This window comes from Podarcis pityusensis (assembly GCF_964106645.2).
Source record: "Podarcis pityusensis genome assembly, chromosome: 8".
NCBI lineage: Eukaryota > Metazoa > Chordata > Lepidosauria > Squamata > Lacertidae > Podarcis > Podarcis pityusensis.
In genome coordinates this window covers 25,484,987-25,749,374 of record NC_138033.1, presented here as the reverse complement: position 1 = coordinate 25,749,374, position 264,388 = coordinate 25,484,987, and the positions used below count along the sequence as shown (strand labels likewise).

Below are 264,388 nucleotides of genomic sequence, written 5' to 3'. Positions count from 1 at the left end.
TCTATAGTGGTATAATCTCAGAAGAGTTCTACCAGCCTTGTATTTAAGAACTAGCCCTGATACCCATAGGTGATAAGGAATTGCATGTGAGCAGACAGAGGATGGAAGCTCACAGCTGCTGTAAAAGAGGGTGTTTTGCCTCTTCTCCAAGCCCCCAGTAGGCTTAGTAAACATTTTTCAAGGCTAGTAACGTTTGTGGGCTTCTTTTGCAATACTGAGTTGTACTGTGTGCCTTTTATCTTAATGTTTAAGGCTCTAGACACGGGTGGGGAACCTTTTTCAACCCAATGGCCTAATTTCCTTGTGAACAAACTTCCAGGAACCATATGCCAGTGGTAGTTAGGCAAAAGAGGGATAAAACACTTTTGACTCTTTACCTTTAGACTAGGGTTGCCATATGTCCGGAATCTCCCAGACTTATCCGGAATACTGCAGTTGGCAGCAGTGTCCAGGCGGAAATCGACTGTGTCCTGGAAAATCCGGGCGTATGGCAGCCCATGATTTTCCAGTAAAGGAGCTCAGAAACGGCAAATTTCTGTGATTTTGCCAAGAAAGCTCAACAGCTTTTCTGTCCAGATTTTCACTGTTTGAAATATGGCAACCCTACCTTTAGGCAAGAGGCTACATTCCAGCCACACAAAAGTTGGAGGTTTCAGCATACATGCACAGCTCTCCATCCAAGTAAGTAAGAAGAATTATTACAGTTCAACAATACATTGCAGCCAGGCAAAACTACTCAACAACAGTTGGTGAAGGTTGTGCCTTAGAGCCCTCTCTTGGAGGGCCCTATGCAGCTCTGAACCTGAGGCTCCACTCATTCCATAGACCAAATCTGCTTAGGTAAATTACAGGATTTAGTCATCTTGACTTTATTGTTCAAAAATAATAATTAATTACATGTGACTCTTGGTGGCTACAGCAGTATGGAATGGAGTAGGAATTAATGGGAGAGGTATACGGTGGACAACTCCATTTGAATGCTTAACACAAGGTTGAATTGAAGGCCAAGAGTGGTATTACACAAGGAGTAAGCAGTGATTTGGTTTAGATCTGATCATGTTGTTAAATCTTAAAATAACAAAAAAGAAAGTAGCACCATAAAAATACAAAAGATTCAAAGGCTCTAGAATGCAGTGGGACTTTCTTTTTTGTAATATGGAATCAAGTTGAATCCAGCAGGTTGAGCAGAGTGCTGAGACTCGGGTTGGGTAAGACTAAACCTTCCAGTGCATCAGCTCTTTTACAGCACTTTCTATAAGTCCTCATACTGTTTTCAAAATTAGTAACTTAGCATGACCTTCCAAAAGCAGATAGGTGTTAATTTGCATAATTGGATTTTGTGACAGCAAACAATAAAATTGGAAAATTAAAGAGTTTTGCAGATGCTTGCTGCTCCTTTCATTAGATTGCTCTTTCCTCATAAGCACACCACTCCCATCTATTCTTTGCATACTATAATGCTGCTGCTGTGGGCCTCTTCTCAGATGCATAAGTTCAGCACACAAGGAAACAAAAACTTGCACATCACTGCTAGGGCGGTACTAAATTTCCTTCAGGAAATGATACAAATCTCCAGGTCTAATGTGGGTTATTTGAAACAACTATCATGTTGCCAATATCCCATTGTAGGGAAGGTGCTTGAGAGGGTGGTGCTGGCTAAGCTCTTATTTGTTCTTGTAGGAAATGTTTAGACCCTTTCCAGTCTAGATTCAGGCTTGGTTTGGCATCTGTACCAGCTTTGGTCATGCTGATGGATGGGGAAGGCAACCTTGTTAATTGTGGATCTCTGCAGCTTTTGATACCATCCACCAGGGTATCCTGAGCAGCTCTGAGATAGGTGTTGGAAGCACAGTGTTGCAACCATTATCGGCCCTTTGCGTTTTGAACTGTGGGAGTTTACAGGGTTCTGTCACCAGAGGTGTTGAAACATTTGGTGGTGTCATTGGGGGATTGGAGTGGCATCAGTATGCTCTCTATACAAGCCAGGTGAAGCTGTGCAGGTTCTGGACTCATGCCTGAATTTAGTGGTGTGCCAGTGAATCCCAAAAAGATTGAGGTCCTGTGAGTAGATAGTTTCCAGATCCAGAAATCAGGCAAATTGCTTGTTCTAGATGGGGTTGCACTCCCTCTGAAGGAATGTGGTCCTTTATTACCTTTGGCTGGTAGGTCAGTGTGACAACTGGAAGACTACCTTCACAGTTCGTACTCTGGAAAGGGAGTTTGCAAGCCTACATGTGTTAAAACAACTTTTGTTCTAAATTATGCAAACAATAATTTCTCTAGTACATAATACCCTTTCAAGGCTATGTCCTTGTACAATGATTCAGCACTGCAGTCGTTTTCCCCAGTTGATTCCTGTATGATACCATGGCGTTGCCTGGGTGTTTCTGTGGAGCGATGTTTTCATGAGTCCTTGGTGTAGACTTCTGGTTCCCCCTGCACCTCCCACACATTCCATCCCTGTTTTCTTCCATATCCACATGCAGCACCTGATTACAGTCTCCCTTAACCAGATGTACTCCAAATCGCACTTCCATCTCCCTCTGTTTCTCTCCCCGCCCTTCTTAACTGCTTCAACTTTCACTTTCCCAACATCCCAAATCCCTTAGTAACAGTTGCCAAGACTGCCCATAACACTCTCACACTTAACTATTTACATTTAACTTATTCCCTGTTTTCCCAGGTTAACTAACCTTAGCAAATATATTCAACCCAAAACAGAAATGGTAAACTTGTCAACACAAACATGCATGTATACATAAAAATACATCTGCCACACCTATGTTACAGCTTTCCTGAACAGCAAAATCCTAGCCTGATGGCCTATGGGCTGGTAACCTCTATAAAGTATTGGTGTAATGGGCTGGTTTTCAAACTGGTCTAGTAGCTATAGATACAAATTGCAAAAGTCTCTTGTTGAATATGACCATAAGCACATAACGCCTCTTCTGAAGTTAGTGCAGTGGCTGCCAATATACTACAAGGCTCACTTCTGGATATTTGTATTGAAAGCCCTATACAACTTGGACCCTGGAGACCTGAGAGGACAGCTGCTCCTATACAGACCTTTTCACTTATTAAGATTTACCAGGGAGGCCCTCTTAGCTGTAGCATCTCAAGCTGAAGCAAACTATGAAGTAAAAATGAGAGAGCTTTCTTGGTGATGACACCCCAGCTCTCAAGCTCCCCTGCGAAATTTTGGCCTCCAATTGAAGATCTGGCTTTTTTTCTGGGATATGCGCTAAAGTTTGGTGCCAGGGTGGATATACTGTTGCTAGTTGTAATTCATCTGCTTTTTATGTGAGTTCTGTTTTAACAATTTGTAAATTTTAGCATATATATTTTTTGTCAATGATGATGTAAACCATCTTGTGAAGGTAGATTCTCTGAAAGGTGGGATAAAAATCTATATTAATAAATAGATTTGCTGGCCACATTTGTAAAGTGTGCCCCTTTCTGTATCTGGCTGGTCAAGGTAATTAACATGAATATACAGTCCGAAGCATAGGCTTAATTTATGCACACACTCAATGCAGTAATCAAATGAAATATTTTTTTACTACATTGGGGGTTCTGGTAAAACATTTTCTACATTGTGGGCTTTGATGTTCCACTCATCAAGTTTGTCTGTCCCTGATGATTGATTTTTTTACGTGAATAATGTAAGGTAAATATGTAATTAATTGTAGTTTGGTATTTAATCATTCAGCTTTGGGGAATAAAATAAGTTGCTATGCCCAAATTATAAAATTAAATTTGAGTCAAATTATAAATGAGATTTCTTTTGATATTGAAAGGTGGGGACTTCTAAACCTCTCCCTTTGGGAAAAGGTTAATGTCCTCAAAATGAACGTTGTTCCAAAGCTTTTATACATTCTTAGAGGATTACCAATATATATTCCCAAATTATACTTCCAAAAAATAAATTAACTATTTAGATCTTGTCTGTGGGGTACAAAATCACCAAAAATATCACTCCATAAAATGCAACTTCCAACTAAGGAAGGTGGCTTTGGGCTCCCAAATCTGGAATCATATCACCAGGCTTACCTACTGAGTAAGACTAATTGGAGAGCTAGCAGGAATCCCAATTGGGCTACTCTCGTATATAGTTTCTTTGAACCTCTTGTAGGGTGGACTAAATTCGGCTCCAATTTTATGAAATATCCTATTATCCTGGAGTCTATTAAAGCACCTATAAAAATTTGGATGAATATAAATAAAAATAAGGACGACCCCTATCAGCATGAGAAATAAACAATATGGGCCAACCCAAAATTAAAAAGTGGAAATCAAGTAATAATTTGGCAAAATTCGATGAAAAAAGGTATTTTGACATTGAATCAATTAATTGATGAAAATTATAAATTTGTGGAATATAAGACTTTGCAAGTAAAGTATGGATTAACCAATGAAACACAATGGCAATGTGGCACGGTGTTTCCGTGCGCTGCTCTGGTTTGCCATCAGCGGCTTAGTCATGCTGGCCACATGACCCGGAAGCTGTACGCCAGCTCCCTTGGCCAGTAAAGCAACCCCAGAATCGTTCATGACTGGACTGTCAGGGGTCCTTTACCTTTTTTTATATATCATTTGATTCTAGTGGAACCTCTAAGTGGTTTACAAGAAATATTAAAATTATCTTTCTCCTTTCTTAGTTAATATTCAGCAGAACTCAAAGATTGTAAGAGTTTACTCAGTTGAAAAGGATTGTGGTAAGTTTTGCCTTTGGTGATTTGTATTTTTATTTTACTTATCCTTTTAAAGGGAAATTGGACATACTGCTCTCCACAAATGTGCCTGTAAAAACTATCGCTGAGAGTTTCTGATTTCTGCATAACAGTGTGCCTGGTTGCAAGTCTTCAGAACATCAGTCACTGTCTTCATACTATACAATCCCTTGCTTGCCCGTACCTCCCAGGTGTTTATGCCACCCTTTGGAGAGAGAAATGAATTTGTATCTACTAGAACTCAATTATGGAATTTAGAAAAAGAAGCAATCAGAATTGAGACAATACATTGGCACTTCAATGCATGTTTATTTGGAAGTAAGTTCCATTGAACTCACAGCTTTTGAGTAGACTTGTCTAGAATTTGTAGCCTAACACCACCATTGTGAGTGCATTGGTATTGTTGCCATTGAACACAATGAAATTCGCAAATATAGGATCTGACTGAAAGCAACTTTTGTACTTTGGATTCCCATAGATATGAATGTTCACACTGCAAAGAAGACTGTGTAGATTTCATTTTCAATAATGGTGCCGAAGTGTCTACTATAGACCTTGCATGTTCATGCAAACATGAGTTTTTCATGTTCAAGTAATGGATGATTTGTGCCTTCTCTTCAAATTGTAGCGCAGGAAATTGTGGTTTTCAGTCTCATGATATTTGTGCATGACTGCCAAAAAAAAGCTTGATTAATGAAACATATAGTAAATCTTTTAAAGTGGCTGTACATTGCATAACTTACCTTTACTATATTTTTAGTCCTTTTCTTCTAAGCATACTTTAGAATGTGTATTTGTACATTTGACTAATTTAGGCAGTTTTCCAAATTAAAACTATAATTGTGCATAGAGGCTGAGGAGAGAGGACTCCTGTTTTAATCCAAATATAAAAAGACTAATTGCAACGGTGTAGTGAAAGGGGCCATAGCTCAAGTACTATAGTGTCCGATTTGCATGCAAAAGTACTTAGGTTCAATCCCTGGTATCGGATTAAAAAACGAGCTGCTGACAGGTTATGGAAAAAATTCTGTCTAAGATCCTGGAAAGCTACTGTTGGATCATAGACAGTAGTGAGCTAGATAGACAACAAGAGCTAGAGAACCACAGATTAGCTAACCTGATACAAATTTTCTGATAACTTGTATTTCTTTCCAATCCTTTTCCTTAAAAGTCAAACTTGGCACACTTTTTATCACATTTGATTAAAATGCTTGTGGGCCCAGGCAGTTACTTTGGAGCCAAATAACCTCAGGCCTCCAGTTGTCCATTTCTGTTTCATGTACTGTCCTAATACACTCTGAGATGCCTTTTAGGGGAGAAAATGCTTTTGATTGCTCCCAAAAGAAGACGATTCTCAAAACCTGTTGGTATAAATGTTTTGAGGGGTGTTACAGTGGGTTTTATTCAGTGTTCAGCCATGCTCAGAGTGGGCCCAATGGAATTAATCAACACTGCTAACTTGGGTCTATTTAATTTCAATGGGTCTACTCTGATTAGAACTTCATTGGCTACAATCCAGTAGCTTTATCATGATAAAAATTGAATTATTCTTTGTAATGACAATAATTATTATTATTGGCAAAGTCTTGGTATGTTTGATGACCAAAAAGAAATCATATTTGTTTATGTATTTAAATAGTTCAGTTCAGAAATTCCAATATGAAGCTATATCGGCTTTCCTCACACAACAGGCATTTTTAAAAAGGTTCAAGCTTTGTTACAAACAAGATTAAATGGTAGATATGCATTGCAGTTGCCTATATATAAGCGATCCACTTCATGAAATGTGGAAGTGGGTTGCCCAATTTTTTTCTTCCTTGATGGCAAACCCCACAAAGACATTTGATATGCCTCAGAGTTTCCTAATCTCCAGTCTTGTGAGAAGGGAAATCCTTGATTCCTACAGTAGATGCAAAACATACAGAGTGATCCTTTTTCAGCTCAAGTGTTTGAGTCTGTCAATTTGTTTATCATTGCAGTGAGTAATTTCCCTTCACACATGCAATATTTGGTTATGTTCCAGAACTTTGCATTTTAAAAGCATCACAGAAAGCCCAGTTTCAGAGCTTTTGAAGATGTCAAGTAAATTGAACTTTCCCTTTGGAAATTCTCTCCTATGCTGGTCAGTTGCAGAATTGTGCACACTAGGAACAAAAGTGTTGTGTGGTTTTGTTTTTTTAAAGAGAAAACTTTAAATTTCCTGTATATTGACATAATCTTGCAAAACTATTTAATTGCCCAACAGGGAGGAAGTATTCCCCTTTTCTCTCTCTCTTAAAGTAGAGCAATTGAAGTTAGCGTAACCTGTCTATTAACTTGCCTATTAATAAAAGTGGGATGTTACATATGGAGGAATTTGGCAGTGGGTTATTGGAGCCTTCTCTCAAAATGAATTGGAACTGACACATTATATGCATTCTTGGTCCAGTGAAATGGGGCACAGTGTCTTTTATTCCTAAAACAACAACAACTCAAATGAAGTCCCAAGTGTTGAATTATTTCATCCTATCACAAACTAAGGGACTGTTTTTGAATTCGGTGAGTCTGGGCTCAAATTGCAGCTCTTAGGGGAATAATTGCTTTGTATGTTTCTATCTTAATTGCAATTACTTGCAATATGCTACCTCGAATAGCAGGAAGGTCCCTCAGGTAAACCCTTAAAAAGGCATGTAGGAAAAAAGAATGTCGAAAACATAAAAGCTCCATTAATGACAATTCCATAAACTAAAATAACTGATTATGATCTGTTGTGTCCATTTTATTCAGTTTTAAAATATGCTGCTCTTCAACCAGAGTTAGGCAAATCTGTACATTTTGGTTTCTCTCAGGCTGGGTTTACATTACTATCTTAAAGCAGAGCTAGGTTTCTTTCCCCCCCCCCCCCAATTTGAATCTAAGCTGGTTTAGTGGGGAATGCATCAAAATGCAGTCTTTTGCAATAAATGACAGGATAGATAAGGATTGTGGCTGTGTATACTGCTTCCCAAAGCAGCAGTGAGAGCTCACTAGATGCATAGTAAACAGGAGTGTGTACACAGCCTCAATTTCTCGTTTCCCAAATCTTAAGTTCAGTTCTCCACATTCCCATACCAGTTTGTGATTCAGAAAAATGTCCTCCTGAAAATTCATCAGCATTTTAGTGTGAACTTCTCATAGAATTTTTTGTATGCCATTATCTTAATATATACGGTACATTTTTGCAAAGCAGGGTTCCCTACTTTAAAGCATTTGTGTGTGTTGTTATCACACTTTTATGCACCCTGTATTTGCATTTTTATACTCATTGCTTCATTGGAGAACAACACTGTAAATTTTGAAGGCTGGCTGTGCTTTGATTTGCTGATGATCTTGGAAAGTGTGAATTAGGTAGATCCACCTTTAAATGCAAACTGAAATGATGTTCTCCCACAACCCTATTTTCAACCTTTACCTTATTAAGACCAGAATTCTGTGTGCTTACCTGGGAGTAAACCTTATTAAACTCGGTGGAACTTGCTTCTGAGTAGATAGCTATAAGATTGCCCTGTAAAATAACACTCTTTCCACAGTAACCGCACAAGATTTAGAAGAGCTGGTTTACACTTTATGCAACAAACATGTCTGGCATAGCTACAGCAGTGTTGTGCTAGTGTTGCACCAGTATTTCCTGCTGTGAGGACACATTGTGCAAGAAAGACACACATCTCCAAACACACAGTTGCTCCAGCTGCTGCGCTGGACAGGCCGCTGACAAAGAGAATATATTAAATGGCTTTTGCTTATCGAGAAAGCTCAACAATTAAACAAGTCATTGTTATTTTATTGCAGTGAAATCACACTGCAACTTTAAAAGGGATGGCTTCTTGTCATGTACCTAGTTTGAACGCCTGGAACTCTATTTTAATAGAAAACAGTTTGTTTCCACAATGAATTGATAGAGACTGCTTGAAATAGCCTAGGTTAAACATCTGCAGTGATGTAATGTATTCCACTGGAGTGGTGTCTTGACTCAAAGTTGAAGGCAAGATACAAACCATCAGAGAAATCTCCACATTTAATGTCTACTGTAAACACAGTACTGCCTGGCTTTGGTCCACAAGGTCATTTCACTAACACATTTAGATAAGAACCATTTTGTTCTGCAGTTCAGTGTCGGACAAAAAAATATGTTGTTCACCTCACTGTCCACTGTGGGGGAATTTTACATCATTAATTACCTTATTATCATGTTAGGACGGTAAATATCCTGCAGGTGGGGATTAGGCTTGTAGGTGATGTCTATTTTATTTTTTATTTTTGCAATTTATATTCCACCTTTCCTCTAAGAAGCTCAAAGTAGCGTACATAGTTCTTGGCTTCATGTTATCCTCACAGCATCCCTTAAAGGTAGGTTGAGTTGAGAGTGAGTGACGAGCCCAACATGTGTTATGAGTTTAAAAAGCAATTTCCCTCCTTGCAGATAACAGGGCTCTTTCAGACTGGAAAGAAAAAGTGATCCCTTATCTCTTTCCCACTTCCGGAAACTTCCTACGCATGTGGTATATGCTACAGCAATAAGCCTCTCAGTTTTGGAGTTGGCAACCAGTCCCCAAGCTGTAATTCTTGATAGCGCAACAGAGGAGGTTTCAGCCAGATGAGAAAGGAGGAAATGGTGTCCCTTTTCCATCTCCTGAATCCTGCCCTACTTTGAGCTCCAACAGAGTGCTCCAAGCTCCTCTTCCAAGTGGCCTGGAGTTCTGAACAAGAATACTGCTGTCCAGGGCTGGCGATTCTCACTGCAACATTTTATTGCAGCCCTCCCTTCTCATATCTAGCAGCTGTTTATTCCTCCAGGGTTTGTCAAATTCCTTTTGAAGTCACCTAAGCTGATGAGCTTATGGAATTCACTGCCAATAGCCAATTGTATTCTCTGTGCAGACGTACTTTCTGCCTACCCTAAATCTACTGCCAGTCAACTTCATAGGCTGGCCCCAGGTTCTAGGATTATGGGGGCACAATATGAAGTCCTTTCTATCCATTTTCTCCACACCATGCATAATTTTATCAGACTTGATCATGTCCCTGCCCCACCCCCTTTTCTAAACACCTGAGAGCCCAAAACTTTCAACGATTCCTATAAGCACAGTGTTCCAACCTTCATTTTGGTTGCTGCCCTTTTTCCAGCTCTTATATATGGTGGGATGACCAGAACTGTTCAATGTATTCCTAATGTTGTCACGTGGCAAATTTATTTGAGGGCATTACTACAATGCCAATCTTATTACCAGTCCCTTTCCTAATAGTGCCCAATAGGATGGCATTTGCCTTTTCACAGCTGCCACAAACTGAGTTGATGTTGTAACTGATCCATCCACCGTGACCCACAGATCTCTTTCCTGCTTAAAGCCAGTTTAGCCCCCATCTCTCTGGGTATATTTGCCCTGATTTACACATGAAACCTTACTTACCATTTTGTTCCCCATTCATCTAGTTTGAAAATATTATTTTGGAGTTCTTTACAGCCCACTTGGGTTACATGTCTGAATAATCCTTTTCACTCGCCGCCATACATCTTATCAGGAACTGCTTTTAAAACCTGTTTAGTTTTCAGCAACAGTTGTGATGCAATTGTGAAAGAGGTCAGGGAATTTTCACTGTAAGCTTTGATCGTGCCCTATTGTAGCCTATAGGGGGTGTTTCACACTTGAATTAAGTGGCTCTTATTTCAGTAGGGTTTGTAACTCGAATATAAAATCTTCATTCACCAGAATGCACACTTGTGTTGCAAATGCCACCTCTCCATTTTCACATAAATAATAGTTAGATAGTAACATATATGTCATTTGGTCGGCCACGGTGAGAAAAGGATGCTGAATTAGATGGGCAATTGCCTTGATCCAGCAGGCTCTTATAATCCTGCAAAAGGTCCTGCTGCAGAGAATTTACAGTCGCCTGAAATTTCTTCAACAGTGGAACTGAGGAATTGGGACTATCCTCTTTGATTGCGAGGAAATCTGTCAGGGAAGCTTTAGTTGAGATTTCTGTATTGCGGGGGATTGGACTAGATGACCCTTGGGTTCTCTTCCAACTCTACAATTCTATAGTGTGTGCCTGAAGGTTGTGTGAAAAGGCTCCTAGTCTAATCTTTTGCTAGCCTCCTTTTTCTCTGTGGTCATATGCCTATTCTACCACGTGGTGGCGCCAGCAAACTATTAAACCAGTGGCTGAAACAAATCTGGAAGGAATCTGTGGGCTCTAGCACTGGAATTAAAAGACGGAGGCTTAAAATGCAACAATATTCTATAGAATTGTCCATTCCTTTCCATTCCATACCCCAGACACTCAGTATTCTGTGCCCACTGAGCATGCTCAGTCCTCACTGAGCTGCTTTTGGTCTCCTGACCCCATCCCCAGCTTTGGTTCCACCACCCACCCAAAAATGTACTTAAACATCTACAAACCTTGGGGTTCCCCCAAGCCTGCTGCTGACGCCTTCCTCATGTGTGTGAATGGTACTGTTGTCCTTTGGGCGTGTGCATGTGAATGTAACATAGGTATGTTCAATTTTTTACTTACCTGGGGTGGGTGTGATGACTCTAGGGGCCATCAAGATGAATTCCTGCTCTTCAGATTTTACCACTACACCACTGGTTATCTGTCTCTGAATTCAGTGTTACCTAATCTCAATCTTCTATTTACTTCGCCCATTTGTCCAGATTTGCATACCACCTTTTATCATGACGTCACTGATCCCAAGGCACTTCTCAGCAACACATAAAGAAGGCGTAGAGAGGCCTGCCGCTTCTGAATGTGTTGCCCAAACTTAGAAAACCAGTTCTGCTTTCTGCCTGGAGGAAGGTGTTGCTGTTGCCTCACCCTAATTAAATTACTGCGGTAGTGGGACAATTCAAGTCAATGAAATGTTGTTAACTGAGCAAATGAGGCCTTAGTTCTATCTTTCCTGCTCAGAGCTGCCTAGATGGGCAGAAAGCATAGTTTTCTTAGAAATGATGATGAGGGGAGGAAGAGAAGGAAGAAGACATGGTTTATTTAGTTATGGTAGCTGAGGTTAGTGTGTAGAGGTAAGTAGAAGATCAGCTAATAGGGCTCTAGGCTTGTCAGCACTGGGAAAGCTGAACTGATCTAGTCCCACAGGACTTCCTTTTAAAATGTGTCCTACAAGGAGCTACTCTTTGATTTTAAGTTGTTTTGGGTTGCCATGGGCAAGATAAAGTGACGGGCAAATTTGATAATAAAGTAAGTAAAAAGAACATTCAGTTGGCGTTACTGTCGATGGACTGACTCTAGGCAGGCATTCCACAGCATTCCTTTATTTTTATTTTAAATATGCATTATATTGGTTTTCAACAGAAATACAACATAAAAATGAAAACAGCATATGGAATACATATTATTGGATTGTCGGTTACAAAAAGTAACAGTAAGGAACATACATAATTGGTTCAATGATTAATTAGCACTCTACATGCGTTATAGTGGGTTGCAATAGCTGTGACTACAGCATTCCTTTATAGTTAGTGACAAAGCTGGCTCTGATCTTCTTAAAAGGGGAAACAAAACTCAAGGGGCTTGCAAACATTCTAGAGGATTGGTCTCAAAATTTAAGGTGACATTAACAAATTGGAGCAGACACTAATATCAAGCATTGACAGTTAGAAAATATGCCTCTGTATAAGATGTGTTGGGCCTGGGGTGCCTACGTTTCCTTGCTTCATGTTTGTGATGGGCCACAAGTGCTCACTGGTTCATTGACCCCACCTGGCCCTTTAAGCAAGCCCCAATCCACACCACCACACTTCCAAGCATCAACCAGGCAATGGCTCCTGAGGAGTCCAGGGAAGAGGAAATAAATGTGAAGGGCTGAGTATGTCCACCCAGGTCCAACAGTTTCTGGATACTTAGCAGTTTTTTCTTTTTTCTTTTTTCATACAAGTGCTTCTCAGCAGCTGGGAGGACAAAGGCTGCAGTTATCTGCACAGTGTCATTAATTTACATGCCACTAGAAAAAAAAAGTTGCAGAGAGGTCTCCCTCAAAGAGGATGCAAACTGAACTTTGTATTTATTTATACATGCATGCATATAATTTATGTACTGCTCACCATTTTAAAAATCTCTTTGATTTGCAAGAAAGAATACAGTCATAGGATCCCAAGCTAAAATCTCCAGGATCCATAGTATCAAAATACAATAAATACTAAATTGCAGCACTTACCGGCACAGTTCCCAAGAAAGTTTCAGTACTTGTTTCAATAAATGATGACTGTGTGGGAGAGAAGGTCAAGGGAAGGGAAAGAGACATGGGGGAAGCAAGACTGACAACAGAGACAAGCAAGCAAATGGCTTTTGAATGTGCAGGGTGTAAGTTTCATGCGGGGATTTTTAACGGGGGGTTGAAGCAAGAGAGAAAAGTGGCTCCAAAAAGGATAAGTCTGTCAATTTCAGTTTCAATTTTTCCCATCTTAAATTCTCCAAATGTCCACATCAGTTTGCAGTTTTTAAAAAATAAGTCTTAATGAAAATCATCAGCTTTTCAGTGTGAATTCCTCCTAATATACACATTTTTGCAAAGCATTTCTCCTAATATAATGTATTTTTGTATGTTGTTTTTACTCATATATGCATTTTTATGCATGCACTATCCCAGTACATGCATTTTTGTACTCATCACTTGGCTGGAGAATTTCACTGCAAAGTTCGGAGAAGTGTGAATTTTGAAGGTTGGCTGCATTTCAGGGCTTGTCCACTGCTTGTCCTGTGCCTACAACGTGGCTTTCCACTTGACCCATGCTTTCTATGCATGGGTCCTAGCAGTTTTGCCTTTGCCCCGTTTTCCCCCTGGAAAGGCTGCTCTTTAGCATTAAATCAGAACAGACAGCAATCTGCAGAAAACCCAATTGCCATTTGTTCCAATTCTGTGCTAAAGATCATGTTTCCCCAAGGGAAAGCAGCTGGGAAAGCGGGGGTGTGGTTTAGCCCTCAGTTCATGCCTTGTATCAGAAAGTGCTAAGTAGGTAGAATTGCCTTTAAATGTGAACTGACTCTGATTTCTTCCCCCATCCCCAGCTCCACAGAGAGCTTCTAAGAAGCAGTGTCAGTCATAAGGGGCTAGTCAGAGACTTAAATGAAAGCATCAGGCTTTTAGATCAGCTGACTGTGGTCATGCACATGGATATAATGGGAAAGAAGGGCAGAAAGAAGGTAAAGAGCAATTTCATGCTGCATGCATGAGATCCAACACTCCTCCATCACCACCAGATATATTGCAGACAAATGGCACATTCCTTTTCCTGCCCCCATATAGGTGATATACTCATAGCCAGTCATAGCCTAATGTGGATTGTTGTTGTTAAACGTTTGGTGTTGGGACACCTTATGGGTGGAGTTGCATCTCCCCAGCCTATCCAAACCATCTCATGGAAGAATGCAGTCTAATCCTCTCTTACAGCGTTATTTAAACATCTCTTTCCACTGTACTGACCTAATTTCTGATGTCATTTTGCATCTGAACTGCCAAAAGTGGGGCTTTATTTATGTTTGCAGCTTTTCGAAATAGGTAGGAAGGAATGCACAGACACTTGGAGGTGTGATAAATGATCTGGAAGCTGTAGCTCTTTTTAAAGGAATTGCAGACGTCACGTTTTGAGCAGTTTATTTTATCCCCACCCCACCTGCAAATCTACATCCTTTACGCAATAGCAGCATTCATGTGGCTCCCCAATCAACTAAATGCAATGTGATTAAAAGTGTAGCCAAACAAACACTCACACAGGAAAGTCAATGTCGAGTTCAATGAATTGTGTGAAATGTGGTGTAGCAGTGTTAAGGGTGCTGAGAATTGTTAGGCAAACTCTATTCCCCTCATAGAGCTACATTTTCCAGAGTTCCTTGGGAAGAGGGATTGACTTTTAAACCACTCTAGATTGAAATGGTAGCTCTATGAGAGGAATATGTGGCTTTCTAACAACTCTCAGCACCCTTAACAAACTATAGCTTGCAGCTTTATTCTGGGGAAGCTATGACTACTTGCAGTGGTGTGATATTACTTTAAGTGTAGAGAGCAGGTGGGGTCTAGGACCTGGTGGCAGAGTCAGTATCAATCTGTAGTGTAGTGAAGAGGGAATGCAGTGGCGTGCACCCCTGGATTTTATTTTAATTATTTTTCTGGAGGAGGAACATCCAATAACGGAGGGACCCTACTTCTTTTGCCAAGCAAATGAGGTGTAGAGGAAGTCAGAGAACGAGGATAAGAAGCAGACACTGCATACTCAAACCTGATCTTTCATTCCTTTTCTTTGATGGGGTTCACACTTTAAGAATGAACATTTCTTTGCAAGATTGTTTGTATTTTAATTGAAAGTTAAGGGCTGCAGTTGAGCTAGTTGAACATACTTTGGGTAAAACTCACGATGTTTTACAAGTTGATCCTATGCAGTAAGAAGTAAGAAGTGGTGACTGGTGCCTATTGGGACTGGTGAGGCGGAAGACAGGATGTCCAGCAGTAGGTGGAGCCACAGCTAATGAGAGGCAAAGCCAATTAATTCTAGTTTTGTCACCATCATTCTCCCTGCTGAGTTCTACAAGGGCAACACTGAGCCTAAGCTGACAGACCTTGCACTCTGAACTGGCTGTAAGTAAGAAGGCCAGAAGGTGGGGCTAGCTGAGGTTGCTGGGCAGAGCCGGATTATGAAATAGGCAGAGTAGGCCCCATGACAATGGATCAAAATAATATTGATTTGATCGTGAAAGAAAATTGCAAGCAAGCTTTCTTAGTTCAATGTTATCCCATTTAGAGCACGTGCACAAGAAACCTCCTGATACAAAGATACAAAGTTTTCTGTGAGTTAGATTCTGGTAGAATATTTGTAAGTAGCCAAGTAGAAGCTTCGAGATAATTTGCAAGCCTCCCCCCCCCCCATTTTTTTTGACTGCCTGGGGCCTCCGCAGGGTTTAATCCGGCAATGTTGTTGGGGCAGTATCCTATTCAACCTAATAGGCCAGCCTCCCCATAAGTAAGCACACCTCAATGAGTTCAATGGAGCTTACTCACATGCAGTAAAAAAATGCATAGAATTGCAGTCATGCTGATCCTAATAAACTGGGTGTTATGCTATATACTGTGACTATATATATGCACACACATATATACCCCACACTCCACCACCACTATGCCTCTGGTGTCAATAATAGGTGGTTGGTCATGAGATCAGAGGCAGATATAGGGCAGGGCACACAGGGCACAGAGTTGAGGGGGCATCTTCCTGCCTCCTTCCCAAAGCATAGTATGCTCTTGCTTTGGGAAGGAGGCATGAGGGCTCTGGCAGGGTCCTAGAGCCAGTGGCTGACCTTGGTGTCTCAAATTTTAGTGGTTCCCTGTGTGATGCCAAAATCAGGCACCCCCTGCCTCTTGCCTTCCATTGGATGTCATTTTTTCAGTGCCTGCTGCAGCGCCCCATACATTCTGCGCCCAGTGCAACCGCCTTTGCTAGAGCTCGCCATAGCCCTTCCCAAAGCTGAGCAAGCAACTAGGCTTTGGGAAGAAGGCAGGAGGACTGTAAGTCCCTGCCAGAGCCTCACATCTCCTTCCCAAAGTCCGCTTAGGCTGGGAGCATCAAATTTTAGCCGCACAGATGGCACCATATTGCCAAAGTCCACTCCTGATGGGATGTGGTGTGCCTTCTCTTTGTGTAGCAGTTGATAGTGGAGACACCCATTTAACAGTTACGTAGAAGCCAGGGATTTTTAGCGCATTCATCTTTTCTCACCCTTGCACCTTGCAATGGCAAGCTGCGTCAGCTAAAGTTCCATCCTTCTTTGCCACTTTCAGCATCAGGACTGGTTCTCCCATGAGGCAGAGCGTGGTGACTGCTGCACACAGCAGTTGCTGGGTGTGGCTGTGGCAGTCCCCTGCCTTTTTCTACCATTCCCCCACAATCTCCCCACCACAGCCACCATTTTAGGATCGAGCTGTTGTGTGCTAAACAGTCTGTGCCACACATCCTAAACTTGAGCTGAAGTATGCTTTCCTGTTGCCAGGGTGGAAACCAGTTCAGTTGGCTTCTGAATGTGGATGGGGGGGGGGGGGCGGTGTTTAGCCATCTTGGCCTAAGGTGGCCAAAATGACTTGGCTGAGCCCTGATTAAAAGTGCAACAGCGCTATCCTCAGTGCCATTTTGTCACCATAGTAACAGAGGGTTGACCTAATTCATAAGAATGTGTGAAGCCACATTACACTGAAGCAGGTCATCATTTTATCAATGTACCTTCTTAGCTGGAGAAGCCAGGGGCTGGTACCTTCTGCTCTGCCTGCCAAGTATTGAGCTGTGTGTGGTTAGTCTCTCCAAATTCTCCACCATAACTGTGGGCTGAGAAATTAGGGGACGGGGATGATTTCACTGAATTTCTTCCAAGGAGGGGGGAATTCTCCAACAGCTTCTCAAGGGCAGGGCTCACCATTGGCAGTGGCACAGACCTTATTCCTTTAAGGCTGCAGGTGGCAGCAGCCACCGTGTTGGCATCCTGGACAACATTTTCCACTCTTCAGGTAATGCACCGTATCCAGGCTACATACACACCATACATTTCCCCAAGAATAATGGGAAGTGATTCTAGTTTACACCCTCAGCTATAATTCCCAGCACCCTTAACAAACTACAGTTCCCCAAATTATTGGGGGAGTGCTTTAAATGTAATGGGTGTGTGCAACCATAGTGTTGGTTCAGGACACTGTATGTTGGGGAATGGTGACTGCCACAAAAAATGGTGAAGAATATAGGGGGGTGGGATCTGCGAAGTGGCCTCCCCCCCCAAAAAAGAAATCTCAGAAATTTTGTCGGAAAAATGTCTTCTGAGAAATCTTGGCTCAATTGGTTCAGCATTAATTTATCCCTTTCCTGAAACTGCCTTCACTACATGAATTTTTAAGAGAGATGCCTGAAGGCACATTTTTATCCCATGAAAAATAAATTCCAGCCTAGATATTGCTTCCTGACTTGACCCCTGAGGTTAGAAAGAGCAGCATTTTATCAGCTTTGAACTTTCTCCTACTACTTCCACAACTACCTATTTGTAATGGGGAGGAAGAGAGAAGAAATGGAAGGCTTAATAAAAACAAAGAGAAATTAAAAATGAGGGTGTTTTTTTTAAGCAAGTAGCCAGTGTTCTCATTTTGCTTTATTGTGATGCATGAAAGACATATATGTTAAAAGTTTCACAAGAAAAATTTAGAAAGAAAGTGTTCTAAATATATCTCTATCATTTCTATATCTAATATATTGGTACCTTCCAACACTATGATTCTGATATCAATACAAATTTGCAAACCTATACAAATCCAAATAATAATGAATACAGTGCTACCTCGGTTTAAGAACAGCCCTGTTTACGAACTATTCGGTTTACAAACTCCGCAAAACAAGAAATAGTGTCCCAATTTGAGAACTTTACTTCGGTCTACGAACGGAATCCGAACGGTGGAAGGGCACCAGCAGCAGCAGGCCTCATTAGGAGAAGCGCACCTCGGTTTAAGAACGGTTTCGATTTAAGAACGGACTTTCAGAATGGATTAAGTTTGTAAACCGAGGTACCACTGTACAGTATTATAAAACCACAACAATCATGGAGTTTTTGGTAGCTTCAGATTTAACGATTCATGCTGGAATTTGACAAAGAACATTTCCCTTAAAAAATCAGAAGCTATCAATGACTTGGAAAAGGCTCATAGATGAAATGGACTTTTTACCAATGATCTAGCTAGCCCGCACCAGCTAGTTAGCATTAACTTCTCCTGGTGGTGAAATGCTGCATGTTTGAGCATCTGTTTATGTTTTGTGCTTTGTATGTCTGTGACCTCTGTTGATTTCTGAGGATGGCTGTCGTTCAAGGCCTTGTGCTGTTCCTATGTTGCAGGCCTGTTTAGAAGTAGCAGAAGCTGCATTATGCTGTATACCTTCAAAGCACATTGTTTCCCTCAAAAAAATTCTGGGCCCTGTAGTTTACCCCTCACAGAGTTACAATTCCCATAATCCCTTAACCAACTACAGTACCCAGAATTCCTTGAAGGACAGAATGTGCTTCCAATATGTTTTAAAGGTATAATTATCAGGGCTTTTTTCCAGCCGGAACTGGCCAGAACTCAGTTCTGGCACCTCTCAGGTGGGTGCCATGGTCATTAACAGAGTTAATGGTGAGTTCTGGCACCGCTTTTTCTGGAAAAGAAAAATAGCACTGGGTATATATAGTGTGTACACAAGAAGATAGAGAGGGAAGGAGAATGAGAATGGCTTTTTAATATTTAAAGAAGGGATCTGGGTCAGGTAAACTCATTTTGATTGATCAGGGGACTAATAAACTGATTGGTTGGAGGGTCCAGTCAGTGAAGAAAGGGCAGCTAACTGCCTGTTGAGAGAAATTATGGCAGCTGGAAATGTTGGCTGAAGATGGAAGTGTGAGGCAAAGGCCAGGAGAGGCTGAGGTGAGGGTGGGTAGCTGAGCCTTCAGAATTAAGCTCTTCTTCCTGGTGTGATAAGTGTACTTTGCTGGCAAATATAAGAGGAAGGGAGCCAGTGGCTGTGTTGTGGTATGAGGCTGTGTAAAGTTCTTACTGGAATAAGGTGACACAAGCGTTTTGGTTTTAAACAAAAATCAGCTGAAGCATTTGGAAATTCAACTGGAAGAGATTTGGGGTTAGAGGCAGATTATTCCCTGTAGCTGGATGGGGTTGTGAGTGAATTTGGCTGTGCTGGAAGTTTGCCCTGAAGTAAAAGCTACTCAGAGGCTAGCGTCAGGGTCAATGTCTCTGCCTTGGCATGGACCAACACTGGAGGGTATAATAATTCACTCTCAGGGAGTACCTTCACAAAAAAACCTACATTTTATTTTATTTATTAAATTTAAATCCTGTTCTTCAATAGAACATGCCCTAGGCAGCTTTATTGATTCTTTGCAGCCATAGGTTCTCACAGTGAATTACAGGGAAGTTTTATTTTGGCAAGGGTTCTGAGAATTCGCCATCAGATATTCCCCTCCTCCCTTAAAAAAAACAACCCCTCTTTTGTAGAAGTATAATTCTCACTGACTTCCCTGGGGAAACAAACATCTGCCACAGAGGCAGTGTGGTGCAGTGGTTAGACTGCCTATGACCGGAGACACCCAGATTCAAATCTCCTCAACCCATGCCACCAAACTCCCTCAGCAACCTTGGACCAGTCACATTCTCTCTCAGCCTAGCCAACATCACAGTGTTGTTGAGAGAATATTTGGGGTGGGGGGAGGTAGAATCATATCCGCTGCCTTGAAATCATTGGGAGAAAGGTTGAATATAAAAGTAATAAATAAATTGGCTTGAACTGTAAATATAATCTGATAACTACCGTAATTCATATACCATTGTTTTGTCCTGCTCCCCTCTTGTTTTTCTTTTCTGTGTTTTTGTATGCGGATGAGATGATGTATCACTTTGTCTGAGCTGTGCATACGTCTCCATTACTATTTTATTTTTCCTTTGCTGGGTGTGAATGTCACACTTTGAGAGAGAACAGAAGCTCCAGATGTAAGATATTTTGGCCAGTGCCCTTGAACATCACATTTAATAGATTTTTCCTTTTGTGATGGGTTTCTTTCCAACTTAAAAAAAAAAGCACTTTATTTGCTGCTACATGTGATCACAGCTGCCCAAAATGCCACAGCCTTCTGAGGCAAGTCTGGGCAGCAACACGAGTGTGGAAAATGCTTCACAGCAGCAGACAGCCTACAAAATTAATGCCTGGGGGATGGCAAGGCAGGGAGAATGTGGATCTCCACTTTCCCTGAAAGAGGTGGCCGCAAGCATCTGATGAGTCTTGCACTTCTCTTTAATGATCACGAGGCCATTCAGTTAAATGCAGTTACATAAGGGAAAATGTATTCAGTAATAGGTGGCCCTACCATGAGATGGAGTGAAGCGGCTGCCTCAGGCAACAGATTTGGGATGTCACAAAAAAGCAGCAAATGGTTCTTGGGTGATTTTCTGAATGAAATATGTAAAGAACTTGACTAGCTTTGGGTACTGTTCACCTTGACTAAAGGTCATTTGCTGCTCTGCCTTGGCCAGGAATCATTTGAAACAAACCTAGGAGGGGGGGAAGATAATTTCAGATTGGGGGAGGGTGAAGCATCTAAGTAAGGTTTAAAAGGCCTAGTTTTATTTATTTATAATCAAGGTTTAAGTCACAGGAAAAGCATAGCATTGTATTTTATAAGCTTCTGTTATGGTTACTATATACCTTGTTATCAAAAGTAAAACAATGTCATCCACACAAGTCAGCTTCTTCTATACAAAGACAATTGTGGCTTTGGCACAAAGAGTTAGCACACAGGTCTATTCATTTAAACACATATTATTTAGTGTGTAGAACAGCCTTCCCCCAAATTGGTACCCTTCAGATGTCTTGAATTACAACTCCCATCAGCCCCAATTAGAACATTGCAGTTGTGGAGACCCAGTCTGGATGGTGACCACATCACTGGAGGGTGTAATGTACCTTTTCCCAAACTGAAATCTCCCCTAAGGAGCTATTTGCAAAACATTACAAGGGTAAGTAGCAGCCTTGGAGGATGGAAAGTAATTTTAAAGAGGAAAACTGCGAAAGAAGGGATTTCATCCACACACATGCACCAATCCTGGTCTCACCCAATAGGCTTCACTTTGCTCTGTCAATAAAGGAGTAGAGATCAAATTCTGCGCTTGTGTCATACACCCATGATGATTGTATTTATAATTAGTTTATAGATATATTTCATATATCATCTAACAACATTATTCCTCCAGCCTCCAGCCCAATGTATCCCCAACCAACCAAACGTAATCCACCCCACTTGATAATTTAAACATTGTGTTACAAATGATTGACAGGGCTGAGCAGAATGTTGGACAGAGCTAGAGGAAGTGACTGGTAGAGATTGTCATTTAGGAAAATGGCAAACTGACAGCTGGAGACAGGCGGGGGGGAATGGGATTAGAGAGAGATGTCAGTAAATATGTAAACAGAGTAAGGATAGCAGCTAGGGATAGAGGTAGTCTTTTTAGGATAAAACATTTAAACTCTGGAAAGTGTTATATTAGCAAAATAGAATTTGACATGTAATGATCTGGGGGATTTCAAAAGCAGATATACCTCATCCCATGTATGAAGTGACTAGCCTCAGTGCCTATACTTGCCTTCCACTGCAAGAGGCAGTATGCTTCTGAGTAAGAGTTGCTGAGAATTGCAAGTGAAGAGAGGGCTATTTCAGTCATGTTCTGCTTGTGGGCTTCCTATAGGCATCTGGATGACCACTGTGAGAACAGGACACTAGACTAAATGTGTCATTGGTCTGATCCAGCAGGGCTCTTCTTTCGTTCTTAAGTGGGACTGGGCCCAAGTCAGATTTCCAAGGGAGATTCCTACTGCTCTCTCCAAATCAGTAGGTGGTGGAGGCTGGTATCCAAGGAATGTTTGGACTTAATTGGACTGATGGAAGAGACTAATCTTAGGGACAGAGCCTTTCAAAGGTTCCCAGGAATATCGCAATGATATATCATAATTCCTATCAAACATCAAATTAGGTGTTGTGCATTCCTAACTTGATTTATTTCTTGTGTCTGCTTGCACATTCTACTAGTGAAGGGAGTAGGAAAAAAATTGAAACAGATGTCCCTTGGAATGCCCACATGTTCAAAGCCCAATCAAGTGGTACAATCACGAAGCAGCTTTTAAAAGGGTTAACCAGGCTCAAGAAACAATGTTCCTTCCAGCCACATCCTGTCTGATCTTCCTACGTTGAGAATTCTCTACTTCAGCTCCATAAATCTCCTCGAAGGAGCTTTCACTTGTCATAGAAACTTGCAAAAATATGGCAACTGAGCCAGAGGTAATATATACCCACAAAGCAGAAAGAGACCCATCTCACTTGAGAGCTTGGCCAATCAAATGAGAGGAGCCCAGGCAGTAGAGGTCATCTCTGCTGGTTGCCATGGCTACAATCTCACCATCATCCTTCCCTCACCTCCCTATACCACAAATTTCCCGTTTCCTGGATGGAAAGAAATGAGCAATGAGGGTCTCGACTTATTTCCAAACATTGCGGAGTGCTTGACATTTCAGACAGGAAAAGAGGCTGCCTGTCTCTTTCTTGCACTAACTGAGCATGGTGGATGATGGCCAGCATATTTGAAATTCCAGCTGCATGGAACTCCAAACACTCTGGGTACCTCACCGTGGCCCCTTAGGACTGCAGGCTTGCCTGCCAAATGCATTGCTTGAGCAAGGCAGATCTGGTTTAAGGGTGATTTTTTTTCTCTTTTAATGCTCTTGGATCCAATCTATTCACTCATAACTTTGCTTTAAATATGTAGTCAGGTGCCACAGCCTGCCGTGGTGCTGGCCTTGATCTCAGAGCCAGTCACGTCTGGGGCTGCTAAACCACTGTCTGGGAACCAGGTTCCTGGTGCTAACTGATTCAAAGCCCACAGAGCCTGAAGCTGGTGGTCCTGAGCCCATAGAACCTAGGCTATGTTAGCAGAGTCACTTAAAACAATGCAAGTAGAATCCAGAGAGAAAAGAAAGTGATAATGTTTTACTGGGTAAACATAAGAAAACAGTACATGTTATGAGGAGAAATAGAGAGGTTTTGTCTTTCTTAATTCAGGCCTTGCTGGTAGTAGCATGATTTTCAGCTAAACATATAGAGGGGAAACTCCCAAAGAACTGCACAGCCAATTAGCACATTAGTTACCTCAGCAAGGATCATGCCATTCTGGCTGGTTGCTAAGCAACACCACCAACTTCTCTTGATTGGCAGCCAACATAATAAACCATTAGGTGAAGGGTTCCTACAGTTGTAATTCCAACGAGCTGGTGATCTAGCGCCCGATACAGGACACCCACAGACGTATCCCCTGGGCCTGACTCACCTGAGGAATTGAGTGCTTCCCACACTGCCACACCTGCAGGGCACCACAGCAAGTGCTCCAGATAGAAGGCCACATCAAAGCAAATAAGTACTCAGGCCAGGGGATTAGCCCTTTAAGATCCAGTTTTCAGGCCAGAGGGGTGGAGCTTGGGAAAGATGGAGTGGAGGAAAGGACTTAATAAGATTTACTTCAGCTCTAGCCTTTGTTGAAACAAGTTTACTGAAAGCTTTATGTAGTGTTGCAGCTGCCTTGGTTACCTGATAGGGATGGGTCAGAGCACAGCTTGGAGGGGTCCCTTACTACATGTTGTGGCTGCTAGGACCTCTCAAGCGAAGGAACTAGAGTCCTGGACATTTGCAAAATTGGGGTTTTGCTGGTGGGGTGGGGAGGCCAAGTCATTGAACTGGGCAGGGGAAGAGAAAAAAGTGGCTAGAGAAAGAGGATAGGTTCCAAAAGTTAGCCACAAAGAGAGCAGAAGGGCGAAGGAAGAAGGGAAACACTTGCAGGGCTAGGTGCATTAGATAAACTCCCCTCTTGCAGTTAGATAAACTCCCCTCTTGCAGTTTGAACAACCTGCCCTCGGGAGCCTCCACCAGCACCTTATAGGAGGGGGAGATACCCAAGCCTGAAGCTTAATGTGCCTTGTTACTAGTCACCCGGAAGGTGATTCTCCAAACTAGTCTAAAGTCTGCTAATGGAAGAACTTGATGTTAGGTTGTATGTATCATTAATGTCTCTGTAAACAGTTTAAAGAGTACATTAGTACCAGGCTAGCTCTTACTCAAGAGCAGAGGTGTCACAGAAAACTCTGACATCCAGGAGGTCATCATAACAGCCCCTTAACCAGCCCCCCAAGAATGGTCCAAAGTTGCAAGCAGCTGCACTGATCCATTATATGCACACATTAAACAGCAGAAGCAGCACATATCTGAATACCCAACTTTATTAAACAGCTGACAGTCACAGAATAGTAAACTGGTCTCGTCTTCTGATGGCCTCTTTTGTAACCCACTACAATGATTAAAACAGCAGCAGCAACCTGAAAGTCTCCTTGGTGCTCCAGCAGATGACGTCTTTGCTCCTGTTCTGAAAAAAGACCTGGAACTGCATTCTCCCTCTACTATACCACTGATCAGGAGCTGGGTCAGATAGGAGGGAGAGGCAAGAGAGCAAGAGTGGAGTCGTATTATTAATTTATTTAGGCTAAACATTTGCCCTTCATTCATATTCCTGGGTTGGTTTACAATATATATATCTATATCTCAAACAATCAGAACATGTATGTGCCCTTCAGTTGTGCAAAGGATTGGATGGGATCATCAGGAAGCTCCTGGAATGGTAAATAAAGTGAGGTTTTAATGCTCGCTCCTAGCCAACCTGAACTAAGGGATGAAGAGCTGATGTGCCTCTGACTCCTTCCTCTTGTGCGTCTTTCATGTGATCCTGCCCGAGTGGTGAGATGTATTATCTGCAGTAGAAAGTATCCAGGGCCAAACCTTAGCCCTGATACCTCTGTACTGCTCAAGGTAGTACAGGTCAACCTTTTCAAACCCAGGACCAGCTTTGGGATCCACTTTAAATTTTGTAACCACCCGTAGCCATCTTTTATGGAAGTTGTTTTATGCCAACATTCCAAAACCTGGTGCCCTCCAGATCTTTTGGATTACAACTCCCATTAACCTCAGCAAGTGTCACCAATGATCAGGAATGATGGGAGTTGCAGTCCAACAACATCTGGAGGTTGGGGGAGGCTGACTCATGTAAATGATTAGTCCCGGGTCGCCAATGTGGCAGTGCCCTCCAGCTGCTATTGGGAGTACAACTACCATAATCTCTGGACCTTGACAATGCTGGCTGGGAGTTGGAGTCCAACAACACTTGGAGTGCCATTGGTTTCCCGTCCCTCGCCTTCCACTTGCAAATTTGATGTCCAAGACAGGTGCTTTCTGGGTTACAAAAATGTTAGTGCTAATTGGCAGAAAAGAATAACTATTTACCGTACTTAGAAAATTCACATTTTCATTCTCATGATTCAGATAACCTTCTTGAGATGATAGCTGCTATAAGAGTTTTCTGAGCCATGTTTTAAGAATGAGTAAGATTCCCTCTTTGATAAATATTTAACATCTCAAAATGCTTTGGGAATCAAAACAATCCATGCAGTTGTTTGTTTGGCATTACATTTTGGGGTGATCCATGAGTGGTCCAGAGGGTGGTGGTATAAGAATAATAAAATAATAATAAATATTTATACCTCACCCATCTAGGCAGCTTACAATGCATATAAAAACATAGTAAAACATCAGACATTAAAAACTTTCTGTTACAGGGCTGCCTTCAGATGTCTTCTAAAAGTTGTGTAGTTCTTTATCTCCTTGACATCTGATGGGAGGGTGTTCCACAGGGAGGGTGCCACTGCTGAGAAGGCCTTCTGCCTCACTTCTCGCAGTGAGGTTACAGCTAGGAGACCCTCAAAGGAAGACCTCAGTGTTCGGGCTGAGCAATGGGGGTAGAGACGCTCCTTCAGGTCTGCTGTTTGGACAAGCTACCAATGATACACAATCATGGATCAAACACAGCTGAAAACATTTTCTAGCGCAGAAGAAACCACCACATACTTCAAGGATTCTGTCTCTGACTGATTTTAAGCAAGAGATTCAATAATGGATTAAAACTTATGAAACGGGAACAAACCTCTCTGAAATAACCATGTTGTAGATTCTGGTGTAATAATTTCTGCAAGAAGCTGCACCACAGAATCTATGACAGGTCAAGAAATAAATTGGTGCTGTTTAAATCTGCAGCCTCAGGCTGCTGAATAGATTGCCTTAAGCTGGAGACATCACTGGGGATGTCATACTGTACTTCCTTTCTTTTTAAAATCAGGTACAACATTTTCCCACAAGGGTTTTTGCAGCTGGCTTTGTACAATTTATTCTTTGCACAGGATTTGTACATCTAATGAATTATGTGATCCATGGCAATGTTTTTGGTACACATGTACAGCCGTGCCTGTGCCACAGAATTGGAAAATGAAAAAAAGAACCAGTTATTTGTTAGCAGGAGAGTATGTATATTAATAGTCTGAGAACTATTCACTCTGCATCTGGACAAATGAAGTTGTGGAAAGACAATAAGGAATGTGCCCCAAACCCGGAATAATTACGTACACAGATTTTTAATTTTTCTCATTAAGGAACTCTTGAGCTTTCCCACAATTCAGAATATTTGGGCAGAACCATATGCCAGTACATGAGTAGATGTTGGTGGAAAGTTCCTGGGAAGTAAAGCCTCAACTTATGAGAGACTCACTAAAGTCTTTTATAGAATTTCCTGGGAGCCCGTACTATTTGAAGCTACGACTGACTTTTGAGTAACCATGAATAGACTGTATGTGGAAGAACATGTAGTCTGCATAGAGAAAAACCCTGGTATGACTCAGGAAAAGGCACTTTTGTGTGTTCAATTTAGGTGTTTCTTTTCCCAGTTCTTGGACTGATCCCCCCCCCCCCCCAGGTTTTGGTCAGCAATCAGGAGGATTGCTGGATCTTCCCCTCCAAATGGAAATTCAAAGGATAAAATTTCTGTCCCCAGATGCTGCCCTTGATAGCTGAATTCTATTATTCTATTTATTGTTTTTCTTATTGTTTAGATATCACTTTTCTTCCATCGTGGAGACCAAGATGGCATTATGTAGTTTCTGGAAGTTCTCCCATCCAGACACTTACTGGGCCTAGATCTGCTTAGCTTCAGCCAGCTGATAATCCCACATACAGTGGTACCTCGGGTTAAGAACTTCATTCGTTCTGGAGGTCCATTCTTAACCTGAAACTGTTCTTAACCTGAGATACCACTTTAGCTAATGTGGCCTCCCGCTGCCATGCGATTTCTGTTCTCATTCTGAAGCAAAGTTCTTAACCCGAGGTACTATTTCTGGGTTAGTAGAGTCTGTAACCTGAAGCGTCTGTAACCTGAACCATCTGTAACCCGAGGTACCACTGTACCTTCAGACCATACCATGGGATCCAGGGGTTGCAACTCCTGCAATTTATACAGCATGAAGAACAACTGAATGTTTTTGGGGACTTCCGGGTCAGCACCATTGGTAAATGGCGGAGTTCCTCCGACTGGAGGAACGGGCTCCGTGAAAACTGGGTCTTCCCGCCGCGGTGAAGGTGAGGACCCGCTAGAAATCCCAGGCGGAGGAAGCCTGGGAACATGGGGTTCGGCAGGGCACCAGAAGCGCCCCCGTACTCGCGGGGAATCTCATCTAGGGGCTCCGGAGCGAAGTGGGGTGAGAAGCGCGGTGCTACGAACTGACTGCTACTTTCACGGAGTGAAGCCGCACAGCCATTGCCAGAGAGCGCTGACTTTTTCCTGTGGACAATTGGACTTAAAACAAGTACCCATGAGTAGAAACGGAAAATTGGATCAAGAAATTGTTTTAATTTGATATTGAAGCGGGAAGGTGCAAACAGGAAGTCCGCCTTCCGCTTTTTTGTATATAGACTAAAGCAAAAATTTTGCAAGCTAAAGCCGGGAAGCTGTCAAAAAAGGACTAAATTTCCTTCATTTAGAACCACTGAAACCCCCCTTGGAAGCAGGAGAAAAGGGGGGGGGACTCTGTTTAACCCTAGCAGGAGAGGGAGTGAAGAAGGATAAGTTTCCACCGTCTCTAACCTGGGAACGGGGTGTCAGAGACAGAAACAGTTGGAGAGGTTCATTGACTGTGAACGTAACACTTTGACAGATAGCCAATGAAGAGAAACAAGTTGATTCTAATGTTGCCTTTTGCATCCTAAAGAAACAAAATATCTGAAAAACGTCTGAAATATCTGAAAAATGAAAGTAACTTTCCTTTGTCTTTTTAAAAAAAAAATGGATACAAGTAGATTGTCTCCTCTAGAGGGAGCTTGCTAAATTGTTGTTGCAGCATATATGAGACCCAACATCTGTGAGATTAAGACCGTGGGAACAGTCTTTTCTGACCTTGAACAAAGATGAGATGGGAGAAAGACTGGCTGCTTGCTCTATGCAAGACAAATGCTTTGCTGGAACAGATGCATGAAAAGATGGACTTGATGAATGAGAAAATGGATTTGACTGTTGTGGTTAATAACATTGATACAGAAATCATCCAAGAACCAACCTATCAATCTGTACCGACTGGGCAAGTAGAGTTGACAATGGAGGAGGATGTGGCTGCACCTCAAATAGTACAAATGGAGAGACCCGAGGCCCTACAGGAGCATAAGCCGCTGCTATTGAAGATTGAAGTTGGAGTGGGCCAAGGGGAGTCTGCAGATGAGGAGGTTCCTAGCTTGGGAGAGATCTGGAAATTTGATTTTAAATTTATTTTGGATTATATCGAGGACTGTGGGGAGTGGGACTGTGGGGAATGGGTGAGCTGGATGAAGGGTGATGGAGACAATTTTGGGTTGGAATCCCCCAGAGACCTACTCCTCAATGAGAAAGGAAAGAAACTAAGACAGAGATCAACAAGAGACAAGGAAAAGGGCAAGCACAAACAAGATGAAGAAGAGTTGCAGAAGGGACATGGAAGAGATTTAAGGGCCTTGGACATAAGGCTTCCAGGTTGATGGACTAGACGGAATGGACAATAAGGACTGACATGACCCGAGACCAGGAAGAAGAGACGCTGGATGATGATTGGAAGAGAATTTATAATGGAAACTTTTTTATTTTAGAATCAGCTAATGAATATTAGGGAAAATGTGGGGATGAAACTATACGACTCTAGCAGAAATGATATCAGGAGCTATGTATATTTGAAATTTAAGATTTAAGTTTTAAGGCACTTAGGGGTAAGATAAGGTTAAATAAATTAAGGTAATCTGAATAATAGAATATGGGAAAAGATGGTAAGGATTTGTTGAGTTAATTATTAGGTTAAATTGTTAAGATAAATTTTATAACAAAAATTGAGAAAGATGGAAAGAATTTGCTGAAATAATTACTAAACTAGAACACAAAAACAGAGGTGTGAGGAGGTCAATGAAACAAGCAAATGGAAATTATGGATATGCAATTTGGGATTTGTGGGGGTTTTTTCTGTTTTTTTTCTTCTTTTTTCTTTTTTTTATTGCTGTATTGCCATATTGGTTTTCACGTTTTGTGCTTTTCTCTTTTTTTATTGTCTTCTTTTTCTTTTTTCCTTTTTTGTATTGTAGTGTTGTTTTTTGTTTTTTATTTTTCCTGTAATTTTGAAATTATCAATAAATATTATTTATAAAAAAACAACAACTGAATGTTTTTGATGGTTATTCAGATGGTACTGGAAATTCAAACAGTTGGGGCTTATAATTATCCCAACAAAACAGTTTTTGCAGACTGAGCAGATTCTACATCCTAAGCAATAGTAATTTTGTGTATTTGCTCCTTCCCTCAGAAGACCTACAGACCTGATCATTCAAATGTAAACGTGTGCTTTTCCTGGCATCTTTTGCTCTGGTTCTGCTGAGAAACTGATATTTTAAAGGTGATATATTACATGAAACACATTAAAGGAGCACTATTCCACTTGTGGAAGCACCTTATTTGCTCGTCAAAGTGGCGTACCTATTTTCAGTGGTGAAATGCCAAGGGCCTGTAAACAAGAACCCCACTGTTGGATAACCTCCGGCATTAAATATTGCTTGCTGATAGCATCAATCACGTGCAGTGGGAATGCATTTTTGAATGTTTCAGAGGATTTCAGTAATTATTATCCAGGCTGGAAAATGAGCTAGGAAACTGACTCTGCCCTCCCCAGGAAGAGAGGCCATTTCTTCAGCATTGCCACTTTAATTTCTTAGACTCTCTCCTTTGATACCGAGACTGTGAATGTGGCACTTCACTTGCTTTAGAAACTTGTGGTTTGGGAAGTATAACTTGGTCAGGTTTTGCCATTTCAAAGCCAGCCTCACCAACTCTGCCTCCCTTTTGTAAGAGCCAATCAATCTTCCCATTTCTTTAGGAATAAGAGTTGGGAATTCTTAGTGCACATCTGATCCACATATATAATGCTGCCCTCCCATCCTCTCTGTCAGGCCCTTCTCTCCAGGCTCTGCTCCACTCCTTTCTTGAATCCATTTCCCTGGCTGGAATGTGTCCTTGAACTCTGATAATACCTCTGGCTTGCCTGGATTGAGAGATGTTTGTAAATGGAATGTAGCCTGCTCCTGTGCCTGGAGACAATCAGTCAGATCGTGTGTCCACAGCAGTGACTAGGGGAGGAATGACTGCTGGGAGAAGCATAGAAAGAAGAATTGCCATGGTACACCTGCATCAGCACAACTGGATGCCTTCATTTGGCCCAGCTGCAACAAAACATGTCTCTCCCATATCAGTCTCTACAGCTACAGCAGGCAATGCAACTCCAATGGATTGACTTCACCTCCAAAGGCATACTCCTCCATTGTCTCCTGAGACAGATGGACGGCCAACAACAAAGCTTGCTGTACAAAGGTAATAGTCATATCTTTTGTTCTGCCCACTTTTGCTTTTGTTCCTACCTATTCTTGGCTTTGACTTCACCCACTACTGGCATGTGGTACCTGGAAAGTTGCTCATGAGGGAATGTGGCCCTTGGACTGAAAAGGGTTCTCTGCCTTTGCTTTAGAACAAACTTGGCCCTCCATGTTTTGAGACTACAATTCCCATCATCCCTGACTAGTCCTGCTAGCTAGGGATCATGGGAGTTGAAGGCCAAAAACATCTGGAGGGCTTAGTTTGAGGAAGCCTGCTTTAGAATGTGATGTATTGAGTACTAAAGGGGGAATCATGGGGGATATGTTAGGCATCTGTTTGGTCACTGGATGCTGGACTAGATGGGCTTTTAGCCTGATTCAGGAGTTGTTCTTATGTTCCTACGTCTTTTGATGGCTATTAGTCACCAGTTTTAGGCTCTCCAGGTGCAAAAGAAGACAGGGCTCCTGCACCTTTAATGATTACCGGTATGTAGAAGAGAGGAGAATGCAGGTGTTACTTGTCAGACAAACACCACCTATTGAAATTCCCTTTTCTACACTATAATTAAAGGTGCATGAGTCCTATCCTCTTTTGCACCAGGACATCACATTCACCATGGCTAAACAGAGAACCTCTGCACTGAATACCAGTTGCTGAGGCAGTCAACATTGGAGAGGACTTCTGCATTCCTGTCCAGGTGGTAGTATTCCTGGAAGCAATCTAGTTGGCCACTGCGAGTGGTATGATGTTGTACTTAAATGGACTTTTTGTATGATCCAGCAGGGCTCTTTGTACAGTGCTAACATGTCTCATTCAAGATTTTCTGAATGGTGAAATATGTACAAGTAGGTAGGTTGCTTCATCCTTCCTTTATAATCACACACATCATTGCTACATCATGCAAGAGAAATGTCTTAAAATAAAAAGAGGAGACTACATAAGAGGGTGATTTCTCATCCATCCTCAATGAGGCCTTACAGGGGTGATACACCACTGAAATCTACTCTTCTACACAGCTAATAAAGGTGCACAAACCCCTGTCCTCTTTTCAATCTGCTTTACAGTGGACCCTCTGGATACAAACTTAATTCATTCCAGGGGTCCATTTGCACCCCGAAAATTAGGTAAATAGAGGCACGCTTCTGCACATGGTGCAGTTGAGTGCTTCTGCGCATGCACATGCATTCTGTGGGCGTAACCCAAAGACTCCATATCCCGAGGGATATGTAAGTAGAGGTACGATTGTATATGCTAGAGGAGTGGGAAATTGGAAGAGAACTCAAAAGCAGGAGATGAAATGGTTGTTGTTAACTCTCCACCATGAGTTTATCAACTGTCATTTTCACATCAACAATTTACAAGGCATTGCCAAGCATACTGATTTACATGACCCTTCACACTTTGCATTTTTGTTTAAAGTCATACCATCCTGGAATTTCATTTACTTTGCTCCAGAGGCAGCAGCTGGTGTCACTTGTTATTTTCATTTTTTAAAAATTGCATTCATTGATGTCTCCAAGTGCCGTTCTTTCCTTTCTGTTCACATCAAAGGAGCAGACGTGCCTGTGAATGGCAGCAATGTTCCTGTTGTGTTCCCTCTTCCCTTTTTTTTTTTTTTGTTAGCTATTGCTGTAGCTGGTTCATTTTCGTCTCCATGAAAAGCAAACACAAGCTCTACAAGAGGTTCATTGCATATCATCATTTCATTACAGGGAAGGTACTACTGAAAAGGCACCCCCCCGGCAGCAATATTCCTCTTTTCTCTGCATGTCATGATGTAGCTATCCAAACTGGCATCGTTCTGCTCATATCAGTACTTTACACATTCAGAAGCAACAATGGAAACACAAGAAAAACATTTGTAACCTGCAAAGCTCACAGTAACAGGTTGCTTAGAGAGGGGATAGTCTGTTACAGCAAACACATCAAAGCATTTTGCGACACCTTAAAGACGAACAGAAGCTCTGGTGGACTAGCGCCAACTTTGCCAGGTGCATGAAGTGTTATCCTTAGTTAGCAGACAGATACACAGATACACATTGATATGAAGAAGAAAGTGGGGCCAAATGGCAATGAAATGAAACGCAGCACAATCTGTGACAACTCACTCTCTGAAGAGCTAATCTTATATAACCAGCACAACACCATCCATGCACAAGAGAGAGGGATTGGCAGGCTTAGGAGAACCTCAAGGTTTGCAGAAGTACAAAAACACTTGAGAAAAAGAAGCAGTGGGAGAGTTCCAGAGACAGCCTAAGGAGGCCTGAATGCTCAGTGGGCAGACAACAGCAAGCATCTGTTGAGGGGGAGAGATGGAAGTCCTTAGGGGAATGGCATGGAGTACTGTGGGAAAAGGCATGGCTAGCTGGAATCTTGAACAGGAACACTCCACAATGTTGCTTCTCTCCCCCCCTTCTTTTGTAGACCTCAACTCCTCTACGTAAACCTTGCATGTATGTAAGTGCAGTGGCTATTTGCTACTCACTGCTTGCAAGAGGAAAGGCACAAATTCTGTTCTGATCTGCCAAGGTTTCCTACCTGATTCCCTGGAACCGATCCTGAGTAGTCACCACAGGTAACTTGACAATTGGATTATTTCCATTTTTGTATAATACTATAGTGTAAATGCATTGCCCTTTTGCTTGGTCCTTCTGGCACTGTTCAGAAGTGATGCAGTTACATAATATTAGACTTACAGATTTAATACTATTATTGGTTGTGGTGGGGAGGCTTTTCAGAGGGTAATGTCTGTATTGCTTCAGAACTGTGATAAGCCAGCCCTGCAACATTTTTTTTTTGGGGGGGGCCTCCAGCTCATTCTGCTGAGTGGGGCCCTAGTCTTCTGCCCCTAAGTCTTGCTCTGGTGGCACCAATGCTCTTCTGATGTGCCAGAACAAGGGTGTCATACTTCACTTGCAATTTAAATTAAGATATTTAAAACTACTGATATTTTAATTTCCCATTACCGTTGTCAGGTATGCTGTCAATATGCCAATTTCCTTGGGATGAAATACTTGCGGCAAGTCTATTAATGAGGGGGCGAAGAAGGAACAGCAGAGATTTTCCTCCAGTTTTTAAATTGTATTGGGCATGCTTTGCCATGCTGCACACATGATCCCTGTAGATGTTGGCCATTAACCTCCCACTGTGACCTTGACATCGCAGTGGTGCAATTCCTTCTGGTTACTGTGCACCTACCTATCTGGTGACTTTTGAATAAATAAAAAGGAAGCTGTTTTATTTTTAACACATTTCCCACATTTACAGTGGGCAGTCCTGACCTCTGGGTCAGAGATTTCCTAGCAATTAAATAACCAAACCAAAGACATTTTGGCCACTTCTGTTGGCTAGAAATATTGATGAAGGTCCAGGCCTTGCAAAGCTTTGGCATGGCATGCCTCTTTAAAAATAAGTCAGCATTTCACATTCCAAGAATCTGAAGGGCCCTAACTTGTGGGAAATACTTTTCATATAAAGTCTGCTTGGTGCTCAAAGGCAGTGGTGGTCATTCAGTTTCATGATGACTTGGGAAAGCCAGCATGTGACTGCAATAATATGGCTAGATACAGGGTAACCCCATCCACAAGACCTATCATGCTTCTAGTCCTTAGTGCATGGGTGGCTAACTTCTGCCACCTCCCAAGCATATTCTTAATAGCCACCAAAGTTCCCACCAGGTTTGGTGGCGGCAGCAAAAAGAATACACAAATAAATTAGATGCTTTGATGGACAAAGAGGTTTAAGCACCACTGCCCAACCCAGCACCCTGATGGGAATGCAAATTTCATCTATGGTCATCAGACTGATAAAGTGATGAATGGGGGGGGGGGGGAACTGCCCTCTTGAACTGATCTTCATCTGCTACGGAGGGTGTATGTGTGTGAGAATGTGGGATGGTCTCATTTGCTACTGGTGTGCATGCTCCAGATAGTTGGCCAAGGGTGAGTGTGGCCCTCAAGTCAAAGAAGATTAACACCCCTCCCCCCCCCCCCCGGTGTTAGGATTTCAGAGGAAAACCAGGGGGGTACTTAGGGTTAGGGAACCTTTTTCAGCCTGAGACCCACATATCCTTGTATGACACCTTTCAAGATCCACATGCCAGTGGTGGTCAGAGCAAGGATGTGACTCCTACTTTTGTACTGTAGGCTACACTGCAGCCATGCAAAAGTTAATGATTTGTACATATGGAGAGAGAGAGAGAGGTAAGCAATGAAGCATCTGCACAATTCAAAAACACATTCAGCCAGACAAAACCACAAGGAGGGCATGGAGCAGGGCAAATATGGCATTCTGGGGACAGTCCTGAGGCTGGATAGCAAGCAATGAGGCATTATCAGGGTTCAAGAACATTCAGCCAGGGAAATGGCAGGATTCATGGCTGTTTTCCTTCTCATTTCATTTTTACAATAACCCTCTGAGGCAGGTTAATATGAGATACACTGATTGGCCCATGATCACTCAGTGAGCTTCATGACTGAGCAGGGATTCAGATCCTGTTTTACATGATCCTAGCCCAAGAATGGGGAACCTCAGGTCCCAGGACCCCAATGTGGTCTGCCAGGCCTCTTGGGACTCTTCACAGGCTGCGCCCTCTCTGAAGCCACACCCCTCACCAGCCCTGCTTTGCCATTCTCATTGAGTGTTTTCACCTGGCCAGAATGTCTCTTTGATTTCTGATAATGCCTATTTCTTGCCTGGATAGAGGAGAGAGAGGAGTATTTGTAGAAACTAACCTACTGCACAAAGGCAAAATTTGCATTCATTTTGTCCACTTTTGCCACTGGCCACACACACCCATTGTCATGTGGCCTTCAAGCTACAAGAAGTTCCTCCCCACCCCCCTGCTCTACATCAGCCTTCCCCAACCTGGTGCCCTCCGGGTGCTTTGGACTACAGCTCATAAACTCCAGCTGAAGTGTGCTAGAAAGGCTGCCCTACAGGAATAGTGCGATCCTATTCATGTCTATTTAAAAGTCCCATGTGAATGTGAATGACTTCCCAGGTAAATCTGTACAAGACTGCAGGCTAATGCATGTTAGTCATTAAAAAACGTGGTAGTTAACAGGGAATGAATGCTGGTAATTGGCTCTACGCGGTTATCAAACTTAAGATTCCTTACTTGAGAGTAACACCCAGTGTCTCCCCCACCCCCGAATTCAACAGGACTTGCTTTTCTGCAAACACGTTTTAGCTAGGATCGAGCTGCCACTAACAGCGCACTCCTTGGCCCTTTTACACGGAAGTAAGTCCCATGATATCTAATGTGGATGAGCGGGCAGGAGGCAGGCAACGGACTTTCTACCAAGCATGCTTAGGATCGCACGCAGCAGGATGAAGACGCCAGAGCGGCGGCCGCGATTGCGGATGGATGACTTAATCGGGAATTTACGACGGCGGGAGCATTTGGAGGAGGAACTGCGGGGAAGCGAGGTACTACTACCTGGAGCAGCTGCGAGGAGGTGGGCTTTCTTGCTCCTCTCCGCCCTTCCCCGGAGCGTGCGGGCCCCGGGCTGGGCCGGAGAATCAGCCGGAGTCGAGGAGGAGCCACCCTCTCCTTCCCCGCTAGGCCGAGCAGCCAATAAGGCGCCAGGGGCCGGCATCCAGCTCCTCCTTCCCGGGGAGAGCGGAGCCCGACGCTGAGTGTGCTGGTGGAGCGGGGGAAACAAGCGGCGGCGCAGAAAGTCTTCGGGCGCCCGAGTAGCCCGCAGCGCCGAGAGGCGAAGGGCGGCAGTGGTCGAGCGCAGCGCCTGACTGCCCGGCCGCCCTACTCGCAGCTCCGCCGCAGCGCGCGTAAAGAAGCCTGAAGCGCGGCTGGAGGCGGAGGAAGGAGAGATCGAGATCCCCTATTAGCCGGACTTGCAGCATTTCTCGGGGCTCCGAGGAAGCAGCCGCAATGCCGCTTGCCCAGCTGGGAGCGGAACCTTGGCCCGACATGGAGCTGGTGGACATGGAGCTGGACGCGGAGGTGAGAGGTGGTGGCGGTGGGGCTCCGGAGGAGGGAGGGAGAGGGGCGCTAGGTGAGTCGAAGGAGGCGGCGGTGGGGCATCGCCTGCCTGCCTTCCCTCGGAGGGCGAAGGTCTCCTGGTGACTTTTTTTCCAGGATTGCCTGCAAAGGAGCGGCGTCTGCGCCTGTCGCCTCGTTGCGCCTCCGCGCAAAGGACCGAGAGCGCGCGTGTTCCAGCTCTCTTATTTGCAGGCTGGGATTGGATCATGGGGCTGCTGTGAGTTGGGGAGCGGGTGGCAGTGTGTCGAGCGCCCCCCCCCCGCCCCTTTCATGCAAAAGTCACTACATAGGTTGACACACAATCTGTGAAGAAGCGGGTCGGATTCTCTTTGATTGTATGTATAAGTTTCGTTATCGTTGTCATTTGGCCCAATGAAAGCGGTTGCTTGCCTCTCCTGGAAACTATTGCAGAAAAAGCTCTTTCCTGCAATTAAAAAGTAACCCAACCCGCATCATTGGGCCGATCAATGTGTAGCTTTATATGTTACGTCGGAGACCTGCAGCTAATGGTTAGGTACTTCCTTCCTTCTTTCCTTCCCTGGTTGAAAAAGAGTTGAAGGAGGGCGGGGGGGGGGGCGGGAAGGAAGGGAGAGGATTGCTTTTCCCGATCCTCGGTTGAACATGCCCACAAGCAGACTTCCAGTTGTCGTGACACGATTGAGTTATTCTCTTTAAGCAGAGCAGGAAGAGTCTGAACATTAAGAATCCTGGAGGGGATTTTATTTATTCTGCCCTGAGGTTGAGGCATTAATGCACTGCATTGATCTTAGTTTGCCACACCAAGGTTGTTGTAACTTTGCTCCCTTGAGGAATAGCATCCTTGTGGATTTGCATCTGGGCCTTAGAAGGGTGTTTAAAAAGAAGAAATCTCAAAACTTCTGGCTCAAACTATTTTTAAGGACAACTTCCAGCTTTGCTCCAAAGGTATGAATAACTGAGGCTTCCAGGCCTGACTCGGATAGAGTTTATTTAATGCTTGCCTCAAACAGCTGTGTGGTAAGATCTGATGTAAATAGAAAGGCAGGTGGAAAATGGGGAGGGGGATTGGATTGCAGATCTCTGAAGTAGCAGGTTAGCAGTCTTAACACACTGGAGGGTTCCCCACCCACCCCAAAGTGGTAATGTTTTAACATCTAAGGCAAGGAACCCACATAACTCTCAATCCATATATTTAGAATTCATTTTCTATCATAAGAATGCAAATGCAAGCTTTTACAGCTTTGTGAGGAGGGTGAGCCAGGCTGAGTAGGGCTCAGTGATTCATCCAAAGTAATGAAATTGTGTCTTGAGTATTTATGTGCAACACTTTTATCCCGCTCTTCAACTAAAGGGATCAGGCTAGCCCATTTTAGCCTCACAACAACCATGTTAGGTGGGTTAATTTGTGAGATGGTGAGAATTGCCCAAGATTACCCAAGATCACCCAGTGAATTTCAAGGCTGAATGGGGATTTGTACCTCCATTTTGGACCTTAGTCAAACATTCTAAACTTAGTAACCCACATTTGCTCTTGAGACTGTGAACTTGTGTTCTTGTCTGTCATGGTGTGGCTTGGCTTGTCACCTAGGAATGGTCTGGGTGACAGTCCCGCAAACCAGGATTGGTAGGGTGCCAGCCCCTGCATTTTTTACAGAAAGGTGCTGTTCTGAAAGCCTGTGGAATGGTTCTAAATATGTCCTTGGTCAAATGATCAGGCATCTCCATCAGGCATCTGGTCTGCACATGCAAGTAGTTGTTGTTGGCATCTGTCTGTCTCTAGAAACAATGGAGTGCACTTCTGAGGGTGAAGTCAAACAGCTGCGTTAGCAGCACCCAAGTGACCTCCCTAGGGCGTATGCAGTGGTAGAGGCCTGAGGTGGAAATATGGGCTATGTTAGAGAGTGCCCAAGGGAAGTCTATCTCCTCCCCTACAAAACCATCTTGGGTGTTAAGATTGGCTTGCTCCACCTTGGTTGCTCCACTGCCTTCAGAAGTTTGGGGGTAGCAGTGACCCAGGATAGGGAATTATCTGTGGCAGCCTCTAAGTTGTGGAACTCCCTCAGCATAGTATCTTCAGTCTGGTATCTTCATTATACAGCTTTCAGCGAAGCATCTCTTTATGCTGCCTTTTGACACTTGAGTGGTATATTTTTTAGGACCCACCTTATTTCTGTGATTGTAAGTTGTTATAAACTGTTTTTGATATTGTGTTTTTGTTTTGCCCTGGAATTTTAGAGTGAAGGGTGACTAATAATAATTATTATAAGAATAATCATAGCCTGCTGCCTGCTGGTTCACTGGATGGCATTGTCAGTGTTGAAGAAAAATTCAACAGCAAATCTAGTTGGCTTCTTATGAAGAATGAGAGGGTGCTATCTTGCCCTTTACCTCAGGCAGGAAAATGTATTGGGCTGCTGGTCCTGGACTTACACCACTTTCAACTGCAGGCAGAATGCACTTCTGAATTCTCCCACCCTGCAATGTGGCAGGGGGAAACTTTTTGCAAGTAGAACATTATAAAACGGTAATGCTCTGCAGAGCCTTGCTCCCCCTTGACCTGCCGGGAGTTTTTGTGCTGTTCCTATATGAAGGTAGGTAGTGCTTTAAGTGGCACAGTCCCCTCTGCCAGTTCAGGATTCTCATTCTGCTGTACCTGCAGACCAGGGCCACATCTGTATATTATATTTCTCTTATACCACATTAACAGTCATGGCTTCCGACAAACATTCTAGGAGCTGTAGTTTGTTAAGGGTGTTGAGAGTTTTCCCAGAGTGGCCAGGCAGGGCATTGTAAGAATGGCAGCTCTGTGAGGGCACAACTCTCAGCACCCTTAACAAGCTACAATTTTCCAACATTATTGGTATAAGAGTGCTTTAAATGTATGGTGAAGATTGTGTCGTGGGTCTCTCAATCTTTTCCCCATGCTAGGATACCAAGGTGGCTCTGCAGTCCTTTTGTAATGCACAAGAATGAGCTAGTGCAGTATCATGGTCCAAAGGGGGAACATGAGCATATGAAGAATTCAGACTATCCATCCTTCAAGTTTAGCATTTTCCACACTGGCTACCAGTGGTTTTCCAGGGTCTCGGGCAGAGGGAGGCTTTCCTCATATCCTGCTCTCTGAATCTTTTAAATGAAGATGTCTAGGATTGAATTTGGGACCTTCTGCTTGCCCTAACTTCCTTCTGAATCAAATGTGCATAGGATTGGGCTGATTAATGGCTGGCTGACTGGCAAATGACATACTGGTGCTCTGGTTGCAAGGAACACTGACCGTTCTCCTTTAATGCTTTGCAGTAGTCTCAGTCTCATTTAGGACAGAGATAAGGCAAATCTTGATCAGCGCTTTATGTGGGTGGTGTGTTGGGTGTGTGTGTTGTTCTGTTAAGGTGAACCTTAGGGTGGGGCACTGAAAGGTAGTGTTATTTTGAAGAGGTTATATTTAAAACTCTAGCCTGAGGCAGCTGCCTTTCTCTGCCTAATGATAAAGCTGGCCTGCTAATAAAGTTTTTCACAGGTTAACAATTTCCAGAGGGTTAGCCCAAATAGGTGTGTTGTAGCAAGACTTTTGTTCTTTCCTGGTTAGTAAGGTTTGTGAGCTTATTTACAAGGCTGCTCTAACTTTTTCAGACCTGGACCCACCAGGCATTTGGGGATCCTTTTATTTTAACCACATATTTTTGGTTTGGTAGTACTGTTGCTACAGCCCACCTTAGATCAGGCTGTGACTCAATAGTGGGTCCTGACCCACCAGTTGCAGGCCAGTGCCCTAGGCTGTGTGTCCAGGAGTTCCTAGGCTGTTGGTTCAGGAGTGTTAAACACACTCGGGACTTTGAGACTATTGCCTGGAAAGTGGGAGTGTCTCCTTACTGTGCAGACTAGAAGAAGCTAGCAGGGCTGATTATGCAGCCCATACTGGCTACTGCCAGCCATCTCTGTTAGCAGGAACCTGACATAGCATGAGCATTCTGCCTCTTTTATAAATTTTAAGAATTTGAATGTTCAACAAAGAAGAATTAGAAGCCTACACTGAGAGTGGGGCAACCTTTTCAGCTCAGGTGCCACATTCCCATCTGGGAGATCTTGCTGAAGCCACATACCAATGGTGGGTGGGACAAGAGGAAAACATGGGTGAAGCAAGCAACAAATGACATTTCAGCCAAGCAATAACACGAGGTAGGAAGTATGGTTGGTGAGGGGTGTGGCTTAGGAGAAGGTGTGGCCTTGAGAAGGGCCAGATAGAGTAGTTTAAAGGGCTGCATTTGGCCCCCAGGCTTGGAGAGCCCCATCCCTGTCCTAAACAATGCTTCGATTTATGTTAATTAAGGCACCCAGGGTGCTTCTTGAATGAGAAAGAGGAAATGGCTCATGAGAGGTAAGGAAGGAAGGACATCTTACTAAGTTAAAGAACATTGGATTTTTTTCAGTTGCATGCAAAATGTACAAGGGTGTGTAATATCCATAATTATGTTGCACACCATTTCCCTATCCACCCAGCTTAGAAGCACTAATGTGGGGCGGCATTATTTGTAGATTTCAGTTTTGTCTGATTCCTTGTATTGTAAGGAAAGGATACAAAGGAGGGTGAATGTCACATTTTATCCCCTTTGTTGACTGCCTGGTTTACCCTATTGATTACCTGGTTTATGCTAATACATTTTTGGTTGTTTGAGATACAGCTAGTCTTATGAGAACTGCAGTTTTATTGTAAGACTTTTCTGCAAAATACACAGTTCATTTTCAGGCGGACTGGCTTGATGCACAGACAACTGGAACAGCCATTGATCTGTTCAAACCTGGCTTTGCCAACCTTTGCCCGCACATCCTTGTTTAAAGGCATCACTACTTTCTCTGTCTATTACTATTTATTCTTAACCAGTTGGCTCAATGCAGTAACCAAAGGAGTGGTTAAACTTTACATTAGGTAAAGGGAAAAGGAAGAAATGCACCCTGCTGTGTTTGTCTCAGACTGCCCTGTGGGGGTAGGTGGGTTTCCTCCAATTCTTTTCTTTGCTTCAAAAGAATAATGTTGCCTCATTAAATAAATAATTCAGTCCCTTCAAATACTGTGACATTTAAAGTAAAGGCTGACAGTCTTTTCTGTCACAAACAACAGTAGCCCTAAGGGCTGAGTTGACCCTTAGGTTAACTAAGCTTTTGGAGTAGGATCCTTTACACAATCCAAAGGGCACCGCTTCATACAGATTGGGACTTCACCACTTTGGACTTGGGGTCCTCTTTAATGTCCTTACTGCTGAAAGAGAGTGTTTGTTTGTTTACTCACCACATAACAGGGGAATGTTATCTATATTCTCAGTTTGGGAGAAGCTGGAAACTCTGGCTGCCTGCCTGGCGTGAGATGAGTATCAGGAGGGGAAATGATTGTGCTCTGTGTAAGTGTGGCAGATGACAGGTGTGGGGATTAGCATGACAGTTAAAGGGTGCCTGCCTGGGAGAGCCATTCAAGGGAAAGGTATGGGGGCATTCTGGACTGTGCTACTTTAGACTGCAGGTGAGGAGCTGCATGCAAAACCTTTTCTCTCTGATGTGCTAGTTTTCTGTACAGAGGGTTTTTTTTTAAAGTGCAAAGCATTTGTAAGCTTCCATCACTACCACCATAGCATCAAGTGGCACAGCCCCGAAACATTGTGAACACACCCTCCCACATCATTCTGCATATCTAGGGAACGCTTTATACAATCCACAGAATTCAGTGCTGATATTTTTCCTAGAGAGCGCTACTTTAAGCAGTAAGGACAGGGTTGCATGTTTAGGGAGGATCATAGGGAGTTGCCTTGTAGAGTCAGATTATTGGTCTACACTGACTGTCAGGGGCTGTCCAGGTTTTCAGGCAGGGGGCATTGCCAGCCCTATTCAGAGATACCAGGAATTGAACCCAAGGCCTCTGCATGAAAAGCAAATCCTCTACCACTGAGCTACAGCCATTCCTCTTAAATTCCAATGCATTAAAAAAACCCAAATCTTTCCTGCAAATAGGGTGGTAGCGTGATAGGCAAGTGAGTGAAGTCTACTTTTCACATAAACATCCAAAATGTGGTATTTTCCTATGTGAAAAGAGGAATCTGTTGTGTACACAACATTCAAACATGGAATCCCCACTACCTTCAGCTCCAGGTGGTATAAACTCACTTTGATTTTGCTGACCCTATAAACTGGCCATAGAACAGCTCTCACATTATCTGTTCCTCTTTGTGCAAGCATTGTTCAGAGTGTAGCTGAGAGCAGCAACTCCCATGATTGGGTTCCACCAAGAATTCTCCCAATTCCAGCTTCACGAATTACAGTTCAGTGTAACTCATGCTGTGAAGTGTTATGGGAAATGTTCTAGGACAGTCCATAATAGCAGTGAGCTCTTCCTTTTGACATGCGGGCATGGAGGCAGATTTACTAGCTTACAAAAAATTTAGACATCTCTGTGCAGCGGGGGGAGGACTACGTCTTGGTGGCACCTTGGCATGGGGAGCAGGAACATTATTAGATCATTTTTTTAAAAAAGGGCATGAACCCATAGGGGGGGAAATGCATAAAACATGCAAGTGCTAATTTATATGCATGGATGCAGGCTGAGCCTTTAAATGTCACAGAAAGCAAGCCAAGTAATTTCATGTCCAAATCATCCCAGGTATGCTTTTAATTTTTGCCCCACCTCGTATCAGTTTATCTTCGGTTCATTTTCTCCCAATTTCCCAGCAGATCCTGCTCCAAATCAGCTCAACCCTCCTTCAGTTACTCCTATTCATTTTCCTCCAATCTCTGGATAACATCCTAAATTGATTTATTTCCCCAAATTAATATCCAACCCATAATCAAGATTGACACTGGTTCAGTTTCCCCCTAAAATGTATTACCTGCTTGATAATGCTTGGAGTGCTCAGATAAAGATTCGGGGCACACATTTCCCAGGCCCACAGCTAACAACGCCCAAGGGGGAAACCACCTTTGCCACGCAAGGCTGGAAAATGTAGGTCTTTGCCTACCTAAACTCTTGGGAAGCTATTTGCTTTTCCAGCTTGGTGACCCTTTCAACTCTTCATTCTTGTCTCTGTTTCAGAACATCACTCCGCAGTTGTTTAATTGCCTCCCCTAGTGTTATGTCAGGCTTTGTGTTCAGCTTGTCTCTCATTCCCTGCCTGCTATCCATGCTATCTGGAAAAGGCCAGAGCATCAAGTAACAAGTTGTGGCAGGGGGACGGGGAGGGGGAACGGTCACAGAAAGAATCCTCTTATTGTTTCTGTCAAATCGGGCAGAGTGCTGTCAGGAAGTATGGAAACTGCTCTGGGCCTTCTGGATAGCGGATAGCTCAGTCGTCCCCGTCCCCCCCAGAGAGCTACAATTCCCAGAGTTCCCTGAGAAAGAGGGACTGACTGTTAGAGCACTCTGGGAATGGTAGCTCTGTGAAGGGAATAGGGGTTCCCTATCAACCCTCAGCATCCATAACAATCCAAGGATTCTTTGGGGGAAGCCATAACTGTTCAAAGTGGCAGGATAGTGGGTCTACTTAGGCCCCATCTGTGCTATATAATACCAACAGCCTGACCTGATACAGAGAGTAGCAATCTATGATGGCTATTGAGTTGGGTGGGGTGGTTGCTTTCTTCTTCCAGTGCAAAGGGCTTGTTTTAACTCTAGTTATCAGGAATCTCACTCCAGTAACCAGGAGAAAGGTTAGTGACAGCCTCTGTGACATGCAAGGCTTTTGTCATGCTTGGGATTTATTCATTAATCCTGCTGGACAGGCAGCCGTGCATTTTTTCCTGACTGAGGTCTCAGTTCTGCAAGCGCCGCAGCTTGGCTGCCTTCTGAGTGGGGCTGTTTAATGGGGCTTGAATTTAATGCAGAGTGATAGTTGGGGTATTTTTGTTCATTTGTTACAAACAACTTGGAATTTAAGTTGTTTGAATCCTCCTGCTTTTTAGTCATAGGGATCCAGAATTTCTATCAGTGCCAAAAGCAAGCAGGAGATAATAGGTTTTCTCTTTTCTCTTGATAAGTTGACACCAAACAAAAGTCGAGGAGCTTGGTAAAAAATGGAGGGGGGGGCGGGAATAATGATGGGAGTACTTCTCCCTGGCTCCATCTTTATTGCTACCTTCAAGAAAATATAATAAGTGAAATTTCTTCACAACTGCTGTGTAGCTGAATGCACATCCCTTTGCCCAACACTCAGTATTTCAAGAAAACAAAGCACTTTGGCTTTCATCATCCCTTGCCTTGTGTCACCGCCACTTCCATAGTGCCATTTTCACACACACTAAGAAGCATTGTTGATCTTGGTACATATGTATTTTACCTTCTCTGTCTTGTTTCATACTGTTTTAATAATCTTGGCTTCCCCCACTGCACCCCACCCTGAAGAATTCTGGGCATTGTTTGTGGATATTAAAAATCTTTCATCAGAGGTCCATAGTAGCTCCTACTTTTTTTTTTTTTAAGAATTACAATTCCGTGGGGAGACGGAATGAATTTCATTCCCCACCCACCCACTGTGCATTTCATGATTTGGAGTGACATTTCACAAATGGTTTTCGCTAGGTTTTTATTTATTTATTTTAAATTTTTTTATACAAGAAGCAACAATCAACACTCAACCATCCCCCACACCCACCTCCAGAAGCAATATTTAAATAATATTTAAATTTTAAATAACTATTAAATAATATTTATGAAAGATATTTGCATGTTGCCACATAACACAACAGTTTTGAGGCAGTATACAAGAAAGAAAGTTGTGGTGATGGTTCCCCCCACCAGCTCCAGATATACCGTACCTTCTTTCTGAACTCTCTTTAAAAAAAAATCCCCTGCAAACCATTTAAGGAAAAAAGGGATCATGCCCTGTGCGTGCCAGAAATACTGAGCCATATTGCCAAGTCACAGAGGGAATTTGAATATAAATTGTTCCCTCTGGCTCTCTGTATGCGGTATGTTGTGTGATCAGGATTACCGGAGTTAACTTGGTTTGTGTGGGCAGGGCTGATAGATGGATAATCTGCTTTAAGAGTGGGTGTTAGTGACCTTCTGATCCCTTACAGCCATAAAATCCTAGGATTGGCCCAGGCGGGGAGCTGTTCACTTGCCCTGGGTCTTGCAGTGATTTTTTCCTACAAACTCTTTGCGTTGATGCAAGAAGATATGTAGGAATTGGTCTAAACCTCCTCCCCCCCCGGGGGGGGGGCACAATCCATAATGTGAAACTGCCAAAAAGCAGAGCTTGGACAGGAATGCTATTTTTCAGCATAGGTAGTTGTATTCTAGCAAATAGTTGTGCATGAAGCAGCCATGCCTGTAAGGCCAGAAATGTTACTATTTATGATGTTAAGATACTTTTTGGGGGTTGGGGACCAGATTTCCCTAAATGTGTTATAACAATGAACAAATCAATGCCAGGAGTATTAAGGGAAGCTGGCAGGTGCTGAATCTAGCAGTGTCAAAAAGACAGGCCAAACCAGTTTTCTGTGCTCAGAAAGTGACCTGAAAGAAGATGGGCCATTAGCAAGAAACAAAGAGAGCAGAGTACTGGACCATTAAGAACAGTCTGGGGATGCAAATACTGCTGCCCAGCAGAGAGGTGGAGCCCTCCCCCCACCCCTTTGAGTAGCAGAGGCACAGGCCAATGGTAGCAGACAAAGGCCAGGTTAGGGTTTCAGCTGGGGGTGGGGGAGCTCCTTGGGGTCGTTTAGGGAGAAGGAGGGGTAGAACTCCATGTGATTTGGGGATGATAGGCTGGAACTAAGAAACCCAGAGGATGGTTTTTTGCTGTCCTTTGAATCCAATGCTGCCTTAAGCCCCTCATAGGATGTGAGTGCTTTGCAATACCTCCATCTAGGTGTAGGTTGTATATACAGTGGTACTTTGGCTTACAACCATAATCTGTTCCGGAGGTCCGTTTGTAAACCAAAACAGGTTGTAACCCAAGGCGCGCTTTCACCAATGGGGCCTCCACATTTTTTTTGTTCATAATAATAATAAAAAGGGTTGTAATCCCAAAAAAGGTTGCAAACCGGGACATGCACTTCCGGGTTTGACATGTTTGAAATCCAAAACGTATTCAAACCAAGGTACTTCTGTATGTGCAAATAAAAGCACATATCATACACTACAAGTCTCACTTGTGTTTCATTGTCCCCGAAGGGAACATGGATCCTGGTAAGTGCACCTGCAACCCCTGGGCTCTTGGACTGCTTGTGGAAATTGGGATGGCATGTAAGACTGGTGTTAGAAGTGGGATCTGTGTTTCCTGCAGGGGAAGCTGAGAACTAGGTGCGCCTGAGCCAAAATGGAGGGAGGAGTAGTGACACCCCTTGAGCAGCTGGGCCAAATCCAGCAGCAAATCGAGCAACAGATAAAGCAGTGGAACCAGTGGTTCAGTGAAATGAAACAACTTCAAGCAGAGTATGTGAGAAGTCTCTGTGGAGAGGAAAGTGTGACTCCCTGGGAGGCAGGAGCCCTGCTTGGTGAGATGCTACAAGGTGTCAGGAGTGACCCAGGAGCTCAGCTGCAAGGCACTCAAAAGGAAGGGGTAGCTAGAGAGATCCAGAGCATGGGTGGGCAGGGGAAGGGCTTAAACTGAGAAGAGATGCAGTCTGTAGCTGAAGGTGTGGGGGAAGGCATGTTGGCAGGAGACCAGAGGCTGCTGATTGATTTTTCTACCCCCTGGGTTGCCTGCTGTAAAAGAAGGTGCAAAAGGAGAAAGGCAGGCAGGCAATTTGAACTACTTCAAATTGATTTATCCCCCCCTGGGGTGCTTGTTGTGGAAAAAGGGGGTGCAAGAGGAACGGTGGCTGCAGAGATGCCAGAAAAAAGAGAGCAGATGGTTCCTGCTGAATTGGTGAACTTACCCAGTTTCTGAGGGTGATCAAATAGTGGACTGCTCTCGTGCATATGCCTTTCTCCACTGCAGATTTATTAAACTGGAAAGCCACCACCTCTGGAAGGTTGTCAAGAGAGGAATGTGGCCCTCGGGCTGAAAAACGTTTTCCCATAGCTGGGGCACAGGAAACTGCAGATCACTGCCTGACCCCAGAGTGACAGAGGATGCCCTTGCCATCCATCCCTAATTAATTAAACAAATCTTTGTTCCTGCACTTATAACTCTGCATGGCAGGGAGAAATCCAATGGGTACAGCATTCCTGATCCATGCTGGATAAGGCATTACCTGCTGAATTTCTGCTAAAAATGCTGCTGATAGAGGCAGGGGAGCTCTGCCACCCCACCAAAGGTAGCAACCCTGGACCAGAATGTCAGTTATGTAAATTGCTCTGGGATCCTTGCCATGAAGATCTTAACAAGGTTTTCTTAAACCTTTGGGTGTCAGTGAGTCACAAGGCAGGGGTGTTATCACAGTTGCACGGGGGGGGGGGGGAGAGAAGTGTTATACTGTATTTGCAATTCCCAGGCTATTCAAGTATTAATGATTCAGTTTTAGAGACTAGTTACGTGTTTGTGCATGTGTGTTGTGTCCATCTCAAGGGTTAGATCTCTTGATTCAACTTGCAGGGTGGGGCTGTTGGGAGTTGTAGTCCAAAGCATCTGGAGGGTGCCAGCTTAGTGAAGGTGGCTTTAGCATTTAGTAGCCTGACTACTGTGGTCCATATGTTAGGCACCTTGAGGCTGGATTACTGTAATGCTGCCCTTGGGGCTGGTTTGGAAGCTCCAGCTAGTAGAGAATGTGGTGGCCAGATTGCTAATGGGGGCATCTAGCTGGCTGCAGTGGCTGCCCATCTAACTATTGAGCCAGGTTCAAGGTTGTGCTGCACTATGTGATTCTTCTGGTCATCAGTTTTGGCCTGCTGTCCAGATGCTTAATATTTCAGACCATGCATAATCAATCTGTGGATTCATTACCCCAAGTTGTAGCAATGCTCATGAGTTTCATCTGAGTTTGGCACAAATGCAGTCAGTAAAGTACTGGATCAATGACACGGAACCTCAGGCCCAAGGGCCATATGTGGTCCTCCAGGACTATCTGTTCGGCCCCTGGAACTCTCCCCAGGCCACACCCCTCACTGACCTTGTTTCTTTTCCTCTTTGAGTGTTTTTGTCTGGATTGGATGTTGTCCTTGAACTCTGACAAAGCCTCTTGCTTGTCTGGGTGTAGGATGGAGGGAGCTGTGTATAAAAGCTAGCCTACTTTACAAAGGTAAAATTCATAGTTGTTGCTGCACCCTCCGTTACTTCGGCGTGTGGTCTCCTGAAAGTTGCCCAGAAGAGAATGTGGTCTTTGGGCTGTAAAATGTTCCCCACATATGGGCTGGAAGAATCTTCATCTTCTGACCTGACAAGGCAGCTCTTCCGTGTTTTGGGAGACATAAAAGAATTGTCTCCACTAGTGGAAGGGAGTTTTTCCCCTGGGGTTCTTCAAAGGACTGTGCTAGCACTAGTAAATTATGATTAATGCTACAAGTTGCACTGAAGTTTGGGTCTTGCTATTGGTGACAGCAGCAGTGGCAAACTGTAGTGTGGCAAGCCAGGTGAGCTTTGGTACAGCTGTGCTTTTCTAAGCCATTCAAAGGGGTGTACCTTTGCAGGGCTAATTTTCTGTAAGGAAACAGTACATAGTTGAGGGATTTATTGAACCTTATTTATTTCCTAGTGTCTCATTGTATGGTTAATTTGAATGCTTCAACCTTCCCAAGGCTCATGTGTTTTTGTGTGTTTTTTTAAACCTATTGATAACAATGACTGGGAAGCAATGGGGGGAAAAGGAATCAAATGAGTTTGTCCTCAAATCTGCTAAACAGCCTTCAAACCATGCTGACGCTTTATTATGCTAATGTAACAGCAGTGTAGCTGATGTAAAATTACACAACCAACCCCAGGTGATTTCAAGCTGGAATGAATTTGCTTTTCATGAAATACACAACCCTCACACTTGAAAAAATAAATAAAAATTAATTAAAACTTCTCAATTCTCCAATATTAAGTGGCTTATTTGGACACATTATTACTACAGAAAGTGGATTCCCTCATGCCCCCATAGGCAGTGTTGCATTTTGACCCACATTCAGGGGGTCTTAAGGCAAAGCTCTCTGTGTTAATTGGGAGCCTGTTTTCTCTCTCCCCCCCTTCCGAGAAACACATGTGGGTTTAAAACAGCAACAACCCACCCTGCTGCACACCTGTAAATAGGGCCCAGCCCCAAACATTTTGGCGCCCAAAGTGGGAAATCCAAATTCCCCACTTCTGCATGAACACGCTCTAATCAGCAGAGGACACAATCCACTGGAAGTTCTTATTTGTGTGCTTCATTTTAAATGAACAGAAAACGAGTTTTCTGGTAATTTTTAAAGACCAAACAGGTTTATTGCAGCATACCTCCACTGAGTAGTCACCTTTGCCTCTAGCATAGGAAGCCACCTTATACAGAGGCAGACCGTTGGACCACCTAGCTCAGTACAGTCTATATACTGTTAGCAGCTCTCCAGGATCTCGGGCCCAGGGACATTTCCAGCCCTATCTGGAGATGCCGAGGATCGAACCAGGGACCTTCTGCATGCCAGGCAGATGCTATACCACTGAGTTGCGGCCCTCTTTTAATAGCAGCTGGTGGAAAAGGAGAGATAATTTTGTGACTACAATAAATCTGCTATTTAAGGTATTGGGAGTAGGAACAGAAAGCAATGGGGTTGACAGAAATTTAGGGACGTGGGTGGTGCTGTGGTCTAAACCACTCAGCCTCTTGGGCTTGTTGATCAGAAGGTCGGCAGTTCAAATCTGCACAATGGGGTGAGCTCGCATTGCTCTGCCCCAACTTCTGCCAACCTAGCAGTTTGAAAGCACACTAGCGCAAATAGATAAATAGGTACCACTGTGGCGGGAATGTAAACAGTGTTTCCGTGTGCTCTGGTTTCCATCACAGTGTGCCGTTGCGCCAGAAGCGGTTTAGTCATGCTGGCCACATGACCCGGAAAACTGTCTGTGGACAAACGCCAGCTCCCTTGGTCTGAAAGCGAGATGAGCACCGCACTCCCTAGTTGCCTTTGACTAGACTTAACTGTCCAGGGGTCCTTTACCTTTACCTATTGATGCAATGCTTTTTGGACCCTGCTAGTCCTTCTTGAAGAAAAGGAATTAATTCTTCAGGGAACTTCTGAGAATCAAACATTAAGATTTGCTGCCTCTTTTCATTGGATGCGTCTACAGTACACCATTGATTTTTGTTCCTACTACCAATTCTGTTTTGGAGTTCCCATTTGTGTTGCATTTCTTCTTAGGTGTCACAAAATTTGTGTGTGTATATGTGCATGTTTGCTGTAACAGACTAACACACCTACCCCAGAAATTGAATGTTCAGGATCTCTTGTGCACAGTGAGGCTCACATAGAAAAGGCCAAAGACTTGGGCCACATGAACACCATATATATTTTAAAGCACATAGCTTCCCCCCCTAAAAATTCCTGGGAACTGTACTTTACCTCTCACAGAGGTACCATACGTATCTCAACACAAATTGCAGTTTCTGGGATTCTTTAGGGGAAGCCATGTGCTTTAAATCATGCTGTTGGTAGGGCCTTGTGCTCTGTCCTACAATGCACTATCCTTGATCATCATGCATTTAAAGCAGTTCCCGCCTGGCAGAATCCTGGGACCTGTAGTTTGTTAAGGGTGCTAGGCATTATAGCTTTGAGAGATACACTTCAGTTCCCAAGGTTCTTTGTTGGAGAAGAAAGTGTTTTAAATGTATAGTATGTACACAGCTTTAATGGGCCTAGTAAATTAGTTTTTGTTTTGTTGCTGAATTGGGTGGATGGGCTCTTTTCATCACTGGATGTGTTCAAGCATAGGCCAGTCAAGCCATCTGTTGGTGATGTTCTAGCTCTGGATTTATTCCATTGGGGCACAGGTTGGACTAGGTGACCTAAAAGGCCCCCCTCCAAGTCTGTGATTTAATCAACTTCTTGGAGGAAGTTGGGAGAAAGGTTTATTGCTTAGCCTCCTTCAGATCATCCTGTGGTTGGGGTCTCCTCTAGCTATCAGGCTCCCATTTCTCCCCTTTCCCAGTGGTCTGAGGCTTGACCAGTGCTCCATGGCTGATGGCACGGCTATTCTTAATGGCAGCAGCAGCAGCAGTCTGGTTTCATATTTCCTGTGTTGAATCCCTAGGGATCCCCTTTGCTTGGCTTTAGAACTTTCTTTGGCTTCCATGGTCCAGTTCAGCAGATTGCTTTCTGTCTGCATGGAGGATTATGCAGAATTAAAGAGCTTTAACCAGCAGTTGTCCCCAGATAAACATCATCTCCAAATTCAGCAGCCTCAGGTGGGAAGTTATGTAACCCACCTGGGCTTGGTTGGGTAACTGAGTTTGTTTTATTGGTGGGAGGGATACCTTTTTGGGGGGGGGCGACAGTTGGTAATCTCTGGTATGGTTTGTGGGGTGAATCTTTCTTGGCAAAACTGCTTTCTTACATTGCAGGTGAAATAAAGCGTAGTCACTGGTTAAGAGACTAAGCTGTAAAGCTGTAGACTTGGCAAGTCTGCAGTTTGAATCTCTCCTCCTATTGTGAGCTTGGGTCACACCCAAACCATACATTTGAATACATATCACTTTAACGAAGTTGGAGAATCCTAGAAATTGTAGTTTGTTAAGGGTGCTGGGAATCGTAGGTCTAGTGAGGTCAGCACCCTTAACACACCACAGCCCATGACTGTTAAAATGGTATAATAGTGCTCTAACTGTACGGTGTGAGCGTGGCCATTGTTACCAGTTCTGCTCCTGGATTGGATTGGGGGGGGGGTGCTTCTAGGGAGGACAAGACAGCCAGAGTCACCACTGAAAATCAGTGAGAATTCTTCTACGCAGCAAGAAGCAACATAGATAGAACTACCATATTTTTCCATGTATAAGGTGCCCCCATGTATAAGACGCCCCCTATTTGGGGGGTCTAAATTTAAAGAAAATGAGGGGAGATGGCCCAAAGTTGTTGAGCTTTTTTTAAGGGGGAATTGCATGCGTGCCATCACTCCAGCAGGGTCGTTGCTGGGGTTTGGCAAAGTGGGCAGCCACTCCCCCCCCCCGGCCACTGAGGGCAGGAAGCTCCCTAGAGTGTGGGCCGCTTCCCCTCCATGCCACTGCGGGAAACACTCCTTAGAGCGCACGCCTCCCACAGCGGCATGGCGGGGAGTTGCACGCCTGCCAACCATCTGGCTGGCAGGTGCAGCTGCCCCTCCATGCCACTATCCATGTATAGGACGACCCCAGTTTTTTTACATGATTTTTGAGTAAAAAAACCTTGTCTGATACACGGAAAAATACGGTATATATTTGAATTGTAACTTCAAGAATTTATACCCGACTTGCCTTTCCACTTCCAGATTTGGTTAAGGTGTTTGTTCATGTAAATTAGAAGTGCAGATGTATGTTTGGGATTTTTGGAGTAGAAAATGAAGGACTGTATAAGGGCTCCATTTGGTTATATTGTTGGCAATTCAGCTGATAAATATATTTGTTTCCTTAACGAGTTGCTGTTGGAATCAAGGCTTTATAAGTGTTGAAATAAAATGGGGTAAGAGCTTTGCAATGAGTCTCTGGTTAAAACCCAGGATGTGAGAAGCCACTGCCCATTTTGGCAGTATCAGTTCTCCTTGGTTGACTTTGTTCTTGCCTGGCGCCTGGGGAGGAAGTGTTGATAAAAGGGGCTTCCGGCAGCTGCCTTGGCTACCTATGGCACACCTACCCAGATTACTTTCTGCTGAGTCATCCTTAAGATGTTGAACTACGTTTAACTCTTTCTTCTCAGCACCAAGGAAAGGATTTGCTTAGTGCACTGAAAAGAGTATCATAACACACCCATGGGAGTGGGTGACGCTGTGGTCTAAACCACTTGGACTTGCTGATCAGAAGGTTGGCGGTTCGAATCCGCATGACAGGGTGAGCTCCTGTTGCTCTGTCCCAGCTTCTGCCAATCTAGCAGTTCAAAAGCATACCAGTGTGAGTAGAGAAATAGGTACCGCTGTGGCAGGAAGGTAAATGGTGTTTCCGTGCGCTCGTCATGGTGTTCCGCTGCGCCAGAAGTAGTTTAGTCATGCTGGGCACATGACCCGGAAGCTGTCTGTGGACAAATACTGGCTCCCTCAGCCTGAAAGCAAGATGAGTGCCGCACCCCATAGTCACTTTTGACTGGACTTAACCGTAACTTTACCTTTACCTTTCCATAACACATCACTGTTGTACAATATCACTTTGGGTTAAAACTTGTTCTTCACATTTGTGTATTTTGTTACATGGTCCTGGTCTCTTGGGAATAGCTGCATTGTTAAAAGTACCGCATGATACTCATTCCACATTTGTAAGAAATCAGTATTTTAGCGTGGCAGCACACACGCTTTGGAACTCCTTGCTATTGACATCAGGCAAGACACCTTCCCTGTACTCCTTTTGGTGCCTGCTGAAAACGTTTTTGTTTAGGCATGCCTATCCAGGCATGTAGAATGTCGGCATGTGTTTTAATCCAGTTTTTAGCTTATTGTCAAACCTAGTTATTTTTTGAATATTTTAAATAATTGTTTTTAACTATTCATTTACTTATAATGTAACTGCTTTACTCATTTTGTAAACTGCTTTGAAGAAAGATGCTAAGGCTTGTAGTAGGCTTGGAGCCTGTTAAGATCATCAAGCAGTGTTTAGATCATTGCTGTTTTTGTTCAGCAAGGGATGGTTGCTGCTGGACACGTTACTAATGGGAAGTTTGGCTTTTTTGCTTTGCAGAATGGACAAGCTGTTCCAGAAGGAAAAAAGGGAGCTCTGCCGAAGGTAAAACCACACACATGAATCTTTTTGTGCTTTTATTACACAATGCTGGTTTGGATGTTTCACTATGGCATTGCTTCCAGACTCTTCCTCTATGTGACTTTGGTGTCTGGTGTGTTTTTTTCCAGCACAACTGAGAGTGAAATTAGTGATAGATTAGTCTGTGGCTTTAATTAATCTACTGCTTCTCCCCCTGCCTCCCCAAAAGGTGTGTTGACAGAGATGGTATTTGCCTTTTCAAATCACAAATATTTTTTACTACCTGATTCACTCTTTCTTTTTTAAGCAACTAAGGATCTCCACCATTCCTACTGAATTGCCTTGCCTTTGTCAAGGAGAAGTTTTGAACTACATGTGTGTGACTTCACTCACGGAGGGTGTTGGGCTTGCTAAGATATGCAGCACTTGGAAAATGCACTCTGCCTGCAACGGAAGCACAACTTTGGGGAAAGGTTCAGGATTGGTTGCAGAAAGCTAGTAACAACTGCAGTCATGAGTGATGATGAGAAATCAGGAAAGATTTTTCAGTTTTGATGTGGGCGGCTGGTCAGGATTCACAGCAAGGTTCAAAAATCCACTCACAAATTTATTCAGTATTCAGGGGACTGTGTTGGGGGCGGGGGGAAGCAATCCTTCATTTATTTAACAAAATTTATATACCACTTGATAACAAAATCTTCAAGCTGTTTACAAGGGAGATTAAAATAATCAAAACCGTTAAAAGCAAATAACTAAAACATGTTTAAAAACAATTGGAATCAGCAGTAAATGAAAAAGAGATTAAAACACATAAACATCCCCGTATGTTACATATCAATAATAAACTCATTCTCTGAATACTAGTCCTTTATATTGGCTGCCACAGTTCTGATTCTCCTTCGGAAGCCAGTGGTTCTGTAGCTGCTTAGTGTCAGTTTTCTGTGTGTGTGCTTGATAGTCTGAATAAAATGAATGCAAACTCAGTTTGTTGTATCCTTGGCTTATTCGGCTTCCATGATTTAGATGTTCAGATTACTTGCAGCCTGGATAGCTCAGTTGGTTAGAGCATGATGCTGATAATGGCAAGGTTGCAAGTTTGATCCCTGTTTGGGACAGCTGCATATTTCTGCATTGCAGGGGTTTGGACTAGATGATCCTTCGGGCCCTTCCAATTCTATGATTTCTTGAATCAGAAGGGGGTTTCAGAAAGGGAGATGAGGCTGGAGGAAATGGTGGCTAGCATTTTGGATTTGCTGAGAATGTGGGTCCCGACACTGTCTGGGCGCATTAATAACAGTTGCCTGACTTCTGTGTACAAGTATTCCCCACCCCCACTCGTTTAAAATATTGTTTGGTTGACTAGGGATTGATTTTTTTCTTTAAGGGTAAGATTCCTATCTCTTTTGAGTCACTGAAACTCCGTTTTCTAACTTTATTCCTGAAATCGTAGATTAGTGGGCGTCACAAGATTCCGCCTGACTTGTACAAAGGGCACTTTGTCCTACAGCGCCAGCCTCAGAGAGGATTTGTATAGCATGGTAGCCAATGTGATACCCTCCAGAACGCCCAACAGCTCCAGCCAGCATGACCAATGATTAGAGATGGGGGAAGTTCCACTCCAACAACACTGAAGGTTGTAGGCTGGCCTCCCCCACTTGGAAAAGGTGCAAATTTACAAATTTCTCCATCACTCAACCTAGGTATCTTCAACCTTTTCAAACCCAGCACCCACTTTTAACCCAAACATGCATTTGGGGACCCATTTCTCAGTCTATTACTATATATTTGCATGGTGGTAATGCTCCGTTTGTGACCAACCTTGGATCAAGCCGCAACCTAGTAGTGGGTCCAGACTCAACAGCTGAAGACCAGTGACTGAACTGACCTCTTTTCCAAAGTTGTAAGTGACTTGAAAATAGAGGAAGCATAGGCAGCCCCTTTTGCTATATCTGAGAGAAGGGTCTTTTAATTTCTTTCCCCTAAGACTAAGACACAGGTGGTGTATCTTTTTTTGCCACTTGAGGCAAAATGGGAAGTGCAGCCTTTCTCTGCTACGATCAGCACTTCTGGTGAGACATGGCGCCAGCATTGGCACCAGTTTTGGGAGAGATCATGGTGATTTTCAGTGAGCTCTCGCAAGAAATCAGTGTAATCTTGCCTGAAACCAGAGCTGATGCCAGCACTGCTTCTCCACCAGCAGCAGAGGCAGTGCCGTAGGTGGGTTGCCTACAAGGGCACTGCCTACTTCAAAAATCTTTGAACTACACCTGAAAGTAATTCCCATAACAGCCTGGTGAAATGAATGTGAATTAAGTTCATTTTGGGATAGAAATTTGAACAAATTCTAGTTCAATCTCTTGCATGTGTTTGTTTTTTTGTTGTTTTTTTTCCTCTTTGGGTCTTTAACCTTAAAGGTCATTATTGTTGGGGAATGTAAATTAAACAATTCACATTCCACTGTGTTTGTGTTTTGACGTTTTCTTAATCTTCTGTATATTTTATCCTTTCAGCACAGCAGCTTGTAATGTTCTGAATGCTGAACATTATTATTTTTTTGCTGAGGTTCATTTGAATGAACTTGAATTGATCTGTGAACTGAACATGAACCCAAACTAGTTTGTTTTGTAAAGAGACGAATGGGAACCAGTTCCTTTTGGGACATGTCAAACTAAAACTAGTTCTTTTGAAAAATGAACTTTCAAAGTTCTGGTAGGGTGTTTGCCTGATTCCTGGCCTGAATTTAACTTTGTCTTTAAAATTCTGCACAAATGTCTCTATCTGGTTAGTAGTTTTTCCAGGCAGCATTCTTTAGCTTGGCACCCTTTCTTTCTTTTTTAGAAATAGGAGCTTCTGACTTCGATTTATTTTTTTCATAAAAAGCAAGGAAGATGGTGGACAATCCTCAAAACAGTCTTCATGCACCTCTTCCCTCTTAGCATTTTGGTGACGTTAACTGTGAAACTAGCTATAGACTGTTCTTTCTCTGAGCTTTTCTGAAGTTCTGTGTGTCCACAGTGTTTGGGCTTCAAGTCCTCTGTATGTTTCTGAACTTGCAGAGTTTTTTTAAAAAAAGTTGTAGTCTTTTAATCTCTGAGATAGCTGACTTGAACTTTAAAATTGAATATGTCTTCATCATATTTTGGAGACTTCGTAGTGGGGAAAACACTACCTAATAAAATTATTTTTTATTTAATTGAAACCCAAATAACACCCCCTTTCCTGCTAATTTTAACAAGGAGACCAATATACTGGCATGTTGTCTTCCTGCACAAGGTCCAATGAAATGAATTAGAACAAAGTCTTCCTGTAGCTCAAGCTCCAATTCACTTCATATGCTGCAAAACCTCTCATTTTGCATTGAGTTCAGTGGGTCAGATCTGTTTGCTTTCAAAGTTTGTTGCCCTTAATGGCCTCCAGGATCTACCACCAAAGGTAGCCATATTTCCCTGCCATGTTGCAAGACTGCCTCTAAAGATGCTTAGCTTACTGGTTTATTAATTTTATGATTTCCATTTAGAGACTATCTGAAGGCCTTGAAACAGTTTGCAATGTAAGTAGGAACGCTGCAAAGGAAGGTCTTGTAAGATGCTCACCCCATTTCTGAAGCATATATGAGCTCATTCTTCACACCCACTAGACCATCTAACATTCCTCCATCTCTCATCTGGGAGACGCCCAGTTTTATACCAGAGCAGGCTCTCAATCTGGAGAATGTAAAACTACTTCCATCCACTCACTCACTCACACAGTTGTAACCTCCAAGGTTCGACACAACCTTAACTCCTGATAAAAACCAGTCAGCCCTGGTAGCAGACACAAACATCAACATCGCACCTAAAGTGGCCCTGAAGGCATAGCAAAAGACCAGAAGCATACCTTTTGGGAATATTGAATAGTGATATTTCTAGAGAAAATACTAAATTCTTTCTGTATGCAACATCTGCAGTGAGAATCCTGGTGGCTAAGTACTGGAAGGGTAATCAAGTACCGACCAAAGAGGCATGGTTATGTAAATTATGTGAATATTTGGAAGTGGCCAAATTGATGGATGTAATAAGATTAAAGCCAATGAATACAGTCAAGAAGGAATGGAAGTGCTTGAATGATTATTTAGAAAGACAAGGTTATAATGTAAAAATTTGGCTGTGTCTAGAATGACCTTGTGAATGGAAAAGAGGAAACATATACCAGTGTGTATATATATATATATATATATATACACACACACACATATCTATATATTAAGATGAAAATAATACTGAAATACAGATAAAATATGAAATGTGAAAGGAAGTGTTGTGAGAGTGATGGAAGTCTATTACTATTATTATTTTGTAAAATAGTGTTTATTGTATTGAAATATTATACTTTATTCTTTTATTGTCTACTTTTCTTTGACTTTTCTTTCTTTTTTCTTTTTCTTTATATTATTCTTTATGTATGGCTTGTTATTGATGTATTTACTTTGCAATAAAAATTCTTTAATATTAAAAAAAAAGGTTGTTGTAGGGTCCAGGAACCATATTACAATGGTGGAACAAAGTTTTTGCATCCAGGAGGTCACGGGATCAATCCCCAACATCTCCCATTAAAAGTAGCATAACATGGGAAAGACCTTTGCTTTCAACCCTGGAGAGCTGCTGGCAGTCAGAGTACACACTACTGGGCCAGATGCTCTGACCTGGTACAACTGGCAGCTTCCAATGTTGGCTGGTCAGGTCAGGGAGGTCCCATTTTCATGCTAGACCTACCTTCCAGTGGGAAAGGGTGCCTGTCTCTCTTTAATTGCAGACATAGCATAAATTCTGGTGACAGAGGGCAAGAAGTTCCCAGCAATCCAATCACTTGCTGGTATCAGATGCTCTAATCTTAAAAAACCTTTTGTGTTTTTAAGCAGCTGAATTGGGCAGAAGGCTTTCCTTGAAAACAGCTGGCTAGATCTTGCCAGTGCAATGTTATCCATGATGCGGGGGAGCAGGATGGGTAGAGCTATAGGCTTGTAATCTAGCTAAATTGGTTTCCTAGCTAGTGCTTATGAACTGGCAAATCTGCTAGCTTGCCTGCATCCCATGACTCCTCTAGAGTCTGTGCAGTCGATTAGCAAAATATTAAGGGCTTGCTACTGAGACCTCTGTTGCTTTCTGTTGCTCCAGCTTTTCCTCTTTCCCTTTTTTGTTTTTTGAAAAAAGGTCTAGCCCACCTTATTCCTTAGGCTCAGGGTAAGTAACAAACTTCTTTAAAACACCAGCCTAAAGATCTGATTTCAGGCAAGCCTGTTCCCCAGTTTATGTTAAGTCTTGCATTGCTGCTTCAAACTGCCCTTGGGGAAACATTCCTAGAACAAAGGGAGTGCCAGGCTGCGTTTCATTGCCCCACAGAACTAAGAAAAAGTCAGTAGCACGCAGCCCTGTTGGGACTCCTTGTCCCAGGTTGAAGGGCCTCCATTTGCAGTTGCAATTGTTTCAGTCCCGTATGGATGAGGAAGCCACTGAGCACTGGTGCTTGAACAGTGCTGAAGTTCTTTGATAAGCGTTTTTAGCTCTCCACAGCTATTGTGATGTACTGCCTAGATTGCTAGACATCAGTGTGACCTAGATCAGGGATGGAAAATCTGTGTGCCCGCCTCAATATTGCTGGATCCCATCATCCCTGACCATTAGCAAGCCAAGGTGGGGTTGAGGGGTGTTGAAGTTAAGGAACAATTAGCAGGCCACACATTCCTCATTCCTGGCCTAGACAGCATGGTCCTGTCTGCAAGCCCCGACTAGCAAAGCAAGGGGATCTGGGCCACTCAACATCTTTCAGCCTAATCTACCTTGCAGGGTTGCTGTGAGTATAAAATAGGGGTGAGCCATATATGCTGTCCTGGGCTCCTTGAAGGAAGTGTAGGATAAAAACATATATGCAATACTGTGTTTTCAAATGCCCAGTCTTCAGGGAACCATTTCTTCATGGACTTGTCTGCTGAAGATCTTGCCATGGAACGCTTGCATCTTCCACAAGATTCTTGGGAGAGCACCCAGTCTACATATAAATAAAATGGTTGTTGTTAGGGTTCTGTGTGAGTGACTCCTAAAACAGGGGTTCTTGGCTTATCAGTGCAGTTTGAAAGTTTGCTGTCCTTCTTAGATAGGAAGCCACTTCCCCAAGGTAGAGGGCTTTCCAAGCTGTGCCATCTGAGCTTCTTGTTAACCAGAGGTACCAGGGATTGGACCTTGGCTCTTTCTGCATGTAGAACTCATGTCTTCCGACTGAGCTGTCCTCAGCCCCCAGGGTCACACAATCTACCCAACAGGCTAAATACGGCACACCCATGATAGCTACAGTACACACCCTTGGAAACATTGTGGTTGAGAAGGGCACATGGGTGATCCTTTTGGGTCACTGTCACCTACCTCCTTGCCATATTACAGGGTGAGTATGGCAGGAGGAAAATGAAACTGCAAAGAATGCAGATTTGCGCTCGCTCTCTCTCTCTCTCTCTCTCTCTCTCTCTCTGTGTGTGTGTGTGTGTGTGTGTTGCACAGCCACTGTTTCTTTATGTTGCTATGCTCTCAGACACATGCATCTGTTCCTCCCAGAACTCTTGACTGTCCCGTGCCAAGAATGGGCCCCAGCTAATGGCAAACTCTTTGGTGCCATTAAACAAATATATCAATCCTTCTCTCTCTCTCTCTCTCTCTCTCTCTCTCTCTCTCTCTCTCTCAGAGCCGTAGGCTTCAATTAATAATTGAATAAGGATCAGCTTTCAGAGCCCTGCATTCCTCATAACCAGCTAGCTTTTTCTGGCATTGTGGAAATAGCTTAGTTGCACAGCCAGGGGTGGGCTGGGGGATGGATGTCTTGAAAGCACTCCAAACGTCTTCTCTTGCTGTTTGTAACAATGCATTGAGCTGCCACAGGTTCTTGGTGTCCTGAAAATCCCATAACAGCCTCCTAAAAATTCAGGAGCAGTCTAGTGGTGTATTGCTTCAATTGATAATTTGTTGTCTAATGATCTTATGGAGAGAGAAGTTTTTATTTTATTTTTTTAAAAGTGGGTGATACAAGGAAGGAAGAAATATTTTCAGTTTACAAGCAAATGATGACCTTTTTGCAAAGAATGTCAGTCAATCTCCTTATTTATTTATCTACTCGATTTCTCAGATTTATATATCCTGTCTTTCCTCCAGGGACCTTAAAGCAGCATACATAGTCTCCCCCCACCTGCCTGTTGGCACCCTTAAAACAACCTTGTAAGGTAGGTGTGAGGCTGAGAGAATGATTGGTCCAAGGTTACCCAGTGAACTACATGGTTGGGTGTGCATTTGAATTTGGGCCTCCTGGGTCCTAGTTTGACACTATGAACCAGAGGTTCAAAGAGCACGGTGGGGCTGTTTGCAAAAGGGCTTTCAAACAGTCCCATGCTGGACTTTGTACAGTCTTGACAGCTGGGTCTTCAAAACGTAGCGTCATTCACCATCACCTATTTCCCTTGCACAGCTACAATTCCCATAATGGTGTAACAATCCTTCCTTCCAAGAAACTCGGAATTGTAGCTTTGTGTGGGGAATAGGGGTGTCCTAACAAGTCTCAATGCCCTTAAATAACAGTTTCAGAATACTTAGGGGGAAGCCATGGCTGCCTGAAGTGGTTTAATGCTGCTTTAAATGTATTGTGCAGATGTGGGCCTAGGTTGGACATGAAGCCCACAGGGTGGTGTTGGGCCAGTCACGATCTCACAGACTAACCTGCCTCGCAGGGCTGTTGTGAGGATAAAAGGTGGGACACCAACACTCTTTGCCAGTTGGTGCTTGTTAGAGGAAAGGTAGAACCTAACTGTAATAATGTCTCATACCATTGTCAATTCTTAATTGATTACGTATTTCATAAATTGTATTATGTATTATATACCAGAATAATTGGATTAATCAGAGGGGAAAGCCTCCTATTGGTGGATTAAAAGAGCACTTTAACCTCCAATTCCTGCTGCTGGATCAAAGGTCTATACCAAAAGAAAATAAAACCCCCACAACTACCTTGTAATTAGTTACTAATTAAGAATATGAGGTTAGTGAGTCTGTCCATATCTCCTATGGCAGAAATAAATGACTTGGGTTTCAGTCAGAGATGCATTTAAATTGTGGAGAATTTGCAATGTGCACATATAAATATTGCAGAGATTTCAGACTTCTTTATATGAAAAGATCAAGCTTAAGACAGGCAATAAGAAATCACGTTGGTTTGAGTTCTTGCAGTTAAGATCTCAGTGTTACAAGACAGCATTTTCAATACTATGGTCTAATTTGGATTTGAGAGAGGTTATGTGTGAAAACACTTTGGCCTCAACCCAGCAGAAATTGCTCCTGCTTTAAGCCCCAGTGAAATCAATAACCATTTTGCAGATGATGTGCAGCATGGAATGAATGCACACATGTTGAGAGGAGGGAGCAGGACTGCAGGCGTAGTCTCCACCTCCTACTTACACACATGGATTTATAAACGTGTACAGCTCAGGATTCCCGGTTGGGCAAAGAGAACCATAGGCATGTTCAGTTGTATGCAAACCTTCAAATGGACATGTGTAGGTCAGGGGTGCAACTTAGCATGGCAATTCTGCTTCTTTTGCCAGCCCCCAGCCCCACCCTGCACATCCACCCCCCCCCCCCGTTGCATATTGTCTGGCCTAACAGGACAAGCTGATAATCACAATTTCATGTGTGTCCTGTTGATTTTAATTCAACTTAAGTCTTGCTGTTTGGGGCACAAGGACCCTGATGCACAAGTTTTTTTGGGGTTTTTTACATTATTTTCAGAGTTGGAAGGTACCATGGAGGAGAGGGCTATTGCTAGCTGTTAAGTTGTGAAGCCATGGTTCCGATGCCGATGTGGAGGCGATGGATGGAACACAGTGCTCTAGCCAGAACGGTCAGCTCTGAATTGGTTCTGTTCAGTGATTTCGCTCGGTGTTTCGGCTCAGTGATTCAGCTCCGCTCAGAGGGTGGCTGCATCTGGCTGTGCTCTGTTGTCCATCAATCCCACCTTCGTTGCCAGTGTTAAGTTGCGGGTGAACATATCAGACAACACAGTGAGTCTTCAAACAGCTCTTGTTTATTCACAGGCCAGAACAGAACTGAACTGAAGGGTTCAGCCAGCCTGCTTATATAGAGCTCCACTAGAACGCAACAGTAACCATTTTCTGTAACTATCCAATCACTGAACGTCACTTTCAATCCCTTATTTGCATATGTGGACCTGAGTGAAAACTATCTACAGTATCCCCCTGCTGGCCCAGGGTGAGAACTTCAGTACATAATACTAGCCATTATGGCTTTGCTCCACTACTGCCTCCACAGTTGGAGGCAGTAATGCTTCTGAATACCAGTTATGGAAACTGCAGGAGGGGTGAGTGCTCATCCACCAGGTCCTGCTCATAGGCTTCCCACAGTCATCTGGTTGGCCACTGTGAGAACAGGATGCTGGACTAGATGGGCCATTGGCCTGATCCAGCGGGCTCTTCTTACATTCTTTGTAGTGGCTACTGCTTTGCAAGTAAGTCCTATAGCTCTGTCCTTCTATATACTCGTTTTAAATAAAAGCAACTAATACTGCAAAACCTGTTCTGGTTTTGGCTGATGGTGCATCTAATGAAGAACCTGTTCTCCCACAGTTTCTAACTCTGGGCTCTTTTTGGCTGTTGCTACTACATAAACTTTCCCTGAGCATAGTTGCTTTGGAGGCAAGCTGTTTCTCCTGCCTGAGGTTGGCTTGTTCCTTCCCAAATGTTTTTGACAGTTATTACATCATGCTTGTGTGTTAACCAAGGGATGAGATGTAATATATTGTTGCAGAATTATAGGGTAATATTAGAACATGCTGTTTCCTGTTGTGTTTTCTTGAGCCGTTTTAAGTTCAGCAACAGCCTCAAGCATGAGAGGGAAATGTACCCAGCCTTAATGATTTTTGTTTTCAGTAATCCTGTTTTTAGTTATAGAGTGACTGTTGTTTTAAAAGCTTTAGGAAGGTTAAGCATGCTTACACCTCGTAACCTTGAGTTCCACAGATGATATCTGTGCTATGTGAAAAATTATGGCCATGGCTTGGCATAGTTGGACACGCTTAAGCTTGCAAGCGTCGGTGAAGTCTAAAATATGATGAACGTAGCAGTGGATTGCGGCCCGCTTATTGTGTGTTGAACATAATGCAGGTTAGTATAAGAATTGGCTGCTTTTGGCGAACCCTCACTACCATCTTTCTGGCTCTATCCTCAGTGAGGAAGCATTCCTAGACATGTGTGCTAGGGAGTAAGCCCCACTGAACACCCTAAGACTTGCTTCCAAGTAGACATGTATAGGTTTGTGCTGTGATTATTATTTTTACAAGATAGATAACAATAAACTCTTAATTCTGTCTCCTGGGTTCAGTCACCAGTAGAAGGTGATAGTGATGATAGATTTTGACAGAAGCAAATGTGGTTGCTCTGAGAAGTCTTCTGTCTTCGAAAATCTGCCTTAGTTGGTGCTGTGTATACAGGGCGGTGGCTGAACAAAAATATCGACCTTTGCATCTGTTTGCTTTCTTGCACTGTGGTTGTTTTTTTTAAGTGCAGCTGCAGCATGGATTATGTGTTGAAGGTTCTTTACATCTGCAAGGAAGGATATTCTTGCTTGGAATGGTGTCCCCTTCCTTCTTGGAAAGGTGACTCCTTCCTTCACCGTTCAGTGTTGAGTGTCTCCTTTCCCCCTTGTGTTGTGCCTCTCTTCTAATCTCCCTCCCTTGCTGGGTTGTGGTGGGCAATGAAGCTTTCCTAGTTTGGCATTGTAGAGCTGAAATAACATTAGTGCTAGAAGTCAGGAAGACTCTCCTTTAGATTATTGCCCTAACCAAAACTCATTAGGTGGCTTTAGGCAAACTTGTGTGTCTTAACCTCAGTTCTCCTCCAGTCTCTGACATGGGAATAATACTGGCCTACCTTCCAAGATTGTTGTATGGATTACTGAAATGAAGTTGAATATTGAACTGGAAGCCTGGGACTCCTACACTTTGACCTATTTAAAACACCATCATATCACTTTAAACAGTCAAGGCTTCCCCCAAAGAATCCTGGGAATTGTAATTCTTTCAGAGGTGCTGAGGGAAGATCCCTATTGCCCTCACAGAGCTACAATTTCCAGAGTAGTTCAACAAACAATTCTTCTTCCCATGGAACTCTTGGAATTGTAGCTCTGTGCAAGGAATAGGATCTCCTAACAGCTCTCAGCACCCTTAACAAACTACAGGTCCCAGGACCTGGGTTCTTTGGGGAAGCCATGACAATTTTTTTAAGTGGTGTGATAATGCTTTAAATGTAGATTGTAGATAGGGCATGTGTGTGCTTTAAATTGAAGCATAACCAACCTGACATCATAAGTGCCTTCACTGTTACATTTCCTTACATGTGAAATTCATAAATGTGCTGGGAGCATAAAGTTTCTCTTTGATGTTGTGGTTTACATGTTTCATTTTATTGCATTACAAGTACACGCACTGCTATATGACAAAATGAGTTTAAAAAGCAAATGTGGATAAAAGACGACAGAACAAAAACAATTAGAGCCATAGCCCCAAAGAATAATAAGTGGTGATGTGGCAACCTGCATCAGAAAATTTTCAGTTTGCACGGGGAAATTTTCTGTCCTAGGGCATGATATCATTTTAGCATGTTTATTTTACTTGTATTTAGTAAATGAAGCTAAAACATTGACTTTGTTAAGCCTGCCTAATATTTGTTTGTAGTTGTCACTAATAGATTTATATAATGGCCATTTTTCCTTGGACAAACAAAGCACAGAATGGGATGTGGGTCTATTTTTTTTGGGGGGGGGGAATTATATCTGATGTCCCTGCTTATAAAGTTAGATTACAATAGAAATACTTTCAAAAGTGTGATGTATCTTTACAAAGGTAAAGGTAAAGGTACCCCTGCCCGTACGGGCCAGTCGTGTCCGACTCTAGGGTTGTGCGCCCATCTCACTTTCGAGGCCAGGGGCCAGCACTGTCCGGAGACACTTCCGGGTCACGTGGCCAGTGTGACGAAGCTGCTCTGGCGAGCCAGCACCAGCGCAGCACACGGAAACGCTGTTTACCTTCCTGCTAGCGGTACCTATTTATCTACTTGCACTTTGACGTGCTTTCGAACTGCTAGGTGGGCAGGAGCTGGGACCGAAAGACGGGAGCTCAGCCCGCTGCGGGGATTCGAACCGCCGACCATGTGATCGGCAAGCCCTAGGCACTGAGGTTTTACCCACAGCGCCACCCGCGTCCCTCTTTACAAAAGGGTCATTGAAATGGTGGTGGAGGATGAATCCCTGACACCCCTCTGTTTATGGAGAAGATGTAAGAGAACTACATTTCAAAGAAAGAAACAGATTTTAGGTGCATGAGTTAACTTTTCAGTGCTACAAACCAAATCATAGTCCCCGCCCCCTCAGTATCTAGCTGCCTCCATTCTAGCATCCGTCAATGTGCGTGTTTGGAGGGGAGGGGTGCAACATAGGATGTGGCCTGTCCTTGTGCAGAAGCTGCTGTTGGTCATGCATGGCTTTTCTCTCATGGTTAACACCAGCAAGGCCTCCCTATATGTCTGCCTCTGCACCTAAAGCTGTCTTAAGTTTCTGGATGTCTAAGGTTAAGCTGTAGGGTTATTTGGCACTGGAAAAGAAAATGTGCCAATGGTTGGGCCACTCTCCAAACCCATCCTGCTGCTCCCCTGCCAAATAGAAAAAACAGTGCCATCTTCATTTACCTTTTGCACCTGCCACATCTCTGCTGTTCTGGCGCTGTCCGTTTTCAATCTTGAGTATCAGTGAGATGAGCTTATGGGGCTTGGGGAGATACCATAGCTGAGAGAGAGAGAGAGAGAGAGAGAGAGAGAGAGAGAGAGAGAGAGCGCATACACCTGCATTATATGGACAAGGTCCCAGTTCAACCCCCAGCATCTCCAGTCTTTTATTTCTTTCTTCAAGGAGCAGAGAAAAACTTCCGCCTGAGATCCTCTGCCAGTCAGAGGAGACAAATAGTCTGCTCCGATGGAAGGCAACTTCCTAAGCTTTTAGCATCTAAATTGCATGATGACTGTGTTTGCCCCCTGGTCTCTAATTCTTAGACATGCTGCCGTCAGGTTTTCAAGCTTGTCTGTTCAGTGATGAGCACAATTAAAAAGTACTACCAGAAACCTTTTAGTGCATGGTTTCTCAATATGTGGTGGCCAGCCACTTTTGTTGCAGCCATCAAGGCACCAGATTTCTTTTATGGGCTGGAATATGACTCTGCTGTCACATTCCATATCTGCATACATGCACATGATTCCGTAATCCCGTCTGCGGCCACAGCTGCATACCAGTTTGAGGATACTTTCTGTAGCTCAGGTGTGGGTCGAAGGAAGGCTGAGAGGTGGCCCGGCATCTGCTGGCTTCAGGGCTCCTTGCAAAGAGTTCTGGACTAGCGCAAACTATGCTGGTCTAATCCAGCAAAGCACGACTTGCCCTTAAGCAAAGGGATAAAGGGTTTGGAGTTGTTGTTTTTCGTGTGCAGTTGGACACAAAAGAAGGAGTTGGGAAAAATTGTGTGCAGTTGGAAAGCTGATAATGTACAATTTGTAAAATGGGCATTATGTGTGGGGTATATTTCACGTGCTAGACATATATGCTTATGAAGCACTTAACATGTCAGGAATAGCATGTATGCAGATTATGTAAGGGTAGAATGCACTCAGTTAACTGTCCAAGCATATTAAAACATTTTCTTCTTTTTGGCCAGAATCTCTGCTTGCTGCACCTTTGGGCAGTTAATGCTTCATCACATCCTTGCATATATCCTTAAAGGAATCCTTTTCTGTGTGCCTGTTAGTTACTGGGTTATGGCAGATGCATCAATGAATTGCTGCTGTATAGTAGATATTGCAGAGGGTTCTGACCAGATGACCCTTGGGAGTTGCTTCCAACTCTATGATTCTGTGATAAGAACTACTGACTCCTGTGGAGAAATCACCACTGATGCAGGGTGTAAACAAGGAGCAAAGTATGCTTTGTGTTCATTCAGCTGTGCATCTGATGGGGAATCTTTGCAGTTGGAAATTCTGCTTTTAAAACCCTGCTTGGGATCACAGAGCACAAGACGACATATGGCTTTATTGCTAAGAGATCCTGCATATCTGTTTAAAAACACATCAGTGGACCACTGGGAATTCTAGTTTTAAAAAGAAAAGTGGCATCCATAAGCCTAAAGATAGCTTATCCCTCCTGTTGTCCTCCGCAAACAAAAACTCTTGGAGAACACTTTTTAGTGAAATATTTGTCCTTCCTGCTTCTTACTGTAGAGATAGAACCTTCTCTGTGGAAACCCCTCAGCTATGTAATTTCTTGCCCACAGAGGTGCATCTGGCACCTTCACTGTGTACTCTTTGTTGTACTATATTCTGAAAATGCGCCTTTTACCCTGACCTTTGAGATACATACAGTGGTACCTCAGGTTACATACGTTTCAGGTTACAGATGCTTCAGGTTACAGACTCTGCTAACCCAGAAATAGTACCTCAGGTTAAGAACTTTGCTTCAGGATGAGAACAGAAATCGTGCTCCGGCGGTGTGGCAGCAGTGGGAGGCCCCCATTAGCTAAAGCGGTACCTCAGGTTAAGAACAGTTTCAAGTTAAGAATGGACCTCCACAACAAATTAAGTTCTTAACCCGAGGTACCACTGTATTTTGGACCCACCCTGTTCTCTTAAGTGTAATTTGCTTTAATGATTTAATATTGTATTTTAAAATGCTTGTAGAAATCTACTAATTAATAATAATAGGTTTTTTCCAACTAAGTTCTACCCAGAGTAGACTGACTGAAATTAATTGATGTACACTAGTCACACCCATTCATTTCAGTGGGTTTAATCTGAATATAAGTAATGTTGAATACAACCTAGTAGTAGTAGCAGCAGCAACAACAACAACAACAACAACAACAACAACAACCTGACTTATGCAGGTGAATTACTCCAGGATTCAAGAGGGCTGCCCATCACTTAAATTGTTATATAGTCAGCGGGATATTCCTAATGGTATATTTCAGTTCCTTGGAAGAAAAAAAAAAGTCTCAGTCTTGCATTGTACATGCATTACAGGCCTCTATCTGAAATAGGATGCTGCTGTGTCTCTAGGTTGGGCTTGGAGAATACTTCTGGTCTTGGATGGAGAAACAGGCAGGGCTTTGTTTTCAAGCAGGTACTGTACCTTGGCTGTTTCAGTGACCTCACTGGGAAAGACCGCGGCAGCGGTACTCCTTTTTAGTTTTCCCTTGCAGCTTTTGTTTCATTGGGGTTGGCATACATAACTTTCCTCAGGCAGCAGTTTTGGGAGTTATCATTAGGGCTGCAAATTGTCAATTATTTAGCTTATTAAATGTTTTAACCACTTGGGCTTCCTCCCTCCGGCATCAAAACACCTTTGAAGATCTTTGAGTGCTTCTATTTGAGAGCTGCTATTTTCTAACATACAGTACACAATCTGCTAACTAGCAGAAAAAAGAAAAGAAAAGAAAAGGAAAGGAAAATCCAGGTGACATTGCTGTCTAGTTGTTGCATTCTGGTATTTCCTGTGTTTTGTCCTTCCATCTCTTAAGATTATTCTTAGTATATATTAATTGATTTATACCGCACCTTTTCCCCTGATAGGGTTCAAGACAACTTACAGATAAAACAAGAATGGCTAAATACATGGGTGGAAGGGCAATCATTAAAAAAAAACACCTGCTTTGTGGTATATTTAAGGGCAATTAATGCCAGCCTTTTGCACAACTGACTGGACTGGCAAAGCCTAATTCACTCCAGCATTTTCTGGTTGTTGTTGTTTTTTTAATGATATTTATTGAGAATTTTAAAATTACAAAGAAAAAAGAAGGAAAAAACAAGAGAAAAAGAAAAAGAAAGAAAAAGGTAGATAAAAATAACAATTAAACAATACAAATCAATAAAAGCCAAAGTCAAAAAGAAAAAACAAAACACACAATACATCAAAATCAAAGAGCAAAAATAAACAAAAAAATTAAGAACAAATCCAATATTCCCAAATCCTTAACTTTCATTAACTTATTTCATCGACCTCCTCACACCTCCCTTTTTTGTATTCTAGTTGTTAATTATCTCAGCAAATCCTTTCCATCTTTCACAATATTCTGTCATTTAATTACCTTAATCTATTTTAACCTTATCTTACCATAAAAAACCCTAAAACATAAAGCTTAAATCTTATTTATACCAAATTCTTTTAACCATAACATATTCTTACATAATTCTTACATAATTCTTTTTAACGTTTCTGCTAAAGCCAAATAATTTCATTCCAACATTTTTCTAATACTCATTAATTTTACGATACTTTTCCAAATAAATTTTTATAACTTTCTTCCAATCTTCATCCATCGTCTCTTCTTCCTGGTCTCGGGTTTTGTCAGTCCTTTCTATTCCATCCATCTAGTTAATCAACCTGGTGACCTTATATCCAAGGCTCTTAAGTCTTTTCCATGTCCCTTCCGCAGGTCGTCTTCATATTTATACCTGTACTTTACTTTGTCTTCTGCTGATCTTATTCTTAATTTCCTTCCTTTCACTCGGGGAGACTCCAACTTGGAACATGGAAAAGATTTAAGAGCCTCGGATATAAGGTCACCAGGTTGATGGACCAGATGGATGGAATAGAAAGGACTGACAATATCTTTGTCCCTTCTCGACAAGTCAGCCCCTTTTCCATAGTCAGCACTGAAATCCATGTGATATTTAGAGGCATGTTTCAAAGTCCCTCCAAAGTTAAGGGCCTCCACAACTCCGAACTCCCCCCGGCCCAAAGCCAGACTCGAAATGTCAAAACATCCCTGCATAGGGGGATCCATCCAGCCCCCCATCTCCAGGCCATACAGAACTCCATCTCTCCGAATCTGACTTTTTCCAGGTTCATTCGTCAAATCCAACAACTCATGTTCCTGCTGGGCCGCAGCTCTCTCCATAACTGTTACTTGAGATTCAGCAACAACCTCCTCCTTTATCTGATCTGTCAAAGCACATTCCTGGGTTAATTCCTGAGTGGGTTCTATATAGGTACCCACTGCCTGTCCAAAATTTCCAATCGCAACCGTCATCAAATTCATCTTCTCATGTAACTGTTCCAATAAAGCACTTGTCTTGCAAAAAGCAAGCACCAAAGCCTCCTCTTTGTTCAAGGTCGAAGTCTGGTCCCACGATCTTTAATCTCTACAGCTGCAAAGCTCCCCAGTTCTACTCTAATAACAGTTTCACAAGCTCCCTCTAGGGGAAACAATTTCTATTTGTATCCATCTTTCTTTCTTTTTTTAAAAGGCAGATCTAGCAACAAAGTTTTCCTTTTTCGGATATTTTGTTCCTTTTAAATGCGAAAGGGAACAATGGAATCAATATGCTTCTCTTCTTTTGACTATCTGTCAAAAACGTTTGTCCATGGTCAATGAACTTCCCCAAAACGTCTGTCCTGACACCCCGCTCCCAGGTTCAAGACGGTGGAAATTTACCTTTCTTTACTCTCTCTTCTGCAGGTTTAGACAGTCTAAAAAAGGTTCCCCCCTCTTCTCCTGCTTCCAAGGGGGGTTCAGTAATTTTAAATGATGAAAATTTAATCCTTTACAAGCGGCTTTCCAGACTCTAGCTTGCCGTGTCTTTGCTTCAATCTATTTACAAAAGCGGAAGGCGGACTTCCTGTTTAGACCTTCCCGCTTCGGTGCCAAATTAAGAAATTTCATTGTCCAATTTTCCGTTCTACTCACGGGCAGTTGTTTAAAATCCAATTGTCGACAGGAAAAAGTCAGCGCTCTCCAGCAACAGCAATGCGGCTTCACTCCGTGAAAAGAGCAGTCGATTCGAAGCACTGCGCCATTCACCCCACGTCGCTCCGGATCCCCGAAACCGGGTTTCCCCGCGAGTAGGGGAGGCGCAAAAGGTGCCAGCCGAATCCCACGTCCACAGGCTTCTCCCGCCTGTGGTTTTTAGTGGGTCTCCGCCTCGCCGCGGCGGTCCAGACCCTAATTCTCACGGAGTGGATTCCTCCCGATCAGAGGAAATCCGCCATTGCCAGAGGCGCTAACCCGGAAGTCACTCCAGCATTTTCTGGTTGCAGCACTGCTTTTTACCTGTCCAGAATTCATAGGACTTTTGTTAAAAGTTAAAAAGCAGAGGTAGAGAACATTTTGTCAGCCTGAGGGCTCCATTTCCTCATGGGAAAACCTTCTGGATGTCACATGCCTATGATAGGCAGACCAGATGCAGAACTGTGGGGAGCAATAGGTGTGTCTCCTACCATCGTAGAATCGGCTACACCCCAGCCATGCAAAAGTGAATTGTTTCTGGTCCTTCTCTCTTTCTCTTTCTCTTTCTCTTTTTCTCTTTCCCTTGCACATGGACATACACACTCCCTTTCCTCCAGCCAGGCAAACAAGAAGCATTATCACAGTTCAAGGGCACATTCCAGCCAAGCAAAAGCACTCAGGAGTGAACCAGTGAGGGGTGTTGCCTGGGGAGACTACCAAAGGCTGGACAGAGTGAGCTGGAGTCTGCATTTGGCCCCCAGTCCTGAGGTTGACCACAACTGCTTAAAGGAAGCGGGAGGTTCAGTTCAGCCCACTTCCATTTCCAGTCCATGAACAGAGTGTTTACCTGCATTGGTCTCTGGCACCTCTCCTATCATATGTTCTGCGGTATAGTCCCTTTTCCCCCACTGCTTCTCTTTTCAACAGCTACCTCTTACCTTTTGTCAACTTTTAATTCTTGCACTGAAGTGCAAGTGTGCAAAAAAGAAAAAAAAGGAAAAAAACAAGTAAATGTTCAAACTTTTGTTTGGGACGGATATTGTTGGAGCATTGATGGTACCACCCACTTTTCCCTCTGGTGTTGGGGTGGCCTCTGCAGGACTGTAATGGGCACTAATTCAAGCATATTGTGTAACCAAAATGAAAGACCATTTTTGGGGGGAGTGCAGTAGACCAGCGTGTTAACCGCTCCTAAAATCCACACTCTTTGCACGAAGCTGACTTAGTCAACCTATCTCTTTTGTGCTTCCTGTGAGTGTCAGATTACTCTTTTTCTCACTGCTGCTGCTGTCTCTGGCTTCTGTCCTTTCAACGTCAAGCATCCATGGCTGTTTAAACAGGGAATAATGGAGGACTGTTAGGACTTGCATTGGAAATAGTTGACCCTATTTCCCCTGCCCCCCCCCCCCCAACCTGCCTTTGTTCCACAGAGTTATCATGCCCCCTTGAGGCTTGTGCAGTTAGTACAACTTGCATGGAAAGCACATGGGGAATTTGTTTGTTGTTTGCTGGGATCCTAACCTACAGAGAAGCCATTGCTCACAACTGGGGAACTTGCGGCCCTTCAGATCTCATTTGGCTCCAGCTCCCATCAACCCCAGCTGGTATGGCCAGTCATTGGGCATGATGGGAGCTGTAGTCCAACAACAACTGGAGAACCAAAGGTCCCGTCCCCCGCCCTGATCTAAATGTAAACTCATGTTTCTAGGCATAGGAAAGCATCTGTCCTTGACAGTTTTTGAGCATTGCTTGGAAATATAGGAATCTGTCATATACCACTTCAGACCATTTGTCCATATTGTCTAGATTGATCGGCAGTGACTCCTCAGGGTCTCAGGCAAAGGGTATTTCCTAGAACCTGCTTACCTGATCTTTCTGTGTTGGGGATTGAACTTCAGGTTGGGGATATGAACAGCAGGTGTTTTGCCTCTGATATGTGGCCCCCATGATTCAGTAGGGCAGCCCCACGGGCAAGATGCTGCTGCTTTCTGTCAGCTCCTTGCAGGAGGTACCTGAGCACTGAGTTTGTAACTCTTAGGGCCCAAAAGTACCAGAGTCAGTCCCAGCAAATGGGAAGCGCAAATGCAAATTATGTGTCTCTTGTTGCAAGAGGCACAAGGAATTTTACAACTCAGAGAACTCATTCCGCATTAAACCACAAAGGACTTTGCTTAATCCTACCAGCAAGTACAGACACTGGCCTGAGCTGTACATGCAGGTAAATAAGGTGGGACTGAGGTGATAGAATGGGCTGCACCACTTCAGCTTGTAGCTTCTAAGGTGGGTTCCCGTGAATGCTCTTTCTTTAAAAACAAAACAAACAAACAAACAAAACTTTACTGAAAATAGAAAAGCAGCACAATAGGGAGGAAAAAGAGCTGGGATGAATTTCCACTTAAAGGGGAGCATGTGCAAATATGACCACCCCACTACAGTGTGAAGTGGTACAGTCTATTCTGCCACCTTATTCTGTTGCATATATAACGAAGCTGGCTGAGGTTTCTGACCTTTCTTCTTTTCTTTTCTTTTTTTGCACACCCTAGAAATACACCAGAGGTGTGGAATGTGAAGGAGTCTAGAATCTAAATGTTTAAAATGAAACAGAAGAGCAAGAGTGTGGTTGAGGCAGAGGGCATTCTTATTTCCTGCTGCAGTTATTTGCTAACCTGAAACTCAGTCTTGTGGCTTTACCATCCCTTAACTTACTGGATTAGTCTCCTGCGGGTGGGGGGGGGGAGGACTCACAAACCCCATTCCTATGCCATGCAGCAGAAAATTAAGCTTCGGGATTTGCTCACATGAGATGTAGTGATGGCCACCAGCTTGGTTGGCTTTAAACAGGGTTTAGATAATTTCATGAAAGGTAAGACTATCATGGTGACTAGTCATTATGACTATGTCCTACCTCCAGCGTCAGAGGCAGCCTACCTCTGAACAGAAATTGCTGGGGAGCACCAGCAGGAAGTGTGCTAATGTGCTTATGTCCTGCTTGCAGGTTTCTCATAGGACATGAGCACATTAGCTTGCAGGGAGACAAGCACTCGCTGGAGCCAGAGGCAATGACAGGCAGAGCCACCCGCGGATTGGTTGTAAGTAGGCGTGCAGTTGTGCAGTTGATAGAACAGTGCCCCGTTTGCCCTAATGGTCCAGTTTCTGCTTGTGTGTTACTATGGATCATGGAGGTTAACAGCCAAATTTAGGAGGAGGAAGGGACAAATTTAATGTGTCTTTTTAAAAATCCTGCCTTTGTCAGTTAACTTGGGGCTCACGGTGAAAGACCCAGTGCACTTCAATGGAACGTATCCCTGCTTTCCCTTAGCTCGGGCCGGCAACTTCCACCCCTAAATTGATTTTCTCATTTTTATGAGGCATCCACACACTGCCAAATTCCTCTTTAGCAACTGGCAGTGTCTATTTGCAGCCTCCTGGACTTCACACCTTCCGGAAGAGGGTTTCCTTCCTGTGACAACTTTATCTTCCTTGTAATGAGAGATTGAGACATAAATAACCACCTTTTGTTCATTTGTGAACCTGTGTTGTGTGGTTGTCTGTAGGACGGTTTTACTGTTGGGCAGAACAATTCAAACCCTCTCCACACCCACCCAACCTGTTCATGGCCAGAGTTTTGGCTTCATCCAAGGCAGAGATGGGGAAGCTGTGGCCCTCCAGACGTTGTTGGACTCCCAACCCATCAGCCCCATCCAGCTGCATCTAAAGAGACTCCACTCCTCATCCCTGCTGAAAGAGTTTGAGATTAAGAGATTGTCCTGCCCATTTTGTATCTCTTCTTGTCCAACCAGTGTCAGTGTCAGAAGAGGTGGGGAAGAGGTCTGGCCCGCAGACCTCTTTAATGAAACATGTCACCTGCCCCATACCTGATGTTCCCTGCAGTGAGCAGTTAAAGGAGCCCATGATGCTCTGACTGCTCATGGGCAAGCAGGGAGAGCACTGGGGGTTGTCTGAGCTGAAGAGGGGGAACTTTCCCGATCCCCAGTTGAGCTGCCCAAACAAGCTACCTTGTCCCAGCCCGCAAACGCCTGGGTGAAACTGCCTCAGCTCTCAAGGTGAGAGCTGGGGCAGTTTCACTCAGTGTCTCGCAGGCAGAGGCCAATGCATCTTGTTTTTTCAACATCGTGGTATATCACCAAACCGCAGTGTTTGGCTTGCGATACACCGCAATGTTGAAAAGCTGTTATCGCCCTTCCCTAATAGATGGTCCCTCCCACCTCTCAAAGTTGACCTGCCACAGTGGTGAAGAGAGAACGATGTCGCCCACCGGGCCAAAAAGCCACCCAGCTGCAATAATTTTCTACACATTTTCTTATTAATAAGCGATTTAGGTAAGTGATCATGGCAGGTGTTTAAATATTTACTTGTACATGCAATACAAAATAAATTAGGCGTAAGTAGGGTACTTCAATCTCTGGTTTCTTTTGTAGTTTAAAAAAAAAAAGAAAGAGAGAAAGAAAGAAAGAAATCTAGGTTGTACTAACACACACTTCTGCAAAAATAGAAATAAAAGGCTTTAAATGTGCAGAGGGTGTGAGAATCTGAGGCTAATTTTTAAATTCAAATTCTTCAACACAGCTTTCTAAGGCGTCTCCCAAACTTATTATCTATCCTGGCTTTTGCCACCACCCCAACTTCTCTGGGTTATTTCCTTGGGTGGTTTTTTTCTTCTTCTATTATTCTTTCAGGCCACTGATTTAGAAACTCTGTTCCGGGGAACCTTGAGATTTCTTGGTGCCTTATCAACTGTTTCCTCTTCAGTCAAAATGTTTAAATAACAGCGGGCAACATTCCCTGAAAGAGAACTTGTTTATCTCTGCTGATCTTCCTCTGCAGTGCTCTGATGCCAGAGACCTGTTTTGAGGGATGTGCTCAGTACGCTGAGCATGAGGGGCCAATGAAATTTTGGCCAAAAAACTGTTTTGCTCCAGTGTACTCCTCTGAGCCCTCTTCTGAGGAACCCCAGTGTGTTGCAATAACTGACAGTGTTCCCTGAAGGTTGAAAGTTTGAAAGCTACCGCTGTGAACTGTGCCAAGTGTGCTGGTTGCGCCTAAACACAGCTCTTATCATTTTCCAGAAGAAAATGGTGTCAGCACAAGTCTGTGCGTGCACCACTTGCTTATGTACACAGTAGAAGTGTATCAAAGCACGCAAGGGAGCCAGATGTGTGTGTCCGCTGCGTGTAAGCATTTTCTCACAAGTTCTTAAGTTCTCCTTCAATCTTTTATTGACCTTTCACAATACAGCAGTAATTCTGTCTCACTGAGCAGTTTCATATTGTCTGGAGACTTTCCTTGCCCACCCATCCCCTAAATATGAAATGATAATTGTCCAAATTGTTTACAAATGAGATGTCACATTTTTGCTCGCTCCCCACGTTTTAATGGCTATAACTTTGAATGCAGCTCTGGGTACAGCTTCATGCTATTCATTTTCCAGGGCTGTGAGCCATAAAAATGCCTGCGTAGGGAACAGTAGGGTGTGCCTGGAGTAACTGTGCATGTTTGGCTCTTGTGGCTTCCTTACATGTTCATGCATGCACACACATGTATATCTCTATACATCAGTGTTTGGCATAGCCACATATTGAGGCTGTAGTGGCCAACCTCTTCCCAGAACCTAGGAGGAAGTAGCCTCAGTGCACACATAAGAAGGTGGAAGTGCATCTCTGACTATCCACAGCAAGGCTCACATTCTCCATACTGGGAATGCCATATTTTGCCATCCATGTTACAAAACAGCAGTGGGGGGTGGGGCTCTGGCTCAAAGGCTGCCTGTGGCCCTTGGTCTAATTTTCATGTGGGTGGGAGGAGCCTGGGCCCCTGGGCAGAGCCATCTGTTTCTCCCCCAGCAGCCCACTGGACAGGATGCAAAAAAAGAAGGAGTTGTTGGAGAGTGAGTGAAGGGGGCAGGCAGAAGGTTCCTGGTTCAGTCCCTGGCATCTGTGGGTGGGGCTGCAAAGTCTTCCTTCTGAAATGCTTGATTGCTGCTGCCAGTTAGTGCAGACAGTACTGAGCTACATGGACCCAAAGGTCTGACCTTGTATGTCCTGTGCAGACATTTTGCGGGGAAGGACTGTAGCTCAATGACAAAACACATGTGTTGCGTGCTAAAGTTTTTAGGTACATGAAGTTATGGTCTGAGTCTGACATAAGGCAGCTTCATTTGTTTAAAACACCCTGGAGAATACAATATTGTATTCTAGCCTGAATACTGGTGCCAGGGGAATCTCCTTGGGGAGGGCATTCCATAACCAGGATCCTGTGGTGTCATTCTGTGATTTCTAGATGTCAAGGAAGCCCTAAGAGGCCTTGGCAAATGTGAGCATGTTGGTATGGAAGAAGGCACTCCAATTGGGTTAACACCACAATGAGACCAACATTTATTTGATTCTATTATTTGTGTATGTTATGATCTGCACACGTGCAGGCTTTTTATATATAGCCTTCAGAGTGAGGCCAGAAGCCCACTTCTAGTGCATAGTGCAAGAGACAGCTGCTGTTTTGGAGCAGCTTTTATCACACTGGCAGCTTCCTGTTTATGAAATTCTGATCCGTGCTCTGGTTGTAACCAATACTGATTTAGCCACCTTCTACAGGATGCATTTGATTTCTGTACAGGAGAATGGTTGGCTTGCCTCTCTCTCTCTTTTCTCTATCTGCAGATCCACAACTCTGCTGGGAGATCAGAACATCTCCCAATCAACTGTTGCTTGTGTGTGTTAATCTAGCAGCTGCTAAGGTAGCACAAGAGCTATTTCACACAACCTGCAAAGGTGTAGCGGGTGGGAGAGGAGAGTGAATTTGGACAGAGTTTGTAGCTTGCAGAGAAGCAGTCAGGCATCTGGTCTCTCTAGGGCTGAAGCCAAAATTCTTTTTCCATGCTGGTATTGTATTACTGCAGAGAGTTTATCAGTAAGCAGTAGCAAAGCAACTGCAGTCAAAGCACTCAAGTGGGATTTTCTGTTATACACTCGTATCAATTTCCATTCTTATACAACAATACTTTTCTTTTGGAAAAGAAAACATATAAATAAAATTTACATACAAAAAAGCACTCAAGTGAGAATCCAGAACACAAGAAAAAATGAAAAATTTCAAAGGATGGCTGTGTTTTGGTTTGCATATTGTTTTGACAAGTGCAAATTAGGTAAGTTTTACCATTTAAAGCAAACTGAAAAATTTGTACAGTGGTACCTCGGGTTACAGACGCTTCAGGTTACATACGCTTCAGATTACAGACTCCGCTAACCCAGAAATATTACCTCGAGTTAAGAACTTTCCTTCAGGATGAGAACAGAAATCGTGCTCCGGTGGCACAGCGGCAGCAAGAGGCCCCATTAGCTAAAGTGGTGCTTCAGGTTAAGAACAGTTTCACGTTAAGTATGGATCTCCAGAACGAATTAAGTACTTAACCCGAGGTACCACTGTATCTTCCATTCCTACTCCTGTGCAGGTCTGCCTAGATTTGTGAATTCAGCTCTATTGTAGCCACAGCAAAAATTAAAGTCGGGGTGACCTTTCTTCCCAATTTGTTAATCCACAACACTTTCCCTGCCTCTAGTTCCACCCATCATCCTTTCTGGCTCTGCCCAGCACCAGCACACTGCCCCTGCCCTCAACAGATTATAGTCCCTCCAAGTGTCCCAATTTTTCATGGACAGTCCCACTTTTACAGAAGCCGCCCTGATTTCTGATTTGATCCTGAAATGTCCCGCTTTTCCTTAGGATGTCTCTATTTTTATCAGAGAAATGTTGGAGGGTATGGAATTATCCAACCCCTGAGCCATCTGAAGGTAGCCCTGAATAGGGAAGTTCTCTTAATGTTTAATGTCCTGTTATGTTTATGTTTATGTGTGTGTATATATATATATATTCGGAAGCAGCCCAGAGTGGCTGGGGCAACCCAGTCAGATGGTTGGGGTATAAATAGTAACATTATTATTATGGAATAGGATGTTGGATGGTATGAGATTCCCCATTAGGGCAGGGATTTGCTGGGCTCCATGTCGCAGCCAGCATGGCCAGTGGTCAGGGATGTTTTAGCTAAGCAGCATCTGGAGGGCCACGGGTTCACTGCTTTCAAATTCAAGATGGGCATACGGCACTTGGAGCCCACCCTTCCTCCTAGAAGCTCAGTCAGGTAAGCATTTGTCCTGAGTGTAACCTTCACAACAAGCTTGTGAGGTAGCTTAGGCTGGAAGAAAGTGAGCAACCCGTGGTTGCGCCAAGGTGAGCATCACAGCTGAACGTGAGGTGGAGATTCCAAGGCCCTATCCACTACTGTACTATAGTGGTTTCAAAGTCCATACGTTGAAGGAATCCTCTTCACCTTGATGAACTTCTGTTCATGCTTATAAAGCGTTCTTGGACTTAGAGTGCATATTAAGTCCCATGTGGCCCCATACAGGCCTTTTCAAGGGATGCTAATAACTGCCTTGCACCAATCAGACTTACTTATTCATCTAGCCCACTATGGTTCAACCCTGACTGACAGTGGCTTTCAAAGTTCTCAGGCAAAGAAAAGCATTTCCCACCACCTGCTTACTGATCCTTCTAACAGAAGGTACTAGGTATTGAACCTGAGATCTTCACGCGAAGCAGATGCATGCATGAGATACCTTGCAATCACTATGGATGAACTCGGTGTTCTCTAGAATACACCCAGCGCTTCAATGCCTTTATATTGTGGAGGAAGTTCAGTCATGGTGGGTTTTTCGCAGAAGCGTATCTGCTGTTAACTTCTCGTTTAAGGAGCCCTTGCTAAGCTTTTGCAGAACAGAAGAGTTCCTTGGAACACATTTGAGATCCCCTGCATAGGTTGAAGTCCAGCTTCAGGGTGATTCTCCAGATGATGATCAAATCTTGACTTTCTCTAGAAAGTTCTCTGCACCCCTTGTTTGCTCCCATCTCTATATGTAGATGTAACCATCCCATCTCTATGTAAGGCAGGGATGGGGAACCTGTGACACTCCAGACATTGTTAAACTTTGACTCCCATCAGCTCCAGCCAGCCTGGGCGGTGGTCAGAGAAAGTAGGAATTGTTGTGCAGCAACAACCGCACCATGTTGGCTTCCTCTGTGTGAAGCATGTCATCTGTACCTGTCTCTGATCATAATGTTATTGCGAAGAAGGCTGCTTCAGAATGGCAGTAACTTTCTGCAAATGATACATTCATTCTTTCATACACACACCTTACAATTTGGTGGTCGATATAGGGGAACTGTGTGGGAGTCGTCGGCTCTCCACGTTTCCACATCAATTTGCGATTTTTAAAAAAAGTCCTCATGAAGATTCATCAGCAATTCAGTTCAAACATCTCTTAATGGATACATCTTTGTATGCAAGCTTGCCAAATATACACATTTTTTGCATTGCAATTTCCCCTTATATCGTGCATCCTTCTGTGCAATTCTCAATATATGAATTCTGTATGCACAATTTACCCTAGCATATGCATTTTTTGAATGCAGAGAAGTGTTACTTTTATAGGCCAATATTTTAAAGCTGTGTTTTGGTTCACATATATTGTTTGGAAATGTGCAAATTAGGTAGATTCGCATTTCTGCCTTTTCCCTATCTACGAAGCACATTAGGGATCACACCCGAGGTCATTCGCCCTTTCAGTACCTTTCTGATTCATCAGCTGGGCTGCATGCTAGAAGCACTCTGTGGTTTATCTGTGGGGAAATTACACAGTTTCCTCTAGTCGGAAAGTTCCAAAATATGCCCAGATGACATAGCGCTGCTGCCCAGAGCAACCCTGCTGGCGTCCATGCTCAGGAGAAGGTGGCTAGCAGGCGATGGGAAAACAACTTCCTAGAGCTACAGAGATGATGAGGCTTCTGTTCCACACCAGGGCAAGTGCTATGATCCCTTGTGGTTGTTTTGGCTGGGCTGGGCTGGGCTGTTTACAACACAGCTGGCCCCCTGCTGGTTTGTCTGCTTGGAGCAGGGGGCAGAAGGCCTGAGAGATTACCAGGGATGCGTGATGAGAACCGAGGGCCTGTGGGCAACTTTTAAGTGTAGATTGTTGCTAGATTGTTGTAGAATTTGTTGCTAAGTTTTGGAAAGTCCAGAATTTTAGGGAGGCCCTCTAAACTAAAGGGATGGGGGACGTTGCCTTATACCAGCTGACATTGTTTTGTCCATCTAGCTTACATGTTGTCTCCTCTTAGTGGCAGTGTGTGTCCAGGGTCTCTGGCAGGGAGATGTCTTCCACCTTTGCCTGCACTTCAGGCTATTGAAACAAATTCTTGCGTTTCCACTGGCCATCACTAAGTACTTTTTGCTGCTGCTGTTGTCTCAGCCACCGGAAGGGGTTTGGAATATTGTTGTTTTAGTTTTTTGTAATACTGAAGTTTCTTTATACTGGGTATTTTAATGGTTGCAAGCTGCTTTGAGTGGACAATTTTAATTTTAAAATGATGAGATATTTTTTGCAGCCAGGATTGAATGTGTCCCATCTGAATGCAGTGTTTGTGCTCTGCCACTCAGCCAGGTTTCTTCCATTTATTATTGTTATCAATGTTATTTTTTTAATTATTATTATTATTATTATTATTATTTTTTGTTGTTGTTGTCTGAAAAATATATTATGGAGACTGATTTCCATGATCAAAATTACACTTTCTCTTGTTGTAGAAAGTGGAAAGTATTTTTGAGTATATTTTTGGCTTTGATTGCTGGCACTTTGGTTAGAATGGAGGCACTGAGGAATACCTTTGTGTGAATGAATGAGAGAGAAGAAGCGGGCATTTATAGGCGTCAGGTGGTCTAGTAGCCAGACTCAAGGGTCAGCTGCCTGGGCTGCTTCTTGTGGTGGCACATTGACTTTTGGAAACTTCCCTTCCCATTTGCCTGGCACCAAATTTAATTTCTCCTCAACACTGAATAAAAGCATTTCGTTTTTGCTGGGGCTGTGGGCTTTTCATGGCTTTTAGATCAGTCTTGCTACCTGCCTTAAGTATCTGCTGCTGCTTTAATAGTGCTATCTTAAACATTGTTTTAATCTAATGAAATGTTCGTTAGTTGCCTTGATTGAGGACACTGTTCTGAATGGCAGAACAAAATCATCTTAAAAGGATTTTAAGTAGGCTGTGTTTGGCCTACTGGTAATTACACTGGGTGATATTGAGCTAAATCATACTCAAGAATAGATCTATTGAAATCAATAGGCTCTGGACCATTTATTCCAGTGGATCTACTCTGAGTTTGATTTAGTTGTATTTAACTCTAGGTTAGCCTTTCCCAACCTGGTGCTCTCCAAATATTGTCTAGTAGAAATTCCTCTCATGCCTGACCGTTAGCTGTGCTTGCTGGGGCTGATGGGATTTGTAGTCCTAAGCATCTAGAGAGCACAAGTTCGGGGGGTTATCTTCAAGGCAGCAATAGCTAGAGACCCCTTGGTGTATTTATCCATTTTTGGTTTATGGTTCCTGCACTATATTTATGTTTGTGTGTGTGTGCACTTCTTTTGCATATGCTGTAAAGGCTAAGATCCGAATTTGTTTAAAGCGTCTTTTTTTCTGAACAAACAAACAAGCTCACAAAACCCCAAAGTTTTGACTATTTGCACAGATTTAAAAGAAGAGTTAAAGGGTCAGGAGGTGGTAATGTGTTTCAGCTGACGGACGATTTGGCTTGGCACTTTAAAATGGCACCTGGCTTTGCCTGCTTAGAGCTGTCGTTCTGCAGGGTAAAGTGCCATGTATCAGGCGCCACCATGAAGATGGAGGGGATAAGTTAAGGGTGGGGAAAATTTTTGGCCTGGCAGACCAGATCTTTTACCTCCCCATCTCCACACCACAGATCAGCTATTGACACCAGGGGACTGCTAGGTAGGTGCCCCATGCACTTGTCACAGCCCAAGGGGGGAGGGGAAGGGTCTGCTGATTGGAGTAGACTAAACTGAGGCCAATTCCTGTTCCTTCCTGAAAGTGAATTGCACTAAAATGTAGGCGTTTAGTGGTGTGGATGCACAAAATACTGTACAAGCAACAATAATGTGTATCTTTCTTGATTTATGCAGGGTACACTTTTTTCTTTTAGAGGGGTCAATGGAAGGAGGAACATCAATCAGAAGCTGTCATTGTCGCCTGTAGCTCAGTACTGTCTGCACTGATTGGCAGCGACTATCCAGGGACTGACTTTTTTCCCCACACAAAGCTTGTGCTGCACCCACTGAACTGCATTTACCTCTGTCTGTCAATTTGGCTCCCGTTTCCGATAAGCCTAGCAAGTATTTCATAAATGAGTTGCCAGGGAATTTTGCCCATACTGTTCCTCCACCTTAAAAAAAAATAAACCCCAAACCTAAACCATCTAAAGAAGCTGTGAAGAAGCTAGTTCCTCTTTATCTTGGAATACAAATGAACATCCTGTTTCCAAAACCACCTGCAAGATACGGAAGCGGGTGAAATGGCAAGAAAAGAAGGGTGCTTCCCCCAACCGTATTATGCACACCCACCCACACCTTTTCTTATCTTAAAGGAAGGGGGATGTGCAGGATACATATCTCCTGAAAGCTGCTTGAGAGCAGGGCTTTGCCTACCAGAAGAAGCACAGCAAATCAGTTAACCAGCATTGCCCAACCTGGTGCCCTCCATATGCAACTCCCATCACCCCTAGCTAGAGTGGCCACACAAGCTGGGTCTTATGGGACTTATCATCCGAGGGGCACCTGGTTGCCAAAGACTGCAACAGACTGTTCCCTGGGTGTGTGAGGTTGTTGCTGGCTCCTTCTGCTTCAGCCTTGGTGCTTGTCAAAATATTTGCCTGTTGGTTGTATGGAGGGAGAATTCTGCCTGTGGGGAGGGGGAAGTTAGCAGGATTTGTAGTGCTGCACAGTTTGCATTATTTGGCGGACAAGGCATGTGTGGATTATCATTGGATCTAGCCTTGGTTGGTAGCATTCAGCAACTACTTGGCTAAGGCCCGTCTTTGGCCTTGTGGTTGTTGTTGTTTATCCCTTTTCCCCCCACTAGAATCCCTTTGGATTCAAACTATACCCAGGTTTTCCTAACAGAGGCAAAGCTTTAGATCAAGGGCTATTATGGTTACGACAGAGGAACTCGTTATTTGGGCTCGCTCATCACAACAACCCTGTGAAGAAGATAGCAAGTGGCTCCTGGTGCGATGACCAGAGAGCCTTCATGACTGAGTGGGAATTGGAACCTCCTCAGTCAGCGCCACATTATTATGCTAGAGCGCGGGGTGCGGGGAGCTGTTGTGCAATGAATTTTCAGCAAGGAACCCCCTTAAACCTGCAAGAGGCAGTTTGTGCACCTCACCACTGACACTCTTCTTGGATGGGCTCCACGCTGTGTGAGGATAGCAGCAGCAGCATCACTGGATTAGTGTTTGCCCTTTCTTCTTCAGATTTTAAATGGTCAGATACTTCCCGGTTACAAGTTTGCAGCTTCTCTTTTCGGCCTGGGCTCAGAGAAACCCACTTGTTCCGGAAATGGTTCCCTCTTCTTCCTCCCAGCTGTAGAGACTTTGCTGCAGATTGAGATAAGTGGAAGTAACAACAGCTTTTGCAAGGGACTCTTTACAGTTCACGTAGAGAGTCCTGCTTGCAGGAGGCTTGCGGTTTGAGCATTTATTTGGTTCATTTCCTCTGCTGTGTTTTTGTGTTTGTTTTTAAAGGGTGTTAAAGAGTTTATCCTCATCTCTGCACATTTAAAGCAGCTTGGGGGTGGGGTGGGGTCGTTACATCCAAACATTTTCAAGAGACATGCCCTTTAGATGTGTTCCTCTTTGCACTTAAGCAGTTGTGGAGGCAGAGCATCTAGGAGATGAAGTAATTTACAAAATAAAAATGAAATTGGTTGCACGTTCCCCCCCCCTTCCTCGCACAATGCAGGTGAAAGACAAGTGTCCTTTAAATGCCAACAGGCAGGGAGGCCTTTTACCTATATGCAACATTATAATAATTGCTCCACTCATCATCATTATTTTTTAAATTTGTTTATTATGCCATCAATGCACATGGTATTTTGGAGTTACACAGGGCCAGTCTGGTGGAGTGGTTGGGTTGAGACTAGGAAGGCGAGGAGTTCAAGTTCCTTTTCAGCCGTGAACCTTATTGACTGGCACTGGATCTGTTGCTGTCTGGGCTGGCCCTGCCATTTGTTAAAATGAGTCAGGAAGATGAAAGAGTCACATCCTTACTCCGTTGGCAGCAGGGCCCCGCCAACCTAAGTCTGCCCATGTCAGTCCTCACCTGCTTGCCTTCTTACATGCATCCAGTTTGGGGGGTGCTCAGCTTCCTCGTCCTTAGTCTCAGTGTTTCCCCTTGTAGAACTCAATACGTAGGGGCAAAACTAGAATGAATGAATGTAAGACAGAGTTGTTCTGCCTGGCCTTTGGCTTGGAATTCACTTGATCCCCTCTATCCTTTTTCCTTTCTCCTTTTGTGATGGAACTCCTGTTTGGGGACTTCCTTGGCTTTTTTTCTGGCCCACATAGGACCAGTCTGGATAGTTGGCCTTGGTGAAGATTTGACGTTTTCATCCCAAAAAAAGTTTTTGATTTGAGTTTCTACTGAAATGAGGCTGCATTTTAATGTTGTATTTTAATCTTGTTGTATTTAATGGTGTATTTTAATCTTGTTTTTAAGTTGTATTTTAATCAATTGGCTAAGCGGGTGTTAGCTGTCCTGAGCCGGGTCTTGGCTCGGGAGGGCAGGGTATAAATAAAATTTATTATTATTATTAATGAGGCTCGGCTTGTCATTGGTTCTGGCTCCTCCAGCTACTGTCGGGCTGGCTGCTTTCTGTCCCACCAGCCTTAAAGGTCAGGTTATTTGTTCTAAATCTTCCAACATTCAGCTTCATTGGATGCCCACGGGTCCTCATGTTGTTCTCCCTCCTTCATAACTTTTCAGTGTCAACTTTCTCTATGCCATGCATAATTTTATGAACTTTTATCAAATCACCTCTTTCTTGCCTTTTCTCTAAACCAAAAAGCTTACGGGATTGCACCCAGGACCTTCATCATGCAAAACAGGTGCTTTATTACAGAGCACATCAAGAGTGCTTACAATTAACTTCTGTTGTGGATGCATGCTGCAGGAATGAAAATGAGAAGTTTTGAGAGAGGATTCCTACTTGAGTTTCAGCCTGTGCTAGTACAAGATCTCAGGAGCAATCCCTAACTCTTACACACAGACAGTTGGACATAAAGACTAAGGAATCAGGACTTTCATGTGGTGGGCACCAACACTTTGGAATTCCCTTACCTTGAATATGAGGCAGGCACTATCTTTCTCTCATCTTTTCAGCATCTACTGAAGACCTTCCTCTTCCAACTAGCCTTTTATGTGAAGGTCATTATCCCAGTCTGAATTTGCATTGGAACTATTTTAACTGTTTTTTAAAAGTGAAATTGTGCTGAAATGTTGCTACTGTTTTTATACCTGGAATTGTTTTTGATTGTTTCATATATGAAACTGTTTTGGATTTGTTTTTACACTTGTTTCATGATTGTAGCTGGTTTACTTGGTTGATAATTTTTTCCAAAGGTTTTCTAAAGTTCAGTTAAAGACCTCTCAAAGAAAACAGAGAATGGATTAATGACCTTTTACTGTATTGTATTGATAGTTTGCTTTCTCATTTGGTGAACTGACAAGAAATTGTACGTTAGGAACAAAATTGGATGAGATTAGGACAATGGAACTTTTTGTAGAGTTAATCATGCCAGCTAACAGACGAATAATTTATTGTTAAATGAAGTTCAAATAATATTAGCTAAAGCACAAAACATTATGTAAAGAAACTTACATTGGTCACTATGGAATTACTCCATGACTTGTCTGCCACTATTCTGTAAAGAGTATATAAACCTGTTGGCCCAGTGGTACCTCGGGTTACAAATGCTTTAGGTTACAAATGCTTCAGGTTACAGACTCCGCTAACCTGGAAGAAGTACCTCAGGTTAAGAACTTTACCTCAGGATGAGAACAGAAATTGTGCAGCGGCGCAGCGGCAGCAGGAGGCCCCATTAGCTAAAGTGGTATCTCAGGTTAAGAACAGTTTCAGGTTAAGAATGGACCTCCGGAACGAATTAAGTTCTTAACCAGAGGTACCACTGTACCAAAAAGTATCCAAATTCTGCCATCGAACACAAATATGTATGTAAAACTTTTTTGTGGCATATTAGCATTGCTCACTGCCTGCTGCTTCTATGATTCAAACTGATTTTGTCACAAAGAAAGAAAGATTCACTTTCTTTCTTCCATTCTTTTTCTGCTGCTGCTGTTGCTACTACTACTATATCAATATGAACTGGGAATTTTACCAGGAAAAATTGAAACCTAAGGTTCAGTAGATAATTGTACTATGTGTTGATGAGCATGGAAGTCACAACCTTTTGTTTGTGCTATACTTTTGACACTTTAGAGGAACAGCGGCAATTTGGCTATGTCACAATTTGATATCCATGCTTCAGATGAACATATTTAGAAAGTGTTGCTGTTGTTTCAGGTTCCATAGACCTCCTGCTCAGACACTATTTTCTCATTTTGTTCTGCAGGCAAAACGGAACACCACTTGGATAGAGAGAGACAATGTGAACACAGCAGATAAGGTAAAAACTGCATGCTTGCGGAACACCTGTTTGGGAGAGATGTCTTAATTTGTGTTCTCACCTTACTTCACAAGCAGATACTGAGAGATTGGCTGATTATTTCTGTACAAGATTTGAGTTGAGTTAATGTAAGCTGTCTTTCCCATTCTTTCCTTTTGAGGTCATACTGTCTTTGTGCTTTTAACTCTGAATGAACCGAAGTTTGGAAGGGTGGAAATAGGTTATCTAAGCAGGGAAGATAGGATGGCATTGTTAGTCACATAACAACGAATTCACCAATATGATCCAATCCCCAAAATCAAACATGGCAGACTTTTCAGTCTCTTACAGACTGAAGGGCTACAGCTAACATCCAGACTGAAGGGTTACATCGAACATCAGCTTCCTGTTACGAACAATTCATATTTCCATTTTCATGAATGAAGCAGGTGGCAAAACCAGCAACTGGGGGCTGTTCTACAGTTCTGCATCTTGAAATTACAGTATTACAAATATGGTTTTAGCCCTCAAAATTTTTTGATGTGGAGCAAAACTGAGATTTTAGTGAACAATTTATTTATTTTGGGTTTTATTATTTGTACGATCACTTTCATGCACTTAGAAAAAAACAAAAGAGAGAAAGTGGATCTCTAAATTATATCCACTACAGTATTATGGGCTAATGACTTGATAAGGTGTGTATATGTAATATGTTACAGGTGCCACATAAAACTTGTTCCGCATTGTAAGAAATTGATATTTTAGTGTGGAGCACCCACGCTCTGGAATTTCCTGCCTGCTGACATCAGGCAGGTGCCTGCTAAAAATATTTTTCATTTAGGAAAGCCTATCCAGGCAAGTTGAATGTTGAGGTGTGTAAAAACTGGTTTTAGCTGATTGCTGATTTTGACTATTATTATATTGTTTTAAAAAGTTGTTTTTTTACTCTTTTTATTGACAATTTTCATTGTTTTACTCTTTTGTAAACTACCTTGAGTGTTTTTTAAAGAATCAAGTGGCATATAATTTTTGTGAAATGAAGAAATATGGATATACACACACATATATAGATACACATATACAGAGAATGAGAAAAACAACCTGACCTTTGCCTGCCTAGAATGTAGCCTACTGATAAAGGTCAGATTCCTGTCCATTGTCCCACCTACTTCTGCCTCTGGGCGCACCTGCCATCACCATGTGGCCCTCCAGAAGTCTGTTCATGAAAGAAATGTGGTCCTCATGCTGAAAAAAAGGCTTCCCACGCCCCCTGCTACAAGAATTAAGGGGAGAGGCTTCCATTTGAACAGGAAAAAGTGGAACTGGAACATGAAAGAAGCTCGAAGGTGTTTAAAGTGAACTAACCACAAGTGTTTTGGTTTGAGGGAGGGCCGGAAGTGCTGTTTTTAACCTGCTTTGCTTCTTAAGGCGGCCCTACCTCCCTGCTTCCGCTTGGCTTGGCTTTGGGTACATGTATCAGCGGCTGGTCCCCTGCGAGACCCAGAGTGCGCCCCAGCTGATGGTCTGCCTGCAGCCACCAGCCATGCTCCCTTAGGGGACCTTGGGGACCTTGCCATGAGAGATGTGCCGCTCTCGCCAGAGTGGGACAATGAGTGTGGCTAAGGAACCCAGGCTCCCTCGCATCCTTGCCTTCCTCACGCTATGGATCAACGGGAAGCGCCGCCCCGAGCCTTGCAGCCTCCCACTGCCTCCCGCAAGCAACCTCAGCAACCCGGTCAGTACTTTGGCTTGGCCTGGCGGACAGTCTGTTCTAGCTGTGCTTATTTGCTTTTGTAAGCCGTAGGAGTGCGGCAGCTTCATGGATGATGGTTTTTTCTTCTCCTTTGGGTGTACTCTCATCATCTGGCTGGTCCAAATGCCAGCTTGTTGGAAAAAAGCAGGTCTGGGTGTGGTTGATGCCAGGAGTGGGAACTGTACATATGAGTCCTGTGGAATAAAGGAGGGATGCAGGAAGCTGCCTTCTACTGAGTCAGACCACTGGTCCCTCTAGCTCAGTATTGTCCACACTGACTGGCAGTGACTCTACGGCATTTCAGACAGGGATCCCTCCCAACCTTATCCAGAGATGCCGTGGATCGAACCTGGGATTTTTCTCATTGCAAAGCAGATGCCATCTACCGCTACAAATGGAAATTTCGGTTCTCCATTTCGGTTCTCTCGGTTTCTTATTTTTTCCTGTCTTAAATTCAGCACTTTACATTTCTGCAGCAATTTGTTAGTTGCTATTGTTGTTTTTTTAAAAAAGTTTGTTCATCTTCTTTAAAGATTCATCGTCATGTCTGTGCAACTTTCTCCTAACAAACACATATTATATGAAGTTTTGACTAATGTACACATTTTTGCAAGCAATTTCCCCAGATATACAGCATTTGTTAAGACTTTGGTCGTTTGGAGAGCTGCACTGCAAAATTTGGAAAGATGTGGATTTCGAAGGATAGCTGCATTTCAGTTCTCATATTGTTTTGGAAAGTGCAGATTCAATAGATTCGCCTTTGAATACAAACTGAATCAAATATCTCCCCATCTACCCTGAGCTGCGCAAATATAAATAATGAACAAGCTGAGGTGGAGAGCTTGTGGCTCTCCTGATGTCCCTGGACTACAGTTCCCATCATCTGTGGCTATGCTGGCTGCGGCTGTGGGAGTCTATTCTGGGTAGGACTACACTGAATACCTTTACTTTTTTTATACTGTGTACCACCCACAATTTTTCCATTTTGTAAGAGAAACATAGCAAGCTGCTTAAAGTGACTCAGATCTATGTTCCATCTAGCTCAATATTGCCCACACTGACTGGCAGTGGCTTTTCAGGGTTTCAGGACAGGGGACATTCCCAGCTCTACCTGGAGTAGCCAGAGATTGAACCTAAGACCTTCTGTGTGCTCAAGCTTATGGCCCTTCCCCTTAAAATAAAGTTAAGATTCTAGTCCTCATACTTCTGCATAAAGAACTGCATTAAATAGAAACATAGCCCTCTACTGAGTTTGACCATTGATCCATCTAGCTCAGTATAGACTACACTGCCAGAATCTCCCCAGAGTTTCGGACGGGAGTGTTTCCCAGCTGTGCCTTGAGAAGCTGAGGATTTAACCTGGGGTCTTTTAAATGCAATGCATGTGCTCTACGACTGAGCCATGGGCCAAGCAAATCAGTTACCATGTCATGGTTACAGCCCTCTGTAAATGTGACTTCTGAGTTTGCTTGCTCAGTCTTCTTGTTTCTGATACAAAATCTGTCTCTGGTTCGATATTTCCATCTCAAGACGCTGCCAGTTTCAAGCATTGGCATTTCCTCAGTCTCCCCCTGAAGTGAAGAGGAAAGTTGAGGGGGGCGGGCAAGGCTGCCAAGAGGCAGGCAGACTCCTTGGTGTTTTTTTCTTCCCCAGAACTGCTCATGTAGCTAAGCAGATGGCTTTGGGGGTGGGGGTCTGCTTCCTCCATGTGCCAGCCACACTGACTCTGTTTTGCAACAAACAAGCGTGTTTGCTGTAGGGTGGTGGGTAATTCTGGTGGCGCAAACATTCGCACTCGTTGCCACCCGCCAAAAAGCGACGGGAGTAGATGGCAAAATGTACTGCAGTGCTTAATATCGTGGGAGGGGAAGCGGGGGGGTGGGGAGAGTGCATATGTTAATTGTGGGGAAACAGCAAATGTTTGCAAGCCACCAAGCTGCTGACTTGAAAGCTTTCCTGCAGACAAAAGCATGACACTGAGGCAAAAGCCAGAGTCTGGTAGCTTCTTTAGATCAGAGACAGGGGAACTTTGAGCCCCAGGGACCAAATATGGCCTTTCAAGCCTCTATCTGGGCCTCTGGTCTCTCCCCAGACCACAACCCCTACATAGCCATGCCCCTGACAGGCCATGTTGTGCATCCTCCTTGATTGTTTTTGCCTAGCTGGATTGCATCCTTGGACTCGGACAATGCCTCTTCCTTGCCTGATTGGAGGTTTTCACACCTGTACACATGCATCCCTGTTCCCTCTTCCCCTTCCCTTCAATCTGACTTCTCCCAGCAGTTTCTCCAAAGCTGCTGTCTTTTGGCAGCTGCTAGGTTCCAGTGCCCTGGCCAGGTCCCTTCCAACCTGGATACATCCCTAGGTATCTCACAAGATAGCTGTGCATGCAACTGCTGCTGACCCTTCTCTCTCCACCCACACCATCCTCCGTGATCTGCTTAACTGATGCCAAATGTTTGGACAGCTTTACTTGGCCCTAGCAGTAAAGCTGTCCAAACATTGCCCCTCCTGAACTTGTGCCCAGATCTGCTTCCTGGAGCCAAGGCCCTTTGCTCCTGTTCACTGTAAACTGTGGCCATGCTTGGGGTGGGGCAGTGTCCATGTAATGTATGAGTTGACAGATCCAGCAGTGTCTTGACATTGTTTATGGAACGCTGGATTTCTCAAGGCTGTGAGTGACTCAGTCTCGTGTGCTGTCGAATCTCACTTTGCAGCTACCTGCATTTGCGTAAAGGATGTGCAGCTGGTCTCCTCAACTGCAGGAAGTGAGATAAATGCTAAGCACCACAGCCCTCCAGATGTTGTTGGACTCCAACTCCCATCAGCCCTGACAATTGGCCATGCTGACAGGGGCTGATGGGAGTTGGAGTCCAACCGCACTTGGAGGCAGCTAAATAGGAGCTCCTTTCAAAGACCGCCACTCTCTATTGTGTTGCTGTTCACCAAAGGAATGCATGTTGCAGCTGCCAGCACCTTGCCCACCTGAATGTCTTCTACATATTATAAATATAATGTGACCTTGGCATGTCCCTTGATTATAATAGGAAAATCCCTATACAAACACTGTAAGAGTTCATAGCACTTCATACACTTGCACTGCTTGCTCAGTGCTGGCAATTCAGTACAAATGCACAAAGATGGATTTTGTTCACAACCACCAACATCTCGTTGGCTTGAGCTTGCATGATGGGCTCAAGCATATTTTTGTGCTTGGAATCAATGGGGCAGTTAAGTAATTTTAGACTCTGAACTTAATGGTTTTACTGGGAAGGGAGAGCAGGCAGGTGCTTTTAAAGATGGTTAATGTGTATTACTTGATTTAACTTCAACCAGCCCTGCTGTGCATTCTGCTAAATCCAGCAGGTTTCTTGGCCCAAAGTCCTGCCTTGACCAGTGCCTCTGCTTGGAATCAAGCAAGCAGTTAACAGACAGACTGGCCACAGGGGCAAGGATTCTGACCCTTGACTCTCGTGCTATTCAGTGGCAGCAAAACGTAAAGAGATTCTGACACTGGTGAGAGAATTAGGCTGTTTTCTGCAAGCTCAAGAGCATTGTATAATCTCTGATTGTCTTATTGTTCTTTTTAAAGCAAGAGGTCTTCTGATCTGTAGGACCAGCTAACCTTTTCCCCCCCTTTTTTCTTTTTCCTCTTTAATTTTAGAATGAAGGCTCTGTCCAAGAATATACCATCACATACCTTGTGAAAGAGGGGTCTGAGAAGGCCGATCCATCACAGTTTGAGCTTCTTAAAGTCCTGGGACAGGGTTCGTTTGGCAAAGTGAGTTCACCTTTTTGGCGTCTGTTAGCTGAGCTGATGAAGAGGAAAATGTGTGTCTCATACTCTCAAGAGAACTACAACCCAGTGCATGAAAAGGATGTGTGCTCTACAGTATTGTGCAAACTTTTTTTGATAGTCTGGATGAAGTAGTCTAGATGCAGCCTTTTTCCTTTTTGCAGGGAATCTAGAGTGGAGGCAGACACAAGGGCACATTTATGTACACACCCTAGCTTTTTAATTTGTTGGAAGCTCTGGCCAAGGCTTCTACTTTCCAGTTGGTCAGTAGGCACTGCCTACTCATTTGTAGATCTTTTGCCTCTGTGTGGACTAGAAGCTTAGGATTTCTGGCTTCATCTGAGACAAGATCCTGTAAATGCAGAGTCTAGTAGTGGAACAAATATGTCTGGGAGTAACAGGACCCCAGATTAGACCTGCATGTTACATTTGCCAACACAAAAATGACTGTTGTGGTGAGCCCATCATTTAATGCTTTATTATGGCCTTCTCTAACCTGGTACACCCCAGATGCTGTTGGACTCCAACTCCCACCAGGCCCATACAGTGTGACCAATTGTCAAGGGTGGTTAGTGTTGTAAGAGGGCATTGGTTGGGAAAGGCTGCTCTACAAAGTCTTCAGCAGTATGTGCGTTTCCAGAAGTAAGCTGCATTCAGTTCAGTGGACTTATTCCCAGGTAATGTATCTAGTAACCTTCTGGCATTTTTGCTGGCCAGGTTTAATTCAAATCCATCAAACCTCCTTTGGGGAAGGTTCTCAGGCAGGGTGGAAGGAGAAAGAACTTGCCCATGTGACGACCACCTGGTGGAAACCCTTACACATATGGTTCTTAATTGTAAACTGTACGCTGATCTCCGTCAGCAATTTCTAGATCAATTCTGTATTCCCAAATGGAAACCAGAGTTGGAGGTCATACATTTTCTATTACTGGGGAATGATCAGGAGCTTACCAAGTTATTGGCTAAATATCTCTATTTGGTTTTTTGTCATCTATTTTTTTTTTAAATGATATTTATTAAGAATTTTAAGATTACAGAAAAGTCAAAAAGAAAAAAAAAAGAAAAAAGCAAGGAAAAAACAAACCACAATCAAACAATACAAGTCGATAAAAATCAAAAGCAAAAAGCAAAAAACAAAACATAACACATCAAAATCAAAAAACAAAAATAAACCACAAAAGTTTAAAAACAGATCCAATATTCCCAAATCCTTAACTGTCATTACCTTATTTCATCGACCTCCTCACCCCTCCCTTTTTTGTATTCTAGTTATTGATTATCACAGCAAATCCTTCCCATTTTTCATAATATTCTGTCATTAAATTACCTTAATCTATTTTAACCTTATCTTACTATAAAAAACCCTAAAACTTAAAGCTTGAGTCTTATCTATACCAATTTCTCATAACCATGACATATTCTTGCATAGTTCTTTTTAACATTTCTGCTAAAGCCAAATAATTTCGTTCCAACATCTTTTTTAATACTCATTAATTTTAGAGAACATTCCTAAATAGAATTTTTGAAACTTTCTCCAATCTTAATCCAATGTCTCTTCCTCCTGGTCACGGGTTTTGTCAGTCCTTTCTATCCCATCCATCTAGTTCATTAACCTGGTAACCTTATGTCCGAGGCCCTTAAGTCTCTTCCATGTCCCTTCCGCAGATCTTCTTCATATTTATACCTGTACTTTACTTTGTCTTCTGCTCCTTTCACTCGTGGAGACTCCAGCTTGACAGTATTTTTGTCCCTTCTCGACAGATCAGCCCCTTTTCCATAGTCCACACTGAACTCCATGTGGTATTTAAAAACATGTTTCAAGGTCCCTCCAAAATTGAGGACCCCCACAACTCCAAACTCCTCCCGACCCAATGCCAGACTTGAAAAGTCAAAACATCCCTGCATAGGGGGGTCTATCCAGCCCCCCATCTCCAAACCAAACAAGACTCTATCTCTCCAAATCTGGCTTTTTCCAGGTTCATTCGTCAGGTCCAACCACTCATGTTCCTGCTGGGCCACAGTTCCCTCTATCTCTGCCTCTCGGGGTCCAGCCACAGCCTCCTCCTTCATCTGATCTGTCAGAGCACATTCCTGAATTGATTCCTGAGTGGGTTCTATATAGATACCCACTACCTGTCCAAAATTTCTGATCGCAACAGTCATCAAATCCGTCTTCTCATGTAACTGTTCCAATAAAGCACTTGTTTTGCAGAAGGCATGCACCAGAGCCTCTGAGTACATTGTTATACAAGGTCAGAAGTCTATTCCCACGATCTTAATCTGTTGCAGCTGCGACGCTCCCCAGTTCAAGTTTAGTAACAGTTTCACAAGCTCCCTCTAGGGGAAGAACTTCTATTTGTATCCAACTCTTTTCTTTTTTTTTTTAAACAGCAGATCTAACAACAAAGTTTCTTTTTTCAGATATTTTGTCAATATTTGTTCCTTTAAAGTGCGAAAGAGGACAATGGAATCACTATGTTTCTCTTCTTTTAACTGTCTGTCAAAAACATTTGTCTATAGTCAATGAACTTTCCCAAAAACGTCTGTCCTGACACCCCGCTCCCAGGTTCAAGACGGTGGAAAATTACTTTTCTTACACTCTCTTCTGCAGGTTTAAGCAATCCGGGAAAAATCCCCCCTCTTCTCCTGCTTCCATCATTTTAGATGATGAAAGTTGATCCTTTACAAACGATTTTCTAATCTCTAGTTTGCCATGTCTTTGCTTTAATCTATCTACAAGAAACAGAAGGCTGACTTCCTGTTTAGACCTTCCCGCTTCAGTGCCAAATTAAGAGGAATTTCTTAATCCAATTTTCCGTTCTACTCACAGATCGTTGTTTAAAGTCCAATTGTCCAAATTTGATCTGCTCACGGGTAGTTGTTTTTGTAGCCAAATTGTCCCAGGAAAAAGGTAGCACTCTCCGGCAACGGCTGTGCGGCTTCGCTCCACGGAAGAAGCAGTTGACTCTCAGCACCGCGCCACTAACCCCTCTTCGCTCCGGAGCCCATAATTGGGTTCCTTTACGAATTGGGGGGGGCGCAAAAGGTGCCCGCCGAGCCCCATGGTCACAGGCTTCCTCCGCCTGTGATTTTTTAGAGGGTCCCCGCTTCGCCGTAGCGGAACAGACCCGTTTCCCGTGGAGCCAGTCCCTCCGGATCAGAGGGAATCCGCCATTACCGATGGCGCCACCCCGGAAGTCTGCCTCGGTTTTTTGTCATCTAAAGACACTGCAGACGTCTGATCTCCCTGGAGACCTAGATGTGTGACGATAGATGGCTCTGCCTCCTTTCTTTTAGCAAATGTTTTGTGCCACTGGGGAAGTGGTAATTCTGTATTTGTTTTGGATGTTTGTATGTGATGCCAATAAAAGGTTTGATGATGATGATAGTAACCTTCTCTGAGCTAGTGCCTTCCAGATGTAGAACTCCAGCTCCCATTATCCCTTGTCATTGGCCATGCTAGCTGGAGCTGATTGGAGTTGTAGTCCAACACACCTAAAGAGCACCAGGTTGGGAATGGCTGCCAGTGGTGGCAGAAATACTCAACATTTCACACCTCTTCTTTTAAAGTAAAGTAGTAATACCTCTGATCAGGTACACGGCACCTTGCCACTCAGCTGCTACACACACAACCTTAGAAGCAGTGCTTTCTTTCAGGACAGGCAGCTGGGTTCCCAGTCAGGCCTGAGGCCATTTTGTTCTTATAAATGGAGTACTTAACCTTCCATTGCAGCATTCATATAACACAGTCCAAAAGTGTGGAGCAAACACAGAGATCGCATTGCTTCAGGCTGCTCATCCACACCAAAATTCAGTGGCAAGCTGACACATTCTGCACTGGCTGCGGCTTCCATAAAGCACCCAGGCTCTGTTGATCAGCTGATTGTCAGGGCTTGCACATAGCTCCATGCGCATGTGCCAAAGCCCTAACTATCACCTGCATTGCTCTGTGTGCAGAGTTTGCGAGCGCCAACAATCAGCTGTTGTTCAGCGTGGGTAAAAACAGGTCATCTGACATCACTGTGATGTCAAGTGACTGACAGGTTGGGGGCTCTGCCCCACCTGTCAAATGTGTCTCATAGGCGATGGAGGAGGTAAAGACCCAGCCCAGTTCTCCACTCCTGTGTAAAGGCCTTTGAATCTGAGGAAAGGCTTGTCATGCTCAACTTATCCTATCTCTAGGCATAGACAGGTAGAGACAATTTGGGGTTTTGCGGAAAGGGTGCAGCATGGCAAAATGCAGAGGACAGACCTGTTGGGTTCTGTTTTTGTTTGGTTGGTTGTTTTTAAGATGAGAGCAGCCCCATCCAGTGTTGGAATTGGCAGTTGCAGTCAACTTAATTTATTGGCTTGAAAACACTAGGGAACAGTTTCAAGTTGCCTTCTCCCCACCTCCGAACTTCAAGGTGCTCCTTTCACTGAATTTTTACTGAGTGTGACACTCTCTCTCTCTTTCTTTCTGTCCTGGCCTTTCTCTGTGCAGGTTTTCCTCGTAAGAAAAATCACCCCACCGGACAATGGCCACCTTTACGCCATGAAGGTCCTAAAGAAAGCCACCCTGAAAGGTAACAAGCCCCACTTGGTGCTAGGAACCTGAATGAACCAGGACGTTGTGGTGCAGGGGATACATTTCAGGCGCACGTCATCCTTGGCCATCATGATCCTCATGCTCACTTGCAGTCAACTAGCTTTGGGTTGAGACTCAGTCTTCAGAGTTGATGCTGGGTGCTTTTTCCCCAGTTGTGATATGTCTGAATTGAGCTTTCTGTGTTGACAGTGCGTGATCGTGTAAGAACAAAAATGGAAAGAGACATTTTAGTAGAAGTCAACCACCCATTCATCGTGAAACTCCACTATGGTGAGTGCAAAACTTCACCTTTCTTCTGGCATTCTCTGTCTCTTTCCATCTCCCTCCTTCCCCACCCCTTGAAATTCTTCCACTTTCTGGACCAAATCTCTGTTATCCCCACCTATTATACAATTTGTTAGTTGGCGCTGATTCTATCTAATTCCCCTTAACTTGGGACCAGAAGCCCACTTCAATCCCCTGCTTGAAACCTGGTTAAATGGTTCATGTGGGGCACTTTGTTTCTGGGGGAGGGCCAGAGGAACAGCTGCCGTCCCCAACCTAGTGCCCTCTAGATGTTTTGGACTACAACTCCTATCAGCCCCAGTCAACATGGAACTGTCCTTGGGCGTGCCTAAGGCTCCTTTAACCACTTGAGACATTGCTCGGGCTCATAGCTGTCAACCTTACCTTTTTTTGTGGGAAATTCCCTTATTCCAATGCCGTTTCCTGCTGCTTCCCGCTGCTATCCCAGATTGTTAGATATCCCGTAGACTGTCCCCGGGATAGGTGAGGCTGCTGATCCCTTATTTTCGAGGCTGCTGATCCCTTATTTTCAAATCTGAAAGTTGACAGCTATGCTCAGGCTTGGCTGGCTAGGTTCTCCTCCAACTGCTGGCAAGCTCTGGGGATGCTGATTGTTCTGTATCTCACATCTCAGCTTTCCAAACGGAAGGGAAGCTGTACCTCATCCTCGACTTCCTCAGAGGAGGAGACCTCTTCATGCGCCTTTCCAAAGAGGTGAGTACATGCATGCACCATGTGGCTCATGGGCAGTTTGGCTGTATCTGATTAGAAGCTGGGGAATAAAAAAAACTGTGCAATGCAGGTATTGTGCAGCGGTGTGGGGATCCGTTGCTTACCTTCTAGGTTAGAGTGTTGGACTGGGACTGGGGAGATCCTAGCTCTAAGTCCTGCTGAGCCATGAAGTGCAGTGGGTGGCCACTAACTGTCTCTCAGCCTAACCTACCTCAGAGAGTGGCTGTGAGACTAAACTAGGGGTGCCCATGAAAGCTACTTTGAGCTCCTTGGAGCAATGCAAGCATATATAATGGAGATGGGCTGTTTTTTGAAGTAATGAGCAAACATCAGCTCTCTTTAGAACAGCACATACATTCTGCCACATGCTGCAGGGAAGTACGCTGGCATCTGCAGGAGGGGAGACCGTACATGTGCAAAAATACCCATCTCCGCAGATGCTCACACTGTACTTGTGGACAACAAGGGAGGGGGAAATGGCAGCGGTGGGGTGTCTCAGTATGCGGCCCTGTCCCTGCCCCCATGTACAGGAGCATTAATGCCAGAATAGGGCTTTCAATAGGGTAGTGTGCAAGTGGTTATAAGAGTCTCTACTGCTGTCATTGATGTATGTTGCCCATCTATGCAGTGGGGATAATGCTGATCCCAGTAGGTCTGCCAGATCTTCTCTTGGAACTGTAAAATGCTGAAGAAATATAATTGAGCTCATGTACAGTGGTACCTCGGGTTAAGTACTTAATTCATTCCGGAGGTCCGTTCTTAACCTGAAACTGTTCTTAACCTGAAGCACCACTTTAGCTAATGGGGCCTCCTGCTGCTGCCACACCACCAGAGCACAATTTCTGTTCTCATCCTGAAACAAAGTTCTTAACCTGAGGTACTATTTCTGGGTTAGCAGAGTCTGTAACCTGAAGCGTATGTAACCTGAAGCGTATGTAACCCGAGGTACCACTGTATATTCCGCAGCTTGAGAACCTCATCACACAAGCATGCAGACTCTCTTATGCAGCAACCCTCATTTTGCCTTTCATCTTTGAACGAAAAACAACCTGCAAGTTTCTAACCCTCAAGATGGCAAAAGATGAAAAATACATTTTGCTGCCTCAAGGCAGCAATCAGAGATCCAGAATTGTTTGCAGACTGCATTGAGTTGAACTTTTCAGATAGCCTGCTACTTTATTTCTATCTCTAAAAATAGTTTTGCCGTAAGCAAATGCTTGCCATGCCTAGCCAGTCCTGCCAGTCCTATGAAAATATGTGGGCAGTGCTGGTGAAATCTCCCCAAGGCCTTGCAGGGGATGTTGCAGACTCTAAAATGTTAGAGGGTCAGGTGTGGGGCTTAAATGTTGTTCACCTAAGCCATGTCAATGCCTTACGTTTAAAGCAGTCTTATACCACTCTGACAGTCATTACTTCTCTGAATCCTGGGAACTGTAGCTTGTTATTGGTGCTGTGAGGGGTCTCATGACAACTCTCAGCACCCTTAGCAAATTACAGTTCCCAAGATTCTTTGGAGGAAGGAAGCAATGACAGTTTAAAGTGGCATAGAGGTGCTTTAAATGTAGGGGGTGGGCAGGCAGAGATGCAGTGGACTGGCCACATGATCCATGTGGGAGACTTGATCACATAGGAGATCCCTGCAGAAAGCAGGCCTGAAGTCATTACTCATCAGCTGATAGGCAGCAATTTCATGGCTGCTGATCAGCAGTGATCAATTTAGATTCCAAACTCACAAAGTGGAGAGACTATAGAGGGAAGAGTAAGGAGAAGGTACAGCAATTCTGTTTCCAGACGACTTAGGCTGCCTCAAAATATGCAGACTGTCACGTTTTTAAGACCTGTAGGAGGAAGATTGCGAGACTGTGTGTCAGCATTGGGAGGCAATGCAGTAGGGGGAAGGAGAGAGCAGTGGATTTGACAATATTGTTCCAGCTTAATTTGTTCCCTGGTTTCCAACTGTCTTCAGAGTGTATACGACAGTGGGTCCATTTGCCATTTCCTCTGCACTAAAGGGGGGAGGGGCTTGGAATTCCAAAAGCCAGTTTCTGGGAGAGGAAGGATGCTGTAAGTTTTGGCATTTGAAGAAGCAGGCTTTTGGAAGAAGACAAGAAGCCTCGCCCCCCACCCCTTTTTTCTTTGTCAAGCAGAGCAAAAAAGGATTGCAAAACAGTAACACATTATCTCCTGTTACACCATAGCTGCTTGAGCAAAGTGATTGGTTACCTTGGAGTAGGAGGGGGAATGGCTGGCAGGAAGTGTGGGGAAGAAGAGGCCCCGATGGGGTAACAGGAAACTGCTCTGAGAACAAGGAAGCATGTGACACCAGGAGGACAACAACTAGATGATCTTCAAACAAAGATTCCAAATCTGTCCCCCCCCCTCCCCACCCACTGCTGCTTAGCAACTTCTAAATGTGCTTTTAAAATTGATGCATTTACTAGAATTGCTTGTAGAATTGAAGCAATGAAGTATATTTTTAATACGGTGGGAAAGGAATGGGGAAGGATCTTTGACAGAGCAGTATGTGCTCATCACATTCACACTAAGAGTGACTCCTGGGGCTTAAGAAAAAGCTGTGCAGGAATGGAACCCAGATTCTGCTGCAAGAATAAATTATATCTGTCTATCCAGATTCAGAAATGCTGCTTCAAAGAGCTTAATAGCCTCATCCCTCCAAAAAAATAAGTTGGGATAGTTTAGCACAATTACTTCTTTGAAACCTGGCCTGCCCTCTCTTGAGATTTACCGACATCTGTGCATTTTTTTTAGCCATTTCTCTACATGAGTAGTGAGGTCTAGAAACTTGCAATTCTTTTTCTTTTTTTAAAAGAAAAAGAATATTATTATTGATATTTATTAGTCACTTTTTTCAGAAAAAGGAAACTCAAAGCTTTATTGAACATTAAGAACAAGGATAAACAACCTAAAACACACAAGTAATATATGTAAGAAACTGATCTAACACAACCCCACTATTTTTACCTGGCATCTACAGTTAGTGATGGTGCCAGACATGCCTCCCTGGGGAAAGCGTTCCATACATGGGGAGCCACCACTAAGAAGGCCCGTTCTCATGTCACCCCTCCCTCAGGGGGCACAAGGCAAAGGGCCTCAGATGAAGACTGCGGAGCCTAGGTTGCTTCATGTGGAGAGTGGTGGCCCTTGAGGTATTGGGGTCATGAGCCTTGTAAGGCTTTATAAGTTACAGAATTTGACATGGAATATCAATAGTACTTGCTTGCCTAACAGTCTTAACAGACACATGAGGCATACTCAGACCTTTGCTGCTGTGTTAGTTCTGCATTTCCTGACCTCAGCTGACTTCTCTGTTCCTCCCAGGTAATGTTCACAGAGGAAGACGTGAAATTCTACCTTGCAGAGCTGGCACTTGGCCTCGGCCACTTGCACCGTTTGGGAATCGTATACCGGGACCTTAAACCAGAGAAGTATGCCCCTACCCCTTCCGGGCTCTCAGGCAGGCCCTGATCCAGGCCGGTGTTTACATGCACTTCCCCTTTTCCTGAATGTAAAGCTTGGCAGGCACTTCACCAGAAACCCTGCAACTCTGACCTGACTCGCCACCAACTCTGGTCCAGGGGGTGATGGGTGGAATCTGAGAGCTATTCAGAAACTCTAGCGACTGGTGTGGAGACACCTGGAATCCTGCTTTTCCTCTTCAAATGAGACCCCAAATTCTTGGTTTGGGCAGAGATGAAGCCCACCACACCAGGCGTCAGGGGCTGCCAACTGTTCCTAAGCAGACCATCATTCTGCCAAGGGCAGTTTGAGGGTGGGGGTGGGGAGGACAGGATGAAATGTCATGTAATACGTCATTTTTGGCCTTCCCCTCTGTCACAACTTGCCCCAGTGCTCTGTCTTCTGTAGAGCCAAGAAGGCAGCTGGGACTAATTCCAGGGCGAGAGGGCCAAGCTTGTTTCTAGCTTGGCTTGTGAACATAAAATGGTGCTGAGTTGCAGAAGAAATTAAGAGCATTAACCAGCCAGCACCTAGCTAATGGGTCATGTGGGGGATGGAATGCAGTTGAATTCTGTTTTGCAAACTGTTTTGCAATGAGGCTTGTATCCAGTGTTGCACTAAGTAACCATCCGGCCAGTGCAAGTATTACCCCCCCTTCCCCCTGCATCCCCCCTAAATCTGCTCTGGATTCCCCCCCCCCAACACTCCAGAGCCGATTTGGGGAGAGCCCAGGAGGGGTGGGGGGAGTCGCACCGCACAAGCAGAAATCCTTGCACTGACAGGATGGTTATGTAGGCTTGTATCTAATGTAGTGTTTTGTGTTCTGCTGATTTTACTCTATTTGTTTCTTCTTTTGTTCTTTTCCTCACAGTATCCTCCTGGATGATGAAGGCCACATCAAACTCACAGGTACAGCCTGCCCTAAAAAGCTGATTGATTCCTGACTGTGATGATAAACTGCTTCTCTCTGTCTTGTCAAGCAAGCAGCTCATTTATTTTACTTTTTGCTCTCTCTATCTCTCTGTCCCCCAAACCCCACTACTGCCCTGAACTTCTCACCCCTTTTGCAGACTTTGGTCTGAGCAAGGAAGCCATTGACCATGAGAAGAAAGCCTACTCTTTCTGTGGGACAGTGGAGTACATGGCACCAGAAGTGGTGAATCGCCAAGGGCACACCCAGAGCGCTGACTGGTGGTCGTACGGGATTTTAATGGTACAGTGTTTTCTTTCTTTCTTTCTTTCTTCCGCCCAAAAGCTGTCATGGCAGCTAATACTGCCTTCCCCAACCTGGTGCCTTTGAGATGTTTTGGACTGCAACTCCCATTGAGACCCAGCCAGTACGGCCAATGGCCAGGGATGATGGGAGTTGTAGTCCCAACAACATCGGAAGGGACGCAAGCTAGGAAAGGCGGCTCTTAAGTGCTTAGTGAACAAGGCATAGCGGGCCTCTGAAGGTTCTTTTGACATCTGCTTGCTTGCTAAGTTGAAAAAGGCCACATACCACTTGGACAGAATTCTCATGACAGGCATTGCAAGGATGCAGTGGTGGCAGGAAAGTGTTGCTGATTTACTGCTATCGCTACCACTTTATAATTCCCATTGGGACTGGTACAGCAGGAATGTTACAGACATGTGAAGTTAAATAGACCAGTCCCTCCCTAGTCTTTATTGAAACCTTCAGCAACCTACAGATGTTTAGGACTACAACCCCTATCGGTCTCAGCCAGCACATAGTTTTGGTCTGAAACATCTGGAGGGCCCCCAACTTGAGGAAGGTTGCTGTATAGAATGACCCTGGCCTATGTATTAATTTTATGCTGCAGTATTGCCACTGTTTGGGGGTTGTTTTTTGATAATATTATTTTATATTTTATATTAGCTACCTTGAAAGAGCTTTGCCCTTTAAAGTAGCCTTATAAACACGTATATAAATAGTCAGGAGAGGAATGTTCCACATCCAGATTGCCAGCCTTCTTGATGAAAACTTCAGATCCACTAGCCAGATGTATTGGGCCCATGAAAAGGTGTTGTGGATGCCCCCAAGAAGATAGCCTTAGCATCGACTTTGTTGTCCAGTAGGACAATCGTCGTAAGGACCCTCAATACCACACCCAATACCTCTTCCATCAGTTTGGAATGGAGGCTGTAGGGAAGCATTTTGAAACTCAGTGTTTGGCTGTGTGGAAGCTGCTAGTGAGGGTGGGAGTTAGCTGAAGAAGTGCTGCCATCTTGTGGCAATTAAATGTAAAAACTGGCCTTGCTAAGGTTTTTGGTGTTTTTTTTAAAAAAGGGTGAAAACAGCACAGGGGCCTTGTGGAACAGGTTTCTTTGGTCTAAGCCAACGGTTCTCAACCTGTGGGTCCCCAGATGTTGTTGGACTACAACTCCCATCTTCCCTGAGCTCTGGCCTTGCTAGCTAGGGGTGATGGGAGTTGTAGTTCAACAACATCTGGGGACCCACAGGTTGAGAAAGGCTGGTCTAAGCTGTCATGGAGGAGAGGAGGTCACTTTATCAAATGCATCCTTTGTTCATCTTCAGTTGGCAGAGTGAAAGCTGCTGCCATTGTCCAGGAAGGTGAGAGGTGGCTGCCACTACTTACACCTCTTCCTGGCCAGCCAGCACCAGTAGAATCAGCCTCTTTATTGAACACTGAATCCCTCTTCTCAAGGAGGAATTATTTTTGGAACTGAGCATACCGCTTGCAACAACACTGTGAGGTTGGTTGTGCTGAGAGATGGCGACATGCCCAAGGTTACCCAGGGAGGCCCATGACTGAGCAAAGATTTAAACCTACCCCAACACTGGTCCTACTCGGACCCTCCAGTCCAGGGGTAGCCAACATGGGACCTCTCAGCTGTTGCTGGGCTACAACTTCCACCAGCTCCAGCCAGCATGGCCCATGAAAAAGGATGATGGGATATGTAACATTAAGCACCACTGAAGGTTGTCCCCAGGGCCCCCTGGTTCATGAGTGTGATACTTTTGCTTGCTCTCCTTTGCAGTTTGAGATGCTGACGGGGGCCCTGCCATTCCAGGGGAAGGACCGGAAGGAGACAATGACTCTCATTCTCAAGTAAGACCACACAGCTGCAGAGGGTTTGCTTTGTGCTAAAGACCCAGCCAGCAACTCGTTTACGAGGAAGGCCTTCCTTTGCCCAGTACCACCAAATGATTTACTGCATAGTGTCACAGAGGCTGTTCCTTGGTCTTCCCTGGAGGGGATCATGGGGTGGGCCAAAGGGAGTGCAGGGGGTGGTTTGGACCCAGGGTCTGCCGGTTGCCGATCTCTGCTGTATGCGCTTGGAAGCCATGCCATTGGAACATGCCTTTTTCTAGCCCGAGGGCTGCATTTCTTCATGGCCAACCTTTCAGGGTCTGCATGCCAGTGGTAGACAGGGTCAGAGGCATAAGCAGGCAGAATCTCAGGTATGACTTTTAGCTTTCGTACAACAGGCTAAATTCCAGCCATGAAAAGTCTGCAGTTTCTACAGCTCTTTATAGACCTCTCTCCATTCAGGCAAGGAAGAAGTGATGTCACAGTTGAATGGCACATTCCAGACAAGGGGAAAACACTGGATTTGGGGCAAGGCCATGGTGGTGTGTGTGGCTTCTGAAGAGACTTGAGAGCCAAATATAGAGATGTGGGGGGCCGCATTTAGTCCACGGACTGGAGGCTTCCCACCCTTGCATTGGAAGCATAGCTCTGTGTCCCCTCTGCCATTTCAAAAGCCCAGGTTTGTGATGTGGAATTGACAGAGCACACTGTATCCTTTGGCTCTGTGCTGTGAGAGGAAAGACAGCAGAGGGCGGTGGCGTGTTGGGGAGATGGAGATGCTACAGTCTGTTTGCTGCCTTCTCTTTCTCTCTGTGACTCATGGTTGATTGCACAATTCTTTGCCTTTTGTTTAGAGCAAAGCTGGGCATGCCCCAGTTTCTGAGCTCTGAAGCGCAGAGTCTCCTGCGAGCCCTTTTCAAGAGGAACCCAGCCAATAGGTTAGGTAAGATGTCCCGTCTTGCTTTATATCCAACCACATCCCTGACAAAAAAGTCTGCCACAGATCGGTAGTCAGATGCGCATTGAGTTTTTTCAGCGACATGGCACAATGCTGCTGTAACTCACTGACACAAAAAGTTTAAACCCTCCTGTGAAATTAAAACTTTATTAGGGTTCAGAGGGGTTTGTTTGTTTTGCAGATTTATAAGCTGCTTGGCAGCAAGAAGCTATAGAAGTAGTGTACAATAATGAAATGAAACGCAAATGATACAGACTCTAAAAACAATGAAACCGTTTTTTCAGTCGTACAGTTAAAGTTCCATAAAATGAGTGGGTCACACACCAGGGAATGCCTTCTTAAGCAAAAATGTATTCAGTATCTGCCTAAACAGCAAGACGCTAGGCCAATTCCAGAGGGCTGGAACCACAACACTAAAAGCCTGGTTTCTAGTACAAAGTGCACCTCTGGGGCAAGCAGCACTCCCAGCAGTGCCCCATCTGTGGAGCACAGTTGCCAGGCAGGGATATACAGTGTGAAATCATCAAAGGATGCTTCCCCCATTCCTATTTCATGCTTTAGCTCAAAACTGAGAGCTACAGTGCAGGGGTGGCTCACCTGTGACCCTCCAGATAGATAGTGCTGGACTACCAACTCCATTGTCATTGACTATTCTGGCAGGAGCTGGGCTTCAACAACATCTGGACAGCCACAGATTATCCCTTCCTGCTGTGATAATGTTAGCAATACAGTCAGGAGACCCCTATTGAATCAGATCAAATGCCCATGTAGTCAAGCCACCAAGATACTTTTTTTTATTTAGAAATTTATAGACGACCCTTTGCCAGAAAGTCACAGGACAGTTTGCAGCATAATAAACAAAATAGTGTCTTTCTGTTTCAGGTTCTGGTTCAGATGGTGTTGAGGAAATAAAGCGCCACCCTTTCTATTCCACTATTGACTGGAATGTGAGTACCAGTCTTTTCCTCTCAGTTTTTCTCTTCAGTCTTGCAAGTTCTTTAAAATTCACATCTGTAACTGGTAAACAGTACAGCTATGGCTTTTGATTTGCTGTGATAGGTGCTAGTTTGGACATGTTGGCTGTTCCGGAGAAGGGAACCAGAATTCTGGATCCTGAAAGCAACTTCTGTGGCTCCCCAAAATTATGCAGATAGCTGGAGAGCAGCTGTGGGTGGTGGTCTCCTTTCAGTTTAAAAAGCCAACCAATTGCTATCCTAACTCTGGTCTATGCAGTTCTCTGTATACAAAATGGCAGCCAACTTCAGTCCATGTTGTCTCGTGATGCCATTTCCCCCAAACCATGCCCATGTGACATCAGCTGATGGGCAGGGTTCAATCCTGCTGGGTGCTTCTTTGCCAGCACATACCCTGCAGGGAACACACTGGCAAAGACCCATCCCCACAGGTCAACTTCGACAGATGATTTGCTATCATCATGATGTCAGGTAATTGACAAATGGGCAGGATGACCTGCCTGTCACAGTTGACCCGGCAGTGGGGTGGGATAAAGATTAGGCCCACAAAGCCAAAAAGGTTCCCCATCCCTGCTTCACATAAAGATTATGTTTTTGCATGAAGGAGCATTTCATCATGTGATCCCACCTTTCCAAACTGATGTGCTCCAGATTCAGGTTAGCAGCTGGGGGAGAACAAGGCCTCTAATCCGAATTTTGCTTTGCTCCTCCTCCTTTTGGCTTTCTTGGTGCATCTGTGTCTCAGTTTTTGGAATGACCTATTTGGTGAAGTGGATTCAGCTGCCCCTTGTGTCTACCTTTTCACTCTGCAGAAACTCTTTCGCCGAGAAATCAAGCCACCTTTCAAACCTGCCGTTGGCCAACCAGATGATACCTTTTATTTTGACAAAGAGTTTACCTCACGAACGCCAAAAGGTTCGTATTTTGGACTTTTGCACAGTAAGAGAGGTGTCTCATGATGCTGCATTAAGCCTAAACTGGGAATGGGAAATGTGTGGCCCTCCAGATGTTGCTGAACTACAACTCCCATCTTCTCTGTCCACTGGCCATGCTGGCTGGGGCTGTTGGGAGTTGTAGTCCAGCAACATCTGGAGGGCCACACATTTCCCATCCCTGGCCTTTTAAACCCTGATATCTGGACATGTTGGGTTATACCCAACTAAATTCTACTCAAGAGTAGACCCATCAAAATTACCATTTGATACAACTGCTTGTTAATAGGACACAAAAGAAGCCCTGAATTTGATTTTAAGATAATGCATTAATGCCCAAGTTCAGTTTGGGATGTTGTTTGCAGTGAACTTTGCATATTTTCTCCCTTGGAAGCTTGGTGGATGGGTTTTGCTTGATGTTTCATGCCCATCTGCAGGATCAGAAGTTTCCCATTTGCTTTTCCAGTATGAAAATCTTCCTTGTGTGCTAATGAAAGTCTAATAAAATTAGCATCCTGGGATGTACAGAGAGACCTTATCTAAAAGGGAGCATTCTGTCATCTAGCCTCTCTCGTCTGCCTCTCCCCAAATGCTACAGCCCAGCAAAAGTGGAACCATGTGTAATGCCCTTCTCATTTGTTTCTGTTCCAACATGGCGGGTGGAATCAAGGAAAACTTTATTGTCCCTGGATTGCTCTCGTTTGATGGTCCTTACCTTGGGGCCGCCTTGATTGTTCAGAGGGGGCATAAAACAGCCACCTGCCAAAAAGCTGCTGTTTCAATACAGTTTGTTTTCTTCTTTCCTCCCTCCCTCCCCTTTTCCAGACTCCCCTGGGATTCCGCCTAGCGCAGGGGCCCATCAGCTCTTCCGAGGGTTCAGTTTTGTGGCCACTGGGTTGAATGAGGATGAGAAGGCCAAATCCCCACCAGTGCCTTTGCATTCTATGGTACAGGTAAGAAGAGGTGGGGAGGGTCGCAGACAAGCATCGTGAGAGCTGGTGGGGTGGGCCTGCAGCGTGTTGAAGTAGAGCTGGGCTTAATTGAAGCTACCTTCCCAAAATTATAGCCTTGGGTCTCTCCCACCCCCCATTTCCAAAGCAAATAGCATTACAAAATAGCATGCATTTCAAAAGATAAGGTAGACATTTCACAGCCTAGAGGCAGTTTTCGTCAGACACAAATGGTCTCTTCAGAACTGCCTTATACGGAGTCACCATCCATCTAGCTTAGTACTGTCCACACTGACTGGCAGGGGCTCTCCAGGAATTCAGGCAGGCTCTTTTCCCAGCCCTATTGAACCAGGGACTTTCGGAGGAAAGTAGCAGTTTTGGGGAAGGATGTTCAGGGGGGGAATCATTCTGGAGAGCAAAGGTTAAATCTCCCCCCCAAAAAACTTCACCTGGAGGCCCAGTCTGGGTCTTCCGCACACCCACAGCCTACAGCCTCTTTTTGAAGTAAAAAAATTAAAGAGACCGAAGCCCTTTGTGTGCCTCAGTCAGCATAGGAAGCTTGGCCCACTGAAGCAGCCTAAATTCTCCCTCTCCTCTTCTCTTTGTACTCAATCTGACTTCCAGCAACTGCATGGTAAGAACCACCAGTTTAGTGACGGCTACGTGGTGAAGGAGGCCATTGGCGTAGGTTCCTACTCGGTGTGCAAGCGCTGCATTCACAAGGCAACGGGAACAGAATACGCTGTCAAGGTCAGAGCCTCTCTCGTCAACCTGCTCATGAATAGCTGTATCTTTTTAAAAAAAAATCTCATGTCATCGTTGAAGGGGATTTTTATTTGCAGATGCTTTTTTTAGCAGAGAGGAGAAGCCAAGGCTGGCAACCAGCACTTAAATCCTAAGCCTTGTGGCATCAGACTGCAGAGTCCCAGCCTTCTCTTTGCACAGCAAGACCTTGGACCTGAGTTGGTGCAGCCTAGTAGTTAAGTGAACTCAGATTTCAAATCTCAGTACCACCATGGATTTGCCAGGTGGCTTTGGCCATTTGTGCTGCTGCTGCCCTCTCTGTCTCTGTCTTATGTCTTCAGCCTCAGTCTGCAGTATGGGGATAATGCTAGAGGACTGTTGGAACAATTAATGAGCCAATGTGTGCAAAGTGTTTTTGAACACTCATGTGATATAAATGCTAAATTGATGTGGCTTTGCAATAAGTGAGGTACCTTCTTGCAGGTGATTGACAAGAGTAAGCAGGATCCCTCAGAGGAGATTGAGATACTCCTACGGTATGGACAGCACCCAAATATCATCACCCTGAAGGATGTGAGTGTAATAATAGAATAGGGTTGATTGGAAGCTCAGGGCCTTGCTTGCTGGTGGGTTGCATGTGTCTCAGGAACTAAAATTGTAGTTCTTCCATAAAAACATGTAAATTTGTGTCCCTTCTCTCCCTCTGTGCCGTCCAGTTTGGATACACAGCCGACCTTTTGCAAAGCAATAGCCTTGCAAGTTTCATAGTCTCTACATAGCCGTGTGCAAGTGAATTCTGATGTTTCCCTCCAATATAGCTTTGAATCTCCTTTGTTGCAGCACAGAACTTGCCCTTGCAATGGCAATGTGTTTCCAGATGCCTGGGAACAAGCATGAAACGGACACTTACTCTGAGAGACTAATCACTGTGCCCTCATGCAGGCTGTCTTTTTTCCAGCTGTGCTTTGCTGGATCAGATGCAGCAGTTTCTCTAGTTTCATGGACTGGGCATCACAACGCCCAAGCCCGTCACAAAGCCAAATTTTGTCCCTGTGACTAAGTTCTGTGTGCATCGTGGAGCAAATGTGCGCAGGACACACTTTGCCCTGTGCAGTTTCCTACCCTTTAATGGACTCTATGCGAAGCTGGATAACTTGGTCATAAATTCCACTCTGTATGCTTATAAAAGGTTTCAGGAGTGTAGTTAAATAGTAATTTCTTTAAAACGTATCCATCTGATAGGTGTATGATGATGGCAAGCATGTTTACCTGGTGACGGACTTAATGAGAGGAGGGGAGCTGCTGGATCGGATCCTCAAGCAGAAGTGCTTCTCTGAAAGGGAGGCCAGCTCTGTCCTGCACACGATCTGCAAGACTGTGGAATATCTTCACTCGCAAGGCGTAAGTTGGAGATATGGAGAAGCCTGCCAATGCTGCAGAGATCTCTCCTTCTCTCATCCAGTTGCAAAGAAGCAAGTGTGTCAACGGGGGAGAAGCAACATAACCAATTAGGGCCTTAAATCGCCGGGTAGATATTAAGGTATTTGTCTAGTGTCAGAAGGATGAAACTTAAAGTGTGTTTGAACAGAAAAACCAAGGTATAAGTGAATACATAGCTATTGTTTGTAAATTGGAAGGCAGCCATGACCGGAGGGAATAACCTGTGGTTTTCACTGTTGCCTTCACAGGTGGTCCACAGAGACTTGAAACCTAGCAACATCCTCTATGTAGATGAATCTGGCAACCCAGAGTCTATTCGCATTTGTGACTTCGGCTTCGCCAAGCAGCTGAGGGCAGACAATGGGCTCCTCATGACCCCTTGCTATACTGCCAATTTTGTGGCTCCAGAGGTGAGTAGCTCATGAGCCTCACTGCATCTGTTGCTGCCATAGTCTGCAAAATACACTCATTCTACTGTTCTCAAGCATTTCAGCATATAGGTGCAAACAAGCAGATTTCCACTGTGCCTAGCTGGAATGTGTCCTTGTACTGATGGTGCCTCTTGCTAGCTATTGTAGAAATATGACATTTACATTGATTGATGTGAACACTTCCATTCTGACCTACTCACTGTCCCTTCCCTGCTTGGCCTAACTGTTGCTAAACAGGTTCACACACAGTTTGATTGCTCAACACAGACCAGAACTGCCTTTCCAGTAAACAGCCAGTTTCACCAAATCATCTTAGGCCTAGAACAAACTAGATGATATCAAGATGTCTGTGCTGCAGATTATAATATGACAGAATTATATTCAGTAGATTAATAGACCCCTGGTGGTTGTATGCTCTGCTTGGCTGATGCATCAGGCAGGCAGTCAAATTTATTTGCTAAAAACATTGGCCATCACAAAAAATGCAAACAGTGCTGAGGTACAATTTAGCACAAGTCGTCTCCAGCACACTGGACCCCATGTTGTTCAGTGAAATTTTGTCTAATCCATTGGGCTGCTAAAGCAAACACAGAAAGCTAATATGCAGAGTATTAATCTCCACCCATCAGCAAATAATTGGTTATCTCTCTACTATTCCAGGAAAAAAAATCTCCTTGTTCTTTACACAGCAGTTACGGTGGCCAATTGTTGGCTTTGCCATAGCTTCTTTTAAACTTTTGGCAGGCAAAATTGGGTTTCTTAGATCCACCTATGCCGTATGGCAAAAATGTGTTCCGAGACTCAGCTGTGAGACACCCTACACACATGTCCCTAAACATCTTTTGTGTGTTTGACGCAATGTCTTTTTAATTCATGATGCTACAGGCCTAAAACAGATAAAATCCACTCGTGTTCTTCTTTTCACTACTTTCCTCTTAAAGCCAAAGGAACAGGGAAGAGGCTACCAGCTCAAGTTGTCCCCACTTCTTATTGCATTCATTCTCATTCTTATTGGGGAGATAAAGCACTCCTGTGCCACTTGGCTTTCTCCCAAGAATCCTGGGAACTGTAGCTTGTTAATGACGCTGGAAGTGTGGCTTTGTAAGGGGTCTCCTAAGAACTCTCAGCATCCTTAACAAGCGACAGCTACCGGCATTCTAAGTAGTTTAATAGTGCTTTGAATGCGTGGTATGGATGTGACCTGATGTTCTCTCTCATTTTTCTTGGTTCTTATCTCATTTAGGTATTGAAGCGACAAGGTTATGATGAAGCCTGTGATATCTGGAGCTTAGGGATCCTCCTCTACACAATGTTGGCAGGGTAGGTGCCAGCATCCATTGTCCTTGGTTAACAGTAGGTTTTCAGCCCTATTTATTTATTACAGTTTTATCCCACCCTTCCACCAAGGAGCTGAAGGGGGTGGGGACATACCTGGTTGTCCTCTCTCTGCCTTTTACCTTCACAACACCCCTGTGAGGTAGGTTGAGCTAGAAGAGAATGAGTGGCTCATGATCACCCAGTGTACCTAATGGCTGAGCAAGAGATTTGAGTCCTTCCTATTTCTAATCCATCACTCTTAAGCATTACACCATGCTAGCTCCCTGCAAAATTTTAATTGCTTAACTGTATGATTTATTTTTTTTACACCACACACATGCACATGTGCGCACATGCACACACATTTCTATATAATATTTGCACTAGTCCATCATCACAATGTTTTCATTGGCTGCTTACCAAGGTTCTAGGGGCAGGGCAGGGTGAGGTTGCCCTGCGAAAACAGTATGTTAACAGGGGAAGAGAAGCAAGAAGCAAGTGGGGGCAGGCTAATATCAGGGCAGGGAGAAGCAGGCGGGAGACAGCCAGGCACCACGACAGAAGGTGGAGGACCGAGAAGAGTAGACAGCCTGAGTAAGCAGCCATGCTGGGATCCCATCTGTTTAGAGAAGCTCCCTGGCAGAGCAAGGACAGCATCACCCATGGTGGTGGAGGTCAGGAAGGAGGAGAAGGGGAGGCACAGGAAGGAGAAGGAAAAAGGAGGGAGCCATGTCTGTGGTGGTGAATGACACTGGGGTGGCAGCAAAATAAGGCCTGGGCAGAGGCTGAGACGGGTGGAACTGGCATGGGGCTAAATGTGGTATTTGGAGGACTGAGGGGGAATATGGGGGGAGGAGTGAAGGTGTATGTGAGAGAGAATTGTAGGGCTCTAATGATGGGGGGAAGAAAGCTGAGGAGGAGGAATTGGGGAGAGGGCAGGTGGCAGTGCCTGGGGTTGAAGAGGGCATTTCAAGCTATGGGAGCATTTGGAAGAATAAGGGGGAATATGGCAAGGAGGGAAGAAGGAAGGTCCAGGAAGAGGGTTCATAGCCGATATAGGGCTGCTGGAAATGGGCAGGGGGGGTTAAAGGGGGGGGTTCTTGAAGGAGTCTGGGAGAGGCAAATATTAGTCTGTGTTTCTATGTGAGGGAAAGTGGGGAGAGAGATCAATGTGATAACAGAGAAGGCTGGTGAAAGTGGTGGTGGGGAGCAAGGATTACACCGGGTTCCTTGAAAGGGCTGGGGGGAAACAACAGGAGGAGGCATGGGAATGGGGCTGAAGGTGGAAAATGGAGGTAAAATAAGGGAGAGGAGCACCTTCATAATAGTGCTGGGTAAGTGAAAAAGGGGATTTGCAGTTGCATTGGGTGGAAGGAGGAAGGCTGAAAGGGTCACCCTGGGGAAAGTGGCAGGGGAGTCAGTGGCTAAGCATTAAAGATTTAGGTAAAAACAGCATTTCCAAAGCAAGAAGCATATACTCTTCATTTTTACATGATACACACGTGTGTAGCTGACATCATCTTAATAAGAGTCATTCTGTCCTCTATAAGAAGATAAAATGCCTGTTTTAGGGTGGCACTTTCCATCTGCAGTTTTTATGAGCATTTGTATGAATGATTTTTTAAAAAGATGCTACTTAGTTTTAATCAGATGCACATTTTCAGATGATTAAAGAGTTTCTATTCAAATCGATCCATTAAACATTGCAGCCCCAGGTTTCTTATTGGTTCTAGATGGATGCCTATTAACTGTCCTGGATCTCCAGCAAATAACATGGACTACTACACTGAGCACATGCCAGTTGTCAGAGTAGGACCAGCCTACAGAGTAAGACATTAGGTGGAGAGAGGCAGCTGCCTTGGGGAACAGAGGCTGGGTATGGGATGTGGAGTGTGGACAGTAGTGGCACACACCAACCATTCATCCTGGTCCACCTGGCAGCCTGCTGCTTTCAAATGTGGATATTTGGGTTGTTACCTTTGTCACCTGTGTTGCAGTTAGAATCAATTACCAGTCTGGTCAGCTTTTGGGCATGGAACTGGGGTGTGGGGACCCCATCTTTTTTTTCCACTTCCGGCAACAAACTGTCTTTTTGCAGAGTGAGGTGCCCCCCCATCAGGTGTCATGAAATGGCAGCAAACTGTTTAGTTATTTAATTTATTGTTGCATTTTTACCACCCAGGAGGGAGAGGAGCATGTGAGATTTTCTGCTTCAGGTGCCAAACAACTTGAACAGTGTTGGGTATGACACACCTTGACTGGGGTGGGGGAAGAGAATGTCATTTGCTGCTCCACCTGAGGCAGTGAAATGTCATTGGCTGGCCCTAACCTTACAACTAGATGCATGTCAACGACTGTATCCTGCCTCTCTTCAGAGGGACTTGGTGACATAGATAGGACTCAAGGCACTTACCACTCTGATCTGTTTAGCCCTAGTGAGGCTGCTACATCAGGTGCCTTCCGATGATAGCCAGGCGGTCCCCAAGATTGCTGTGGAGTAATATTCTCTTGTAATGGAAGGTGCGCCACACCCTTAGCTTGGGTGTCCCAGAACTGGTCTTAACCACTAGGTGTCAGCGTTTTCCTTGAATCCACAAAGTGTCCTTCTGTTCTGGTGTTTCTCAGGAGCCCCAGTGGTTGAAGGAAGAATGTAGGGCTTGATGGGAATCCCAATGATTTTGGGAAGAGGCAAAGAGCATGGGGCTGGGGGGAGCGATACACTACATGGGGTGGGGGTGAGGAATCCCAAATCGTGAAGACCCTTTTACCCAGGGTTCACTGGAGGAATGAGATAATGGCTCAGTGGCTGCAACTGGATGCAGCTATGGAGATTGGGCAGTGCTCAGTGGAGATCCCCAGTGTGCCATCCTTTTAATGAGGCAATATGAAGCAATCTGTTTATATGGCAAGATGCATGGGGGTGGCAGATCTGACCCCCCACCCCACAACAGATCACCTGCCTCCAGCAGCAGAGAAACACCACCACCAGCAGCAGCAGCAGCTACTAGGTTCCAGTGAGATCTCATGAGCTTCCATGAGTGCCCCACCACCACCACCAGTGCAGGAAGGGGTTGCTTAGTAACATAATAAATAGGTTGAACTGCATAGATCATAGGAAAGTGCCTTATATCAGGTGGGAATATTGGCCAAACTAGCTCAGTATTGACTGGTCGTGTAGGTCTTCAGGGTTTCTGGCAAAGACTCAGAAACTGAACTGGGACCTTCTGCATTCCAAGTATGTACACTTCCACTCAGCCTTGGCTTCACTTCTCCCAACACCTGGCACAGAACAGGGCCTACCTGGAACTGTTTTTGAGGCACCCCCATTAAAGATTATTCTTTGTTTCCAGCTGGCGGGTACCTCTTAAAACAGTTTTATATGGTGCCATCCATTCTTTTTCAATACATCTAAGCAGGGATTCTAAACTTTAGAAAAACTGCTGTGAGTATAGTTTTGTTGTTGTTGTTGTTACCACTACTACTACTGCTACAAATTGTACATTTAAAAACTGATGTGAACATATTATTAACGATTGTAGAGCAATAATGAACCTGAAGGTCGGTCTGGCCAACCCTTTGCCCTGTGGCAAAATCTTCTACACCCAGCCAATCGTTGACAGACTAGAGCATATAATTCAGCTTATAATAAGGCACTTTTGACTTATTGCACGGTCATAATTATAATGATTTATGACATCTTCTAGTGTGGAGACTGTGTCTGTCTATCTGTCTCTCCTGAGAATCCCAGCTTTCATGGAGGTATTTTTTACCCCTTTCTTTGCAAAAAAGCAACTTGTGCAGAAAAGCTTTATATCCCCTGAAGTCTCTGCTAGGAGTTTAGCACCTCTTCTTTGTCCCTAGCTAGTTCCACCCCCACCCCACCCCCATCTACAACCTTACCTCCTTCCTCCCCCTGTTCCAGGCTTACCACCCCTCCATCCCATCTGCTACCATAGTGTTGCAGTTTTTAAAATAAAAATACTATTTTTCCTCTCTTGCAGGTACACCCCATTTGCAAATGGGCCTGGCGACACCCCTGAGGAGATCCTCATGCGAATAGGTGGGGGAAAGTTCTCCCTCAAAGGGGGGAATTGGGACACAGTTTCGGATGCAGCCAAGGTAAGAGTGAGTGCCAGTGTTCAAAGTGGAGTTTGGATGTTGCCATCCTTCTTCTGGCTTGGGGCAGGGGCTTGCTATATCCCTGGACTCCAAAGGAAGGAATTCCTGTCCTGCAGAGAAGTGACCCCTGCACCTTGCTCTTGTCATTAGCATGGTATCTGGAGAGCTATTGGTCCCTTTAAGTTCTCTGCAGAATTTTTGTGTGGAGCAACACTTGGATTCCTGAGAACATCTCCTTGCTCACTTTTGTTTTCTAGTTTCAAACTCTGTGGTTTTCAGGCAGTATTTGCAAGGCTGTGGTGCCTGTTCCCTGAATGCTGTCTGTGGCTTCTGCTTCTCTTGCCCCCATCCTATAACACATCCTGATCTCGTTCCTACATCTTCTGCTCCATCTTTTCCTCCCTGCCCTTCAGAATAAAACATGCGGATCGTAAATGGGCAGAGATGTGTGTGAGATGTTGATACTGAGTGCTTTTACATAAAATAGGCAGGTCTACCAAAATAGTATTGGATGTTCAGTCCTGGTTGCAGAGTTTCTTGACCTCATTGCCCAGATCTTAGGGTGTGGTATTCAATGCTAGTCTTACTTGGAGCAGACCCACTGAAGTTGATAGACATGGCTAACTTATGTTCATTCATTTCAATGAGTCTTGAGTAAAACTTAGTTGACTATCCCTCAATTATTATAATTTGGCTTGGAGCGTGAATAACCCCACCAACATCCATGGTAATGGCAAGAATTTTCTACATGTTCAGTGTGTGTCATAGAAGAGAAATTTAGACTTCTGGTATTTCCCCAAATACTGGGCCTGGTGACTTCCATGTTTCATTGTGGGGTGGCAGACATTTTTTCCTTCATGATGCTCCAGAATAATTGAACATCCAGGGCATTGAAGGGTGAAGCGAGATGGTGGCTGGAATCTAGTCAGCACTAGATTCTAAAGGTATGAAAAAGGGTGACATTATTTGGCTTTTAAAATTATTTGTTTAATCAACAGGATTTATAAACCACTTAATCACCCATACCTGCTTAATGTTTATTAAGAAAAACTCACAAAATCAAAAGTTAAAAGCAAGTTCACTTGAAATTTATGAAAATATACGTAAAATCAGCCATTATTTTAAAATACATATAATAAAATAAGATTGCATGTCAAGATAGGCTTGCCTAAACAGAGGAGGGGCTTTTTTGTTGCAGGCACTGAAATCAATACAGCAAAGGCAGTATCAATGGGGGCAGGAAGTTAAGAGGTCCTAGGGAAGGTCATCTGTGCCCACCCTCAAAAATGTGGCTGGGTTGTTGCCCGCTGGGGTCCTGAATCAAAGCAGCACACACACTTCAGGAAGCTCTGTCTTCCTATTCCTACAATGGACTGGGATCTTGTTATCAGCCTTTTTTGGAATGCAGAAATTCCCCCTATGGATTAATAGTAATCTATGCAGTCCTCTTGCCACCAATGGGTACTTGGAATGGTATAGGAGTGTAGATTAAATAGAAGAGCTATTACAATAAGAAGGGTAGGAGGAAAGAGAGAGATGGGGGGTCCCCTAAGTACTTTTAAAAGTCGTCAGATGCACAAGAAACAAAGTTTACTCTCTGTAGAAGACACAGGTCTACACCTGGCTATCAAGGGTACGCTTTCTTATATAAGACAACCAAAGTCAGATTCTGGGAACAGGTGTCAAATATAGCCAGGAACTTGAGAAATAGCAGTGCGGGCTTAATCAGCCAGTCAAAAATCTGTGAATTTATAGGTCACCCAGGTGAAAAAGGCATACAGCAGCTATATTCTCTGAATGCTTGTTGCAGGACCTGGTATCGAAGATGCTCCACGTTGATCCTCATCAGCGCCTGACAGCCAAACAAGTCCTCCAGCACCTGTGGATAACCCAGAAGGACAAGTTGCCCCAGAGCCAGTTAAATCACCAGGATGTACAGCTTGTAAAGGTACAAATCTGGGTAGGAGGTGGTGGCAGAGGGAGAAGGATTTGTGTGCTTCCTGCATTGTCACCTTACATATAACACATTGGTCATATTGATATTTATTCATTTAAAATACTGGAAGGGTGTTTATCTGCTCTTTAGCTGAAAATGTTCCCACAGCTGCTTATATAATATCAATAAAAACAAAGCAGTCCCTACAATCTAAAAGACATGTCACAAAAGGAACGAAGGTGAGGAGGGAAAAGGAAACCATGTAAACTCAGGCACCAATTCCTGTAGGTACATATTAATTCTTAATGACCAGCTGGAATGGAAACAGGAAAAGGATGAGCCAAATGGAGCTGTTCTCTCAGCTTCCATCTTTTTCTGCTGCAGGCTGTTGGAATGGCGGCTGCTAGATGTCAGCTGAGGAATAGAGGTAACCAATAGAGCCAAAAAGCTGCTAGACATGAAAAAGCATTGAAAATATGCGACATTAAAAGCAGCATCATAAATAGGAATGGCAACAGTCACTATTATTTCTATTGAGCAGCTCTCAATTCTCTCCAAATCCTCCAGGAAATAAGACAAAGAGGAAGTCAGTCCACATTGTTACGGTAACTGTGAGCAGGTCCTGCTCCTAGTAGATACACTAAGGGATGGGACTCCCTGGCAGATTTCAAAATTTGGGGAAGAAGGAATGCAAAATCACATGGGAGGCGATGTTCCCTGAGGCATTCCGGACCCAGACCATTTAAGTGAAGGTTAGCCAATGTGATGCTCTTCACATGTTGTTGGACCACAACTCCCATCAGCCTCAGGCAACATAGCCAGTGGCCAAAACTGATGAAAGTTGTAGGTCCTAATGACATTGGGAGAGCCATTGGTCCACTGTCCCTGCTTTATAAGTCAAATCCCAGCACCTAGAACTGGGTGTGGAAACACACTGGGGTACAGTACAAGGGGAATACATTGTAATTGGCATAGCCAGTCTCTCCTGGCAGAAGCAGCCAGCCAAGCAGAGCAAGGAGTTGTGCATATGGGTGATAGGTTGCACCACTCCAAGGAGCTTGTTCACAAGAACAGGCACTGTGGACTACTCTCTCAGAAGCAACAACAGCAACCCCTTTGCGGGAGGCTGTTTCACACATTACATGGGCTTGTTTCAAATGTATGTTCAACATGGAGACTGCAGCTAATTCCAGCTGCCAAGGAAGCCTACCTGGTACAATGCATGTGTCTGCAAGCATATTGGGTGCATTCATACTTTACCAAAGTATCACTGGCTTGGCTTTGTTTCAGGCTCTTGGTGAGGTATTGGGAAGGGTTTCTCTGTGTGTGTCACTTAAGCAAACACCTGTGGCTCTTCTCTCCTAGGGCGCTATGGCTGCCACGTACTCCGCACTGAATAACTCAAAGCCAGGACCCCAGCTGAAACCCATCGAGTTTTCCTTCTTGGCTCAGAGGCGGGTCAAGAAGCTCCCGTCTACCACACTGTGACATGGGAATGTTGGGCTCTCTCTCTCTCTCATACACACACGCACACGCATAGCCAGTGCTACTTCCTTACTCTGCACAAGCTGCCCTGGAAAGGAGCCGGAAAATATCACCCCAGCTAGAAGTCCACTTTGAAGCACTTCCTCAAATGCACATCAGGGCCAAGTGCCTTCGGGAAGACTAGCTCTTGCTATCCCTGTGGATTTCTTTTTTGTTGTTGTTTTAAGTGTACAGAGAGACTATTTGTAAAGGGATCTATGTAGGTGAATGACAGAATTTGAACTTGCAGCAATCCGTGGCGTGATGCTAGCGACACAGGCAATCTCCTCCACTTGCAAAAAAAGGCGCCTTGGCCAAGTTGATGCCCCTGCAACGCAAACCTGGTACAGCTGGAACAGCATTCGCTCCTCCCCTCTCGCCAAGGTCACTCTAATGGGGTGGCTTGTTTGTTCTTAGGATCCCCTCTGTTTGTGCAGACTCTCTCTCTTTTGCATAATCTATGAGTTATTGTGTGCATGAGCTTCTTGAACTTCATGCTTCCTATCCTCCAGGCCACGTGGCTGCTATCCAAGAAGATTTCAAACTTTCTTCTCTTCTTCTGTTCCCCCCCTTCCCCATTTGGACATCACAATGTCATGGACACTCTCCCACTTGCAGGGTTCTGGGATTACTCCTTTTTCTATATCCTTGAATCCAGTTGACTCCTAGACCTCTGCCGGATTATATCTAGCTTTTGAACGTGCAATGGGCTTGTAAGAAAACTTTTCCCACTGTGAAAATATCATTTTTTAGGTGGGGGTTGTCTTTGGTTTTTAAAAATTCTCTATCAAATAGCACAATCCAGAGCCTCATGATGCAAAGTGCAAAAAATCAGCTTCTTTTTTATTATTTAACTGATTCTGTGGCTGGTAACTCAGGGTTTCTGTCCGAATTTTCAAATAAAGCATACCGTGCAGTTGAAGTTCTTTTACTGGTTGACTTCATACTCCCCTGTCCATCCTTGTTGTGCTGTAGGGTTTCTTCTACATTGCACCTAATGTGAAGACGAACTAGTTTATTCCTTATTGGTAATATTATTGTAATCCCAGTTTATTGTTCCTGTGCATGGTTTGCATACTCTCAATCTCCAGTAATCATAATGTGTTAGAGAACGCCTGAGAGGGTAGTGTGTTCGTGTTGATGTTCCGACCTAGAATTTCTTGTAGAATGTTTCAAAGACCTCTTGCAGTTTAGTCTAAACTAAACATGGAGCAGGTTACCATGGGTGGCTATTCCATTCACTTTGATTAAAAGGGCTGCACAGAACAGGAGAGCTTGAACCGTCCCATACCTTGCCTCCATGTGCTTGGTTGTGCTTTTTCCCGCCTGGTTCACTTCTCACATCAGTTCCACAATATAGGTGAAGACCCTCTCCTATGTTCCAAATACTCATGCCTCCAAAACCAATAGAAATGTGGAACCCCTATCCCCACATCTTTAAGAGGAAGAAGGTTCATACGGGAGGAGATAGTCTTTATTATCCTGGATGCAAACCTTTTAGAGCAGGAATGGGGAACCTCAGTCCCAGAGGCCAAAAACTGTCCTCCCTTTCCAGATCTCTAAACTCTTCCCCAAGCTGTAGCCCCTCACTGGGCCTGCTCCTCACCCTCCTCAGTTGCTTTTGCCCGGCTGGAATGTGTCCTTGAATTCTGCCTGGACAGAGATGGAGAGAGAGAGAGTAGAAACCTTTGACTTCTGCATAGCTGGAATATAGCCGCCTATACACTGGTAAGAATCTCATCTATTTTCCCCAGCCACCATTGCCTCTGGCCACACTGACAACTGTCATGGACAACTGTCCAACTGGGCTGGAAAAGGTTCCTTATCTTGACTTGAAGCTTTCAAGGAAAGAACCAGCACCTTGAACAAACTGCTTTTTGATCAAATAAGAATTGAATTCTTCCATTTGTTGCTTTCTCTTCACCTCTGGGGCTAATATATAACATGCTGCTGCACCTTGCATCTTTTCTTGGCCTCGTAAATAACAGTATTAGGAGGACCCCACTCTTGTCCCTGATTAACTCCCCATAGAACAGACTGGTGAGCTCATCTAAATAATAAAACAATGCAGTGTCTAGGAGCTTCCAGACTTGAGTTTGTGCTTTGAAGATGGCCTGTGCAGAACTTGATCTGAGATCACCCTACTAAATCAGCTTCATGTACTGGAGAGTGTTAACATCCTTCCCCCTGACCCTACCCCAAGTTTCCTGTATTTGTACCAGCTGTCGGAGCAGAAATTCAACAGATGGAGCTTTAACTGGGATGCAGCAAGGAAACAACACCTGCTCGAATTTTGCCTGTGTCAGTCATTTAAAAGCGTAGGAGTCCCTGCCAGCAACAACTGAGCAGCAGATGGGAGGACCTTTCATGTCAGTCCATGAGTTCAGTATCTCAACCTGCATTTGATAATTGTATAGATCCTTTAACCACCTTACCAGTCTACCCTGGAACAACTGTGGATGGAGAAGCAGACTTCAGTGACATCAAACTCAAGCAGGGCTGGTATTAGGAAATGGGTGAGGATTCTTTCATTAGTCAGAAGACTTTAAAAGATGTCTGAAGATTTTTGGTAGGGGTAGAGAGGTTTTATTATTATTATTAGTTCTGAACACCCTGTAACTAAAACAAACCTCTACTTACAGTTAACCCTGAGGTCCTAACTGAGGTCATATAATAAAAACGTCCTGTATGTATGCTGTTATATGCCACTGTGACTGCTAACACTGCTTCAATATAGATGCTGAGTATTAGGCAGTGTACACACTATGCACATGACTTGCCCCAAATAATCCTGGGAACTGTAGCTCTCTGAGGGGTAAACTACAGTTCCCAGGATTCTTTGTATGGTGTGTACACAGCCCTCCTTAGAAAAGAAGTCAAATAGAGGTTCAATTATTAATATATGATCTAGAGATGTAAATGTCATGATAGATAAATATTTGATATATGAATTACATGTATTTCTGTATTATATCTCTAGTGCTAGAATTTTGTATAATTAATTTTAAAAACAAAGTAGAAAATAAGCAGGGGTGTGTGGAAAAGTATAATTAAGTTCCCCTCCGAGGGAATGGCTGGTTGGAATCTTGAACAGCAGCGCTCTTGTTTGGAGAAGGATACACTGCAACCTTTTACCACCAGTTCCACTCGTACAAAGTGCAGTGTCAGAATACTGTGCCTTGTTTTATACGCAGCCCCAAGCCCTAATTCCTCCTATTGTTATCTAGGCCAGTGCTAGCAGTCAGACTACTTTTTGTGTACAGTGGCTCTGAAGTAATAGCAGTTGCCAGTCCAGCGAAATTATCCCCATGTTCAGAATGGTTCCGGCCTAGATTTGACTAAATGGAGGTCAGGGTAAGGAGGAGAAAATGGCAAAAATCTCATTTTTGTGTGTGATTTATTTTCCCACAGTAGTATCAAAGAACTAACATAACTGGCACATCAGAGTTTCTAAAATATCAGATAACACCAATTCATTAGAATGCATGTCACCATTTAGGGGCTAGTTTATCCTCCTGTCTTACTGGTAGACACACATTTACCCTCTGTATCATAGATACCCAAAATTAGTTTGTCTTGCTCTTTTTGAGGGGTAGGGGTGCCAAGCCACATTTAACTCTTGCCAGTTGAAGATGCCACACAGTAGTAGGCTCCACAGCTAGGGTAGAGAGCCTACGGCCTCTCTGCCTGGTCCTCAGAACTCTACCTTCCCTTGCTTTTGCTTGGTTGAAATGTATTCTTGAATTCTAATGCCTCCTGCTTGTCTGGATGGAGCTTTAAGAGGAATGTGCAAGTGTGTGTAGAAACTAGCCTACTGGACAAAGGCAAAGTTTAACTTCATTGCTCTATCAGCTGTTGCTTCTGGCCCTGCCAGAATGTGGCCCCTAGTAGGTAGACCAGAAGGGAATGTGGCCCTCAGGCTACAAAGGCTCCCACACCACTGTTCTACAGCAAGAGGAGTTGTGCTAATGAATGTGGGGCTTTCAGACATGGATGGAAGATGCACCAGGCCAGGCATCTTCCAGGCATCTTTTTTAGAAGAAAAAGTAGAAGAGGCTATGCTGCTTGGATTACAGTGCTATTTCGAACGTAGCATAATCCACATAAATCCAGGTATTTGTCTGATCCACAACATTTGAGTAAACGGAGCACCAGAGGAAACTGTGCTGGTACCCATGATTTGTTTATTATACCTTGGGCTCTGGGTGCTTTCGGTGGAGGTGGGAGAAGCTATTTTAATAGTTCCTCAAAAGGAACTGCAAACCTGTGGCTCTGTTCTCTGGGTGAAGCTCTTGTGATTGGCCTGAGCAAACGCCAAACTTCCAGCCAGGAAAGTAGTTGGTCTGCAGTTCTAATCTCTAGTTGTCAGGTACGTTTTGACATCTTCTAGGTCTGATCTGGCTGTCTGCATTCCTGCAAAGGTAGTGGTTGTGCATCAGCATGGTGCAAGAGAACAAAGTTCCAGATTGTGCCCTGACTCTGTGCAGGTCATTGGAAACAAAGCTAACCCAGAATAGGAATTTCCCCCATTATTTTACCATGTCCTTCTGTGTGTGTGGACTTCTGCAGTGTATGGATGGATAGATAGCTAGATAAGAGAATGTTCCATCTCCAAGTGCTTGAAGTGCAGGCGAGGGAATCATTCTCTATGTTTGGGGATGGCTCCCTTTGCTGCAGTTTTAGAAGGCTGGAAGGGGGCATGATTTGACCCCTTTTTCTATGTGAAGGACCTCCATGCCCCCTCTACCTGGATCTTTCTATCAGGTGTTTCTTTAGCAGTATGCATCAGCACTGTTTGTTTATTCAAGCTGTCTCTTTAGATCAACCCATGTTCAGTGCTTGAATTAGAGGAAGGCTAGAAGGGGCTTGACCACCATACCTTTCAGGGTGTTCCCCTAAGTAACTGTTTTTAGAAAGCAATGCAAGGAGCAGGGCTTGGCTAACATTGGGCTGCAGCTTGTAGGTTTCACCTCCCTGCACACTTCTTATCCTTTGAGCATTCCAAACAAACATTTTTTAAAAACCTAAAGAAAATTGAGTCTGGTGCCCTCATTGCCACATATAAGCATATACTGGAAACAGTTTTATTTTAGTGGACAAAGCATTGCTTGTTTTAGTAGTCCTTTAAGTGAACTGTTTTCCCAGCTACCTGCTGTCTTCAGTTTGCTGTGTATTAAATCATTTGCTTACTTTAAATTGTTTAAAATAGCCTTGAGTTTTAAATTTTAATGCCACATTGGATAAAACTCTTGAAAGCTAGCAATCTCTGTACTGTCATTGCTTCTCAATCTTTCTACAAGGGAGAATGATCTTTTGGTCTGACAAAACATAATTCACCTCACTCGGGATTACTTCTGAGTAAAATGGCTAGCTTTTTGTTGCAAATTATACCAAAACTCTTATGTAAATAGCACTCCATGTTATGCAAATATTTAGATTAGTCTTCCTTCTACCCAAAGCCCAGGACAATTAGATGAATGAAGGAGCTGCATGGTGTAATTAATTAATTCATAACCTATCAAAATTTGACTTGATTTTTTTTTTAACTTGGAATTTGCCAATCTGATTGTCATTGGTGAAAAGAAATCACCTGCAGCTGACTAACCAGGGATGTTTTACGAAAAAAATGCACCGCTACAATCTCTCTAATTCCTTTAATGTGATGTAAGAGCGACACAAGCTGGACAATATGTTTTTTTCCTAACTTGATGGACTTATGAGCATGGCTGGTGCAGAATGTTGTGGCCAGACTACTGATAGGACACACGGCTTTCAACATAGAATCATAGAATTGTAGAGTTGGAAGGGAGTGAAGCCATTGTTAAAATATCTCGCTGCACATTTATTACTAAGCCAAGTTCAAGGTCCTTGCATGAATCTACATCTTTACGCAATTTCAGTCCAGGGTGCATTATGGACCACCTAAACCTTTATTTCCCAGCTCATTCACTGAGATAATCTGCAGGAGTGTGGGTAGTAGTTTCCCCAGTTGGCGAGGCTCACATGACAGCAACAAGAAACTGAGCCATTAGTACAGTCAGCCCAATCCCATTGAACACTCTGCCAATAGAAATTCAGCAGGCACCTTCTGTTTTAACCTTCAGACGTATGCTGAAAGCTTTTCTGTGCCACCAAGCTTATTAAGAAATTCAGAAAATATTTTTCTGTAATAGTTATATGATCTCCAATTTTACGTAGTATTTACTGTACATACATGTGATTGTTGAAAACTGCTTTGATCTTTTAATTAAAAGTGGTGTACAAATATTTTTATAAATAAGGCATGAGACAAAAGATGGACTCTTGGGGTAGGAAAATTAAAGGCTATTCACTCGCTGGTCTTACATAGCAGGGTAGTTAGGGAGACAAATGAGAAAAGTATTGCAAGCCAAGGGCAATATAAGCTAATACGGAATAAAAACTATCTTAGTTGCAAATAAAACATGGTGAGAAATTCGCCTGGTGCTGTAGATGTGCCAGGGGAAGTTCTCTGCATTATTCACACACAGCATATGGATTTATTCCAACAACACCCACAAATGTTGAAATAGGCTTTGGGGACAACATGAGTACCCTTGCCTAGGTGACTCTTGCCAGTTTGCCTTTGACTTCATTACATTGTGAATCAACTCATCTTAGGGTTTTCAGTTGCTATAAGAGTATGGAATAAGAGGGATGCTGCAGTCCTGGATTTCCATTTCTTTCTCCGATCAGGACACCTGCTCCCTTTCTCTGCCCTATCAATCCAGTGGCTGGTCTGTCTCAATTATGTCAATTAGAGGTTCAGCGCTGCCTTACTGAATTGAGCTGGCTTTTCCTCCCTTGATAGAATTGGAATCCAAACTGCGGATGGGAATCACTCAGGCTGCTTTTTTATTGTTTGCTGATTAGAAAATTAGTTTCCATGGACCCAATGGAAAACAGTGTTGCTGAAACATAACGAACTGGTTTCCCCCCGCTCCCAATATATTTGAAGTTTCACTGAGGTTTTCAAGACCCAGACACACTAGTATCTAATGCACCTATTAATTCATCTGTTGTAGTAATGCTGCTTGCCTCCTGCCCAGTCTTTTTCCAAATTGGTGCTTAGATGGACAACAAGACAATGTTTTCAGTGAGTATTATCATGTGTATTAATTTTTTTTATCTATTCACCTGTGAGCCTGCGGCCTTCCCATCCCACCCTACCTCATCAACCAACGCAACATATTCACTGGTATTCTAACTGTTGAGCCTCACTGCTAGGCTATGAAACAGCCATTGATTGTCATAAAGTCTACCAACAAAGTAAATGACAAATTGCAGAATGCAAATAATGTGCGGGCAGAATTAGAAAAAAAAATGGGGAAGGTTTAAGTGTGGACTTTAATGTTTACTTTGGTGATGAAGCTGCTAGTTGTGCAACCTCACAGAGGATTCTGTATTGTGTGTGGGGAAGCAGGAGCAAATAGCAGTAGAGTCCAGCATCCTATTCTCACAGTGGCTCACCAGGTGTCTTCTCTGGGAAGCCCAAAGCAGGATGTGAGTGCGACAGAACTCTCCCCATCTGTGATTCCCTACAACTAGCATTCAGAGACATGCTGTCTCTGCATCATTAGAGACAGAACATAGCCAGCATTCATGGCTCACTGAGAAAGCAGTATTCATGGGGCTTTGGACTAAAAGACAGTATATAAACAAGCCATGTCATACACCACTTCTAAAATTACCGATGTCTCTTTTTAATTAGTAGCGTTGGGGTGATCAACATTGTTTTAGTGTGTTCACACTTCTTATTTTGAGGTCCTCCAAGTTTAGCATGGAAGAGGGTAGACCTGCCAGAGTATCTCCTATTCCCAGTCTTAGAGGGAATGTGAAGTAAAAGGATAAAAGTTTTTTGTCCCTGCGATAAAACACACAGCCATCAGTTTGCTTCCTGTTCCATGAAAGGCTGCCTCAATGCCACATCAGGCCAGCCCCTTTGAACACAGGACAATAATAAGAGCCCTGCTGGATCAGACCAGTGGCCCATCTAGTCCAGCATCCTGTTCTCACAGTAGCCAACCAGCATTCCATAATTTAACTGTGTGCTGTGTGAAGAAGTCCTTCCTTTTGTCTGTCCTGGATTTTGGTATAAAATCTTCTCTGTCTCTCCCATCTTTCCACCTCTAACCCTCCAGTTTCAAGCTTCTCAATTGTCTCTCTTCCCTTGCTTTCAATACTTGGGTACATAACTTGTTTAGACTTCTTAAATGTTATTTATTTCTATTAAAACTGTTTATAGCTTGCCCTTCATCTGTCTGGATAGCTGAGCTGTCTACTTTTCTGGCTTCCATTCTCCTGCTTCAACTAACACGGCAAGTACTCTCTCAACACAGAATCCCAAGACTAGACAGCTACTACGCTTCTGACCTGATGGCTGACAATTTTCTGGTTTCAAATTAAAGAGAAAACGAAATTAGCAAATTAATTGTTTGCTGTATTTTTGCTAGGTGTTGTGTCAGCTGCCTTAAGCTTGGCAGCCAATTGAAAGCTGCACTGGAGCCATCCTGTATAGGAGGTGGAGCTCTGCATTGGGCCTTGCTATCCACAGAGTGTCAATCACATTAATTTTAAATTACTTCTGTACAGCCTGGTGTCAAAATGATTAAAGCATGAAGAGGAAAGCAGAGAGGAAGAGACACTTACCTTGCAATTACAACAAGGACACATCTCCCCCCCCCCCCACCCGCCCTTTCATCAGTCTCCAAACTTGTCGAAACCTTAAAATGTTTGTCCTCTACATGCATACCCAAGATCTAGGAAAATTGAGACTGATTTTTTTTTTTAATTAAATGTAGCTACATTTATGAGGCATTAACTTCTAAGATACATTAAGTAATGGTGAATTATTAAATAATGGTACAGAATGCATGAGTAATTTTCCTTATAGCATGAGTTATCATAGTCTATGTGGTGCCCTCCACATTCAAAGGAAATCCAACAATGCAAGGGTGAGTACAAAGAAAGTAGAGAATCTTTCTTACATCTTATGAGATCTTATCAGCTGATCATTTCTGGATTCATTTTACCTAGTTAAAAAAGGAAGAAGAGGAAATTGTTAACATGTGAAGAGAGAAGTGACTTAAATATGATTTGTTCTGTTTTCAGACACATGCCTTCCCCCTACCCTGAACCCCTTTCCCCAGATTTAAGGGCGCTTCAAGTATCTGAAAGAGAAACTCCATATTTCCATCCTATTTATGCCTTTACTTGCTCTCAGCAGCTGTACTAAGTCACTGTCATGTCCATGTTTTGAGAGTCCAGGGTAAAAAGGTCTAGTAGCTGAACTAGAAATGTACAAGATTCATTTTCTATTGCTTTCAGAATTGCCATAACCATTTTAAGAGTATGGAGAGGGACTGCTTGAAAATGAGAAAAGGGTACAGAATTTAAAAATTGCATCTGTTACACCATGCTAATAGCAAATTCATTCTCCCTGGATCCTTATGTAGCCAAAACAGCACCATACATGTATAAAAGGGAGATATTCGCAGGCTTGGGAGAACTTCAAGGTTTGGAAAAATACAAAAAGAAAGAGACCAAACAAAAAACAAAAAAAAAACCCCAACTAGAACAGTGTGGGCTGAATATGCTCAGTGGGCACAAAATGCCAACTGACTTTCTGGGGTAGGAGAAAACCAGGGAGAATGGCATGGAGAAGCCTGGGAGAAGCAAGGAACACTGACCACAGGGAAAAAGTTGTACTACTAAAGTTGTCTGGTTTTAAGTAGAGAGGGGAGAGGTGATAACTTAGTACCAGAGCATGTGCTTTCTATGTGTAAAAGCTCTGTTTTAACCTCCAGCATCTTCAGTTACATTTTCTCAACTCTGGAGGCTGAGAGAGATCCCTCCCTTAAGACCCTGGAGGGCTGCCTCTAGTCAGCGTAAACAATAAGGAGCCAGATGGACTGTTGGACTGACATGATACAAGGCAGATCCTTATTCTTGTGAGGCAATATTATGTCCAGACAAATTGGTACCACTTGTAGATATACTCTAGTAAGATTCAGAACATGCAAGCAATTGACAACCTCTGAAAACACTATACCTACGAATGACTTCTACAATTTTAACGTTCACTTAGCACCAAAAGTGTGCTAGGCTCTATTAAACAGGAATCTGTTGAAGCAAATGCATGGAACCCTGCTGGCACTGGTGTTAGCTTAATGCCTCCCTTTGTCAGCATTGGCAGAAATGGAAGAGGGTTGATAATGATCCTATTTTAAGTAAAAACAAAACAAAACAATGTGTGGGGGGGGAGGGAGGAGTGTCTTGTACCATGTTTGTCCTTCAGTAACAGAAGTAAGAAGCCCTTGAAATTGCTTTTAAACAGTCTTTCTCAATGTGGAAGCCATGGACAGTTGCCAGGGAAGTCCAGGATTAAAAGTATAACCCTGCTTCCTTTCTTTTAGGGTTGAGGTTGGATGTATGGCCCTAAGTCTGGGTTGAGCTTATACTGTTACCTGAATTGTCTGTCGTACATTTGAAGAGGTTTACATAGCAATAGCTGCGGAAATCTTTTCCAGCAAAAGTAAGAGCCTATTGTGACATCTTAAAGGCTAACAAATTTATTATGGTTTAAACTTTAATAGATTACAGCCCACTTTATCAGATGCACAAATCTTGAGTTTTACACACGCACACATATTACACACACATACATAGACTGAAGTTTGGGGGAGGGGATTATAAACAGTGAATTCAGAGGGCAATTGAATGCAAAAAGTACAGAGGTGGTGATAATTATGTAATCAACAGGGGCCATTCACAAAAAAAATAGCTGCTGATAGTACAGACATCTTGTCATTGGTAAGCAGAGCTGCCCAAGGCATTTTACTGCTTGAGGCAGAAAGCAAATACTGCTTCCCCTAGTCAAGGCATATATTTTGGCACCCGAGGCAGAGAATCACACGTGCCTCTTTCCCTTCCCAGGCAGTAAAAACAGAACAATCATAAATATAAAAAACCTAACAATTTGCTGCCCTTTCATAACACACAAAACCAGGTGCCTCTGTCTGCTGAATGGTAGAGCCAACCATGTTGGTGTCGATTAACACATGTAATGTGAAAAACCATTGTTATTACTCAATAAATCTGTTAGTCTAATGTGGCACAAGAGTCCTCCTCGTTGGTGTTTGTTTTTAGTACTAGGAGAGGTCCACTCTGACAAAGTTAAGGAAGCTCTTGATTTGATTGTTTGCCACTAAGTGTAGGATATGGCTGGCATCGTTTGCTAAGCGTAGCAGAGCTATTTGCTCTGCAAGCATTTCTAGTGGAATATTCTCTTTGCTTAGGCAAACAGTGGTCTAGGTGGTATGGGAACTGATGGATGGTCCATCTACAACAATTTCTTTTTATTTCTATTTTAAATACCATAATTGTGCTCTGCTACATATGGAGTGCCCAGAGAAGGTGCAGACAAGCGTTCCCCACACATAGTTTTTTATTGATAAATTAACCAGTGGTTCCTACTCTTATCTCTCTTGCTTTCACAACAGCACCACCCTCTCCCACCCCAAAAATCCTCTCTTCCCAAAGTTCGCACACCCTTGCTTCCTCCTTCCCTACTTACACCCTTGATCCTATGACCAGATAAGCCCCTGTTGTGACTACGGAATGTGCACATAATAGTATTAACATGAATCTGAACTTGAGATAACCCTGCCTGCAATCTAGGAGTTCGTCTGTGTGCTTGGCCTGTTTCACATGCAAATAAAAGTAGCCAAACAAACAAAAAGAAAGAAGGCAGTTTAATTGGAGTAATGCACACGCATATACATATTTTCTCCCTTTTGCTAAGGGAAATTTGCAAGAACCGGCGCCAGGGGGCAGCACAGGGAGAGTTTTTGTTCTCTTCCCTGCAGTTGGGCCGTTTTTCCTCCTGATTGTGCTAAATGCTTATGTACCAATGTTTCCATTTACAAACCCTGCCTCCCCTCCCCCATCCTCCAGCTCTGCTCTGCCATTAACCCTCTGCGATGCTGCTGTAGCAGCAGCTTGCTATGGAGCCTGTTCCCCACCTCCCAGCTGACATGCAGCTTGGTGATGGGATAAATTGAAGGTCTCAGAAAGGAGACTGAGAAAGAGGAGTGTGTGGGGGTTGGGGGGGAGGCACTCTAGTAGCAAAAAAAATAAAGGGAGATAAAGCGGGGAGGGGGGGGACACACCGAACCGGGTTTGCCCCTTATTCTAGCCCTTTCTAAATCTGTAGGAGTATGGAGAGGTGGGGATGACTGCTGCTGTGCGCTTTCCAGCTTTGGGGGGGTTTAATTAACTCTCCATTTGGGATAGTGGCGCAAGCTACAGCAGACTGAAACACACACACATACACACACACCCATGGAAAAGTTAGATTTTCCTTCTTGGGAAGTAAGCAAAAGCCGACCTGCCTTAGATTTTAGTGGTCTGGGCGCCCCCTCGCCTTCAGAGAAGGCGCTCCACTATCTCACGATTCGGGGTTCACCCCTCCCTCACTCGCCCCCGTGTTTTTGAGTTGTGAGAATTACACGCGCCCATGGGGTTGTTGTTTTTAAATTGTGATTGGAAGGAGTGGGCTTTCTTCCGTGGACAACAAAGGTTCCTCGTTTCGCCCCACCCCAATTTCGGGGTTTGGGGTTCCGCTTGGGAGCAGTGCTTCTGCGCCCCTTGACTTTGTTATTGGGGTCATTCTGCCCTTCCCCCCTGCTGTGCTCTGTAAACGGATGATTTTTTTTTCCCTTATGAAGGGGGTGTCTTTTGTGTTCCTGTTTGGACGACAGATACCAAACTCCTCTGCTCTCTTTTTAGGTCAAGTGTACATCTGTACCCCCTTTAAAATGTGCGGGTTTTGTGGTCTTTTTTGTTGTTGTTCAGACAGTGAGCGCTGTATGTGGTGCCCCTGTGACGATTACTTTTCAGTTCTGTACTCTTGCGCTGCCCTCTGGGCTCAGGCTCGCTTTTTACCTGACTGACTACCCGCCCATTCCCCTCACAGTGTAGGACGTGCTCCCCGCCCCCCTCCTGGCCGCCCCACCCGCTCCTAAGCGGGAGTTTCCAGGAAGCGCTGAGCAGAGCCGCAGTATCGCTCAGCCGCTCTCTCTCGCTAAAACCCCTCCGCCGAGACTGTGGCAACCACGTCAAGTAGTCCCCCCGGTCTCACTGCCGCGAGCCTTCGCTTTCTCATCCCCTTGTGAGGGTTAGGACGAGCGAAAAACAAGCCCGGCGCGTTCTGGGATTTGAAGGACGCTTCGACCGGCGTGAAAAACGAAGTTGTGCGTGTAAATATGCTGTGTGTGAGGCGGGGGGGAACGAGTCCCGGCCGCGGCGGCGGCATACAGTCGACAAACGACGGAGTGAGAGAGCCGAATATCTCGTTTAGCGAGAGGGGAGGGGAGTGAGCGGGAAAACGCGGTTCGGAGCTGGGAACAGCCTTTCCCTCCCCCACCCCCACTCCCTAGCCGGGGGCGCTTCTCACTGAGTTTCAGAGGCGCCAAGCTCTGCCGAGCCTGGGAGCTTCGAGCCCGTCCTCTTTACACAGAGTAAAGGGGGCGCCTGCTCCCTGCCTTTCATTTAGTCCTCCTCGCAAGCCGTGTGTATGTGCCAGTTTCAGCCAGACAACCCCCCACCCCGCCCGACGCACACACTGAGGGCGCCCCAGTTTTCAGTCACGGGGCATCCGCCTCAGATTTCTGTTGCCCAACCTAACACGGACGTTTGCGGCGAAATAAATACCTGGGGAAACACATACACGTTTTCACCCCTTCCCCAATTATTGCCGCACTACAAGAGCTTTAAAGTGTGGCTTTTGAAAATAAGGCAGCAACCCCCCACCCCACCCCACAGTGAATCCTGGAATTCACTTCATAAAACACCTCAGCAATATCAAGAGCCCAACTGAGTTAAGAATTGCCCCTTTATGTTTTATAAAGCATTCTCTGACCTATGAAACAACCATCGTATTAAGTACAGAGCTCCCTGGAAGCTGTGCACTTGGGTTTTTACCCTGTGGTCCTCAAATGAAGGGTGATAGAGAAATAAATAACTGCAGACACTGGACTATAAGACCTTCAAAACTGTGATAAGCCAGTCCTGCTCTATTTGTGGGGGGGCATCTCCTGCACATTGCCCTAAACTTTGGCTCCAAAGCCCTGCCCTGACAACAGCCCTGAAGCTGTGCCTGCGGTCACAACATTTTTTAGAGACAGAAAACGTTTCGTTGTAGACACCCTCTGGATTAGGGGAAATATTCCTTCATTTCTGTGGATCTTTCCCTCAAGTGTACAGATATAACTAGAGCAGCAAATTTGTCCTCTGAAATAGTGATGACGTCGCAGAATTGAAAGCAGGACTGGAGTGAAGCAGGGAGATGGGGAGCAAAGTTGGAAAGCAGGAAAGACCCTGCTTGTAGATGAGATAGGGGTGGGTGGGTTAAGAACAAAGGAATTAGCAGCCTTTGGTGATTAATTTGCAGAAAATATGGACAGGAAGGGCACAGGAATCATAGGAAGAAGCTAGTGGCGCTGCTTCCAATTCAGACATTCATTTCTCGCTGTGTTGCATCTGGTTCTGAGCTCTCGTTCTGACAAGAGTGAAGGATTTAAGAGGAAATGCTGAAGGGAAAGGGGGATTTGAAAAGTTGGTGGATATTTCAGGAGGAAGTGCTAACTAGAACTTGGGTGGGCAACAAGATTTGTAAAACTTTGGCCAGCTTTCAACAGAGAGCCAGTGACATTGGCTCTGCTCATAGACTCATGCCCAAGGGCTTATCAGTGGTGTCCAAACTTTTTTCAAAGAGTGCCAGATTTGATGAAGTGAAGGGCTGTGGGGGCCGACCAAAGTTGTTGAGCTTTTCTAAGGGTTGGAGTTGTTGAGCTTCTTTTAGGATTGAAGATGTTGAGGTTTTTTTAGGATTTTACCCCAAGATATAAACTGCCACAGGGGCCGTATTAAACCAACCCCAAAATGATTAAGCCCCCAAAACGGACTTTGGACAGGCCTGGCTTAGATGGAGGCAAAGGGCTCTTTTAAAAATGTCTCCACAGTACAAACTACAACAGCAGCTTTGGCAGAGCCCTTTCCTTACACTTCTCGGAGGCTCACTACCATTTCCCAATACCTTGGCTTGCTCGCAGGAGAGAGTCACCAAGGTGCATAATGAGGAGAGGGCCATGCCAAAGCCTTCTTTGCTGTATATGCTGACAGAGAGTAGGTTAGAAAGCCTTTTGCTTGTGACTCAACTTGGAAGTAGCAGTGAGTGTCCTTGGGATCAGAGGATATGCAGGAGACCAGATGAAAAGCTTTTAGGGGATGACTGTGCCCCCCAGGTTTTCCTCTCCTAAAATATATGTCAATTAACACATGGCTTACAATTTCTAAAAGTATTGTTTTTAAACAGGGCCGCAGAGCAGTTAATGGGGCAACTGACAGAATCGTTCCTAATACACCTTCATTCCCATTGATTCTGCAAAAGAGAAGTTCTGAGCTCTACTTCTATGGCATTTTTTCCACCAAAATCAAATCCAGAGAAGTCTTGCTTTGTCAAACAGTAAGTATACAGTTACATAGGTTCCTTCCTTTGTGGAAATCACATTCTGGCAGAACTACAGCATATAGCACACTTTTTCGGCCTTTAGTTTAAACCAGCTTATTTTTTAAAAATGGGGTTTTAAATGATCTGTCTTTCAAAGGGAAATAGTTTTCTCATTACCCCTTTCCACTGGGTATGTTATTCCCACCCACATGGAATGATAATCCTGAGTCTCTTTCCCAGATAAAGAAAATTAAGAATCTGGCCGGGCTTCTTGCACATTTTACTTTGCAGTACACTCTGCAAATCCTCACTCTGGATTTCTACCAGAGCTTCGCATCCTCCAATTAAGCTAGCTGGGAGACAGGGGCAAAAACAGTGATCATTCTGAAGACTTGTTTTCTACTGATTCAATTTCTACATCTCAGTTACCCAGTGTACCTATTAACCCTGAGAAAGAGGGCAAAATCCTAAGTATTCTCAAGCTTATTCTTGCTGTTTTTCTTATCCCATTTGTAGCTACAAAGGCTTCGCATCCTCCTGTTAGTGCTGCTGAATAGAGCAGAGGACTGATGAGAATTCTCAGGCCTTGCTCTGGTTTCCCCGCCCCCTCCATTACCCCATCCCCCCTCAAGGCTCCCATAACTTGCATCTCTCCTGTTAACACTGAAGAGAGGGGAATACAAGAAGCTGTGATGGTTCCCCCCCCCCCCAGCTTTTTATATATATATTCTCTCTACCAGTCAAAACCTATATACACAGCCCTGTCTAATTACAAAACCCACAGCCAGCTTTGTTGTCACATCTGACTGACACACACAGCCCAACTACTCAGCTCAACAGAAAACAAAAACAGAACTGCCTGCATTTCACTTCTATTTCCAGCGGTACCTTGGGCTGCATACGCTTCAGGTTCCATACGCTTCAGGTTACAGACTCCGCTAACCCAGAAATAGTACCTCGGGTTAAGAACTTTGCTTCAGGATGAGAACAGAAATCGTGCTCCAGCGGTGCGGCAGCAGCAGGAGGCCCCATTATCTAAAGTGGTGCTTCAGGTTAAGAACGGACCTCCGGAACAAATTAAGTACTTAACCTGAGGTACCACTGTACATTTAATGGGCATTGATAGTTCTTTATTTTTCTTCTTATTATTCTCATCCTCAAATATTCAGTTACTGCATAGTTCTTCAGATGCTTGATTAGCGCCCTTTTAAAAAAGTTAAATCTTTGTCATTTTTTCTGGATTGCAAAGTGTCTCTTTAACCTGGAGGTTTTCAACCTTTTTGTGTCCAGGGCTCCCCTGACCAACTACATTCTTTCTGCCTCCTCTCCTCTCCTCACTCCTTGGGAGTCCTTTGGGCAGCATCTGCCACCACCACTGGTCTCTGAGTGGACCCCATCCTATAAAGAGTTTTATACCAATAAAGAGAAGTGCCTCCTTATACCACCCCACAAGGGCCTGGGAAGAGGCTACCCCCAGCCTTCGTTGTCTGGGGGTAGCCTCTTCCCAGGCCCTTGTGGGGTGGTGGCCAAAGGTGAACCTAACTCAACTTGGGAGGCAGCAGTGGCAACAGCAGTGCCAGGCATTCAGCTCCCAGTCAGGAATTGCACAGGCAAGCATTTTAATTGCACACTTCTTATTTTTATTCACACCATACACACACAGAGTTACCAATGTGTTTTCCCTATACCCCTTGTTGATCATTGAGGCTACCCACTTACTTGGGAATAAGGTTGCAGAATACTGACCTGGGACTTTGGAAATACATTGCACTGACATACAGTCATACCTTGGGTTACAGACGCTTCAGGTTCCGTTTTTTTGGGTTACGGACCGCCGAAACCCAGAAGTACCGGAACGGGTTACTTCCGGGTTTCGGCGGCCGGCATGCGCAGAAGCGCTGAAACGCAACCCGCGCGTGTGCAGACACGCCGCTGTGGGTTGTGAACACTGTGGGTTGCCAACGTGCATCCCGCAAGGATCACGTTCGCAACCCAAGCGTCCACTGTAATGGGACTTCCTTATAAAGAAACATGTATAGGACTCCTTTGTAAAATGCTTCTGATAACACATTCTCTGAGATGCTCACATCTGTATGGGTAAATTTGTGGTTCAGCTACCTATGTCAGCATAAATGTCCAAAAAGGGCGTGACAAGAGGAGATGTAGCTGGAGTGGAGATGCCCTTACATTGGATTCTTCAGCTGCTTTTGAAAAAATGATGGGGCTTGAGGAAAGACAAGAAATAATTACAGCAATGGCCTGTGGCAAAGTCCCTATATTTGTTACATTAAAAAAATGACTGGAGAATCTGATGCATATTCTCTCCAACCATTCCAAAACTCATCGTCAGGAGCAAGCCAGCAGTAAAGCACACCAAGGAGGTGGAAATAACTCTTTATTAGGAAAAAAGGAATCTGCGCAGGAGTGCCCAGCCCTAATGAGCACAGCAACTTTTGCTAGGTCCTTGCCCCTATGAAGAAGCAGTTGTGGAGACTTAATGTCCCTGCCCCCTCCCATAGCTGCCTGTCCCCTCCTCTCCATGGTTATCCCCAAACAATCCGAGACTGTGCCCATTGTTTAATGTCTGGATAAGATACAAGGACCTATTTGAAAATAAAACCCCAAGGTGGTTGTCACCGATGGAAGCGAAGGCTCAAAAAAAGCTCAATATGGAGGCCAAATGGCCGAAATATTGGGAAATTTTGGAACAAGAGGGTGACAGATTGAAATTGCAGAGTTTTGAAAAACTAATAAATAAAGTGTGAGATTGGCTTCATTATTATCAGATAATGGAGGCATATAATTTGGACAAGAAAATTGGCTTCCAGGTGGAAAAATCAAAATTGGAAACAGAACTGTTAGAACCCAAAACCAAGATTTTGTCAAAGATGTATAACTTGCTGTTGAAATGGAATACTCAGGATGAAACGGTGAAATCTGCTATGATTAAATGGGCACAAGATGTTGGACATAACATAATGATGGCTGACTGGGAACAGTTATGGACCACAGGTATGAAGTTTACGGCATGTAATGCCTTAAGAGAGAATATTATGAAAATGATATACAGGTGGTACATGACACCAGTCAAGCTTGCAAAAATCTATCATTTGCCAGATAATAAATGTTGGAAATGTAAAGAAACTGAAGGCACATTCTTTCACTTTGGTGGACGTGCCCAAGGATTAAGGCTTTCTGGGAGATGATCTATAATGAAATGAAAAAGGTATTTAAATATACCTTTCTGAAGAAACCAGAGGCCTTTCTCCTGGGCATGGTTGGCCAATTGGTGCCAAAGAAGGATAGAACTTTATTTATGTATGCTACAACAGCAGCAAGAATACTTATTGCAAAGTATTGGAAGACACAAGATCTACCCACCCTGGAAGAATGGCAGATGAAGGTGATGGACTATATGGAACTGGCGGAAATGACTGGCAGAATCCGAGACCAGGGAGAAGAGTTGGTGGAAGAAGATTGGAAGAAATTTAAAGACTATTTACAGAAATACTGTAAAATTAATGAATGTTAGAATGATGTCAGAATGAAGTTAAGTGGTTTTAGCAGCAATGTTACAAAGGAGTATGTAAAAATGGATTGTTAACAGGTGAGAATCTAAAGTTACAATATATTAAGTTAAAGGATTAGGATAAAAACAAAGTGGGAAAGGATTTGCTGAATTAGCTAACTGAACTGGAATACAAAAAAGGGAGGTGTGAGGAGGTCAGGGAAACAAGTAAATGAAAGACAAGACATGGAAAGATTGATTTGTTTTTAAGTGTTTTTACTTTTCTGTATTTTGTATTTTTTCTTTTTTTCTCTTTTTCCTATTTTTGTAACCTTTTTTGAAACTGTAATAAATATCATTTAAAAAAAAGAGAGAGACTGTGCCTTCATGCCTGAATTTGCTCCTCCCACTTTATGCCTCTCCTGGTCCTGGGAGACCAGGAGTGAGAGGAGCTTGCCTCACCAGGATAGAGAGATGCCTGTGCTTCTTCACCAACCTGTTTCTTCTCTGCCTCTTGGCCTCCCTCTTCTCCTGTTTGAGTTTCTGCCTCTGAGTCTGGACTGTTCTCTGCCACAGACTCTCCCTCTTTACCGAGCCCTGTTACCTCTTTAGCTTCCAACACCTGCCCCCAGTCTTCTCTCTCTTACCACTCACTCTTGTCATATGAACACTCCCTGGGCTCTGAGTCTTCCCTTGGGGGTTCCCACTACTCCTTTGCATCTAATCAGTCTCTGACTCTTCTTCATGTAATGGACAGAGAGATGAATTTGCCAGTCTCATAGATCAGGCTAAAGATTACCAATAATACTAATTTATTCCAGAGCTGTAGCTGTGTTTGTTGCAGCAAAAATGACTAACAAATGTATTATTTAATAAGCTTTTGTGCACCAGAGCCTACTTAATCAGATGCAAGTAAAGTCCTATATCTCTAGAGTGGTTGATGCCACCTGTAATAAATAGATAATAACACACCCTCTAGTCATAGATATGTAGGCTCACTCCCAACAAAGTGTTATGATGCCTGATTTATAATCAGTCCTTACAAATATTTTTTATATACCAGTGTTGTACGTGAGTGTTACAATTCCGAAAAGGCAGGTTCTCAATATATGAATAAGCATTTTTAGAGTTGTTTAACTTACCATTTTTCCACAAAAAACCCTTTTGTGAGTGCTAGTTAATGTTTGTGAAGCACTTTGAGTTAATAATCATGTGCAGTATTTATCAAATGTCTAAGGGAATAGGCACCGTAGAAGATCGCTATAATATAGACAGTCATTAAATGCAGTCTAGAAATCCAAGGCAAGGGCTAAACACACTGATGGAGGAAGCTTATTGAACACAGTGTGTCTTCCTTCTGAGTAAATGTGCATATCAGAGAAGATATATAGGGTCTTTATCCTCAGATAAAAGTATGATGCGGTACAGAGGTTTTTAATTGATTTTTAAAATACCAATTTTATTTTTAAACTAATTTATATTAATACATTGTTTGCAAATTCCAAGATGCTTATATTATAGTGTCCCATCATGATAGCATCTTATTCATGGCATTTCTTGCTGGAAGAGATCCAGTCAAGAGTAATGCTGGATGGAGGCCAAAGGCTTGTATTTTGAAAAATGTGTTCCTTTGCAAAGAGAGAGAGAGAGAGAGAGAGAGAAGTGAGCAAGCAAAACAAAATATCCTTCAGCTTATTGCAGAGCACTCACACTTTTAATGTATTCTGATACATTTTTACTATTGTGCTTAGATGTCAAGGTGAAATGTGTTGTAAAAACAAGTAGTGTGCTATAATAAACATTTTAGATTTTTTTTTTTTTCGTTTTTTAGGACAGGAGAGACAAAACGCTTAACTGAGAGTTAAATGCAGCTCACATGCAGATGAAGTGCTCCTTTAAGGGCAATTTAAAGAAGTGCAAAGACATGCACATATGAACAGGTGGCTTAATAGAAATTTGCTTGTGCCCTATCTTCTCTCCCAGCTATAGTAGGTTAAGAAGACTGTGTAGGGCTCCAGATTAGGAGACACCCTCCCCAATTTGCAGATGAGATGTAAAGGAGAAACACATCAGCTGCATGTTGAGGTGGTAGGAAGAAGTTAGGAGGAAGAGTGACCTTATAACAGCATTGGGGAAACAGTTAAACAGGAAGGAGAACGTGAGTGTGTCAGTGACAGCTATGTATGTGTGCGTGCATGCGATGTAAGACTGAAAGTTGAATATGGTAATAGACAGTCTTTATCAGGGTTGTAAATTTATTAGGAAAAACAAATTTTAAATAGGGCACTGATAAACATGAGTTTCCCTTAACAGGAAAGCAGAAACAATAACATGGGAAACATAGACTTTTATAGATCTTTATTGAACTACTGTTGCAATTACAATGCATCCATATTCAGGTAATTCATAATAGAATCAATATTTTCCAATTGTTGATATGTCTTTTTCAAATGATTAAACAAGCTTAATCTTTCTGTTGCCTCTTGCTATCAACAAGCAGCATGCTGGTGTATGCAGCCCATTTACACCTCTCTTCCTGCAAGCATGGAAACTAACAAGGAAGGGCTAGCTTACTGTGATATGCCGAACAGGGAACCCAGTTGTTGCTTCCAAACAAGCAAGAAACTCTGGCTCCTTTGGAAACAACAAATCAGGATCCTGGGTTTGGAGGGTATGATAAACAAGCTCTTCCTGGTTAGTTTTATCTGTTTGTGTAAGGGAAGGGGTGAAGCGGGTGTAAACAGTGAGTATAAGTCAGGGCATGACCAGTGTTGCTTGGTCATTTCGACCTGGGCTACTAGTTTGCATCTATATATTATTATTTGATGGTGGAGGTGATGTTTGTGATGCTTGTTAGAATCTAATGCAGTGTCCACAATCTTTGGAGCTAGGAGCACATCTGAAAATTTACAAAACTATTGTGGCCAAAACAATGGGCAAAATAGCTGCAAAAAAACCCAAATAAAACACTTTAAAAAAACCAAAACTGTCAGCATTCCCAAACCCAGACAACCCACCTCAACCAAAGAACAACCCCCCCCCATCAAATAAATAAATACATGGGAGGGGTAGATGGACATGGGGGTGCCTGAAGGTATCTGGATGCCATTATGGAGACCACAGATATAGTGTCTGACTTTGGCCTTTTTAGTCTGAAGTGAAATTGAAAATTGCTATGCAATCAGTTACTGTAAATTTAGCACCTTATGATTTAGTTTAAGTCTTGGAGATATCCCTCCCTCATAAATTCTACACTGTTAGATCACTAGGAATACCCCAGCGTGATATGATGCCGGTGTATCCCCACTGCCCGTACAAGTCAACAAACAGGGGATCAAAAAATGAGCAGCACTGTACATATGCTAGGAGAGGGGTGACTTTGAAACCTGACACCCCTCACATATCCCCTACACTATCCTGTACACTATCATATTATTATGTCTACAAAAGAGATGGCATAGCAATATGCTTGTATTGAACTCAATAGAGACACAACACACACTGCCTGCCTTACTTCTTCTCACTCCACCCACACTGCCGCTATGGAATAGAGAATTTGGACTAACTAAATCCAATCACAGCATACCAATATTGGTAAATAAACTGCTGACAGGAAGCCCATCACTCATATGACTGTACATGCCACATGAGGCTATAACTCTCACCTCATGATGTACACACAAAGGGAACTCTGATGACAGGTGCTATAGTAAAAGGGTGCTTTGTACAATGAGGGGGCACTTTGCAAAAACAGCAAGACTGAGAATGAAGTAGGAAGTACAGATGCTAACACTTCTCAGCATCTTCATAGGTCCTCTGCTTCAGGACTCCACGTACAAAAACCCAACAGAAACTCTCAATCCACTACCCCAACTGTGAATGCAAGACCAATGCACCTCACAAAGGTTAGTAAAGGGATGGGTGGGGTGGGACCATGTTTCAAAGTATAAAAGGCTAGGATGAAACAACCCTGTATCATTTCAGAAGCGCAATTTAATGTTTACATACACATTCTTGAATTAGCTATCAACTCTTGCTAGCATCTCCATGAACTCAAGACCATAGCTACCTTAATCAGATGTGGCAATTTCTGCCAAATATATAATATATATTTCAGTATAACCACCCTATACAGTGATACCTCAGGTTACAGACGCTTCAGGTTACAGACTCCGCTAACCCAGAAATAGTACCTCGGGTTAAGAACTTTGTTTCAGGATGAGAACAGAAATCGCGTGGTGGCAGCGGGAGGCCCCATTAGCTAAAGTGGTACCTCAGGTTAAGAACAGTTTCAGGTTAAGAACAGACCTCCATAACGAATTAAGTTCTTAACCCGAGGTACCACTGTACTGCCCATTACATCAGAAAGGTTATATGTGCTCCATGGAGAATTAAGAGCATAGTTAAAAATAAAAAGATGCCAAAAGGGTATTAATTGCCCCTAGTGTAACAGTGAGTAGTGTTCTCTCGTCAGATCTGTGGCAAAGCAGGTATTTTCCAATTGCTTATTGATTCTGCTGAGGCTATATGAGTTTGATATTATATTTAGAAACTGCATTACATTTCTAATATAGATGCAAAATTCTACAGGTGTATTTAGCTTGAGTGGTTCTTACACATTTTTAAGGCCCATATCAACTTCTTGGCCACCTTTTCTGATATACAGCTTTCAGTTTTAAGCTTGTTTAGCAAACAATACATTTATTCATTATGTACAATAAAAGGATGAGCACATGGAGGATGTATATACCATGCTTTATAGCACAACATTTTGGATACTTTCTGACAGTACAATGTATATTTACTTGGAGATAATTCTAAGGGGCTCAATGGGACCTATATAATGAACTGGTTTTTGTATGGTTTAGTGCTATATGGAGCCCAAGTCAAGCATTAGGCTCACATGTTTGCCCTTCACCCCTCATCCACCCAAGCAGCCAAGAGGGCTTCATCTGTGATTACTTTCAGTATCAACACATCTTGGCTTAAAGTTATATGGAAGCCAAGAATCTTGGTTAAAGCAAATAATAATTAATTGCAGATGAGCCAACTTTAAACCATAGGTTATGAATCTGGTTTGTTTGAGTAACCATTGTTAGTTTTAAACCAGGATTCCTGGTTTGTTCATAACTAAGCTGAGATTATTTGAAATGGAAAGTAATATTGGCAGAAGTCTTCCTCCTAGCTACATGAAAGAAGGTGGAGGAGTGGGGAGTGCATGAGTGAGATACTTTGCTTGGGTTTGTCCACAATACCATGATTGTTTTGTGTGAATCAGCGTAGTGTGTTTAGGACTACAGCTTGAGTCTTCTAAAATCAAGATCACTGACCTGTTGGTTTCATCAAGATTGACCATATTTTACATTTTTAAAATTGGCCACTTCTTATATATACATGTCATTACAGTGGTACCTCAAAAACTGAAAACCAAAAGTGGAAGCCTCAAAACGGAAGCCTCAATACGGAAAACTCAAAACGGAAGCCGTGTTTCCTGTTCAACTTCCAAGGTATGTTCAAAAACCAAGGCACTTCCGTGTTTTCGGCGTTCGAGTTCCGAAGCGTTTGACTATGGAGGTGTTCAAAAACTGAGGTACCACTGTATATCTGATCCTGTACAACCGTTCTTCATTTCCTAATATGTTGAAATGTCTAGGGTTTGAGGAAGCAAATATTAGAAAAGAGGTCAGGGAAAGTAGATTAAAGAACTCAGGAGTCAAAGCAAAATATAAGCTAATGAGAAAATAGGTGAGCCTTCTGGTTTCCTCAAAGAAAGCTTCATTTGAGGAGGTAGCAAAGTGAGAATTGAATAAAAGCAAATGAACATGGAGAAGGTTGAGAAGCAGGAGGATAACAGAATAAAGGATAAAGAGGAGTGAATAAAAATATCCAGCTGACTAGAAAAGTGTAGCAATCAAATGGAAATGGAAGATACAATGTATGCATAAATGGATACAATTCTGAAAAGGTTTGAAGGAGGAATCCCGCAATCTATGTGGAATGAAAATAAAATAAAGAGTAAAAGCAAAGCAAAAGAAAATAATAAATGTAAGTAACACTACAGTACATTTTATAAATTACTTGTATACATGTATGAGGACCATGTTATGCATGGCTTATTAATAGCAATTATTTTCAACATAAATGAGCACTTTGGTTCAGGTTGGATAGTTTGCCAAACCATGGTTTGAGTTTCCAGACTACAGGAAACAAACCATGGTGTAGAGCTGCTTGTCTGTTTTTGTTGGCTCCCCCCTCCTCAAAGAATTTTGGGAGTGCAATTTGGTGAGAGTACAATACTAAAATTTATCTGTTGACAATCACTTGCCTCTCTCACAGAAACTACAGCTCCTGTACTGTCACATAATCACATTTAACACCTTAATTTCTTGCTCGAGTTGTGTTTATCATACTTTTTTGGTGTTTTGAACTCTGCTTATAATTATAGTCATTTTTGTATTTCTGTTTTTAAGACTAATAGCCAAAAATAATGCAATTAAGCAAAGGTGTGGCAATTTTTAATATACACGTCTACTCAGAAGTAAGTTATATTGAGTTCAATGGGTCTTTCTCCTAAATAAGTAGGTATAGGTGTGCAGCCTTAAAGAGCATGCAACCTCATGTTCAGAGGATACCTGATCATCTGAAGTATCTGCTAAAGTATGGATTGCCTGCCAGGGGCCTTGTTGACAAGCATTAAACCATAGCTTAAAATAAAGTATGGTTTAACATGCGCAAGCTGCTTGCTCTTCTCCTGCTCTTAACTGTACTGTGTGGGGAAGGAAACAAGTCAGAAAGAGCCTGGCATGTCATGACATGCAAACACAGGCTCATGATTTGTTTCCTCCAATCAAACCACAAGCAGTAAGTTTAAAACAAAACTCGGCTTATAGTCATGGTTTGTTTGAAGAGAAACAAACAATGAACCTGGGTTCACGTCACGATAAACCAGATTGGCTTGTTTCTTTCCACATATGGCACAGTCAGAAGTGGTAGGGGGGAGCAAAATGCCAGTGTGCATTACACCAAACTACCAAACTAACAGTTTAACATTGCGTGTGAACCGGATGAGGTGGCTGACTTCATAATTATCTTAATTCTTGAGCCCTTTCCCTGCAGTATTCCAGTGAGCCCTGTTGCACAGATCTGGCAGCTGAAGCCTTGAAAATGCCTGATATTGCATGAAAGAAAGAAAAGAAATCTCTCATTCAATCACAACAAATACCCAAATGAATATACATAATAAGCATGAGCCCGTTTTTTCCATGTTATAGGAAGAACAGCATATGGCTATTCAGGCAAGCTGATTCTGTATTAAGGGAAATAAAAAAAATAACAGTGAATACTGTATAACATTACACTGAATTTAGGCATCATTTGCCTGAGCCTGAGGAAGTCTTAGGTTTCTTAAGCTGTCTAGCCTCAGACCTGTCTAGAGGAAGGATCACTGTAGTTCTCCAAGTACAGTCTGACACAGAGAATTTGCTGATCCTGCTTGTATTCTAGGGATAGGTCAGTCTAGCTTCTACTCACTGTGTATTTTATGCTTATTTGCACTCTTGTGACCTGATTGGCTTTTGGAAGGGAGAGAATCATTTATATTTTGGTTTTCCTTTGCAGGGTCCCTTCGTTTTTGTTATGTTACTTCATATTGTTGGCTTGTTACAAGGTAAATTAATTTAAATCAAACCAAATTAAATAATTTATTTAAATGAGATTCACCATTTATACATTCTTTACTTTCTGAAAGATATAACTTTTGAAATATGTTGATTTATGAAGAAATAGACACTCTGCATTGCATTTGGAATGATGTTGTGACTTAAAACAATAGACCTTAACTATATTAATTTGTTTCACAATTAAACAGTTTCATATCCTTATTAACTGAACATTTTAGTAACTGCTAAATAAAGGCAAATTATATATTTAAATATACAGAAATTAGTACTGATATTAATGAACAAATAATTGAAATTCCATGATGGATATAAAATCAAATATTATTAATGAAACATCTGAAACAGGCTTTGTTAGGTTTCTGTTTTGAAAAAGCACATCTTCCCTGTTGTTCACAATAACATTTCCAAGGCAGCTTACAACATAATTTAAAATAATTAACACTGAAATACTTGAGGTTGGGGAACCTTTTTTCAGACAGAAGGACCTATTCCCTCTTGGGCTTCCTTCTAGGGGCCACATGCCAGAGGTGGGTTAGGCTATAAGCAGAGCTGGGCAGAGCAACAGATGTTAACTTTTGTACAATGGGTATATTCCAGCCAAACTACACAACTCGCATATCTTCATCCTCTGTGTATGTAAACAAGAAGTAGTATCATAGCACAAGGACACATTCCATCTGGGAAAAAGCACGAAGGAGAGTGCAGAGCAGTGTTGATGAGGGATGTGGCCTTGGAAGAGTTTTGAGGACTGAATAGAGAGGCTTGGAAGGCCATATCTGACCACAAAGCTTGAGGTTCCCCACCCCTGCTATACCTGCTCATCTTATGGCAAGTACCACTGCATTCAGTGAAAGTTACTTCTTTGTAGACATATATAGGTAGTACCTAGTGAGTGGCTGCTGATTTTAATTTAAGCAACCAAGCAAGTTCATATGGGAGTAGGCAGTCCTTCAAATACCCTGGTCCTATGCTTTCTTTTCACTTCTTCCCTTACCAAGCTTTGGAGCTTCTTTCCTGACTTGTTAAATCACTGTTTTCCATAACGTCTGAAATGGAAGACTGTCAATCACTGCATGTACTTTTAAACAAAATTTATTTGTTAAAAGTAAAAGTAATATTTAATTTTTTAAAATTTGATTTAATCCAAAAATGATGATGCTATACCAGTGTTCCATTCTTCTTCTTCCCAATATCCAGTTCAAACCTTTCCAGCTGCATTTTAACCCTATGTTTCTTGGTTGTGTTTAACTTCAGCCAGAAAATAGCCAAACTGATTCTATACATTCTTCTGAATCTTGGTCTTTCTCAACCATTTAATAACTGAAATATATTCCACTATAAATATGCAGTTTTATTTCTGTCAGCTTGGAATGTCTGTAGAATAGGGATGGGATAGAAATTTGATTCAGTTTGCATTTAAAGGCAAACCTATCTAATTCACACTTTCCAAAATAATATGCAAACCAAAACACAGCCATCCTTCAAAATTCACACTTCTCTGAATTTTGCAATGCAGTTCTCCAGCCAAGTAATGTGTACAAAAATCCATATGCTAGGGTAGTGTGCATTAAATGCATATATTAGTGATGCAAAAGTGCATTATAGTATGGAAACTTGCTTTGTAAAAATGTGTATATTAGTAGAAATTCACTGATGAATTTTCATGAGGACTTTTTATTCACAAACTGATGTCAAAATGTGGAGTACTGAACTTAAGGTTGGAAAAATGGGAACCTGAGAGAGACCAAAATTGATAGATATGCCCATACCTACTATAGATGATGTATACAAATAAGGAACATGGCAGAGAAATTGTTTGTTCACACTGAAGCTTACTGAAGCTCCAGCGTGCACTCCATTGATTCATAGGGCTTGTACCACATTGCTTCTGACCATTAACTTCTTTAATAATTACTGAATGAGAAATTATACCAGTGTTTAAACAGATTATCCTGTATAAACACAGACCAACCCTGGGTTATCCTGTATCAGAAGGTGGTTTTTGTCAGGATGGTTCTTGTCTAGTATTCTCAGAAATCAAGGATGGCCAGCCTTTCAGCATCAGGGCTTCTGTATCTTTAACAACTATGTAGGTATTCCAGTAGGTGTAGTTTGTCATGTCTCAGTACTACAGGAATTTGAAAAACTGTGTGTGCCAAACTTCCCTCATCTACTGTTAAAGGGACAAGGCCTGTTGACCATATTATGCAGGTGAACTGTCAATAGCATGGGTTTCCAGTCTACTTCCAGGCCCAATTCAAAGTGACATTTTTATAAATATGGCTCTTCAAGGCTTGGAGTCAGGGTACCTGATAGACTACCTGTTTCCATATGAGCCTACCCTTACACTAAGGGCACTTCCAGACTGTGACTATTTTGGGTGGGATTCAATCACATATTGGCAAATTCAGGTTGCTCAATGAAAAATTTATTCAGAGCTCTTGCCCAACAGATCTGCTCCTCTAAAAGATCAAACTTTTTGATATAAGGAAAATGGCAGAAAAATGCACTGGAAAGTGTATGATAATACTTGCTTTAATGCAGAGTCCTCTAACATCCCCCAAAACAGATCAAAATAAATGCTCAATAAATAGCTGAAGTTGTCTATCACCCTGCAAACAAATTAGGATGAGTGCTTAGTGAACAGGTTGTCTGGAAGTAACATAAGATCTTCAATAGAGGCCCTATTCCATTTGTTGCTACCACCTGAGATACAGTAATGACTACTGGGGAGAAAGGCTTTTCAATGGTGGTATCATTTGATGCCTACCTTGCTTTTGTTCTGGCACCAAGTGAAGATTTTCTTAATTTTCTTAGACTTTTAAATTCAGTTTGTTTTATCTCAGCTGGTTTTTTTCTGATGATTTTAGATTTTTCTGTTTTTATCTGTGTTTGTGTTAATTGTTTTATTTTGATTTAATTTTTAGCTTTTAAATGACCCTAGAATTTAGTCATAGAGTAGGCTCAGTGAAATCAGTGGACTTAACAATTAGTTAAGTTTGACTTAGTTGGATATCACACATAATAAGTAAAGTTAAAGGAATCCTAAAGCTTGAAGGTTGGCATATTATATTTTAGCCTTAGGATAAATGCTCAATTTGGGTATCGTCACCGTCCTAAAGCAGCACTGTTGCACAAATTTATAACTGCACAAGGAACAAAACAGCATTAAAAGAGCAAATCAGGTGGAAATAGACCAATTGATGCACTGTCATCTTCCACATCATGTAACAGAAGGAACAAATTGGAAAAGACTCAAAGGCAATCAGTTTGGCCCGTACGTATTAATTTTGATACATGTCAAATACACTTATGTGTACTTGTCATCATGTTTATAAAGTATTTCTGCTCTGACCTGCACACTAGTTCTATACATTTAGTTAGATGAATGTTACCCAACCAGGTCCTGCTGACATATTTGTTAGTTTATTCATTTACGTTGACATTTTATGCCACTTTTCAAGTAAACCTTACAAAGCGGTTTAAGTAAAATCATGGGTAAATTGTTATGTCTACTCCCTCATACTTAGAGGCTCTGCCAAACATGGCTACCAATTCTCATCTAATACCCTACACTACCCTCAAGAGCCACAAGCACTCCTGCCCAAAATGTAAAATAATTTCTCTTCTATGGCGGCTGAGCAAGTGTGAGGCCAGCAATATTTCCAGTGCAGCATATTGTTGTATTTGCTAGATTTCTAGGAAGCTTTCCCCCACTTTAAACTGGAACCACTTGCACTATGCAAAGATACTATCTAATGGGGCTTACAGTATGGATACTACATGTCAGCTGTTGACTTAGAGTGGACAATCCTGGAGTATAAGAACAATATCAGAGCATTAATGCACCACAGAAATAGTAAACTTCAGATTAATGTTTTCCCATATGGCTAGGGGCTAATAATGTATACAGAACATAATATTTTTTCTTGCACGTTATTGTACACTCCCAATATTTCCCCCAGTGTTATAAATACTTTCTCTCTAAGGAAAATTCTGACACAGCTACATGCTTCTGCTACTGCAAAACTACAAATGCTCAAAACAAGCTATCTCTAAAAAGCAAAATATTATTACCATATATTTAGCAAAAGCTAGTGTTTACCACCATCAAAGGCTATGAAAAGTTTGTTCTATTTACCTGTCTGTTGGCAATGTAACTATGAAAAATCTAGTGACCTCCAGGGAATAAGCAACATATCAAGGGCAGAACCTTACTGGTTTCAGTAGCTATACAATTAGCCAAAACATAAACCTTAATTATTCATAATTTTCCATTGGGCTGCCATATACACTACGGCGTTCGGTTCTTGGGTGAAAAATACAGAATGTGGCATTCTGTACTATGCTGGTTTCTCAACTAATACTGAAGGTGCACACAACCCCAAATGTTGGTGTGACAAAGTGAAATTTGCTTACACATCAATTTTAATACCTTAAATACAAAAAGATAGCTTATAATACCAAAATAATACAGTCTTACATCACTTTGTTTATAAATGAGAGGTAGCTAACCTGTAGCACTCCAGATGTTGCTATACTACAATGCCTTTCATCCCTGACCCTAAGCCATGCTGGCTGGGGTTGATGAGAGTTATAAACATTGTATGTAATTATTTAACTGTATCTACAATTGAGTGGTAGTTGCCTTAATACCATATGGTAGAGCTGGCCCTGATGTCAAGTCACTAAGAATGCTCACACTTCCTTTCAGAGTTGCATTGTTTATATTCAATTGTAAGCTGCCTTGAATATAGCAATTTTAAAATCAAAATAAATAGAAGGGAGCATTTTACAATTTCTCCTAATATCACAGCTGTTGAGGAGAGACCTCGTCTTGTTCCATAATGCTAATGATGCAAGAGCTGCAGAGATTTTTGAAAGGAAGGATTGATGGGCAGGAAGGAGTGCTTAACCTTTTTCTCTTGCTTGCTGATTTTACCTTGCAAACCCCCTACAAGCAATGTTTAGCCTGTTGTTCTCTTGTTATAACCCAGAATAAAGCCTCACTAGGGTAAAAGCAGTCTCTCAGGCTATCTGGCAGCAGGATTGAAGTACATGAGTAAAAACACCTCCTCCTCCCATCTGTTGATTCACCAACCAAACCCCACATCCATGGGCATAGCAGAGAGGGGCAGGTTCCCCCCTAAATAAATAAAAATAAATAAAAGTACATAGCTAACTGAGGTTCTGCCCCCCTAACAAAATGCCTGCGCCTCCTAACAAAAACCTTGCCTACGCTCATGCCCCCACCTTTGTGTCACCTTAGCAAATGTGGTTTTGGGAACACACATTTGGCAAGGTGGCGTGTAGTTCCACCTTCCTACAATAACTCTTTCAGGGTGTAGATCTGGCAACCTATTTTGTGCTTAGAATCTTTTATCCACCCTTCCCCATGTTGTTCTGTGTATTGTGTATGTGTAATTTCAAACATTTTGGCCTTCAGTTTGTGCATATGTAGTGAGTTTTATAACATTTTTATACCGGTACTTCCTAATAATGGGCTTTAAAATTGAAACAATGGCAGATGTTTAGCTAACATACACTGCCATATCTTGAAAGATCAAGAAGGGTAGGGAATACAGTCATAATTCCTCAAAGCTGATAAATTTGCATTAAATTTATTATTGTTTCTCCTGAATCCAAGTGCTCTCTCCTAGTGCACAGTATAAACATGTTTACTTAGAAGTAAGTCCTACCAAATTTACTGGCTTTCATATCATAGTAAGTATTCTTAGGATTGTATCATTGGTGAAAGAAAGCAGGATTTCTCTTCTTAGTAATACTCCATTCCTATTAGCTCCTTGTCCATATTTTCTGTCTGTTTCATTTTGTTTGGAAAATGGCAGGGTAGAATGTGTTTGGTGTAACCTTAATCCTGACCAGCATCTGGGCTCTGTTTAAAAAAAAATAAAGCAGCTTCGAACAGAGGCTTCTGTATACATTTGCATGCTTTAAGTATAGAATGAACGTTTTAAGATCCAGAACAAAATATGTGATATTTTCTTTTGTCTTGAAACAAAGGCTATATCCAGATTTTATTTTTTTATTATTTTAATGTAAATGAAATGTAACTGTGGTATACAGATGAATATGAATTCTCTTGTACATCAGATGTTATCAAGATTGGCATTCTCAAACATGATACCCATTGCAATCCCATGCACACTTTGCTGGGAGTAAATACTGTATTGAACATAGTGGGCCAAGTAGACATGCAGAAAACTGCACTGTAAATAACTTTGTTCTTTTTGCTGTTTGTGTTGTGTTTTAATCTTATTAATTCAGAACAGAAACTGTATGAGGAGGACACATGTTTAAATTTGAAATGTACATCATGGCCAATCTATGGTTTGCATTTGTGTTATAAATCAGATTAAGCCTTGTAGGCAAAAGCAACCTCATACTCCAGTGCTACTCCCACATATTTAGAAATAAGCTCCATTAGTCAGTGGGTTTTATTCTTGACAGTAAATATATAATATTCAACTGATCAAATACAAGAGAAAATGATAAAGAAGAATAGAGGGTTTAAAAAAAGAAAAGAAAAAGAAAACATTGATCATTCAGGGGCACTTAATTGAGAATTTTCACATTTAAGGTACTGATAACAAATTTCACTCCTCTGTTATAGTTTTACTTCAGCCTTCACAAGCTTTTCCTATCAAATGTGCAAAGACCCATAGTTTCAGTAAATAACACAGAATAAGATGTTGACAATAGCTTTTTGGGACCCTAAGGTCTTTCCTGGCACAACACTGTGACTACCCTAAGAACCAGGAAGTCCTTGGTTTTCAAATTTTACCCGCTTTCATTGTGTACACTTTCACAAGCCCACTCTGTGATGCAGTGGTTTGAATGTTGGAGTAGAACTGGAGGACCCAAGTTCAAATCCCAACCATATGACTGTGGGCCAGTCACAAAATATCAGCCTAACCTAGTGCATCACAGAGTTTTGTGTGATGATAAAATATAGGAGAGGGCCATGCACAGTGCCTTGAGCTTTTTGGAAGAAAGGTGGAATATAAATAAAATAAATCAGTAAGCCTCAGTAAGCCCCACAATCTGTATGATGACTGTACAGGCCTGCCTTAAAGGTTGTTTGAGGCTTACAACAAGGTAGTGAATGTTGAAGGACTTTGAACACTTTAAAGTACTTTATAAATTATTTTTCTTCTTATTACTTCCAGACTATTGGCTTTATAAGCACAAATATGGCACAATATCCAGGCATTGTTCTCAAGGAAGTCATTTTGTTGTATTACTGTGAAGATGCAGTTATTTTTCTATCTAGTCCAGTTATTGTGATTTGAAGTGTTGCCTAGAAAGTGGTTATGCAAGTGTTATGGGCACTATAATGCATGTACCAACAGAGACAATTTCTCATGTTGGGATCCTAAAAGTGGTATGCTCAGCTTGAGATTAAGGAACAAGTATAGGCACTAAATTCACTTAATTGAAGGCAAGGTTTAGCAATGGGCCTCTAGATTGTGTCCAACTTACATCCTCCCATCTGTCAGCAAAGCTACATCCAAGCCAATCTGAATGGTTGTCAGAAAGGCTCAATATAAAACTCTTCAAAATAACTAGGCGGACATCTATCTATAATAAATATTGACTTTCTAACTGATAACCTGGATAAACTCTGGACATAGCAATCCTAGATTCATATTAAGCTTGGACTGGAGGGATACTACTGTTATGCTAGCAGATCAGCTGCCATATCCAATACATGCTCAGCCTGGGATGGGATGACGCACAAGTAGAAAATACAAAAGTGGTAGCAAAACAACAGACATGCCTCAGCATCTTTGGAACCACTGACAGAGTCCCTCAATCAGGGACTGTGGTCATTACAACACCCATATCTAGTGAACTCATGGCAAAGGGAAGATGTTCCCAGTACATGCCCCTGCACCACCACACACACAACATGCAAGCTTTGCTGCATTGGATACCACTCACAGTGTTTGCACTCCATCAGCTCCAGTGGCTCAGTCAGCAACAACTATTCTGCTGGTTCCTAGGCATTCCTTCAGTAAAGGTTCAAATTCCTTTATGTTGTACACAGTCCTTATTTTTGAACACAGCACATACATTGGGGAGGAAAGGGAGCCTACACAGCACAGCTCTCACCTAGCTCATTGGGCAGGACACCTGCACAGAGCACACAATGTCTTCTTGGAATGAGGGTTTAAAGTGCATCTAGAAAGTGGGGAGGGAGACTCTTTAGAGCACTGGTTTTCAACCAGTGTGCCGTGCCACCGTGCCTTGAATAATGGTCAGGGGTGCCATGTGCAACACTGGCCTCTGTCCCTCTTTCTTTCCCTCCCTCCTCTGATGCTCTCTCGTGTCTCTGCCTTCCAAAGGCTTGCATGGCTGTTTGTTGCAGCAGCCCAGGCTACAAGCTCCCCAAGCTGGGGCAGCTCAGAGACCAGGGATGGCAGAAGCAGCTGTATGGAGGACTCCCAAGGAGAGAGGAGAGGAAAGGAGGCTGAGGCAACACTCCACAAGGGAGGGTGTTCAAAAAAGGGTGAGAGGCTGCCAGCTGTGCAAGCAAGGGGTGACATAGCTGGACTCCTAAGCCCCACAGAAGTGCCACAGAAAGAATGTAGTTGGTTAAGGGAGCCGTGGACTTAAAAAGGTTGAAAACCTCTGCTTTAGAGAAAAACCCAAAGGGAGGAGTCAGGAGTGGCAACAAAGGGAGACTGAGTCAGCCGTGGTCACCCTGATTGATGACCGTTGAAGAGAGTGGGATGGGAGAGTGTGACCTTGCTCCTGCTTCTTGATCTTTCATTGACTTTTGATACCATTGGCCATGGTATTCACCTGGATCAGCTCTGGGGAATGGGAACTAAAGGCACTGTGTTAAATTGGTTCCAATTGTACCTTCTGGATCATGTCCAGACAAAAGCATTATATGAGTGCTTTTTTGTCCCTTGGCAGCTATGCTATCTTATCTCCAGTACTATCTATGAAGCCACTGGGATTGGTTAAGGTGCTGTCATTAACCAATAACCCTCAGCTTTATTTCTCTATAGCAGGGGTGTCCAACAGGTCGCTTGCGATCTACTGGTTGACCCCCTCCCCCAATAAAAGCTCAACAACTTCGGCTGATGCTCTCCCAGAAAAGCTCAGCAACTTCAGCTTTGGCTCATCCTCCCCTCCAAAAAAGCTCAACAACTTTGATGGGTAGATCCCTGCCAGTTTTTTTACAGTGGGAGTAGATCACAGTCTCTTGAAAGTTGGATGTGCCTGCTCTATAGCATCTGAATTGGGTAAAGTCCCTTGACTAGTGCTTGGATACAGTGGTGAGATGGATGAGGGAAAAATAAGCTGAGTTTGAATCCTGGCAAGATGGAGGCAATGTGGGAGAGTGGTTCTTGTGTCTGATAAATAGGTCAATTGCCTAACCTGGTTAGGGTTGCACTGCCCTTGAAGGAGCAGGTTCACAGGCTGGGGGTGCTTTTGTGTCCAGCTTTGTCACTGGAGACCCAGGCAGCCTCAGTGACTGGTACCAGTTGTGACTGGTACAACAGCTGCAACAATTCCCAGTCGGGGAAAGCTTGGCCACAGTAGTTCATGTATTGGTTACTTCATGATAGGATTACTGCACTATGCTGCATGTGGGGCTTCTCTTGCCTCTCCTTCCTCATCTTTCTCCCTCCCCATCACCCTCAACTGACTACCTAATATGCTCTGGCAGGAGTACCCACCCTACTTGTGTATTTTGAGAGGCCTGACCTATTATATTCCAAGACATTTTAGTGAGCAGAGAGAGGAGAGGGCACTATTCCTGTCCTGAACCCATCAAGCACCCTACATGCCCTTCCTCTCAGTCCCATCCTGAGTTCATCTGAAGTAATATCACACTAGGATATGGGAAAGTGATCCCTATCTACTACTCCCCAAAAAACAAATCAAAGTGTTTACTGATCAGCACCCAAAATGCAGTAGATCCTGAAATGGGGTTGCAACAGTATCACCCCAGCATGGCTCTTGTGCTTTGGACAGTGACTTTATAGACAGCAGGGCAGCTGGTGCTGTGTCCCTTATAGCACCAGCTCATTTAGAATTTGCATGTATCATAACTATCCTGGAGCTTGCAGCAACACAGCACTTTTCCTGGACCAAGTAGGTTAGCCCCACAGGAACAATCAGGAGCATCCTTATTCAATATCTGCACAGAACAGGGTTTGGGGAGGATTGTCTACCTATGGGAGTGGGACCAGGGCTTTTTTTCAGCTGTAACTCAATGAAACTCGGTTCTGGCACCTCTTAGCTGGGCGCCATTGCCATTCTAAGAGAACAAGTGAGTTCATGGTGAGTTCCTGCACATCTTTTTCTAGAAAAATAGCAGTGAGCAGGACCTGTGGGGAGAGGGAGAGACAACAATGAGTAGCAATCAGCAGCTGTCCTGAACCTAGACACACAGTAGGTGATTCTGAGAGAGTGAGCTTAAACTGAATGGTGATACTTGGGTACTCTGCCAGTGCTCATGCCTCAGCCTCCCCATTGCAGTGACTATGAGTTTTCCCTCTCCCCCTTTGTGGGTTTGTAATGAAACACTGTGTGTCCAGTGACTATTTGTTCTCTTACATGCTGGTCTATGATCCAACAAGGATTATAGGACTCTCCTTTCTTGTAGGTTTTTAAGCAGAGATTGAATGGCCATCTATCATGGATGCTTTAGCTGGGATTCCTGCATTGCAGGGAGTTGAACTAGACGGCCCTTGGGGTGCCTTCCAACTCTACAATTCTCTGATTCTAAGGCAAAAAGTGCCAGCAGTGCCAGTGGTTGAAGTGGAGCACCTGGTCTTTGCTGCAGAGACCTTAACTGCATGTGTGGATGAGTGCATCTCCTGTGTGGGACACTACTTTCTACTCCGGAGTGGGGAGGGAGTTCAAACAAAACCCAGTAGTCACATATGAGAAAAAAAGGGTGGATGGGTGGGTATGTGGGAGAGGGAGAAAGAGAGATAGGAGACAGTTGCAGCAGTTGTATATTACAGTGTGTGTTCCGCTTTCCCTTGTTTATCTATGTGGGGTGCTCTGTTCTGACTAGAGATGGGTGAATCTGTTAGTTTTGTTTCTTTCAGTTTCTCAGTTTCCAGATCTTAAGTTCAGTTACCGGTACTTGGCTCCAAAATTGTATTGCAGAATTTAGAGAAGTGTTAATTTTGAAATTCACAGAGCCTCGGGGGTGCTGCTGGGGGTGCCACAGCTGCAATGTATAATGGAAGGTGAGAGGTGGGGTTGGTGCTGAATTTTGGCATCACATAGGGCATCACTGAAATTTGAGACCCCAAGGTCTGCCATTGGTTCTGCTGGTGCATCTGTCATGGTGGTATAAGTCCAGTACAGTGCCTTTAAGCTATACCATATTCAGTAATCTTTTTAAAGTAAAAAAATTCCTTCCAGTAGCACCTTAAAGACCAACTAAGTTAGTTCTTGGTATGAGCTTTCGTGTGCAAGCACACTTCTTCAGATACACTGAAACAGAAGTTGCCAGACCCTTCTATTTCTACTTCTGTTTCAGTGTATCTGAAGAAGTGTGCTTGCACACGAAAGCTCATACCAAGAACTAACTTAGTTGGTCTTTAAGGTGCTACTGGAAGGAATTTTTTTTTGACTATGGCAGACCAACACGGCTACCTATCTGTAACTTTTTAAAGTAGTACAGGGAGCAAAATTGTTTGGCCTCCTGGGAGAGGGAGTTCCATAATCAGGGTGCCGTCACCCGGAAGAACCGACTCATTATACCCATTACAGTTAAAGAGGGGGAATCTGAGTTCTATAAAGTGACATTAACATTTGGGGGGCATTTTCTCATATATTCTGAACCCAATCCATTTTAGGGCCTCAAAATGAAAACTAGTAGTGTGAGTTGACCCCAGAATCCAGTGGAGTTCTTTCACCACAAATGTTATCGACTTCCTTTGACTGACTGACATACTAACCAACTGATGTTTTTGGACAGCTTTCAAAGACAGTTATACATACAGTGTGTTAGATTAGTTTAATTTAGAGGTTAACAAGGAGTGTATAATGGTAGCCAAGTCACCATTCACTGGTATAGGCCACTAAGGCTTACAAAACAAAGGTGGTAAAAGGAGCTGGGGAGATGTTGCAGTTTAAATTGTGAGCCTTTGGGCTTGTGTTCAGCTGCCACATGTGTTCCAGTATCTGCCTGGGTCAGGGGTCAGTAACTTTTATTTCTATGAAGAGCCATTGACACATGGGAACAGCAAATTTGAAGGCAGTGGTGTTTTTGGTGGAGTTTTAGGAATGGGTGAAAATGTCAATTTCAGGTTTTCTCTGTTTCTTGTTTACCTTATTGTTTTTCCAATCTTTAGTTTGGTTCTCCACATTTCCTCATCAGTTTTTCTCATACATTCGTGTCTGTGTGTGTGTCTGTCTTCATGAAATTCACCAGCATTTCTGTGTGCATTTCTCCTTATGTACACATTTTTGCATGTGATTTTGCCATGTGTGTGTGTGTTAAAACACACACAGAGAGAGAGAGAGAGAGAGAGAGAGAGAGAGAGAATGCTTCATATTCAGCATTGCTCGGGAATTCTGAGAAGCAAAAAATCAGTACAGTGGTACCTCAGGTTACAGATGCTTCAGGTTACAGATGCTTCAGGTTACAGACTCCGCTAACCCAGAAATAGTACCTTGGGTTAAGAACTTTGTTTCAGGATGAGAACAGAAATTGTGCTGCAGCAGCGGGAGGCCCCATTAGCTAAAGTGGTACCTCAGGTTAAGAACAGATCTCCAGAATGAATTAAGTTTTTAACCTGAGGTACCACTGTACAGAGAATATCAGTGTGCATTGAAAAGATCAGTCGGCCATTCAAAATTGCATTAAACTTAGGTGTGAGCAGTTTCTCCACTTGTTCCGTGCTTTATAGGTCCAATCATGGCCTTTGTCCCACTGCTTTCCCCTTGAAAACCTGCTCTTTAGATCTAAATCGGAAAAAATGGCAATCTGCAGAAAACCTAGTTGCCATTTGTTCCTATTCAGTGCTAAACCGCAGGTTTTCTTGGAGGGAAGCAATGGGACAAACAGAGATGTGGATAAGTCCTTTAGATGAAAACTTGCTCCTTGACCACAGGAACCACCGTGCCAAATTTGGTGATGCTTAAGAGGTGCCCAAATATATACTGAATAGACAAACAAATGTGAATTATACCACACAAGCAATTTCCCCTACTATAATGTATTTTTATTGTTATTTTCACTAATATATGCATTTATGCACACTTCCCCCTAGTATATGCTTTTTGTGCCCATTATTTGGTTGGAGAACTGCATTACAAAATTCGGAGAAGTATTAATTTCTAAGTATGTATGTCTGTATTTTGATTCACATACTGTTTCAGGAAGTGCAATTTAGGTAGAGTTACCATTAAATGATAACTGGATCAAATTTCTCCCTCATAGTCCTCCCCACCCCCACCCCGTTCTTTCTGTCACACCTTTCCCATCAAATAGAACCTGCAGTCTTAAAATTCATGTGCACTTCTCACTACCCATTCTTTCTACAGTTGTTCCACTCTCAGGCTCCTGCCTTTGAAAGGCCACAGGTTCCCCACCTCTGCTGTATACATTTTAGATGGGAAAGGATGAAGAGCTTCTAAAAGAAATGGTCTGGCTTTTCAAGCAAGTCTCAGACATAGTTGTTCTCTTTCTGCAAAGTAGGCAGCATTCTCCTCTATGTTTATTAGATGGTTCCTTAAGCAACTATTGTCTTTTGGATGACTGCAGTTCTATTTGTGCATGTATATCATATGTGTCATGATGTATTAGAAATGTGTGTGGGGTAAAATACAATCACTGTTGTTTATGAGAACACAGTATGTGGTGTAGGTTGGGCTTTTTCCTCATTGTCTTCTGTTCAAATGGATCTGTTTATACACAGTGCTTCCAAAGCACTGCTGAAGAAGGAAACCAAATGAACCAACCTGCTGTTATCCAGATCTGATACTCAGTTGACAATAAGTATTAGAGAAGAAGGGGGTGGTATGATGTAATATCATAACTTGTTCTCATTTGTCAGGTGCTCCACGAATCACCCACTCCAGTGCAGAAGAACAGGCCTTCCTTAGTTGCTTCTTGTAACATGGAGGGGGGACTTTTAAAATCCTCCTCTCAGCATATAGATTTAGATGTGGCAAATAGAACCTTAAAAACACAGTCTCTGTGTTGGCTTTTCCCATTAGTTTCAACTCTGCTTAACAATATTTATTTTATGACATTTATATCCCACTCTTCCTATCAGTGAGCAAAAGGTAACATGCATGGTTTTCCTCCCTATTTGAGCATCACAACAACTGTGTGAGGTGAGGTAGGTTAGGTTGAGAACTCGTGACTGAACCTAAGTCATCCAGTGAGCTTCAGATTTGAACCTGACCTGAGATTTGAATGTGGTATTTGAACCAAAAAGGCTTACCCATGCTTAATGTAGTTTTGAGCACATATTTCTGGATAAAACTGTAGCTGAGCCTAAGCACTTGCAACTGAAGCAACTGCTTATTCTTTCCCTGCTTACTGCCATCTTCAATCTGCTGTTACTTTTGAGTTGAATTTTATATTGTAAGCTCTGGGACAAGGACCTGACCTCTTGTAATCTGTAAAGCGGCATATACAGTGGTACCTTGGGTGTCAAACTTAATCTGTTCCGGGAGTCCGTTTGACTCCTGGAATGGTTCAAAAACCAAGGCGCGGCTTCTGATTAGCTGCAGGAGCTTCCTGCACTCAATCGGAAACCATGAAAGCCACGTTGGACATTCAGCTTCAGAAAAATGTTCACAAATCAGAACACTCACTTCTAGGTTTACGGGGTTTGGGATCCGATTTGTTCAGGAGCCAAGCCGTTTGACAACCAAGGTACCACTGTACATTGATTGTGTTATAAATTGAGGATTTCATGGTAATGCCAGCAGTGTTCTGGAGTGATGCTATGTCGGGCATTGTGGGAAATGTGTTAATAATGGCTTATTGCCTCCTGATGTGTGGCGGGGGTGGGGTTGGGGTGGTGGGGACAGTTGTCAGTGCTGGGAGGAAGGTTGACTGGGTGCTAGGGCCCAGCAGCTGACTGAGGTTGCTGTGTGCTAATGCTGGCCCTGAATGCTAGTTCTGATTTCTAAGAACTTAAATACAGTGACAATTGTACTTTGCAAAGGAAATACTGGGTCCTGATAAACGTTAAGGGTTAGGCTATAAATAACATTCTATAGGTGGAGACAAATAGGTATGAATGAATGGATGTTGAAGTATACCTCCTCAAGTATGAAGTAATCTAGGATGACTTCTAGACTCAAACAAGACTTTTAGAAGTCACATTGTTAAATTCCTGGCGTGGGACAGGGGTTTCATAAACCTCTAGCCAGTGTTATCACACATGAATTGTTGATATATACTCACCATCAGTTATAGTAGAGAGGTTTATATCTAGGGACTGTTGTGTTTGCCTGTGTGTGTACTGGTAATAAAACAAGATTTATTTTTAATTGGCCATTAAAGCTAGATGGGTTTTTAAAATTCAGAATATCTCACTGGTCTGATCTTGGTTCCATGATGAACTGTTCTGTGTTTACCATACTATAAAATGACAAGAGTTGCCTCTTCTCCCTGTTCTTGTTCATTCTAAGTTCAGCATCACTAGAACTAAATGTTGGATTACTCACTTTTGCATTTATATTATTCTACATTATTATGAATGTGCAGAGGTCACAAAACAAGCACACTGAAGCTTAAAACCCGAATCATACACTTGGCAGTGTCTGTACTCATACTTTTCAAGCTTCTTCAGTTTGCATTCCCCTTTTGAGCCCCTGCAGGTTGAGAATTATATTACAGGAACTGAATGTGCCGCATGCTCCGCTCCATCTGACTCTACTTAGATCCAGTTCATATTTTGCATTTCACCGGCTAGGACTGGTAAAATAATAGATTTCCTTGACTCAGATTCAGTCCACTTTCTTGTCTTTTAATATGCAGCTCAAAGTTTTGGAACTCACTGTAAAATTATAATCAGACATTAGCGCCAAGGTTTAGCAACCTGCTGAGTCCTTAACATGTTACATTTCTGAGAACCATGTTGTTAACTTTAATGAAGAGTATGTTCACATTTAAAATCCATGCCACTCTTTGAGCGTTGCAGCTTGTGTTCAGCAAATGCTCAAACTCCACATCAGTTTTTGCTATAACATTTTCTCTTCATGTTCCCGAGTACCATTCTGTCAGTACTGGGAGTGGGGGAGAGTAGGAAGGTTGATAGATCTTGGTGGTACCGAATAACAATTTCAGCACAATTATTGCAGCTTTTGTTATACAATCAGGAATTCAACATATTCTATTTTATTTGGAAATTATTTTGATCTCTCCTAGTACTCTAAGAACTGTATTAGGATATTTTATAGGAGATGATGCACAAAAAGTAGGTAACAGCATACATCTAAGGCATTGCATATTTATAATGTAGCTTCAAAACTACTTACAGTAGTATCCACTTGGCTTATTCTGCAAAGTAACCCAACCCTCTTTTGACTCCATTCCACAGCTTGTAACTCACTCTATTAATTATAAATAATAGATGGATCTCCTGTTCTTGGTCCTGTGGTATATCAGAATGCTGTGCATTTTAGTCAGTATTTGTCTTATATTTTCTTTCCTTTCCTCCTCTGTTGTTGCTTTCAACCTTGGAAGCATTTATTGTTGAAATGTTATCCTGTTCCTGAAGATCACTCCATGCCATGTTTGCAGACTGCTTAGGGGCCAGGGATAATGATAAGGGGTATGTGTGTGTATGTGCACTGCATGAGGGAGACAGCGTGTCCCAATCCTGTTTCCATGTCAACGATTCAGTCCACATTTGCCATCACACAGTTGGCAGAACAGGTTTTTTTTATGAGAGAAACCCTATTCCCCTCTTTTTTAGCATCCTAATCTATACCAGGTTTCCTAAACTGCCTTGGTACTATGTTAAATGGCAGGACTACTTTCATGAAACTCCACTTAATAGCAGCCAACCTAGTGGTGGTGGTCTGTACTGCCATCTGGGAGACTTAAGTTAGCTGAACCATGATAGCAAAGCAAGTAGGAACTGGCACTGCTGTGGAGGCCATGTGCTCAGTAAATAACAAGAAGACAAGGGGGGGAAAGTGCACCATGTTTGTGACCAACTGTCCTGCTAAGAAAGGAGGAGCTGGCTCCCTGTGGTCTCTGCCTTCTGCCTTCGTCCTTAAGCTTCTAGTTATGTTATGTTAATTTTTTAAAATTTTTTATTAAAATAGGCATAAGCTGTCATTCATCAGCACTGTTTGCAGCAATATAAAATAATAAGCACAAAGTTAAAATACAACACAAAATAGGGCATTGCTGAGGGGTAAAAAAAAACCTTTCCATGCCTAAGGCCCCAGAGTCAATCCCTAGCGCATTCAATCCCTTTCTGAGACCTGAAGAGCTGCTGCCAGTCAGTGTCATTGGTCTCCAACCCTATTACTGGGTCACAGCCTGATTTAAGGTATGTCACAGCAGAAGCACATTGTTGTTGTTGAGATATAAGAAATGGGTACCAAAATACATTCTACATCCAAAGAGGTAGAAGGCCACTGGTGTAGACAGTGTTGCACTCAATGGCCCAATGATCTAGCATAGTATAAGAAACCTTCCTATCTTCCTTTCCCCTCAAAAAAGGACAATGTGGTATAGTGGTTAGAATGTCGGGCTAGGACATAGACAAAGAGATTGAGGTTCTCCACTCAGCTATGAAACTGACTGGGTGACCTTGAGCCAGTCACTATCTTTTAGATCTGATTGCGCCGAACTTGTTATGAATTAAATCTTCACATGCAGTATTATAGACCTCATTAAAGTGGGAAGTGATGCCATGCTAAATTATGATCTGCAGTCATGAGTTCACACAATTTGACTTCTAGACTTAGCCTACCATCCATACCCTTCTCTTTGCTCTATGCAAATTCAGTTGATGACAGCCCTCTCTCATTCCACTTTTCTGGCTTTTGGCATACCTTCCCCTAAGAACAAAACAAAACTCCTTCCCTCACACTATCTCCTTGAAATCAACTACTGTATATTTAAAGGGGTTTCCAAGATTTGAAAAAGCTCCCAGTTTGTATTTCTGTCTTTTATCAGCTTGCTTCTGTCCTATTGCTTTTGATCAAATCTTCACCTTGATCCATGTTGCCGACACTGTGATTCTAAGTCCACTCTTGGAAGCAAATACAACTGAACTGAATTTATTGTCAAGTAAATGTTTTAAGCCTTCTAAGCAGACGCCGTGCTACTATGTGTTCTTGTACCAGAATCTAGCTTTCTGCTGAAACAAAATACATATTCAGTAGTAACAGCAGACATAATAGTACTCATTCTGTAAGAAGATTATTAGGTTTGGGGAAGAGGATTGGTTGAATGAAATAAATGGTCACAGAATCATAGAACTGGTGAGTTGGAAGGGATCCCGAGGGTCATCTAGTTCAACCCCCTGCAATGCAGGAATCCTGCCAACGGGGGGGGGGGCTTGAACCCCCAATATTCTGGTTAACAGCCAAATGCACTGACCCATTGTGCCACAGAGAACCATTTTTCAAATCCCAGTGTTTGGAATAAATAGAATGCTTCAGTATTTTTACTTTTCAAATCAAGGGTTGCATTTTCCTAGATTCGTACGGAACTCAACATACTGAGTGGCTGATGCTGACTGGCATCTTTGTGAGCACAAATGTTTGAACGTAGTCATAACTGTTTCATTTTTAAAATCCCATTTCTATAATTTTATTTATTTATTTTACTTATTTTGTAGAATCTGCCTTTATAGCAAAAGGTCTGTGCTGTCTTACAGCTTGCAATGTGGAGTCAGAATCACTACATATTGACCTTTGATGACTTACATCCCAGTTTTCTGCTATGGATGGAACTCCCTATGGGATCTATTCTATTATGCAGATATACCAGATGTAGCACATATGGTTTAAATGTTTTGTTCTGAATTTTATGTTACTCCCCCGTGGAACTTTGAACATGCCATAAATGTACGAAAACAGCATATTTACACATTATTTTCTTTCTTATATTTATAACCAGCTTTTCAGCCAAGATTGGCTCTCAAAGCAGCTCACAACAATGATCATCCATCACGAAGATACCATGGGAGATAGTAAGTATGCATGAGTATGTGTATATCTTGCAGACTCTTTAGATCACTGCTACAGTGTAATTATTAGATAGATGATGCCCTTAAAAGAGCAAAGCTACTTTAGAACAGTAGCTTGATCTTGTGGTGTTAGTATTGTCACCGAATTAGAGAAATCTTACAGCACAATCCTATCCATGCCCACTTAGAAGCAAGTCCTATTGAATTTAATGGGGCTTGCTCCCAGGTAAGTGTGGTTAGGATTGCAGCCTCTGAGTAGACCATGGTTAGGATTGTGCTGTTGAGTAATGATAAGAGTGGTAATCTAGCTTTTAAATCTACCTAAATTTGTATATGAATAAAACAATGGTTTTGAAGAGAAATATGTTATGCTCATGAATGCATATGAAAGGGGTGTTCCATTCCTGTGTGAGAGTGATTAATGGTGGGTGCCTTTCTAGCCAAAGCAGGTAATTACTTAATGTATCTGAGTAAAGGTTGCAGTCCTAATTAAAAATGAGCAGTGGGTTGTCCAAATGGAACATAGGAAGCTGTCTTATACCATGTAAAACTATTGGTCCATCTCATTCAGCATTGTCTTAACTGATTAGCAGTATCATTCCAGGGCAGGCACAGGCAAACTCAGCCATCCAGATGTTTTGGGACTACAACTCCCATCATCCCTAGCTAACAGGACCAGTGGTCAGGGACGATGGGAGTTGTAGTTCCAAAACATCTGGAGGGCCAAGTTTGCCTGTGTCTGTTCCAGGGTTTCAAACTGGAGTGTTCCCAGCCCTACACCAGGAAATGCCAGGGATTGAACCCAGGAACTTTTCAATGTAAAACACGTGCTTCAGCGTTGATCTATGGCTCAGTAATTAGAAAAAAGCCATTGGCTATACATCTAGGAAACACCTAGGTTTTTGTGGAACATCTATCCTGTGCATGTCCATGTTGGAAAGCATGTATTGGAAATTCATTACTGAAGAAGCATGTCTATCAGGGAAGCATTTGTCAACTGGAAGATCTTGGGGTGGGGAGGGGAAGGGAAGGGAGGTGCTATCTATTCTGTCCAAAATATCTGAAAATGAGAAAGAGCTGTAGTTAGATGTATTTTGAGAGGACGGTTGGAATACCACTTCATATTTTTACATACTAGAAGCTTAAGTGAAGTAAGAGCAGTTTTTCAGTTACTCTGTTAGGGTAACAGGGAAATTGTAAAAAAAATTGTAGTTGCTGAAACTCAAAAAGAAGAAAGGTAACTACAAAATACAGGGGTACTTCCAGTTGTTTATGGGATCTGTTCTGGAGCTCTGGTCGGATCCTGAGGTTTCCACAACTGGAGGGAACGCTTCTGCACATGCGTACATGGCGGTAGAGCGCTTCTGCACATGCGCATGCAACAAAAACCTGGAAATATACTTCTGGGTTTGCCACCTACGTATCCTGAAGTTTATGTTACCAGAGGGATATGTAAGCTGAAGTACGACTGTACTGGTGCTGGGTATAGGGGGTGCTAGGAGTTCCATCTCCCTCAATATTTTGAATCAGGGGGCCCAGACCCCCAATATTGAGGGAGTCGACATCCCCTGCTGCCGCCAGGTGCCCTCCACACACCCCAGCCCCCACCCTGGAGCTGGGAGGGGGCTAGGATGAGCAAAGGCGAAGATCACCCTCCGCGTGTCTTGCCCCTGCAGGGAGCCCAGCGCTGCAATCCTCCTCTCCTCCTGATGCCACATCGCGGAGGCAGGACACCTGTGCAGCCTGGTGCGTAATCGCTCACGCGCTGGGTGGGATGCATCAAATGATGCCCCCCCAATGTGGGGGGCAAGTCAGTGCCCCTGCTACAAAATATTGCCTTGCATTATGAATGCTTGATAGACATATATTTTATGAATCAAACTACACTATGGTCTTGTTTGCATATCACAGTAAGCCAAGCTATGGCTTACCAGAACTACCGGGTACATGAGTGTATCGAACATGAGAGTGGAACCTGTAGCCAGCCACAATGGCTAACCCAATACCTATGGAAAGCATGCAAGCAACAGCACTCCCCCCACTTTTGATTCCCATCAACTAGAGGTAGACCATATCCATCATGGCTAGTAGGCATTGATAGCCTTATCCTCCATGAATTTGTCTAGTGTTTTTTTCAAGCCATCACATTGATGGCTATCATTACAAGTTGGAAAAGAACACTATAAGTCCTGCCTCCAGCCTGTGGCATTTTGTAGCATTTATTTTTTCATGCATCTGTTTTGTTTAGTGGATGAGCACTCACCTGCTGTCCCACTCAGGCATGAGTGTTTTCATGGTAAGTGTTAAAAACAAAAACCACGCAAAACACTAGCAAGTATTCTTCCATGTCCTCCTCCCCTAAGCCAATGCCTCATTCATTTGTGAACTTTTTGTTTCTTTGTTGTTGTTGTTCTTGGAGGTTATGAACTCCTGTTCCTGCATGGAAGGAAGGGGTGGAAGTAGCAGCCTTGGTTGAACCTAAAATGATGGGGCCAATAATGTGATGTGACCACAAGGCAAATGAAAATTCATGATAGTGTTGTGCACATATAGGGAAGTCTTAAGGACTTCTTTGAGCTGTGTCCAATTCTGGTCTACTAAAACTGAAGTGAAGAATTCACCCAGTGTGGTTATTGGCTTATTAGCTTAAAAAGGAAGAGTGAGTTTGGATAAAAGTTCCTAGGTTCAAGAATAAACATATAGTTGGAATTATTATACCCAATGTGTGGCTGATAAACCCAACTATGAATAAAGACAGTAAATACTGAAGTAGACTACAACTCTCCAAAAAGGTACAGCAAAAACTAAGTAGTAGTCTTCTAGTAAATAATTGTACTATCTTCCTGAATCAACCATGGGATAAAAAACCTAAGCTTTAACTTGAACTGGTTAACTGCATGAAGGGTGCTGTGTAATACTTTAGTGTTTCAAGATTGTTTACTGTTCTTCATATGAAGTCATAACTGGAGATATCTAACTCCAATTAATGTGGGTTAACTTGAAGAGGTTATTGGGTGAGTAGATTTGTAGAGTGCTGAGAAGACTTGGTGTATGGATTTCTGCTTTCCTGTCAAGTTTTATTGTGGTTTCTGTAGTAAGGAATTTCACCTGTCAGCTTGGCTGGTTAGCCTGTTGTCATGTGGTACACTTTGGTCTTTCCTTTTATGGCCCTTGTATGCTTACCTGAGCTATCTGAATTTGTTTTTACTACACATATTGCTCTGGTGAGGTGTACCTTGCATACTTCTGCTGTTGGCCTAATATAATCTGGATGATGAAGGCACCTAGTAGATGTTTAGATTTACCAGATCTCGTTTTGAGCAGTAGGGTACACACCTTGTACTCAACAAGAGACTAGCTTTGAACCTTGTACACTACATCTGGCACTGCTAATGCAGCATGGCATCAGAGCTCTGCACCCTGCAATCCACTGCAACATGGCAGGGGTTTGGGTGCACACTTCTGGTCTCACATGTTGTTACAGTACTGATGAAAGCTTATGGATAGAGGATGCTCCTGAATTCCCTGCAACCCTAAACAGTAATTCATAGAGAATTTAGTTCACTAGTTTTGCTTGAACAAAGTAACTAACCATTGTCATAGAATGGCTAGTGGGATAATGGATTTTGCTGCAATGGATTTCTTGCAACACAACTCTTAAGAATGTTTATGCAGAAGTAAGTCCCCCAGAGTTAAGTGGGATTTAGCCCAATTAAGTATCCTTGGAACTGCGTGTTTGATGTCTGGACTGCATGAAGTGTGAAAATGCATAAAATTGTCCTGGTTAAAAAGTATTAAACTGAACAGCCTACATTATTGGTAATAACAGTTGGAGTGGTGTGAATTTTCCACGATTGCTCTTGGGATATCCCCCTTGAAGTTTTGATCTATTCTAGTTGCCCTTCTACCAGTCCCTCTATGCGGTGCCTCGTTAATCCCTTCTGCCCTTAAAGGCACGAGTCCTGGCCTTTCTTGGTTGCGGGAGTCTTTGTGCCCTGAGCAAATGAGAGGAAGCACCGGAGCATTCGCTTGCGAGGCTTCTGAGAACTGGCGGGAATGGGGCTTTGCGAGCAGTTCTGTTCACCTAGCTTCCTCCAACCCGCCTTGTGTTTTGTCAGCAGAGAAGCTTCCTTTTGTGGCTCAGAGGCTGAGCTCGGCTCCCTTTGCCGCCGATCCGTGGCGGATTTTGCGAGCGGCAGGCTGCTGTTAGCTTCAAGCTTCAGCCTTGCTGAGTTGAAAGCGTCCAGGGCCTGGCAGCTCCTCCTTTGTGAGGGGGGAGGGGAAGAAAGCTCCAGTCCGGGCCATATTCCAGTCCGGGTTTGGCAGGCTGCCGCGGCGCTGGGTAAAATGGCAGTGCTGAGCCTCGTGTCGGAGTGAGCAGGACTCGGCGGACGAGAGTCGGAAGCTGCCGCCACTCGGCTCGCCTAGTCTAGCCTCTCCGGCCGCACCGCCCGGCTCCGAGAACGGGGGTCCGTCCGATCCTCCCTCGCCCGCCGTGTCCCCCTTCCCTTCCTCCTCTCCCACACCGGGAGCCCCGTCCTGCCCCCCTCCCCCTTTCCTCCTCCTCCCCCTTTCTCCGCCGGCTGCAACTAAGCGAGGAGGCACAGTGGGGCCAGGCCCCTCGCACCCGCGTCCAGCCCGCCGGAGCTCGCCGCGCCTCGCTCGCCGCGCCGGGGGAGGAATGAGACCCCGTTGTCCCGAGGATCCCACCGCCGCCTGAGCGCGGAGGAGGAGGAGAGGAGCGGTGAGGCCTTGTGCCGGCCGGCCGGCCAAGCAGGGAGTAGGTCGGGGGAGGCGGAGGCGGGGGAGGGGGGCTGGCTGGGTGGGGAGGGGGGATCATGGCCGCTCAGGTGGCCCCCGCCGCCGCGAGCAGCTTGGGTGCCCCGGCTCCATCCGAGCTGAAGAAAGCGGAGGTGCAGCAGCGGGATTGTTCGTCGGAGGAGGCGGGGGGCGAGGCGGCGGCGGCGGCAGAGCGCGGCGGAGAGAAGCAGTCGGAAAGTGAAGGTCCCCCGGGAAAGGAGCTGCAGGACGGGGCCGAAAGCAATGGCGGGGGCGCAGGGGCCGAGCCCGACCTGAAGAGCTCCAACGGGAACCCGGGCCCTAGGCCCGTCGCCACACTGAACAATAACCTCCCGGAGCCGCCCGGCGGTGGTGGCGGCGGTGTTAGTGGCGGCAGCAACAGCAGCGACGGGGTGGGGACGCCGCAGCAACAACCGCCGCAGCAGCAACAGCAGCAGCAGCCTCCCCCTACTCATCCGGCCGCCTTGCCCCCGCCAGCCTACGGTTTCGGGCAGCCCTACGGTCGAGGCGCCCAGGCTGCTGCGGCCGTCGCCGCGGCCGCTGCCTTCCACCAACATGGCGGACAACAAAGCCCTGGCATGGCAGCGCTGCAGAGCGGGGGCCTGGAGCAGCCGTATTCGGGGCCCACCGGGGGCCCCCCGGGGCCGCCCCCTCCCCAGAACTCCCACGGCGGCGGCAGTTCGGAGCACGGCTTCCCCAACCACCAGTACAATAACTACTACCCTACAGCCGGGCGCAGCGCTGGCGCCTACCCGCCTCCTTCTCAGGCCTACGCCCTGAGCTCCCCTCGGGGAAACGCTCAGAGCCCCGCGCAAGCCGGGGCCAAACCTCCAGCTTCGGCATTCCAGCAGCAGCGTTTCGGGGCCATGGGGCCCTCGGCCGCCGCCGTCGGCGCAGGAGGAAGCGCAGGAGGAGGCAGCGGCGGGGGCGCCACCCCGCAGCCCACTTCCACCCCCACCCTCAACCAGCTGCTCACCTCCCCAAGCTCGGCTCGGGGCTATCAAGGGTATCCCGGGGCCGACTACGGGAGCGGACCCCAGGATGGGGGAGCGACGGCCAAGGCCCCGGCAGCAGCGGACATTGCCTCCCAGTACACTGGGGGCACCAGCCAAGGCTGGGCGGCAGCAGCCACGGGAGGCCAACAAAGGAGTCACCACGCGCCCATGAGCCCCGGGAGCAGCAGCGCTGGAGGGGGACAGCCGCTCACCCGGACTCAGCAGGTAAAAAGGCACCGGGAGGGCGGGGAAAGAGGACCGGGGCAGCGGGCGCACATGGGCTGGGGGTTGGGTGGTCAGCTGGGCGCAGGTGAGGGAAGGGGTTTGAGGACGCCTCTGGCCGTGGGAGGGCAAGGGCAGGAGGGGAGCGCACCCGAGGTCGAGGTTGGGGTGTCCTTTAACGTGACAAGCTTTCTGTGGTCGTCTTCGGGCCCACATTACTAGGGAGCTGCCATTGTCTGTCTCTTTCCTCTGTCTCTAAAATGGCTGCCTCTCTGCCTTCCCTTCCTCCCTTTCCCAGCCTTTGTGTAAGCTCTCTTGGAGAGAGCCCTTCTCCTTTCCCCCTTTCCTGTCCCGGCTGGGAGCCTTTAGGGGGGTCCTGGGGTGGGGTGGGGTGGGGGTAAGACTTGCCACCACCACCTCTGGGGAGGGAGGGGTTGGGGTGGCAAAAATAGCTCCATGTTGCTGGGTTGGAAAAAAGAGGGTGTGCTGAGCAGATTGCTGCTGTTCAGCTCTACTGTGCTCCACTCCTTTGCGGCTCCTTTTTCCTCTCTTGGTGTGGGTTGAATTGAGCTGTTCCTGTGCTTCCAGGGGGTAAGAAGAGGGCAAGTGACCTGCTCTGACACCCTCATCTTGTCCAGGCTAGCTGAAGCCATTTTCTGAGCAGCCTTTTTAGATAGCCTAGTGCCTTGAGCTCCTGCTTGGAAGTGCTGGTAAACAGTTCAGTGATTGGAGTAGTAAGTGCAGATTGCTTTGGTTTGGGATTTGAATTATGGAGGTAAAATCCTTCTGTCAAAGCCAGGAGACAGTTGGTCTTAGGTTGACATCCTATCTGTGATCTGATTGGCTCCCCATCTCCTGCTCTTGGCCATTTATAATTGCCTCTGATGTAATGGTACAACAATCCTGATGAGCTCATAAACTTTTACACTCTGCTTTTTCTACCAGCCATAACCCACTGCCACTTTCTGCCTTTTTTTTTTTTAATTCCACAGCTGAAATTGGCTGTGACCTTGAGGAGGTTCAGCAGGAGCAGATCCACAGACGCTGCCCTCGATGCATTGTGCCTGAAACAAAAGAGGGAGCAATGGCATTTTGTTGTACCTTGGATTTATTTTGCTTGTTAAGCCTTATGCAGCCTGGAGTAGATTCTATAGGGCTGAAGCAACAATGGGGCGTGTGTGTGTGGATGCTTTTCTGTCAAACCAATATGTTTTTGGTTTTGTGACTTTCCTGGGTATAAGTGATTTCTCTAGTTTTAAGTGTTCATCTGTTTCTAGTAGAAATTGACCATTATAGTAAAATACCACCTACAGAACCAGAAATGCTGCAAATGTTGTAATTTAATATTTTCAGAATTGGCATTTTATTCTGAAAGGCAATAAAATAGCACAATTTTCTTAGGGGGGAAAGAGTTTAAAGTTTGCATTTAATATAATTTAAAGACTTTTCAACATACAAAAAAACCCCCAGAAACAAAACAAGAAATAAGAAAGAAAGAGAATGAACAGAAAAGCAAGCAGACGGAGAGATAAAAATAACAGAATAAAGAGAAAGATGGGAAAATAAGTAAGAGTGATTTCAAACTATCCATCTGTTAGTTGTGCCTGTAAAAGTTCTTCATAATAATCCAGTGCAATGTCCAGTTATTCCTCCCTCTGCTAGCTGATGTTTGCATCAGAATCGTAGAATTGCAGAGTTGGAAGGGACCCTGAGGGTCATCTAGTCCAACCCCCCTGCAGGAATATGCAGCTGTCCCATACAGGGATCAAACCTGCAACCTTGCCACTATCAGCACTGCACTCTAACCAACTAAGCTATCCAGGCTGTATCGGCTGCAACAATATTGGGTAATGAACAGAAGAACATAGAAACTCTTGATATTTTCCTGGATATAACATAGTTCAGTAAATAAGTATTTAGTATCATAAGCAAATTTGGAATTTTAAAAATGAAGACATTTCACAAGTTATGTGATGGATGATGTCTCTGGTTTTAGAAGTCCATAATGTAAATCTGATATATTGAACTGATGAGAGACCAGTATTCTTTCTTGGTCCTCCCTAGTCATCTTCAAGGTTCTAGGTCAGGACTTGTTCAGATTATAGTTTAAAGTTTCCCAATTTTTTTGTAAACTAACCCCTTGAAAAAAGTTTAGTTTAATTGTGTTCTTTAATTACTGTGGTAAGGACAATTCTTAATTATGCTCACATCCCTTTACCTTTATAAGCATTTAAAAAAATTTTTTTTTGTTAAGTTTCTTACTTGTGTGCTTTCTTCAGCTCATTTTTAAAAATTGTTAAGATCTTTATAGTACTGGCACTTCTAGAGGAGCAGGTAGAAGAATGGTCTCCATCCCAAGGAGCTTGCAATACAGTCATACCTTGAGTTACAGACTCTTCAGGTTGCACGTTTTCGGGTTGCACACCACGCCGAACCCGGAAGTACCAGAACGGGTTACTTCCAGGTTTTGGCGCATGTGCAGAAGCGCTGAATCGCAACCCGCACACGCGCAGATGTGGCGCTGTGGGTTGCGGGTGCTGTGGGTTGCGAAAGTGCCTCCTGCATGGATCACGTTTGCAACCCGAGCGTCCACAGCATCCACTGTACTAGAACATGACTCTGGAGGGAAAGAAAAATGAAAGATACTGACCATGAGAGAGATTCTGGCTATTGAACTAATTCAACTCAAGTAGTATTTTTAAAAGTTTCTGGGCATTTTGCACAACACAGGATACAGTGATTATTTGTGTGCTGGGTTGAGCCTCTGAGGATGTTTTGTAGGGCTAATTCACATGCTACAGGCCAGCAAAGCCTGGTACACTTAGTAGAGAGTCTGCAGTCAGTTTTGGCAGCCTGAAGTTCTTGAGTGAGGCCTATTAATTTCAGTTACAGTTTGCACTTTTAAGGATTCACATTTGGATGTATCCTAAACATTGAAATATGTGAAGAGGCCCTCTATATTATATAGACAAGGCTTGTTCATACATTACATTGCAGACCACATTTTATTAGAGAAGGTCTGGTTACTCTGTAGCAGTCCTGTTTCTCATTCATGGTTAAAACCAGTCTTGATTGTTTAAGGCGGTGGTTTTCAACCTTTTTGAGTCCATGGCTGCCTTGATGAACTACATTCTTTCTGCAGCACTCCTGTGGGGATCAGGAGCCCAGTTATGTCACCCCATGCTTGCAGAACTGGCAGAGCTCTCACCCTTTTTCAAACACGCTCCCTTGAGTGTTCCTTCAGCCTCCTCTCCTCTCTCTTGGGGAGTCCTCTGGGCAGCCGCCTCTGGTCTCTGAGCTGCCCCACCTGCCCCAAAGAGAAGTGCCTCCTCACCCTGCCCCACAGAGGCCTGAGAAACACCCCTTTGCCAGCCCCAGAGGCACCATTCACCTGGGAAGCTTGTAGCCAGGGCTGCTGCAACAAACAGCTGTGCAAGCCTTTGGCAGGCAGAGGCGCAAGAGGGCATTAGAGGAGGGAGGGAAGGGAAAAGGGACAGAGGCCAGTGTTGCCAGCGGCCCCCTTGACCATCATTCAAGGCACCCCAGGGTGCCACGGCACGCTGGTTGAAAACCACTGGTTTGATGATAGGCATTTAGGTGTGAAGCTATTAATGTGTCAATAGCTGGAATTAGTGGGTAGATAGTAGAAGCTGAAATTTATAAGTCAAAATGGTTCTCTTTTTAAACCAACTTCCTATCAGTATGCATGTTGGCATCTTTTGAGTGGGGATTAGAGAGGGAAGAAATGGTGTACATACTGAACCAGGCAGCTTAAACATTTTCAGACCCTGGGCCCACTTTAAACCCAAACATGCATTTGGGGACCCATTTCTTAATCCTTTACACTATATTTTTATAGTGGTAATACTGTTACAACCTACTTTGGATTAGGCTGCGACCTCCCAGTTTAAGACTAGTGCCTTAGGCAGATATTAGATGGGTGGTAGAAAAACAATCTATAGAGTTAGGGATGAGTTCCTTCTCTTCCCTATCTTGGTGGCTAGGTTAGTTTGAAGCATACAAGTGAGCTTGAAAAATTTCTTGAAGGTGTGCAAGTTTTGTAAGGTTTTGGGTCAATGTTGGTTTTTGGACGTTGCATGAATCTTTATTCCAAGTCTGGGGTATAGAGGAAAGAATGCAAAATAAGATCAGAAATGAAATACATTAAGGCTGTATACACACCGTGCATTTAAAGCACACAGCTTCTCCCAAATGAACCTGGGAAGTTATTTGTCAGGGGTGTTGGGAATTGTAGCTCTACGAGGAGTAAACCACAGTTCCCAGGATTCCTTGGCGGAAGTTGTGTACTTTTAAGTGTATGATGTATATACAGCCTAATTTTTGTTTTCTGCTTAACACTGTTGCATGATTTGATTTGATAATTGCTACATCCGACTTGGGCTGCAATCCTAAAAACACTTGATAGGGAGTAAGATTCATTTGGACTCAAGGGAACCTAAGCATGTGCTGTTAGTCCCTTGGGTGCAACTGTTGTAGCAGTATCACAGTTTATCTGTTCAGCATTACGTGGAAGGTTACTATATATTTAAAATTAAATAGACTCTGAAAACAGCAAGATGAGAGAACCTCCACAAAATGTGTACTTGAGGAATACCTTTTTCATGGAAATAAATATGTGGTATTTGTGCCTGCTGCTGAGATTGATATAGATACATACTGCCTGTTATGATGTTTCTGAATGGGAAAGCAAAGTGAGTAAAGGGAACAGATTTTCTGCTTGAAGTATAATAGAGTGGAAATCTAGAGAGTTCCTGATGAATTCTGAGTGACTGGCATAGACTCTGTAGTGTATCTAGAGAAAGTGAAGAACTTTGGGACCAGCTGACTAGCTAATGTTCATCATACTGCAATACCTACTACCCCTTAAATGTTTTCTAAATGAAGGAATGCAAATTGATCTTCCAAAACTGACTGACTGACCTTTATATAGCAGCAAAAGTAAAATTTGGAACTTTAAGTGATCACCTCTTTGCAAACTTCAGTGAAGCTGTATTCTCATCAAGCAGTTTTTCCTGAACTCCGTTTTTAAAATAATGGCATACTTACAAAAAGATACATTCTGGCATCTATCTTTGGTCTGTACTATTGCTATTCAAGTGTAGGTGTTCAGGCTAGAGTGCTTTCAATTAAATTGGTGCTAAGTGTTGCTGTGATACCTTGGAATCAGAAGCTGTGTCCAAACTGCTGTGCTGTCTACTGAGTACTGTATATCTTAGATTATGTGAGGCTTTGTATAAAGTAACATGGGACCAGTGAGCCATTCCACACAATAACAAAATGTTGGGAAAATGTGGCCTAGTTGCCTCAGGAATATATCTGTATATTTGGTTCTGCATATGTTTTTTCACAAAAGCTAGAGGAGGTAAGCAACCAGGTCAGGAAAATCATTTGATGTTCCCAAGTGCCAGAATTAAATTGTTGGGTGTTGTAACTCTGTAGACATTCCTGGCTTGAAAAAAGATAGTTACTAAGGAAGATGCTGACAAAACAACACTGCTTTGAAAATTATCCCAGTTAGTTGAACCTGCAGAACTCTTCAGTGCAAGGTCATAGTTCGAAATAAGAAAAATGCGCTGCACATCCATAACTTGGTCATGTGTCCTCCTGGGGGAAATTGGCTCCTATATAGGTGTGGGCAGCCTGTCTTGTCTTCTAATGATGCAAGTGAAAATACTATAGTCCTGGAAAGTTGTATCAAATATAAACTTTATCACCATTACCATGGAGATTAGCAGAGACTAGAAAACTCAGTTAGAGTATGGTGCTGATGATGCCAAGGTTGCAAGTTCAATCCCTGTATGGGTCAGCTGCATATTCCTGCATTACAGGGGGTTGGACTAGATGATCCTCAGGGTCCCTTCCAACACTGCAATTCTATGATTCTATATACGGTTTTCATGGATGTGTAAAATGTCAATCCATTGCATGTTTAGATCCCACAGTATGCATTCAAACTTAACATTAAACCACACTTTGTAAAGATTGCAGAAACGGCTGCCTGAGAGTGGTGTGTTACGCCCCCTTACTGCTTCCTTTTAAGCTAGTGCATAAGGCAATGTTTAAGGAGGCTTTTTTTAGTTGTTTCTTTATTAATGATATGCTCACGCTGTTGGGTTTATTCTTTCACATATTTGGTTTTTATTTTTCACAGTAAGTTGTTCTATGTGTACTTTGCTGGTGGCATCACCTCTGAACATGCACCACCTTGCAAGGTATAGTTCGTAAGCGAGGATCATAATCCGCAGTTTGAATCCGCAGTTACAAACTAGTGTCCATATTAATTGTGGTTTGTTACGTCTGAATTCACAAGCCACGTTTAGGCCTGTTGCTCTACTTCAGATGCCCCAGCATGGGGAAGAGAGACAATTTATTAAGAAGCAGAGTGCTAAGCAGATGGAAAATGAATGTAGAGTAGGAGATCTAAGTCATGGTTTGCTTGCTGTGCATCAGAAAGCCTAAACGATGGTGTATAAGCTTTTTATGTATGGTTGGTAACACTATGATTTGGCATAGTGCCACAGTGTCTACATTCTAAATCTGTTCACAGAGAATTGTCTTCTCTTGATGCACCAGAGTTTGGGTTTTTTTGTTTTTAAACTGAACAGCTTTTAATCTGGCTTTTGTTTCTGGTTCTTGAATCATATCTTGTTCTTGTGCATGAGGGCAGGCACTCTTGTTTTGGAAAGGTGGTTTCTGTAGATTGAAGTGTTGCCCACCCCTGAATTAAAGCTTGTGCATCTTGAGGGTAAAATGCAGTGAAGTCCAGTTGTATTGCCCTTCAAATGCTGAGTCTACTGCTGGGGATGGCTAAACCCCCCTTTGCTAATTTGTACAATAACTTGTATAGTAATAATATTATGCCAAGGTTCTTAATCGAGTTATGTACTGTGGAGCCAATGGGACTGTTGCTTTATGAACCATTTCTGGTCAGAATCTCCTGCCAATGTTCTAAACTAATTGGTCTCTTTCCACTGTCATTTCAACTGTCTTTTTTTTTTTTTTTTGGCTTAATGTTGAGTAGTAATATTGTAATAGTTCATTCACAAATTGTGCCCTGTAGGGAGGGATCTTTCTGGCACCAGGAGCTTTAAAAATGTGAATATGAAGAGGAAACTGCCTGAATTTTTAAAGCTTCTTGGATTCAAATTAGAAATTAGGCATATTCTAACTAGAGAGGAGGCTCCAACTTTAAGAACTTTTAAGTTGACAGTCAGTGTTCTGGTAAAAATGTTAAGATTGCAATGTTCCTGTGTTCTTTAAAAGGTAAAGGTAAAGGGACCCCTGACCATTAGGTCCAGTCGCGGACGACTCTGGGGTTGCGGTGCTCTTCTCGCTTTACTGGCTAAGGAAATGGCTGGCAAATGAGTAGTGTGCTACAAAATTTCAAATGTGAAGCCGTTCTTTCCCTCTTTCCTGTTTTGGACCTAACCATGGTACATACATTAAACCTGTAGTGATAGAAATTGTAACCAATGGGAGGAATAAATTAATGGCAATAGGGTGCAGGGAGAAGAGTCTGTGGTATGCTTTCATTCTGAGCCATGGTTAGGAAACAACACTACATCTGCACTTGATCAATAGCATTGTGCGCTTTCATTCTAAATAGGTGAACTTCAGTCTTTTAAGATTTATTTATATTTGTGAAACTAACAACAACAACAACCAGGTTTCTAAATAGCTGCTCACCTGCTATGCCAAATAAGAATGGACTTCTGGGTGACCATGTCGTGAACCTGGAAGGTGATTGGATATTTTTTTAAGGCAACAAATGACTTATGTAGGCTGGCAACTTTTTTGACTTGTTTGAAAGGCTGGAAAAGTACCTTTCTAATTTCTTCATCCCCCAGCCCAATTGTATTACAGCCAGAGAGACATCATGCAGTTAGGAATTAATTTCACTTTGAAGGAATGAAATATATAACTCTTTGGGGATTGCATTTGAGGTCAATAGGGTGGAGCATGCAAAAGCATACCTAATTGCCATTCTTGGTCAGATCTATGTTCCCATCTTTCCATTTTCGCTCTGATAGATGCAGTACCTCAAGGATCTCTACTATAGACCCTCAGCATCTGCTGGTTTGGGCTATCTTTGCTGACAAGCTTATTCTCTTGGTGCTTCACTTTCATTAAAATTGCTTATGCTGGCTTTAGAGAAGCATTTCACAGATGTGTGTTCATTGTTAACTAGCTCCATCTTACGATGCTGATCAGTTTGAGTGAATGACCCTTGAAATATGACCCAAGCCATAGACTAAAAATCAGTTTTCTATATGATGACAGGTGTTTGAACTTTTTCTTGTAATTTGATACAACCCACTCACCAATGTGGTTCCATTTTCCTGCATTTGTAATGGCAAAATATGGTCATAGATTTCATATTTGGTCAATCTGTGTTGTGAACTCGTGTACTGGTTGTACTTTAATGAAATCTGCTAAGAATGGGAGGAGGGAGAGAAGGCAGTTTATTTTTAATCCTGTAAAATGATTTGGGCAGTGTATTTGTTAGCAGGTTTATTTTTATTTGAAGTATCCGTGTCCAGGCTTACTATTGATACATTACATTCACAAGTAGGCCTGGGTGATATATCAATATTGTACGCAAGTAGGAGTGGGATTGTGGCTGCTCAGCTGGGGAGCATGAAGGCCCTGCTCCCCAGCTCTGAGAGCCCTAACCCCACTCCTTCTTCCATAGCTGCTCAGCTGGGGAGCGAGGAAAGAGGCAGTGCGCCTGCATGGATGAAACTGAAGGTAGTCAAACACATGGAGCCTGACAGGCTCTGTGCAATTGGCTACTCCCACTTGGTCTGTCTTCGTGGAGTGGGGTGTGTGTGAGGTAGCTCACCCACCTCCCACGCTGGTGAAGACAGAGGGAACCTCAAAAAGAAGCCCCAGGTCCCTGCCCCTTGCGTGTGAGTGACAGGGACATTGGAGCTTGCTCAGCTGGGGCCAGGGGCCAATGTAGCTTCTTTTAACATTGCGGTAAACCTAGCTAGTGATACATCATGTTGTTAAAAATGCAACATCACCCAGCCCTATTCACCAGGTGGCTTTCAAAGAACATCATGAACAATCAAGAACCCATACGATCACAATAAAATAGAAAAAGTAGGAATAGACTTAAGTAGCTTCAAAAATTTATGGAGAGGCAGTACAACATCCTTGCTCTTAATTGAAAAGTTGTAGAGAGAAGAGCTGTTCTAATGGTAGGCAAACCCCTCTGAGGTGTGAGTGTTCTATAAATAGAGAAGGCCCTCTCCTCCGGAAAACAGAAGCACCTGTATGCTTTCACTGATGAGCCCAACACACAGGTACATTTATGTGGGAACAAGGAGTACCCTGAGCCCAAGCCATTTAGGGCTTTAAAGCTTAGGACCCATGCTTTGCATAGTGCCCAGACACACAGTGGATGCCAGTGGAGCTGTCTTTTAACAATAGCACGATGTTCCCTGTGGCAAGTTCCAAGTAATAATTAGCTGCTATGGGGTGTAGCCAACTAAGGTCTTCTCAAGAGTAGACCTATCAAAATTAATGAACCTAAGCTGGTTGTGTCAGGTAATTTCAAGGGGTCTGCTTTGAGTAGGACTAGCATTGGAATCAACGCTATATCTTGCATCTGCTGATGTTTAAAATTTGCCTTCAAAGGCAGACCCATATGCAGTTGTGACCGGAAGCATGTGATCCTGTACAAGAGGGATCAAAATTGGCATTTTAATCAAAGCTTGTGAAAGGTACTTTATGCCATTGATACTGTCTGAACATCTAAAATATGAATCAGACCAGTAAGTACACTAAAGTTGTGAGTCTGTTCCTTAAGGAGAAATGCAACCCACCCAGAACAGGATGTAACACTATATTCCTAGTTTACCTGTATATTGCTCTTAAGGCCAAAAAAAGAAGAAGAAAAAAAGGTAGTTGATAAATGTTCTTTGAAATTCTCTTTCCCCCCCATAAACATATAGGTACAAATTTTAACTAAAACGACAACGGCAATAAAAGATTTTAAATATTAGGAGAGAAAAATTATTAACCACCTTCTTATAGAAACTGTTGCTATACATACATATTAGGTAAAAGTAAAATGGGAGGTGGCATAGACATCTAGGTGCTTTGCTATCATAAAATCCGTATTTTGAACAGCTTGAGAACAGTTACAAGCATTGTATGTGTGTGCCATTCCCCTAATCTCCCAAATTTAGAGGTGAGTGGATACCTGTGCAGTGAAAACAACACATTCTTGCACGAGGAGGGAGTGTGCTATCTGCAGGTTCAATTAAACCTCAATAGAATCGGGGCTCTAAAAGGGGGATGTGAAGCCCCAGTAACGAATAGGCCATTGAGGACTGAGTATGCTGAATGGGCAAGAAATGCTGATTAACTGTTATGGCGTGGAGGAGGGTCAATGGAAAAGTGTGGGAATAGAATGAAGTATCCCAGAAAAAGACAAGGCTTGCTGGCTGGTATACTGAACAGGAGTACTTCGCACTGCAACATTTTATTGCAGGTCCACTTGTATAACCTGAAAACACATTGGACAGTTTTGTGGAAAAACTAAGCCTTCCAGGTATATATTATGACTTTTCATTTGTTTAAACATGAATGTATGGGTTTTTGTATCTTTCTTAATTGTTGTGTTGTGCTCATGATTGGCTGGACAGCAATGAAGAGAATGTTTTCCCCCAGCAGACCTAGATTCAGCATTCTCTTTCCAGTACTTTTCATAGTGCTGAATAGTGCAGCTCTTCCAAAGTTACAAATCTATTAATTCAGTTGTGAAACTTAATTCACATAGAAACATTTGGTTAGTGGCTTTTTTTGCCAGTGAAAGCTTATTCTGTATTAGACATTATTTGTTTCTGTTTTCAATGTTCTTCTTGCATGCTACTTCTATATACAAAGAAGCTTTAGCTTTCCCAAAATGGTGGTGTGTCTGTTCCAACAACTAGGGACAGAAGCTAGGCCTTTGATTTCTAGTCCTGTGCCTGAACTACAAGGTCATTCCTCCTTAGTGCATTTCTTTCTTTATGCTCTGTGTTTAAAGTAATAATGCCCAAACTTGCCTTATGAGGCACACAGAGGGTGGAATAAGCACCAACAAGGCTAGAACAGGAAGAACTGCTTCTCTTGGGATTAATGTATTGCTTGTTACAAAAAGGTATAGTGATCTGCCCATGTGATATAATTAGGTATGTGTTGGGGAGGGATTCATATTTCTCTATGCACCTGGACTTGCAGGTCTTGGCATTGCTCAGCAGTTTAGTGAGGCAACTTTGGTAACAATTGTAGCATTGCTTCTAGAGGAATCAAGTGCTCCTGAGTGAAATTGTGCAGTAATCTTAAGAAAACGTCTAGTTTCTATGGAAGATATTTGAGAACATATTCAAGCTGTGTGATTTCAATATATTCCTTTCCAATAACCATGTGATTCAGTATACAAATTTCCCTGTTGGGGAACTTAAGATGCACATAGACATATGTTTGGAATTTAATCCAAGTCCAGTGATGGTGTTTTAGCAGTTGGACCTTTTTATTTATGGATTTGTTGGCCGGTTATACTTGGTTGTCTGAAATTCAGATATGAAGGTGTTAGTTGGTGCTTTGAAGAACCTAGATAGTAGTTTAGGAAGTTGCCAGTGATCTAGCGAAGTGTGTTATATGTTAGTGCTGTAGGAGCTTCTTGCCAAATATGTGACAAGTCCTGTCGTCCAACAACTTCAATATTAATATGTTCACCAAGCATAATAGCAGTCACTGTCAAATTATTTGCTCTCTCTTGAGTGAACAGAGGTGTTCAGCCATGGTACTGCCTGCTGAATTGGGGTAGGGGTGGGGTCTGACAGTCTTTTCTTTGTACAGAATACCTCCATAAGTTCATATTGATTCTTTCCTAGGAGGTTCATGGAGTGGAAGGAATTAACAGAGATGAAAGAAATGGTCTGTATGACAGCTAAGGAGTGAACACTGGCTTGGAAAAACATAAAATGCTTCATACTTTCCACACGGTGAAAGTATATTGTCCTCTCAAGTTCACTTTTACTAGGTTGAATTTCTTAGTTATAACACTGTTAGATTCAATATTAATATTATATGATAAATGTACTTAATTTTCATTCATTCATTTGTTTCAAGGTTCATTAGTACATGTTGCAAAACAGATTGGCCACACGGACCATGGCCATTTATTTGAAGACCAAGATTGCAGTTACTAGGAGGCAGGTACCTTTGAATTCATTAGGACCATTTCCTGGCAAATATTCATAGGATGTTCCAAACTTTCCAGAAGCAAAATTCATTTGGCAGGGCAGTGTTTCCCCATGAAAAGAGAAGTACACTTGTGGTTGTCAGGTGGAACTTTGAAAATATTCAAAATTGGTTAAACCTTGCAATTATCTCAGATAAAAGGACATAAAAATAAAATTTGAACATTACAGGCTCTGTCTTCCTTGGAGATTGGGGCTGGATTCCTGTGCCTGTGATGCTATGCCAGGTTGTAGCTTCATCCACATATTTATCTACTGTATATTTTGGAAAGTGATTTGTTTGTCCATTTGTTCTCTGTAGTTTTGGATGCTTCCTAAATATAGTTGCCAAATCGTGCTTGAGGGTTCTGAAGGCAGGGACACTGGTCTTCGTCAGCATTTGGACTTTGGTTGCCATTTTGAATCAAGATGGCAGTTTGAAATGTACATTCAGTGTGACTTCACCCAGTTGTTGGCATAGGTTCGGCCACCTCTCGAGATACCATCGCCAAACTTGGCACAAGGGTTTCTGAGGTGGGCGTGGGGGCCTATGTTGATGTTTAGGTGCCATCACCATTTTGGATCAAGATGGCGGACTGAAACATGACTTTGTGTGACTGCTCATTTTGGGGCATAGGTTTGACCACCTCCTAAGATATTGTCACCAAACCTGGCTTGAGAGTTCAGGGTGTGAGTGATGATTTTTGTCAATGTTTGGATGCCAGGTGCCATTCTGATTCAATATGGCAGACTGAAATGTGGAATTGGTGTGACTTTACTCACTTTTTGGAATGGCATGCCCAAACTCACAAATTACACTTTAAAAAAACAAACAAACTCAAAATAGTTTTTGGTTTCTAAAAATTCCCCGGGAGCCCCAGCACTCCCTGCTAGTATTCAATACAAGTGTGGCCTATAACAAAAAGTTGCAGTGTAGAGTACTCCTCTTCAGGTTGCCAGCCATGCCTTTCTCCATAGTACTTCACCCCATTCCCATTCAATTTTCTATCTTTCTATCCCCATTTCTTGAACATTTGACATTCTGACTGATCATGGTTGGTCCACATTGGGTTGTTTTGGGAGTTCTCCCTCTATGGGGGGTTTTCCTAAATATTTTTTCTTTTGGCATTTCCTCAGGCCTCAAGGTTTGCACTAGCCTGCTGATAGCAACCCGTCCCCCACAAGAGGGAGGTGTTTGTGACTACATAGGCACTCCCCACCAAACACTGGAAATAGAGGGGATGATTTTGGGATGAACTCTGCCATATTTATAACATTTAACCAAACAAGGCAAATATTTTCCTTTCCACTGACATGGTGGGGGTGGAAGGCAATGCTTGGTGAATACATCTTGCAGTTGTCTGCAGAAAGCTTAATACAGAACACTTTGCTTCTAGCTGAGAGTATCTCAGTCCTAGTTTCAGCTACTCTTTTTGACTTGTATAAACTGAGTACAGTGGCTCAGTTAAAGGCTAACTTACTGTAGCATGAGCCTTTGTATACAAGAGCCTGCTTCATTGGGTGGACAGAGGAGGTGCTAGGAGTACACATCATGAGATGTCCCCCGACAAGTAAGAATTTGATTGGTTGTCATAGGGTGACTGGGGCCTAAATACACCCAAAGTTGTTGTTGAAGATGTTCTAACAGCATCTGAGTTGTATAATGGAGAAAGTCCAACTGTATGCAGTGGGCTTCGTTCATACTTCATGTTGCAAGTCATACTTCCTGAATGAAGGTTGGTGAATTTAGGCCAGATGGCTGTAGGACTAAATAACTGGTATTTATTAACTTGATGGTATAAGAGAAATAACTGGCGTTTATTAACTTGATGTAAATAATTAAACAGGAATACCAAGCTTAACAGTGGCCTCACTGTGGAATCTCTAGAAGACCTGTCTTTCCCTAGAAAAGAAATCTTAACTATTAAAAGGTGTTTGCCTCTGAATTAGTCAATATGGGAAATATTTCTACGAGCTTTGTAGTATTGGGTGATGTCTGATTTGTCACGTAGTCTGCAGGTCTTGCAGTGCCTTGTTAAGGATCTGTCTGTGCAGAGTACTTTAGTGTTTCTATCTCTTCTGTCTTCATAGTAGTCCACTTTTTTCATTTTATCAGAGTGAGATTTGTCCCAGAACACTTAGGTGAGTTCTTAGCAGCAGTAGAATCCAAGTCTTCGGCTCTTTGACTGGAACATACTGGCTCAACAGTAGTGGTTCTTAGCTCTTGTTTGCTACTACAGGAAAAGCTTGAGAAATGACTCCTGATTCTGTAGTGAGAAATTCTTTCCCCATACCCTAGCATAGTTAATATCTGTGCATGGTTGTGCCGTATCTTGCAGTGATATAGTATGGGAATGACATCGCATCCTGTAGAACAGGGATAACCAACTTGGTGCCATCCAGATGTTGTTGTATTACAAATCCCATCCCCGACAATTGGCAGTGTTGCTAGGACTTTTAGTCCAACATCCGGAGGGGTACCATGTTGGCTGTCCATGCCCTAAAACAAAGTACAGTGGTACCTCGAGTTATAAACGCCTCAAGTTACAAATGCTTCAGGTTACAAACTCCACTAACCTGGAAGAGTTACCTCAAGTTGAGAACTTTGCTCCAGGATGAGAACGGAAATCGTGTGCCGGCGACGCAGCGGCAGCAAGAGGCCCCATTAGCGAAAGCACACCTAGTTAAGAACAGTTTCAGGTTAAGAACAGACCTCCAGAACGAATTAAGTTCATAACTAGAGGTACCACTGTATTGTTCTAGGAGGTGCTAATTTATTTCTATAGGCCTCAAATTTTGTTTGATTTGCTCTCTCACATAAAAGGGCACTTCATCTACAGTGGTCCCTCTGGTTGTGAATGCCTCTGGTTGCACACGCTGTGGGTTATGAGCTCCGGTAACCCGGAAGTAGCCGCTCCGGGTTGCGAACTTTGCCCTGGGATGTAAGCGGAAATCGCACACCAGAGGCATGTGCTATTTAGATGTTGGCACATGCATCTAGTTGTGTTATGTTTCCTATCAGGCGATATCCAACAATAGCCACTAGTGGTGCCTCATGTTATGAGTGGTTTCTGGTTACGATCAGACTTCTGGAACGGATTCCGTTCGTAACCAGAGGTACCACTGTATTCACTTTAAAAAAAAAAAAAAACTTCACTTTAAAATTTCATCTTAACTGATCACATGGAACATACATTATCTTAACAAAGTGGAGAAGGTGGGGTTTTAGTTGTTTGTGGTGGTTTGCTGTGATTGTTCTTCTTTGTAGCCACTGGCTACAGGAGTGAAAGCCTGATTTCAAAATACTGATTGATGTAATAAGATTAATTCCATTTCAGTTTAACATTTTGTACCCCACTTTTCATTCAAAAGTATCTAACAATGACATCCCTTGACACAATACCAAAATAATATGCAAAACACTCTTACAGTGAAATTTTGATTGTGCAATGTAAAATGACACACACACACACACACACACACACACGTACATAAAGCTGCCCTGAGGCTTTTTTGAAGCATGTGATTGGCAAATAAAAACAAAATGTTTTTCTCTGCTTGCTGCCTCAAAAGAAAGTAACTGCAAAGAACAGAATTGTAAACAATTACATTTCTTTACATTCCAAATGTGTAACTACGTATATTGGCTATAAGAGTTTGAATTGAAAACTGGAGACCACTACTGTACTTCATATGTGGCCCTGATCCTTCTGGGCAGTCTTAGGCAAGCAACTCTTGCTGTCTGAGTATTGGAATAATGGCCTAACTTACATGGTTGTTGCGAGAAACAATGCAATGCTGCATGTATGCAAACTTAATAGAAGTACTGAAAGTTGCCCACAAAGTTATGCCTTGATGAGTGTCTGGTGTGACGACCTCAACCCGAAGTCGTCCTTTTCTTCTGTCTAGTGAAACTGTTACTAGATGTGACCCATGGTGTTTAAAATCACCCAGAGAGCTCTGCTTCAGGATTTGCTATCATCATAAGAATTGAAATTGGCTCTGCCTCCTAGTATTATGGTTTCCTGCTATACTTGTTCTTATCCTACTGGAAGGTTTGCAGCATCGGCTGTTCCTCCTTTCCCCCTGGCATTAGCGCAATATGAATTTCAGTATCTATTCATCTGTAGCCAGGGATCCCTCTCCTTGCTGAACAACTCCTGGTGTTGCTAACTTTGCTTTTATAAGCAGTCCAATTAATCCATCTGAACTGATATGTAGATGGTTGGTGTGCGCTTTTTGCCACAAATAGAAGCTTTTGCTATAATATGGCATTTTAAAACACATGGAGAAGGCTTTTGGTTTTGTTTATACTGTAGTTTACATTGCTTGCATCCTGTCTTTCCTGCTAGGAGCTAAGTACACCATACAGGGTTCTCCTCCGTTCTTCTTTTTACCCATTCAATAACCCTGTTGGGCCAAGAGACTGTGACCTGCCAAAGACAATTCAGTGAGATTCATGACGAAATTGGGATTTGAACCCTGGTCTTGTAAGAGCTAGTCTGACAGTGTAACCACTGCAATATTCTGGCTCTCCTCATGTCACTGAAAATTTATTCCATGTGAAATTTTACAAAAGCAGCATATCCCAAGCCCATAGGATATTGGAGTTAAATCAGTTTAGTTGTTACACTTGCAGGTGTGTTGGATATATATTTGACCCCAAGTTGGATTATCTGATACAAAACCACTGGCTTGTATTCAGTGCTATCCCTACTCCGAGTAGACCCATTGACATTAATTGGCATGACTAAACTGGGTCTACTCAGAATGGAACAAAGCTGATTTGAGCTTGAACTGTAAATAGTAAGGAGCTCAATGTGTAGTAACTTTTAATGAAAAAGTAAAGACTGTGAGGCTGTTTAATAGTGTTTTACAAATACACAGTCCATTAATGATAGCAGTTAGTTGCTTTTTGTTTAGTTTTTCCCCTGGACCTGGCTTTTGTTTGGATGTGAATGAAAAGAGTGAAGGAAGGAGGGCAGGATTCAGACTTTGGGAACCCTTGAGTAGGGCCTTAATAGTAAACTATTTTATATCTACAAGGAGATGGTGCTTTGAGTGTGTAAGGTGTTAGCACTAGTTGACACAGTTTTGGCCTGGGTGTGTAGTACTCTGTTTCCATTCTGCCTTAATGTGACTGATGTCTGTCCTTGATGGCAGTCTGGGCGTCAAGGGACAATTTTGAGTTTCCACTGGGGACCAGTAGCATGAAAACTAAAGGATTTTGATAGTATGGAATACATGCCCTGCAAGACAAGGCTGAGGGAGCTGGGTTGGCGCAGCATCAACTAAGTTCAAGGGGGAACTTCAGTTGAGATGACTGTTGCTAAAACATTGATATAAAGGTTGGGAAATTGCTTTTGCTGGAAGGTGGGAATGAGACTCTAGCTCTTGTCCCTTGTGGCCTTCCCAGGCAGGCTGGCCCCTCACCCAATTTTGCAGCTTTTGAGGTAGCTTGCATGCTGCAGAAGGAGGATTTAATTCCTTAGGGCTCCCATTTCCCTGACACTGCATTGCATTCCTCTCCATTCTCAAAGTCCTGCACTATATGTGTCCCAATTCTTACCTTTGGTATTCTGCTAATTTGTCTCTTAGCACCACAGCAGTCAACCACTCTGCTTCCCTAGCTGCCATCTGGATTCTTTTCTGCTGCTGCTGGAATTGAGTTGCCCAAAAAGCAGTTATCTCCCCCAACCCATGATTTCTTCAAGACTTTGCTCTTATCTAGATCCCCCCCCCTTCTCCTCACCCTGCAAAAGTTGCTGTCATTCTTTGTTTTTAGTTTTCTCATAAGTATACTGCCCCTCAAACATGGTGAGAGCATTGGCTAAGTGCTCCCAGGTGTTTACCCTTCCATTGTTTCTCAACCATTAAGCTGCTTTTTATAGATCTCCACTTCCCTTTTGCATCTCTGCATTGGTTGTATTGGCCTTATGACTCCCCTTCTCTTTCTTTATTTCAGGCCTTGATGCTTGGTATGCTGCCTTTCTCTTAAATGTTTTCATGAGCTCCTTGGTGGCTTCAGCATTTGCATTGTGATTGTCTGTGACTGAGTAGCCTCTTGCTACCTCCCCTCCAACTTGATTTCCATCCTTTGGAATGACTTCCTCACCTATTGCCACTCTTAATCTCATCCTCTCTTAAGTATTGCTTGTGTGACCTTTCTGGTTTGGATTTTTTTCTGACTGTTGCTGTGACTGTCACAGTTGACCCTCCACCTTTTTCTTTCCTACCAGCCATGATAGTTCTGCTTGACCTCCACTGCCTATGGCAGTATGTTTCTGAATACAGGTTGCTGGGAATCTCAAGAGGGGACAGTGCTTTTGCACTCATGTCCTGCTTTCAGGCTTCCCATAGGCATCTAGTTGACCACTGTGAGAACAGGATGCCTGTCTATATGGCTACTGACCTGACCCAGTAGGGCACTTCTTGTTCCTTTTGGGAACTTCAGATTTCTTAAAAGCCATGTGTGAACTGTCACTTCTGCCAACTGATTTTTTAGACTCCACTAAAGGCCTTATATTCCTTGTCCCCTACCCCACTGTACTGATGGCCTATTTACTCCAGTAATCATGCTAATAGTGTACAGTCCTATCTTTGATGTTCTACTCCCAGGTTGCTGAGTGCCTCCAGTGGATCCACAGCCACATTACTCATCTTAGCTCTTAGCACTTTTGGGTCTCCACTGCTTCACTGTGATTTTTCTCCTCTTTTTAAAAATGTGATGGCTTCTTTGGGATTAGCTGTATATTTCTAACCCAGTCATACTCACGTGTAGAGCCATTGATTTTATTGGATCTGCTCTGTGTATGGCTATTGTTGGATATCGCCTGATAGGAAACATAACACAACTAGATGTTGAGGTGGATCAACTTGGAACAGGAGGGGCTTCATATAACTTAAGTGAATTGTTATGCTGCTTGGGCTGCAAAGTAGACTGGTTGAACTACTATACTTCTGTATTTCATTATGGTCTTGAAATCTGGTTGAAGTTCAGTTATAGCTATGTGAAATGCCTTTTCTGTTAATCATCTTTTATTGTGTGTCTAGACAGCTATCCCAGACTTATTCATTAGACAGGAAGGACTTGCAAAAGGACTCTACGTATATTATCAACAAACTTCTGGTTGGATAGGCTATAGCTCAGAAATGGTTTTCTGTTAACTTTCATTCCTCTGTGTGTGTGTGTGTGTGTGTGTACACACATTAACAACAACGTTGGTAGTTTGTGTTATTCGGGCATGACAGCAGCAATTACAGCTACTGCAGTTTATGGGAAAGCCTCATACTACAAGTGGGGGGTGGGGAGGGGAGCCATTAGCACAATCAAGACACATTGGTGTGATGCTTCTGATACTAGTTCCTGTAAGAGAGGCTATTCACATCCAGTATCTCCTTTTATCACTAGTGGCAATCATAATTCTGTGTCTTTAGTCCTCTTGAAATGTACAACATTAGTAAAGGAAAAATGTGTCAGATACCAGAGTGATCTAGCTGATGTTAATTCATTATTACTTAATTCATTTCAGTTTATTTTAATCAGTTAACTGGTTAGATGAAAATTTTTCATTTTTTTAAAGGCTACCTCTGTTTAATTAGTATATTTCTTTTAAACTGAGTTTTCTAATGCAGGTACTTAACCACAGGCGATATGCACAGTCTTAGAAGAGGCATTCTCTTGTGTATGAGGGAGGAGAAATGCATTTTCAAATAAGGCTTTAAGACCTTTAAAATTGGGGTTTGGTGTGAAAATAGCCCTAGTATTTATGACCTCTTCATATTTCTAACCTATACTGTATCTGAAGTATATTTGGTTCTTGTTCTTTTCTTCCTTTCACCCAATATTTAGATATTATACTGTCACTTCTATTAATCCTTTAAAGAACTTGTGCTGCTTCTGACAGTAGAGATGCTGGATCAATGTGTAGATTTACCTAGCTGCCCACTGAATTTTACACAACTTCAAATATTGTGACACCATTCTCTGCCCAATGCATATTTTGAAGTACAAATACAATCAAAACACATATAAATGTGGGTTATTATTATTATTTTTAAAAATAATATAGAAACAGGACAAAGTGGAATTAGTGGTGATCAACTGTGAAATTGACATGGGATTGAAATAGGCAGATCCATCCCTGATTGAGAAATACTGCAGAATCATTGTCTACTTTCCAGTGCTACTATCTGGAGAAATCCCACCTGCATTTCATAGTTGTGTGAAGCTGTATCCCCGCATACAATAAATAGAACTGTGCCTGGCATGGCTTGGCTCAGTTTGTTTGAAGGGAATGCCTACTGAGCATGGCCAAGTATTATATGCCTAGTTAATGTGTGTGGTGCTTTTCACAGTAACAAAAGAGAGGTCTCCCCCAAGAAGCTTACACTCAGTTAATTCTACCTAGTCTTGCTTATTTGTCCTACAAGCACTGCTATAGACAAGTGGTACTGGTATCATGGCTTGGAAGTTATACCTTTTCACAAGTGCCCACCTTGGCAAGAGTTGCTTGTAGCTACTTCCACTTTTGGAGGTTGCATGCTTTGAATACCAGTTGCTGGAAGCCACAGGAAGGGAGAGTGCTGTTGTGCTCAAGTCGTGCTTGTGAGCTTCCCATATTTAACTGGTTGGCCCCTCTGAGAACAGAATACTGGACTTGATGGGCCGCTGGCTTGACCCAACAGATCCATCCTATGTTCTCATAGGTGCAGTGCACATAGGCAGATTTAGGGGAGCATGACTGGTTCACCTGCACTGAGCCAAAAGGCTGCTACAGGCCCCCCCCCCCATAACAATGCCTTAGAACAGAAGGTGAGAAGTGTGGGGGTGCCAGAATTTGGCATTGCATAGGGTGCTGCTGAAATTTGAAAGCCCAAAGTCTGCCACTGCAGTGCAATACTAGCAATGTTGCCAATTAATACTTGCGAGCTGTGGTCAATCTTTCCCATATAGGTGGTGCTGGGTGGACACAACTTAAGGCTTTGTGACAAACACGAAAACTTGAAAATAGTTATAGTTGTGAGATTAACCCGAAGATGGGATTTGGGTGGGTCTAAAGTGTTAGGGCTTCCAATTACCACAGGAACCAAATGGCTACAGTTTCATACATATAAAGACATACATGCTAAGCAGCCATGTGGAAAGCAGCGTTAGAAACCCATAAATAAAAGCTATTCGCCAAATGGCTCCATAAACCTAGAACCTAGTTACTGGCTCCGCAAGGGAATGTCTAGGCACCCTTTTTTTTTACAAGTTCAGAAATCTGAAAATGAATTGTGTATATTGTCAGCACAATAAAATTCAAAAAGCATAATGTGGTGTTTTCCCACTTTTTTTGCTGCTGTTTTAATTCCCGTGGGTTATTTCAAGTGTCTTTTTTGGCCTTTTGAAAATGGAGGCAATTAATCATTCAAAAAGAGCATCAAATAAAAGGAGTACCCCAAACCCATAGCTTTGTATTTTGGGCATATTAATCTGGAATAACTACAATTTCCTCATTCTGTACTAACAACAATTTTAAAAAGCTGCAGTGTAGGCTGCACAAGACACTAATGACATCTTCTATAACATTTTAATTAAGTTACTTTCTTGGATAAATTGGATGTACTGTAGATTCCTCCAGTGGCCCCCTTCCCCCCCGTACTGTCATCACACCCTGAGTATAAATCCAGGTGAAATCTTGTTCATTTTCCATATGGTCTAGTCCTCATCTGAAGACTGCAAAAAACAAAGCCATGCCTCCCCCCCCCCCCCAATATTCTTATGTGGGTCCCTTCTCCAGTCTTCAGAGTGGCTAGAAGTGGATTGAAGGAGGAGTGTGTTAGACTTGGTTTGAAACCTCAGCCATGAATCTTAAGAGGTTACCTTGACCCAACATCTGACTTGTGTCTGCCAGACTCTGGAGGGATCTTCCGCTTGAGGATTCTGCTATGGGAAAATATTTTTTAAAGGATGTATTGTCTCTTCATTGGAATTTGATGTGTTCTTCCCAGGGTTCGAAATTAGCATAGCCCCAGGCTCATTTTGTGCCTAAAGACTCACCATTTGCGAGCACCTCAAAAAGTCTGGGTGCCATTTTTTGTGCCTGGCTGACACTCAAGGATTACTGAAATGTATGTGATGGGAAGCATCAACATATATCTTAAGGATAGACTATGTGTTAACAATAAAGAAAGTGTTTTGAAAACTGAAGTATGGTACCAATATTTTATTGTAAACACCAAAATAAAATGTGTCACTTAGGTGAACTGTATATTAATTTATGCTTATAAAAATAATAAATAAAAAGTGTTGCCTACCCCCCCCCCGGGCAACTAAACATTCTATTTTGGCTCCCAGCTTTTCTATCCCAGTTTCTAACATTGGTTCTTCCTGCATGTATATGGTCCTCTTTGGGAAATTCCAAATAAGCAGTTCCTGATCTCACAGAGCAATATAAAGAATTGTTGGGGAACAACTTGATTTAACTAGAGATACCTTCAGCAAGTAGTGCCTTTAGCAAGGGTTAAGGCGCTGTGGGTTAAACCACAGAGCCTAGGACTTGCCGATCAGAAGGTCGGCGGTTCGAATCCCCGTGACAGGGTGAGCTCCCGTTGCTCGGACCCTGCTCCTGCCAACCTAGCAGTTCGAAAGCACGTCAAAGTGCAAATAGATAAATAGGTACCGCTCTGGCAGGAAGGTAAACGGTGTTTCTGTGCGCTGCTCTGGTTGGCCAGAAGTGGCTTAGTCATGCTGGCTACATGACCCAGAATCTGTACACCGGCTCCCTCGGCCAATAAAGTGAGATGAGCGCCGCAACCCCAGAGTCGGCTACGACTGGACCTAATGGTCAGGGGTGCCTTTACCTTTACCTAAGCTGATATAGCCCCTTGCTACTCAGTACTACATTTTTTGCAGGTAAGTGAGAGAACGACAAGTTTTAGAGCTAAGCAAAAATACATGTGCTTTCCTAGAAGCAAGACTCTTCATGAACTCACTAGGATATAGTGATATACCATAGACTAGTGTTTAGACGGGTGAGTCAGCATGAGACTTAGGTTTGTGCTTTCTCCTGCACCCCCCCCCCATCAGTGTGACCAGAAGAGAAGTTTGGAAGCTTTCACTTCTGTTTTTAGATTAATCTTAATTTGTCAAGATGATCAAATTTGGACAAACTGTGGTTAATCTTAACTACGTCTTGTTGAAACAAAGAAGCTTCATAAACTCGTGATTAGGGTTGTAACACTAAACAATGGTTAATCTGAAAGGAAAGTACACTGGTACCTCGGGTTACAGACGCTTCAGGTTACAGACTCTGCTAACCCAGAAATAGTGCCTCGGGTTAAGAACTTTGCTTCAGGATGAGAACAGAAATCGTGCGGCAGCGGGAGGCCCCATTAGGTAAAGTGGTACCTCAGGTTAAGAACAGTTTCAGGTTAAGAATGGACCTTCAGAATGAATTAAGTTCTTAACCCGAGGTACCACTGTAGAAGCTTCTGATATCATGGCCATGCTGAAGAAAAAAGCAGGGAAGGGGGAGCATGTAGGCCTAAGGCTTGCTGTAGCATATTCTAAAAGTGTTACGGAGGTATCTCGGTTTTGAGCGTCTCAGAAGCCAAATGTTTTGGTTTTCAGTGCCGAAAACCCAGAGGTAAGTGCTTCCATTTTCGAATGCACCTTGCAAGTCGAATGGCTTCCACTGCATGTTTCCGATTTCCTCAATGGAAATTGCAGACGGTCCTTTGCCCCTCAATTTTCAAATGTTTTGGAAGCCAAATGGTCTTCTGGAACTGATTACGTTCGAAAACCGAGGTACCATTGTACATCTGAATACCACCAACATATCAGCTAATGCTGAAACTATGAAATTGCTCCTAAAAACAAAGAGCTAGTAGCCCTTTGCTGAAACAATAACTCCCCTGATTAAAGCTATTTTCATATTTAAACTCAGCAATGTGTACCTAAAACTTTGCCTGGTCAGTTCTCCGCATCTCAGGAGAGTGCCTTTGTTGACTTGAAATAGTGTGGTGTTTACAGCACAGGGAAGACAACACCCCCCCCCCACCCTAACATGGAACAGAAAACTAATTTCTTTCTTTGGCCCGTGATCCCATCTGCGTTCAGCTGTGGGGAGCTGATGGAGGCTGCATCTGTGCATTTGCCCAGCTGCATTAAATATGTGTTTTGTTGGTGAGAGCTTTCGTCTGTTTGGTGGCTTCCAAGTCCCAGGGGTTCAGTGGTCTCTGTCCTCTCTGCTAGCTAGCTTGAGTGTGGCAGGGTTCAATAGAAGCCGCCACTGGAGCAGCTGCTGCTTCTCCTTGAACTGCATAGGAAGCATTTTTGCTGTCTTTTGTACAGCAGCCCCGTTGGCCAAACAATAGTTTGTGCTTTCAAGGCCATGTGGAGAGTCACGTGACCCGTTGCTGTTGCTGCTGGGGTCCTTACCCATCTGTTCTCTCCACTCTTTCTGGGTTATCAGGCACAGGTCCAAGTTCTCTCCAGCAGCCAGCCTCCTGGTCAGAGATTACGAGCCAGCGCTAACCTTCCTGGCGGGGGTGGTGTGGCTTTGCTTTTATGCAGATTAGCCATGTGCTTCTCACTTCAAGACATTTGAGGAAAACACATTTCCTGTGTTTAGCTCTCAGTGGGTGGTTCCTGGCTTTACTGTACAGGGACGGAGGGTTGGGGCCTATGAACTAAGAGCACTCTGGAGAGGGATTACAGTACACTGCCCCCCTTCCCATTCCACCTCCGCTGCTACGTCACCACAACACAACCACTCGTGCTCTCATAGTGTTGGTGTCATTCATTCAGTGCCAAGATTGCTTTAAAAAATTCCCTTGGCCCCAGTTCAAACAGGAGTACAGCTGGGATGTGTTAGATTTTAGGCAGTCTGCCCTCAATTTGAGATGAGTTATAAATAGCTGTGCTGACTTCCTTAACTAGCACACTCTGAGGTAAAATGCAGGTTAATTACTGTGGGAATCAATTAGGGCTTCTCTCCGTTAAAGAGCCAGCAAGACTTTTTTATTATTATTATAATAAATCAGATGACAAATCTGGTCAGGAATGAATTCCAGACCTAAGGTAGGGTTTTCATTTTCTCCATAATCCAAGGAATCTGATTTCTACTTCTGCTCAACACATATACAGTCTTTTTAAAAAGTCCTTTGCCTTTTGCCTTCATTTCTACAATTAACTATGATAACCTTGTAACAATTTCCAGAGGGATAGCTGTGTTACGGTAGCAAGAACAAAGAAGGGTCTTGTACACCTTAAAAGACTTAATAAATTTATTATGGCATAAGATTTTGTGGACTTCCGAGAGTAGAACCTGAAGCAGTTGATTCAAATGCAACAAAGGAGATTCTGACTAAACATTAGGAAGAACTTTCTCACAGTAAGAGCTGTTTGACCATGAAATGGACTATCCTGGAAGGTGTGGACTCTCTATCAGAGGTTTTTAAATGAGGTTGGAAAACATCCGTCAATGATTCTTTAGCTGTAATTCCTGCATTACAGTGGGTTGGACTACATGGCCCTTGGGATCCCTTTCAACTCTAAAATTCTTCGATTCATCAAATGCACAAAAGTAAATTACCCTGAATTTCAGGTATATAGATACATGATGGGGGAAATCGTAAACAGTGAGGACATGAAATTTTATAATAACCTTGAACAAAAGGCCTCCTTGCTTTCTTTTGCTATCAGAAACCAGATTCATGGCACTGTCATAGCAAGCTTTCTTTATCCAGGAAATAATTGTTTTCTGATCCCTGAAAAGTTGACAGCATTGTTAGTTCTGTGGCTGAAACATATTTCATTTAGCCAGGAAGCAACTGACTATCCTTGGGTCTAGGCCAGGGGCCCTCAAACTACGGTCTGAGGCCAGATCCGGCCCACCAGGGTCCTGAACTGGCCCGCCCGCAAGGCCTGAGGCTCGGAAGTGGCCAGGCGGGAAGAGCCTTGAGGTAAAAGTGTGTGTGTGTAACGTGTGTAGCCCTGGTAACATGGTTGCTACCACCGGCTTTGGCTGCTTGATAATGGCATGCTGTCCCTTTAAGCCACCGGAGGGTGGGACGGTTGCGAAGGAACCCCTTCCATGCCAGCCCTTACCCTCCTCCCTTCCCCTCAGGCCGGCTCCGTGCTCGCCGGAGCAGTGCCTCGCCGGCCTGTTGCGCACACGGGCCTCATGTGGCGGCCTTGGCAGCCTTAAAAGTTGGGGAAGCACCAAAAACACAGGCAACAAATGCAGATAGAATTAGCAAGAAGAGAAGTCTCGATCACAACAGTTTATTGTACAAGGGAATCTCCATGTAAATAGTGGTCAAAAATAACCCAGAAGAAATGAAGTTTAAAGGTGAGGTATAGGTAACTTATATTATTACTGATAGCGCCTGTTGTGTGTCTTTCCTGGCTATTATTTTGAACAAGGTTGGTTTTTTTTAAAAAATACATGAAAAAGAGCATGTTCTGGCACCTCTTTAGTCTAGCCCTCAACAGTGTCTGAGGGACAGTGAACTGGCCCCCTGTTTAAAAAGTTTGAGGACCCCTGGTCTAGGTAGAAGGTGAGAGAGGTGGGAATTGGGAAGGTGTGGGTCTTGCTCAAAGAGGGCCAAAGAACAGAATCTTTAAGCTCTTTGCCTGTCACTGCTAACACATGTTTCAAAAGATTTCAGTCCTATGCATAGTGGTATTTGTGTATGAGCAGGTCACCGCAGATGGGGAATGAATATGCTATGTGGTTTTAAATCAGATTTCCAGTTACCTCATGTATGTTTAATTGTCATAAAGTTGGACTAAGAAATTTTGGGAAGAGTTGCTCTTCACACAGAAATAACTTACAGTACACTGCTCGTGCTCCATTTACATGTTTTACAAGTGCATTATTGGGGAAAGGTGTTAATTCTGCTTCTAAAGTATTTAGACTCTCTTGTACCTGAGAGCAAAGTGGCATTTCATAGGTTAATTACATTCTCTACAGTACTGCTTTAGTAATACCCTTGTAGGAGAGCTATTGTATTTGATACTCTGGCTGTTTGGAGGTGAGAATTCTGAATTGGGACCAATTAGGCCAGTAGCTATTGAAGTCTGTTGAATTGCTAATTGTCTATAAAGTGCAAGGAGAGTAACTGTAAATATCTGTATGGTGATCAGGCTTCTCACTTTGTACAGATGTGGGTTTTGGGAAAAGTGCTATGGAATTGGCAATTTTGAGATTGCTTCTCATTTCTTTGAATGTAGGTGAGTTGCAAGCAGGGGGTTGGGGTTTCAATGATCAAGGAGTAGCGCTTTCTCTGTTATGTATGTCTGTGGAAGGACCTTCAGCTTTTGAAGTGCAATCATGATAATCTATTCCTGTGGTTTCCTTTTGAAAGGATTTCCCCTGTGTCAGTCCAGAAGAGAATCTCCAGCGCTTTTCAGTCAGGGTTTGGTATTTCCTTATTTATCCTGATGTATTCTTGCAAATGAGCCAGTATCACTTTTTTTCCTGCCAGTAACAGCTTCTGTCTCTTGTATAATATCATTCCCTGTATTTAACTCTGGCAGCTGTTCCTCACATCAACATTCACTGATAAATACCCAATTCAAAGTTTAAGTGGAATTTTTGAGAATAGGGTAACTGGTACAAAACGGTGGGCTGTAATGAAAGATTTGTGAAGGGGGCACCATGTTTTATTACTGTGATTACAAACCCAAACCTTTTACTATTTGGGAGTCTTTCAGACCCTTGGCCCTTTCAAACCAGAACTTGCTGGTGTTTATGGATTTCAATATTACATACTGCTTTTTCAGGCAGAACAAAAACAAGAGAGTGTTGGCAGAGGTGGTCCCACTTTTTTTTTAGTCAAGATAAACATGGTTAACACTCAGAAAGTAGACTCATGTCTGCCTCAAGAAAAGAATATCAATGACACTTATATAAATATGGCATTTTGGGTGCTTTGGAAATTGAAGCTTTGTTTTTTGTCAATGGCATCATATTAACTATATTTGAACTCAAATGTGAGGAAAGTAATGAGTGTTAATCTGGTCTCCTAAAAGCTGTTTGTTTAACTTGCAGGCACTTGTCTACTGGTCTTTAATGCTAATAACATCTATAAAATTTTGGAATAGGTGACTTACTCTAGAGGGGTGAAGTTTCCTTGGACTGTGTAGTGACCTACAATATGATGCCTATGCCTTGACTGAGAATTTTCATTTTCTTCATGGATAATTTTATATGTTGGCAACTTTAAGTGAAATGTATTTGACTTTTGCCTTGTCTATATGTTGTTGTTTTTTACTGATGAGTCTGCCTTTCATGAGTAAGACTGTAACATTTATATAGTTACAAAATTTCAAATTGCTATTTAAAACAAATCTTACAATTTTCTTTCCTAGCCATCCAGCCCAATGGATCAGATGGGAAAGATGAGACCTCAGCCTTATGGAGGAAACAACCCATACTCACAACAGCAGGGACCTCAGTCAGGGCAACAGCAGGGCCACGGATATCCAGGACAGCCGTATGGGCCTCAGACTCCCCAGAGATACCCAATGGGAACTCTAAGCAGGACACAAACTGCAATGGGCACCGTCTCTTATGCACAGCAGGTAAAGAGAAGTGAATTGCGGATTGATGTTAAAAATCTGAAATGCATAGAATTACTGTTTGTGTGTAGTGGCCAAATGCCAGTGTAATGGGCAAGAATGCCTGAAGTACTTGTGTGATGAAGTGTTGCCACAAGATAAGCAAAAAAAGTGTGTTATTTATTGTTGAGTATACTTTAACCAGCTGCAGCAGCAAAGAGGTTCTTTACAGAATCCTAAACCTTCTGGGTAGCATTAGATTTTCTGGCTGCATCTTTGCACTTTGTTTGGATCTCCACCCAGAGGCGTAGGAAGGTCAGGTGGTACCCGGTGTGGAAAATTTCTTGTCAACCCCCCCCTTTTATTTTTTGCCTCCAAAAATGGTTTTACATCATTTCATATTTTCCTACAAAGGAATGTGGATTCTGGGCCTCTGATAACAGGTAGGCGACTGTGGACAAATACTTAAATTTATAGAATGGATTTTGTTTAGGCTTGTGTTATTTTATTTATATTTATATTTATTCTTTATTTATTTAATAAAATTTATTTTAAAAAACCTGCAAAGTGGTTTACCAAAAAACAAAACAAAAAACACAGCAGTAAAATCAAGAAAAATTAACAATCCTACTTTAGAACATACAAAAGCTAAAATATTAAGATTAAAATTACTTCAGCTTCCTAAGCATCTAGGTATTCTTGCCTAAAGAAGAATGCTTTTAGCAGGTGTCCAAAAAGAGTCTAGCAAAGGCACATGCTTTATTGCAATAGGCGGGGAGTTCCAAAGTGCAGGTGCTGTCACAGTAAACAATTCAGTACAGATATTATGTGGAACCTGTAGTAGTGCTTGAAATTACTGAAGGGGAGGTTTTATTTATTGTGATTTCACCATGCTCTGTATTATCTGAAAAGGAAAACATTTATTTAAAAAACAGGACTGCACAGCAGCAATCTAGTCTCATCATGATTAGTGGGACTTATTCCCAAGCTGATGATGCATAAGATGGGCTGCAATCCTATGCACCCCTTGCATCCAACTTGTACCTAAAACTCTGCACAAGCCAGAGAATTGTCGAGTTGGAAGGGACCCCTGAGGGTCATCTAGCCAAACCCTGGGGCAATGCAGGAATCTCAACTAGACCATCCCTGACCGATGGCCACCCGTCTTCTGTTTTTCCCCTTAGCCAGGACACACAGCAACAGAGACTGGAGGTGGGGGAAAAGATAAATTTTGACAATGGGGCAGATTTGTCAGGCGTGTTCAGGAACAGCTTGAAGACTTTACACAGAGAGGAACCCCACACAGGTTTCCCCGCATGTAACGTAACAGGCAGGGAGCCAGCTCAATTAGAGAGAAAGACATTGGGGGAGAACAGAACAAAAGAGTACCAAAGTCCGCCCATTTTATCCTCTTTGAGATGGTGGCGCTAGGGCTCTGGGACCCCCCCCCCCCCAATATTTACTTGTCTTCAATGTATTGTTACCACTGTTATTCTATAGGCTGACTTTCCAGGATCCGGGAAGCCCAGCAGAGGGTAGGGCAGTAGGGCTGTTCATAAAAAAACCTTTTTTTTGAAAATGCCTGCTCCAAAGGTCCTATCTTACTAAACTAGGGATTATATAGTTATATCTGAAATTTCATGCATATCAGTTAATATCTTGACCCTGCTTCACTAAATTGAAATTTCGGCCTTCACAACATAGGAAAACTGCCAAGTAAACAGCTATTTTTGTGGAGGAGGGTCAAGATGTTAACTGATATGCCTGAAATTTCATATAAAACTATATAATCCCTAGCGTAGTAAGATAAGACCTTTGCTAAGACCTTTGGAGCAGGCATTTTCAAAAAAAAATTTAGGAACCGCCCTAGTAGGACAGTAATTGTTCCTTGATAATTTGTCACCCCCCTCCACGATGGCACCCAGGGCACCCCCCCACGTCCCTGTCTCCACCTACATTTTCTCTTTCTTCCTTGCATAGATCCCTCCTTACGGACAGCAGGGACCTAGTGGATATGGGCAGCAGAGCCAGACTCCCTATTACAACCAGCAGAGTCCTCATCCCCAGCAGCAGCAGCAGCCTTCTTATGCCCAACAGCCGCCATCTCAGACCCCTCACGCCCAGCCTTCTTATCAGCAACAGCAAACTCAGTCTCAGCCTCCGCAGCTCCAGTCATCCCAGCCCCCATACTCCCAGCAGCAGTCGCAGCCACCACATCAGCAGTCTCCATCTCCGTATCCTCAGCAGTCAGCGGCTGCCCAGCAGCATCCACAGAGTCAGCCTCCCTACTCCCAGCAGCAGTCACAGTCACCCTACCAGCAGCAGCAAGCTCAGCAGTCTGCTACCTCGGCACTTTCTCAACAGTCTGCATCTTACCCTCAATCTCAGTCGCAGCAGCAGTCGGCATATTCTCAGCAGCGCTTCCCACCTCCACAGGTAAGACTTCTTCCAGGTGCTGCTGCAGACCTGTTCTTGGATGTCAAGTGCCAGCACAAAGCAGTGTTGTGTCTCTTGGAAACATTACACAGTGACACTAACTGATTTGGTTGTGCTGTAGCCTTTTACACCTTGGGTAAGGGTCTTTATGCTTTTAAAGGAAGAAGTAAGGATAATTGCAGCTCTGTTAGGGAGCAAGTGACCACTCAGGTGTGGAAAATCATAAAGTGTTGTTGGCTCGTAAATACAAATTGGGTCAGGCATGCACAACTTGTGACCCGGCAAGCTGAATGTTCTCATTAGCCATCTACAGCTGCCCACCAGGAAGTTCAATAAAAAGAACCTTCTTTTGCCTATCTGTGACCACAAAACAGGGAGTTGCCAAGTAGGTGGGAAGCCACAGCACATAAGTGACCTGAATTAGATACTTCTGTTACATTTTATATCCTTCCTTTCCTCCAAAGAGGTCAAGGAGGTGTGTGTCTCTTTCTTCCCCACCCCATGATAACAGGTTAGACTGAGAGATAGTGACTGGCCCAAGGCCACAATGATCTTCAAAGTTGGGGTGGGGTTTGAAGACACTAACCAATATATCACAGTGTGGCTATCAAATATAGGACAGGGTAATACAAAATGTATATTTAAGCAACTGGATGAAGAATAGATCAAAGCTAGAATCCATGTGCCAAGCACCTTAAAAGTGGAGAGAGAATTCCCTTCTCAACCTTTAGGCCAGGAACAAGTATGAAGGACAGTGGGGAGAGGTAATTAATGATGGGATTGAGACCAGCAATGAGGGTATTTTCTTTGGCCTCTGTAAAACTATATTGAAGGGAAATGAAATAGCAGCCTAAGGAGCTTTGAGCCCCTTCCCTGTGTGCAGCTTGTTTAAGTCATGGCAGATCCTGTAGCACCATGCCTGCTGACCTTGGAAGACATAGGCAGAACTGGGCATGGATAATGCCTCAGCATAGCATTTTTTCTCCGTGATGCATTACTGAGGCAGTGGTCTTCTTTAAGGCTTTCTATGCTTTCAGCTTAAGGCCATAGGCATAGAAAAATGTGGGCAGCAGTGCTGCCTGAAATTTGCCTCATTGGAGAAGGGCTAATGGGGAGCTAACTGTCTGAGCACCTATTTTGTTTCTAAGCACAAGAAATGGCAGAGTGCTTGTGGGGGCTGCCAGCCTATGCATTACCCCCATCTCTTTGCCAGAGACACAGAGAGGGGAACAGCTACCCAAGAGCCCCTACACATCTGGGATATCCAGCAAGGGGCTTGGGTGGGTGTTCATTTCCATCTCCATCCTTTCGGACTACATCTGGGTGGGTAACCTTTTTTTCACTCCCAAGACCCACATTCTCTCATAGGGAACTGCATGCTAATGATGGGTGGGGCTAGAGACAAAATGTGGCAGATTAATGGATGTGACTTTCTCATGCCTGTTAATGGGCCCTTCAGGAGCTGACAGGCACAATCTTCCTGGCCTAGACTTCTTCTCTGTTCTACCTCCCCCTCCCATTCTGAGTAGGGTTTTTTTAGTCTCACAGGAAGAGAGAGGAGGGAGAGAAGCCTGCTCCTGATGAAAACATGAAGCAGCTGCACCGCATTCAAAGGGGTCTGGGATCCTGGCTCTGCGACCCACCCCCCTTTCATGATTCAGACTCCACACCATTGAAACTAGAGACATCATATGGGGCAGTTGATTGGAACAGTGTGTGTTGATAGAACAGGGCTAATGCTGTGAGCCAGGGTGAGGATAAAATAGTGATTCTTTTTCCATTTCCAAGATCTCTTCTCTTTTGTTCATTGGATTGATCTCTTGCATTTCAGGAGTTATCACAAGACTCGTTTGGGTCCCAGGCATCATCGGCTGCCTCAATGGCTTCCAGTAAAGGGCAAGATGATGTGAATTTGAATCTTCAGTCCAGACCCTCTAGCTTGCCGGTGAGTCAAAGGTCCCATCTTATAAATGGCTTGGGTTTAAGTTATTGGAAGCACTGCAAGCTACTTAATATGCATAGCACATGTTCTCGTTGGAAATAAAAAATAGGACCATGTATTTATTAAAGCCAACAACATTTGGGCACCCACTTGCAGCAGGGGGGACTTGTTGGAAATGGATTAAAAATAATAATGTGGAATTCTGAAAACAACACCCTCTACCATACCAGAATATAAATCAAATTTCTACTTGGGCTATAGAGTTAAGCCTGAAATTTACAGATTATATGTGGTAAAATCTCTTACTTCATTACACATCAACACCTGCTATACTCTAGTGGAACTTGTTACTGTGTTAGTTACTATGTTATAGGTATGGACATTTTGGTGTCAGTTTAGATTTATTGCTGCTGTGAAACCAACCAGTAGAAGATGAAGTCAACAAAGCTGCCCTGATACTCTGCAGAAGAGAGAAACCATATTCTACCATCAAATCTTGGTCATCTATTGCTTCTATACTCTGTGTCCTCTAGCCATTTATCAGTCATTTATCAATATTCTTTTAGTTTTAGTCCGAGTGTGATAAGGCTGTGGGATTCAAGTTTTAGTGGTGGTCCAATTCACTGTTGGTGCCAAGCAGTGCTGTAGCTGGAGACGTAAAGGATCATACATACTGCTAACTATTTATGGCTGTTGCTGTATCTTCTGTGTCTCATTGAGAATAATTAGTAGGCTAATGACTTCATATGTATAGCTTTTCCCTGTTCCTGAAAGGACAGCCTTTTCATAGTGTTTGGGAAAGCTGTTTAGTGCATTGGCCCAGTGCCAGGTCTCTCCTCAAGGGACTGCCCCCAGCAGGCTCAAAGGAGAGTTTGAGCTGCTGACCTAGAATTTGTTACTTCTGCTTGTGCTGGAGTGCTATTTGGCTTTCAGAGCTCTGAGTGCTCTCAAATATGCAGTTGCATGAGCAAAATGCAGAAGAGGTTAAATGGATGGCAGAAACTGCATGTTTTAAATATTTCTAGGATTTATTAGATTACTTTCTGAAGAGGAAGTTGACGCACAACAGTTCAATAAAAAGTTATATTTAATATATGTAACAGAATGCAGTGTGTGTTTCTCCCCTCCTTCTGAACTAATGAAAGTTGCAGAGTAGATTCATGCTTTCTGATATGATAACATGTTCAGTGTTACCACCACTTCTTTTAGGAAATATTGCTTCTTGTAATGAGTAGTTTCCTTTCACATAGTTCTTCCGAAACTGTATCTTATTTGACTAGATCAGCCTTATTCAATCTGATGCCCTCTAGATACTTTGAGCTACAGCATCCATCAGCTCTGACTACCAGCCATGTTTGCTGTGGCAAATAAGAGTTGTAGTCCAAAAAGTTTGGTGGCGGGCATGGGGTTGGGAAAGGCTGGACTAGACAATGTGGACTTCCTCTAGGTTTTGATGTTAGCTGTTAATTCTTAAGTGACAGAATAAGTTCTGATGTTGAATTGGAATGCAAGATAGAAGTTTCATTTAGTAGTGTAGTGGTGCTGTTTCCGCAAATTCTTTCAGTTGATGGTTTGTCACTTGTTGAAATTAGTTACTATCTTTAGTGCGGTGATTTCTTTTCAGAACAAAGTAGGGGTATTTCACATTTTTGTGACTTAAAGGGTGGCTAGGCATATAGTCCGCTAGTGTTTCAGGATGTGCTTATGAGAAAGTCTCCATCTCTTTAACCAACACTAGGACCAGCTAAAGTCCCTAGATGCTTGAAGAATTAGTATTCACTAGGGATTGATGGGTGTGCTTTTCTTTCTAGATGAGCTCCGTCTCTCTGGGAATTTAGGTTAGTTTTGCTGGCTTAGTGGATTCTGGGTTGATAGACAGCTGCTTGTTTTGACTAAGCTTAGCAGCCTCTTGCGTTCTCTAGCTTGGTAATCTGCAGTCTCTTTACATTTGTGACAACTAATTGGCACAAGAAAGTGTGTCCATCTGGGTACCAGGTCTCTGCTCCTCCAGAGCAGTCATATGCATGTCCACTCAGTCTCATTGTGTTGAGTAGGACATGCCTTCAGATCACTGCATGCTTGCCTGATGTAAATGACACTGAATTCAGTGGGACTCACCTCTGTGTAGAAATGCATAATGTTGGGCTGTTGGTGTCTGTCCTAATACTGCACCTCTGAGAGGTCTGGGACAGCCCCCTGCCCGTGTCCCCCACTCCTCTAATTTTGGTGCTGGAACGGGGATTGGCAGGATCCCATAATTGTGTTGGGCATTGGAGGCTCTTGAAAGTCTAGTACAACTGTGAGAACCCTGCCAGCCCAAGCCTTCCAAATTCAAATTTGCTGCTAGACAAAGGAGCACAAGTGTTTATTTTGATTCTGGGAAGCCAAGGCCCTTGAACTTCTTCTGCTTGCCTTCCAAAAGAGTCCCAGCCTTTACCTCTTGCTGTCTAGGAAAAGGTTGGGGTTCATGTAGGTAGCAGAGTTCTACCTTTGGGTGCCTCTGCAGACTACTGCTGAAGTGGCCAGCTTCCTTTCCAGATTGCAGCTGGAAAACTGGGCTTTCTCTCTGCCTCTTTCTCTTTCCACCATTTTCTTAACATTTTAACCTAGAAAGGAACAAACAAAAAAAAATGCTGCTGCTGTTGTGACATGCCTGAGGTTGGGGCATGGCCCTCTAACTTAAGGCTACTTTTCTAAATTGAGTACCTGAAGGCCACCACATAATCCAGAAATCCTTTGTCATGGCCAAGTTCGCATCTGCCTGTTTCATATACATTATGCACAAAGGAACATTTCTCCCACACCACCACATTTTTATATAAATAGATTTTCTGAGCCCTCAGTGTGCAGATAGAAATGTTGCTTGTTCTTTCAGCAGTACCAGGGGGAAACTTGGGAATTTGCTGTTCAGGGGCATGAATGCACCCCATCCCTTCTCCAATCTAGACAGGTGTCTATATAAAAAAACCAAAGTTGTTGTGTGCATGGAACAAATTCCACATGTGCATTGAGACTTTCCCCCTCTCCTTTTCCTGTGCACTTCCCTGCGCCACCGGAGTCTGCTCTGAAGGGTTCGGGGAACACCAGAGGGCGAGGGTGGGTGCAGAAAAAGTGGGGGAGAGACCTGTTGGGTTGAGAGGACCTTGTTTCCTGTTCACATATCCCACTTAGCGCTACATTGAACTCCATCCATTGAATTTGTCTAATGTATTGTACACAGTCTAAAATGGGAATTAGATCACTTTAGTGTTGCTTCTACAACATTTTGGATTGAGAAGCAGCTGCATGTACAGCTCTGAATGCTAGTAATAAAATGCACATAGTTAAGATGGCCTCCTCCTTAAGATGGCAGTAGTGATGGCGAATAGTTCAGTAGAGAACAGGGCTGGATGAAGTTGGGGGATTTCAGTGAATGGTGGTTGAAAGAAATGTTCACTTTTGACTCCTCCCCAGCCCCTCGCCCTTTTCTTTATTTGGAATGGGAGGACTGTATGCATTTAAAGAGCTAAACTTCCATCTTTCCCAGCCAGCATGGTCAGTGGTGAGGGACAGTGGGAGTTTTGAGTCCCACAATGTCTGGAGGGGCACAGGTTCCTCATCCCTGGCCTAAAAAAGGTAGGCAGAGCTGTTGTTGGTGTATACTTGTGGGAGGCTGTATCCCAGCAATTCAAGAAACTATAGGTGAAGACTGAGATACAGTTTCATAGTTGTGACTGGAACTTCCTTTTTTTCTTTTCTTTTTCTTTTTCTTTTGCTTTATACACCTTTTACTTCATCTTGACAACTTTGGAATTTCTCTTTTTATATCTCTAAGGCATTCTGTATTAAGTTACTTGTGTTTAAAGCAATGGTTTTTCAAAGAGTGACTTTTGAGGGAGTGGGTCAGCAATCCAACCTATATAAAGTGACCTGCCAGCAAGTTTTGTTGCCATGAATGGTACTTTTACAAAACTTCTTCTCCTGCAACTTGGCACACAGGACTGCATTTAATAGAAGGCTGCCTAGGTGCCCTAACTTAAAAGGAATAGCTTAAGGGTATATCCAGCTAACTCTTACTCAAGGCAGACCCATTGAAAGTAATGGACTTGACCAACTTAGGGCCAATAATTTCAGTAGGTCTACTCTGAGTAAAGGTTTGTAGAATACAACTATTATTTTTCTTTACTAAGCAGTGTTCACTCTTAAATGACTATATCATTTGTTAGCAGTATGTGCACAGTAAAATAGCGGGAGGAATGGAAACAGGGCTATAGCTCAGGTAGAACACGTGCTTTGCATCTTGACAGTTCCTGGTTCAAGCCATAGCATGTTCAGGTCGGGTTGGGAGAGGCTGGTTGGCTGAAACTATGGCGAGCTGCTGCCAGTCAGTGTAGACAGTATAGAGCAAGATTCAGTATTAGCAACTCCCTAAATTCATAGGCTTACAGTGTTACTTAGGCTCAATTAACTTCGCCACAGCTCAGAATTTGATAAAAATGTTTCACTTTGCTTCCAAGAAATACGCTTTTAATTGGCAGGTTAACCCTCCCCTCACCTCTAGCACAAATGATCAGACACTAAGTTGGTAGTGTTATTTTATTGCCACGATCTAACTTGTGCAGAGGACTACTCTTTTTGAGGTGTTCATTACAGCAATAATTTGACCTTGTTTTCATGTTTCCTTAGCTGGCTAAACTCTCTCCACTTCCGTGATACTGTGCGGCGTGGCATTTTGACAGCCTGATATATACTGTCTGGCTATGCCAAATGAACTGTGGGTTGCTTAGACTGTATGATGGGATGCTTCTGACTGTGTGCTAACCACTTAATCAGCCTTCCACTTAATCAGAACTTGAAACTAACGGTAAACATGATTATAGCTTCAAAGATCAGGTGTGTGCTCCTTTTTAATCCACTGTTTTTAGTGTATTTTAGGCAGCTTCACAATAATAAATAATAACAGCACTTACTGTGCTTCAGGGTGTTTAAAGTGTTTCATGTTATCTTGTTGTAATCCCTTGCAACAACCCTCTGAAAACTGTATTATCATCATATTTGGGTGGGAAGCTTAGGCTGAAAGTGAGTTGCTTAAGGCCATCTAGCAGAGGCAAGATCTGAACCACAGGCTTTGGAATTCATCCCTCAGACTCTTAGCCACTGTGCTATACAAGCCATGATGATCATTTGTGCTGATACAACGCTGAACAGCAGTACAAGGCAGGAGGAATTTGTATTCCAGAAAGGAGTGGGTGGTGTGGGGAGTGGCTAAGTGATCTGTGGCCTTCTTCAAATTGCTTAACCATGTTAAGCAAATTGTGACTGTGTGCATATGCACATAACCACCCTTGGTTGCAGAGACAATTTTAAAAAGGATTCAAAATGAATAACAGTCCAAGCAAGTCTTGCTTGATCAAAAATGGTCAGTCAGTTGATAAATCAAATGCTATATAAACTCTGAATTTGTATAGCTGTGGTCTGCTCAGGAATCATTTTGTCCATGCTGCTGGAAAAGGTACCACTGGGAAGCTGAGAGGGTGTCAAATGTGTCATCCAAAGACCAACACAGTTCTTATCTGGAAGCAGAACAGTGCATATCTTGAAGCAAGGACAGAAATAAGGGGCCTAAAGGATTGGAGGAGGAGGAAGGGAGAGAGACCGTGGGGAAGAAAGAGGGGACAAAGCTAGATGAGAATGAAAGTAAATATGTGCCCTTCCTTTGGTGTGCATTTTGCATATTTAAAGCATTTATTGAGAACTGCAATCAATAATACTGAAATCAAATTCTGAATCACTGAATAGTATAGAAATATAAATCTATATGAGTAACATTTAGAATGTGAAAACTTAACTTTGGTTAGCCCTTGTTTTCAAAGATAAAAGCCAATGTGGTACCCTCCAGATGTTGTTGGACTACAACTCCTACTACCTTGGCCTATGGCTCTGCTGGCTGGAGCTGATAGGAGTTTAAATCCATTAATACCTAGAGGACACTATGTTGGCTACCCCTGCCTGAAGCGTTTCAAATATTATATCATGGAATTTTGCAGCATCTGAAGAAAGAAGAAGAAAAAGCCAGTTTACAAATGCAGTTAACAATAGTAGAGCAGGTTCCTAAAATTAGGGTGATGATGGTCCTGACTCCTACAGGACTAGGAGCAAGGCAGGGCTATATCTCAATACCAGAGCACTTGTTGTACATATGGAAAGTTCCAGATTAAATTTCTAGTACAGAGATGAGGAACCAGTGCTTTTCCAGATGTTATTGGACTCACAAGTCACACCTGCCACAGCCAACATGGGCAGTGGTCATTGAGTTGCCTCCCAAAAGTTTCTGGACAATCGTAGTTTCCTCACCCCTGCTCTAGAATCTCCACTTTAAAAGTGTTGTGAAAGACATTTGCCTCAGACTCTGGAAAGCCACTGCCAATCAGTGTGGAAAATACTAGATGGATCACTGGTTTGATTTTGTGTAAGGCAGTTTCCTGTGTAAAGCTTCACTCCAGCCTTTGCATTTGGATGACATCATAAAGAAATAAGGTAGGCTGCTACCTACAAAAGGCAGTCTTAGCTTGATGGAAGATATGACTACAGATAGAGGTCAGTAGGTCTGTTTATCCCATTCCAACCCTAATCAAACTATATTTTCTCTTTTATGGAAATTCCTTCAGAGAAAGGATTATGGTGCAATAAATATGCCTAATAATAATAGTAATACCCTGTTAGTTACCTTCCTAACGAACACGGGCTTTTCATTGTGACTTTAGCTGCCATGTGTGTTACTCTGAGTTAAAAAAGGAATCCTCAGAGCATGTTACACATAGACCTGTTTTGCATTTGACTAAACCATGACTTAAGCACTATAAGCATGAGCAGGAAGGATCCATTGCCCACGGCTGTGAGGATGACATCAACCGAATTTAGTTTCACTTTCCATGTCAACTTGCTCGCTGTTCTATGCAAATCAGAGATTGTGGTTTAAAATGAACTCTGGTCCATTTCTAAATAAACCATACTGTAATCCATAATGGCCAGTGTTTTGAATCATGATCTGCGGTTTATACATAACAACAATCTATGTTACACGGAAAGTGAAACAAAACAGCTGAAGGGATTGTCCTGGCTGATGGGAGCAAGTCAAGACAGCTTCTTCCTGGAAGCTGACAAACCATTTCACCCATCCTCTTAGCTTCTGAGATTTCACCAAGCATTGCTCAAGCACTTCCCATCTGGTCTTTGCTGTCATAAGGACCCAATGCTTGAACTTTTTAAAAAAGAGAATGTAACAAGAAGTTTGTTCTTCATCTAGCACCATAATCTACAATTGCCATACCTTGAACATTATCATGGACATAAACCTACTTCTGAAAGTACATATCCACTTCAAGTCGTAAATAGCTCCAATTTTTTATCACCAGTTATTCTAGTGCGTAATGATCAGGAATTTATGTGCCTCAAATTCAAGTCCAAAGATTAGAAATCTATCCAGATTGGCCTTTGGGGACCAAGCATAATGCCAACAATACCAATTACAACTTATTGTTATATAGAAGAGAATTACCACAGAAGCACTGACACTAATGGTTCTGTAACAAACAAATTGTATTTTATGTGTGAAGATTTATTGAATAAAATTTATGGGTCCCATACTACTTCAGACCCAGTGCTCCTAAGAGGGACAGCCAATTCTGCAACACAGAGGCATTAGCATAAGTTGTGTTTATGTAGGTATGTTGATACCCAGGCATTCTGCTGAGTGTAACCAGTACTAATACATTAGGTTGTGGTTGAATACATCTGTATTTGTGTGTTATTGAGCTGTGAATTGCATCGATTGCTCAGGTTATCTGATGTGCAGAAGACATTTCTTCATTTGTGGTTCTGCCAGCTTCTCTCTACCCCCACCCCACAGTGACCCAAATGTATAACTATCCTCAGAAGCTGAAAGTAAAGCAAAAAGAGCAAGCATTCCTTTCACTACAGTTGTAGCCCATAAAATGGGCTCTACTGACCAGGTTTCATATAGTGGTGGGACAAAATGATGATTTGGGGGGCTGCACTTGCTCAAATTTTGTTGAGCTAGATGCTATCACCTGTTTTGAAGTTTCTGCCTGAAATTTGTTCCCTTGGTCTTGGCGTTTGTGACTCCTTCCCCTCTTTTTGTGGAGTGGAACTGGGCCCAGCAATTTGTAAATTCATGGGAAAATAATATTTGCTTGCTAATTATAACTTGTCTAGGCATTGCTGTAAATGGTCCCAGAGTACAACAGTGCCAGAGATCCATATGGCATTTGAAGGATCAGTGCCTCCCAAATTTGTTCTGGCAGAAAGGTTCCTATAAAGCCTGGCAGTTAAATGACTCTGCTCATTTGCATGGAAAGACTAATAGCAAAACAAACTCTGCACGTGATTAACCACATCTTCCCCCCACTCAAAGAGCCCAAGCCCTTTGAGCCTTTTATAAACATTCGAACAATGTGTTCTAACACCATTACCAAGTCTCTTGCTGGGAATTTTTTGTGTCATCCCAGTGACATAAGTATGACTCGCTTCTTGGAACTGATCTGCTGTTTGTCCATGTGGCGCTCCCACCTCTGAACTAAGCCAGTCTAACCTGGTGCTGGCAAGGAAATTCCCCACCCCCCACTGCTGTGTCAGTCATGGCCGTGCAGCACGGAATGCTGTGTGCTTGATTCTCTTCGAAGAGGCAGCCAATCAGCGCCTGCCTTATAAATCATGTTGCTCTGAGCCACTGATGCAGTTTGCTGTCCCTGTGCTTCGTGCAGGAGGCTGTGTTTGCAGCAGATCGCTCTATGCTCGATCCAGGGCCCGTTTCCTGTTTCTATTCTAGTCATTGGTGGCTCAGCACGGCTTCCTGCCTGCATACGTTACAGATTCCCCTGATGGAAGCTTTTTGTTTTTTAAGGAACAATTTCGGTTAGAAAATTAACTGAAATATGAAGCCAGCTGCGACTTGGAAAGGAGCAGATTTAGACAACAGGCGTGTGCGCTTTAAGCAGTGCTGCCATTTCTTTCTTGTTCTGCTTTGAGCCTAGCTTCTGTAAGCAGGACAGGCTGGTTTTTAATCAGAAAATTGCTAGAGGATACCCAGTTCTGATCTTGGATTCCCAAGAGTGGTGGTTTCTTAATCTTGTATAACCACTGAATTGGAAGAACCACAATTGCAATTGCAATTGCAATTGCTTCAAATGAATAAACTAAATCAATGTATTTTAACTATGTAGAGAGAGAGAGAGAAACCAAAAACAGTGAAGGTGAGAGGAAGAGTGATGTGTAAAATATAGCATGGATAAGAATTACATTGTTTTAAAGTCATCTCTGAATATTCTAATTTGGAGTTATATTTAATAAACCTCAGACGTAAGCTCTCATTAAAAAATAGCTAGGTTTTATCTGAATTAAGCAAACCCTGCACTTAAACTGAATCAGTGATCTTCTATTGTATGACCACCATATCACCCACCAAAAACACAGTTCAGGACCTAGAAACTGTTAACTGCCTACCAGAACTAAGATCTATTTGTCTCAAGAAACACAGTTCTGTTTTTGACCAGGATAATTCACTGAGCCCACCCACATGACTTCACACTTTGTCCTCTAAATACCTAAGCACTGTAATTTTGCTTAGACCTATAATATTTATCCCACCTGATTTGAAACACTGATTGTTCAGCAGCTACCACTACTTAATTCCTGGAATGTTTGGCTGTACCATGGGTTCACTTGAGAGAGCACCCTGTGTAATTGCATTGACAACATCCAGGGCCACCTCTGGGCTTGTATCCAAACAGGATTTGTATGGTTGTGGGGCATGTTGGTTCATTATTGTTGATGATATGATGCTGTCCAACCCTGTACTCCAGCAGGAGCTGTATTCATTACCAATGTGCTTGATTCAGGCCTGTTGGCCCCTTACCTTCAAGTAAACGGTCTTACTCAGTTTTCTTGATGGTTGTTTTGAAATAAAATTACCGTTTATGGTACAGTGGTACCTCGGGTTACATATGCTTCAGGTTACATACGCTTCAGGTTACAGACTCTGCTAACCCAGAAATAGTACCTCAGGTTAATAACGTTGCTTCAGGATGAGAACAGAAATCGTGCTCCGGCAGCGCGGCAGCAGCAGGAGGCCCCATTAGCTAAAGTGGTGCTTCAGGTTAAGAACAGTTTCAGATTAAGAACGGACCTCTGGAACAAATTAAGTACTTAACCCGAGGTACCATACAATTCACTTCTAGTTAATGACCTCTGATAATAAGGGCTAGTCGGTAGAAGGGTTTGCATATTTTCAGATGGGATAGTATAGAGGGAAAGAACATTAGTACACAGTAGTTCAGCCACCATAAAGAACACTCCCTGTATTAACAAAACTGTTAAGCAGGTATACATGTGCAGCCACAAATGGGGAAGGGAGAGGGTGGAGACTCATACTCTTACAGAAAAATATTGAGGTGTGGGGAGGGTGGAATGATTGCTCCCAAACCTCTCCTGAACTTCAAATATGGGTCAGACTGCCAGCTGGTAGTTTCATATTGCTATATTTGTGAAGATTTGTAGGGTGGGTGATGGATGAGTAATTTTCCTTAGGAGAACATATACAAGTCTTTACCAACCACAACTAACACCCGATCATTTAAGCCATTATTATTATTTATTAAATTTGTATACCACCCTTCATCCAAGAGCACAGGGCGGTTCACACCTGAAAAATACAAAAAAAAACCAACACAAAAACTATCTATCCACACACACACACACACACACACACACCACAAAAACAAACCAATAACCCACATTTAGAAAACATTTTAAAAGCAATAGAATGTTAATCAGCTGGATGCCAGGTTGAAGAGAAATGTTTTTGCCTGGCACCTAAAGATATATAATGAAAGCGACTGGCAAGTCCACAAATGGGGAGCCATTGCAGAAAAGGGCCTTTTTTTGTGTTGCCACCCTCATAGAGGAGGCACACAAGGACCTGAGACAATGATTGCAGGGTTTGGGTTGGTTTATATGAGGTATTGCGGTCTTGAACTGTGAGAGGGAGCACTTCCTCTGAATCTAATTTCCCCCCTCCTTATTTTCACAAGTCCCTGCATTTAAAATAAAAGTTGTTTTATATATAGTAAAAATCAAATAAGGGATGTTGTATTTAAAATAAGTGCAACACCAGCTGTTCCCGTAATTATAACTTGCATTTATAAAGTTCTGTTGTTTTCTAGGTAAGTTCTGTATTTATAAAGTTCTGTTGTTTTCTAGGACACGGGTGGCACTGTGGTCTAAACCACTGAGCCTCTTGGGCTTGCTGATCGGAAGGTCGGCGTTTCAAATCCCCGCGACGGGGTGAGCTCTCGTTGCTCTGTCCCAGCTCCTGTCAACCTAGCAGTTCAAAAGCATGCCAGTGCAAGTAGATAAATAGGTACTGCTGTGGCAGGAAGGTAAACGGTGTTTCCATGTGCTCTGGTTTCTGTCACAGTGTTCCGTTGCGCCAGAAGCAGTTTAGTCATGCTGGCCACATGACCCGGAAACCTGTCTACGGACAAACACCGGCTCCCTCGGCCTGAAAGCGAGATGAGCGCCGCAACCCTGTAGTCGCCTTTGGCTGGACTTAACTGTCCAGGGATCCTTTACTTTAGTAATTAAAACCTCCCCCCTCCCTCCCAAAAAAATGGTAAACAGCAGTGTTTAACAAAAGATCAGCAAACTCTGAACTTCAACAAATACCTTTGGCAAAAGGAGAAGCTTACCTGACAGCGGAAACAAAGAGGAGACCAGTCGGTTGCATATGAAAAACAGTTTGAAGAACAGGGTGGTTTAGACTTCAGACTTTCAGGATCTGTCTTGTTTTTTTGAACTAGAACCACAAGTTCCACCACTTCTAAAAAGTCTGTTTGCATATGAAAGAAGCCCCTGGTGGCTGACCTTGGAGTGGGTTTTCTCCTTTGTCTTATTTCCTCATTAAGGTAATTAGGACCAAAGCCATTAAGGGCTTTAAAGGTTAGGGTCATCATCTTGAACAGAACCCCAAATTAATAGGCAAGCAGTGCTGCTGTGCTGCATCCGAAGTCATATGGTCAGTCCCAGATGAAGTTTCCAAACCATTTCCAAGCACTGCCCAGCGTAGACTGTCGCTGTATTCCAAACACAGGGTTGTATGCAACAAAGCCATTATGCAAGTGGAACAAATTCTACTCCCAACCTCCACTCCCCCAAAAAAAACCTCATGCGAAAACTTAATTGGATTGTATGCCAGTGAAAACTAGATCCTGATCAAAGAGAAGAGGTTTCAGTGAGTTTGGCAGTAAGTGCTGTGAATTTGACCAATGAAGCAGGAAGGTGATCTCCTCAAAGGGACTGTTACCCAGGTAGCAACAGGCAATACCTTGAAACTCTCCTTCTTGGGTAACCATCATCAGTTTGTCCTTCAGTATGTTCGTTAGCCCCCTTCTAACTTGTAATGGTGCCCAGGCACTTGCTCACCTAAATCTTTCCATAAATAAAAAGTAGTATTAGGTGTCATCAGAATACTGTGACTTTACTCCAAAACAACAGTTAATCTTCCAAAGTGGCTTTGCATATATGATGTTAAAACATTGGGGACAGAATGGAACAGTGTTATACACCATAAGATAAATTCCATGCGATAGAGCACTGGTCTCTCAATGCCATTCCCTGAGAGAGAAGGGCAACCACAAAAGAACCGTGTCCTCAATTATTATAGTAGACATGAAGATCCTGTAGTCCTCCATATGTTGTTTGTACCTCAACTCGCATTAGCCCCAGCAATTGGAATAATGAGAGCTGTAGTCCAACAACACATGGAGGGCCACAGGTTCGCTATTCCTGCCCTAGAGTTCTGGCCTCACCCAGAAGAAATTGATTAACAGTGGTATCAAGTGCAACTGAAGCTTTGCACCAACAGGGTCATATTGGGAGAGCCTACAGAATTAGTTAACTTTGCTGAACATTGTGGAATCCAAAGTTAAATCTCTAAAGCAGACTACCTTGATGAATCTTCTAGCTGTGTGGATTTTCTCACACCTCTGAAATCCATACCCTGACAAGATAAAGAACTCAGTTATGTCACATTCCTGGAATGCTTCACTAACACCAGCACACTCAAGCATCAATTGTCATGCAGCAATATCATGACTTTATAGCAGCTGTCCACAACCTGGTGCCATACAGATGTTTCGCACCAATATTCTTATTTGCTCCAGCCAGTGTCAATGTCCATAATCAGGGAAGGTGGGAATTAAAGTCTCAAATCGTGCTTTGTGGTATGACTGGCAATATTTAATCCAACCCCTTGCTTTTCCCCTGACAACGCCCAGTACAAGCTGCAAAGATGGGTCACAGTAGCACAGTGGACAAGAGAACTGGGAAGGACTTCATTTCCCATCTCTTCTCCAACATTTATTCACAGTATATTTGATTTATCCTTACTCTTATTAATGTGCTGTTCACTCGTAAGGTGACAACATTAAAGCACAATATTATTAACAGTTTGAAACAGCAGGCAATCAAGTGGGTCCTAAAAAGATACACTTCAAGTATAAAAAACCAAAGTAAAGAGGGGTGTCCAGCATTTGCCGGAAACTCCTTTTATAAAGGCCAGACCCACCTCCGTGGAGAGGGAGTTTTACAACTTAGGGGCTGCCACAGAGGAGGCAGTCTTTCAGGCACTTGGGGTCATTTAGGGCTTTAAGCATGTGAGCACCTTGACGGGCTCATAACTGGCCACCAATAAAGTATGCTATAAACTGCATTAAGAAGAGTTTGGTGGGAATTTTTCTGAGGCTTGGGTTTTACCTTCCATAGCATTGGGCTGAAAATGGTTTTTCACCTTTGTGTTGGAGCCTCATTGTTGTCCTCCATGTCATTGGTCTGTGGATAGTCTGGGCTCCTCTGTCCTCCTAAATTCTCTTGAGAAAGGAGGTTTGTTTTGTGGTTTGTTCCAATACTAAAATGACATTGTTTTTTTCCTGCAATTTAAACTACGTTGAATGGTAGGATGTGGCTTTCAGTTTGAGAGGTGCCTTATCCAAGACCAATGCTTTTCCCCTTTAAATGTTTTGGACTGCATCTCCCATCATCCCTGTCCATTTGGCAGGCTGGCATCCCTGACCATGGGACACCTGGAGGGCACCAGGTTAGGGAACACTGGTAGAGTCTGTCTGTGAAGTGAGTGAGACCCTGATGTGCATACTGCTGTGAGTATGAGCATGGTTGCTCTCTTCCCCCCGCTCCATCACCTCGCAAAAGAAATCCCTTCTCTGCTGGCTATTATGATTGATCCCAGAAGTTGTGCATGGATTAGGGATAGTGAGGTTGCTGTAGGCCTGAAGGAAAGAGCAAGCAACTGGATCCCTAGTCATCTTCCAGCCAAAAGTGGGATAATCAAGAAGTTGAATTCTGTTGCCTGTGACCTCAAATCCAGATAGTGGGTTTTTATTCCACAAATATCAATGTGAAGCTTTTTGTATTATCAACACTGTTTTATGAATGGTCATTATTTTTAGTTTTAAGCATTAACACAATTTTCAACAGTCCATTTAATTTCCTTTTGACTTAATTGTGCTAACATCCCCCCACATGTAAACTTGCCAACATTTTGTGCATCTGATGTAGTGGACTGTATGTAATCCATGAAAGTTTATACCACATTAGTCTTCAGGGTGCCATAAGGCTTGTTGTCAGACAACAGTAGTTCAAGCAGCCTGTCCAGACTGAGCTAGCCTCTACTTCCTTTGTGGTGAGTTGCAGTAGCTCCAACCTTTTGAGAGGAAGAGCAGTTGCCACCGCAGGAGGTAGCAAACAGTGACTTTGAGTTGGGGAAAACCAGGGTCACTCTTGGCAGGCTTTCTTAGAATGTCACAAGAAACCAGCTTAGTTGGTGCTGGTGCCAGCCCCACATTCTTAACCAGCCCTGGCAAAACAGAGCCAGGACGCTGAGAATTTCCAACACTGCTGCTTGTTGCCTTGCCCAGTATTTTGCAAGCAGCTTTTTTAAATGCAGGGCTCCTTGAAGGGGTAAGCAGAAACAAGCCTTTGGGGGGTGGCTGCTTGAGGAAGAGATCCATATCCAGCATTCCCCCAGGAGAAGGAGGAGGAGGAGAATAATACTGGCTCTCCTGCATGGTGGGTTTTTCCTCCAGCGACATCTTGTTGAGTGCATGAATCATGGTGCTTTTTTCCTCTTTACTTTGAGCCTTCAACCACAAGCTTAGTGTTCCCCTTTAAAAAGGAAGGGAAAGGACATGAGACTGATCAGCCTCTACTTACTGCTGGTGCTTTGAGGATATATTTTAATAGGTATTTCTTTTTTAAAAAAAGAACTGGGGAGGGAGGAAAGGGAGAGGAGAGGTGGAATGGTGTTGAGCAGAAGCAGTGGATGTGATTAACGCGCCTACTGAGCAGATCTGTGGGAGTGGAGTATCGACCTCTGAAAAATCAATGGCTGCTGCAGTAGCAGTGCTGTCTCTCCCTCTCCCCCCTCTTTCTTTTTCAAGGTCTTCAGTTGAAGGAGTGTGGTAAAACCAGCAGCTCTTCTCCCTTCCCTTTTCTGTCCCTAGTTTCACCAAAACCGCTGAAGAGCCTGTTCTTTCTCTCCCCCCCCCCCACAATAACTTGCTTAGATGGGTTAATTTTTGTAATTGGAGTGAAATTTCTCGACACATATACACACACCAGACTCCTCCTCCACAGAGCCTCCTTTCCAAGCCCTTCTTCCCTGCACTGCAGATGCAGCAAGCAGCTCTTAACAGTTTTGTCTTAAACCCTGAGCAGAAGGAGATTTTGCTTCATTTTTCAGCCTAAAAACAGTCTATGTTCTGGTTTCCATCCTGAATCATATATACTGCTGTAGAGCAGCAGTAAACTCCTATTGGGAGGAGAAATGAAGTTCCCTCTATCAAAGAAGAAAAACTGAATTCAAATGCCCCTTATCATTTGTGTCCTTTTTTAAAAGAAAGAAGGAAGGAAAGAAGGCAGGCAGGCAATTTAATGCATATATAAAGTAGATAGAGATGCTGCCACAATGGGCAAGGAGTTCTCAGTGCATTATTACTTTGCATTCAGAACCTAAGGATCCTTTTTTTAAACTTCCAAAGGAAACTGTATATATTTTAAGGAGGAGCTCAAAAATGTGACCAACTTCATACTTGCTTGCACACGGTTTGTGGCTTAACTCTTATTGGAATACATTGGGAAATTGCACATGTGATATAGTCTGTATATACGTGTCTACACACTCACAAGTGTTGGTGTACAAAATATGAAAAGCTTTTGTGAAGAGATGAAAAAGATGTAATTGCCTTTGCAAATGGGAGTTGTATGATGTACAGGGGTCCCCAAACACAGTTGAAAATCTAAGAAATTATTTGGGCAGCACAAAATACCCAACACAAAGAAGGAAGACTGAGGATGCTCAATCCCAAAACAGCCAGAGCTCCTATACATACCACAAAACAAACAGAACACAGACAAAAAAGCAAGTAACATCCTCCAAGAAGCATAGAACACCCCAACAACAAAAAGGGACCTCCCTGATAAGCCTTGTTCTTTTTTAAAGGACACATAATGTTGGGACCACCAGGTATAGATTAAAGTAGATAGATTGCTGACTATAGAAGAAAACAAATAGTACAAGACAAACACTAATTTGAAGCTACATAATTTTGTATATTTCTTTCATGAATATTTGTTTTACCCAAGCCTTTCTCCTATTTGTAACTGCCTTTCGTCAAATATACCATCATGATATGCTTTTAAGCAATGGGCACTCCAGCAAGCTCTCTTAGCACATTACTGTATAGTGGACCAAGACCACTGCTGGAGCAAAACACTGCCCCCTGCCACAATCGACCCCAAGGTCGGAGACTGATGGTGTGGGATAAGGCCAGGTCTTTAAATACTGACATTAAAATGTTGAATTTGACCTGGTAGTATACAGGTAACTAGTGCATGCAGAAGCACCCATCAGGCAGCAGCATTTCTGCACTAGCTGTGATCTCCAGACTTCGTTCAGGGACAGTGTTGCAGACATCCAAACATGAGGCTACAGGGACTTGTGGCAAAGTTGTCCTGATCCACGAATGACCACAGCTGGCACACTAACCATAGTTTGTGTCTCAAGTGTCGGTGCTGGTTCCATCTCTGTTGAAAATAGGCCATACACCCAGTTCTTGTATATAAGGAAGACCTAGCAAGAGCACCTCCATTTTGTCAGGATTCAGCTTCAGTTTATTAACCCTCCAGCCCATCATTGTATCTAGGAAACAGTTCAGCACTAATACAACTTCATCTGGTTCAGATGGAATAAAAAAGCAGAGCTTAGGTGTCATCCACGTATTGATGACACCAAGCACCAGATCCCCAGATGACCATCCCCATAGGCTTCTTATATCTATTGGGGGTGGATTAGAACCCTATGGGACCTCACAATTCAGTTACCAAAGTGTTAGGCATGAGTCACCGCGTGCTCTTTTATGGAAATGGTCTTGCAGATAGGAGAGGAACACAATGCCCCCAACTCCCAGTCCACAGATCTGATCCAGATGGTTGATGGTATCAAAAGCCACTGAGAGATCAAGGAGAATTGGCGCGCGCGCACACCCCCCCCCATATCATTTGCAATACAGTGGTACAGTGGTCACAAGAGACAAGGGCCCTGCAGGACTTGACATCTTTCCGCAGGGCCTGCAAGACAGAGCTGTTCCACCAGGCCTTTGGTCAGGGCGCAGCCTGACTCCCTCCTTTGGCAATCTTTACAAAACTTTAGTTTATGGTTGCCATCAATTTTGATTTTAATTAATTTTTATAATGTTTTTATAATGTTGCACTATTTTAGTGTTGTTAGCCGCCCTGAGCCCGGCTTCGGCTGGGGAGGGCGGGATATAAATAAAAATTATTATTATTATTATTATTACCTTGGCTTAATAACAGTCCTGTTTCTGAATGATTCGGTTTACGAACTCCTCAAAACCGGAAGTAGTGTCCCGGTTTGCGAACTTTACCTCGGTCTAAGAACGGAATTCGAACAGTGGAAGGGCACTAGCGGCAGGAGGCCTCATTAGGGAAAGTGCGCCTCAGTTTAAGAACAGTTTCAGTTTAAAAACGGACTTCCAGAATGGATTAAGTTCGTAAACCGAGGTACCACTTGTACAAGTAATCAACCCAAGCTGTCTCAGTTTTTACTTGTGTTTGGTCATTCTTGCTATGAGCAAATTTGGTGGATACAAGACTAAACTTCTCAGTATAAAGGTAAAGGTACCCCTGCCCGTTCGGGCCAGTCTTGCCAGACTAGGGTTGTGCGCTCATCTCACTCTATAGGCCGGGAGCCAGCGCTGTCCGCAGACACTTCCGGGTCACGTGGCCAGCGTGACAAGCTGCATCTGGTGAGCCAGCGCAGCACACGGAACACCGTTTACCTTCCTGCTGGTAAGCGGTCCCTATTTATCTACTTGCACCCGGAGGTGCTTTCAAACTACTAGGTTGGCAGGCGCTGGGACTGAACGACGGGAGCGCACCCCGCCGCGGGGATTTGAACCGCCAACCATGCGATTGGCAAGTCCTAGGCGCTGAGGTTTTACCCACAGCGCCACCCGCGTCCCAAACTTCTCAGTATAGGTTTATCCTAATTTGGAAATTATTCATTTGAAACTAGAGAATAATTTTCCTGCATGAGCTTGAAAATCATGACTTAAAATAACTTTGGATATGTTTATATTTTTGTGTTCTGCCTCATTTCTCATCTGTTTCTGCTGTTGCAGGTATCTTTATAATTATGAACACTAGCTCTTTCAAATGAAGTTAGAAATCGGCCAAAACCATAATACAGAGTGTACAATCAATTGCTGGTGGGCACCATTGCTAGTACTCATTTTCAAACGCCACTCCTAGGTGCAAAGTTTTGCCTTTTTTATTAAAGCTATGGAAAGTGTTTAGCTTTTAAACTTGCTATTATTTTTAGTAATTTCAGTTTGAAAATACATCTTGGATTTCCTCCTTCGAACTAATATGCAAAAAAGCATCCCCATATCAGTCAGCATCATTTCATTTGTAATACGTAATAATGTTTTAGGTTGTACCAAGTTCCACCGCTACCTAAAATAAAAAAATAAGTTCCCCAGCAGTTAATTTGCAAATAGAAATGCTGGTTCTGATTTTTAAACCATAACATTTCTGATCTGAACTCCACTTGAAGAGTGTTTTACAAGGTATCTATCTGAGTGGCCCTCTCATGCTTGTACACCTGCACTCTAGGAGAACACATAAAATTTGAAAACATTGGATGAGCCTCTGGTTGCTGTGAATAAGAGTGCTTTTCTGTATGATAGCCTCTTGTAGATGAGAAAAGTTGACTTGATCTACTCTAGGGATAGCCAGTGTTGTGACTTCAATATGTTTTAGAGCTACAGTACCCATCATTCCTAACCAGTAGAGCTGGTTGGAGTTATTATAGTTCAGCAATGTATGGAGGACACTGCAGTATATGTTAGTCACCCATGATCATCTTCATAGCAAGTTTGTGCTTATGCAGTAGAGCTAGAATCATTAGAGTAAGTGTGTGACCAAGTTTTGATACAAAACATTTCCAAACATTTTCATACCGTCAAAGGTTTGCATGTTATGGCTGGCCTTGGTAGTCAAGCCAGAAATTGGGATCACCCTCCCCCTTTCCTGCCAGCTTGGCAAATGCTTGGCAGTGGTGCTCCATTCACTTCCAAGCAGCTGTCAAGAGAACCCTCCCACTACCCTTTCCTTCAGGAAAGAGCCATGGAGTGTGCTGTCTTGTCTGCTGTTCAGTGAACAATTTCAGAGTGCCTCTGCCAAACAGCAGCCAAGGAGGCTCCCTGCCACTTCTCTTATGCTTCAGAGTAGGAATGAGAGAGATATGCTTGCCATATTGGCTCTGTGTGCCCAAGGTATTTGACACAGTTGCCAACCAACCCCCAGCCTGTCCTCCTGTGTTTGGATCTGAGGGGAAATCACTGCACAACTGCCTGAGTGATCTCAGTCCACCTTTGCAGCATCAAGGTTTGGAGGAAACCTCATCATTCATCACTCATTGTGCTCTCCAAAGGGTGATGGCTAGCTTGCTGTGGAGATGGAAAATGTAGAAACCTGCTTAAAAACACCTGCCTTGCATGAACCATATAACTTAAAAGGTGAGGGAACAGTTTTGAATAGGTGCAAATGTCAGGGTCGTATGTCATTAATTCTGCACCACTGAGCACCTATTCTATACCATCCTATACCGTTTGGGAACACTTGTAGCTAATTTTTTTCTGACATGTGAATACTTTGTAGGTCCTGTTTGGTGGTTTCATTATATAATTTTACCTCAGTTTTCTTTCTATCAGATTTCTTCAGCCTTCTCTTTCCCTCTTCCAAATCCAAACCTTCATTTCAGGCTCCTTTCTCCTATATTCCTAGGCCTGTGGTTCCCCCCTCCTTTTGTGAAAGTCTTTGTGTTCCTCTTTTATAATTATCAGTAGCTTAGCCAATGGTAGATGGGGACCCTTGTCCCTTTTCCACCTGTGTGACAATAGAGCAAATTAGCCAGTCATTACCAAAGGCTTTACCACCATGTTGCAAAACCTCATAAGAAAGACTTTTTGGAGCATGCAGTTAAAAGTACAGTGACATCCATGCCATAATAGGAGGAACTGTGAGCACTAATCCATTCTTACAAGGATGAAATGTTTTGTGGTCATTAAACCCAAATTCTGTACAACCTTATTACTCCTTGGAATCCTGTTGTATTTGTAAAGTTAAATTGAACCCTACTCTCTCCCATAGGTAATGTCTACAGACCTGAGATGCTAGTAGGTTGCAGCTGCAAGCAGGCATATTTAGACGCTCACTCCCAAATAGCAATCCACAAATATGTTGTTTGTGCAAAATAAAGAAGTTGGGAAAATGAACATATTTCCCAGTATTTTGTATTTAACATTTTAAACTGGACTTTAAAAAAATATGAATTTGATACTGTTGCAATGGACCCTATTAGTTGTGGCACAGCATGCACACATTCATCCCTTATTGAGAGTGCTGGGAACCTTGAGAGTCTTTTTGTAATGCCCAGAGATGGGAAAATAGTACTGGAATATGTGCTGTTAGAGTAGTAACTCTACTGTTAAAGCAGCTTGGGGCCAAAAATCAGCCCAGATACTAAGAATATTATTAGTCTAATATTCTTAACAAAATCTGACACCTTTTAATTCAGAATAATAAGTACTGCAGGTATATTCTGAGTCAAAACTATCTAGCTCTTTTGTGTTTGGCTGTACTGGGAATTCCATTTTCATCTTTGAGGCAGCCTTACTTACCCCTCCCTTTTGAGGGCTGTTTGATTTCAGCCATAGTTTTGTTTTGGTATGAAAAGGTGGTGTTAGCGGCTGATTCCCTATTCACCAGCAGCACGAACAAACGCCTGCTGGCATAAGGTTGAATTGGGCAACCAATCGCAGCTGGAACAGTTATAGTTTTGGAGTCCCTGTGGGCTTCCGCTATCAGGTCACATCCCAAAATAACACTGGGCAGTATTTCAAGTGAAGAAACAGAGGCTTTGGGGTTGCAGCCAGCCTGGAGTGTGAGATTCTGTGTGAAATACTTGGAATCCCTCCAACATTTTTGATCTGCATGGCAGATGAGCAATAAAATGCATAAAAAACACATTGGAAACACGTGAGGAAATTCTCCAGACCAAGACATTTCCTTCATGCTGGCAGAGTTACTGTGGTGATTTGCACCTCCTGTTTTCCCTTGCTTTATTGGCTGTATTGAGAAAAGGAGGGAAGAGTGCTTTGTTTAGCAATGTTCAGAGTTGCTCTGTAAAAGGACCTTTAAACTGCTCCACCGGTTTACTTCCCTGGAAACATATATTTGAATTTAAATCTTTTACTACTTCTGATGACCTGCAATACATTGTCCCTCCCCTCCTTTTCTTTTCTTTTCTTTCTGAACTTTTATGGCAATTATCATTTACAGGTTCCATAAGTTTTTATGACACTCTTGTGGCCCCAATTGAAAAGTCATTCTAGATGTTAATAATCTAAAAGTGACCACAAACTTCATAAAATGGAAACGATTTAATCAGCAGACACATACACAAACGGTGTTCATTCCCCGCAATTTTAAAAGAAAAACCTTAGGAAGCAACATTTGTATATATTCTTATTTCCATAGTTTGTAACATCACTGCTCTCCCAAGATTTCAATAGAAAGCCCGACTGGAGGAGGCATTGGTGATGCCAAGTGTCAATGAAAGTTCATCTTTGTCCATAGATTAATTTCCCTTAGGGCTGATTTCACATGTTACCCATGTGGCATGATCACCACATCTACCCAGATAACTGCTTGTGTGAAATGATGCTCACATGGTTTGCGCGTATGGCTGTAACTCCACCAGAGAAGTCCCTTCCTATAAAACAGAATGGTTTCCCTTAAATTGTCTCAGTCAACCTGAATGTTAAGGTGCTGATGTATACAAGTAGTTCATCACTCATGTGTTTGGAAGTGCAGGGCAATATGTGAATAGGCTTTCTGTTTAAGATGAATGAAAATGTCCTTGGCTCCCTTTATGTTTTGCTATTCAGAACTTTCTTAAATGAATGCAATCCAAATGGGATTTCCTGGTATTGTCACCCCTGTCTTTTTATTGTTCTTGTCAGACCAGGAATTGGTGGTTGAGGAGAAGGAAGCTTTGCAAATCTCCCTTGCAGATCATATTTCAGATGTTTTGTGGGGAGAGGAGGGCCTCTTCGTAAATGTTCCAGAACAAATATTTTATTGTATCAGAACTTGTTATACTTTTTATCTAGTGCATCTCAAAATATTTCTGGGAATCAGAGTGTCAACTCCAGATGTAACCAAAAAAGAGCCATCCATAGATCTTAAAAGGTTGGAAGGGATTATTACTGCTTATACAGGGTGAGTCCTTCAAAAGAGGCCCTGTGGATACAGAGAACACATGTTCCACGGGGCCTCTTTTAAAAGACTCACCCTATATATTCTGATCTGTGCAATACAGTTCACCATAGCATGACTGAAGCAGCCCTTGAGCACTTGGCCCTAAGAATCACATAGCTTAAGCTTTGGGATATTTTTCACTGTATAGCAGTATGGGGCCCTCCAGATGTTGTAGACTACAGTTATCATCATTACTTACTGTTTGCCATGTTGACTGGGAGTGATAGGTGTCCAGCAACATTTGGGAAAGCAGTACTGTGTCATATCTCAAAATCAGTGTTAGAAGCTTTGATATACTGTATAAACTAATCTCCAAATGGCACCTTAAACCTAGGTTACAGTCGCCACAATGGAATATCTAGGCGCCAGGGGCTTTTTTGTTTGTGTGTTTTGCAATTGAAATCATCATCAACATCATTTCTATACCGCTTTATATTTTGCAGAACAAATATCAAAGCAGTTTACAACACATTAAAACATCAACTAAAACCATCCAGAACAAAATAAATTCAAGCTTCAAGGAAAATATTTCAAATCCTTCTCTAAGTGACATTTTCCTTTCCCCAGTCTCTAACCTGGCATCCTGAGATCTCCACATGGTGGTCACAGTTGGATCCACGTCGGTCATAAAACATTCCTGGCTAATTTCAAACACTGCTCAAAATGATCCAGTAAAACAATTTCCCTACTTGGATGAGCTGAATTTTTATTTTAAAAAATCTCCCCATAACCCCCAAAAGTAAAATTTCAGGCAGACATAAATTTCATGTCTCCAAATATCTACTAGTAACTATTTAATAACTTCTGTGGCCTTGTAAGTGTGTAAAATAAAAAACCATTAATCAATTTTTCCACACAGGTCTTTCATACACAGTTAGGCCTTTGTGGTCATCACTATATGAGCATGTAAATGAGTAGAACCTCCTTCAAAAAAGAAATCAGTATTAAATGTTGCAAGTGGAGTTTAAAGTAACATACAGTGTGTGTGTGTTCAGGTCTCAAAGATTTTAAATTGTATTGGTGAGTTTCTGTTTATTCTTCCTAGGTCAAAAGTGTATATTCTGAGTTTATAGCTAATGTGTTTGATTCTGTTAAGTTTGTGTATGAAACCCTGCCTTGGTTTTGTGGCACTGTTGTTTTAACAATTCCTGCAAACGTGTGTGAGAGTGAAGTGATGATTGTTATCATCATCATCATCAAATTTATTATCTGTCCTAATCCAGAAGGTCCCAGAGCCCACTCTCCTGACCTGATAAGATCTGTAGGGAAGGAGGCAGTCTCACACATATTTGGGGTCTAGGTTGTTTAAGGCCTTACGCATTAGCATGAGCGCATTGAATTGGGCACAGAAATGAACTGGTGACCAATGTCACTGTTTTAGAACAGGGATGAAGAAGTTATATTCAAGGGCAGCCCAATGTAGAGTGTCCAAAGTCAATCTGTCCAAAAGGGGCTGTAGCTGACAAACCATCCAGAGCTGGAAATAAGACTGTAGCTGGACTATAACTTCCGTTATCCCTGACCATTGGCCTTCTTGACTGTGACTAGTTAGAGTTGTAGTGCAAAACATAAGAAAAGCACCAGGTTGGAGAAGTCAGATACAGTCAGATTCAGCTAGGTGATACTTGGGATCTCACGTATGCAACTTCCCATTCAGCTCAGTGGGCCTTTCATATGAAAGATGCACTGAGCTGTGTGGTTCTACTCTGACTCTACCACAGTTTGCAGTGCGATGGAGTTCTTTTATCATTATTGTTATTTGTCTCCCTGCTGTCCTCTCCTTTAGCCAAAGCTGGGTGGTGACACAAGACTGAATTCTCTCCTGGAATCAGATCACCAGTTCATGACCAGTTCAGACAGACCTTGATGCCCTTTTTAAATGGAGCACAACCACAGGGGCTTTGGATTGGAATAACAACTAACTGTTTAATTAGCAGGCCAAAAGAAATACTGTAGAATTCCTTGTGTACTATGAAATTGCCACAAGGCCTTTACCATTAAGAAATACTTAAAAATTGACTTCAGTTTAATAATTTCAGACCAATGTTCTTGAGCATTTAAGAGTCTAAAGCTAGACTGAATATTGCTTTCAAGTTTAGCTTTCTCAGTTTAGACTGAGAGCATTGTTTTCCATCATACATGTGCTCATCAGTAGAGAGATCATAGGATCTCATAAAAGGTCTGTTTATAGGAATTTTATGAACAATCCCATCTTTCATTACAAGTACTTTCCTTGGAGAAACATAACATTCATAGTCTTGCAGGAAGTGATCTGCACGCAAATGGCTGTAACAAATATTCTGTTGTGGCACCCAAACTGTCTTAATGGATTGCAATGAAGAGCAGTGTATTGCTTCGTTCTGATGCGCTTCTCCCATCACATGCCTGCTAGACTCATTAGTTGTTTGATCAGTCAGCCTTCAAGCATGACCCCCAATTAAGTGAAATTTAGGTATCTTGTAGGGCCACCACTTATTTCTCCTCCTTTTAACTAATAGTCAGAGCCTTGTTGTACTGTATTTGCAAAGATCTGAAGTGTAGATACTGGAGATTGCATAGGATTTTGTTAGCTAATACAGTATTATTTTACTCTGCGTAATTTGTGATGGAAGCTGCTTGTGTGTTTTGGAATTAGACAACACTGAATTGCTTCAGAGTGTGTGTTTCTGTAGTAGAGATAGGCAAGAAGCCATCAGTTAGGCTGCTTAAATGTCTTCTGAGAGTTCAGCATGGATACTTGGACAGCCCAGTTCTCCTTTTCCTTCTAAGCCCTGCTCCCACCTCCTGCTCTCTGTACTAGTCCTTCAGCTTTCTCAAGAAACAAAGCATGACCTTGGGGTAGCAGTGATCAGGAGAGTACTCTGCACTTCATGTCTACCCATAGCATACAAGCTCCATAGGTTGTCTACAAACTTAACCTCCATTTCTCACATAATGAGTTCAGTTGGCTCTTTTTAACAAATAATGAATAAAAGCTCTGTATAACTCTTTCCTTCAATCAGAGTGCTTCAACAAGGCAGCCAGACATATCATTCCCTCTCCTGCTTATGTATTCTCATTGTGGTGCATTGATTAAAAATGGGTGGTTCAAGTGCATCATGAAGTCCTTGCTGCCAAAATGCACGAATCCTGAGAAGCAAGATAATATAATGAAAATAAGATGGTTCTGTCTACCAGTGGATCACGCAAATGTTTTGTGTCATTCTGGTCAACCCATCACAGAAGAGACATTCATATAGAACTGAAAACAAAACTGAATTGGCATGCCTTGCTTTATGGAATCATTTGTGCAGGATGAAGAGACTGGAGACATTATCATTACCTTGCACATAGTATGGTGTGATGAAGCAAAGTACAAGTAGGGAACTTAGGACAACAATCTAGGGGGCTTCTGTTGGAAGATTTGATAGAAATAAGTTGTAAAAATTGAACATTAACAGGACGTACTATTGCTCATAAGACATACTTGTTGGTAAGTAATTCTATAAAAAGCAGTATAATGGCTGTAAGTTGACAGATTTATGAAAGATGAGATCTTTCAGTGTCAAGTTGGTGGCCTCCAGATCTTTTGGACTTGGGGTATTTTTTTACTACAACTCCAGATGTCTTGGACTGCATCTGTGCTTGCTGGGGCTGTTGGGAGTTGTAGTCCAAAAAATCTGGAGAACACTAGATTGACAAAAGGCTAGTCAAAACTGGGAATCGGGAAATACTGCCTTTATTTTTAGGATGCCACTAGGTTTGTTTCATTGAGATTTTGGACATGATGGACTGTAGCATCTCCTCTTGCACCCTTTGAGGGTAGTCCAAGATTTTCAAAATTACATCACTCCTGGTTACAGTCAGCCAATTTCCAGTTCCACTTGGTAGCACATAAGTCACTGTTGCAACTGTAGGAATTGCTCATCTAAAGGATTTATTTCTACCTGGAACTATGTTGCAGCCTTCCTTATTGATAGCAACCTAAGTCTTCGTCTAAAGGAAAAATCCCATAAATTCTGTAGTAGATATATGTATAGTAGCATTCTCTCTCTTCTACTTGTGACATGCTTTCCTTTGTGTGTCTCTATAGGATCTCTCTGGTTCAATAGACGATCTGCCCATGGGTACAGAAGGAGCACTGAGTCCTGGCGTAAGCACATCAGGGATTTCTAGCAGTCAAGGAGAGCAGAGTAACCCTGCTCAGTCTCCTTTCTCTCCGCATACCTCTCCTCACTTGCCAGGCATCAGAGGACCTTCCCCTTCACCAGTTGGATCTCCTGCTAGTGTTGCTCAGTCACGCTCTGGCCCACTATCTCCTGCTGCAGTACCAGGTAAAACTTTCTTTTTTACAGGCACAACCTTCTTAGTTTTAACAAACTGCTTATTTTAGGAAGGTGGTTAGAGTGTCTGACTGGGAGTGAGGAACTCCAGGTTCAAATCCATATTCAGCCATGTAGCTCACTGGGTGACCTTGGGTCAGTGACCTCATTATTTTGCAGCCTAACCTACCTCACAGGGTTATTGTGAGGAAGAACAGAAGTCAGGGTGGTGGTGGTGGTATAGAACAATGTAGAGGAAAGGTGGAATATCAATGTTAGTAATACATTACAATACAAATAAATATGGGGTAGAGACATGAGTTCAGAACCCATGTCCTGGGTGACTTTGGTCTGCTTTGGGGCTTCCTTGAATGCTTTTGCCTGGCTGAAATGAGTTCTTCACCTATGATAATACTGCTTGCTTAACTAGATGAAGTAGGTGGTGGGTATAGAAATCTGTACTTTGGGGGTAACTCTACAGAGGTAAGAGCCACATCTGTAGCTCCACCTACTTTCCCCTCTGGCCCTGCCACTTTTTGTACCACTTTCAGGTTTGCCTTTTTTGAGCTGCTTTAGTGGGGAGTAGGGTGAAATGCGGTTCTTCACCATCAATTTTTTCTTTGTTGTGCAGGTAACCAGATGCCACCTCGACCACCTAGTGGCCAATCAGACAGCATCTTGCATCCCTCCATGAATCAGTCAACCATAACTCCCGATAGAGGTGTGTGCATGTGTGCAATGACAGTTACGCTGTTTTGCCTGGCTTCTTGTATATAGCAAACATCTCAGTGGTTCACGGATCAGTCCTGATGTGCATGCCTAGCTTTTACAGGATAATCTTCCATGAAAGGTGTAACTGGTGATTTACGAATTAGAGTAGGGAATTGGGACAGTCCTTAATGTGGAATGTGAACTAGAAACATACACAATGCTTTTGTGACAAAATTAGTTTTGCCATGGTGCAGTTTGCATCATTCTCCAAATTATGCTAGATACAGACACACACACACACCCATACTTGTTTTCCTTTTGCCATTCCACCTCAGGTTATTGCTTACAACAGCCTTTCCCAACCGGATGCCTTCCAGATGTTGGCGATTTCCAAACTCCCATCATCATAATCATTGGTCATACAGTCAGGGGTTGATGGGAGTTGGGAGTCCAAAATAGGTGCAAAGGTGCCCAACAGTAAACTCAAATGTAACCTCTTAACTATAGCGATCAGTGGGAACAATGCAAATTTGTCATTAGCATGTGGTACAGCTGGCTGTTGCTTGTTCTATTTATTCATTGAAATAGGGTACCATGTTTCTTTTATTTTTGCCACCCCATTCTCACTATTCTCAGTGGGTTCAGATAACTTAGCAGTCATCATAAATAACTCCTCAAAGTGACAGCTACAAAATAAGAGTGTGCTGTGCCACAGTTATCATAAGACTAGGGAATTACCATGTGAGAATTTGTCATTGAGGTTTTCAAGCTATTAATGTGAAAACTTTACCAAGCATGTCATTTATGAAGAATTTAGGATTTCCAGAACTAATTATTTTTAAAAATGTGTTTCCATCTGCATAGCCTGCTTTTATAACAATATCCCTTGAAATCATTATTAATTAGGTTACATACAGAGGACTCCACAGATGCCCCAGTATAATTCCCCTCAGCCTGGGTCAGCCTTATCTCCACGTCAATCTTCTGGAGGACAGATGCATGCTGGGATGGGACCTTACCAACAAAATTCCATGGGCAGTTATGGACCTCAGGGGGGTCAATACGGGCCTCAAGGTGAGAGTATTACACTTGTGTTTCAAATAAAATGCATGAGCAGTGAACATGTGTTGTTTCTGTGGTTGGATAAAGAACACCTGCTTAAGACAATGAGATACATGGGTAGAAAGCTTGAGCAGTCTTGTCTCTTGACCTACGAAGTGTGTGCTTACAGTTTTTATCATGGATGTTGTTTATTGGATTAAAGTAAAGGGTGAGTGTGTTCTGCCACCATTGCTGAATTTGAACTTGGGAGTGTCTAGGCATAAACTAAGTATCAACACAAAACACTTAACAGAAGATTTTAATAATGTGTGCTACAGTATTTATTTAGAAATTTTGGGAAATGGAGGGGGGTTAAGTGTGACTTTGTCTCCAGTTCATAGCCCTTAATTTTTTCATCAGTGTCCCATACTTTACTTGGCCAATACAGTTAGTTTTGGTAACTTAACTAGTCATCTTAATATTTGGATCATTATTGATTAGTCCAGCCTTTGACAATGATTAGCTGATTAACTTAGTCATGAGATCTCTGGTGGGATGATGCATGGAAAGATTCCACATAATGTGTGTACTGCTTTGTGGTTGATATTGCAATGTAGCTGTGATGAGAGAGAGTGTGTGTGTGTGAGAGAGAGAGAGAGTGCGAGAGAGAGAGCGAGAAAGAAAGAAAGAAAGTACTGATGTGGAATAGATTAACATTAGGACACTATTTTGTGAAGCCAACATTCTCCCATCTTTTAGCTTGCCTTGTAATATGCAGGCTCAAGATGCAAATGCAAGAATTGCCAGGATATTCTTTAGTCTTACTGATCATGCTCCCCTTTTCTCTGTAGGTGGATATCCCAGGCAGCCAAACTACAATGCTATGCCCAATGCAAATTACCCAAGCCCAGGAATGGGAGGAACCATGAACCCAATGGGAGCAGGGAGTCAGATCCATGGTCAAACTGGTGTACCACCCTATCCTGGGCTTCCTCCAGGGAGAGGATTGAGCCATGCTGCCATGGGGAATAGGCCCTATGGACCCAACATGGCAAACATGCCTCCCCAAGTAGGGACTGGGATGTGTCCTCCACCAGGTGGCAGGAAAGCACAAGAAGCTGCTGCTGCTGCTGCTATGCATGCTGCTGCCGTCAACTCAATCCAGAATAGGTAAGCCATGGGGGACCCCTTACCTCTGAAACAGAATTTCCTAGAATTTCAGCTCTTTAAAACAATACCTCTTTAAATAAGTCAGAATAGACTTCCCTAAATCCAGAGTAAAATACTGTTAGTCACCCTATTTGCAATAAAGAAAAGGCAAAGGCAGTCTCAGATACTGGCACTGAATTATTACCAAAACACTCCAAAACAAAGTACAGTCACAAGAATAGGGTGGAACTAAACATCTGTATCTGTATATATAATATCAAGTGTCGCGGGCCAGAGTAAAGAGGTATATCTTCATCTTACAACAGAAACTGCATAATGAAGAAGCCAGACACATCTTTGTGGGGAGGAAATTCCAAAATTTAGGGGCTGCCGCAGATGAGCCTCTCTCACGGGATACCATCCTCCAGGCTTCTGAGGGCACAGAACTACCAAGGGCCCCCCTCCTGCTGATCTTAACACCAGAGAGGGTTTGTGGGAGGGATGCATTTGGGGCCTAAGTCATGGTTAAATACCATATTGGCCCAAATATAAGCCACGAGTCGGGGGGGGGGGGGAGAAAAAAAGACAGTACCCTCCTAAAGCCAATTCCTTCCTTGCTTTCTCCCTTCCCGGCCTTGGGGGAGAGGACGGGGGACTATGCGTGGGGCGGGCAGTGCTTTGCCATGCTCCTGGCACTGTTTGCCTCATGCTCCTGGCTGCATACCGGGGGGGGGGGCATGCTGCGTTGCCGGCGGCCTTTCCCCTTCCCTCCTCTCTCCCTTCCTAGCCTTGGGACTGCGTGTGGAGTGGGCACCACTTTGCTGTGCTTCTAGCTGCACACTGGATCATTTTTGTAAGGTTGCAAATATAAGCCACACTTCAACTTTTCACGGTCAGAATTATTTGGGGGAAAGTGTGGCTTATATTCGGGCCAATATGGTACCAACATCAGACCTTAATTTGGGTCTGGAAACAAACTGACAACCAGTGGCAGTTAGGGAAGGCAGATGGGGTGGGTAGTGTCTTCTGTTGGATTATAATGGAATTCATTTTTCTGCTGTCCAACGTTACCTGGAAGAGACAATAAAATAAGTGGGGTGGGTTTCTTTCGTCTTGTATTGGGAAGGCCTCTGCTTCAGTTGCATCTGGAACATGTATACTCAGTGAGCAATTTACACAGTATTGAGAAGCTTGGGGAAGAGGGCTGTGCCAATTTTAGGCGTGTCCAGTTGACACGTGGTCGCCAATGGGTGGGTACTTTTCAACCTGGAAGAAGGCAAAATGAGGGTGGAATGGGGTGGGGTGCACTTTAATGCATTCCACTAATGCACATGGGGGCCAGGAATGGAACCCCAACACAAAATGGTTGCCACCTGTATCTTGATGCTAAAGGAACTCAAACCTCAAAACCTTAGAAGAGCTGAAATTGCCTCAATAGCCCAGATCTGAGTCTCACTTTTTCACCCACACAGCAAGTCAGAGATACACTAAGGAATGCCCACTATGGAGAAAGATAATCTCTTTAGTCTACCTGTTTGTGTAGGGAATTTAATCAGGAAAAATCACATTATTAGCCAAGTGCTCGTTGGTAATGTACGCAGTTGACTATTTCTAATATAGTTGTGTTGTTTTTAGGCCATCTGGTTACCCCCATATTAACCAAGGAGGAATGATGGGAACTGGGCCTCCCTATGGCCAAGGAATAAATAGCATGGCTGGCATGCTCAATCCCCAGGGCCCACCATATCCAATGGGTGGGAATATGGCCAACAATTCTGCAGGTAAGATGCTGTACCCAGTCTTTCTGCCCAAGTTCTTTGTATTTTTGAATGGCAAGCTGAAAAACATTTTCATGTTGGTGTTTGACTCTCTAGGGATGGCTGCAAGTCCTGAGATGATGGGACTCGGGGATGTTAAACTAACACCAGCTCCCAAAATGAACAACAAGGCAGATGGAACCCCCAAAACTGAATCCAAGTCGAAGGTAAAAAAAAAGTTTTCTGTAGCTGCTGCAGAGATTGGGAGGTAGTTTGTCAGCACTGGTTTTTAAAGAAATGTGAGCCTGGATTTTATTAGTGTGCATTTGACTCTATCTTATGTGATTTGGTTATGTTGAAAGTATGAGACTTTTCTTGTTTTACCACCCATATTGTTGCTGAACAACATCATTTCCTTGTAGAGAGCTGCACTACCAACTTCATATGATTGCCAAATGAGGCACTTGTTTGTGCAAATTCAGAGAACACGTAAGCATTTATGGGGTTCTTTGAAGCTTGTTGGATTGTGCCTGGAACACACTTAGACCATGCCTGCGTAATATTCTCCTTTATTAAGTAATGTGTATTGTACCTCTTGCCTGGGGTTTACCTCCAATAAATCATGGCCCTAAGGCATGAAGAGCGCTAGAGCTATACAAAGCTTTTCACTCCAAAGCACTTTATTCTATCCTTTGCTTGCATTCTGTTGCGCTAGTGGACATTCTCTGTGGAATTAAGAGTAGAGCATCTTATGCATTTAGTCTATATTTCCAGTGTGTGGAATGGCCAACCACATGCCAGGTTATGTGGGATCAGCTTTCAAAGATGCACAGAAATGTATTTCTGGTTATGGGAGTCAACAGTCTTCCCCCATGAGAGCTTTGTAGCAGTGTTTATTATAATAGCAGAAGCAACTAATCATATTTCAGATCTAAATGACAAAATGCTGTGCGAGAATTTTTTTTAAAAGTATTTGTGGATGCTCGGACCCCCGAGCTTCATGCATCTTCTGTGTCTTTAGGACCTGATTTCTAACTTTTATTTATTTTTGTTTTTTAAAAAATGGCAAAATTTCCAATATGTCCCTCAGTGCCAACCTGAATTAGTGTATAGTTCTTCTTCTGATGATGTAACATAGAGGGTGGGATTCAAAAAGAGCTGTTGCAAACAGGGTTTGAAATCCTTATTAAGTGGAAACTGTAGTTACTGTTTGTGTCACCAAAACACTTTTAACTGTGGTTAAGGAAGAAAGAGAGAGTTGGCTCCAGAGTAGATAAGGGGATATGAAGCACATCGTATCTGTGGCCTGCTCATATTCTGATTTTACATCTGCGCCAGCCCAAGTAGATGTGGCCTTGGACATTCTATGCAGGATGTCTCATTCATATTACATGTTACACTGGCACCTCAACTTTCACCAATCTGGAATAGAGATATATTTCCCTCAAGGATTATTCTAACCCTCAAATGTTAATTTTGATGATAAGGGAAATGCAGTGATTTTATATTTTTCTTCTGCCAGACATTTGGTTCTTAGAGAATTAGGTTCTTCAATGTTCTACAGTAGCAACCTACTTGTAAGGTTAACAACTCTGAATATGGGATCTTAACTCAATTTGTCAATTGTATCAAATAGGGCAGTGACCAGGAGGTTGTCATCCTGGTGCCAAAAAGCCTTGCAGGATTCTCCCCATACCTTTGTTATTTTTAATTGCAACAAAGTAGAGGAATAGTAAAGAATAGTAGAGCAGTTTAATAAAGCTTTGTTCTTTTTCTCAGTCCAGATCTAACAACTACAGTAGTGCTGTTGTAGTACTAAACAAGGAGCCTCATAGTTACTGCTTCAGAGAGTCTTCCTTGTGCCCTTCAGACTTCCTCGTAGCAAAATACTGACATAGCTAAGCAAGTTAGCTTCATTGATCTTTACTTAGCTAGATAGGATCTGTTTTCAACTCTGTGGCAAATAAGCCTGGTTCCTTTAAACTCAAACTGCTCTTAGACTTTGATTACCTGGTACCTCCCACAGCTTTCTGCTTTAAAGACTGCAGTTCCAAGTGCTTGAGGTTGGAGCCATAAGGAAAGGGACTAATGCAAAAATTCAGTGTACATTTCACAAAGAAATTTTGCTTACATTTTCTTAATGCTCAGACAATTGGGCCATTGCCTAGTCCCATTAAACCCCCATGTTTATTCAACTAGTCTAAAATTCACTGGGGAGAGTGATCCTCTCATATGTTGGATCAAATGAACCTTCCCTGTCTCTTAAATGAAATAATTCCCTGGGAGTGTTTTTCCTGAGGCAGCTGTTGCCTTTTATTCTGCAGTACAATCTTCCTGCAGTGAGAGAAAAGTAAGAGAAGAACAATCTGTCTAGGTAGTGGCTAGAATGCCATATGGGTTCGACTTGAGACATCTTAGGAGCCCAAAAGGAACATTATCAAAACTGATTACCAACTTCTTTGGCTGGGAACTTGCATAGACAGCAAAGTTATCTTGAGGATTCTGACCCTGACAAAGGAAGCAACTTTGACCACTAGTTGTCTAACTTTAGTTTGTCATAAAGTCTTCTTTCATTGCCTTTGTTTGGTGAAATGCCTTTCATTTTAACTAATGCTGATCCAAGACTTGCGACTATTTATCTGATTTGTATATTCATTTTCAACAGTAGTTGTGAAAGCAGGTTACCCTTCCAGAAAAATAAATGTTATCGATAAAATGACAGTAATAACGATACAGTGTTGTAATAGTGACAGATTTAAAAATGGACAGCTAGTATTAAAGTAACATCTTAATAATAAAAGGCTTGCCTGAAGAGAGAGATTTTAACAGTTCATTGGTAACAGATTCAAGAGCTTGGGGGCCACCAGCAAAACAGCTGCTTGGATGCTGGCCACTAGCCTGATACATGGTGGGAGTGCAAAGAGGTATTCATCCTTACATCTCAAAGTGCATGGCAACAGGTCATGTGCTTCCAGACTTGGAAAAATCTGCATACTATCATTGATCAGTTGCTTGAAAGTTATACTAACACCCCCTTCTTTCTATTTTAAAACTCAAAGCTGTGCAAGCACTGTGTCTCACACTATTGCTGTGACATAGTGTGTGTAGTTTGCTCCTGCAAAGAGAAGTTGGCTAACAGAATTAGGAGACATCTGGATGTGGGTGTTCCGTTTTTCACCCCTGATGTTTCCTACGTCTCTTACTGACTCTTAACAGTGGAGCTTCTCATTCTGTCCAAATCCTCACTTCTTCCCCAGGCCAGTTTGTCATTGTCAAGAGGTTTTCCTTCTGGCCTGTGTACAACTACATTCAGATAATACTGGGCTGACCTGCATCCACATTTCATGCTTTTTAACAAAGTTCTACCATCTCTATAACCTCCTGCTTCTACTACAGATCTCTTAGTTCCTTGGTTGTCTCTTTACTGAATGGTTGTGTTGCTATTTTCTCTTCATTGACTTGTTTCCATTATTGCTTCTTTGCTCGAAGACAGAATATTTTTGGATTTTCACACAGTGTTGCTGAACTTGCTTTGACTGGTCTTTTAACACCAGGTTGGTGTTCTTCATTACCAAGCCTTTTTGCAGTGAGAGACCAGAAATGTTAACTAGTTCCTTTACTGCCAGAAGATCTGATGTTTGTGAGAGAAGTTGGACATACCAGTGAATGTACTTGTCTGCACCAGTCCATAGGTGCTGGCCCTTCTCCTTGTTGTATGGAACTTATAATTCAGCAGCCTGCATTTCAGAAACATACAATATCTGTTTACTGAAGAGTGTTCTTCATAGCATCTTGATTCTTCTGGGAGCTGGGTGAGGGACAACTTAAATAGGGCCATGCCTTACAATTCTGAGAAAGTTTTCCTATTTGGCATACTCCACTGTGGTTTATGAAAGGAAAAGTCACTGGTGAGTCCAGGCTTCTTCTCTGTAAGGATTCAATGAGGCTGCAGCTTTCCCAAAACTCCTGTGACGTTTTGTTTGTAAATATTATCTTACTCTTTCAACACCCATAAAGATAATGTCTGAAATTCTACTGGAGCCCATTATATTGGCTTTTTATTTATTGGCTATTCACTTGTTGCATAATCACTGTAACCAGCAAGACTTGAATCTAGATGATTATGCTTCATTTTTCTGGCACATTTGTACTGAAATTAAACTTTCATAGGATCTCAGCCATCTTCAGATGCACCATACTTCTGTAATCAGCTTTATTTCGTGTTGTACTGCTTGAACATAGTTTCTAGGGTTAACACTTCTTTTACATTTGTTTCTAAGACTTGTTTTTACAGTGTTTTAGTTTGTATTTAGCATACATGCAATTTTATTTATTTATTTATTTATTTATTTATTTATTTATTTATTGTACTGCCTTTCTGCAACCTGCCCCCTCCCTATGCAAAGTGGCTGACAAAAATAACCAAACGAACAAATTAACCAAAATCCTGTATTGGTAAGCAAAGCAGCAAAGACAGTATCAGCACATCAATAACTAGCATTATAAAAAGAAAATTCATGGCACTTTTAGTAGCCACCAAATAAAGCAGAAAATCGAGATTAATTCAAATTAAACAATGAGACTACAATAAAACAACAATAATGGAAACAGAAAGCTAATTAATATGAATTCAGAGTCATTAATCAACAAATGCATGGACGAGCAGGACAGATTTCACTTCATGTCTAAAAGATTTAAAAAGAGGCTAGACATATATTCCTCAGGTGGAGTTGCATCATTTGGGCATAACCCTTAGCCATGGTCCACTGTCTAGTAGCAACCTGCATAACCTCTGGAGATGAGTACATCCAAGAAAGTTCATTGATGGCTCAGCTGCTGTGCAGGTTCATATAAGAGCAGGCAGCCCTTAGGGTACCATGGTGCCAGATGATGTAGGGCTTTATAATTAAGACCAGCCCTTTGAATTGTGCCCAGAAACAAACTTGAAGACCACAAAGGTATTTGAATATGGATGTAATGTGTTGATTCCAAAAGATAAAAGAAGACGAAGAGTTTGGATTTGATATCCCGCTTTATCACTACCCTAAGGAGTCTCAAAGCAGCTAATAATCGCCTTTCCCCTCCTCCCCCACAACAAACATTCTGTGAGTGAGTGAGGCTGAGAGACTTCAGAGAAGTGTGACTAGCCCAAGGTCAGCCAGGAGCTACATGTGGAGGAGCAGGGACGCGAACCAGGTTCACCAGATTATGAGACTACCACTCTTAACCACTACACCACACTGGCTAGATTCATGACTAGTTAATGACCTGGCTATCATATTCTGAAATACGTGTGAAGTTTTCAGAGAGACAGCTGTACATATAATGCACTGCAGTAATGAAACCTGGATGTTACTAAACTGCAATGTCAGTGTCATCTTTGCAGTAAAGGACCAGTTTGTAATTATTGTACAACTGATGTTAACCTAGATTTCCACAATGCACTTAGACTGAAGTAGGGTGATTGCGCCTACATCAGAATGGTGTCATTGCTTTTCTCCCTGCGTTATGTGATGATATCCGAAGACCTACCTTTTCTCAGATTGCTTTTAAATTAATGTGTGATTCTCTACTCTGTTTCTTCCTCTCTTTTTTCTCTAGAAATCCAGCTCCTCTACTACTACAAATGAAAAGATTACTAAACTATATGAGCTGGGTGGTGAGCCAGAAAGAAAGATGTGGGTAGATCGCTATTTGGCTTTCACTGAAGAGAAAGCAATGGGCATGACCAATCTTCCAGCTGTGGGCCGGAAACCCCTAGACCTGTATCGGCTCTATGTCTCTGTGAAGGAGATTGGAGGGCTGACTCAAGTGAGTTAACTTAAGCTTGTATCTGTTAAGATTCCCTTTCTCAGGTCCGTCTTACACACAACACACGTTTATATATCTTATTAACCCTGGAGGGATGCACAAGGCCACATCTAATTCATAAATTCCCTGCCCTGATAAGCAAAATTCTTGATAGGTTGCTTCAGTTTTTTTATTCACATTACTACATCAGTTTGGGGTAATGCTACTGTTAGTGCTCCCTCCCCTCTTGAACTTGTGTTTTTATATTTGCTTCCCTAAGATGGACAATAAATTGCTTATTGCTTTTTTTTAATCCTTTGTTATGAGGAAGGAAACTGGTGATTTATATTTGAGTTTCCTTACTTTCCTAAACACTACTTGAGAAGTGTATCAATTTGCCTGTGGCATGCTTTAGAAAGGAGATGTGACTTGGATTTAAAAGTTGGCTCTTCTGGCTTTGTGCAGGTTAACAAAAACAAGAAATGGCGTGAGTTAGCAACCAATTTGAATGTGGGTACCTCCAGCAGTGCAGCTAGCTCTCTGAAGAAGCAGTACATCCAGTGTCTCTATGCCTTTGAGTGTAAGATTGAGCGAGGAGAAGATCCTCCCCCAGACATCTTTGCAACTGATTCAAAGAAGTCACAACCCAAAATACAGCCTCCATCTCCAGGTGAGTCAACTTTGACTTCTGAAGTGTTGAATTCATCCTGTCTTGTAATGTCCAGATCAGGGTCTAGTAGGCCACACCCTGTATCAATATATCACAGTTGCTCAACAGGGTCCTTATTCTACCAGAATGTGGAACTGTGGCAGTTATATATTTTTAAAAGGCATATTTACAAATGTGATTTATCTAGGCAGCCTTTCTGCATTTGTAAAGGTGTTAGAGCATCGTTGAGAACTGGAGGTGGCTTTTGCCTGCTCCAGGCAGGGTAGCTCTTTCAGATAAAGGATGGCATGCTGGGATTATACACTGATGTAGAGACAGTTGACTTTTCTTTCTGTTGTTCGCTTAAGACTTGAAAACGTCTTGCTGTATATCTCAAATTTGACACCTTGTTTTTTAGAACCCAAAAGTATGCTTTATAAGGCTGGAATGATAGATTTAGTGCTGATACGTTGCAGATTTCTCATGGGTTCATGGTTTGGATCAAAATTTTTGGTATCTGATCCAGAACTTGAGAAGACCTGGTTTCAACATATCATTCACTTCTTACATATAATGTTGTGTCCTTACACAGCTGCCTGTACAATCACAACATGCTGCTCAACTGAATGGGCCAAATATGTGTGCTAAATGTCTATTTTCTGTTAGTAGTCCTGTGGTACTCATTGTATCTCTGCAAACCACATAACTGTGACTTTTCTAGCAGCCCGGGATTGTTGCAGTGAAGGGTGGGACTAGTATGAGAAAAATGGGAACCAAGACTAACAATTGGCTTAAATACACTGCTACTGCTGTATTAATGTTCTTCAGCATACTAGCTGTCTTAATGTTTGAAGAGCTCTAATCCATTTACTTGATTTTTTTTTAAAAAGACTAATATCCACTACAAATTGGGCACTGTAAAAAAAAAAGTTTTTCTTTCTTCCCCACCCCTTCACTGTAAAGGTAAGCACTGCTTTTTCTTAAGGCAACACTGCTGTGATTGAAGTTCTTTTGCTTTCATTTTTTACTTATGCTGACCAATCCTTGTTTCATGAAAATTTCTCAGAACTTTGATCATCTATTATACTCCTGGCCATATGTGGGGGGAGAAGGTGGGAATGTGAGCCCAAGGCTTATAGTGGCTCCTTTCTGCTCAGTAAACCATGGTTTAACATGACTTGCAAGCACGGCCACTGTGTTACTATCATGGTTGTGGAAATCGATGGGGGGCATATTAAAGAATTGTGACAAGGCAGCACTGTATGCCTGTAGCTACATTCTGAAGTAACTTCCTTCACAGCAGCATGATGGAGAACAGTTGACACGTCAGAGGTTTTGGGGGCTGACGTATCAAATAGGAGTGACATCCAGCAGCCAACTAAAAATGTATTAGGAGTTGTGTTACATAAGATCAGGTGATTTGTCCATCAAATCCAGTGTTGTCATCTCTGGCTGGCAGTGGTTCCAGGATGTCAGATGAGAACTTTCCCATTACCTGCTACATGATCCCTTTGACTAAACATGTCACAGGTTGATCCTGGGACCTTTGGTCCTCAAATCTAATTGATGCCTACAAGAGTCTTAATTTGACCTGTGAGACTGTTTCCCTCAAGCCACATCCACTCGCTCCAAACCTGGCATCGTATATGTCATGTGTGAGGTAGATAAATACTACAGAGGAACAACCAGGAGCCTTTGAATGAGCTCCTTCTTGTTCCTTGGCAAATGGGGCTTGTATTCATCGTATTTTGAATTGGATGGCAAATACAAGCTCTGCTGGGATTGTTTCGACATGGGAGTTCCCAAGCAGAGCCAGTCCCTGCTAAAAGTGGGGCTTAAAGTCACAATCAGCTGGTTGGCATTTACTTCAAGCCCCAATTGGATTGACTGGGATCTGCGTTTGCTGTGCAGCTTGAGTCCAAGCCTCCTTGCAAAGGAAAAATGGATCACCTAATATCATGGTGATGGCATGCCTGTCAAAGTAGCGCAGCCAGAGGTGGCAGAACTCAGGATCTAGAACTCTGATCAGATCATGTTCCTCACCCCCCTGCTGTACAATGAAGACGTACTATTCCACAAAACAATAGTTCCTCATTTGGAATCATTCTGTATATTTGAGCAGTCCAATACTGTTCGGTTGCTGAATGCACTAGCTGGGATTCAGTAAAAATATCACTGAGAGTAGTGATGTGCTCTTGCTCCCTTCTGGTGACCCAGTCTGAAATCCATTGCTGGAAGAGGACATGGTGGGAATTTGAGATAGACATCATAGGATCTGTACCTACCCTTTTCCTGCAGCTTTGTGCCACTTCTCTTGAGCAAATGAATATGCTTCCAGTCTTCTGCTCTCTGCAGTGTGAATCCTTTTCATTTTCAAATACTGTGGCTGCTTATTCTGAGTAAATTTAGTGGAGGGGATGCATAGCAACAGCATCATTTGAACCTGAACCTCCTGGACAGTAATTTTTGTTGTTGTGAGAAGGTGTGGTGACATGTTGCTTGGAGTATCCAAGTGACACACTATCTATCCCACACCACATGAGTGAGGGGATGCCCCTGTGGCATATTATGTGATGGAGGCATCAGGGATACAGGTGTCATTTTGCCTGTCAACATTACGGTTTCATAGGGTTACCGTATTTTTCGCCCTATAGGACGCACTTTTCCCCCTCCAAAAATGGAGGGGAAATGTGTGTGCATCCCATGGGGTGAATGCAGGCTTTCGCTGAAGCCTGGAGAGCGAGAGGGGTCGGTGCGCACCAATTGAAATTAATGCACATTACAAACTAAGGTCCATTAATTACATTAGGTCTGCTCTAGAACTCAGTTGGATAAAACCCATAATCTCTAACCCACCACCTCAAAAACAATTGTTGTAGGTTTCATTTGCTGCATTTATTGTATACATCTTCTTATTGCATTTTTATTGTAAAGCCTCTCCAGGAAAGTTTGTTTGAAGGGTGAGGTTGTGTATGAATTTAAAAACTCACAAGTACATTAATTGGTGATAACACAACCAGCTCATTTTTGCTGTGTTGACCAACAACTGTAGTGGGACAGGAAACCATCGAACACTTGCGTTGCAATAATGCTGTTAACCTCCAAAGTGCCGCAGTATTCCTTGTAGTTGCCGTGAGAGGCTACCATAGCTAGCTCTCTAGAACCTACTACCCCTTTAAGAGGTGTACAGCTCCAAAAACTAGCTCTTGGCTGATTTACCTGCAGGCCTCTTTTAACTAAATGTCCTGTGTTGCTTTGGTTTCTGTTGGCTTCTGTTGAAAAGCTTATGCTTGTGGCTGGAAAAAGCCATGTTCCTGTGGTTGGATGGGGCTGATCTGTGCACTTAGGGGTATATCTGAAGGGGTAAACTTGCAGTTACAGCGAACAGCTCGCTTGTGGAAGATGCCAGGGTTCTCCAGCCAGAAAACCCCCCTATTTATTGTGTGTGGGTTTGTGGTGCTAGGTCCTGATTTGCTTTGCCACTCTCCTTAAAGCATTTGTGGTGCTAAACTCCTCCTTACAGTGCTGCACAAGTAGTGTCTTGTGTGTTAGATGCTGCCTCCTGGATTGCTACTGCACAAGCTTGCTCTCTCTCCCCTCCACGATTCCCCCTCCCTTCCCCAATCCCTTTCAGCTTTTTTTGGCTCCTGGTTATGAATGAATGGCTGGCAACATGTGCCCTGGGAAGTGCAGCCAGTTAGGCTTGAATTCACAGTGTATGGAATTGGCATCCCTCCAGCAGTTTGTAAATTTGTGAGTTGGGAGGGACAGCAGGGGGTGGGGACGAACAACAAATGGCAGCGACACAGGGAATGTCTCGAAACCTCTTCCTGCTGATGTCAGTGTATTAGAATGCAGCAGCGACTTTGCTTGTTGGATTCCCAGGGGAACGGAATGGAGCTGAAAGGCTAATGAATGGGGAGAGGGTGTGAGGGGAGGGGTTATGAATGAAGCTCCCTGCTGGGCTTGCCTCTGCCCTTCCTTCTCAGGAGATGTCCCCAGACTGGGAGGGAGCAGCGGAGCAGAGGGAGAGGGTGCCAGGAAGGTGGGGCGTAAACAAACATGACCTGTAGCTGACCTCTAGAGGATTTTAATGAATAGCTGAAATGACTCATCAACTTGCAAGGCTGAGGCAAGGGATATCAGTGCCGAAAATGGTAACTAATGGAAACCTTAATTAAGAGTTTGGCTTTCGCTAGCTGCTAGGAGTGTATAAATCTGAGAGATGGCACCATTAGAGGCTGTGGTTGGCCTGGAACAGCAGAACTCAATAAACTGCACAGCTGGCTTTTTGATATTGTATACCTGGATTTTCAGACAGTTTCCAGTGGTCTTGTGTCGAACGGTCCAGAGTAGCTGCTTGATCCCTTTTCCTTAGCCTTCTATAGAAGAATTTGTCTTGGACTTTCTGGGAAGGCTCCAATGGAGATTCCCTGTGCTGTGCTTTTAGAACCTTTTACTTGAGGAGCTCAAACTAGGAGTTGGGTGTTTAATCTGCCGTCAACATGCCTTTCTTGGTCATGTGCGAAACTGGACCATACTGATGCGGAATTGCCTCCCTACCTAAAGATGCAGCTCAGAACATTGTTTCTCCTGGGAGGCTTTGTTTTGTGGTCTAGCTCACAGCACTTTTCAGTTAAGCCTAGCAAATTTGGGTTAATAGTCACAGGCATTATGGTGTGTAGGAAAGAGCAAGTTCTGTTATAAAAATGATGACCATTGCCCCCCAATATATCCTAGGATTTCAGGAAGTTGTACTTCCCTGTTCAAGGAGTACTACCTTTGAGAGTTTGCATTGCTATAAAATCCTTCAAGGTTTTTCTTAGTAGCTTCTATTTACCATGGAGCTGATGCCTCTCTTCTCTACTTGCAGCTGGTTCAGGCTCCATGCAGGGCCCTCAGACACCTCAGTCCACCAGTAGCTCCATGGCAGAAGGAGGAGACTTGAAGCCCCCAACTCCTGCATCTACGCCACACAGTCAAATGCCCCCTTTGCAAGGCATCAGGTATTCCGCAGTCAACTTCCTGCTACTAACAAATGCCTAAAGGCTGCTGTGCCTGGCCGTGGCTTTTCTAATAGATTGCATTGATTGACTTCCATGTTAAAACAGTTCCTCCTTTTGTTGGCTCAGGAGTAACTCAGTAGGCCTTCAGGACACCTTTCCCGATGGCAGTGACCCTACTTTCCAGAAGAGGAACTCCATGACTCCAAACCCAGGGTACCAGCCCAGCATGAATACTTCTGACATGATGGGTCGCATGTCCTATGAAACAAAGGATCCATATGGCAGTATGAGAAAAGGTGATGTTATCTTTCATACTATAGCACAGAGCCATTAAACTCTCTAATCCCATGAAAGGAGCTTTGGAACAAAATAGCTTTAATTTTATGTCCAATATAGTTTCATGTCTTCCTGCTGAAGATTGATGGTTTCCTTTCTCCACTTTCAGGAAGTGATCCCTTTATGTCCTCAGGGCAGGGCCCCAACAGTGGTATGGGTGATCCTTATAATCGTGCTACAGGTCCAGGGATGACTAATATGGCCATGGGGCAGAGGCAGCATTATCCTTATAGCCCTTATGAGAGAGTGAGGTGAGTATTCACCCTGGATGCATTGATTCTGTTATTGATTGATTGATTGATTTATCCATCCATCCCACTTTCCCCCTAGAACAAGGCAGTTCTCAAAAATGAAAACAGATAGACCCTATGCTGCTATACCAAGCAAATCACAGTTATGCAGATATTTGCTAAATGAACACAGCATTTTTCTCCCAGAAATATCAGTTTTCACAGAATTTATGTGTCTCAGGTTTGGGTTTACAGGTGAATATGTTTTTCAGGAGTATGTAAGTGGCAGGAGGGCTGGATATGGGCAAGGCAGGCTTTGAAGGATTGTGGTGTTAGTGGAACAGGACTAAAAGATGTGACAGTTGAAGTGATGGCTGGACTCTGTTTCCTGAACTATGGAGCCTTGCATGAGCACCACCCCACCTTGTCAGACCATGAGGACCAGAAATTCTACAAGGAATGAGAAATTTAAAATTCTATACAAAATGTACAGGATTGTACAGAACTGCAGAAGGCAAAGAGAGCCCTGGTTCTGTAACATGCATTATATTTATTTGCAGTGGTGATTGTGCTGTTAGGTCAAGTATGGGGAAACAGTAGCCCTCCAGATGTTGGACTACAACTCTCACCATCCCTGGCCATGCTGACTGGTGATAATGGGAGTTTGGAGTCCAAAAACATCTGGAGGGCTACAGGCTCCCCACCCCTGTGTTAGATTCTTTCTTTGTAGATGAGGGCTAGAATTGCTTATAGTGTGAGGGTGTGCTGTGTTTTCCCTCAGGACTGAAGCTGGAATGGGACCTGAAACCAATTTAGGAACCGGAACACCCCAGCCCAACATCATGCCTTCCACTCCTGATTCAGGGATGTACTCCCCAAGCCGATATCCTCAGCAGCCACAGCAGCGGTAAGTTCCAGTATGCCTCTATTGTGTCAGCAATACAGTCACAATAGAATTCCATGGTGTTCTGTGCATCTGGGAAGAAAACTAATACTTTCATCTTTTCTGCAGACATGATTCCTATGGCAATCAATTTCCCACTCAAGGTACATCCTCCAGCAGCCCCTTTCCTAGCCAACAAACCACCCTATATCAGCCACAACAGCAGGTGAGCTCCCTGAGGTTTTGCAATTCAACTGATAAAGATTGGGGTGGTTGTGACCTGTGAGCAGTCACAGAAGGGAAGGATAGTAATGGTTTAGTTCAGTGGTTCTCAAAAGGAGTGGCATGAGAGGATGGCAAGTGCGGCGGGAAGATTCAAGGACAATAAAATAAACGCTTGAATATTTCAGTGTAGTATTGTATCAAAATATTTGGGGGGGGGATTTACAATCAGAAACCGTATCCATGCCTCTATTCAAGATTATTGGCTCTGCAACATATTGTTGTGAACAGAGATTTTCAGCTCTGACAAATATGAAAGATCAAAAAGATGCAGGCTTCCTCAACCTCGGCCCTCCAGATGTTTTGGGACTACAATTCCCACCATCCCTGACCACTGGTCCTGCTAGCTAGGGATCATGGGAGTTGTAGGCCAAAAACATCTGGAGGGCTGAGGTTGAAGAAGCCTGGAAAAGAGAAACACCTCTTTGCATTGATGAGATGAAAGTTTGTTTTTCTCAAATTAGACATAATATAACTGATACTATCCTGCAAAAGCAAGCTTACACTTCTCATTGAGTTTGTATACATACTTAAGCTACATATGTAAAAGGCTTGTTTATAATTATATCATGTTCTTATGTAGCTGCGTTGTTTTATGCTTTCTTGATTTCCTATGATCATATTATATAGTAGTTGTGTTCTGTGTTAAATCAAGCACTGCTAGTTGTTCCTTCTTTTCCAATGTTTTTCTTATCAATAAAAAATTTGGTGTGGTATGATAAAAAATTATCCTGAAAGTGTGGCCCAGAGAAACATTTTTGAGAGTCACTGGTTTAGTTTAACAAATGCTGGGATTTCCTGGCTGAAAGGGGGAAGGGGGTGGTCTTCCAAAGCACACCTGAGTTATCCAGAACTGTTCCCATATTTGTTCTAGATCTCCAGGCCTTAATTAGGCTTTGCCTCTACTGTGCTGTGGATTTTGCAGAGGGAACTTAAACATATTCATACTAAACAAAGAATCTTTTCTGTTAGTTGAGAACTAACTTTCTAACTTATCTGCAAAAATATTATCTTAAAATGTAGCTGAGCTAAATCAAATCGTAGTTCAGGAAATTTAGGGTAGGTGTCCACCCCTCAAAGATCACCCTTTTGTATAGAATTCAGTTTCTGTATTTCTTAATATACATAATCACAGTGTAATTTTGTGTACAGGGTTCTCTTTCAGTCTTGGCAGTATATATGACTCCTATCTTCTTATTTGAAGTCAAAGCTGGAATATAATTATGTCTCACTTGGATGAGAAGGTGTTTACAGTTGTAAAGCTTGGTCTATAACCAAAAAATCCAGGATTTGATTATTCTTATAGCTTTGCCTTAATAATGTTATCATAGCAGGATACTTGAAGGTTGAAATATTAATAATAAAAGCCCTGTTATAGAAGCTTAACCAGCTGTTTGCAATGGGCACCTTTTACTCTTTTTATTTTTGGCATAACTCTGCACACTCTTATCTTGCCACAGACCCCTTGCCACAAATCATTTCTATTGTCTGGAGCCATGTGGCTGTAGTCAAATTTGCAGTTACTGATGTGATCGAGTACAGTGGGCCCTGGTGAGCAAGGCTTATGAAAACCAGCATCATGTTAAATTGCATCCAGTCCCCAGTCTTAGACTTGATAGTGTTTGTGTTTTCCCCTCCTAGTATATAAAGGAAACCATGGCCATCTCCAAAGTGCCTTGATATAGTCCTGTATACGGCAAGAGAGGGAGGCAAAATAAGGTTAGCTTTCAATGTACTTTATTGAAAACCTCTTCCAGCCTGAACCAGTTATACAACATATTCTGTACACAGAGTACAGCTGTTCATTTTGGACAAGGAGATAATCAGGTTTGAAGCTTCTAGTACCAAACCCTGGTACACCAGAGAACAGTTCTGAGTAGGATGAGAGGAAACTGATGACTTCATGCTGTTCTGTGAATGCTGTAGGTTCCTGCCCATAATCTCTTAGAATGAGAGCCACTTATGAATTGCCAGCTTTTGTTTTCTTTCCAGAATTATAAGCGACCGATGGATGGCAACTATGGCCCCCCAGCCAAACGACACGAAGGGGAACTGTACAATGTACCGTACAGCACAGGCCAGGGACAGGCTCAACAGCAGCTGCCTCCGGCACAAACCCAACAACCAAGCCAGCAGCAAACTGCTCAGCCTTCTTCACAGCAGGAAATCTATAACCAGTATCCGAACACATACCCTGCCACAGATCGCCGACCTGCTGCTGGGCCACAGAACCAGTTCCCATTCCAGTTTGTCAGAGAGAGGGTCTCTGCTCCCCCAGGCTCTAGCACACAGCAAAATATTGCTCCTCAAATGATGGGTGGGCCCATACAGTCCACTCCAGAGGGCCCACAGCAGGGCACCCTGTGGCAAGGGCGTAACGAGATGAGCTACAGCTATCCCAACCGGCAGAGTACTGGTTCTGCACCCCAGGGTCCTGCATATCACGGAGTGAATCGAACAGATGAAATGCTACATCCGGATCAGAGGGTTAATCACGAAGGACCGTGGCCTTCTCATGGAAACCGCCAGCCTCCTTATGGGCCCTCTGCCCCTGTGCCCCCAATGACAAGGCCGCCCCAGCCCAACTACCAGACCCAACCCAGCATGCAGAATCACATTCCTCAGGTATCTAGTCCAGCACCTCTTCCCAGACCGGTGGAAAACCGCACCTCTCCAAGTAAATCTCCATTCCTGCACTCAGGAATGAAGATGCAAAAGGCAGGGCCTCCTGTCCCGGCCTCACATATAACACCAGCAGCTGTACAACCTCCTATGATACGACGGGACATCACATTCCCACCTGGATCAGTGGAAGCTACACAGCCTGTGATGAAACAAAGACGACGTCTGACCACAAAAGATATTGGTAATTGAGCTTTCATTCCCTTGAGTTGATGGGAGAGTGGTGTGTGCCAGACCACAAGGCACCCTTTGGTGTATCATGCAGGGATTTGGAACCTTTTTCAGCTTGAGGGGCTGCATTCACTTGTGGGCAATCTTCCAGGGACCACACATCCAGGGGGTGGGGGTTGGACACACACCACTCCATCCAGGCAAGCAAGAGGTATTATTACAATTCAAGGGCACGTTCCAACCAGGTAAGATCACTAGAGGAGGACACTGAGCAGAGCCAATGAGGGGTGTGTCATGGGCAGAGAAGGGCCAATGAGGGTTGTCAAGCCTGGAGGCCTGGAGTTCCTCAGTGCTACATTATTATGAGGGAAAGGACTCTTAGATTGGAAATAGATGGTCTTGGTTGCTGTGGTTATGTCTAGTGTCCCTTCATGTGCTGGATGCAATCCACAGGGAATTTTGCAAACCTAATAGAAATCATTGGGAGCCATGCAAGAGCTTTCTTAGATTTGTGCAAGGGTGATTCCTTATGGATTGAGAATTCAAGTCCAGTCCACCTGGCTGGGTGACTTGCTTTTGGTTCTTGTACAATGTAAAAAGCAGGATTCAGGGACAGGTTTAGTTTCATTTCATTCTGGGAGTTCAAATTGCATCAAATGTATTTCTATGTTGCAGGAACACCTGAAGCTTGGAGAGTAATGATGTCTCTGAAATCTGGGTTACTGGCTGAAAGTACGTGGGCTTTGGATACCATAAACATTCTGCTGTATGATGACAACAGCATAATGACCTTCAACCTTAGCCAGGTGAGTTGACACCTCCAGGAGACAGGGCTTTGAAATTTAAAAGTGGAATTGAAAGACATGAGCAAAAGATTAACATAGAAATGTGACTAAAGTTTGGGCTGTGTGTATTCTGCATAGTGTGGAATTCAGCATCTTGAGAATCATTTAATGTCCTTAGGGCTGAAATATTAGGCTTGATATCTTTGGGGGTGGATAGGGCTTCCAGAAATCAGGCCATATGGTTTCCTGTCTTTGCTGCTTCTCCCTCTGTATGACTAGAAGTAACAAAGTTATATAAAGTATGTAAATCTAGACAAATTTGCGTTACTTAACTGGTATCTGTGCAGAATGTTAACTGTCGGATGTAAGTGCACACAATTTTTTCTTATCGGTGAAATTTTAAGTGCTGGGGCATTATTATTATTATTATTATTATTATTATTATTATTATTATTTCAGTTTGTACACCGCCCTATACCCGGAGGTCTCAGGGCAGTTCACAAACAATCAGGGTGGTTCACAAACATGGTGAAGAGTGGATAAGACAAAACAACAACAACAATAACAATAACAACACCTCAGCCCAGGACCTACTAGGGTTAGGATTTGCGAGTTAATAAATACAAAGACCCAAACAATTTACTTGGGGCATTAGTCCACAAAAGCCTTAGTCCACTTTATCAGAGGTCCTGATATACAGGGCATTTATTCATAAAAGCTATATTAAATTTGTTGACTCTTTAAAGGTTGTTCAAGACACTCTGGTTTTAGTGCAACAGACTAACACTGAAAGTTTTGATTGTATTTTAGCATATGCATTTCAACTTACAGGTTTGAAACTAGGCTCAGATGTAACATAAAACTATGGTTTGGTGCTACATGAATGAACCTAGAACTTGTGCACTTACTTTTTCCATTGGGTCCTGTGATTGTTACCCTCCCTTATTTGTTTGCAGCAAGCCATATTTTTCCATCATGTCTGACCTGGCAAACTATGGTTTGCACTTGTCATTCAAACTATGGTAAAACCCTGGTTTCTAAGGCAAGTGCAAACAGAATTGTAAACAAAGGTTTGAGCATGGTTTTCAAGCAGTTTTCCAGTTTGGATGCAATGACAATATGTGGTTTTGACACAAACGGGAGAGAGAACTATGATTTGGCATTATGTCTGAATTGGGCCAAAGTTGTCTTCAGGGGCAAGAAAATGTTGCACTTTCTTATTTCATGTTCTGTTCCCTTGCAGCTGCCAGGGTTGTTGGAGCTACTAGTGGAATATTTCCGACGATGCCTGATAGAAATATTTGGAATCCTGAAGGAATATGAGGTGGGAGATCCAGGGCAAAGAACACTATTGGATCCTGAGAGGGTCAGCAAATCTTCGAGTCCTCCTCCTGAAGAGGGGGATAAAGAGGAGCCACAGAGTCCTAACTGTGAGGAGGAAGAGGAAGGGGAGGAGGAGGCTGCCTTTGCAAATAAAGCCACAGCGCCTCTTGAGAGCAACGAGGAAAAGCTAGTCAGTAAATTTGACAAGCTTCCAGTCAAGATAGTGCAGAAGAATGACCCATTTGTGGTAGATTATTCTGACAAACTTGGCCGGGTACAGGAATTTGAGAGCGGGCTGCTGCACTGGCGGATTGGTGGGGGAGACACCACTGAACACATTCAAACCCACTTTGAAAGCAAAATGGAGCTGTCGTTGACTCACAAGCGAGCTCCTTGCAACTCTATTTTGCGAAAACATTCTGTAGCTGAGAGCAACCCAGTCACCCGAGAGGGAGTATCCCCTCCATCTGACAATCCTCCGGAGAAAAGGATAACAGCTACCATGGACGACATGCTTTCAGCACGACCCAGCTCATTGGCAGAGGAGGAGGGAGTAAGAAATGTGGAGGTGGCAAAGGAAAGCGGTAAATTCCCATTTGGCATTAGTCCAGCTCAGAGCCACAGAAACATACAAATCCTGGAGGACGAACCTCACAGTAAAGACGAGACGCCCCTCTGCACACTTCTAGACTGGCAGGATTCGTTGTCTAAACGTTGCATCTGTGTGTCTAACATCATCAGGAGTTTATCATTTGTGCCAGGCAATGACTTTGAGATGTCTAAACACCCTGGTCTGCTGCTGATCTTAGGGAAACTGATTCTCCTGCATCATAAGCATCCAGAACGCAAACAGGCGCCACTGACATATGAGAAAGAAGAGGAGCAGGACCAAGGAGTGAGCTGCAACAAAGTGGAGTGGTGGTGGGACTGCTTGGAGATGCTGCGTGAAAACACTTTGGTCACATTGGCCAACATCTCTGGCCAGCTGGACCTTTCACCATACCCCGAGAGCATCTGTTTGCCTATCCTGGATGGACTCCTCCATTGGGCAGTGTGTCCTTCAGCAGAAGCCCAAGATCCTTTTCCAACCCTGGGGCCTAATGCTGTCCTCTCCCCTCAAAGACTGGTTTTGGAAACCCTCAGTAAACTCAGCATCCAGGATAACAATGTGGATTTGATCCTTGCAACGCCACCCTTCAGTCGCTTGGAGAAACTCTACAGCACCATGGTGCGTTTCCTTAGTGACCGAAAGAACCCGGTGTGTCGGGAGATGGCTGTGGTACTACTGGCCAACTTGGCGCAGGGCGACAGCTTGGCAGCTAGAGCCATTGCTGTGCAGAAGGGCAGCATTGGCAACTTGTTAGGCTTCTTGGAGGACAGCCTGGCAGCCACTCAGTTTCAACAGAGCCAAGCCAGTTTGATGCACATGCAGAACCCTCCCTTTGAGCCGACCAGTGTGGACATGATGCGTCGGGCAGCCCGAGCGCTGCTCGCCCTGGCCAAAGTGGACGAGAACCACTCTGAGTTCACGTTATATGAGTCACGGCTGTTGGACATCTCCGTGTCACCTCTGATGAACTCGTTGGTTTCACAAGTTATTTGTGATGTACTGTTTTTAATTGGCCAGTCATGACAGCCGTGGGATGCCTATACCCCCTGTGTGCGTGTGTGTGAGTGGAGGACTTAGAAACTGATTGTTGCCCTTTATTTATGCAAAACCACCTCAGAATCCACTGTCTGCCCTGCGCTGTCCTGCTTCTACCTTGGGGAAAAAGATATTCCCCCTTCCCTCACCTCTGCCCTTCAGATCTGTCCTAAACCCCTGTTCAAGGAGACAAAGTTCTGCCTACATTTAAAAAAAAAAAAAGACTTTTTTTATTTTAACCAAAGTTGCTGTTGTTTACAGTGAGTTTGGGGAAAACAACTTTGTCCTGTTACCGCATCAACAGGCGCTACTTTCATAACTGTTTTTAATGGTAAACTCTGAAGGACAAAAAAAGTGACTGCTGAACTCTTGTGTGGTTTATCGTTGTACATTCACAATCTTGCAGGAACCAAGAAGCTACCAGTTGTTAACAGACCTTGTCCAATGGAGGCCTGTGCAGTAGAGTGTAGAACTTCATGTACTGTACACCTTAAACTGTAAACATACTGTAATAATGTCTCACATTGAAGAAGAAAAAAAGCTGGATCAGCAGCAAGCTGTAGTTTTTAAAAATGTTTTTAGTTAATGTTGAGGAGAAAAAAAGGCTTTTCCCCCAAAGTATCATGTGTGAACCTACAACACCCTGACCTCTTTCTCTCTTCCTCCTTGATTGTATGAATAACCCTGAGATCACCTCTTAGAACTGGTTTTAACCTTTAGCTGCAGCCTCATGGCTGCCACGTGTGTATATATATATGACGTTGTACATTGCACATGCCCTCAGACTCCTTGCAGTTTTGTTCCCCTTCTCCCTGCACCCCTTTATAGTATGACGAGTTAAACGAGTTGATGACCTGCAAAAGCGAGACACCAATTATTTAATCTCTTGCCAGACATCTCTCTCTCTTTCTTTCTCTTTCTCTATTTCTCTCTCTCTTTCTCTCTCTGGAGGATGCTGTACAGGTCTCTGTGTATAAAGTCATTGCTGTCTCAGCAGCCAATCAACTTATAGTTTTATTTTTCCTGGGGTTTTTTTGTTTTTTGTTTTTCTTTCTAATCGAGGTGTGAAAAAGTTCTAGGTTCAGTTGAAGTTCCTGATGAAGAAACACAATTGAGATTTTTCAGTGATGAATTCTGCATATTTGTATTTCAGACGATGTAGCTAAAAAAAAAACTTGATGTAAATTCCTCCCTTTTTTCCTTTTTTGGCTTAATGAATATCATTTATTCAGTATGAAATCTTTATACTATATGTTCCACGTGTTAAGAATAAATGTACATTAAATCTTGGTAAGATGTTTGTGAGGGTTTTCATTTTTGAATGGCCCAAAAGGCCGCCTAGTGGGATCATCCACACTTCTAATTTGGATTGATTTCATAAATGTAAATTGCATTTCTAAAAAGAAAAAAAAAACGACTCCTGGGTTAAAGGAAGAGACTGCCCACTTCCAAAGGGAAATACGTGGGATTTCTGTTTTAAAATCAGGAAACAGTTGTTGCTTTGAAGATTAGAAAAGTAAGCAGTTCTTGATTTTGGAATTGTTTTTACCTTAACTTTAAACACTTCCTGCCTGAGGGCACCAAAGTGTGCCTGCCATGTTGCTAAGAATTTATAAATCAGTCCTGTTCATGACATCTACAGATGTTGAAAAAGTGGGTAGTGGCGGGTAAAAAATACAGAATATATGGATAAATCTATCTCCCTCACTCCTAGTTCTGTGTTTCTGAAACGAGGTCAGTTTCTTTGACCCTGTTGGAAATGGTAATAAGCAACTTTCATAAAGAACAGGGATCAGCAATTTTTTTCAGGAGGGAGCTGGTCCACTGTCCCTCAGACCTTGTGGGGGGGCCGGACTTTTGAAGGAAAAAAATGAACGAATTCCTATGCCCCACAAATAACCCAAAGATGCATTTTAAATAAAAGGACACATTCTACTCATGTAAAAATATGCTGATTCCAGGACCATCCGCGGGCCGGATTGAGAAGGTGATTGGGCCGGATCCAGCCCTCGAGCTTTAGTTTGCCTACCCATGATAAAGAACAACGAGAAATACAGTAAAGCACTTTTCCAGGTTAAAAGCTGCTATAAATTTACATAACTCTGTGAAGCCAGTATTAACAGAGCTTTGTGAATTGGTAGCTAAATTTGTGTCCTGTCCTTCTACATAATGGAGCTTTCCCCCCTCCTCCCCTTTTGTTTCCCCAAAATGGCTCTGGGAGGTCAGGAGAACCCCCAGAACAGCACACGAGGGAGAAGAGGGCAGGTTGTTCCTTCAGGCAAGCAGACATGTTTGCGCTGATGCTGCAATCTGCTTAGTGCTGCATTGAGTTACTCACTATTAAGAATAAATACTGCATTTATATCCCTCCCTTTTCCTCCCATAGGAACCCAGGGCAGAAAATGGTGCTCAAGGCAAAGACAGTGTACAATGTGGGGTGGGAAGGAGAGTTAAGGACAAAGTGCTTGAAAAGGAGTTAAAAGCATAATAATAGATATTTAATATTCCATAACCTGAAATAAACACGGCAAACACATATTACTAAAGCACTCCTGTACTCTGCACATGCCAATTAAAAATGGATACTCCTTTGCTTAATTGGACAGACATGTTTCAGCTTTGAGTCTTCATCTGTGGTCAAGCATAGGCTTTAGAATAAGAAATTACAGTGGTACCTCGGGTTAAGTATTTAATTCGTTCCAGAGGTCCGTTCTTAGCCTGAAACCGTTCTTAACCTGAAGACCACTTTAGCTAATGGAGCCTCCTGCTGTTGCCACACCGCTGGAGCACGATTTCTGTTCTCATCCTGAAGCAAAGTTCTTAACCCGAGGTACTATTTCTGGGTCAGCGGAGTCTGTAACCTGAAGCGTATGTAACCCGAGGTACCACTGTATTAGGTAAAGGTAAAGGGACCCCTGACCGTTAGGTCCAGTCGTGAAATTATTACCTGGAACATAAATGAGGGTTATCCAGTTGCAGCATTCTGTCAATCACCACATCCAGTGTACACATTAAATTAAGGATTATTTTCAAATACTGTTAGAAATATTTCAAATAGTTAGAAATATTTGGTTGAGTACAAATACAATACAATACAGAGCAAGCCATCATATTTCTGTTTTCTAAACTAAAGCCATAGCACAGAGGTACCAAACTGTCAAATTAGTCACATTTGGGCCTTATTGAAATCAATGTGAAAACTTAAAAGTTGTGGCTAAAGTGCCACAGATTTCAACAGAGGCTAAGTGCAGCTAGCTTAGTCTAGTTGATCCAAGCTATTTGTATTTTACATTGTTAGCCCCTCTGAGACACAGTGGTCTGAAGAAGATAGGTCACTAAATAAATTAATATAGGGTTGTATCCAATGTTAGTCATACTAAGAAACAGGCTTATTGAAATGAATGGACATGACTAACTTATGCCCATTCATTTCAATGGGTCTACTCTGATTAGAACTTTGTTGGCTTGGCTACAACCCATATAGTCTTACCTTAGAGGCAGAGAGATTTCCCTCCTACCTCATGAGGATGAAAACAAAACCTTGCAGGCAAAAAAAGAGGATAATTGTTAAGCTCATTGAATATCTAAGACCTTGATAAATTTAGCTTAAAACAAAAAAAAGTATTATATTTGCATCCTTCCCTTTCAGGAGCTCTGGGAGTTGCATACCAGCTTTCCTATTTAGTTGATGCAGCTGAGAGAAGTTAAGAAGGTCTCTGCTGGATCAAATAATCCAACAATGGCCAACCAGATGCTGTTGGGAAGCCCACAAGCTGTGCATGAAAACAGCAGCTCTCTCCTATTGTTGTTCCCCAGCAACTGGTATTTACTGGTATCATGTTTTGGACTTGGAGTTTCCCTAAAACAGTCAAAACCAGTAGTCCATGATTAAGACATCATCCATGAATTTGCTCCTCTTTAAAGCCATCAAATGTTAGTGGCAGTGAAGTTCAGGGGTCTACAGAGGATAACTGAACAGAGGATTTGAGCTCTGTTTTCCCTCATTTTCATCCAACACTGTCCACTACACCACTCTTGTCTCTTTTATGTGCTCCACTCCCTAGGTTTTCCACTGTAAGCTCTGCACCAACTTTTTGTAGTCAACTAAGCTACTCAGAGTAGGCCCACTGAAATTAATAGACCTGTCGTGTCCATTAATGGGTCTAAACTGAGTATGACTAATGTTGGATCCAACCTTGTATGGGGACATGGATGGCACTGTGGTCTAAACCACCAAGCCTCTTGGGCTTGCCAATCGTTAGGTTAGCAGTTCGAATCTGCAGATGGGGTGAGCTCCCGTTGCTCTGTCCCAGCTCCTGCCAACCTAGCAGTTTGAAAGCATACTAGCACGAGTAGATAAGTAGGTACTGCTGCAGTAGGAAGGTAAATGGCGTTTCCGTGCGGTCTGGCACTCGTCATGGTGTTCCATGTGCCGGAAGTGGTCGTCATGCTGGCCACATGACCCAGAAAAGCTGTGGACAAACGCTGGCTCCCTCGGCCTGCAAGCAGAGTGCCATACCCCATAGTCAAATTTGACTGGACGTAACTGTCCAGGGGTCCTTTACCTTTAACCTTTACAACCTTCTTGTCTCTTCCACCTGTTTTGCCACAGAAGAGCCAATCTCCACATTTGAATTGTTTTGTACTCAAGCCAATGAAAATTTTAATGTGATTGTAAATGGCAAAAAAGGAAGTTGAATTGATAGAACAAAGGTGTCCTTAGCTTCCAAAGTCAACCCTGAAGCCAAAAGAATATCAGACCTCCACTCCTGGATAACGAATAAAATAATGTCTTAGGGTATTCTGCAGAACCATCATAAGGCAAAGAGGAGAGAATATAGCCACATAGTCCTTTTTTTGTCATTGCTGCTTGTGGATCATGTTATCAGTGGATTGTTCTCTGGGTTCCTCCCTGTCCCCTACTTGTGTTATGAAGAAAATGTTTAGATCTGATCACACTTGATTATCTTGTTCTCAGAGATGGATATGAATTGTGAACTAGTTGCAAAGGGCACTTGCTCTTCTGTGTAAATGACAGCAATCGTCTCTTAAATCCTTGGAGAAGATGGTTGCTAATGCTATGTGGAAAGTGCCTATGTAACAGTAGCTTCTGTTTATTAAATATTATATGCTACTTTTTTGTTAAAATATCCAAGGCAGTTTCCAAGGCGTGCTTGGTGTAGCAAAATGGCCTTAAAACATCCTAAGAAGAGTAGAAGGTAATGACATAAGAACAGCCATTAGTCGCCATTAAAAACATTGGAGAATAAAAAGTTAGTTTAATGCTTGTAGCTTTTCTATT

General features: G+C 43.1%; 2 protein-coding genes and 1 long non-coding RNA gene across 13 annotated transcripts; 2 read left to right on the top strand and 1 right to left on the bottom strand.

Moving 5' to 3' along the window:
* Window positions 1–36,745: 36,745 nt before the first annotated feature.
* Window positions 36,746–123,189, top strand: RPS6KA1 (ribosomal protein S6 kinase A1). Of its 5 annotated transcripts, XM_081015900.1 has the most exons (23): window positions 36,746–37,072; window positions 54,818–54,862; window positions 89,223–89,276; window positions 94,673–94,789; window positions 99,288–99,369; window positions 99,582–99,662; window positions 100,312–100,391; window positions 103,749–103,855; window positions 104,758–104,795; window positions 104,957–105,099; window positions 106,890–106,960; window positions 107,797–107,885; window positions 108,783–108,847; window positions 109,687–109,789; window positions 110,632–110,759; window positions 111,381–111,506; window positions 111,984–112,073; window positions 112,743–112,901; window positions 113,189–113,350; window positions 114,615–114,691; window positions 118,690–118,807; window positions 120,618–120,755; window positions 122,109–123,189. In XM_081015900.1, exons 1-23 carry the CDS (start codon window positions 37,001–37,003, stop codon window positions 122,229–122,231), a joined length of 2,268 nt encoding a protein of 755 aa, XP_080872026.1. In that variant the 5' UTR covers window positions 36,746–37,000; the 3' UTR covers window positions 122,232–123,189. The 5 variants fall into 5 exon arrangements, with proteins under 5 accessions (XP_080872026.1, XP_080872028.1, XP_080872030.1 ...); XM_081015902.1 differs by lacking the exon at window positions 54,818–54,862; XM_081015904.1 differs by lacking the exons at window positions 36,746–37,072; window positions 54,818–54,862 and adding an exon at window positions 65,004–65,024.
* Window positions 123,028–135,292, bottom strand: LOC308482647. 3 transcript variants are annotated; one of them, XR_013989385.1, is made up of 3 exons: window positions 134,678–135,292; window positions 131,273–131,317; window positions 123,028–126,680 (listed from the first exon to the last, which is right to left on the bottom strand). It is a non-coding gene; the product is annotated as an uncharacterized lncRNA (long non-coding RNA). The 3 variants fall into 3 exon arrangements; XR_013989383.1 differs by having other exon boundaries at window positions 123,028–130,676; window positions 131,273–135,292; XR_013989384.1 differs by having other exon boundaries at window positions 131,273–135,292.
* Window positions 135,293–135,683: 391 nt separating this feature from the next.
* On the top strand, window positions 135,684–260,380 carry ARID1A (AT-rich interaction domain 1A). Of its 5 annotated transcripts, XM_081015899.1 has the most exons (25): window positions 135,684–135,859; window positions 137,662–137,811; window positions 143,618–143,703; window positions 145,116–145,209; window positions 146,711–146,811; window positions 168,095–168,167; window positions 202,805–203,017; window positions 204,974–205,429; window positions 207,261–207,374; window positions 234,418–234,658; window positions 235,278–235,367; window positions 236,264–236,431; window positions 237,250–237,568; window positions 239,183–239,328; window positions 239,422–239,531; window positions 244,906–245,115; window positions 245,560–245,764; window positions 250,617–250,749; window positions 250,876–251,045; window positions 251,195–251,336; window positions 252,097–252,222; window positions 252,328–252,424; window positions 254,473–255,346; window positions 256,009–256,139; window positions 257,362–260,380. In XM_081015899.1, the coding sequence occupies exons 7-25, from the start codon at window positions 202,817–202,819 to the stop codon at window positions 259,072–259,074; spliced, it is 5,646 nt and encodes a 1,881-aa protein (XP_080872025.1). In that variant the 5' UTR covers window positions 135,684–135,859; window positions 137,662–137,811; window positions 143,618–143,703; window positions 145,116–145,209; window positions 146,711–146,811; window positions 168,095–168,167; window positions 202,805–202,816; the 3' UTR covers window positions 259,075–260,380. The 5 variants fall into 5 exon arrangements, with proteins under 5 accessions (XP_080872025.1, XP_080872022.1, XP_080872023.1 ...); XM_081015896.1 differs by lacking the exon at window positions 135,684–135,859 and having other exon boundaries at window positions 136,687–137,811; XM_081015897.1 differs by lacking the exons at window positions 135,684–135,859; window positions 145,116–145,209 and having other exon boundaries at window positions 136,687–137,811.
* The last annotated feature ends 4,008 nt before the right edge of the window (window positions 260,381–264,388 follow it).

What these genes read in the sequence shown, in the direction of transcription:
- ARID1A (XM_081015895.1), top strand. Translation starts at nt 173,003, where the DNA reads ATGGCCGCTCAGGTGGCCCCCGCCGCCGCGAGCAGCTTGGGTGCCCCG. An exon ending in CCAGACCCTCTAGCTTGCCG is followed by an intron (nt 207,375 to 234,417) that starts GTGAGTCAAAGG and finishes GTGTCTCTATAG; the next exon opens with GATCTCTCTGGTTCAATAGA. An exon ending in TCTGACCACAAAAGATATTG is followed by an intron (nt 255,347 to 256,008) that starts GTAATTGAGCTT and finishes TCTATGTTGCAG; the next exon opens with GAACACCTGAAGCTTGGAGA.
- RPS6KA1 (XM_081015900.1), top strand. Translation starts at nt 37,001, where the DNA reads ATGCCGCTTGCCCAGCTGGGAGCGGAACCTTGGCCCGACATGGAGCTG. An exon ending in CATCGTGAAACTCCACTATG is followed by an intron (nt 99,663 to 100,311) that starts GTGAGTGCAAAA and finishes CTCACATCTCAG; the next exon opens with CTTTCCAAACGGAAGGGAAG. An exon ending in ATTCCACTATTGACTGGAAT is followed by an intron (nt 108,848 to 109,686) that starts GTGAGTACCAGT and finishes TTCACTCTGCAG; the next exon opens with AAACTCTTTCGCCGAGAAAT.